This window comes from Uranotaenia lowii, chromosome 3 (assembly GCF_029784155.1).
Source record: "Uranotaenia lowii strain MFRU-FL chromosome 3, ASM2978415v1, whole genome shotgun sequence".
NCBI lineage: Eukaryota > Metazoa > Arthropoda > Insecta > Diptera > Culicidae > Uranotaenia > Uranotaenia lowii.
Genome location: NC_073693.1, coordinates 18,481,815 through 18,770,172, shown reverse-complemented (window position 1 = coordinate 18,770,172; position 288,358 = coordinate 18,481,815). Strand labels below are relative to the sequence as shown.

The 288,358-nt window shown below is 34.4% G+C and overlaps 3 protein-coding genes across 6 annotated transcripts in view; all 3 read right to left on the bottom strand.

Annotated features, from left to right (window-relative positions):
- Positions 1 to 47,101: 47,101 nt before the first annotated feature.
- Positions 47,102 to 213,811, bottom strand: LOC129755877 (uncharacterized). 3 transcript variants are annotated; one of them, XM_055752568.1, is made up of 13 exons: positions 213,751 to 213,811; positions 157,534 to 157,869; positions 120,143 to 120,213; positions 93,492 to 93,586; positions 71,150 to 71,502; positions 70,750 to 71,070; positions 66,237 to 66,596; positions 65,527 to 66,081; positions 56,869 to 57,715; positions 56,625 to 56,812; positions 56,411 to 56,562; positions 56,125 to 56,354; positions 47,102 to 48,775 (listed from the first exon to the last, which is right to left on the bottom strand). In XM_055752568.1, exons 2-13 carry the CDS (start codon positions 157,718 to 157,720, stop codon positions 48,310 to 48,312), a joined length of 3,825 nt encoding a protein of 1,274 aa, XP_055608543.1. In that variant the 5' UTR covers positions 157,721 to 157,869; positions 213,751 to 213,811; the 3' UTR covers positions 47,102 to 48,309. The 3 variants fall into 3 exon arrangements, with proteins under 3 accessions (XP_055608543.1, XP_055608542.1, XP_055608544.1); XM_055752567.1 differs by lacking the exon at positions 213,751 to 213,811 and having other exon boundaries at positions 157,534 to 157,902; XM_055752569.1 differs by lacking the exons at positions 66,237 to 66,596; positions 213,751 to 213,811 and having other exon boundaries at positions 157,534 to 157,904.
- Positions 213,812 to 236,864: 23,053 nt separating this feature from the next.
- Positions 236,865 to 253,625, bottom strand: LOC129756509 (uncharacterized). 2 transcript variants are annotated; one of them, XM_055753415.1, is made up of 4 exons: positions 253,353 to 253,625; positions 252,891 to 253,102; positions 252,693 to 252,827; positions 236,865 to 237,820 (listed from the first exon to the last, which is right to left on the bottom strand). In XM_055753415.1, exons 2-4 carry the CDS (start codon positions 252,994 to 252,996, stop codon positions 237,573 to 237,575), a joined length of 489 nt encoding a protein of 162 aa, XP_055609390.1. In that variant the 5' UTR covers positions 252,997 to 253,102; positions 253,353 to 253,625; the 3' UTR covers positions 236,865 to 237,572. The 2 variants fall into 2 exon arrangements, with proteins under 2 accessions (XP_055609390.1, XP_055609391.1); XM_055753416.1 differs by lacking the exon at positions 253,353 to 253,625 and adding an exon at positions 253,199 to 253,287.
- A 29,435-nt stretch (positions 253,626 to 283,060) lies between these two features.
- Positions 283,061 to 288,358, bottom strand: part of LOC129751307 (myocyte-specific enhancer factor 2) — a 225,004-nt gene continuing 219,706 nt past the window's right edge. The window contains exon 11 of the mRNA XM_055746727.1: positions 283,061 to 285,342. Coding sequence (XP_055602702.1) covers positions 285,167 to 285,342 — 176 coding nt within the window. The 3' untranslated portion in view covers positions 283,061 to 285,166. The remainder of the gene's footprint in view (positions 285,343 to 288,358) is intronic.

The window sequence follows — 288,358 nt, the reverse complement described above, 5'->3', positions numbered from 1 at the left end:
TACATATTTTTTTTTGTTTAAGCCTCCGCCATTCATATGCGGTGGCAAGGTAAGGTAATGTGCATCTCACATGGTCGGCACCAGACAAGGCTTGTTCGAATTTTGCGCTCAATTTTTGCGTTACATAACATCTTGACTCAGGTTTTTTTCCCTAAAAGTAGGTTCGCACGAAAGTCGCACAAGACTCGCAAAGGGAAGAAAAGGCTCTGACTCTGGGGTTTTCTGGTCCGGTCTCTTGATCAGGTTTATCTGCTGCGAACTACCGAAGGAACGAACGAACGAGATCAGATTGGGCACAATCATTGCCTTTTCTGAATATCGAACACATATCGATGGTGACATGCTCGATAATAAATATAATGATAACAATAAAGTGTTGCGGTTTTAAATCAACCGCGTGATCTGGGTTATACTTACTAGTTTTAAGTTGCTCAAACGGCTGCGTAAGCCTCGCGCAAAGAATAAGCTAGGTATTTGGTCAGGCGTTTTTGCGTATACGCGTGGAACCTGTGTGATCAACCCTTAGCTCGGGACGGGGTGAATGATTTTTTTTCTTCTTCTCATCCAACAAAATACACCAGAGCCTGGCCAAACGATACCGAACATTTTGTACCGGCTGGCTCTTTGGAACGATCCGTATGCTGGTCATTTTGTTGTACATGTATTAAGTATCGCGTGCTTTCGGCAAAATAACAGGCTTTCTCAGATGATCGGCCGTTAACGTAGTAGATATAGGCAGGATAATTTGCGTAGATCATTTCACTGGACGAGGATTTCGACACCAATTTAGTCGATGTTGAAAATTATCACATTCGGTGGCGTAAACTCTCATATGCAGTGGAGTAATTTTGTTATTTGCTGTAAGGTGACAGATGTGATAAACATTTAGTTGATAAGCGAATTAATTTTATTTTTTTTTGTTTCCATTAAGAACTAGTTTATTTTATTCAAATGACTTGTTAGATAGATTTTCTTGTTTCAAATGAAAATATATATTTTTTATGATGAGTGAAGCATATGTTTTAATCAATTTTTCTCTGTTGCTCGCTTAAACGCAATCAACTGAATCAAATAAATAAACATATGATTTTATTATTTGATTCAGTTGGCATTTAGGCAAGCAACAGAGAAAAATTGATTAGAATGTGTGCTTCAGCATCTTAAAAAGTATATATTCTCATCCGAACTAAGAAGATTTGTGTCAGTTATTTTTGTGAAAATAGAATAATCTTCATTTTCAGACTGAAAATGAAGATTCCTGAATTATCCCATTTTCACAAGAATATCTGACACAAATTTAGGAAAAATAGCACTTATAAAGCACCAGTCGTACAAATTACAGCTGCAGGTTTTTAACTACATATATAGGTTTCTTAAAGACCGTATGAAGAATTGGGGGGGGGGGAGGGGGGCATTGCCTCGGGCCACCCGGCTCAGGGGGGGGGGGCGAGGACACAAAATTTTATCATTACTTTAATCATACTGCTGCAGGTTCTAGAAATCAAGGAACAGAAATCAAAACTAATGAAAACTTACAATATAAAAGTTATAGAATAGTTTTTCTTTAATATAGCTTAAGATCCCAAGCATTGCAGAAGTTTTCCCGCATTTTGTGGACTGAGCAGATCAATGTCTAAAACCTGTCGAAATCTGATTTATTTTACTTCAAATTCTCCAACACTAAATATGGACAAATCTTATTGGAATTAATCCCCAGAAATGGTTCAAATTTTATTTTAATTTTTTATAGAAACTTGGCTGAAAAGTAAGAAATTGTTTTTCAAACTCTCAAAAACAAAACAAATTTTAATAAAGCTAGCTCAAAAAACCTAGCTTTATTTGAATTTTCTGTTTCTTTTTTAAATAAAGTGGATAAATCCAGACTGTGGTTTGCTTTGCTTATCCACTTTACTTTGAAAGCCCGGACATGTCGTGAAAAATCAGGATTTTATATCCGGATAGTACATCGTTTCTGTTTATTATACAATGAAGAATGTAAATAAAGAGTGTTCAATCAGGGAAGGGCGAATCTAAAATTAGGTTTTTATTTTGGAATATTTTCTCGACATTATAAAAATGTAACGTTAAAATTTGAATAAAATACTTAAAACACATAACTTTGGAAAAAAAAATCAGAACAGAATAGGTAGACTAAAGAAAAACATCTCCCATATTCATATAATACAATTTTCTTGCAGAATTACCAGGTTTATGACTATCACTTAAACTTTTAAAAATTTTGTGAGAAGTTTTATAAATATGAAATTCATATATAGATTCATGATTACGTAATTTAACTTAAAATCATTATTATAAACATTTAAGAATTTTATCCGGACTAATGCCGGGTATATCAATAAGTTTTCACATTTTGAACATCATTATTGAAATTTGAATTAGTTTTTAAATTCTAAACCGCTATCTCTCCTTTAAATAAACCAAATTTAAAAATGCTGTAGTTGTTAAGATTTGTAATTCAAATTGAAATTTTTTCAATTGATTTAACCTAAGCTTCAAGCTATTGAATAAGGTACTCCTGTTTTATAGTTACTCTCTATTAAGTGAATATCCTGAAATCAGCTTATCATTTTTCAACTAATAATAAAGGGTGATGCGGTCAAAATTTGGTCATGGTAAAACGCGTGTAAATCGGTGAAATGGTTTATTTAAAAAATCAAATTAAATTTCTTTTCCAAGTTTAATTAGTATAAAATTCAGGAAAAATATTCAGTTAGGCTTCTGCTTTTCCAAATCCGAATTGCCGGGCCTTACGCTTAACCCCTGCCATCAGATTTTGTACAGCCACCTTGTCCACCTTCTTCGCCGCAGAAAGCCAGTTTGCCTTGAACTGCTACTCGTCCTTGGCAGTTGATTTGGTCTTCTTTAGGTTCCGCTTGACAATAGCCCAGTATTTCTCAATTGGGCGGAGCTCTGGCGTGTTGGGAGGGTTCTTGTCCTTGGGAACCACCTGCACGTTGTTGGCGGCGAACCACTCCATGGCCTTTTTACGTAATGGCAAGATGCCAAATCCGGCCAAAACAGTATGGAACAACCGTGTTTCTTCAGAAAAGGCAGCAGACGTTCATTCAAACACTCTTTCACGTAAATTTCTTGGTTGACAGTCCCGAAACCTATGAAAATGCTACTCTTAAAGCCACAGGTACAGATGGCTTGCCAAACCAGATATTTCTTCGCGAACTTTGAAAGTTTCATTTGCTTGAAAATATCTTCTACCTTTCTCCTTCCTTTTGCCGTATAAAACTCCTGTCCCGGAAGCTGCTTGTAGTCGGCTTTGACGTAGGTTTCGTCGTCCATTACCACGCAGTCAAACTTTCTCAGCATCGTAGTGTACAGCCTCCGGAATCGCGTTTTGGCCGTCGTATTTTGTTTATCATCGCGATTTGGAGTCACTACCTTCTTGTAAGTCGAAAGTACGGCTCGTTTTTTGGCTCGATGCACGGTTCTAGACGATACACCCAGCTTATTTGTGGCATCTCGGAGAGAGAGGTTAGGGTTTCGCTTGAAACTACCGGCAAATCTCTTTGTCGTCTCAGCGGCTTCCGGTTTTCGATTTCCCCCCGATCCAGACTTCTTGGCTGTCGACAAACGTTCCCTAAACACTTTAATTATATTTGTAACGGTTGATTTGGCAACTTTTATCGATTTTGCCAGCTTTGCGTGCGAGTAGCTCGGATTTTTGCGATGCGTGAGCAAAATTTTGATACGCTGCTCTTCTTCCTTGGACGGCATTTTGACAACTGAAGAGTAAATTCCAAAATCAAAATAGGAGCATCATTCTACACACACACACACCTTCAAAATGAGGGGTGTTCAGGTTTTTTAAATGCAAAATTGAAAGAAATACGTCAAGTTGATATTGACCAAATTTTAACCGTGTCACCCTTTGAACTAGGGGCTTTCTTATAATCCAAAGAGCCCTTGGAGAATTTCTACAAGACATCCATCCTTATAAGGCGACCGTCAATTTTGTTATCACTCGTCAATTGTAAAAACGTCTTGAGTTAATAGTATAACTCACCAAAAATCTTTTATGGTTAGACCTTTGATTTAAGATGCCCGAGACAGCTTTAAAATATTCAAATACTTCGTTATATTATTATTATATCATATTTAAGTATTAACTAAGAAGTGCAACCAAAATAAAAATGCATCACTATGTTTTGTGAGTAACTTTCGAATGCATGGATGAAAATTGATAAAAAATTTCAGTGGTGCTACCTATAAATTTAATGTATACTACGTGTATAAAATTTGGTGTCAATAGTTTTTGAGATAGCGTTCAACACAAAAGCTCAATGACAATTTTTTTTGGCAGGATCAAAAAATTCCAGGGAAACCAGCTGGAAATCTATTTTTCGAGCAAAGTTCATTTGGTAAATCGTATAAGGAGTCTTCGAATATTTAACAGTTAGCATAAATTTGAATAAAGTAAAGGGGTTTGATTCAAAAAGTAAAGAAATGTTCAAGGGGCATTCGGAAGTTTCAATAGGGGAAGTTATAAAAACATCAAATTTTTTGCCTGGTTCGCCTAGCTGACTAATAAATAGACCTGACTTAACTTCTACAAGCTATAAAAGCTGGCTTCCGGTAAAATAAGCAAAATACGGTGGTCAAATCATGTGCAAAATATTTGGATCGCTAGCTGGAAGTAATTTTGAAAAATTTTGTAATAGACAGCAAAACGAACTCTGTCAGGTTTCCAGCCAAAAACTTTTCTTTGATAAGTCTCGCCTGGATATTCCGGAAAAAATTGAAAAATTTGATATCTAGTACTTGAGGTGACTGATGATCTGTTGAAACTGCAATTCTGTCAGTGTTTCATAACAATTGACACGATGAATGGCTCAATAGTAAACAAAGGCTGCCTTTATTTAAATGCGACCGTTTTCCTACGTAGCACTTAAATAGGTCCCACATAGATCATACTCAATTTCGGCTGTATCTGGAATCGTGCCATTACGCTAAAACTGTGGTGGAGTGATGAATTTAAAAAATGTTCTGTTTGTGCCGAAAGTGGACAAACGGCTAAATTTGTCCACATTTTTTAGTAATTTTGAAGGTTATGCTTCAGAAAACAGCAAACTTTTTCAAACAAGCCTTCATTTGGAAAACGGGTGGTTCATAGTATACATTATATATGTGGCGCACATGTTTCCAAAAATTTAAGTCGGAATATTTCATCCAGGGATGATAACTGTCCGAATGTCATTCGACATTTTTCTGAAGCCTAGAGCGACATTCATCAGTACGAAAACGACTGTCGCAGTCATGTCCTTTTTGGATTTTGTGAATGTCATCGCTAAGAAATTCCTTCGAAAAAATGTCAAATAACATTTGGGACGAATGTCACAGCTTGCATCGAGACTGTCATAGTCATGGGAAAAAATGTTACGATAAGCTGATGAATGTCGGTCGTTGCTTCCATGACATTCATAATGGCAAATGTTATGGCGACATTTAACATTTTGAATGTCACAAAATGTAATCGTAACATTCATCAGAATCAAAATGACATGTTATTAAAATGACAGTCGCGACAGTCAAAACGGTTCCTTGCTGACTTTGCCGTGTGGACTGGCCAATCTGGCCGGTTCCGGAATCCGAAAAATAAAAATGATCAGATTTTAACTTGCGACACATCATTAGAAAGCTCTTGGCCTGTACATGATGGGAATTGATAGGAAAAGTGGTTCGGGGCCATCTGGTCCTGGCCACGGCCAATCTGGCCGGTTCCGAAATCCGGAAAATCAAAATGATCAGATATTAACTTGCAACACATCATTAGAAAGCTCTTGGCCTGTACATGATGGGAATTGATAGGAAAAGTGGTTCGGGGCCATCTGGTCCTGGCCACGGCCAATCAGGCCGGTTCCGAAATCCGGAAAATCAAAATGATCAGATTTTAACTAGCGACACATCATTAGAAAGTTCTTGGCCTGTACATGATGGGAATTGATAGGAAAAGTGGTTTGGGGCCATCTGGTCCTGGTCACGGCCAATCTGGCCGGTTCCGAAATCCGGAAAATCAAAATGATCAGATTTTAACTTGCGACACATCATTGGAAAGCTCTTGGCCTGCATATGATGAGAATTGATAGGAAAAGTGGTTCGGGGCCATCTGGTCCTGGCCACGGCCAATCAGGCCGGTTCCGAAATCCGGAAAATCAAAATGATCAGATTTTAACTTGCGACACATCATTGGAAAGCTCTTGGCCTGTACATGATGGGAATTGATAGAAAAAGTGGTTCGGGGCCATCTGGTCCTGGCCACGGCCAATCTGGCCGGTTCCGAAACCCGGAAAATCAAAATGATCAGATTTTAACTTGCGACACATCATTAGAAAGCTCTTGGCCTGCATATGATGAGAATTGATAGGAAAAGTGGTTCGGGGCCATCTGGTCCTGGCCACGGCCAATATGGCCGGTTCCGAAATCCGGAAAATCAAAATGATCAGATTTTAACTTGCGACACATCATTGGAAAGCTCTTGGCCTGTACATGATGGGAATTGATAGAAAAAGTGGTTCGGGGCCATCTGGTCCTGGCCACGGCCAATCTGGCCGGTTCCGAAACCCGGAAAATCAAAATGATCAGATTTTAACTTGCGACACATCATTGGAAAGCTCTTGGCCTGCATATGATGGGAATTGATAGGAAAAGTGGTTCGGGACCATCTGGTCCTGGCCACGGCCAATATGGCCGGTTCCGAAATCCGGAAAATCAAAATGATCAGATTTTAACTTGCGACACATCATTGGAAAGCTCTTGGCCTGCATATGATGGGAATTGATAGGAAAAGTGGTTCGGGGCCATCTGGTCCTGGCCACGGCCAATCTGGCCGGTTCCGAAACCCGGAAAATCGAAATGATCAGATTTTAACTTGCGACACATCATTGGAAAGCTCTTGGCCTGCATATGATAAGAAATGATAGGAAAAGTGGTTCGAAGCCATCTGGTCCTGGACACGGCCAATCTGGCCGGTTCCGAAATCCGGAAAATCAAAATGATCAGATTTTAACTAGCGACACATCATTTGAAAGCTCTTGGCCTGCATATGATGAGAATTTATAGGAAAAGTGGTTTGGGGCCATCTGGTCCTGGCCACGGCCAATCTGGCCGGTTCCGAAATCCGGAAAATCAAAATTATCAGATTTTAACTTGCGACACATCATTGGAAAGCTCTTGGCCTGTACATGATGGGAATTGATAGAAAAAGTGGTTCGGGGCCATCTGGTCCTGGCCACGGCCAATCTGGCCGGTTCCGAAATCCGGAAAATCAAAATGATCAGATTTTAACTTGAGACACATCATTAGAAAGCTCTTGGCCTGCATATGATGGGAATTGATAGGAAAAGTGGTTCGGGGCCATCTGATCCTGGCCACGGCCAATCTGGCCGGTTCCGAAATCCGGAAAATCAAAATGATCAGATTTTAACTTGCGACACATCATTGGAAAGCTCTTGGCCTGCATATGATGGGAACTGATAGGAAAAGTGGTTCGGGGCCATCTGGTCCTGGCCACGGCCAATCTGGCCGGTTCCGAAATCCGGAAAATCAAAATGATCAGATTTTAACTTGAGACACATCATTAGAAAGGTCTTGGCCTGTACATGATGGGAATTGATAGGAAAAGTGGTTTGGGGCCATCTGGTCCTGGCCACGGCCAATCTGGCCGGTTCCGAAATCCGGAAAATCAAAATGATCAGATTTTAACTTGCGACACATCATTGGAAAGCTCTTGGCCTGCATTTGATAAGAAATGATAGGAAAAGTGGTTCGAAGCCACCTGGTCCTGGCCACGGCCAATCTGGCCGGTTCCGAAATCCGGAAAATCAAAATGATCAGATTTTAACTTGAGACACATCATTAGAAAGCTCTTGGCCTGCATATGATGGGAATTGATAGGAAAAGTGGTTTTGGCCATCTGGTCCTGGCCACGACCAATCTGGCCGGTTCCGGAATCCTTCAACTAATCATGATGGAAAAGCTTATTTGCTACCGTCAACTGGGGCAACATGCAACAATTTTCAACTTCAATGGCTTCTAAAAAAAACTTATGTTCACGGTTAATCCTACCCCTTATGCATTTAAAACTTTAAGGATGATAGGACATCAAATTGGCGTAGTGAGAAAAATTATTGGTTTCTTTAGTTATATTTAATTTTCTTAAAACATGCGATTTTCACCCTCTTCAGAAAATGGGGAGTAATTTGATCTCTCCGTTCGGCTTCCATGGCGGTTGTTTACAAAATGCTATCGTTTGGTGTTATGACATAAATACATGGTGAAAGGTAATGAATTTCCCGACACGTGGATGAAAAAAGTTTCCAAATCCGTTCACTAGGAGCGCCACAATGAGCAAAAGAATTTGTTCCAATATTAAATGAAGCAGACTTTATGCTACATAAATTTGGGGGTTTAATAATAATACGAAAATTTCTTCAAGCTGAAATCATAAAAGTAAATGTTTGGATGAATGAAATTTCAATGTATTCAAACGCGGGATGCATATTCCAGCACAAGGAAACAAGATTTACAATATGTTTCTTTGATTTGCATTTTGTTGCATATTACCCCAGACTAGATGTCTGAATTATAAAAAAAAATATTTAAAAAAATTGAGTGTTTGTTCGAAAAATATTTTTGCATCAACAGTGTTGGTATAGCATGAGGAAACTAATAAAAAGTTTGTAGGTAATATTATCAAGCCAATCCGTCATACTGGGAAAAGTTTTTTACGGCATAAAAAAATGTTAAAATTTGTACATTCATTGCTGGATTTTTCAAATAAAAAAAAACTTTAAAAAACTTTGAAAAACTAGCTTAAGATGCGAGAAATTACATCATCTTCGTTTTAAAAGATAACTTTATACAATACATCAATTTAGAATTGATTCAGTATGGTGTTATATAAATGTTGCATCTAACCCCGCTGTTGCATGATACTTCATTTGAGGGTACAATAAAATTGAAAAAAAAAACATCATTCGAAGCCATAGGAAAGTATATTTTGAGAAAGAATGGCACAGGCCTACTTACCACGCTGGTGCGTCTTGTACAGTTTTTCCCTACTCATAAAAGAGTAGGTATGGTAACCTATGTTCAGAGCATTGATTTCGACTTAAAATTTAGAGGATAAAATTTATACTTTGAACTGCTTTGAATTTTATAAATTTTCAAAGTATTTTTTTTAAATTCATTTATTTGTTAAAGCGTCAAAGATGGTAAAACGACAAAAATCAGAACAAAAAAAATATATATATTTTTAAATGAATGTAAATTTTATCCTGTTTATTTACCGTACGAGTATTTCGAACCACTTTTCGTATCAAATCCCATCATTTCAAATGATGTGTCGCAAGTTAAAATCTGATCATTTTGATTTTCCGGATTTCGGAACCGGCCAGATTGGCCGTGGCCAGGACCAGATGGCCCCGAACCACTTTTCCTATCAATTCCCACCATGTACAGGCCAAGAGCTTTCCAATGATGTGCCGCAAGTTAAAATCTGATCATTTTGATTTTTCGGATTTCGGAACCGACCAGATTGGCCGTGGCCAGGACCAGGTGGCCCCGAACCACTTTTCCTATCAATTCCCACCATGTACAGGCCAAGAGCTTTCCAATGATGTGTCGCAAGTTAAAATCTGATCATTTTGATTTTCCGGATTTCGGAACCGGCCAGATTGGCCGTGACCAGGACCAGATGGCCTCGAACCACTTTTCGTATCAATTCCCATCATGTACAGGCCAAGAGCTTTCTAATGATGTGTCGCAAGTTAAAATGTGATCATTTTGATTTTCCGGATTTCGGAACCGGCCAGATTGGCCGTGGCCAGGACCAGATGGCCCCGAACCACTTTTCCTATCAATTCCCATCATATACAGGCCAAGAGCTTTCCAATGATGTGTCGCAAGTTAAAATCTGATCCTTTTGATTTTCCGGGTTTCGGAACCGGCCAGATTGGCCGTGGCCAGGACCAGATGGCCCCGAACCACTTTTCCTATCAATTCCCACCATGTACAGGCCAAGAGCTTTCCAATGATGTGTCTCAAGTTAAAATCTGATCATTTTGATTTTCCGGGTTTCGGAACCGGCCAGATTGGCCGTGGCCAGGATCAGATGGCCCCGAACCACTTTTCCTATCAATTCCCACCATGTACAGGCCAAGAGCTTTCCAATGATGTGCCGCAAGTTAAAATCTGATCATTTTGATTTTTCGGATTTCGGAACCGACCAGATTGGCCGTGGCCAGGACCAGATGGCCCCGAACCACTTTTCCTATCAATTCCCATCATATGCAGGCCAAGAGCTTTCCAATGATGTGTCGCAAGTTAAAATCTGATCATTTTGATTTTCCGGATTTCGGAACCGACCAGATTGGCCGTGGCCAGGACCAGATGGCCCCGAACCACTTTTCCTATCAATTCCCATCATATGCAGGCCAAGAGCTTTCCAATGATGTGTCGCAAGTTAAAATCTGATCATTTTGATTTTCCGGATTTCGGAACCGGCCAGATTGGCCGTGGCCAGGACCAGGTGGCCCCGAATCACTTTTCCTATCAATTCCTATCATGTATAGACCAAGAGCTTTCTAATGATGTATCGCAAGTTAAAATGTGATCATTTTGATTTTCCGGATTCCGGAACCGGCCAGATTGGCCGTGGCCAGGACCAGATGGCCCCGAACCACTTTTCCTATCAATTCCCACCATGTACAGGCCAAGAGCTTTCCAATGATGTGCCGCAAGTTAAAATCTGATCATTTTGATTTTTCGGATTTCGGAACCGACCAGATTGGCCGTGGCCAGGACCAGATGGCCCCGAACCACTTTTCCTATCAATTCCCATCATATGCAGGCCAAGAGCTTTCCAATGATGTGTCGCAAGTTAAAATCTGATCATTTTGATTTTCCGGATTTCGGAACCGGCCAGATTGGCCGTGGCCAGGACCAGATGGCCCCGAACCACTTTTCCTATCAATTCCCACCATGTACAGGCCAAGAGCTTTCCAATGATGTGCCGCAAGTTAAAATCTGATCATTTTGATTTTTCGGATTTCGGAACCGACCAGATTGGCCGTGGCCAGGACCAGATGGCCCCGAACCACTTTTCCTATCAATTCCCATCATATGCAGGCCAAGAGCTTTCCAATGATGTGTCGCAAGTTAAAATCTGATCATTTTGATTTTCCGGATTTCGGAACCGGCCAGATTGGCCGTGGCCAGGACCAGATGGCCCCGAATCACTTTTCCTATCAATTCCTATCATGTATAGACCAAGAGCTTTCTAATGATGTGTCGCAAGTTAAAATGTGATCATTTTGATTTTCCGGATTCCGGAACCGGCCAGATTGGCCGTGGCCAGGACCAGATGGCCCCGAACCACTTTTCCTATCAATTCCCACCATGTACAGGCCAAGAGCTTTCCAATGATGTGCCGCAAGTTAAAATCTGATCATTTTGATTTTTCGGATTTCGGAACCGACCAGATTGGCCGTGGCCAGGACCAGATGGCCCCGAACCACTTTTCCTATCAATTCCCATCATATGCAGGCCAAGAGCTTTCCAATGATGTGTCGCAAGTTAAAATCTGATCATTTTGATTTTCCGGATTTCGGAACCGGCCAGATTGGCCGTGGCCAGGACCAGGTGGCCCCGAACCACTTTTCCTATCAATTCCCATCATGTACAGGCCAAGAGCTTTCCAATGATGTGTCGCAAGTTAAAATCTGATCATTTTGATTTTCCGGGTTTCGGAACCGGCCAGATTGGCCGTGGCCAATGAATGTCATGACTGTCAAAACCATGACATTTTTTAAATTTTGCTATGACAGTCACGGAATCGAAAATTCAAAAATGTTATTCCGACAGTCAGAGGACCAACATAATCTTCGACTGTCGCAAGTCAAAAATGTTATCGAGATGAATAACTCGAAGACATTTTTCTGAGCGACTGTCATTGCAAAATCGAATGACATATTTTCCAGCCGTTTAACATTTTTTTGGATGACCGTCAATGTCATTGCGACATTTTCGAATGTCATTGGAAAATGTTATGCGACTGTCACGATCGCGACTGTCTTTTGGATGACATTCTCATCCCTGATTTCATCATTGGACGATATTTCGGAAATCACTTGACAGAACGTCATCAAAATTTTCACATGCAAACATTACATAACTAAGCAGTAGATAGCTTCCAAAAATGACTTTTTGGTTCGTTTTTTCGATGCCTTTTGGGTCACCAAGCTTCAGTGTAAAATTTGAGATGATTTGATTAATTCCTAAGTTAGCGCAACGCGTTTCAATTCTGTAGGAAAATTTTTATAAAAGAAGAAATTGAATCATCCAGAAAATTTAAAATAAGTTTGAAATTAAGTTGGTCTTTGATTTTTGGATTTTACTATTCCTAAGCATCATTTTTTGCTAACATAACAAGTAGCTAAGCATTTCATAAAAAAAGTTACCTTTTTTTAGTAAGAACCAATTGAAAATTAAAAAAAAAATCTTAATCCATTGAACAGAATTTAATAATGGCAAAGGTAATATAAATCAATAAATTCCCTGGCTGTGCAAAGCAGGTTTTTGGAGATGTTTTACGGTTACACAGCTTTTAAATAAGTAGTAAAAAACGATAAAATAAAAAAAAATAATTTTGGAAAAAAAATCATTGAATATTATTTCAGGGGTATAAGTTTGGATTGTGCTTTATTTACAGGATAAGCAAGAATCAAGGAACATTTTTTATTCAAAGTAATATTTTTTGGACCTTTTTATACATCTGTGGCGATTTTTAAATGAATAATTTCGTTTTCCCAAATAAATTCTCATACAAAATTAAAACTAGCTGCGGTTATTCAGGACTGGATGGATCGTTTTCAAAATTATTATTGCTATTTATTACAGGCAGCAAAAACAACCGAAAAAAGTGATGAAAGGTGTGAAAATTTAAAAATTTGAAATTCCATATAAAGCTTTCAGCGGTCTACAAGCTGTTTCGCTTAAAATTTCATCAATCTACATACATCCATGCTTTCAAAAGTTATTATAAAACAAAGTGTTGTATGTTTTTCGAATACAATCTCTATTCAAGAGAATTTTGGCTGTCGGGGTGATAGATACAACGCGTATGTATTTTTTTTAGGTGTATGCTAGACTGCCTCAAATTTGTATGGGAATTTCAAAACCTGTGAAATGTTATGCGCTGCAGGCGTAAATTGATCCCAGGCCTAGTGCAAGATCTCGTGCCAAATTTGGGCCAGATCTGATCACGGGAAGGGGTCGTTCAACGAGTCTTAAATTTGTATAGGATTTTGAGACATTTTGTTGGGGAAAAACATGAAAAACTAGTTTTTCAACAAAAACTTTGGTTTCCTTCGGCCGATATCTTTTAAAAAAGCCCAAATTATGACAAATATTTTATCCGAAGACTGCAAATCGATTTGAGTTAAAATAAAAAAGATATAAGGCTTCAAAAATGGGCTAACATTTTTAAAGGGTGGTATTCATCATTGTTAATGTGTTGGGGCGTTCAAACATTTCGACGCAGTATTAACCGTGATGAATATCACCCTTAAAAAAGTTAGCCCATTTTTGAAGCCTAATAATTTTTTTAAATTAACTCGAATAGATTTGCAGTCTTCGGATGAAATATTTGTCATTAATAAAGCTTTAAGAAAACCCGTTTTCAAAAAAATCGGCCGAAGTAAACCAAAGTTATTGGTGTAAAAATAAATTTTTAATGTTTCTCCCGAAAAAAATGTCCCAAAACCCCATAGAAACTTCAGCCTCGTTGAGCGACCCCTTCCCGTGATCCGATCTGGCCCAAATTTGGTATGAGATCTTGCACTAGGCCTAGGATAAATTTTAGCCTGCAGCACATAACTTTTTTGAAAGTCGGGTCATTTGGGGCACTCTAGTGTACGCGTATGCAGAGCAATACATTTTAAATTGAATATGAAACAGAATATGAAAATTTTGTGCACAGTTCAGGAGGACAAAACTCGAGATGCTCGACCTCCCCAACCAAATTTTGTTTAAGATGTTTTGATAATTGACATCTCGTAGAAATAAGATAAGCAGATAAACTGAAAAATATATTATGTTTTATGTGATTCTGAGTGTACGTACATGTATCGAAGAAATCAATTGAAAAATGGTTCAGTTCTGAAATTTAAACCTTATTGAATGAAAAAACTGAAATTTATCTAAAAACACAGTTTTCCCCCTGAATTTATATTTTAAAATGAGCTATTCAAATTTATCACACCTTTTTTTTCTTACCAGTTGATCGTCGATCATGCAGCGTCAGATCGTTAATACGCACCAAGAGTTAATATAAGTGTGCAGCAAGAACGTCGTCCTCAACATTGCATGTCGACTGTTGGCGGCGGTACCAATAAATGCAACAATTTATCAACCGCAAGCTTAGAAAATCGTCGTCGCCTTATCGTCCATGCGTCTTCGATCCGCATCAGCGCAAAGGTGCCGATTAATAGTAGTAGCTATGGCTTAGAGAGCTTTTGAAATCCCCGTATGGCTTTGGACCGGAGCAAAAGGATCTTTCGAAATACTTCTTGCAGCAGCTCAATCGTTTATTGGTTAGAAGTTTCCAGTTTTGGACTGCCTTCGAAAGTTTCTACGCACCAGAGTTGTTGCTGTTGTTGATGATGATGTTTGATTTTTTTACCTTTCATCTTTCGAATACACACAGGTTCTGACGGTTTAATAGCCCCCAGGGCACCCGGTTATGTCATCGTTTGGCAACCACTTTACTTTATACTCCAATATCACGAGTACCCTTACGAATATATGTAGCAGTTTTTTGGTTTTGGAATACTTGTTTGCTACCTACAAGTCAGTGGTTCAAAATAGGGTCATAATCGAGTTCAATCCGAAACCCTCAGCTTTGCGTCGTCGTTGTCCAAATGTATGAGCACTGGAATTTCATTTCGGATTTAATTAAAATTAATGAGAACAGACTTGTTTGCCACTGCTGAAATTTCTTAGTAAGATTCTGCTGCGATAACCGAAAAAGGATGATCTAGTCCAATCTCACCAATTATGAAATCGGCTTTTAAGGAAGGAATTTCAAACGCAGCTGAGCCGTTGCAATCAAATCAAAACGATTGCAGGTGATAGATCTTCTGAAAAATATTTTCAACCGATTCGGTATAGCCGGGCACTAATCGACACTTAGGAAACATTAAATCCACCGGCACTGAAGAGGCAAGCTCATAATGAGCCCTCGAAATTAGTCTAATCATCATCGAGAGGGAAGCGGATACATTTCGCGCATACAGAGTTGCGCAATGAAGAAATGGCCCATTATTGAGAGGGCCAATGAGTGATGTGTTTATGTGCAGCAGCAGCAATCCAATTTCGTTCGGAGCCCCCGATGATTTAATTTGAGCTCCCTCTTCTGAGCCCCAACTGACGACGGACGGCTCATTGAGCAGTCCAATGCGCAGTGCCAATCAACACCCGCCCTGGTCTCGCATTCGGGTTTGCTGGAAGAAAACAAAACTGATTTTTCTAGGAGGTTAGGTTGGTTCAGCAGAAGCAGATTCCAATTTAGAGATTCTGCTTCAAGACAAGCTTTTCAAGCTTTTTTCATCATTTGATGACAAACACTGTAAGTTTTATCGAAATGCTGTGTTGGAATAAAATATTTGTCACAAAATAGGCTTTAAGAAAAACCATATTCAATAGAAATCGACCGGAGGGAACTAAAGGTATTGATGAAAAATTGGTTTTTCATGTTTCTCCCAAACAAAATGTCCCGAAATCCCATACAAACTTCAGGCTCGTTGAGCAATAGCTTTCCGTGATCAAATCTGGCCCAAATTTGGCATGAGATCTTGTACTAGGCATAGGATTAATTTTGGCCTGAAACGCATAACTTTTTTTTTTAAAGTCGGGTCATTTGGGGCACTCTTTTATGTTAGTATGCACAAATTTTACTTTGAACATTCATACCACCTAAATCATTTAAATTTTATTCATTTTATAAAGAAAGAAACAGATAACGGACCTCAGCTGTATTTGTTTGGCGTGTAAGTACTATCGAAATTGAATAAAAATGAAAGCAAAGCTTTCACAGAGAAAAAAGACGACTGTTGTTACAATCATTTTAGCTAGTTATACCAATCATCAACGTGAAGTTGTTTTTTCACATTAAACTAGATGAAAGTAAATACAATAGATTCAACTACAAACTGATGGTTGACCTTACGCAATCAACTATGAATATGATAGATTGAACTGTAGTGGTATAATTGATTCAACTCTAAATATGATAGATTCAACTACAATTGTATGGTTGATTTTAAACATTCAACTATAAATAAATTTGATTCAACTATACATTTCTGATTTACCTCTTTAATTGAACTATGAATATGATAGATTGAACTATAAATTTATAATTGTTTCAACTAACAATATGATGCATTCAACTTCAATTTTATGATTGATTCTAGGCATTGAACTATAAATATATTTGATTCAACTATTTTTATGATTGATTGTGTGATGCTTGATAAAACATACTAATACTACCTATATGTTCATAAGTGCAGTTATTGTGCCCTCAGCCAAAAAAAAAAACGCGGCAGATTTCCAAAAAAATCAATTCTACTACCATGATCGTAAATCGTGATAGGGTGATTTGCCAATCGTTGTCCCCTAACCCAATGTTGCACAGCATGACTTAAATTGTCAATATTTTAGCTGTTTTTCATCTTTTTCTCAAAAATAATACTGAATCATGTAATTTGGAATGTTTTCTGATGAAATGAGGCTTTTGTGATATTTTCTGCTGGTAAGTGTGCATCTTACGACGGTTTTAATTTTTCTTGTTTTTTTCGCGCGATTTTTGTGCTAATTGTTAACAAAAACCTTAACATTCCTTCTACGGCAAATAAGGTTTTACGTCAGAACAAAACATTTTTCATATCAGTTTTTCATACGAAACGTTTGTTGGACAATTTTAGCACCATGAGTTTGAAAAATAAATATGATCCATACTTAACCAGAAAATATGTTGGATCGTGCAACAATTGGTCCGTTCAATCTCTTCCTGTCCCATTGTTGTACATAATTCCGCTGCAAAATTTGTTTGGAAATTTCAAATTTATAAATTCGTATACCTCTAATAACTTTGTTTGGTTGTTTTTACAACAAAAAATAGCAATAAAAGTTTTGAAAGCGATATATTAAGTCCTGAATTATAACGTGTTTTGAATTAATTTGTATGGAGGTTTGTACGGAAAAATCCAAATTTTCATTCAAAAACCATCAGAGATGTACTGAAAGTTCAAAAACATAATTTCGTATTTTTAAAATACTTCTTGGTTCTTGCAATACATTGCATGTGAACAAAAACTAAACCTAACTTGTACTTCAGAAATGATAGTCGTCATACAAAAAATTCAAAAACGGTAAATATTTTTTTAAATTTTAGTGTATTGACAGCTAATTTGAACGCTAGTTAACCAGATGAAAATAGGAATCGCATTACACTGCTTTGCATAGCCAATAGGTGTGATGATTCAAAACTTTCGCAAAAAATGTCATGAAATTATTGAAAGCTTCAGAAAGCAAAACCTGCAATTTTACTATTCTTTTCAATGGATTACGATTTTTTATTTCGAAATTGTTATAACTTTTTTCATGAAATACTTTGCTTCTTCTCATGCTGTCAAACAATTATTCTTAGGAATGAGCAAAATCAATAATTTAAAACAAAATTCATTGCTTACTTATTTGAATTTCTTGTACAACATGCGAAAAGTTCTTCTTGCAAACAAATTGCCATACAACATTGAACACGTTCATTGACTACATGCAACTAAAACAACTCGAATTGTCTATTGATATGACATGTTTTTTTTTCTGAATAAGTGGATATTTAGTTTTAACTAGTAATTTTAGTAAATTCTGTGCTTTAATTAATTATTTTACACTCAGAATTTTCACATTTTTTGCACTCAATGTTGATTTTAATAATTAATTCAATAATTCAAAGACACTTTATATATCCATAAGTTTATTTTTTCTACCGTCAAATCTTAAAAATGAAGTTTTGAAATGATTAAGCTCGTTGAAAAACTTATGTTTTCAAAATTAAATTTTTTATTTACTTTTATTTTTATAATTAATATTAGTTCTTTATAAGAAAGTCGGGCAATTTGCATTGTCTGAAAAATGTCAAAGTCAACTCAACTGCATTGGCTTTGAGAGACTACTTTTTTATCAGATTTATTTCGAAATCCTTTATCCCGATCATTTATTCAACATTTTATGCCGTCACTGGAGACATCTAAGTGAAGCTTTATTTGGCCCTTATCATCCAGAAAAATAAACAGTCATAGCTTTGTGAAACTTAATTTGATCCAAAACAGTTTTTCAGCCGGAAAACTCTCGGGAAGCATTTCTATGTGATGTGATTGTTTCCTGAAGATTGATGAAATGCTACAGAGGTTACATTAATTACAAATAAACCCACTTATATGAAAAAGATATTTAAATCAATTAACTTTTCGAAAAAAAAAATCTTATACAAAATTGTATAGCATGAGCATAAACCAGTCAAACGATCTGAAACTTTGGGCATGGTTGTGTCCATTTTCAAGTTTTAAATTGAGATTCATTATTTTAAAAATCGATCGACTTCCAAGTGAGTCCTAAAAAATTTGTTTTGTAAAATCGGATCTTCTTCATAGGGGTAAAGGGGGGCAAAACAGATCACGTTCTCTTATTTTTTCACCTGTTAATAGCCACTTAAAAATCAAGCATTAAATACCTTACAGTTCATTCTATGGGATTTCGAAGACATAAAGATTTATGTTGGTAGGACATATAAAGAAAAAGGCTCAACACTGGGAAAATAAGGTTAAATAACACTCCACTCAAATGGCTTCGGGTAATTTAAGAGGTGGATTTGAGTTTCTGAGAAAACTACACGTGATAAATGCTATTCCAGACACTCACGCTTTGTGTTTTTTTTTTTGAGGCCGAATTGGAATTGGAAAGTGCATTGGACGGTTTATATGGAAGACCGCCCCTCCCCCCCCCCCCCCCCCCTTATAAGGGGCCGTCTAAAAATAAGATTGCATTTGAACTAGAAGATCTCATAATAAGCTTCCGTAACAAATATCAGCCTATTCGACCTCATGGTGACTGATTTTTAAAATGTGCAACCATTGGAAAAAATCGGACAACATTATGCACGACACAAAATTTGCCTGTGCAACAATTGGGCACAGACAAGCTGTTTTAAATGATTTTTTAAATTTTTATGTCAATATTTTCAAACACTTGAACTTTTGGGTCTTGTTGACCAATCCTGTATGAGTGCATCGACAAAAAAAAATCGAGTGAATTTGGTTAAAATCACTAAAATACAGCATAAACACCAAAATCAAGTGCTTAGCTGTGCAACGATTGGCAAATCACCCTACCAGCGGGAACAAGTTCTCAGGCCGTGTCCATGACTCAAGTGTGTCCATAAGCGGAACCGACAAGGGAGACGTTATTCCAGTGTATTCTACTCTCCGGCTGTCCACAATACCGTTTCGATAGGCGAAATCGAGATTTTTGAAAAACGAGATAAATCTATTCAAGAAAATGGGCCACAGCAAACGGCCCTTATGGAAAACAAAACGTCGATTCTACTCGGGTAAGACGGCAGAGGCCACCTTCCTTATCATTCCCAGCAAGAAAAGGCCTCATCGAGAAATTTTTCTGTTGCTCGGAGGAATCTAGATGTGCCTCATCGAACATCGAAAAGTGTTCGTTGCCTACTAACCAACAAAAGGGACGGGTAATCTTAGAAAATTTATAATTTTTGGTTTGTTTTCAGCGAATTATAATTTAGTTTCCCCCCTCTAGATTTAGGCCATGTGTGGTAGCATTCTGATCCTGCCGGTGAGCAAGGTTGCCGAAATCACAGAAAAATCTTTATTATAACAGAATTTTGAGCAAAATTTCATCACAGAATCTGTGTCACAGATCAAAGAATTTTTAAAATTTTCACATAATTCACAGATTTTCTAAATTTTGTACGGATTTCCGAAATTATAAATTATCATGTCTTTTTCGACTTTTTATTTCTGACTCTAAATCATGAGAATATGAAAACAAGGTAATGTGAATTGATTTTTTTTCTATTAAAACTGTAAGTTAGTTCCAATATTGTTGATGTTTCACATGATTTCCCTATGAAATTCATAAAAATAGCTTCAAAGAAAACAGTCACAGAATTTTATGTTCAAATCACAGAATTCGAGAATTCTTTTTGTCAAAAACACAGAATTTTTTTCGGCAACCTTGCCGGTGAGATCGGTGGACTTTCTGGTTAGGCAGCTTGCAAGCGGGAAGAACAATTTTCGGATCGAAGCAATTTCTACGTAAATATTAATGCAGTTCTACCGGGAACGTTGCTAGTTAGCGATTAGCGACGACAGGTGAAGAGAAAGTTAAAAAAAACCATCGTATCATTTTTTTTATTTTAATTTCAGCTAATTGGGAGCTACAATAACTCGGGCGGCAAGTACTTCCCTGAAATAAGGAATCACTGCCAACCTACCGGAACACGGGATTTTGGCACTGGGATTGATTGACAGCCGACCACACTGGACGCCCTATAAGGTCCCCTCGCGAAACGAACCGCTGCCCGTAGAACAGCAGGAAATTTTGGATGCCCGATCACCGATTATGGTCAAAAAATGCGCGGGTAGAATTTAAATGTTTTGTTTATTCTAAGTTATTTTCAATCTACTTTTATCCCTGGCAGGCTTCTTTCGTCTTACCTCAACCTGACGCTGAGTTTGGTGGACTTTCCGGCTGGGCAGTGATCAGCAGCAGCAGGATGAGTGGATTGAAGTGTAAATAATGGTACATTTAGCACCACCACCAGTAATGGTTATTTTCAGGCGGAGTCTTGTCCGAACCAATCCCGGTAACTGCTGGAGTGAGACAAGGATGTATCTTATCACCGCTACTTTTCCTCATCGTAATGGATGAGATTCTGACTGGATCGATCGACTGTGCACCGAACCGAGGATTGCCGTGGAATCCTTTAACAATGGAGCAACTGAACGACCTTGACCTGGCTGACGATATTGTTTTGCTCGCCCGAACAAAACCAGATATGCAGAGCAAACTCGACGACCTCACCGAAAGTTCCAAGGCAGCAGGTCTCAAAGTCAAAGTCGGAAAGACCAAGTCGATGGAGATCAACACAGGAAATCTCTCCAGTTTCATGGTAGCTGGGCAACAAGTTGAGAAAGTGGAGTGCTTCCAGTATCTTGGTAGCCAGATTACGCCTGATGGTGGTACCAGGAAAGACATCGAAACCCGGATCAGAAAGGCCCGATTTGCGTTTGCGAGTCTCCGAAACATCTGGCGTTCACGCCAGATCTCTCTACGAACGAAAATCCGAATCTTCAACTCAAACGTCAAATCCGTATTGCTGTACGGGTGCGAAACTTGGTGCACATATGCGGTGACGACGCGAAAACTGCAAGTATTTGTAAACCGCTGCCTGCGGAACATCATCCGCGCTTGGTGGCCTGGCAACTGGATCTCGAATGAGGAACTACATCGCCGGTGTCATCAAAGGGCGCTAGAAATCGAGATTCGGGAACGTAAGTGGAGATGGATTGGGCACACGCTGCGAAAAGATGAAAACGAGATTTGCAGAGAGGCGCTTGACTGGAATCCAGAAGGTCATCGAAGAAGAGGCAGGCCCAGAAACTCGTGGCGGCGAAGCCTAGCCGCTGAAATCCAAACTGTCGACGAGAATCTTGACTGGGACCAAGTGAAGACGCTGGCTCCGGATCGTCAACAGTGGAGGTCTTTTACCACGGCCCTATGCACCGGAGGATCGGCGCGGGATCATTAAGTAAGTAAGTAAGGAGGCTGAACAAGACTGAAATAAAATTAGAATTTTGTGTATTTTGTGTTGTGTATAAGTGTGAAATTCGAATAACATCTAGAACCAACTGGAAAGCAATCAACAATTAATATGATAACTTCTAAAATGAACATTTGTTCAATCTACAATATCTATCTCATAAAATCGATGATAGAAAAATTATTGAATCCATTATATTAACAGTTAAATCAACTATACCAGTATAGTTGAATTAACTATATTTGTGTGTGTGTGTGTGTGTGTGTGTGTGTGTGTGTGTGTGTGTGTGTGTGTGTGTGTGTGTGTGTGTGTGTGTGTGTGTGTGTGTGTGTGTGTGTGTGTGTGTGTGTGTGTGTGTGTGTGTGTGTGTGTGTGTGTGTGTGTGTGTGTGTGTGTGTGTGTGTGTGTGTGTGTGTGTGTGTGTGTGTGTGTGTGTGTGTGTGTGTGTGTGTGTGTGTGTGTGTGTGTGTGTGTGTGTGTGTGTGTGTGTGTGTGTGTGTGTGTCTGTGTGTGTGTGTGTGTGTGTGTGTGTATGTGTGGCAGCCAGTACGGCAGGTCCCGGATGGCTGTTGTCGGACTTTTGACGCCAGTACCATCCATCCGGGCTGCATGATGGATGAGGAACAAGCGCAATACTTGATTCGTTTGAGAGGAGTCAAACAGATCGCCGATCTTCACAACTAGTTAACAGGTACGTTGAACTAGGAACCACCCACCGAAATGATCAGCATACGGCTCACTGACTTCGAAGAAATTTGGAATCCTTGCGAAGCGAGTACTGACCGGACAGTCAGTACGGCAAAAGTCCGGATGGCTGGTGTTCACCCTTGATGGTCTTTTACTCGATAGAATCCTAAAATACTTACGTTACTCAATGCAGTTTTGATTGATTGAAAAGAATCGGATTCTCTAGTACCCCATTCGAATTTAGTACTCTTGACCAAAAGTTTGCGCAACGGTTCATCAATAGTAGCAAGGTGTGGGATAAATCTATTCAAATAATTTGCTAAGCCGAGAAAGCTATGTACCTCTGCTTCATTCTGAGGCTCGCGGAATGACATTAGGGCTGCTACTTTCGCCTCGGAAGGCCTAATTCCTCCCTGTTTGGAGATGTGATACCCCAAGAATTCCAATTCTTCCACGCGCAGCTGACATTTTTCCCATTGGAGCTCAACTTCCCTATCCTTCAATCTAGAAAGAAGCTAGAATCAAAACACTAACTAAGACCCAGTTCTATTTATTTCATGACGATAGGAGTTAAGTTCGAGAAATTTAGTTTATTTTATATAAGAAAATTATAAAAAAAACAAGAAACAAAGCTTTATCAATAATAATCAGCAAATCAATGTACCTTCTCAAGACGATTATCGTGTTCTTAGACGTCCTTTCCCTCGACGATGATGTCATCGAGGTACCAATAGGTGCCGGTATAGTCTGCCAACATCTCGTCCTTCGCTTTTTGGAAAAGCTCTGGTGCCGTTACCAAGCCAAACGGCAATCGCTTCAAGCGGAATAGTCCACGGTTAGTCATAAAAGTTATAACGTCTCGAGAATCTTCTGCTAGTTCGATTTGCAGAAACGCCTCACGAATATCTAGCTTGCTCACTCGCCGAAGATCAACGCACAATCGCGGTTCGCCGTTTGCTTTTCCTACGACAACCAGAGGAGATACCCAGCTGGTGGGACCCTTTTTTACCTCGATGATATCACGCTTCAGTAATTCATCGATTTTCTTGACGACAGCCTCCTCCAACGGCAAAGGAATCCGGCGCATAGATTGAAATACCGGAACAGCTTCGGGGTCCATGTGAATGTAAGCCTTGATTTCCTTAATCTTTCCGAATGGACGCGCAGCAATCTCGACACGATTAACGGGCAGTCCAACATGCAACACTCCAAGTTGCTTTGCCGTCAAGTCCCCGAGCAGGCACCGTTGACCGCCTTTAACGACGAGAAATTAAGCTTGAACGGTCTTAACACCCACTGATATGTCCGCAACGAAGGATCCCAAAATGGTCAAAGGGTTGTTGCTTCCATACGCCGGCAGCACCCGATTGCTTCCTTTCTTTGAAGAATACACCACAACGTTGTCCTTTTTCATTTTCGGCCACGCCACCTCACTAATCAAGTTCGCATCAGCGCCAGAATCAACCAACATCTGCGTTGGGATACCACCGACGACGCAGGTAAGCACATTGGATTCGTTACCTGAGTAAAAGGCGTAGTACACCTTATCCGGCGTAGAGTTTTCTTTGTATTCGTTCTCAAGTGGCTCGACACGTGGAGCGTTGTCCGTGCTGACGGTTTCAATCACCCAAACCTGCTTCTTCTCCGAGGGTCCTGTGCGAAGCGACTTTCGTTTACGACATTGCTTCTCGAAATTGGCCGTATGTTTTACAGTTGCGGCATTCTTTACCCCGTGCTGGGCATTTTGGCAATTGAAACATGTCTTCATCTGCCACGTGTTGTTGGTGTCATTCCTGGGAGCTGTGCGGTGGTCCCGAGACTGTGGGTGGACGCTGAATATTTTCTCCCCTGAGTGAGATGTCGACTGGGTCGAAGTAATCTCAACCATCTGCTGATCCACGCTTTCTTGGGTCATACCAATCGCTTCAATGTCCGCGAAGGGTAAATCCTTTAAGCAAATAAACCTAACCATTAAACCAGTCTGATTCATAAAAAAAACATCAGAAACAAACCTTTAGCAAAATCATCCTGCGTACTTCATTTGAAGAGCATCTTTCGACCACAGCCTCGGTGAGATAAATGTCCTTCAAGACTTCTTCGATCTCGGCTCCGTATTTCTCAAATCCACATTCGGCAGCTTGCTGCTTGAGTCGAATGATATAGTCCGCAAACCTCTCACCAGGGTTCTGCTTCATCAGCCGGAGCTTTCTGCGCTCGGAGGTACTTTGATGCCGTGGCTCGAAAAATTCATCGAGTTTCTCCACCGCCACATCGTACCATCGTGGAACAAGTGCTACCAGTGGGACGTGGTCGTGGTCTTCAAGGTTCTTGAATACCGACTGCAAGGCAGTGCCGCCCAGGTGGAGCCACTTCGCACGCATAACCTTTTGATCGGTTATATCATAGGCAGCAAAGTAACACTCTAGGGATTCCTTCCACGCTTTCCAGTCCCGCGCAAGCTTTCCCGTTTCGATCCTATCGCAACGAAAGGGTGGAACAGCTCGCGATTCCTCTATCTGGAATAACAAAAACAAAACTTTACTCAGCACATTCATTTAAAAGTAAATGTGAATCTAACTCCGATTAATTCCAACGTGAATTAACCCCGAATATGACGCCTGGAGGAAAAGAAAACATACTTGGGACTATCCTGGACAGAGCAAAGTTTTCTTTGACATAACCTCACTCTTGAAAATCAAGCTTTGAGTCCCGTCATTCAATCTGAATCCTTCCGATTCTGAATCGACATCAGGGAAATCCCAAGATTTCCGCTTACTCCTTGAGAATTTCCAAATTCTCTCGAACTTTGCCCCCAGGAGAATTCTAAGAAATTCTCGCTATTCATACAGGGGGAATCCTTATGATTCCCGCCAACGCCATGTGAACCACTTTGGTTCTCGCAAAGTTCGACCCACGGAAAATCCTACTTGATTCTCGCGTTTAAACACACTATTCAAGCCGCCACCAGTCGCTCACTTTTCGAACGATAAAAAAAAACCCTGAACACCAACTTGTTTACGATGGTTATTAAAAATGTCTTAATAATCGATTTGGGTTATCATTTCTATAATGATTTCATGTTAGCTGGGTTAAACCAAAGAAATTCTGTAACAATACTCTTTTCCCAGATAAGTTACAGAACTAGTGTTAAAATAATATTTCATGTCAGGAATCGATTGTTAGTGAAAAATTGTTGAAATCGAAATAATACTGGTTTTAGTAAATATATTAGGAGAGATAAGGGCATAACGAGCACCCAGGGCATAATAAGCACTCCTTTTTTCTACAAAACAACGCATTTTCTTAAACAAATTTTCATGAGGATTTGTTTCCTATTACCTATAGTATTAATTTTTCACCAAAATAAAATATCCTTTTCATCTTTACAGAAATATTAAATAATAACCAGCTAGGTTCTCAAGTGACGAAAATATTATATTTTTTGAGCACCACCAAATAAGCTTTTAAGTCATCTTGATCTGAAATGTACGCACTGCAACATGATTTACACATTGTTTCTCAATTTTCATCATCATACAATTTTTGATTTTTCACTTTAATCAATTTTAAAAGGTGTTATTACTTAAATTTGCTGACCTGGGGCGAACAGAGCACTATCAATCAGGACAAGATGAGCGTTTTCTGCCGCATAATCTATTAGCGAATTCAACTCGATGAAGTCAACTGAATATTAGAGCTACAGCTTGACTTGATTCATCTGTCGATTTGGCCTTTTGGTAAGGTGTCCGAGAGGTAATCAGTAGACTCGAGTTCGATTCCTGTTCGAGGGGATTTTTTGTTCACATACTATTCATTTTTTTTATTGTTACATTATACGGCTAGTAGCATCAACCGTCAAACAAAACACTAGAAACATAATGTATGAGTATGTGTTAATTCTTTGAATTCTACAAACAGACCTAGATTATTTTGTTATTGCTTTGTTTGATGAATCTACGCCTCACCGTTTAGTGCAAAATGCATCGATCATGAATGATAAATGAAAAAAAAAAATCATCTTGACCAGGAATCGAACTCGAGCCTACTAATTACCTCTCGGACACCTTGTACTGTACCTCCCTGTTAGCATAATTAGCCTAATCACCGTAGTATATTACAATAACCAACTAATGAAGCAATCGTCCATAAACTCATAATAATCAAGAAAACCCAAAAGACCAAAATAAACGTTATGTTTTTACACATTCATAAAGCACAAGCACAGCGGGAAAACCTAAAGCAATCTTTTTACTTATTGCAAAAAACCCATAGCCAGCAACCTTTCTTTGCGACCATAATAAAAGAATAAACCCAAACACAACGGCATCCAATGCCAAGACCAAATTTACGTTACCTAAATAAACACGCGCTGACCTTACCTGCCGCGCGTGAAGGCATATAAACAAACATTCTACCTAAGTTAAGAATAACATGTAAACTAGTATATAAGCACAGTATGTTAATAAAACAGATGTTCATTCAAAGCCGAAAAGTAAGAGTGAAAGTATCTTTCTCTTCGAAATCCTAATCGAGAAAACGTTAAACGTGCGAAGTATATTTGAACCTTACCAAGAGGCCAAATCGACAGATGAAACAAGTCAAGCTGTAGCTCTATTATTCAGTTGACTTCATCGAGTCGAATTCGCTGCTAGATTCCCCTGCAGAAAACGCTCATCGTGCCTCGATTAATAGTGCTTATACTGCCCCAGGGGGGTTTTCATTATGCCCCTACAGTGACTAATTTTCAGCTTTCGCAAAATTTTTTAAAATGCATTTTTAACGTTTTTATCTACTTTTTCAAGTTTCATCCAATTAGGCAATAGACTATTTGAGTGTCTGAACACGAAACAATGATTTAATTCACATATGCTAGCTGCTCTACCTGGTTAAATAAGCGTTTTCCTTAAGGTGGCCATTATGCCCTTATCTCCCCTATAGCTTTATAATGAAAAAAACACAATAGTTTAAAAAAGTATTTTATTTCAAGCACATCCAAATTTGTAATGATTGAACTAATTTGTAAAAAAATCTGTTTCTATTCACATTTCCATGGAAAATGAAATTCGTTGCGCTAATTCAGGAATCAACTAAACCATCTCATATTTTACAATTATGCTTGGTGACCCAAATTGTTTTGAAAACACATATCTATGTCAAAATTTGCAGTGGTCTACTCTACAGACCCACCCTAATCGATTTTTTGTTGCGTTGGCCAGCTTAAGCTCTAAATTTTTCTACTCTAAGCGCCCTCTTTCTCGCCTTTTTCTCGCTGCTTCTATGGGGCGTCACGAAAATTCCGAAAATGCATCCATAATTTCTTTCTTCCCGCATCATTTCACTTTCGGTGGAAATGTTTTTTTCGTCTTCTTATTTCCATCTTTCGCGTGCCGATTCACTCAAGTTGCAAATAAATTATCTAAGGTTGTTCGTTTGCTGCTGCCTGTTTCGAAGTCTGTGAGGATCGATGAGGGGGATAAAAATTAGGGAGGCAGGGAGTTGTGAGCATACGTCAAAAAACTCGAGTGCCACAACCAACCGATCGGTTTCATTTTTGTGTAACCAATGAAAAATGGAAGCGAAAAAATAACTGCTCTCCTAACATGCCCAGCGAAAGGGAAATTTCATGCTTAAACAGTATCGGTTGGTACATATTGCATGAGTTGATGAGTACGCCGGCATCACTGACTGCCTGTTTGGCTCTATGATCACAATTGGAAGTATTTGCTTTCGGAAATTCGAAGCATTTCGAATCTAGATATGAATGAATGGTGGCACGCAGCTGTCTAACCTTGGCCGAGCACTCGTAGTTGATCCACGCATGGTTTCATCTCGAGGCAATTCGGAGGCGAAAATAATAGGTATCCATCATTAGTTCTGTTGAACGCCTCTATGTAGATAGCCGGTATGTGACCTTTGAACGGATGAAATGATCTTCCCGTAGGGGATATGCCGTAGATTCCGATTAACACCTAACCCTCAATATCATTGAACGGCTTCCTCCTACCCTCCGGATCGCAACCGGATGCTCCATATTAAATGGATACCATTAACATCGGGTAGCCCGATAGCCGTATATTTCAATGGTGGACTTCGATGCCAATTATCGACATCTGATTGATTATGCTGGATCGATGGATGAATGACCGGCCCGGATTGCGCGAGGGCTCTGTTGCATAATCTCCTGGCAAAACCAGTCGGCCACTACCTGATCAAGGCCGATCGTAGCACTGTAATTTTTTTTATCTCTTCTCCCGTAATAACAGCTGCGGTTAAAAGTGTCTCTTTACAATGTTGAAACAAATTCACAAAAATTATATATTCGAGAGAATTACATGTTCTCTACTTGAAATAGAGAATAAATATATTTCCCTTGGAAGCATTTGGAAAAACAATAACTTTACAAACATCACAACTCAAAATCAAATAGATATTTTATGAAAAATAATAGGAATACGAAAAGAATAGAATAGAATAGAATCGGCCATAGCCGTTGAACCTATAAATTCTTTCTCGCCCCCTTTTTGTAGTACCGTAATCCGGGGTAAGATTGATAACTTTTTTCAATACTTTTCGATTATTTTTTTCTGTTAAGGGGAATGTGGTATGTTTCATATTTTTAAAACTAGTACTGGACTCCTATGAACGTAAAACATGGTTGCAGAAATTTAGAAAACTATTTTACCTTGCTTTTAAACGTTTTCTTTTAAAAACATTTATAATCAAAAAAGAACAATGATGCTGCATACATCTAGGGGCAAACATTATAACAATTGCCAAATAGTCTTAGCTTCCAAAACTTGATATTTTAAAATTTTGAAATTACATTTTTACAAACGAAAATAAAATTTCAAAAACAAACACATTTTGCCTATTTGATACTCAATTATTAGGCTTTCAAACGTAGAAAACAGTTTTCAAAAATTCAAACTATAATCTGAGTTATTGATGATAATGTGGAAAAGATAATTGTTAGTCAAAGTTACCCGGGTGTTCAAAGTTTACCCCGTTTTACGGTACTTATAAAATCCGTTTGACATCATTTTTTCTCGAATATTCTATGCTACTCAGAAAAACTCAAAAAATTGATTTTCAGAAACTCGATAGAAGACATATTAACGAACGAGGATCGTAAAGAAAAATTAATCAACAGCGATTTGAAATATACAAATTTATTCAAGCTTTTCTAAAATATGCTTAAAAATTAATTTTATTATAATTGTTAATTTTTCATATCATTGAAAAAAAAACGCAAAAGACCTCTGGTTAAAGCGACAATAAACTATTTAAAAAAAATTAATCTTTAGAACACAGATCTAGCAGCACGTAGCATAACTGCAATATTTGAATTTTGCAAAAGGGCCAACGCATCAAGTATGAAGAAAATTGAGCTGCTGCGAATGAAGCTCTAAATTTTTACAGACCCCGTTCGTTTTTGGCAAGTTTGTGCCAAATTCGAACGGTTTTTTGAAACATTACCTTGAAATTTTCGTCATAACTGGACCAATATAATGTATACAAACTCCATAAAACGTTTTTACGTTTTTAAAATTATAAAATTTTTTAAAAAATATATAGTATTCAAAAATCACAACAACAATGAAAAAAACCTTTTTATCGTCTTATAAACATGATGGAAATTCAAGAAAAAGTTTTTACGCTTTATTGAGGTCGAAGAAATACTAATTGCCGAACAATCTGGAGTCAGGAAGCAATATTCAACAGAATTTGCAGTGAAATTGGTACTTCGAAAATGGAAGATCAACATCGAAAATGGTAACCCTACAGTTGCTATGTTCCTGGGCTTCAAAAGAGCTTTTGAAACGATTGATCGAGAAATTCTGATTGATGTGTTAACAAGAATTGACATCAGTGGGACATTTTTTAACTGTTTCAAGGACTTTTTGGGCAACAGAATGCAAAGAAACAATTTTGGTTCATCTTACTCGCGACACAGAGAAAATAACTTAGGTGTCCCACAAGGAAGTGTATTATACTTTATATAAATGACATGAAAAAATGTTTACAGTATTATCGTCTGAGGCTATTTGCAGATGAACACGTCATACTCTAATTTTTTAAAACATCGAAAATTGTGTCTGAACCTCAATAAAACCAGCTGGATGGTTATTGGAAATCGCAAAATCGGAGCCTGTTCAAACCTTTCTATTGACGGTTGTGCAATCGAAAGAGTACGCCAAGTCAAATATTTGGGAGTACAAGTCGATAAAAAGCTAAATTTTGTAGCTCACATCGATTATACTATTAAGAAGATTACTATGAAATCCGGAGTACTTTACCGAATAAGCAGATACATATATGACATTCTGGTAAAAAAAATTCTACGTGAAATCAGATATAATGCCACACTTTGACTATTGTGCTACAAAACTGCTAGATGCATCAGATTCGCATTTACAAAGCGGCTACAAAGAATTCAAAACAAGATAATGAGAGTGGTAATACGATGCAACCGATATACTCCTAGTGCTTTAATGCTTGATATGCTGTAATGGTTGGCAGTTAATCAGAGGATCACATACAACAGTTTAATTTTTAAATTCATAATGAAGCAAGGAATGTTACAAACTTATTTACTGGATGGCCTGCAGTACGGAATCGATATCCACAGATACAGTACAAGGAAAGCTCAAGATTCTAGATTGCCAAACACGAAAAAAGAGATAAGCAAATGATCTATTTTCTACAACGGATTGAAGATGTATAATGATCTACCGATGAACATCAAAGACAGTTCAAACTTGCATGATTTTAGGAAACTGACAATACAATATGTCTAACAGACAATTTGATACAAAGACTAATCCTAAAAAGGATCATATCAATGTGATGAAGCTCTGACGAAGTATCAGATAGAAAATTGTACGGTGATGGACTTATGCGGGAGTAAGATAAACAAGTCGTACAGAAATTGAATTATTAATAGTTAACATAATTATCCAGAGAATGAAAAGTCTTTCCCACTCCTAAAGAAGCGTATGGGGTGGAGGTTGGACCCAAATGGTCCAATGGGAGCATCACAAAAAAATACATATAATTGAAAACAAATACAAACAAAAGACGAAAAATAGCATACAATAAATGAAAAGTTATGGAAAGTGACAAAAATAGCAAATATGAAAAATAAACAAACATTATGAAGAAAACAAAAAGGTGCTAAACTCAACAAATCATAATATCAAAAAAATTAAAAATGTCTAAAATTGACCAAAAATAAACTAAAAACTACATTTATGATAACCGGAAAAGTTTTTTTTTATAATTTAGTGAAAAAATAGTTCGATCCGTTCGATTTTGGTAACATACGTTTTTGGCAACATACGACCTTGGCAACACAAAGTATTCAGGCCTATTGCCAAAATCTAACGGGGACTGTATTTGTTTGTTGAAGCTGATTCAACCTATTTTCCTATTTGTACACAAGACCGCTGCGATGAATGACTTTTTGCTCTTATGTGTTTTTTTCCTATGCCTTTTTGGGTCACCAATCATTAGTGTAAAATTTGAGATGATTTGATTGATTCCTGAATTTCAATTTTGTATAGAAATTTGATTGTAAAAAAAACCTGATCCCTTAAAAAAAATTAAAATGGAAAGATATGCTTGCTTGAGCTTTCAATAATTTCATGAAATGTGTTTGCTAAGGTTATGTAATTCATCAAACTCATCGGCTACGCAAAACAGTTCTTGGCATATTTTATTTTCTTCCTACGGTTAAACAGCTTTCAAAATTAGCAGTTAAAGACGTATTAAAGATCCATTTTGAATAAAAAACTTGGAAACATGGAATCTCTTTTCTCGGTTACAAGTTAGGTTTGTGGTTTGTTTACATGAAATGTTCTGCAAAAATAAACACATATTTGAAATCCAAAGTCATTATTTTTATTTGAATTTTCGATACACCTCTGGTGATATTTAACCCTAATCCGCTCTTGAGTGTCAATAGGACACTATTGGAAGTTTGGAGGCTTGTTACTTTATTCGCGTGCATTCAAATGAGAAAAAAAATCCTCTGGGACCCTCAATGAATTCTTGAAATCTTTAATATTGCATTCATCATCATTATTATTTTATGGAAGCATTATGATAACTCAGGAAAAAAACTCCCTGAACAGACATTGATTGCTAATTTGACGTCCGCGTAAATTTGCTTGATGATAGTTTTATATTTAGAATAGTTTTGAAAAGTATCGCTGCGCTTATGTAATCACACCACTAAAAGCGGTGTGAAAATGGCTTTCTTGCGTGAATATACTCAAATTCCAGTGCAAAATTGAATTTATGTCTTAGAAAATCTGAGGAATTGCAAATTGACAAAAAAATTAAAAAAACGGCTATCTTTGAAAATCCGTCAAAAATTCTTTGCTTAAAATTTTGCCAATCGTAAAATGAAAAAAAATGTGCCAAATGACGTCAATTTTTCAATCCTGTTTTCGAAATTTATCTGGTGTGACCTAAACAATTTTGCAGTTTATTGATTGAAATGTACGGTTTTGGCACCACTTTTTGTTCACATTTTTTGTGGCCATGATCTTGAAAAATTTCGAAAAATATATCCTGATGCGCAACGTACAGCTTCTAACTTTAGCAGGTTTTTTGGTTATTTTTATTTTTATTGAAAAATATATTTTAGCTGCGTTACGAGGTTTCCAACACTTTAAGTTTTGTAAAAATCGGTTGGAATACAAGAGACATATATTGTTTATAGTCAGGAGTGTCTAATTGGCACTCCAGGGACTGTAACGGATAAAAATTTCTGGGACGGATGAGGGTAAACAGAAAAACTATGTTTCCCCATACAAATTTCCATACAATATTAAAACTGGTTGCGTGAATTTTATTTGCTTTTTTCGGCAGTAAAAAACACAAAAAAAAAGTTATGGGAGGTGTAAGAATACATAAATTTTAAGTTTTCATACCAGCTTGAAGCGATATATTGTACACACATTGATTACACTAGGGAACAGCATTTTTGGTGCTTATCATTTTCAAAGTCTTTTCGGAGAGTTTTGAGATCCTGAATTTGACTTATTTGTCAAATTTAGTTTATCAGCTCTTGATTTGGTGATATAAAGTGTAAAAATTTTAAGATTGATCGATTTTGAGTAAAATCGATCTTTTATAACTGATGAATCAACGAACCTTTATGAAAAACAAGAACTGGTTTTGCATCTATTTGCATTCTCCATTCAATCAAGAATTGAGATTTTGCTTAGATATTCTAGTTTAAGAGACACACCAATTTGAAAAAAAAAATCATTCTACAATTTTAAGAAATTTGAATATATATAAAGTTACAACTATTTTTCACATCACTGAAGGAAGTCTTTAATGCATTCAAGAACTTTTTAAAAGACTGCAAAACGATTTGATTTATGTTTTAAGAAAAATTTAAGATCTATTTGGTGGCGGTACAAGCTTTTCAAGACTATAAATTTGGTAAAAATCGATTGATCGATTTTGCTCTCAAAGTCTTCAAATCGACAGTATTTTCCAGTCCTCTTATTGGTCAATATTATTCAATTCCAATCTAATTCATAGCGATCTAGTTGCAATGCTGGTCGCAGAGAGAACAAGATGATGATTCTCTCACTTGAAGCCCGTGCAGGAGGCTAAATTAGGGTTACCATATCCTACAACGCCAAAAAGAGTACATTGAAAAATGTTTTCAAAATTGTTAACACAAACGCCATTTATTCAAAACCATAATGTTTTAGGTCATTCAAATAGTGCCAATTTGTTGCAAGATATGTGACTTAATTAACAAATGTTCAGTATCCAAAGTTTTCGATTTTATACTGAGAAAGCACACCAAAGTTAATAAAAAAAACTGCATTTTAAATTTTTTTAAAGGCTTTTTTTCACTCTTGTAAAACATTATTGCTGATTCGTTCGCTTTTGATTTGTGCACTATGCTTTTAAGTAAGTTGTTATGCATATTGCCTAATGTTCTGGAATTCATTGCATACTCAAAGGCGCCAATTTTGAACGAAAAAATCCAGATTGAAATCGTGAATGTACTCGTTATTCCTTCCATAGGAATCCATCCTTTGAAACATTTAAGAAAAAATACAAAACTGAAGTGTTGTGCAACGAATGCATGAAAAGTTGGATTTTTTTTTGTATTTAAAAGAATATAATCTTCATGAATCGGATGAAATAAGTTAATTTATATGAGAAAATTTCATTTTTCCTTTCACCAAAAAGAGGAGTACATTTGGTAAAATTTTACAAGAGTGAGCGTACTCTTAGATTTTTCGATCGAAAAGAGTACATGTACTCTTAAAAGAGTACGTATGGTATCCCCAGGCTAAATGAGCAAAATTATTTCAAAATTTACAAACCGACTTCAGACGACTATTTATACGATCTTTTCACTTTTAAGTTGGAGTTGTGGTGCGGTTGATTGTGTGGTTCATTGTTAACGATTTAAGTTATCATTTCTAATAGGATTTTATGTTTGCTGGGTATGTCATGCAAAGTCTCGCAAATCCTTTTTTATCTTTCTTGACCTATTGTTATCAATTTTTATCACTTCTAGCATGGAAGAGAATCTACATTAAATCAAAATGTATAAAAATGGATAATAACTAGCTCGAGAGCCAACGATGTCTTCGTAATTTGTAATTGTGTAATATTGAAAACTTAAAAGAACCAAAATCCATGGAAGCGTTGTAAATCCTTGTTCAAGGGGGCCTACTAAATTTAGAGGTAGGCCTATGTCTGCAAACATGCATGTCACTGTACTTCCTTCACTCAGCTGATTTTTCAATGCTCCAGCGATTCAAAATAATCACAAGCAGGTACATAGATACGCATCCGTTAGCCCATTTCCGCGCAATTGAATTGATTAGCAGCGCGCAATGATGTAATGGGTATGAGCACTCACTTTTCACGGACCTGCTGATTTGCATTTGAAGGATTCAAAGTTAAACACTTTCGATCGGTCCGAGAGTTGCATGTTGCTGCTGCACTCACTGCACTTGGCTCTGTTCAGTCGAAGGCACAACAAATTGCACCATCATCACTATCATCCGCTCGCTGTTCGAGCCCTTTGCTAGTGCAGGTGAAAGTGAATTTAATAATAAATGCAGTATTCAGTCAGTGGTGGAGTTGTTGCAAAATGTCGATCAAGATGGTTGGCCTTACAAGGAACCGATACACGCCCATCGCGAGGCTTTTGGGGTAATCCCGTTAACCTGTCCAGCTAGCCAAAGCCAGTGAATGGTCAATGGCGACGGAGCGTTCCAAGAAACAACGGCTACAGCAGTACTATAAATTTTCGACTAAATATAGCTTACTCATCGCCCGAGGGAATTCCGAATCGGATTCGATTCCTCCTCCTCAAGGTCGTCGTCAGCTCGTGCAAATGAACTCGAACAAAGAACTAAATACACAAGCGAATCTAGGCCAAAATTGCGAGCACGAAGTTACGCAACATGATAGCTGAGGAGCTGCTGAGCTCGAAATCTCAGCGAACTCACTCCGGGTGGTCTTCGGAATCATCATCGGAAAGAAGAACACCGGTCCAAGTCCAGCCAGATACACGGATCCATTGGAATTTGCCCTTCTTTGCCATTTGTTGCTGCCATCACAGATCATCGATCGTGCGGTGTCCAATTATGGGTGATCAAGTTTCGAGACCGATTGACTCCCCATTAATCACATTGATCAGCGATCCTTTTAGTTTCGGTTCTTAGTCTACGGGGTCTATTAACTGAACCGTTTTTTTTTTGCTCAAGCAAAAGTCTATAGGTTGGTCTGTTTTCACAAATAAAACTAATTAGGCTTAATTTACGATATGTTTATGCTACTCGTTAACACATGTTTGCGATCGGTTCGTTTGGAATCGAAAACAGAATTCAATCGATACATCAAAGGAGTTTGCAAATCGATTGAAGCATTGGCAGTATCATGATTTGTTATTGTTAAGCTTTATAAATCAATGAGATATGAGAGTTATTAACATGAAAAAACGTGGGATTTTCTTTTCGTTTCGCAAATTACCACAATTTCAATACATGGCTGCACAATTTATGTGATTATCTTCTCTCCCGTTTTGAGAGCAAAATCTTGCGCTCTCTTGCATACAAAGAGGGATTTTGAACATCAAATGAAAAAAAAAAGTGTTTGGCATTTTTTTTTCTCCTGAAACTCTTTTGTTTTTCAATCGATTTTTACCAAATTTAGAGTGTTGAAACGATTGTACCGCCTCAAATTAAATCTTAAATATTTCTTAAAACTTGACTCACTTCGTTAGCTGTCTTTTACAAAGTTCATGAATGAATTAAAATCTTCAATTTCAAATACTCAAAGACTTCCTTCAGTGATTTCAGAAATAGTTGTAATGTTAATGTTATATATTGATTTTTTATTTTTTTTATAGTAGAAATAATTTTTTTTTCGAAGCGTTGTTTTTCTCAAACAAGAATATCTAGGCAAAATCTAAATCCTTGAGTGAATGTAGGATAATAAATAGATTCAAAATCAGTTCTTGTTTTTCATGTAAGTTGGTTAAGATGAGGATTTTAGGCATTCTCACAGTCTGTGAGTCACAGATAAAAACAAAATTTCATTCATCATTTTAACTTGATTAAAAGGACCTGTGAAAACCGAATAAGAATTTTAAGAATTTTGGGAAATAACTTGAAAAGAGAGAACCGCGGAACACTTGTTACCACCGGATTTTTTTGATTGTTTCAAAACTGCTGTATGGAGTCGATGATTGATGATTCTTGCTCTTCCTTACAACTCTGTAGTAAGACTTGCATCTGGTGCATTCCGATCAAGTCCAGTAACAACCATTCATTCTAGCTGCCTTCCATTTAAAATACTGTCAACTCGTAATCTGATTAAGCGAAAAATTGAACGCTGTGTTAACGGCTCTTGTCAGAATTTCAACTTTGAACCATGACACAACTGGCTGTACAATATCTACAATATCAAATCTAAGGCGAAGCATAGACCGCGAATGGAATTTTAAAGAACCTTAAATAGATGACATAATCAAACAATGACTGGTGCATGCAGAAACGAAGTTGTTCCGACTTTCAAAGCGTTTGTATATGATAAATACCACGACTATAATATCACTTGTACCGATGGATCTAAAACTAACGATGGAAAAGGAGCAGCTCTGGTTGATGGAGCAAATGTAATGAAATATTCACTTACGGGTAGTTGTAGCATTTGAGCATATTTTCGGCTGAAACATACGCACTTAAAAAGGCTGTAGTAGAAAGTTTACCAGATGGGAAAAATTTAATATTGTGCGACTCAGCAAGTTGCCTTGACGCTTCGAAAAGAGAGTGCTCTAAACACCAATGGATTCAGGGAATCAAAAGTTTAATCCAGAACTGAAATATGGTATCCGCGTGGATACCAGGACACTCAGGAATAGACTTGGGAATGATAAAGCAGACTTCCATGCAGATGAGGCTAGTAAAATTGCTCCTCAAAATATCCGATTACCATCTCAGGGTGCAGTCTTCGAAATAAGACGACAAATTTTGAATAAATGGACAACAACCTGGTGGCAATCGAGATGTTTTCTACGCATCCACAAACCTTATCTGAACAACGTGTTCTAATCAGGTTGCGCATTGGGCATACTAGATTCATACATCCATACCTGTTCGAATGCAACAGCCCTTCAACATGTTCATTTTGCGGCGTGAACACATCCTCATCGACTGTAAAAGCTAAAAAAGCACACCACAACAGGGACGATTTATGAAGTTTTGGTCAATGATGCAGACGCATAGGGCTGAAATATAAGATCTCCACTGCTGGCGATCCTGAACCAGCGTCTTCACTTGCTTCCAGCCAAGGTTCTCGTCAACTGTGCGGATTTCAGCGGCTAGACATCGCCGCCACGAGCTTTTGGGCCTGCCTCTTCTTCGATGCCCATCTGGATTCCAGTCAAGCGTATCTTTGCAAATCTCGTTTTCATCTCTTCGCAGCATGTGCCCAATCCATCTCCACTTACGTTCCCGAATCTCAGTTTCTAGCACTTTGGGTGACACCGGCGATGAAGTTCGCGGTTTGAGATCCAGTTGCCAGGCCACCAAGCGCGGATGATGTTCCGCAGGCAGCGATTCTCAAAAACTTGCAGTTTCGCGTCGTTACCGCATATGTGCACCAAGTTCCACACCCGTACAACAATACGGATTTGACGTTTTAGTTGAAGATTCGGATCTTAGTTCGTAGAGAGATCTGGCGTGAGCGCCAGATGTTTCGGAGACTCGCAAACGCAAATCGGGTGTAATCTGGCTACCAAGATACCGGAAGCACTCCACTGTCTCAACCTGGTGTCCAGCTACCACGAATTTGGAACGATTTTCTGTGTTGATTTCCATCGACTTGGTCTTTCCGACATTGATTTTGAGACCTGCTGCCTTGGAGCTTTCGGTGAGGTCGTCGAGTTTGCTCTGCATGTCTTGTTGTGTTTGGGCGAGCAAAACAATATCGTCTGCCAGGTCAAGGTCGTTCAGTTGCTCCATTGATGGATTCCACGGCAATCCTCGGTTTGGTCTACAGTCGATCGATCCAGTCAAGATCTCATCCATTACGATGAGAAAAAGCAGCGGTGACAGAATACATCCATGTCTCACTCCAGCAGTTACCGGGATTGGTTCGGACAAGACACCGTCGTGCAAGACATTGCACGAAAATGCCTCGTATTGTACTTCGATTAGAAGGACTAGTTTCTCTGGAACTCCTCGTCGTCATAGAACAGCCCAGATGTTTTCATGGTTAAGTCGGTCAAATGCCTCTTTGAAATCAACGAACACCAGCTGAAGAGAATTCGTTGATTTGTTCTAGTATGATTGTTATGTGATGTGGTCCACACATGATCGTCCGGATCGGAATCCAGCTGGTTGCCGTCGGAGTGTATCGTCGAGTTTCTCCTGGATCCTGTTCAGGATCACTTCGCAGAGTACTTTGAGGGTTGTAGAGATCAACGTTATGCCTCGCCAGTTACCGCACTCTGTCAGGTCTCCTTTCTTCGGGACCTTTACGAGGATACCCTGCATCCAGTCGACCGGGAATGCTGCAGTATCCCAGATGTCAGCGAAAAGACGGTGCAACATTTGTGCTGCCAAGGCAGGGTCGGCTTTTAGCATTTCTGCAGGAATGCAATCGATTCCATGTGCTTTGTTGGATTTCATGTCTTTGATGCCTCTTCTATTTCAGCCAGTGAGGGCGCTTCCGAGTTGACGCCATTTATGGACTTACTGTTGACGCTTCGAGCTGCGGGTTTTGTTGGTGAATCATCCAATAGGATGAAAATCCCGAAAAAAAAGGGTTTTGTTGGCCATTTCAGCGGCATTCTTGCATAAGTGCTTACACCACTGAGGCGGCGAGAAATGTCATAAAGTAATCGGATATCTCCATTGGCGGCGGCTCTTTCTCCCTCTTCGGCTAGGGAGTTGGTCCAGGCTCTCTTGTTTCGTCTACAAGCTCGTTTAACTGCCTTTTCCAGCTCCGCATATTGTAAGCGGGCGGCTGCTATGGCTGATCCAGTACATGCCTGCTCAATTCCGACTTTCGCTTTTCTCCGATCATCGACCAACCTTTCAAGTTTCATCCGACATCCATTCACTTCTTCTTCCACAAACTTTACCGAGAGTACCATGGCTCGTCGTGATAAAGGCATTCTTGATTCCACACCACTGTTCTTCGACTTTTCCGTCTGTCGGCAATTCCGAGGCTCGAGATTCTAGCTGTTCAACGTATGCCCTTTTCACCTCTGGATTCTCACACCGGCGGACGTGGTATCGACACCCGACTTTCTCCTCGCGCCGTTGGACACGCGCAACTCTCAGTCGTATCTCGCCAAGGACGAAGTGATGGTCAGATGCAATGTCTGCGCTTCGTTTGTTGCGGACATCAAGAAGGCTCGTTCTCCTTATTCGGCTGATGCAGATGTGGTCAATTTGATTTTCTATTCGGCCATCTCGGGATACCCAAGTGACCTTAGGTGCTGGTCGATGAGGGAAGAGCGAACCAAAAAATTCTACAAACAGCTCTCCGTTTTCGATCATCTGTCCTAGGCCATGGCGCCTCATGATGCGCTCAAGGTCCTGATTGTTGGAGCCAATCTTTGCGTTGAAGTCGCCCAAATGGATTTGAATGTCACCCTTCGGAATTTTCCCTACCACGCTGTTCAGTTGAAAGTAAAACTGCTATTTCTCCTCCAAATCGGCAACGTCAGTTGGCGCATAACACTGGACCATTGTAAGGTTTCAAACCCGTGTTCTGAATCTGGCTACGATTATTCTTTCCTTAATCGGTTCCCATCTAATGAGGGCCGCGTAGGCCTGCGGGCTTAACAGGAAACCAACTCCTCGTTCCCGAGTATCGTGTTCTCCTCGTATGCCAGAGTAAAACAGGACTTGCCTGGACTGTGTCTTGTGTTCTTCAGTGTTAGGCCAACGAATTTCGCTCAGTCCCAGAATTCAAGCCGGGGAGGTTGATAGGAGTTGTGATTGGTGATATGACCACTTTGGAGCATTGAGTTGTACATTATCCACCATTTACCAGCCAAGCTATAGTCATGTGTTAAATCACGCTTTAATTAAAAAAAACACATCTCCAATTTTTTTTATATTGTTTTTATTTCTATAATAGACTGTATAGAGTCATTCGGCTAAGTTTTGCGAATCTCGGATAAAATATTCTTTTTGAGCACACTTGACATGGATTGACCCAATGGGTTCCATATGTATCGAACTTTCTTTACTTTAGTTAAGGTGATTCAATAGTTTTTGAATAGTGTCGTTCGAAAAGGGCGTTCACTTTTTTTTTTAATGAAATGGTTAGTATACACGTGCTAATTTAGAAATTTTCAAGAAATTTTTGTAGCAACTAGACATAAGTAATATCGATTTCCACACTTTGCTTAGCCAAAGATGTTTGACTATAAATGAAAGGAAATGCTTAAAATTTTGAAGATTCCAGTAAGGTCTCAGTTTCGGTACTTGATAGCTTCAGAACCAAGTGACCATCTCCAGTGAGAGCTTATGTTCCATGCACCCCCGAGGATGATTCCAAGGCTCTTCTTAACAAATCAATGATCGATGTAATTGACTTTCGTGGTTGCTGCGATTGTAAATAAGATGTATGCATTCGAAGCAAATAAGATTGTAAATCATCTGGCGCGAGGAATCCCGGCATCATCATTTGACACATCAGAGCGCCCCCCGGGGGATGACCCATTCTAATCTAGCCATTTGTCATTGGGTTCATTCATGCATTGGCACTAATGATCGCGATCTGCTGCGGCGATTCATATTAGTTCGAGCCCGAATGCTATTGGAGGGAATTGATCTTAATCACCTGATTGGTTACGCACGGAGAGCCGGATTTCGTTGATTTGAAGATTTTAGTCGTGTTTTTGGGGTCAAGATTCTGGATTAATACATTTTAATTCAAATGATTTCCGTTGAATAACTTAAGATTCTATATATTGTTTGAAAATTATTTTTCTAAAAATAATAAAATCATGATGATACGTGTGTTTGTTCAAATCACTGTAGGTATCGACAGTTAATTGAGCACTATTGCTTGTGGTTGGAATCCAATATTTCAAACATCTATGGTAGCTCCCAGCAGTGAAAAAACAGACAAAATATGGATGACGGTCACTCACATGATCTTTCAGTCGTCCATCGTCGTCGTCGTTTAGATCAAGAAGCTAACATTTCAACCTGATGGCCAATTCTGCTGGGCAGCCCTGTTAATGAAAGCACCACATGCTGACCGATGATGATGGCTGCAGTTATCGCGAAATTACTTATTGATGAAATTCTGCATCTGATGTGAAAAATGCTGACTTTGAATTTTGTTTTCTGTTGCAAAAACTCTATTTTTAGTATACACTGAACAAAATTTTGCACAATTTTCACATATTTTGGTGAAAAACTAAACAAATTGTTCTAAATCATACAATTTACAACAAATGGTCATGCAATAGAAGTAAATTTTAGGAAAATACCTTAGAAAACATCCTAGGAAAATTACAAATTTCGATTATTAAGAAAAATATTTTCTGTGTACTTTAAGGGCGACTTTGATCTAAAAGTCTTTAGGTAGAAAAAATGTCACGATCTTCAAACCAAAGCCTACTAGCTGATGAATGGACTACATGAATGGATTAATGGAGGGATGGCATTCGCGGTTTACTGGAGCAGTTGGGCCGAGACCAGAGTAGGCCGAGACCGTGATGTTTTTTAAGGTGATTGATCTTTTCATGACAACAACAGCAAGCAACAGTTGGCTGGCGGGCGGGCGAGTTAATCGAATGCAGGCGCGATTTTCAACTGAAAACTCACCAGAACACAGTCATGCTACAGCTAGAGGCATCACCAGCGACTAAATGAGATGTGGTAACGCCTTTGCCGAGTTAAACTTGAATCATAACGACCCAAATGGAGCTGCATATGGACGAATTGCGCATGTCATGTCAAAGTTGTTGACTTTGATAGTTTTATTGTTTGTCTCTGTTTTTTTTCGTTATTCAAATTCTACAACAAAAAGTCGCTGCTGAAACACTAAACGATTTACAAATCGTCGCCAGGAGGGTGAGATTTGTCAATTTAATGACATAGCGATATGATTTCCACTTATTGTTTTAAGGACTATTTGAAAACGACGTTAAGTTGAGAAAATTTGCAAAAACTAGTAAATGCAAAAAATGCAAAATTTTGGCAAAAAAAGAAATTTCTTTATTCCTAACAATTCTGTCAATTTTTGTCAATTATGCCAATTTTGTCAATTTTGTCAATTTTGTCAATTTTGTCAATTTTGTCAATTTTGTCAATTTTGTCAATTTTGTCAATTTTGTCAATTTTGTCAATTTTGTCAATTTTGTCAATTTTGTCAATTTTGTCAATTTTGTCAATTTTGTCAATTTTGACAATTTTGGCAATTTTGTCAATTTTGTCAATTTTGACAATTTTGACAATTTTAACAATTTTGACAATTTTGACAATTTTGATAATTTTGACAATTTTGACAATTTTGACAATTTTGACAATTTTGTCAATTTTGACAATTTTGACAATTTTGTCAATTTTGTCAATTTTGTCAATTTTGACAATTTTGTCAATTTTGTCAATTTTTTCAATTTTGTCAATTTTGTCAATTTTGTCAATTTTGTCAATTTTGTCAATTTTGTCAATTTTGTCAATTTTGTCAATTTTGTCAATTTTGTCAATTTTGTCAATTTTGTCAATTTTGTCAATTTTGTCAATTTTGTCAATTTTGTCAATTTTGTCAATTTTGTCAATTTTGTCAATTTTGTCAATTTTGTCAATTTTGTCAATTTTGTCAATTTTGTCAATTTTGTCAATTTTGTCAATTTTGTCAATTTTGTCAATTTTGTCAATTTTGTCAATTTTGTCAATTTTGTCAATTTTGTCAATTTTGTCAATTTTGTCAATTTTGTCAATTTTGTCAATTTTGTCAATTTTGTCAATTTTGTCAATTTTGTCAATTTTGTCAATTTTGTCAATTTTGTCAATTTTGTCAATTTTGTCAATTTTGTCAATTTTGTCAATTTTGTCAATTTTGTCAATTTTGTCAATTTTGTCAATTTTGTCAATTTTGTCAATTTTGTCAATTTTGTCAATTTTGTCAATTTTGTCAATTTTGTCAATTTTGTCAATTTTGTCAATTTTGTCAATTTTGTCAATTTTGTCAATTTTGTCAATTTTGTCAATTTTGTCAATTTTGTCAATTTTGTCAATTTTGTCAATTTTGTCAATTTTGTCAATTTTGTCAATTTTGTCAATTTTGTCAATTTTGTCAATTTTGTCAATTTTGTCAATTTTGTCAATTTTGTCAATTTTGACAATTTTGTCAATTTTGTCAATTTTGACAATTTTGTCAATTTTGTCAATTTTGTCAATTTTGTCAATTTTGTCAATTTTGTCAATTTTGTCAATTTTGTCAATTTTGTCAATTTTGTCAATTTTGTCAATTTTGTCAATTTTGTCAATTTTGTCAATTTTGTCAATTTTGTCAATTTTGTCAATTTTGTCAATTTTGTCAATTTTGTCAATTTTGTCAATTTTGTCAATTTTGTCAATTTTGTCAATTTTGTCAATTTTGTCAATTTTGTCAATTTTGTCAATTTTGTCAATTTTGTCAATTTTGTCAATTTTGTCAATTTTGTCAATTTTGTCAATTTTGTCAATTTTGTCAATTTTGTCAATTTTGTCAATTTTGTCAATTTTGTCAATTTTGTCAATTTTGTCAATTTTGTCAATTTTGTCAATTTTGTCAATTTTGTCAATTTTGTCAATTTTGTCAATTTTGTCAATTTTGTCAATTTTGTCAATTTTGTCAATTTTGTCAATTTTGTCAATTTTGTCAATTTTGTCAATTTTGTCAATTTTGTCAATTTTGTCAATTTTGTCAATTTTGTCAATTTTGTCAATTTTGTCAATTTTGTCAATTTTGTCAATTTTGTCAATTTTGTCAATTTTGTCAATTTTGTCAATTTTGTCAATTTTGTCAATTTTGTCAATTTTGTCAATTTTGTCAATTTTGTCAATTTTGTCAATTTTGTCAATTTGGTCAATTTTGACAACTTTGACAATTTTGACAATTTTGACAATTTTGTCAATTTTGTCAATTTTGTCAATTTTGTCAATTTTGTCAATTTTGTCAATTTTGTCAATTTTGTCAATTTTGTCAATTTTGTCAATTTTGTCAATTTTGTCAATTTTGTCAATTTGGTCAATTTTGACAATTTTGACAATTTTGACAATTTTGTCAATTTGGTCAATTTTGACAATTTTGACAATTTTGACAATTTTGACAATTTTGACAATTTTGACAATTTTGACAATTTTGACAATTTTGACAATTTTGACAATTTTGACAATTTTGACAATTTTGACAATTTTGACAATTTTGACAATTTTGACAATTTTGACAATTTTGACAATTTTGACAATTTTGACAATTTTGATAATTTTGACAATTTTGACAATTTTGACAATTTTGACAATTTTGACAATTTTGACAATTTTGACAATTTTGACAATTTTGACAATTTTGACAATTTTGACAATTTTGACAATTTTGACAATTTTGACAATTTTGACAATTTTGACAATTTTGAAAATTTTGAAAATTTTGACAATTTTGACAATTTTGACAATTTTGACAATTTTGACAATTTTGACAATTTTGACAATTTTGACAATTTTGACAATTTTGACAATTTTGACAATTTTGACAATTTTGACAATTTTGACAATTTTGACAATTTTGACAATTTTGACAATTTTGACAATTTTGACAATTTTGACAATTTTGACAATTTTGACAATTTTGACAATTTTGACAATTTTGACAATTTTGACAATTTTGACAATTTTGACAATTTTGACAATTTTGACAATTTTGACAATTTTGACAATTTTGACAATTTTGACAATTTTGACAATTTTGACAATTTTGACAATTTTGACAATTTTGACAATTTTGACAATTTTGACAATTTTGACAATTTTGACAATTTTGACAATTTTGACAATTTTGACAATTTTGACAATTTTGACAATTTTGACAATTTTGACAATTTTGACAATTTTGACAATTTTGACAATTTTGACAATTTTGACAATTTTGACAATTTTGACAATTTTGACAAATTTGACAAATTTGACAATTTTGACAATTTTGACAATTTTGACAATTTTGACAATTTTGACAATTTTGACAATTTTGACAATTTTGACAATTTTGACAATTTTGACAATTTTGACAATTTTGACAATTTTGACAATTTTGACAATTTTGACAATTTTGACAATTTTGACAATTTTGACAATTTTGACAATTTTGACAATTTTGACAATTTTGACAATTTTGACAATTTTGACAATTTTGACAATTTTGACAATTTTGACAATTTTGACAATTTTGACAATTTTGACAATTTTGACAATTTTGACAATTTTGACAATTTTGACAATTTTGACAATTTTGACAAATTTGACAAATTTGACAAATTTGACAATTTTGACAATTTTGACAATTTTGACAATTTTGACAATTTTGACAATTTTGACAATTTTGACAATTTTGACAATTTTGACAATTTTGACAATTTTGACAATTTTGACAATTTTGACAATTTTGACAATTTTGACAATTTTGACAATTTTGACAATTTTGACAATTTTGACAATTTTGACAATTTTGACAATTTTGACAATTTTGACAATTTTGACAATTTTGACAATTTTGACAGTTTTGACAAATTTTACAATTTTGACAATTTCGACAATTTTTACATTTCCACAATTTTTTTCATTGCATTCAATTTTGACAACGTTTGGACCTTTTCTTTTATTTTTTCTATTTTGCACCAAATGAAAGTCAGTCTTCTTAAGTTAAAACTAGTATTTATTTACCATATCTAATGGACGGAAGTTTAATGCATTCGCTACGACTTTCGGTCGTTCGATTCGTGATTAACTGTTTCGCTGCCTAGCTTTAGAGATAGTTTGGCTGCATTGTGAATGTTTGATTCGATTTTATCCTTTCATCAGATGATTATTTGGACGATATTTTTAAAATTAAAACGCTTAGTACCACTTGTTTTTTTTAACTGATGTAACTGTACAATTGTAGTTTGAAATTGAAAGGAGTAATTTGTTGAAGTTGAGGAAATAAAACGTGTTCGGCGATAAAATACTTCAATAAAACAACGATAACCTTAACTTATGTACAGATAATATTTGCGTTTCGCTCTATTTACATATCTGCAAAGGACAGAAGTTGGAAATGGAAAAATAAAAATTCCTAACTAAATAAACGATAATCCTTACTACTAGGGAGAGTATTTAAACCAGATTGACTTATTCCGTTCTACGATTTTTGAAGTATAATTAAATATTTAGTTTTAAAAATTTGAAAACTCAAAAAAAATATTACGGTAAAAATGAGGAGAGGTAAGTAAAATCATATTGGTGGGTTAGAAAAAAGTTCTTTGCTTTTGTTCAGGAATTTCGATCGATTTCCCTTATTTTATGTTACGGTAGTTTGATTTTGAATTAGATTTGAGGAAACAATGTTTACGTTTAATTGGTTGATTAACTGACCTTCTCTAATTTAAGCTTCTATTCATTTATTTTTTTCATTACGTTCTTTGATTATAGCAGATCTCTGATTTGCAAATCACGATCGCAAATTTAATCAAAATAAAACAATAAAAGATATAACGATGGGAAATGAAATCACTCAGTTGTTTAGAAAGGGCCGGAGAGCCAAACGAAAAAGGAATTAAAAAAAAGAGACAGTGAATCATAATAAACATAAAAACTAAAGTTGAACATAAGGGCACTAATTATGACGAGATGCTAATCATCTTCAATTTCCCTCTAAAGAAAACACTCGAGAAGACACACTATCTCGGGGAAAATCGTTGAAGAAAGCCATGACTTTCGTTTTTCGTCTTCCTCAAAGTTTTGTTGCATTATTTTATGCTTCGCTCATCAAGCAATCGTTGGACGCTCACTTGGATGACACTCGAAATGACCACTCTTTTAATGACATCTCTCTTTATGACTGTTTGTTTGTTTGTTTTTACTCAACAATTCATCGAACTGTTCCGGGTTAAACCTTGTTGCTCCGCCTTCTTATTTTTTGTCCTTGTTGTAGTCAACAAAAACTCGCACCACTTCTCCGGAGTACTTCCTCTGGGTGGGTGTAAAGTACAGATCCGATGATTCCGGCATATAGTGGTTTCCGCCTCCTCCACCACCTCCAGATGGAGCCTCCCGGTGGCCATTTCCGGCAGCCTGCTGGTAGTGCATTCCGTTTCCGTTTCCGTTGATGGTGCTGGCTGCGTAGTGTGCTCCACCTCCTCCTCCTCCGTTAGAGCTTCCGCCATGGTTGTTGTTGGAGCGTTTGGTTCGACGATCCTGGGTGTAGTACTCGGAACCTACCGGTCGCTGCATCTGGGCTTGCTGATGATGAGAGGGATGCTGCTGTTGCTGTTGATGCATTGGCCTGGGCAGAGAGTAAGCTCGCTCGGCGTAGGACGTTGGACGGTGATCACCGGCACGGGATTCGTGCATTTGCCGTGCGTAGGAGGATCCGTTTCTGAAAAATAGAAAAAAAAAAACGAAAGATAAATGCTAGAATCTGTATAAATAAAAATGGATTTCTGTCTGTTTGTCTGTTCTCTATAGACTCGAAAACTACTGAGCTGATTTGAATAAAACTTGACAGTTTAGGGTATTGGAGACCGGGGAAGGTTTCTATTATGGTTTGAGGCCCCTCCTTCTCAAAGGAAAGGGGAAGGGGGCCTCCCAAACAAAAGACAATTGTTTAAATAACTCAAGAACCGATCAAGCAAATGGAATCAAATTTGGCGTGGGAGGGTATTTGGGTACGAAAAATATTTCTAAGTATATTTGAGATCCAGTAGGAAGATAAGCAAGGGGTAGGGAGCCTTTCTAACAATTTTTCACATAACTCAAAAATTAATCAAGCAAATTGAACCATGTTTGGTATGGAATGGTATTAGGATTCGAAAAAAGGTTAAATGAATAATTGGCACCCATCCCTCCTTCCGATGGGGAGATAGAAAGAGGGTAGGGGGCTCCCTTACAATTTTAGCATAATTAAAGAACTAATCGAGCAAATGGAGTCAGATTTAGCATGGGAGGATATTTGTGAACGATAAATGTTTTTAATGGTTATTTTGAACACCTGCCTCCTTCCAGTGAGGAAATAGGAGAAGGAGAGGAGGGCTTTCATAAAAAATGTGTATAACTGAATAACAAATCGAGCAAAAGGCAACACATTTTGCATGGGACGCTATTTGGGAACGATAAATGTTTGCCTCTTGTATGTATGTATAGATCTGGTATAGAATGGCAGAGAGTTTGATACTCTATATCACCACTACGAAGATTTTTTTGTGTATTCTTACTTCCTGGTATAGGGGTGTTCTTTTTTTTCATCATTAATTCAACTTTGATGTTTTGACTTTTTTAAATTTTCATTCGAGCTTTCTCTAGGAAACTAAGGATTTCTCTTAGTTTATCTTCATCGAAATTTTGAATCATTTCGAGAAGATTGGAATATCGATTCCAATCATAATGATTTCTTATGTGATTAAATTGAATGCAGTTTAGGAGTGCGTGTTCTGTTGTAAAATTCGTGTTACATAATTCACATAGCTTTGTGTCTCGAATCCTCATTAATCCCAAGTAATAAGGAGAGTAGTCGTGTCCGCTGATTAGACGGTGTTTGCCTCTTGATTGAACACAGGCATCGCAAACTAGTGCGACCTGCTTCGATTGATCCGAGATGTAGGTTTGACAGATTTTGCTAGGGATGAAATGAGAGAGTGAGATTGATGGGAAATGATAAAGGAAAGTGAAGATAAGGGCTAGTATGTAAACAAGGTGATTGATTATCGCAGGATAGTAGAAGATAGAAATCATCGATTCGGCTAGACATACTGTACAACGATCAGTTGATCCGTAGTTGAGTTTTGTAGAGAATTTACTACTCAAAAAAACAATTCTTTAGTGAAATCGGTTATGGAACAGTTGGATAAGTTCATTAAAACTGTCCCAACAATAAATGTTTCCTTGAATTTTCGATATCTCTTTACCCTTCCAGTATGGAGAAAGAGAGAAGGAAGGGGACACCTGTATTTTTTTAAATAACTGGAAATCAATTAGAGCAAAAGGAATACAAGGAATACTTGATTGATTATTTGAAATACGTCCCCCTCCCCCACTCTTCCTTAGGAAGATAGGAAGGGAGAATAGAGGCTCCTATAAAAATTTTTGCCCAACTCGAGAACTTATCTAAGAAATGGAGGGTTTTTTGATACGAAAAAATAGTTATGATTGTTTCTGCCTTCCTCTTTCAAGTAGTAAAGGATGGGAAGGAGAAATGAGGGGGGCTCTCATACAGTTATTTGAGCATTGATCGAATTTGGACACTCTCTTTTTTTAGGTTGGAGTAGGAAAGAAGACAATTTTTTTGCATATTTTATTTAACATAACTCGAAAACTTATCAAAAAATGGAGCAAAATATGGCATGTGACGTCATTTATAAAACAACAATATTTCAATTAAAGTTCTTAAACCACCCTAGCCAACAAAAGCCAAATAAAAAATAGTTTGGAAGGACCCACCCATGGGGGGCGGAGGCAAATAAGCAAATTGATTTCTTAAACCGTTTATAAACTCATGCATGACCATCACACATACTCGAAAAAATAAAAGTTTTCCTGATTCGATTCAAAGTCAATCAGAATCAATGTTTCAAAGTATTGCGATATCGGGTAAGTTATTAATAAACTATTCAAAGTGGTCATCCATATTCTGAACTCAAAATTTTCATCAAGTAAATTTTAGGCAGTGTAGTTTCCAATTATGATATTAATATTTCAGAAACAGTAGAAATAGATGCAAATTGAAATTTTGAATAAAACCAAAATTTCAACCTTCGACCATGAGAATTAGAGCATAGAAATAGTCTAAAACTACAAAAGGTTTAAACAGGAATCCAATCCGAAATGTGAAATGAATTTCAGACCAGGTTAGAAATTTACCATGATCTAAAATTGTTGAGCAAAAAAAAGCAATTTTTAATTATTGATCATCTAAATTTAATTTTCTTTTCATATTCAATTGTAGGGTTTATCACACAAAATATTTAGCTTGAAAGCTTCTATTAACAATGTACAGATACAGGTAACTGAAGATTTCTTGAATGATCAATAAGAAACTGATAGAAGAAAAACTACTTCGAATCATTTTTCGAACTTTTAATAGATTGATAAGGCTTCCAGGATGAAATATTTTTTTTACATACCACAAAAATTTAGGATAAAAAAAAACAAAGACAAACTTATTAAAAATATTTCGAAAAAATAAGAAGTTTGACTTCAAATATTCGGTACAACCAAAAAAAAAAGATTCAATAAAATTCGGTTTGTTTAATTCAAAATTAAAACAAAATATAATGATGAAAAAAATTTTTTTTCAATTTAGAAGGATTTTTTTTTCAATACAAACATCTCACCATTTTAAAGCCTTTTTTAAAGAATTTAATTGATTTTTCAAGGAGGCATCATTTTGGAGCCTATGTTTCAAAATGTGGTAGATTTTGGCGTCCTTAACTTTAATTTTTTTTTTTGTAAGATTTTGTCCAGCTGCTCTCCTCGAGTTTGATGATGTGATGTTTAAAAGTTTTAAATTGAAGTTAAATTGAGTTTTGAGCAAAATCAATCATTAATAACTGATGAATTAACAAATATGTTTGTACGTTTGAATGTGTTACCCACCAAATAGGCTGATAGATGAACTAAAATACATGAAATAAAAAACTGATTCTGAACTGAGGGATACTGTTTTGATGAAGATAAGGTTGAATGATCTAAAAAAATTAATTTCTACAGTTTTTTATTTTAAATTTTGAAAACATATCGATACAAGTATTACCGACATGATTGAAGAAAGTTTGAAAAAAAGCTTTAATTTCAATTAATTTTTGTCCAATCATGCAAAACGATTTGATGTTTACTCTAAAAGATATCTAAAATATAATTTGATTGAAAACTTTTTAAAAATTCGTCGAAATTTCCGTTTTTTTACAAAATTAGGTAAAGGAACAAATAGAAATCTTCTTTCACTTATTTCGCAGTAGTTGAAAGGTCCTGCGGTCTTGAGGAAAGTTGATAATAGGTTTAAAATCTTCATCAACCTTATTAAGGTTTTGTAAAAGAATTTTCTTGAATGCGTTCAACCTATTTTCAAAAGATATTTAAAAAAAAAGCTGGTAGAAAAAAAAACTTATTGCGTACATGAATTCAGGACACATAAATTAAATATGATAAGTTCTTAAATTATTGCGCTTTGAAAACAATGTGATTTTTGTGGGCTAGTGTGATTTTTCAAAATCCTTTTGAATAGGGAGTTGAGCATTTGAAAGAACAAGATGTTCGTTATTATAAGAAACTTGATCTATGTCTGATCGTGTAAGTTTTGTTAGTATTTTTAAAGTTTTTATTGAGAGTATTCACTGTGTTTATTGTTTCATATTACAAAAAACTTATAGGTACGAGATTTTAATTAGTAGACATACAAAATAATTTCCCTTAAATGCCTATTCACCTATTTATCACGAAGAGCATCTTTTCACCCATCTATTTTAAGGAAGCTTGAATAGATTTTGCCTTTTATTTTTTATCTTCAAATGATAAAATTGTTTTTTTTTATATTTTTTTATCCCCCATCTAATGAAAATCTCTTTTGAAGATCATCCCACTTTTCAAGATGGATGATCTCCCTTTGCAATGGTATATCCAAGTTTTATTTTCTTCGAAATTTCTAAAAAAAAGTCTTCCAAATCTTGTTGAACTATGTTGAAGACTCACTTTGCATTTTTTCTATTCTATGTGTGCCTTTTTCGATTTTAAATTCCACACTGTTTTATGAGTACTTATTCTTAAATGTTGAAGTTTTCAAAAGCAAATCTTCTCTGTACTCAGGTTACCATTATAATATTATGAAAAAAGTTTTATTTGAGTTACATTTCAATGTTTCTATTCTTGGACACAATCATCCCATTAATTATTGTGAAGAGTGATCTGATCAATATTAAAATTCTCTGATATCATTTGTTTGAATTCGCAGTACTAAAAGGTTCTACAATAAATTTTCTCAAAATTGGATGGTATAAATGAATACATTGATGACCAAAAATGACTCAAAAGTTATAAATTGGCCAACACAGCCACATAAATATACTCAAATTCGCAAACGTACAGACGGTTTCGAAAGTTGGCGATGCTTATTTATCTTTGGTTCTGACAACCTTTTTCAAAATTATTTCTGGAGTATACTGAAGCAAGAGGTTCCTAGTAGAACCTTAATAGTATCATACTAACATACCTTTCACTTTTCCCCATTGACTACTGTAGGAATGTGATGAAGGTTATGCAGAAAATAAATATAATTTAAGTGGAGACCCCGTTCGATTTTTGCAACACGCCCGAACATGTTTTTTAAATCGAATGTTGCCATAATCGAACGATTATTTTCACATTTTCTTCATTTATTACTTAGGTTGCCATAATTTTTCCAGCACGGATCCAAGCCGGACAAATTCGGGCAATTTCATATAAATTTGCATTTGATATAAAAATTGACGACCAAAACTCCAGGCAACATCCGGGCAAATTTGTCAAAAAAAAACCTTGATATTACTCAACATAAATCTAGAAAAAAAAATGAAGAAAAGTTTTCATCAAAACTAATCGACAGATTTTAAATCGTGTTGAAGGCTTTCAAAAATCCTTTCATGCCAAACTTGCTCAAATTATTTTGCTTTGAAAGCATAAATAAAAAAAATTACAGCAAAATTTGTTTTTTATTTTTCTTTTGCCAAAGATTTTCAATAAATCTGGGCTTTTTTCAAAATTACTTCAGACAAAATAAGTTATTGTCATTATCAATGTAATTTTTAGTCAATTTTTGACCATTTTTTGACATTTTGTTATAACATGTTTTTAATGCATTTAGCACTTTACTTGTTTTGTTTATGATATTTACTATTTTTGTCGTTTCTCATCATTTTTTAGTTTTTTGTGTTTAGTTTTTTAGTTTTGTCATTTGGTGTTTTTTTGTATTTGTTTTTTTTTATTCTATGAAATTTTTATCATTTTTGTCATTTTTGAAAACGGCATAGTTTAAAAAATATTTTTGTAGTTGAATTTTATCACCATTCTAGAACGTAAAAACGTTTTGATGATGTTTTTCTAAATTATATTGGTCCTGTTATAACCAAAACTATACGGCTATGTCGTTCCGATTTTGGCACATATCTCGTTTTGGCACATGTGCCAAAATTGGTGTTGCCGAAATCGAATGTTGCGAAAAACGAACGGAGTTTGTTATTTTGGCAACACTGTCTAAACAAACGAAACAAAGTCAGTCATTGATCTATCATTGAGAGAGACAGACGTGTCTGAATGAATCGCTGAACTGAGTTTCATAAGAATCGTAAAATTACGACAATGGCGTAGTTGGTAGAATAAGCACAGAGAGCGCTGCGACGAAAAACAATTGTTGGCTTGAGAAGCGCAGATTTTTAAGGCTGTTGCTGCTGATTGCTTGTTTTGATTTAGTATTCCCGTTGAAAAAAGACGGATTGGCTTAGAAGGCGCAGATTTAAAGCCAGCTTTTACTTATTGTTTGTTTTAATTTAGATTTCCGAGGGAAAAAGATGGATTAGTAGATGGATAAAAAGCGCAGATTTTGCGCCAGCTTCTGCTAACTGCTTGTTTTGATTTGGCGATCCGATAGAAAAAGACGGATTGGCTTAGGAAGCGCAGATTTGTAAGGCTCCTGCAGCTGATTGTTTGTTTTTATCTGGCTTTCCGGTGGAAAAAGACGGATTGGTTTAGGAAGCGTAGATTTATAAGGCTGCTGCTATTGATTGTTTGTTTTGATTTGGCCTTCCGGTAGAAAAAGATGGAATTGACTTAGGAAGCGCAGATTTTTAGACAGTTTATGCTGACTTATGTTTTGATTTGGTCTTCTTTGGATTTTTAAGGCTGCTGCTACTGATTTTTTGTTTTGATTTGGCCTTTTGGTGAAAAAAGTTAGATTGGCTGTGTAGAGATGAGGTGAAGGATATTCATGAAATAAATAAAATTTTAAAGATTCGAAAAACCTGTGCTAAGCATGGAATTAAGAATTGTGATGAGGGATATTTCAAACACAAAAAGAAAATAAACATAATTCAAGTATTCGGCAACACTCAAGATAAACAAAATAATATACATGTATATGGCAACATTTGCTATTTTGTCAACACTGACAAACAAAGTCAGTCGTTGATTTATTCTTGAGAGAGACAAAAGTGTCTGAGTGAATCGCTGAATTGAGATTCGAAGGAATCGTACAATCACGACAACTATGAAGACGTGGCCGGCGCCATTATTAAACATTTAAAAAATTGAGAGCATCAGTTTACTGGTAATCCTAAGTATCATTCTTTTGGACTTTGAGCAAAATTGATGGCCTCGATTAATCACAGAGTAGCAACCATTGCATTGGCTACGTGGAACTTGTTCTACTTAGCCACTCCAGCGATCATGGAATTCGATATGTATATTTAGATTGGAAATAAATGTCAAAGAAAGGAAGTCGCATTAGAATGGATATTATGAATTCAATGATTGGTGGATATAAGTAGTCAATCAAGCCTAGCTAAGCTAAGCTATTCTGATTTTTTTTTTTATGTCTATTTCGCAGTTAAAACTATAACCAACAAGAAGGATTAGGTTTGTGCGTTGCCTTTCGGTTATTGGTTTCTCATTAATAACTGATCGATGGCCTGACCAATTTAGATTCAGAGACAGTAATGCAGCCTTCAATGACTGAAATCATTCGAATTGCAGATTCATATATCGTACCTGTGCTCCCTTGGCATTGGGCCATCCGGCCGATCGATTTCGTAGTACTGAGACTTGTTGGGCGAGTGGGACATCTGCAGCGTCGTCTGCTGACTGTTCCCGTTGCTGTAGCTTCGATCCGACCGGTGCTTCGAGTTGTAGTGATTCTTCATATCGCTATCGTAGTTGTCGAACGCGTAGTTGGTGTTTGAGGAATAATCCTTCCAGGCCGAATTCGGGATCAGTTGATCCTAAAATATTTAAAAAGTTAACTATCTAACCTTTTAAGATTGAAAACAGGCTTTACCTTCAGCCTCTTCGTGGTTCTAGTTTTGTAGATAGTGCAACTAGCCTGAACGATGGCAATGAACACCAGAGCTGCAATACAGCCCAAAATTGTGTACAATCTGGTGCCAGCCGTTTCGAAGAACGAAGGTTCTCCTTGCTCCGGTTGTTTATCTGAAATAAGTAATTTATTTAATATTTCAAACTTTAAAATTTCCTTAAGGTAATCAATTTACATTCCAACGCTTGGAACTCGAAATACTCCGGATCAACGGAAAACGCTCCAACCTTTCCGGAGGAAAGGTTATTCTGAAGCAGATGTTGAATGGTTTGCTCAAGCTTAGCTGGATCATCAGCCAATTTTTGCTCAACATCATCCTTGTTCAACAGGATGTTCATCTTCACCAATACTCCGTTTGGATCCCTAAAATTAAATATTTTTTGTTAGTTCATAACTAAAGAACTGATCCAGCAACTTACTTTTCAAAGTCAACGACATCAGTTTTGTGGAATCCAGATACGCCCTTCAGCATACCGTCGAAGCTCTCAGAAATTGACCTGGACAGATCGCTGTACTCAGGTGATCCCGAATGAGGAACCTCGAAGCCATCTGCCAAGTTGGTCAACCTGATGGAGGCAGCATAGGCCAGCCGATCAGGAGCTGGAGTCGATGCCGCGTTGAATAAATATTCAAACAAATGTGGACACGATTTGATACAAATCTTATTGTCCGTAACGACTGGGACCGATTCATGCTTCTTGATTTTCTTGTTGACTCCGTTGAAAATTCCTCCACCAACCGGGAACATCACATACAGGCACTGGTCCTCAGTGAAAGCCAAATCTCCTTCATCGCCGGTGTCCCGTTTCCGGCTGAAATCCAAATACGTTACGCCATTTTGAATCCGTCCGGATGCGTTGTACAAGTCCTGTCGATCGTCCAACTTCGGTGGTGAATAACCATTGATCCAGGTGTCCATCAGGAAAGGTCTTCCATTCTTATCGACCCACCCGATGACGGCATCCGTCTGAGACATCTTCTGATCCTTGCTGAATCCGATTCCGGTCCACCATTGGGTGTTGTTCGTTTCGATGTGGAAGTGCATGGCGTCGCCCTTGCCGACGACCTGCCAGCTGGCAAAGTATTCGCAGTTGAACTTGGACGGTTCGCAGGTACGAGGGAACTTCCAGAAACCGTGACAGTCGTTGTCCAGCTCGTGACTGATGGGACCCTGTGGTTCCGGTGCTGCGGTAGAATCAGCGGTGCCTTTGGTTGCCGTGGATGTCGGTGCGTTGGCGGCCTTGATCGGTTCTAGCCGTTTTTCCTCTGAAATGGAATAGGAAGAATAATTTAGAATTTAGAACTACGCTCTTTGAAAACAAAAATGCAGGCGTAAACCAATCGCCAAACCTAGCTAGGTGAGGAAAATAGAAATTCGCTGCAGCATTTTTGCAGCATTTTTTTTTTACTTTTCGAACAAAAACTGAGCAGTTTTTGAAAAGATTTGTAATTGTTCAAGATAAAACTCATGCCGGAACTAAAGAAACTATAGTCTCGTTAGCCGGAACCAAACAAAATCTACAAAACTATTGTTTTATGTATATGGCATGCTCAGTTTGATAAAATTCGCAAACCTGTTCAATGAAAAAGATTCTTTCAGACTTAAAAAATGGTTTTATAATGATCATTTTCAAGAAACAAAATTTGTTACCCACTCACTGGTCGATGCACTATGTGGTTTGAGACGGCAAAAAGTCAAAAATTAACTTCATCGTAATGTATTTGTCCTATACCAGTTTGTAGATTTATATTTAATTGAGATATCCTCAATTTTTCAGATCATTTATCATAAGCACTCATCGTTTCCCAGATATCAGATTTAGAAAATTTTGAAACATATACTTCAGATCCAACAATATTCAAGTAAACTTTTCCCCTATGAGAGAAATGCTACAGTAATTTTCAATACATCGTTAGGAAGCCTATTTTCTAAGCTTCTTTTCAAAATATTTTTCATTTTTACACGGATAACAAAAAAGTGTAAAAAAAGTAGTTTTATGATTTACTCAAAGGGTTTAAACATTTTTGTCACTAAGAAAAAAGTCTCGCGTTGCCCGAAACTTGTTTTGTCTTTTAAAATAGCTAAGGGTCTAATAATTCGAAATAATAACAATAAAAACTAAAAATGGGTAATTTTTAACCATTTTGGAAAAATAGTATATTTTGTGTAAAACATCATTAGGCAACATAACGTACATTCATAACGTGCAGGAAGACGATTGTAATTGATTGTGACCAAAACCTACGATAGAATGTCAATAACTTTAGAAATAACTGAGATTTTTAAAACTACATTTTTCCCAAAAATTATTAAATTTGAATGTTGCCTTTTTTTGCTTATACTCTCTGATTTTTCATACAAAACTCTTAAATATTTTTTGTAAACACAGAACTCAAAAATATTCATGCGATTCCGAGATAATTTTATATAAACAAATATTGTTTCAAATCAACACTATGCATTTTAACGAGTTAATGATCCAATTTTATTGACCTTTCTGAGCACACATGAAAATCCAAAGCCAAATTTATATTAGTTGTTGAATGTTTAAAATCAATTTCATCTTCAAAAAAGTTCATAAAAAGCAAAAATATATTTTTTGCTGACTCATTGTATGAGGCTGATGATTTATAAGACCAATGTGACATTTGAGCGATTTAAAATTTCATTTTTTTCTGTTTTTCAACCCTGGGTCGAGTCGAGTTGGAAAACTATTCCTGCTTAACACTCCCAGAATTTTTTCCCGTTACAGTCCCTGGAGTGACAATTTGACATTCCTGACTAAAACCACAATTTTTCAAAATTTATAGTTTCGAAAGCCTAAGAAAAAAAAAATCCGAAAAAAACATGCTTCGGAAAAAAGGCTGTAGAACAGCTACGGAATGCTGGGACAATTTACAAATTAGAAAATTCTTCAAAAATTATGTATTTTGTGTTTTAAAAAATCTAAAAATGCGAAAATGTGTCAAATAACGTCAACTTTTCAATACTGGTTTCAAAATTTATTTGGTGTGGTGTGACTAAAAAAAAATGTACGATTCATTGATAGAAAAATACGGTCTTCACACCACTCTTTTACATTTTTGAGGTAATGATTGTTATTTTTTTTAAAAATATCCTAATAAATATATCACCAAACACCTCGGCAATCGGCAACCTTTTCTTTTGTTTGGTTCCAACACTTGGAAGATGTTTGACAAATGTCTGGTCGATATGAAATGGCTCCAGTGAATGTCGTCGGCGTGGATGTTGACGAAAACTCCGGTTTGGGAATCAGCGACTATATCACAAGCCGTAGTTTTGTCTTATTTCTTTCATTATTTCGTTATATTTTCATCACAATTGTCGTATTTTTTGTACAATATATTTCATTTTTTTCGGATTTTTGTTATATTTTTTTGAATTTTTGTCATTTTACTGTCGTATTTATCAGCATTTTGTCAGTTTTTACATTTTATTGTTGAAATTTTTGTTATATTTTTATCCCGTTCTTCATAATTGTGTCATTACATTTTTCATTATTTTGTCATAACTCTGTCAGAATTTTGTTTATTCTAGCACATTTACCATATTTTTGTCATTTAAATGTCAAATTTTGCCATATTTTTACCACCTTTGATATATTTATTTCATTGTTTTATCACATGCCATCACATTTATCAGGTCTTTGTATTTTTATTGTAATACTTTTATAATTGCAATGTCATAATTTGTAATTTTTTGTGAAATATTTGTTTTAATTTTAGTTCTGTCAGTTTTTTGTCATTTTATTCTCAAATATTGATCATTATTTTTTCGTATTTGTCAGAATTTTGTTATATTTTTTGTCACATTTTTAGTCATTTTTTAGAATTTTTTGTCATTTTTTTTCATATTTTTGTCATAATTATGTAATATTTAGCATGATTTTTTTTACCACATTTGTCGTATTTTATTCAAAGTTCTGTAATTTTTCACTTTTTGGTTTATCATGTTTTCGCCACAGTTTGGATATATTTTTCTCATATTTAGGCTTTTGAATTTTTTCAGTGCTTGTTCAGATTTTTCAAATTTTGGTCATACAGTCATTTTTCATTAACTTTTTGAGCCATGCGTTTTTCAGTTATGAAAACCTTTTTTAAGTAAAGTGGAAGCCGCCATCTTGGGTTTCAAGATGGCGTTGGACAACGAATTGCGATTTCTAACCGTTCACCCAGCTAACATGAAATCGCAATAGAAATGACAACATAAGTCGTTTAAATTGAGATTGCTCGTGGCTATCGTACAAATGTTTGTTCTGAGTAATTTTTCATGATACATTCACGACTCCTTCCAGAAAACATTTTAAATCTACCAAATAATAACTTGGTTCGTAAATATGTAGTCAAAAAGCATCAATTTGTTCAGATTTACGACGAATGGGCGGGACCTGAATTGACACTCAATCGGGTCTCTTCCTCTCTTCTCGATTCGTACAAAATTTGCGTGATGGAACTTCAACATCTCTTATAGAGCTACATACAGCTTGGCTCTCAAACAACTAATGAGTTGGTCTTGTGGTAAGGTGATGGCGAGCTGACTCGGAGGATTGGAGTTTGATTCTCGGTCAGATCCATTTTTTTTCGTTTGCCTCAAATTGTTCATGATTGTATATTTGCTTATTGTAGACGTAATGAAATCGTAAATCCGTTTTGGAATCTAGTCATTATCGCTATATCGATCGCCTCTACTTTTGTAGCTATATGCTTTTTTGGTAAGTTTAATACGATTATTTCTTCTGGTACAAGCGTTTCTTTATTCCTGTTGTTTCTGCGGTATACCTAGTTAAATGTTTGCTGGGCAACCCCTTTACCCTATAGGGAGAAAGTTCATATATAGTTCGTATTAGCCCCATGTGGCTAATACACGCCACTCGCCACATTTCAAGACAGCAGAATGTTACCAATTTGTTTTAAATGCTGTGACAGGCCATGACAAGTATGAATATTTCCTTAAAACCCTCTGCGTCGTGAAAATTTGACAATTAAGTTTTACTTAATTTCAAGTAAATTTTAAAACATTTTCAATAAGGTGTCACCAAGCAGAGAAAAATGAATAAGACAATATTTTCTGACACATCGATAAAGGAGAATCTAAACTATGTTTTTATGCTAAAAAATCATACTGAACTCGTTAAGGTATGCTTTTTATGGGTATGTTTTATCACGGCCCATGCGCTCGTTATAACGCGCCAATTTTAATATGCTGAAAATAGCATTTATTTTTCAAAACAGCCAATTTTCATTGAAAATTAACAAAAAGTCTAAACAAATATTTTGAGCGATAATTTAGCCCAAAAAATCTACTTTTCATTTTTCTTTTATTTTGATTAGCCCATTTTTATTTGCTTTTCAGTCAAAGTGTCTGTAAGTATTGGTGTGTTTTCGGGCTTCGGCTGCTTTCGTGTGTGTTCGGCAGATCCCGGCAACGATTTGTCTATGTATCGTGTGACCAACATCTTTCAAATAAGTGCTGGTGAATCTCGTTTTTAAGCTTTTTTTCTTCAGATTTAAGCTTTTTTTGCCTTGAGCGCATGGGAGATGAACGCTCAAATCTGAAAAAAAGCTGAAATCTGAGGAAAAATGCTTACATCTGAGAGACGTTGCCGCAATTTGAGTAATAAAAAATTCAAGGCATTTGTAGAAAACACTTTTCTTCAACGATTACACCAGTCTTTTACATTTGATGGGAAATGGTTGAAAGATGGAAATCCAAATGGTTTTGTTGTTCAAAACCTTCAAGATCTATTTTATTCCGGTTTTCACCAAAGAATTTTTATCATGGCGGGGGAATCGGAATAAAAATAATTCTAGGAGGTTTTAAACAGCAAGACCAGTTTGAATTTTTCTTTCAACCATTCCCCATCGATTCCACCGTGTAACAAAATCTATTTTCTTCGCGTTGTTTAGTTATTGATGATATAAGGTTTTTCCACTTTCATTCGTACATCGTCCGTGGTGCAAATGTTTCTTTCTGTTCGGCTTAAGTGATTTTATCTTTGGACCAGCGTAGCCAGATCTACGGATTTCTCTGTAGATCTACGGATTTTAAACCCTTCTACGGATCTACGGATCGATGCTTGAAATTACGGATTTTCAGCATTTCCTACAAATTTTCAACGGATTTTCGAAAATTTATAGGGATTCCGCGTCTAAACGAAAATTCTACCTGACGACCAAAATATATAAAAAAAGGTCATCAAGTTTTATTTTCCCAAAATCAGTAAATTTTTCGTTTTTTGTGAAACATACGGATATGAGAGGTTTGCAATATGGCAACGCTGCTTTGGACTTACAAGTGATCCTAAATTCGGAGAATCATTTGAATTTTTCGGAACGTTCAGTCAAAGGATTTCATCGCACGACTGACTTTTACTTGCAGATACGTTCGAGGTTCTGTTCGTAAAGCGGGCCATAAACTACACAAATGGCATGTGCAAATTCGAAGATTCCACGACGATTGTTAGATCTATGCTCGCCCACACTCGATACAAACAAATTTCGCGCGAACACAAACGATCGCTGGCGAAAACAGCAACAAGAACAACAAAAAACCACCCTCCACCCCGGCTGGGGCTGAGTAAATGGCCTGAATTTTGTACAAACAGCACCATACACCATGCCACAAAGGGTGGTTTGTACACAAAATTTCGATCCGGACCGATTTTACTCAAACCGCTTGCGCGATCATTGAAATAGCACAATGCAAATCATTTTCGCAGCGACAAAATTCCATCGAATTTCATCGCATTTGTACAAATGTGGTGTAGTCTATGGCCCGCTTAAGGGAGAAAGAATCATTTTGCGACTTTGCAAGATGTTGACTAGTTGGCGTCGGGCGGCTAGAATCAGCGCTGCATCCCGGTAAATTTGAATCGGCAGAGAGGTAACTCAAATCGCCAGAGGGATCGTAACGATCTCTCTGGCGATTTTGCATCATCACATCGTTAGAGAGGAACACATCATACGCGTGCCTTGGGTGAGTGCCACGAATTAAGCTAAGACACGCCCTCCAGAGAAACACACGAACACAATCCGAATCGTGTTTGTATGTTTCCCTCCGAGACGCGTGTTCGCCTGCCTGAGAAGTCGACAGCTACGATTGAAAGCACACACGGGACACGGGGACAAAATGCGACCACACCGTACGAGTGTATGATTCAAACTGATTTCGCATGTACGTATTCGTATTTGTTGCCTCTAGGTATCTCGGCAGGACAAACCGAATGAAAATATTTGCGTTCTTGGAGTGTCGCCGAAATTAACCGATTTATTCTAAGTTCGGTGACACAACTCTCAATTTTTTGCATGCTCTGTCGATTTTTGAGAGGACGCGCTTACTGGGATGTAGCATGATGGGATCTCTTTCCACCTCGGCTCAAAAACAACCTCGGCAAGTCCAAGTCGATAGAAATCTACACACAAAATACTTTCAGTTTCAAGGTAGCTTGATTCAGTTTGAGAAGATGGGATACTTCCAGTATCTTGGTAGCCAGATATCGGATCAGAAATATATAGCGCGTTTGAGAGTCTCTGAAATATATAACGGTCAGGACAGATCTGTCAATCTTTGAAAGAAATTGACGATGACGATAAGAAATCTGCAATTAACAAATTCGTCGCCATGGGACCCATATTTGGGTGTCGGGTGTATTTCCTGGGAGGCCCCGTCACATCAAAACCGGGTGCCCTCTCTTACACAAGTTAGGCGCTCAGTTTAGCCACACGTTGCATTGCCAGGAGTTCTCCATCTTTACTTTCTCGTCCCGAGAATTTCAAAATGAGCGACGTGACGAACGTGTTAATCCGCAGTTGAGCTTGCCTACAAAACAGATGGGTGGGCATGGTTGGCATTCTCCTCGCGAACCCAGTAGTGAATTGTGCAATTTTATCCGCTTCGTTTCAGAGAGCACTGTTATTTTGCCAAACATCCACCTCACTCGTCATTGTTTACATACAAAGTCGAGAACTGAGCAGAAGGATACCAGCGCTAGAAAAATAACACTGTAGATAAAGAAAGAGCGATACCATAAAAAAATATAGCTGTTGGTTGTCCTCCTCTTTCTATCGTTCTAAGCGATTATACATTAGAGGCAACAAAGCCAACAATAACAATGCCGTCGGAAAGGACCAAAATAAAACAAGTTCCGATTTACTCTAGCAGCTCCCCTTAACTTCTCGGATAATTTGTTCACTCTTGCACTGTTTCTGGTGGTGGCCTTTAAAGTTTTTCACTACATGGTATCGTCGGCGTCTCTACACATCTGGGCTAGAGCTGGAGAAAAAAAATACGGTACTTTTTTCGGCTCCTTCTGAGGAGATATGCCAACCATGAACATCGCAAATCTATGAATGCGATGACTTTTGATGTTAAGTTGGAAGGTATCGGCTGATATCTTAAGTGGAGTCATGGAATGTGGTAAAGATGTGGATTAAAAGGACAAATTTTTTAAAAAAATGTAACGAGACTTAAGAAAATGACAGTAGCTTGGATCATGTTGAAGGCGTTGGTCTCTGACGATTTTGGCCAGGCAGTGTGCCCTACTGCTTTAAGAACTACGCTAACTTTGTAAACTAGAGGAGAAGAACTTTCATAATTGTCAGCTTCAGCTTAGGCAGAGCGAGAGACTTAAGACTTAGGAGGTTCCTAAGGAAACTCTGATATAATCTTTCTTTACTCGGTATTGATAGAAGTACCTGTGGCTGAAAAAAGATCACAACAGAGACTACTCAGTATTCAATGCGAAAAATGGATAGGAGGTAAGTCGAATAGGTTGGTTTGGTGGTAGTTGTGCAGATAGGCTCTACATATTTTCCTTTCTTCAATCCGAGTAAGGAACTTAGCAAATAAGTAGAAGTCCGGAAGGGCTTGGAGTCCGTGAGAGTTCAATCAGTGGTTTAATATTCATATATGTAGGTATTGAATAGTTCGAGAGGGCATATAAGGTGTTCAAAAGCTCAAAAGGCTCATGAGGTATTTGATAACCCGTAAGTGGCATTGGAAAGTCTGAAAGAGCTCGAAAATTATCGCTAACCCAACAAGGCACTGTTGTACTCACCCACAAAGTTGATCTGCGTTACTCCGCGCTGCATCTGATGTCCGTGGTACTTCAGCTCATCGGGCATGTAGAAGTCCTGCACGCTGGCCGTCTCCTTCTCCAGTCCGGACGGAGGCTTGTGGATGTAGGCTTTTGGTTCCTGACCCTTGGCCCAGATGACGTGCATCAGATCGTCCACGATGGCATGATCGGTCGGTTCGTTGGCCTGCAACTTCCGCCGGAACACAATCGTAGTAACGCCATCGATCTCGAATCCGCCGGTAGCCGTGAGATCCGATTTGCCACCCCAGAAGGTGTCCAAACGGGGCGTCGAGCGATCTCGGGTGTAGTAATCCCAGACCCGATGGTTTTCCCCTCGGGCCGTACCGATGACGATATCGGTACAGTCCATGGGGTTGAAATCATGCCGAGGAGTCCATGGGTTGACTTTTTTCTGAGCCGCCGGCTTCGGCTTGGCTGTTGAAGGTTCCGGTTCCGAAGCAGGTTCTGATTTCGGCTCCGGTTCGGCTTTCGGAGAAGATTCCGGTTCCGGCTCACTCGCAGGGCTTTTGGAATCTGAAAATTGTCGTGCGATAAAATGAGCTCATCAATAAAGTTCGAATCGAAAACAACCACTTGAAACAACAATATCATTAAGTAAATAGAATAATAATCGAGATCAAGAAATCAAACAAAACGCTACACGCTGTATGTACACAGGTTGTGCTCACCTGAGGCGGCACGTTTGTTTTTCTTGGCACCGGGTTCGGCTTGCGGTTCCGAAGTGGGTTCGGGTGAAGGTTCAGCCTTGCCCTCAGCTGTTGGCTCAGGTTCGGCAGTGCTTTCTGGTTCCGGCTCAGCCGTCACTTCCGGTTCAGGTTTTGGATGTCCGGGCTCGGGTTCAGGTTCAGCATTGGCTTTTCCAGGTTCCGGTTCCGGCTCGGCCTTAGCCGTTGCTGGTTCCGGTTCCGGTTCAGCCGAAGATTTTGGTTCCGGCTCAGGATGAGCTGGTTCAGAGGTAGGTTCCGACGCTGGTTCCGAGGCTGGCTCTGAAGCAGGTTCCGAAGCGGGCTCCGATGTGCTTTCCGGCTCTGAGGTGAAGGGTTTTGTACATTTCAATTGTGAAGTTAGTTTACATGCTTCAAATTTACATTCTAAAGCGAATCTAGATTAATTGGGGAAGGTGAATGAAAACTTTCGGTGCTTGGGTTGTGATCTTGGAAGGTGATTAAAAATTTATATAGAAATTTAAATAAAAGGAAATATTTACGATATTTTACAATGAAACAAAAATGTCAAAGCAATCACACATTTCTAATGATAAAAAACCCGAAAACACTAGACAGTAAAACAAAAAATATAAAACCTACAAGCAACTCGAATACGACACTGACTAAAAATAGCAAAAATGAAAAAATATAAAAATGACAAAAATGACAAGAATGACAAAAATGACAAAAATGACAAAAATGACAAAAATGACAAAAATGACAAAAATGACAAAAATGACAAAAATGACAAAAATGACAAAAATGACAAAAATGACAAAAATGACAAAAATGACAAAAATGACAAAAATGACAAAAATGACAAAAATGACAAAAATGACAAAAATGACAAAAATGACAAAAATGACAAAAATGACAAAAATGACAAAAATAACAAAAATGACAAAAATGACAAAAATGACAAAAATGACAAAAATGACAAAAATGACAAAAATGACAAAAATGACAAAAATGACAAAAATGACAAAAATGACAAAAATGACAAAAATGACAAAAATGACAAAAATGACAAAAATGACAAAAATGACAAAAATGACAAAAATGACAAAAATGACAAAAATGACAAAAATGACAAAAATGACAAAAATGACAAAAATGACAAAAATGACAAAAATGACAAAAATGACAAAAATGACAAAAATGACAAAAATGACAAAAATGACAAAAATGACAAAAATGACAAAAATGACAAAAATGACAAAAATGACAAAAATGACAAAAATGACAAAAATGACAAAAATGACAAAAATGACAAAAATGACAAAAATGACAAAAATGACAAAAATGACAAAAATGACAAAAATGACAAAAATGACAAAAATGACAAAAATGACAAAAATGACAAAAATGACAAAAATGACAAAAATGACAAAAATGACAAAAATGACAAAAATGACAAAAATGACAAAAATGACAAAAATGACAAAAATGACAAAAATGACAAAAATGACAAAAATGACAAAAATGACAAAAATGACAAAAATGACAAAAATGACAAAAATGACAAAAATGACAAAAATGACAAAAATGACAAAAATGACAAAAATGACAAAAATGACAAAAATGACAAAAATGACAAAAATGACAAAAATGACAAAAATGACAAAAATGACAAAAATGACAAAAATTACAAAAATTACAAAAATTACAAAAATTACAAAAATGACAAAAATGACAAAAATTACAAAAATTACAAAAATGACAAAAATGAAAAAAATGACAATAATGACAAAAATGACAAAAGTTACAAAAATTAAATTTTTTGACAATTTTGACAATTTTGACAATTTTGACAATTTTGACAATTTTGACAATTTTGACAGTTTTGACAATTTTGACAATTTTGTTAATTTTGACAATTTTGACAATTTTGACAATTTTGACAATTTTGACAGTTTTGACAATTTTGACAATTTTGACAATTTTGACAGTTTTGACAATTTTGACAATTTTGACAATTTTGACAATTTTGACAATTTTGACAATTTTGACAATTTTCACAATTTTGACAATTTTGACAATTTTGACAATTTTGACAATTTTGACAATTTTGACAATTTTGACAATTTTGACAATTTTGACAATTTTGACAATTTTGACAATTTTGACAATTTTGACAATTTTGACAATTTTGACAATTTTGACAATTTTGACAATTTTGACAATTTTGACAATTTTGACAATTTTGACAATTTTGACAATTTTGACAATTTTGACAATTTTGACAATTTTGACAATTTTGACAATTTTGACAATTTTGACAATTTTGACAATTTTGACAATTTTGACAATTTTGACAATTTTCACAATTTTGACAATTTTGACAATTTTGACAATTTTGACAATTTTGACAATTTTGACAATTTTGACAATTTTGACAATTTTGACAATTTTGACAATTTTGACAATTTTGACAATTTTGACAATTTTGACAATTTTGACAATTTTGACAATTTTGACAATTTTGACAATTTTGACAATTTTGACAATTTTGACAATTTTGACAATTTTGACAATTTTGACAATTTTGACAATTTTGACAATTTTGACAATTTTGACAATTTTGACAATTTTGACAATTTTGACAATTTTGACAATTTTGACAATTTTGACAATTTTGACAATTTTGACAATTTTGACAATTTTGACAATTTTGACAATTTTGACAATTTTGACAATTTTGACAATTTTGACAATTTTGACAATTTTGACAATTTTGACAATTTTGACAATTTTGACAATTTTGACAATTTTGACAATTTTGACAATTTTGACAATTTTGACAATTTTGACAATTTTGACAATTTTGACAATTTTGACAATTTTGACAATTTTGACAATTTTGACAATTTTGACAATTTTGACAATTTTGACAATTTTGACAATTTTGACAATTTTGACAATTTTGACAATTTTGACAATTTTGACAATTTTGACAATTTTGACAATTTTGACAATTTTGACAATTTTGACAATTTTGACAATTTTGACAATTTTGACAATTTTGACAATTTTGACAATTTTGACAATTTTGACAATTTTGACAATTTTGACAATTTTGACAATTTTGACAATTTTGACAATTTTGACAATTTTGACAATTTTGACAATTTTGACAATTTTGACAATTTTGACAATTTTGACAATTTTGACAATTTTGACAATTTTGACAATTTTGACAATTTTGACAATTTTGACAATTTTGACAATTTTGACAATTTTGACAATTTTGACAATTTTGACAATTTTGACAATTTTGACAATTTTGACAATTTTGACAATTTTGACAATTTTGACAATTTTGACAATTTTGACAATTTTGACAATTTTGACAATTTTGACAATTTTGACAATTTTGACAATTTTGACAATTTTGACAATTTTGACAATTTTGACAATTTTGACAATTTTGACAATTTTGACAATTTTGACAATTTTGACAATTTTGACAATTTTGACAATTTTGTCGATTTTGACAATTTTGACAATTTTGACAATTTTGACAATTTTGACAATTTTGACAATTTTGACAATTTTGACAATTTTGACAATTTTGACAATTTTGACAATTTTGACAATTTAGACAATTTTGACAATTTTGACAATTTTGACAATTTTGACAATTTAGACAATTTTGACAATTTTGACAATTTTGACAATTTTGACAATTTTGACAATTTCGACAATTTTGACAATTTTGACAATTTTGACAATTTTGACAATTTTGACAATTTTGACAATTTTGACAATTTTGACAATTTTGACAATTTTGACAATTTTGACAATTTTGACAATTTTGACAATTTTGACAATTTTGACAATTTTGACAATTTTGACAATTTTGACAATTTTGACAATTTTGACAATTTTGACAATTTTGACAATTTTGACAATTTTGACAATTTTGACAATTTTGACAATTTTGACAATTTTGACAATTTTGACAATTTTGACAATTTTGACAATTTTGACAATTTTGACAATTTTGACAATTTTGACAATTTTGACAATTTTGACAATTTTGACAATTTTGACAATTTTGACAATTTTGACAATTTTGACAATTTTGACAATTTTGACAATTTTGACAATTTTGACAATTTTGACAATTTTGACAATTTTGACAATTTTTTCGATTTTGTCAATTTTGACAATTTTGGCAATTTTGACAATTTTGACAATTTTGACAATTTTGACAGTTTTTGCAATTTTGTTGTTTCAAAACTCGTGGTCTCAAACTAATGGTTTTAAGATAATCATTAGTCACTTATTGTTTTCAAACAAATAATCTAAGGTTTTCGCGAGATAAGATTTTTCTATTTGTGTTTACGAAGGTTGATTGCAACTATCAAGAAAATATCAATCTCAAGTGAGTGCTTTGTGATGGTGAAATGTGCAAAAAATATAGAAATCTGTGGTGTACAAATCCAAACAAATCAATTAAACTTAGACCCACCTGGTTCACTTCCTGGTTCCGGTTCCGCTCCGGGTTCCGGTTCTGCGCCAGGTTCTGGTTCTGGCTCTGCACCCGGCTCCGGTTCTGCGGATCCAGCTTCGCCTCCTGTCGAACCTCCTCCGATCAATGGGAAGTTTTTACATTCGGCCGTCATTCGTCGAGGCCTCCAACCCAGTCCAACCCAGGACGTTCCGTTTGCCCGCAGAACCATTTCGATTTCGGCCTGCTCCTTGAGCACTCTCCAGTACACGTTCAAATCAGGCGATAGGTTCTTCGTTTTGTACAGCGAGTAGTCGATATCAGTTGATTTGATCGGTGATTCTACGGGAGTTAAACAAAAATAAGTCAATTACAGAGCACTCTACTGATAAGAAGCGGGTGTTTAAACGAGGATAAGTACTTTTATTGCAACCGGGTCCGAACCATCCGAGGCGGCAGTAACATTGCTTCCTGGGTAGTGAAGTGCCTCCCACATCGACGCAGGTGCCCTGAATGCCGCAGTCCTGATTGGTGACGCACTCGTCCCAAAATTCGCACCGATTGCCGTAGTACTTCTTCTCGCACTTGCACCGAGCGATGAATTTCCCATGGCCGGAACACGTTTCCCGGTATTCCTTCCGCTGGACGATGTCCACATCGGCACAGGACCAGAACAGGTAGTTGCTGCCCCATTCGTCAGCCTGCCGCGTTAACCGTATCGTACAGTCTGGACAGGTGAAATCGCGCGGTAACGATACCTGGAACTGTTGGGCCCTGAGGAAGAAACATATTTTTATCAAAAAGAATCCAAAAATTGTATAAATAAAAAAAAAAGATCAAATATCTACACTTGCATGGTCCAAAAATAGTAGTATATTCCTAAATAAAAACGTTGTTAGGGGCTGAAATCGTTTCTCTGCCTACCCCATGCCATATTGCAGTTGGAAACGAACACACACATAAAGGATCTCAGTGAAACTTCATGTTTCTTTGAAGAGATATATCTTTCAAGGATATGATGGCTAGCATCTTACTTATGCTAACACCACCAACCCACAGAAAGAGTAGGGGAGAGTGGGGATACTTGATCCCCTTTTCTTATTTTTACCATATCTTTTTGGAAAAATTTAGCAACTCGCCGTCTTTGACATTTTCTGACAGCTTGTAACTTCAAGTTTCTATGCTCCAAAAATTAGAACGATACTTGAAGCCGTTGATGAACTAGAAGCATTTTTGTGGGAGTAAAAAAATTGCGATTTTTCTGAAGTTAGGGGAGACTTGATCCCCTATTTTAGGAGACTTGATCTTTTATTCAGGAAGCCCTAATCCTTGTATAAAAATCAAACAAAACCCCAAGATAGAATGTTAATTGACTATTTTGGTCATGTTTGTTCTCATTTCACAATTTATAGCAGACATAAGAAGAAAATTCTATAACTTTGTCTCAACGCTAATAACATTGCATACTTAAAGTCGCTTTTTTTATAATTAAGAGAAAATTAATTATTTTTGCTCTTTTCTTCAGACAATTGTTTGATAAATATTAGTTTTTGGATAAATATAAGTTATTTCGTAATCAGCAATCATAACGATCAATTCAGAAGAAGAATAAGCCGTTTGGAAGGGGGGATCAATTGTACCCAACTCTAGGGGATCAATTGTACCCATAATCAACATTTTAGAAAACTTTTTCTGAAAAAAGTTGAGAGTTTTCCATTACTTTGAAAATATGGCATTATGAAGTTCATTTAACGCTCGAACGATTGATACATTGGAACAAATATTTTTTTCATGATTTTCCCATGTAAGGAACATATTAAAGTGATGAAAAAAGATCTTCAAGTTACATTTTGTGAAATTTTTCAAACAAAGTTCAATTACTCAAACAATTATTTTGTTAAAATTTTTTAAACTTCAAGCATTGTTATTTTGCTCATTTTGGCACATTTTTCTAGAACATTTGATCTTTGTAAGACATTCCAGTTTTGAGATATAGCTAAGGAATCAAGTATCCCCAGGGATCAAGTATCCTCATTCTCCCCTACTATGTATGCCGTGACCGAGACTCGATCTCATGACTTCTGGCTAAGAAGACTTAAACGCTATCCTCTAGGTCCAGGTCGAGGGCCATTTATTTGGTTAACTCTAAGGGGTTGTTCAGCAATGCTCAATTCGAAATCTGTAATCTTTTGCTCTCGCCCAAGGATCTGAAACTCGTTCGTTTCCACTCATCGTTCAGTGAGAGATTTCTCCGGCGAAACAAAAGTTTCATTGCTCTTGCCTGCAACATTTCCATGTGACTGTTTTCAGGCTAGAAGGAATCATCTATGGCGAATCCACAGCTTCTTGTATCATTCATGCAGAAGCATGCAACAAATATCCACCGACAAGCGATACATTCACTGGCGAACTGCGACATTCAAAAAACAACTTGTTGCAGTTCGCTGCTGAGCGAATCGGTCGAGAACATGTTCACTTAAGTGCTTCGCGAACCAATAATCTAAATTATGTTTCGTCTTGATGGTCCAACGAATTGCGGTAGTGTTCAGCTGGGGAAGTATAAAATTGTTTTGGCTTATAAATGAGAAACATTAAAAGTAATTTATCATTGCTTACATTTTTTTTTCAAATCGGCTTTTTACAAAAATACAAGTTCTGCAGAAGTTCGAGAAAAAATCAATTAAATATGAACGTAAGTGTTGCCATTGATGAATGAGAACCGGGTCGGATTTAAAAATGCAATCGGAGACATCGATCATATTTAATTGGTGCTTAAATGAGTTAATTATAAAAATAAAAAAAGGTCGAGATCTTATGTTATTTCTAATAGCAATTTTTGAGTAAAGATCGAATTTCTGGGAATATTTTTCGGATATCTGATTTATTTTTATATTGATATGGAGTATTTAAGAGTTGGATGATAAAGTAAATCAAAACTGATTTCAGTTCACATGGTACCTGGCTGTTGAAGCCAAAAAAGGTATTTTTTATTCTTAAATTCTAGTTAGTGTAGGAAAATTGCGACAAACTTTTCAGATTTTTTACCTTTTTAGTATTAAACATGGTGTTGCTTTAACTTTAAATACATGTGTACTGTGATGCACTGGAAAAACATTAAAAAACTATAGATTTTTAATAAATTTATTTTTTGAGGCCTTGAAGATGGTCATAAATAATCTTAAAAGACTACAATATATTTTAAAAATCCCTTATCAAAATTTGCAAAAATTGAAGACTCAGCCTTAACACAAAAATAAATTTTACAAATGTTTACTCAATAAAAACTAAGAATTTGAAATCAAGATAATGACCAAGACAATTTAACAATGTTTTTTTTTATCAAAGTTTTCAAATAAAAGTTTTTGGCAATAATAAATCACTATCAATATCTAGAAACAGCAGCTCATATTAGGCTTCAGAATTAAAAATAGAATTAAAATTTCCAAATTAAAATACTTTCAAACACAAAATTTAAAATCTGAAAATTTTATAAAAATTATCAAATGAACTTCAGTTCCTTTCAATCGATTAATAAATAATTAAATTCAACATATAATAAAATAATAATCAACTCAATTCTGAACTGGTATAATCGTTATAAGATGATACCAAATGTTTAGGTTCTAACATTTGAATTGGCTGTAGAATTTGAGTCTGAAGTTTTTCGTGACATTTTGCCTAACTCTGATCGGTTACACCCACTTTTTTTTGTTTAGAAATCATTCTGTACACTATATTACTTCAACAACATAAAAAAAGAAAATTAAATAAAAACTTTACTTTCAATTTTCAAATGTTCTATTTCTATCCCCTTGTGAATAGAGGCAATTGTCAATCTGGATAAATGATTAATGATGAATGGTTAATGATGAAACGCAAAAAATCTGCTTATCAAAATGTGAAAAAAGCATTTTCAAAATATTGACTGTTTAAAACGTTAAACAGTGCATAAGACTACATTTTATTACGTTATTCCTCGAGCATTTTTTTTTATTTTTACAATCCTCAATTAACACATTTTCCATTACCCACGCTTCAATTTTACATGAAATTTTTCGCTGCCTATTTCCGGTGCAATAGTTACATTATTATCTTGAAGCTTCAAGCAACGCCAGACAAAAGTTGTTGAAAAAACACGCGTTCCCGCAAAAACATGACATACCCGCAAGACTCGACATTTGTGATCTGCATATGAGCGAGTTAAAGAGAGCGTTCGCTCTCGAATGCTTCACTTTCAAATTTGACTTGAAGATATTCGCAAGCGAACGCAACAAGCCAACAATTTCCTCTTTTCAGTTCTTTTAGCAACTGATACATCAAACGGAGATTTGGCCTGTGGGCAAACAATCAATTCGTGTGGATGGGATAGGATTTGTTTCGACTGTGAAACACGCAACGCAACGATTCCCTCTGATGATGCTAACATTAAATGTCGCGCAACATCCTCTCTTTTCACACAGCAAAGGAAGAGAATTGTAATACAATTTGAGGGGGCTTTGGAAGTATCGCCTATATTGGATCAATCATGAACAAGTATCGGAACCTTGCTCTCGCCGAACATTTCTCTAAAAATTTTGTTTTCTCAACTAAGGCGCAAAACCATACATTGCATTCGAAGAGCGTGAAATGACATAAGGACGACCAGTGAGACAAAAATGGCTTACTAACAAATGAACAATTCATGACAAAATTAAATGTAGGTAGGTTTCTTTCTTGTTGCCACACGCTCGAAACGATAATGCTAAATTTTGTTGTTCATGGATCCCGACATTATTTTTTCTTAACATTCGTTTGTTGCTGTTGAAATATAGATATTAGGATAATCAGTTCCGCAAATACCAAATAAAAGTTCTCGAAGCGACACTAGCTGTATATTGCAAATAAGCTTTTGGTCTCCTCATGATGGGAATCCAAAGGAGAAGCATTTCGGGGTTACTGGGTCGTGACCATGGACAATCTAGCCGGTTTTTGAACGAAATATCTCAAATTTTACGGTTTGAGACTTGTGGCTTATGAGAACAATACTCTTGGCCTCAAGATAACCGGATCCGGAACGACAAAAGTCAATGTTATCGAATTGAAATTTGCGGCATACGAAAAGAAAAATTTATGCCCTCAACATGAAGAAAAAATCAATAGGAACAGCATTTTGGGGACACTGGGCCGTGGCCATGGCCAATCTGGCCGGTTCTAGAACGAAATATGTCAAAGTTATCATATCGAGACTTGCGACATATGAAAAATATAATTTGGACCTCAAGATGAAGTGAACTCATACGAGAAGTATAACTTTGACATATTTCGTTCTGGATCCGGTCAGATTGGCCATGGCCACAAAACCAGTGTCCACGAAATGCTTCTCCTTTGGATTCCCTTTATCTTGAGGCCAAGAGCTTTCTTCTCATATACCGCAAGTCTCTATCTATCAGATATTATCAATATTGACATATTTCGTTCAGGAATCGGTCAGATTGGCCATGGCCATGAACCATTGTCCCCGAATTGCTTTTACTATGAATTCCCTTCATTTGGAGGCCGAGAGCTCTCTTCTCATTTGATGCAAGTTCCAATCCTATAACTTTGCCGAATCGATACTCCCATGGATTCCCTTCATGAGAAGGCCAAGAGCTTTCTTCTCATATGCCGCAAATCTCGATCCAATAACTTTGACATATTTCGTTCCGGAACCGGCCAGAATGACCATATCCACGACTCAGTGTCCCTGAATTGTTTACAACACAGGCCCACAGGTTCTCTTATACCGTATTTGTTTTCACCACCCGAAAGTGTTGCACCTTCCAAGCTGAAAACGAGCATGAATCGAGTTTTGCACCCACCTTTGTTGGTGCACGTGAAATCGGCAGTGTCAACAGAAAACATCAAGCTGTCAAAAATCCATTACAGCTGGTATTTGTTTTCGTTTGATTTCGAAAATTGAAACAAATTTACTATAGTTGATCATTGTCTAGTAAATAATATGAAAATTTTAACATGAATTTATGTATTATGTTGAATTGTGAAGATTTCAGATTTATTTTGCTTGGTAGATTCGCCTCTGGCTCTGATGATAACTGAAATACCGGCTGATTCTGGGCGGTCTATGTTTGCTGCTGCTAGACTGCAGTTACCCCAGCTTGAAGGTTCCGGTATTTTGAACGTTTATTCCTCGCAAATCTCATCTTCGTTCGATTACCTATTTCCGTTTCCAGATTACAAAAGAAAATTTTTTTCTCCTTTATTGACAAAATATGTACATACATTAAAGGCTCTTGATTCAGGATCATTTTGAGCCGAAGACTTTTACGAACTTAATATTAGTATTTATAAAAATACTAGCAGACCCGGTAAACTTCGTCTTACCATGTTCAACTTGGCGTCCATTTTCTATTTTTCCTAGTTTTCTTCACATTTCCCTTCTTTCTCTTTACTCAAATCGTCCCACTCAATTCTATCAAAATTAAACCAAAGAATTTAAACTCAACGGGTCTTTTAAAATCCAATTTTTGTAACTTGTTTAATAAATAACTGTATGTTGATAATACGTATGTTTCATTTGCTGTATTCCATTCAGTAGATTTATTCCGTTTTGTTATATTGTTTTTAATATCGGGACAATTTTTGGAGTATCTGCCGAATATTTTGCCTAACGCAGCGTTTTCAGCACCCAATTAGCTTTATATGGTGTATTTTTTTAGAGCTGAAGAATTAAAAAACATAAGAAAAGATTTTTTATTAACCATTTTCAAACAGCTTTTTATTCACCATCCTCATCCTTCGAAGCAGTTTGAATAAAAATCCATATTTTCACTAAAATCATTTCCAAAAAGATTCGCCTGATACTTCAGTTATAGACTTTACACATTTCAATTTAAAGTGTTCCCAAACAGCACTTGTCATGGCATTAAATGGCGATTTTGTGTTTTGCAAATTCCTTTTTTTTATTCAAGCAAAAAGTGTTAATAATTTTTTTTGAACTTTTACCCAATAAATCAAATAAATGATTGGTTTTGAAAAGGGGATAACATATGTTTAGATTTTAATTGAAGCAGTTCTGATTTCAAAATTTCCTGAACATTGTTGGTGGTGACCTGCGATTTCATTAAGGATTAGGTTATATTTTTAAGATTTAATATTATTGATTTGAAAAGCAGATTTTTTTTCAAAATTTAATAGATTGAAAAGAAATAATCTGTTCAGGCTTCGACGGTTTCATGAGTTCATTTTGTTTCCTGGAAATGATCATATAAACAAAACCTAAATAAAAATTATGTGTCTTTTTTACTGTAAATCTTAATTTTCAAAAATGAAACACCGGTCAAATCCTAATCACCACAGTTCAACTTTCTTTCTTTGAAAAAAGTAATATTTTCAGAAAAAATATAAGTTATGTTGACAAAAAGAAATATCGAAGTATAATTATTTATTTACATAGTATTCCGTCTCACGACATAACTTGACGATCGAAGTATAAATTTGTCCCATTTATCGGGGCAAGTGAAAACACATAGGTCTTTTTCAGATGCGTCAGTGAAAAGACTTTAAAATGAATTTAATACTTGTTCTTGTTTGTCTGTTTTATCAACTTTCATTGCTGTATCCTAAGTTTTTCTCCGGAATAAATTAATGCTTGGTACTTCAATTTAACTGAATGCTGTTCAACCAAAAGACCTTGATTTACAAAGACCTTTATAATAATTTTGAATATCCACTTCAGATTCAACACTCGGGATATCCTTTCTGGCCATTTTGGAGATAAAATTCTTTAATTGTAGATGTTTCATAGCTAAATGGCGCGTTTTCACTTACTCCACCTAAGAAATTACAGAAATTAATATTATTTTTAACACTTTCAGGTCATATTAAAAGTTCATCATAAAAATCTGCTGCCCCTGGAATATCAATCACAAAAAAAACTGTTCAACAAAAAAATGAATCAAAAGTCTCTTCTATATAGCCAAAATCTGTGAAAGAAAAACACGCTTTTCATGTTAAGTTTGTACTTGAATTGTGTGTAAACAAACAGTAAACTTGTAAGCAGTTTTTTTGGTGAATGATTTTAAAAAAAGAGTTAAGTTTATTTAATCAAATTTTTTTTTGGGCCCAACAATTTTAGATGAACAAATAATGTATACATTTTTTGTAAAAGTTGATAGTTTGCACTTGCTCTAGTCTACTTTCTTAATTGAAAATTCTTCCAAAAAATGCATATATTCACTTTTTGTTATTAAAAAGTAGATTTTTTTATTGATAACTTCAATTTACGTTTACAAAAAATCAAGTAGTTTATTCGGCCTTTTAAAACTTCAATCCAATCTAACCTATTTCAAAGAACAGACTTTTGTTGAGAGGACGAATGACCAAGTTGGTTAAAATCCTCTATAAATCAACAAAATAGAATATAATAGAATCTTGTTCAGTTAATGTGTCTAGCGTTCTAGGCGTATTGGATTATACGAAATTGATTGTAAAGCTTCCCAATTTCTTATTTTCAAACGTCCGCAAAGTGTCATAACATTATTTCATATTTATCTTTACCAAATTCATATTTTTTGGACAACAATTTACTACTTAAATTAACACGAATTAAAAATGGTTTTAATATTTGAAATCGTTAATATGGTTTTAATTTGATCGATAAAATATCAATCCGTGTCACATTTAGGCGCCATTTATTTCCATGTGCTGTGTACAAATAAGCAAGAAAAAAAACACATCTAGGTTGCATATCGCCCCCACGTGCATAAGGAATTTAAGTACTTGGTTGAGAAATAGGCGCCTATTTTTTAAATTTTTCCAGCTATCAATGAACTTTGGCTACAATTATCTTACAACGACGTTTGCTAGCGACGCTTCGCTCATGGAGACGAAAAACAAACCCCTCGAAGAAAAGAAAATCTATAAAAATGGATGCATGACTTTTCAATTTCAGATTTTGCCAAAACAAATATTATTTGTTTTATTCGATCAGCAAAGTGTCAACCTGAGTCACATCTACATAGGCGTCATTCATAACCATGTGCTGTAGAAATGAGCTAGGAATCAAGAACAAAAAAAAAATCACATCAAGGCTTCATATCGCCACCACTTGCATTGAAAAAATGCTTGGTTGAGAAATACGCGCCAAAATATTCTCACTGATCAGTATGCTATGCCATGGTTACTATCTTCTAACGACGTCTGCTCGCGACGCCTCGACCTTGGAGACGAAAAACAAACCGCCCAAAGGAAAAAAAGTCTCGAAAAAATGGAAGCCATGACTTTTATTTCATTCAAAAAACTACAAATTTAATTATTACGGACAATTGATGCTACTTTGTGTTGTTTTTATTCCATATAAACCGATTCGCATGGCTACAGAATATTCTAAAAATAATTTCATTCGAATCGTTTGGGTCGTTTCGGAGGAGTAGTACTACAAACACCGTTACAAGAGAATTTTATATAATAGATAACTGATTAACTTTGAGTAAAAGAAAAATTCTTGGAAGTCAAATTGGCGAACTCAGATCGCGGAAGTCGGGGGAGAAAATTTTGCTAACAGACCGAAACGAACGAAATTCAAGCTCCCATACGAGTGTAGTCTCGAACTAACGTTTTTGAAGGGCAACGGGTGGGAATCCGGGACTTGGCGCAACCGAGCATCGTCACCCTAAGGCACAGCTCGAAGCAGAGTAGCTTCGATGCAGCTGAACGATTCTTGCTGTGGAGACCAACTTATAGGACCCTCCCGAACAAGAAAACTTTTCGGTTTGGGCGATTCCACCAGATCTTTGGGTTGGCCTTTTTGCACTCGGATTTGCTGCTCTTTTTCGTCATCGCCTGGAACCGATTGCAGCAAGCCTTCTGGGCACATTTCTTCTTGGGAGCGTTGTTTGCTTTGGAACGTGCCATCCAGGTGACATTCTCCGCCTCTGTTGGAAACGGCACTGGTATTGAATCCGGAACAAGTTTCCGTTCTTCGGGATAATAAAGAGAAAAAAAACAGCTCGAACGCAATTTTTGCGGTATAGAAATAAACCAACCAGCTGATATTTGTTTACATCGGGAAGCACGTGCTGTCAAAATTCATGATAGTATTGGTGAGAGCGCAAGCAACACCAAATATTTTCAGAGTGTTCCACCGTCCACTTTATGGTGCACTACCAGTGGACTACTCATCCTGAAAACGAGCATGAAAACAGCAAAAAGTGCACTACCGGTAGTGTCCCGGTGCACCACCACACGAAAACAAATTCTCTATTAAAGTCTGTTTCACATCGAATCTGGTCGCATCTATTCATTTACTGCAGCGCCCCTAGTGGTCACATCGCGAATCTGTTGATAGTGTTTTGATCCGGATGGTTTGTTTACTTAGTGGTGAAAATTTCATCAAGATTGAAGCAGTCAGTCAAAAGTTATCGACGATGGAACGCGAAAGGCGAGAGAAAATTCTGCACACTCACGTAGAGAAACCGACGTGGTCAGGGACAAAGATCGCGAAATTCCTGAAATATCCAAAATCGACTGTAAATTCGGGGCTGCAACGTTACTGGGAGACCCTTACGGTGGATCGAGCAACACAAACCAGGCGTAAAAGAGGAACATATGACCGGAAGCTTCGAGCAAAGGTAATTCGATCAGTTCACAATAATCCTGGAATCTCCTTGCGTGATTTGGCGAAAAAGTTCAAGACGAACCACAGTACAGCTCGACGAATTTGTTTGCGAGAAGGCTTGCGGTCGTATCATGCAAGCAAACACCCCAACAGGACGCTGAAACAAAACCTGGTTGCCAAAACCAGGGCAAGGAAGTTGTACGAGAAAGTGTTGACCAAGTACAACGGATGCATTTTGATGAACGACGAAACTTACGTCAAAATGGATTTTGGACAAATACCCGGTAACAAATTTTACCTTGAGAAGCGTTGCGGGTAGATTCAAGTTTGTTTTCGCAGATAAATTTGCTTGTAAGTTGATCTGGCAAGGGATTTGTAGTTGTGAAAAAAAGACTAAGATTTTCATCACTGGGGACACAATGAATGGAAATGTTTACAAAGAAGAATGTTTCCAGAAAAGGGTTTTGTCATTCATTCGGTCCCACAAAGGTCTGGAGGAGTTCTGGCCGGACCTGGCAAGCTGCCACTAAAGCCGGGATGTCGTTAAGTGGAATAAGGAGAACAAGATCGATTTTGTTGAAAAATGTATCAATCCACTAAACTGTCCGGATTTTAGTCCCATCGATAAATATTGGGCAATAGTTAAGGGCAAACTGAAGAAATGTGGCAGAACCATGAAAAACCCCGCTCAAATGGAGATAAGGTGGAACAAGATGGCGAATGAGGTTACCAGCAGAAAATGATGGGTGGTATCACAAAAAAAGTTCAAAAACTCATCCGAAAAGCTGACGAATGATTCGTATGCAGAGCTGCAAATTATCAGTGTCAGACGGCCATTGTCAGCCGACTTTGATACTGCTTTGCATGTCTATGTCATGTGATACTGTTTTTTGGTCAGCGACATATGATTACGATGTCATGACCAAGTAGAATGAACGACATCATGCTTGGTACGACTTTTTTGCTTCTTTCGGCCAACAGCTACATTTTTTCAACTTTGCGCAACTTATAACGAAAAATCCCTCCCAAAACAGCCTGAAAATGAAATAGAAAGATGATCGTATGTGTGATGCGAGTGGAGTACAAAAATGTCATTCAATATTGACATTGCTGTCTGACCGACATTGTAGCTTGGTCATTCAACTCGTAGATAACTTTGATATTCTTTCGATAACATTGACTACTAGACGTTGGTCGGGTCGAACGAAATTGACTGAAATTTACCAGCCTTGTTCGTATGTATTTTTTTCCTTAGTTAGTTAGTTTTTTGCATAAATCTTAGGAAGCATTTGAAATTTTCGTTTGATTTTGCAAAAGAGGTGGGAAAATCTGGTCTAAATCTGAACAATCTGGTAAACTTAGTTTAATTTTTTTTTTTGGGATTCAATATTTGGGACTCAATTTGGTTTTGGAGTCGAGATTGTTATTCTATTGTTACTCTTTAAACATTTTAGTTGTTCATCAAAATTTTAATAGAAACATCCCAAAACCCATTTCACTTACAATATATAGACCTTCATAGGAAGGGTTTGACACTCAATACCTCGGAATGCAGGTGTTCTACCAACTGAGCTATGCCTCAGTATTCGGTTTATAAAATTTTATATTCATGTTAATGTCCCACTTTTTTATGAAAATCTCTGGCATGCCAATTTTAATGAGCTAAAAAGTTAAAAAATTTCATTAGTTGGATCAAAATCGAAGGTTGCTAGTATGGATTTAGGAAAGAATATGAATAATATGTTACCAGATGGCTAAAATTAGCTTATTTTGTTTTATTCCTCAACCGATCTTGCAAATGGAGTTTATTGTTAGAAAAACCCCCACAACAGCACGAAATCTACTGGAGGTGGTGTTTTGATTGCCATTAAGTCATGCCTATCAGCCGTGCCCATCGATGATGTGGCATGGATTGACTTGGAAATGGTCTGGATTCGTATCGACCTAGGCCAGCGGTCGGCAACCTTTTGAGACAAAAGAGCCAAAAATTGCAAATTAAGGAAATTTCCAAGTTTGAAAGAGCCGCACTTCATTTTATCCTTACTACAAATAATGGTGATCGCTAAGATACATTGCATCCTAATAAGAATTCAGTTTCATTATCCTTTTTACATCGCCACTGATTTTCGTTGTTTTATTGGCAAACGGAAGCGGATTTCTTTCTTCTGAATCAATACATTTTCAAAACAAGTACAAGTTATTAACTTTAAATTATGGAGATTTGCCATTGTAACCTTATAAAATTTATCATTTCAAACTTTGGTGCAATTCTTTCCAAACACATATTCTTATTTAAAAAATATACTTTCGATGTGTTCTATTGAAATATTAAAAAGATGCATTGAAAATTTTCTATCATAAAAGTGCATACTACAAGAGGTAAATTAATTTAAAAAAAATCTAAACAAGGGTTTGTCACTTTAATTTTTTTTCTTCAAATTCTACAAATACGCCTAATTTTTTTATGGTTTGAACATCCGTTAAAAGCCATTGAGCTATTAGTTTGTTATGCGCATAAAACTATCATTTCAAGTAGATAAACATTTCAGGGCCTTAGAATAAATAAACCAACAAAGTTTAATTCATGAATGCTCATTGAACGGATTAAAAAAAAAAAGTTAAATTTTGACAAAATTTAACGATCGATCGCGAGATGTAGTCAGATAATACGGTTATGAAACTATTTTTTTTTATTACAAGCATTCCGATTCAGCTTTCTAGTTCTCATTTTGATTTCTGGTAAAATAAAAAAAAAAAGGTTTAAAAAATTATGCTTTTAGATAACGATAATTAAAGTATAAATTCTCAGTTCTGTTCAAACTCGTAAACCCTTTCAGTTTGTTTCTTCTCCATACTAATGAAATCTTAAAAATAATGTCTAAACCTCTGAGTCTCAAATATATCATGTTCTATGAATACTAATCACAAATTCACATTTTAAATTTATTTATTTTTTTATTTATTTATGATAAATTTATTTAAATATTTAAATATTCCAAACCCAACAATTTCCAATATTTCAAACAGTCAAAAAAAAAATGTTGAACACTTTTAATTCTTGACAGATTTGCTGTTTTCAGTGTATATTGGATTTTTTGAATCATCACGATGATGTAGAAATATGCTGGGGTCCAATGAATGTTTTGATAGCTATCTCGGATCTTCGGGTACAATATTAAATCTCACATAATAAAAGATATCTAAATTTGGCTTTGCTTCGCTGTATTTTATTTTTCGACGAACCGATTTTTTTAACTCAAATTTTAGTTTTTTGAAGATATTTTGATAATCCCTTCATAGAACAAACCAAACCCAAAATTCTCATAAAGACTCAGAAATCAAAATCAACTTTTAAAACAGTCATGACGTTTTAAAAATAATTGCAGAACAATGATAAAGCAATTAAGTTTAAAATCAAAAAAGGATTGAAAAGTTGTAAGAAGATATATTGAAGGTTATGGGAGAAAATGCTTCTTTACCAAATAAAATTGCACCTTCGAATAAATACCTATAAAAATTCATATTATATTTGTTGTTCGTTGTTCGTTGCTTATGTTTTTTGTAGTCACAGGCTCGCAATGCCCGCAGCTAACCCCACTATCTCGCAGGAGGACCGTCGTGATGTTGCTGTTTTGGGTCCCGAACACCACCAGGACGCTGTTGCACTCCGCACGCCGCCCCTGACATGGAGAACAGACGCGTACGAATATTATATATGAAATTCAAAAATAAGATCAAGCACTCAGCTTCCGGTTCTTAAAAATATTTTTTAACAACCTTGAAAATTTGGTCACTTGAACTCATGTTCAAAATTAGAACAAAGAACTTCAATTTTTGAAAATTTGTGAAATGCTTTCATGAATTTGAAAAGGAACATTGAGAGACGGAATTCAATATTTGAAGAATTTAAAAACAAAAAGTTTTAAGAAAAAAATTTTAATGCACATATCAATTATTATCAGTATACAAAGCATTATTGAAATCATCATCTGATGTTCATATTTGATCAGAACGGTGGTAAAGCAAATTTATTTTTAAAATATTTAATTCAAGAAAAACAAACTAAATTTCATAATCTCAACAGTGAGGACGAATTGACAATTTGACGAGGACGAGGAATTTGACGATTAAAAAAGGCTCGGGTTTTATCCGATTAAATCAGAACAACAAAGAAAACAAATTTAACGGAAAACTTCCCATACCACCGAAGAAAAAATTCTCCAGGCTTCCAAAAGCTATATCAGACTTTTAGGAAGAACGTTAACTGATTTCTAAATCTTACCTTGGTTGCAAACTGACAAGATGCTGTTAATTGGTTCTAAAGTTGTTCTTTTGGTTTCTTATTTAATCCTGGAAAATATTGTATAAACTGAAGGGAAACTTATATTGCGTCCGTTTACTCTAGAAAATTTCGAGGATTTTCAAAATTTTTATACATTGAGCTAAAGAGCCGCAGTTATACATCCAAAGAGCCGCATGCGGCTCGCGAGCCGCAGGTTGCCGACCTATGACCTAGGCAAACGAAAGCTTTACATTGGTGCTGTGTACCTCCCCCCGATCGTGCTAAAAATGCGACTTTTGTTGAATCCTTTTCTAGTAGCCTTTCCAAAGTTAGCTCAATCACTTATTCTGAAGACGACATCATTATCATCGGAGATTTCAATCTGCCTGGTTTAAAGTGGTGCTCCTCCCAAAGCAGCTTCTTGTTCACGTTGCCCTCCAACATCATCCTCGACGCTTTAAGTACGGCCACTCTCCGGCAAATCAACAACATCGTTAACGAAAATGGCCGGACGCTCGATCTCTGTTTCGTTAATGACGGGTCTCTTTCACCAACAATCGTAGAAGCTCCTGAGCCTCTGGTCAAGTCCGTCCCTCACCACCCCGCTTTGCTGCTTACGCTCGATGTTTCCGGAATTGTCGCCGTTACCGAAAAACCGGCATCCTTCTTCCACGACTTTAAAAGTGCCGATTTTTCTGCGATTTTTCAAACTCTGGACACCATTAACTGGGAATCTGAACTGGACCCTTCTGATCCAAACGCTGCTGCTGTTAAGTTCACTCACATTGTAAACTACATTATCGATCGCCATGTGCCGAAACGCTCTGCAGTCTCAAATCTACGAGCACTTTGGGTCACGAAAGAGTTGCGGCAAATGAAAACGCTGAAGAATAAAGCCCTCCGTTATTACACCAGGCACAAGACTCTTCAGGTCAAAAATCAGTATCGCAAACTTAACTCAGCCTATAAAATACTAAGCACGCGTTGCTATCAGAGCTACCTAATCCGGATTCAGCGTGGTTTTAAAACAAAACCTAAATCATTCTGGCAGTACATCAAGGATCAACGGAAGGAATCCGGCTTACAATCACACATGTTCCTGGATGATACGTCGGTGACTTCGGACCGTGAAATCTGTAATCTCTTTGCACAGAAATTCCGTAGTATTTTCGACTCTGGCTCAATATCCTCGGAGCAGTTAAATAGTGCAACAAGCAACGTCCCTCATTTGAGCACTTCATTTGATAATTTTACAGTCGACGAAGATACCATCTTGAAGGCTTCCGTGAAGCTGAAACACAGCTATTCTGCAGGACCGGACGGTATACCAGCCACTTTTTTGAAGCGCTGCATATCACATATGCTAACACCTATAAAACGAATGTTCCAAGCTTCGCTCAACACGTCTACGTTCCCCTCTATATGGAAAGAAGCCTACATGTTTCCGGTCTACAAGAAAGGCGGCAGGAGGAATGTCAACAACTATCGCGGTATTTCTGCCTTATGCGCTATTGCCAAGTTTTTTGAGCTGGTTGTTTTAGACCCTATCTTCTCGTACTGCAAACCATATTTTTCTAATGATCAATATGGCTTTATACCAGTGATTGAAATTCTCAACCATTTTCTCATCAGAGGCATTCAAAATACACACTTTGAGGCCTCGTATAGTAATACAGGAGACGATACATATACATTCATTCAAACCTCCCCCCATGAGGAGGATCTGCTCCGAGAGACACTATCCGTTCGCTGCTCAGAACGAACTCTCTCAACGTTCGGTCGCTACATGATGCATGAAATAGACGAGGCACACATACTCATTTACGTTATTGAATTTGATGGATTCAAGCCGATAGCTGTCGTTGAGGAGAACATCTTCAACCTCGCCGCAAAGGTTGAGGCAACAACGACAACAACCGAACTTATTGCATTGCATAGGCCCGCAACGTATGGAGCAAGGAGAGGGGAGGAAAAGAAACGAAAAAACTAGCTGCCTGCGTGCGGTTGCTGTGCAAAAATAGCAATAGCAGAAAAACCTCGGTTATTCGATCCTTACACAAACGAGGAGACTCGGGTTTGCTCTGCCTTTTGAATTCGGTTCCCTCAAGAATGTAACAGGAGATGAGTGAGAGCCATTCGTTTGGTTTTTTGGATTCGCTGCCTCGAATGTATATTGCTTCTTGAAGGCGGGCCATGTGAGAGCGTATGCATCATCGGTTTTGTCGTTTTCGCTACCTCAAAGCAACCTTTGCTTCCGAGTAAAGCGTTGAGCGAGAGATGGTTGATCAATTCATGCTCAGAAAAATTCAATCACTGCTTTATACCTAAGCGCTCTACGACCACAAACCTGCTGGCGTTTACGTCTAAGGTGCAGGACAGTTTTGCTTCAGGATTCCAAACAGACGTCATCTACACCGACCTGTCAGCCGATTTCGACAAAGTGAACCATGAAATTTCTATCGCCAAACTCGATCGCATTGGTTTTTGTGGGTCTCTACTGGAATAGTTTCGCAGCTACCTGGTAGGTCGGAAACTTACTGTCCGAACGGCAGAATCCTTCTCCAACCAGTTTTTCGCCACCTCTGGAGTGCCTCAAGGGAGCCATTTAGGACCAATACTGTTCTCGATTTATTTCAACGACGTGCTGTTGCTCCTCGAAGTTGTTTCATCCCTTCTCCGGCCCTGACGATGCCAAGTTCCTGCAGGACCAGTTCAACCTCTTCGCCTCCTGGTACGATGTCAATTGTCTGCCTTTGAATCGAAGTAAATGCGCAGCAATTTCTTTTTCCCGTAAGCGGCTTCCATCAAATGCAGTGTATTTTCTCGGCGGCGAGGCTATTGCTCGAGTTGAGCACGTGAAAGATCTAGGCTTCTAGAAGCCTAGGTCTATTGTTCCGCATGGCGAAAGACTTCAAAGATATTTACTGTTTGAAGAGTCTTTATTGCAGTTTGGTTCGTTCGATCCTCGAATACGCCTCTGCTATCCGGTGCCCTTATTACCAAAACGGCTCTGAGCGTATTGAGGCTATCCAACGGCGCTTTATGAGATTCGCCTTTCGACACCTGAGCTGGCAAGACCCGTTCCGACTTCCGGCTACGAGAGCCGCTGTCGTTTAATCGACATCGACACGCTGCAAGCCCACAGGACCGCCGCACGAGCATCTGTCGTGGCTGATTTGCTTACATGCAGAACTGATTGTCCCGCACTGTTGGAAGGTCTTCAACTCAACATACGACCACATGGTTTGAGAAATCGCGATTTCCAGCTCTACGTCCCTCTCCGTTTGAATAATTATGGGGCTAACACAGCACTTATTGGTGTAATCAAGACATTCAACCGCTACTCCGAACATTTTGATTTTGACGTTTCGAGGGATGCATTCCGAAGAAAAATCCTTAAAGCTTTAAGTTTTGTGTAGACCATTGTATTTGTAGTGTTTTTAATTTTAATTTTTAATTTTATCATTAGGATCAATATGTGATCTGTTGATGTGCAATAAATAAAAAAAATATTGTTATGTTACTCAAATATGATTCTCAGACAATATTCCACTACAAGCATTCAAATTATACAAAGTTGAAGAAAAAATAACAAAAATAATGCTTCAGAAAAAGGCTGTGGATCAGTTTTTAAATGATCTGCAATAAGCCTACATTTTACTATATTTTAAGCGTAGGGGAGATAACAACATAATGGCCACCTTAAGAAGGACACTTTTAAGGAACATGTAACCACCTGGAATTTTAAACTGAAAATCCAATACCTCTGTTTCGGATACACAAGGGTCCAATTGGCTTTGAATCGATTGCTTCGAAACCAAACACACTTTTCCAAGAAAAAACATTTGTTCTCAAACCGATATGGCGTTTCTCAGCATTTTCAGCTGCCAACAAAAATTTGTCATTGTCGTTTACAGGTAGTGATACCCTAGATAAATCTGAACATAAGTGACTTCATTTGATTTAAATTTTTATTTCATGAAATCCTTAATCACACCTTAATTGAATTCATTGATGTTGAATTTTAAATTTACTCATAAAAATCATTTTTGAGCGAAAACATTCAGAAATATGTCATTGAAGAATGACAAAAATGATAAAAAGATCAAGATTTTTGCAAATGAGACAAAACGACTCAAAGATGGGTCTTGACTCAAACATTCAGTCAGCGATACTTTTTTTGTAGAGAAATGAATCCAACCGTGTTTTCGCATATTTTTCAATATTAATTTTCATCTTGTCTAGTCCCTGAAATTTCAACTAACACAGTTGGATTCATTTTTCTACAAAGAAAAACACATTCAGAAATTTTCAGAGATAAATTTAAATTTGTTACTTGATTAAGTAAATAATCTGAATAAACCTGGGTAAAATCCGGAAAGTTTCAAACAATATCTGGGCATCCCGATCGGATTTGATTTTTCTCTTATTCTTTATTCCATTTATGGGCAAGCCAGGATGTATCGAGAAAAGCTGGAATAAACGATAACCAAAGTACAAAATCTACAGTGAAATATACACGGATACACCCAAGATGTTTGACTGAAACCTCAGTTTTTGATGATTTTGAAGCTTTTTCAAAATTTCTTTTGGATATTTTATAAATTATCCATCATCACTAGAAAAATTTTGCAAGTCTGTTATTGTATAAGCTTTGAAAAATGAATATTCGGCCTATTCGGCCGAATACTTAGCTCAACTATTCGGTGAGCAGAAGAGGGGAACATGCCCTATTATGCACCACCTAAGCGAATCGCTGATTTTCTATGTATTCCACGTACAGAATGTGTTAAAAATGAGTGTAATCGTTGAAGTAAAATGTTTTCTAAAAATGCCTTTGATTTTTTATTACTCAAATTGCTTTAATTGCTTCAAAAACTTGATTTTTAAAAACCATTTTCAAAACCACAGAACAAAACTGTGTTGCAAATACGCGCCGCTGTGTATTCAATACGCGCCTAGCAGCCGAACACACCCGAGAGCAGCCGAAGACCGAAAACACACCAATACTTACAGACACTTTGACTGAAAAGAAACTCAAAATGAATTAATCAAAATTTAAAAAAAAAATGAAAGTAGGTTTTTTTTGGCTGAATTAACGCTCAAAATATGGCTTTAGACTTTTTGTTCATTTTCAATGAAAATTGGCCTTTTTGAAAAATTAATGCTATTTTCAGCATATTACGATTGGCGCGTTATAACGACTCGTGATAAAACATACCCATAAAAAGCATACCTAAGCGAGTTCAGTATGATTTTTTAGCATAAAATCATAGTTTAGATTCTCCTCTATCGATGTGTCAGAAAATATTGTCCTATTCGTTTTTCTCTGCTCGGTGACACCTTATTGAAAGTGTTTTAAAATTTAGATCGAAGTGAAGAAAAACCTAAATTGTGAAACTATCATGACACAGGGGCATTTTTAGGAAAAATTCATACTTGCCATGACCAATCACAGCATTTAAAACAAATCAGTAATATTTCGCAGGCTTAAAATGTTTCAGGTTCTTCAAAACAAGGGTGGCGCGTATTAGCCACATGGGGCGTTATATGAACTTTTCCCCTACTCCCAGTGTATTTGCGGCATCTCGGAGCAGGGGTGCCAGGTGGTTTTGTCAAAAATCAGGACAACGTGAAGCTAAAAATCAGGATTTTTCAGGACACTTCTTGATTCATGAAATAACAAGGATTTCTGCTTAGATTGCATAAATGAAGGCGCAATTCAGGTGCTGTAAACGCCTTGATTTATGCAACAACAGTTTGCAGGCTTGGGTAGTTTATATCGAAAAACACCATTTAAATATCATCTGTACCGAAGATTACCATCTGTTGAATGGGTTAAACTATTTTATTACCTATTTATTCGATTTTCTCATAATTAAACTACTAATTCGATTGTTTTTATGAAAATCAGGACAAATCAGGACATTTTAGGGACCAACTTTCAAAAATCAGGACTACTCAAGAGTTTTTGAAAAATCAGGACGGTCTCTCGAAAATCAGGACAAATCCTGATAAATCAGGACCGGCAACCGGCAACTCGACAAAGAGTCTCAGCAGCTTCCGGTTTTCGATTTCCCCCCGATCCAGACTTCCTGGCTGTCGACAAACGTTCCCCAAACACTTTAATTACATTTGTAACGGTTGATTTGGCAACTTTTAGCGATTTTGCCAGCTTTGCGTGCCCGGATTTTCGCGATGCGAGAGCAAAATTTTGATACGCTGCTCTTCTTCCTTGGACGGCATTTTGACAACTGAAGAGTGAATTCCAAAATCAAAATAGGAGCAACATTCTACACACACACACACACACACACACACACACACACACACACACACACACACACACACACACACACACACACACACACACACACACACACACACACACACACACAAACACACACACACACACACACACACACACACACACACACACACACACACACACACACACACACACACACACACACACACACACACACACACACACACACACACACACACACACACACACACACACACACACACACACACACACACACACACACACACACACACACACACACACACACACACACACACACACACACACACACACACACACACACACACACACACACACACACACACACACACACACACACACACACACACACACACACACACACACACACACACACACACACACACACACACACACACACACACACACACACACACACACACACACACACACACACACACACACACACACACACACACACACACACACACACACACACACACACACACACACACACACACACACACACACACACACACACACACACACACACACACACACACACACACACACACACACACACACACACACACACACACACACACACACACACACACACACACACACACACACACACACACACACACACACACACACACACACACACACACACACACACACACACACACACACACACACACACACACACACACACACACACACACACACACACACACACACACACACACACACACACACACACACACACACACACACACACACACACACACACACACACACACACACACACACACACACACACACACACACACACACACACACACACACACACACACACACACACACACACACACACACACATTGAAAATGAGGGGTGTTCAGGTTTTTTAAATGCAAAATTGAAAGAAATTCGTTTAGTTGATATTGAAAAAATTTTGACCGTATTACCCATTAAATAAATTTTTGGAACAAAGATCTAAATATGACTAGGTAGGGTGCTCTGTCATCTAAAGCTCAGTCTGCCTGAAATATTGTTAGGTATATTTCGATTATTTGATTTGATAGTTCATCGATGTGGTAGGGATTATAGGTAGGGAAAAAAGCCAGCTCATGGAAGGTTGGAAGTACCAAATTATTACTTTCTTCAATTGCCACATAGTATATTATTGGGATTTTCATAAGGAAATATGACGGAGCATAGAGGTGTAGTGAAAAAACAAAGAACGCACCATTTACCTAGATGGATCCTGATCAAAACCTATCTTTTACTAACACACCTTCATATGATACTTGAATGTAGATTCGCAAACGTACAGACGATTTCTGTATTTGGAAAAACTACTCATGTTTCTGAGTCTTTCTAAAAGAAACTTTTGAAATGTTCAGGATAAGAGGCTGCAAGCCAAACCTAAAGATTACCTGACTTATATTGCTTCCCTTAATCCACTGGCGAAAAAGGAAAAATTAAAACTAATAAAAGGAGGCAAAGGATTTAAGAATTTCTCAATAGTACAAATCATTTGTATATGGAAATGTAGAAGCAAGTAAATTTGTGGTGTATGATAAAGATCTCTACTTACGTTACATCATCTCGCACGAATTTCCCTTTCAACGGTTTGGTAAGGTTCAGAATGGGCCGTTCGTTGCGATCCAGAATCTCGAGCCGGAAGCCGCCCTGTGGTGGAAGATAAGAAAGAAAGTTTTATTAGTATCTACCCTTATTTTTCTTCTGTTATTTCAAGTCACGTGTGCCAATGTCAAGTGCCTGTCAAGTATAAACTCGGTTCTGTGTAGATATCGATCACGTTTTATGTCGATTAAGTTCCTGCCGTTATCAGCTGCCTACCAAGTTTTGTAAGATTCGATAACAATCGGTTAAGAAAGCTTTATTGGCTCATCCACTTGACAGTCGAAAACTATAAATTTAATGACTGGAGGCTTCCGAAACTTAGTTTTACGGTGTACTTTTCCATGACAGCAAGTGTGAATGGGAAAAATGGTGGGCACAGGGAGTAGTTTAGTTCCGGTGGGTTTGATCCTGGCCAGTTTTTGGACCGCTGGATTCGCTTTAGATTGTTACAGTTGTACCGGCAATGGTTGTGTAGATCCAAATACTTATCTCAATATCGCAAGTTGTGCTGATGGGGCTACGGGATGTTATGCAAAATTCACAGGGCGTAAGACAATTTGGAACAGTTTTGGATTTCTTCTGAATAAAATTTAAACCAAGTTTAATTTTTCATCGTTAACAGTGTCGGTGACCGAACGCGGGTGTAAGACGGATGCTGTTGATTGCACTGGAACAGATTGTGAGGATTGTCCTTCGGATGAATGTAACGGACTCAGTGTTCCTACTCATACTTGTGTCAGTTGTTCATCGGTGGTTGATGCTAACTGTGTCGGAAGTGTGCAAAGTATCGCCCCATCGCGATGCGATGCAGTCACGATTGATGTTACAGAAAACCAGTGCTACACGCGAGTTGTGAGTAGATTTTGAATATGAAAGTGAGATAAATCCGTCGAATTTCGCAATACACCTTGGACAGTAAAACTGTTCTTAAATAGAGCTGCTAGGAGATCCAATGCAAATTTGAACCTGACCGATTCACCTTAACCTGTAATTTTATGGGATTTTTTTTTCGAAAGAAACAGGAATCAGCTCAGCGATGTTTCAGTTACATGAGTTTTTCTTAAGGCTATGATTATAACAAGATGTGTTTCCGAAAACTGCTCTCAATCTCAATGCTACTAGAGTAAGGTTGCCAGATTGCCTGGTTTTATTCGGGTTTTCCCGGATATTTGATACAAAATTTGGGAACAGTCCGGTTGCCCGGATTTCATTGAAAAAATGGCCGGATTTTGCCCGGATTTGTTCATTTTATTTGGAAAATGAAACAAAAAAAAATTAATTCTGTTGTAATTTTTTTTTTATTCAGCCACAGAAACAAATTTTGTTTAGCAGATTTTGCAAAAACAATCATGAAAAGATTTTTCGAAGCCTAACATAAAATCTGTTTATGAATTTGGTTGAGTAATTTCTGGGTTTTGATAAAATTTGCCTGGATATTGCCCGGATTTTTGATGTTCAACTAAGGAGTGAAATGCTCGGATTTTGCCAGGTTTTTAATGAAATTCGCCCGGATTGTCCAGCCCGGATACGTGTACAAGAGGAGTAATTTCGCACCAAAACTTGCCTTTGTAGAAATGTTTTCGTGTTCTGTAACTTATATAGATTTTTCGAAAGTTCTAGTTTCAGTGTAGTGAAAAATGTTTAAAGAAAAAAATTATTAAGTTCTTCTTGGTGAATTGTCCCAAAATAAAATGCAATCTCATGTTTTATAGAGTGTGTCAAATTTGCAATAATCTGTGAATCTGAAAAAGACAGGCTGTGTATTGAAATTTTTGTTTCATTTTTTCAGTTCTATTTGAAGAACGATTGATTGAGCTGTTTTTGAGATCAAGTTTATAATTCACAAAATTTGCTCGAGAACAAAAATGACAAAAATGACAAAAATGACAAAAATGACAAAAATGACAAAAATGACAAAAAAGACAAAAATGACAAAAATGACAAAAATGACAAAAATGACAAAAATGACAAAAAAGACAAAAATGACAAAAATGACAAAAATGACAAAAATGACAAAAATGACAAAAATGACAAAAATGACAAAAATGACAAAAATGACAAAAATGACAAAAATGACAAAAATGACAAAAATGACAAAAATGACAAAAATGACAAAAATGACAAAAATGACAAAAATGACAAAAATGACAAAAATGACAAAAATGACAAAAATGACAAAAATGTCAAAAATGACAAAAATGACAAAAATGACAAAAATGACAAAAATGACAAAAATGACAAAAATGACAAAAATGACAAAAATGACAAAAATGACAAAAATGACAAAAATGACAAAAATGACAAAAATTACAAAAATGACAAATTAAAAAAAAATGACAAAAATGACAAAAATTACAAAAATGACAAAATAGACAAAAATGACAAAAATGTCAAGAATGACAGCTGAATGAAAAAAATGACAAAAATGATAAAAATGATAAAAATGACAAAAATGACAAAAATGACAAAAATGACAAAAATGACAAAAATGACAAAAATGACAAAAATGACAAGAATGACAAAAATGACAAAAATGACAAAAATGACAAAAATGACAAAAATGACAAAAATGACAAAAATGACAAAAATGACAAAAATGACAAAAATGACAAAAATGACAAAAATGACAAAAAGGACAAAAATGACAAATTAGACAAAAATGACAAAAATGACAAAAATGACAAAAATGACAAAATAGACAAAAATGACAAAAATGTCAAGAATGACAACTGAATGAAAAAAATGACAAAAATGATAAAAATGATAAAAATGACAAAAATGACAAAAATGACAAAAATGACAAAAATGACAAAAATGACAAAAATGACAAAAATGACAAAAATGACAAAAATGACAAAAATGACAAAAATGACAAAAATGACAAAAATGACAAAAATGACAAAAATGACAAAAATGACAAAAATGACATAAATGACAAAAATGACAAAAATGACAAAAATGACAAAAATGACAAAAATGACAAAAATGACAAAAATGACAAAAATGACAAAAATGACAAAAATGACAAAAATGACAAAAATGACAAAAATGACAAAAATGACAAAAATTACAAAAATGACAAATTAAAAAAAAATGACAAAAATGACAAAAATTACAAAAATGACAAAATAGACAAAAATGACAAAAATGTCAAGAATGACAACTGAATGAAAAAAATGACAAAAATGATAAAAATGATAAAAATGACAAAAATGACAAAAATGACAAAAATGACAAAAATGACAAAAATGACAAAAATGACAAGAATGACAAAAATGACAAAAATGACAAAAATGACAAAAATGACAAAAATGACAAAAATGACAAAAATTACAAAAATTACAAAAATGACAAAAATGACAAAAATGACAAAAATGACAAAAATGACAAAAATGACAAAAATGACAAAAATGACAAAAATGACAAAAATGACAAAAATGACAAAAATGACAAAAATGACAAAAATGACAAAAATGACAAAAATGACAAAAATGACAAAAATGACAAAAATGACAAAAATGACAAAAATGACAAAAATGACAAAAATGACAAAAATGACAAAAATGACAAAAATGACAAAAATGACAAAAATGACAAAAATGACAAAAATGACAAAAATGACAAAAATGACAAAAATGACAAAAATGACAAAAATGACAAAAATGACAAAAATGACAAAAATGACAAAAATGACAAAAATGACAAAAATGACAAAAATGACAAAAATGACAAAAATGACAAAAATGACAAAAATGACAAAAATGACAAAAATGACAAAAATGACAAAAATGACAAAAATGACAAAAATGACAAAAATGACAAAAATGACAAAAATGACAAAAATGACAGAAATGACAAAAATGACAAAAATGACAAAAATGACAAAAATGACCAAAATGACAAAAATGACAAAAATGACAAAAATGACAAAAATGACAAAAATGACAAAAATGACAAAAATGACAAAAATGACAAAAATGACAAAAATGACAAAAATGTCAAAAATGACAAAAATGACAAAAATGACAAAAATGACAAAAATGACAAAAATGACAAAAATGACAAAAATGACAAAAATGACAAAAATGACAAAAATGACAAAAATGACAAAAATGACAAAAATGACAAAAATGACAAAAATGACAAAAATGACAAAAATGACAAAAATGACAAAAATGACAAAAATGACAAAAATGACAAAAATGACAAAAATGACAAAAATGACAAAAATGACAAAAATGACAAAAATGACAAAAATGACAAAAATGACAAAAATGACAAAAATGACAAAAATGACAAAAATGACAAAAATGACAAAAATGACAAAAATGACAAAAATGACAAAAATGACAAAAATGACAAAAATGACAAAAATGACAAAAATGACAAAAATGACAAAAATGACAAAAATGACAAAAATGACAAAAATGACAAAAATGACAAAAATGACAAAAATGACAAAAATGACAAAAATGACAAAAATGACAAAAATGACAAAAATGACAAAAATGACAAAAATGACAAAAATGACAAAAATGACAAAAATGACAAAAATGACAAAAATGACAAAAATGACAAAAATGACAAAAATGACAAAAATGACAAAAATGACAAAAATGACAAAAATGACAAAAATGACAAAAATGACAAAAATGACAAAAATGACAAAAATGACAAAAATGACAAAAATGACAAAAATGACAAAAATGACAAAAATGACAAAAATGACAAAAATGACAAAAATGACAAAAATGACAAAAATGACAAAAATGACAAAAATGACAAAAATGACAAAAATGACAAAAATGACAAAAATGACAAAAATGACAAAAATGACAAAAATGACAAAAATGACAAAAATGACAAAAATGACAAAAATGACAAAAATGACAAAAATGACAAAAATGACAAAAATGACAAAAATGACAAAAATGACAAAAATGACAAAAATGACAAAAATGACAAAAATGACAAAAATGACAAAAATGACAAAAATGACAAAAATGACAAAAATGACAAAAATGACAAAAATGACAAAAATGACAAAAATGACAAAAATGACAAAAATGACAAAAATGACAAAAATGACAAAAATGACAAAAATGACAAAAATGACAAAAATGACAAAAATGACAAAAATGACAAAAATGACAAAAATGACAAAAATGACAAAAATGACAAAAATGACAAAAATGACAAAAATGAAAAAAATGACAAAAATGACAAAAATGACAAAAATGACAAAAATGACAAAAATGACAAAAATGACAAAAATGACAAAAATGACAAAAATGACAAAAATGACAAAAATGACAAAAATGACAAAAATGACAAAAATGACAAAAATGACAAAAATGACAAAAATGACAAAAATGACAAAAATGACAAAAATGACAAAAATGACAAAAATGACAAAAATGACAAAAATGACAAAAATGACAAAAATGACAAAAATGACAAAAATGACAAAAATGACAAAAATGACAAAAAAGACAAAAATGACACAAAAATGACACAAAAATGACACAAAAATGACACAAAAATGACACAAAAATGACACAAAAATGACACAAAAATGACACAAAAATGGCACAAAAATGACACAAAAATGACACAAAAATGACACAAAAATGACACAAAAATGACACAAAAATGACACAAAAATGACATAAAAATGACACAAAAATGACACAAAATTGACACAAAAATGACACAAAAATGACAAAAATGTCATTTTTACACAAAAAAGACACAAAAAAGACACAAAAAAGACACAAAAGTGACACAAAAATGACACAAAAATTACAAAAATTACAAAAATTGCAAAAATTACAAAAATGACAAAAATTACAAAAATTACAAAAATTACAAAAATTACAAAAATTACAAAAATTACAAAAATTACAAAAATTACAAAAATTACAAAAATTACAAAAATTACAAAAATTACAAAAATTACAAAAATTACAAAAACTACAAAAATTACAAAAATTACAAAAATTACAGAAATGACCATAGCAAAAAAAAGCCACAAAAATTGCAAAAATGAAAAAAAATAACTTAATTTTCAAAATTAAGAAAAAATGACAAAAATTACAAATAATATAATAAATTTTCTAAAATTTTCAAATATGACCATAATTTAAAAAATATTTACATACAATTAAAAAAACTGAATTAAATGAGTGACCTTTAAAAATTTGGATAATTTGAATAACATTTTTTTAAGGGCTCTATTCTGAAAAGAGAAAATCTTATAATTAATAAATAAACAAAAATCTGAACAAAAATAACGAAACAATAAAATTCTTCATTACAATTCTAGATTTGAAATTTGTTTCTGATTTCAATGTTTTTTCTTGAAGTTTTATTTTATCTCGATTTTTAATTTCTTAATTATGAGATCTAAGATTTCCGTTCGAAATTTAAAGTTTTGAATTCCGAATGAATCACCGATGAATGAACCGAATGTTCTTAAATTCTGAACCGTATGTCTAAAGTTCTAAAGTTTAATTTCTGAATCCCGTGATTTGATTTTTAAGTTCTGTGCTCCGCATTATTAGTTTTAAAAAAATCACTCTGATTCATGAAACATTAGGTTTATATTAACAGTTCTAAATTCCGGGTTCTGGATAATGAATCCTAGCTTTGAATCATAAGTCCTTAATTCTGAATTCAAAATTTTTAGCTCTGAATCCTCTTGTTCTTAATTCTGAGTGCTCGGTTATGATTTTAAAGCTTTTCGTTTTCAGATTTATTTTCTTTGTTCTGAATTCTAAGTTTTGGATTGTGAGTTTTGCATTCGAATTCTGAATTTAAAGCTCTGTATTCTATTCTGAGTTCCAAGTTCTGAATTCTGAATTTTGAGCCCCAAATTCTGTGTTCTGAACATCAAGTTCTGATTTCTCAGTGTAAAACTATATATCAAGTTCTTCTCTGCATAATGTAATTTAGTTCCAAATTATGTGTACTGAATTTTTAACTCTGCATTCTGTATTAATTATTCAGAGTACTTTAATCTGATTTCTCAATTTTGAGTTCCTTATTCTGTGTTCAAAATTCTGAATTTTAATTTCAGGTTTCATTTCTGGTGCCTGAAATTTTGACTCTAACTTTAAAAACTTTGTTCTAAGTTTTATAATAAATGTTTCGAATTGTTGAGCCCTTAAATCTGAGTTATTTATTTTCAATTGTGAGTTCTGAGTTCTGAGTATAAAGTTTTGTATTCTGAGTTTTAAAATTAGTTTGAGTTATTTTTCTGAATCATGAGTACTGAATTCGCAGAACTCAATTCTGCTATGAGAATGCATATTTTTTGTTTTGAACTCTGGGTTTAGAATTCTGCAAATCTGGAAATCTTGTTTCTAGATTCTAAGTTCTGATTCACAAGTTTAGAATTCTGTGTTTAGAAATCTTAGTCTGCATTCTGAGTTCAAGACTCTGAGTTCTGTATTTTTAATTTATGTTTTGAATTCTGAGTCCTGACAATTTTATTCTAATATTTGAACTCTGCGTATTAATTTTTTAATTTAAAGCTTCGAAATTTGGGTTTTGAATTTTGAGTTGAAGTTGAGTTGAGTTTAGTTGAGTTGAGTTGAGTTGAAAAGAGTGAACTCTTTTGAGATCTGAATTTTCAATTTTATCCCAATTTTTCCGTATGTTTGGATAACGTGGCGGTATTAAGCCTACCCCTTTTCGGATTTCTGATAGTTACGAATTTCTGAACTCTGAAAATTGAGACCTGAATTTTCAATTTTTAGTTCCAAATGCTGAGTTTTGAATTCTGGATTTGAGCTTTGAGTTGACTTCTAAAATCTAGATTCTTCATATTAATTTCTGAATTTTGATTTCTTGTTTCTGAATTCCGAATTCAGCATTATGATGTCTGATTTTTGGATTCTAACTTCTGAATCCTGAGTTTTAAGTAATTTGGTTTTAAATGCCTGTATCTGAATATTGAGTTCTGAATTATGAGGTCTTAGTTTTTAATCCTTAGCTCTAGGTTCTAAGCTCTGGCATCTGAACTCTGAATGTTGTACCTTGAATTTTGAATTCTTTGATCTATATTTTTTGTTTTTTTTTAATTTTTATTTATGAATCTGAACCTTAGTTCTGAGTTCTGAAATTATAAGGCTTGGAACTCGTGTTTAGGGCAGTTTATATCGACTATCATGCGTGGTCATTTTTCTAATTAAAAACTTAAACTATGTTTCCATCGTGTTTATTCCTAGAGAGTTTATCTCAATGGCCAAAATCTATTGATTGTTCAATGATACTTCTTCTTTTTCTTCTTTTTATTTACCCAACATATCCAAAACATGTAAGCATCTTGGAAAATTAAAGGACTTGCGTCTTTAAAATTTCTTTCCAACGTAATCTCTGTTGCATAAAACATGCATTGCAAACGCTTCATATGGATTACTAATAAACCTATAACATAATTTGAAAATTGCTACTGTAATCTCATTAGAATTTGTTACATGTGAAATAAGGAAAAAATACAATACAAACGTTTAAATTATTAGAAAAGGTTGGATCTCACCAAACAAATTTTCGTTGTTTTTGACTAGAGACCATTTCCTCTATGTAGTCCGGACTGGTTGTCGTTTAGATTCCTTCTGCACTCCCTCAAACAGCTTTAAGCATTTTCAAACAAAGCACAAACCACTCCCGGAACTTCCGCCGGCCATTCAAACTTATTCCACTACTTAGATACAAAATTTATTGTGTGACTTTAATTTAATTTAAAATTTTGATGAACGAAAACAAAAACGCATGCGTCGCCTAAATGTCATGGTTTACTTCTCCCTATTGATTATTGAGTGATACTTAGTCGAAAAAAAATCCACTGATGAATCCGAAAAGGTGCTTGTTCAAGAAATTTCATCTCAATAGAAAATTCAATAAGGGTCAAAACAAAGTAAATAACAAAGCATTTCAAATAAAAATATGTGTAACTGATAACAGACAACAACAAAAATTGAAAAAAAGATTATTCCACATTTGAATTCTGATTTTTTTAAACTGTGTTTTTGTCATTAAGTGTTGCTTTACCTAATTTCCGTTTGTTTTTAGATAGGCGGCGTAACAGAGCGAGGCTGCGTCGTTTCGAACAGTGAGTTAGATGCCGCCAACTATGCGGATTATTCGGAAACCTGCACAGGCGAAGGATGCAACACCGGAATAGTTCCGATTACCCGGCAAAAGTGCGTCAAATGTGTAGGGTCGAGTTGCGACACCGTTACCACGATCGATTCCAATTCCTATTGCGATTATCCCGACGATGGCTGTGTTGTGCTAAGGAGAACCGATGGTAAGATCTTAACAAACAAGAGCGTTTGTTTATTTCTATTTCTCTACTTTTGCGTTTTCAGGAATCTACTATAAAAATTGTCAGATGGCAATGTCCACTTCCGATCAACAACTGTGTTCATCACAATCCGCTAGCTGTGCATTTTGCATTGGACAAGAGTGTAACACTAAAGACCTGAGTACGCTTAAGGCGGCCGGAGAGCGGATGTGTCATTCCTGCATGGGAACGAACTGTCTGAGAGCATCGGTTACCCTAGAAACATGTGCCAACAGTGACGATGACTGTTACGTTGTTTTCGAGGAATGTCAGTGCATATCTTGGGGATTCTTTTTCTGCGGCCACTGTAAATTTGATTTCATTTACAGACAATGCTGTTCAGCGAGGGTGCGTTTCCTCAATCACCGATGAAGCGATAAAGAATGCCTGCCAGGATGATACCGATGACAGCTGTATCGTATGCTCAACCGATGAATGCAATTTGATCAGCAGCAAGAATCACCAATGCTTCTACTGTTCTTCAGTTTTAAACACCAATTGTATCACCGGTACCGGCATAAGTTCGATAGCATGCCCTGCTCCGACAACGGAAGTGACGGAGGATGCTCAGTGCTACACTAGGGTGGTAAGATATAAAATCGCGAATAAACATTATGAAGAGATATATGCATGCATAACGCCTTAGAAACCATCCGGCGCTATTCCTTAACCAAACGGCAATCGCTAGGATTCTCAAGTAAACTTTTCCAAACGGATTCAAAAACTCTTTTCAGCTTGGCATGGTGACAGAAAGAGGCTGTCTAGGATCACCCACCGATGATTTGCTTTGTAAGCCGGGGGAGAACTGCGAAACCTGTAAAATTACAAACGGTGCCGCATGCAACAGTGGACTGTATCCAGCTGCCAGGATAAAGTGCGTTATTGGTAGCACGGCCAACGCTTACTGCGGAAATCCTACCGATAGCTGTGCACAAATCTCACAAAATTGTAAGCGATTTGCTACAGTAGGTTTTCCAAATTGATCAAGTATCTCAATTGTTTTACAGCTGTCATAACCAAGAAATGCAAAGCCGGTATGACAGCGGATGAAGTATCCTATTGCGCAGCTAATAGCAACAAGTGTTCATTTTGTTCCGGGGACAACTGTAACCAACAGGATATTAACTTCAACTACATCGAATGCTTGTAAGTATGTATGTTTAAGTAAGTTTTCTCATTCATTCAACCTCTCATCCACCCATACAGAACATGCAATTCAGCAGACTCGGCTCAATGTCTAGCTTCTCCGTTGTCAATTGGAACCATCGAAACGTGTACTTCATCCTGTGCCACGGTCATGGGAACGAACGCAGCCGGAGCCCAGTACATTCGTCGAGGATGCCAAAGCTCCTTGTCTGAAGCTGAAAAGCAAATTTGCACCGGCTCCAACAGCAACTGTGTCACCTGTACCGGAAACCGTTGCAACACGGGCATTGTTCCGCAATCGCGTTTGGCCTGCTACACCTGTCTCGGAGGAAACTGTTTCAGCCAGCAGACCATCAGCCTGCAATACTGCCCCAGCTACGTGGAAAACGATAGCTGCGTAGTACTGATGGACAGCCAAGATCTACTCGTAAGCATGGGTTGCAAAAGTTCACTTAGTACCCAACAAGCTGCCGCCTGTAATAATAATCCTGCTAGCTGCAAGACCTGTAGCGAATCGCAGTGCAACGCACCTTCTAAGTATATTCCGCGAGCAGCTTGCGTCCATTGTAGCAGTATTTCTGACCCGGACTGCCAGCATAAAGCTTCCAGCTTCGAGGCTGAGCCGTGTGCAGATCCTCTAAACACAAAATGCTACTCAAGGTTCACATCTAGTGGTGCAATAGAACGTGGTTGCCTCGCCGATCTTGTTTCCAACGATAGGGTACGCTGTCTGTCTGGTGTAGATTGTCTGGTTTGTTCGTCACCGACAGGAACCTGCAACAACGAGGAATATCCAGTCAATCCGGTGCAAAAACTTCAATGCTACCAATGTGTTTCCACCCAAGACCAGACCTGTAAAAATTCTCAGATCGGGAAAACACTCAACGAGTGCACAACGTTTAACACTCAGAACCAGTGCTACACCATTGTTGCGGCCAACGGAGACACGGTGCGTAAGTGTTCGACCCAGTCGCGGGACGTGGAATGTGCCGGATCGCAGCTCTGTGAAGTTTGTACGTTCAATGGTTGCAATAACCGTCCGTCTACGGAGATCACCCCGTACAGTACGACCACCACAACCCCGACACCTACCAAATGTGGGGCTGCTGGACTCCTGGGAGCCGGAAGTAGTAATTTGTTTGCGGTGCTGGCAACAAGTTTGCTGATGGTATTTGCTTCATCGATCTTCAAAGTGTAAAGGATAGAAAAAAGCGGAAAAATTAAGAACGGAAAATACAAGACTTGTACTCAGTTATTCGGTACTTTGGGTCGATAGAACTTAAAAGATGTTATCCCTTAAATTTCGTTCAACAGCTGGGACTTAGGATTTCAGATTTCTTCCGGTCTAATTACCTTACGAGGTTACGATGTCTTCAAATATCAAAAATCTCGAATCCTTCTGAATAATTTCTACACACTATCTATCTCGAGATAGTAATAACCTCAATCACTTAGCTATCTATGTTTGTGTTGAAGCTTGTGTGCAGAGTCGGTACCTGGTTGTACTCGTTATGAAATAGCGTAACCCGATCAGGACAGCATATCAAAATTGTTCCACACTCATCTCAACGAGAAATTTTTATCATATTCAGATAAAGCATGAATATCGAAATATTCGTTTTGGTCGTTTAGTAAAAAATGGTTATATCTTGTTTGATAGAAACAGTTGTTTTTTTCTGTCTCAATTAGCCAGCTTCATGAGCTTTTTTTATAATTTATAGTTCTTATTCCGATGCATCAGGCATGGTTCTATGGTAGCGTGAATGTCTCTCAACCTGAAGGTCGAGATTTGAATCTGCTGGCTGTGCCCCAAACTTTACAAGAATTTTTAAAGTTTGAAACAATTCATGAAAGTTTGAGTACAAGGCAGGAGGCTGTTCAGTATTGTATACTAATACCGTATTTGTTTTCACCACCCGAAAGTGTTGCACCATCCACGCTGAAAACGAGCATGAATCGAGTTTTGCACCCACCTTTGTTGGTGTACGTGAAATCGGCAGTGCCAACAGAAAACATCAAGCTGTCAAAAATCCATTACAGCTGGTATTTGTTTTCGTTTGACTTCGAAAATTGAAATGAAATTAACTTTAGTTGATCATTATCTTTTAAATAATATGAAAATTTTAGCATGAATTTGTATATTATGTAGAATTGTGAAGATTTCAGATTTATTTTGCTTGGTAGATTCGCCTCTGGCTCTGATGATAACTGCAATACCGGCTGATTCTGGGTGGTCTATGTTTGCTGCTGCTAGACTGCAGTTACCCCAGCTTGAAGGTTCCGGTATTTTGAACGTTTATTCCTCGCAAATACCTCGAGTACCTATTTCCGTTTTCAGATGACAAAAGAAAAATCCTTGGAAGTCAAATTGGCGAACTCAGATCGCGGAAGTCGGGGGAGAAAATTTTGCTAACGGACCGAAACGAACGAAATTCGAGCTCCCAATGCGGGTGTAGTCTCGAACTACCGTTTTTGAAGGGCAACGGGTGGGAATCCTAGGCTTGGCGCAACCGAGCATCGTCACCCTAAGGCACAGCTCGATGCAGAGTAGCTTCAGGCGCGGATCTTGAGATTGCTCTTAGGGGGGGTGATTTAGTAAATTAAAAAAAAAAAATGGCCAAAATTTTTCAGTGATTGGGCAAAATAAAAACTGTTACAGGAAAAATGTTGATGATAAAGATGAACAGAATTCAGCAGCATGTAAATAATGTTGAAGACAATTTAAAAAAAAAGTTTGTTCAAAGAATTCTGTACATCTGTTGGTGGCTGGATAAGTCATAGGTAAAACGCAGACAAATGTTTTTTCACTGGTATGAAATTGAATTTACGTTTATTTATCTAGTTGGGGATATGGAATGACCATGGAATGTTTATTTTTATCAGATTAGAAATCCATGAGCAATTTAACTTTGAAAATCGTACTTTATTTATTTTCAGTCAAAAATAAATCTGTTGGTATGATTTCAACTTACTCAAATGAGCATCTCTGGTTTTATGGTTAAAACTACGTCTTATTAATATTGAATCTATTACAATATTCGGGTAAAAAGCCATTTACACAAGTTTCAATTATATTTAATTGAAATATTTTCTCTTTTGAGATCCAATTTTAAACCGTATGCTGCTTCATTACTTTTCGAAACCCGTCAATGTATCTATTCAATGATTTTACATATTTTTCACTTGAAGTTCCATTAAAATATCAATTTAAAGACGTGAATCAAAAAACAATCTACAACAAATAAACATTTAAAACACAAATAAGCACGCATCCAAACATATAAAATATAGATTGCTAATCATTATATTCAATTTTATTAAAGAGGTTCGCTGAATAAATTCGTCTCTTTATATCTTATTGAATACTTACAGCGTTTTTTTTTTGCTGGGAGTTTTGAAAAACAAGTCAATGGCTTAGTAACAAGATTTAACAATTGCACAGTTTTATTCACTCCATCAGTGAGGTTGACTACAAAGAGCGAATAGACTTTACAAAGATAACCTTGCTCAGTTTTGGAAAAAAAAACTGGTCAACTGAATGTTTTCAAATGCTTTGCACTTGCGTATCGTTTTTCTTTTTCAGCACTTCGACTTTTTAAATGCTCGGAGTATGGAAACGAAAATTGTGGTGGAGGTACCCAGTGTCTAGTTAAAATGTTAAGCTTTGTGATATCATCAATAAATGAGTAAGGTTTAGGATGAGCCTTTGGAACAGCACCTTTATCTGTTTCTTAGACTTATGACTATCAAACGACGTTTCTGGTACTGGCGCTTAAAACAACTCTGGATATCGGTTAATTAAAAAAAGCAATCTGCTGTCATGCTAACGGAAATTCTTTAAAGAGTGAGGTGCAAGCTTTATCCTTTTCGCACGCCCGAGGCCAAAACGAAGTTATACACGCGCATACCCTTTATAGGTACTGAATTCAAGAATATTTTTAAGCAGCTATTGAATTCTTACGCACGCCTAAAAATGGTAATGTCAATGTTAAGATATATTGAAACATGGACAAATTATGTTTCATCTAAATTGAGTTAAAAAATTTGTGACCATTTTACAGACGATTTTTTTCCGCCTGGGGGGGGTGATCACCCCCATCACCCCCCCCCCCCCCCCGTAGATCCGCGCATGAGTAGCTTCGATGCAGCTGTACGCTTCTTACTGTGGAGACCAAATTATAGGACCCTCCCGAACAAGAAAACTTTTCGGTTTGGGCGATTCCACCAGATCTTTGGGTTGGCCTTTTTGCACTCGGATTTGCTGCTCTTTTTCGGCATCGCCTGGAACCGATTGCAGCAAACCTTCTGGGCACATTTCTTCTTGGGAGCGTTGTTTGCTTTGGAACGTGCCATCCGGGTGAAATTCTCCGCCTCTGTTGGAAACGGCACTGGTATTGAATCCGGAACAAGTTTCCGTTCTTCGGGATAATAAAGAGAAAAAAACAGTTCGAACGCAATTTTGCGGTATAGAAATAAACCAACCAGCTGATATTTGTTTACATCGGGAAGCACGTGCTGTCAAAATTCATGATAGTATTGGTGAGAGCGCAAGCAACACCGAATATTTTCAGAGTGTTCCACCGTTCACTTTATGGTGCACTACCAGTGGACTACTCATCGTGAAAACGAGCATGAAAACAGCAAAAAGTGCACTACCGGTAGTGCCCCAGTGCACCACCACACGAAAACGAATTCTCTATAAGGAATGATAAAAAAAACATTGCTACTCGTATGCATAACTTATATTTTTGCATTATATTCTAAATCCTATCTGATTGAGTTATTATTTGGATATAAAGGGGGAACACGGAATTATTGTAACACCGAAAATGTCATGTCAATTTTTTTTAAATGTTCAGAATCAAACCAAAGTTTAAAAGAAGTTTTATGCATATATTTACTTCAAAAATCAAAAGAAAAGTTAATCGATGGAACCTTGAGTGTAAATTTAACGCATTTTCGCTTGATGCCCTTCATCAAAGTCTTTACAGTGTCATCCGGTACCAGTTTCTCAGTGTTCCATTTTCCACTTTCTCGACATGTCCTTCTGGTCTTTGACTATCTTCTTGCTCTTCTGAAGTTCCCGCTTCATTATTGCCCAGTACTGCTCCCCCGGGGGCAGCTCCGGACAGTTTGGCGGGTTCATGTCCTTTGGTACAAAATGGAAGGAATGGCCTAGAAAGGTTCATTCCTCAGTCCGCAAAAGTAGATGGCCTGCTAAACGAAATATTGATGAAAAACTCTAACCCCGGAATTTGCTTAAAATCGGCTTTCAAATACACGTTTTTTCGTTCATCACACAGCAGCCAAATTTTGTCACCATCTTCTCGTAGAGCTTCGGTGCCCGAGTTTAAGCCGTCGATTATTGCCACTCATCGTGATTTGGGAAGTTCTGTACCTTGTATGTATGCAGTTCAGCTCTTTTCTTTGCATCCTGGACGTAGCTTTGCGACATGCCGATCTGTTTAGCCAAATCACGGCTTGAGTCGTTGGGTTTTGCTTTAATCATTCGCTTCACCTTTCCCTCCATCTTTTGTTCTCCTGTCCTGGTTCCCGGTAAATGTTAAACATTTTTCCCAACTGCTAGTGCGACAGGTCAAGAAATTCCAGGTGATAGGAAAGAATTTGTTCTCTCGACTCGCGTGGGTTCGCCTCCTTTTTCGTTGAATCGAAAAACAAGACTTCGAACTTGACACATTAACGAGAAAGTGATCAAAATTTGGTTGATTTTTACCCAATGGTAAAAAAGCCCTGTTGAATGTATCGCTATAATTTCGTGTTCGCCCTTTATTCATCGACTACAAAGCCGCATATGGAGAACGTTTGCCATGGACCGAGTGAATTTTAGGAATTTTGTTCATTAAGTTCACGGAGAGAAAAGTCCACAGATGTTCTAATTATTTCAGCTGGTTGTACCAATCATCTAAGCGTAGTTGATTTTTTCGCATTCACCTATAAATATAATAGACTCAACTACAAACTGATGATTGACTTAACGCGATCAACTATGAATATAATAGAATCCATTGTAATGATTCAATCGTTAATATGATAGATTAAGCTTGCCAGATTGCCCGGTTTTATCCGGGTTTGCCCGGATATTAGATGCAAAATTTCGAGAAAGTCCGCTCCGGCCCGGTTGCCCGGATATCGTGAAAAAAGTCCGGATATTGCCCGGATTTTTTCACAATTTTCACAAAAAAAAAACCAAAAACAATCAAAGTTTTTGACTAAGTTTCAGCAAAATCGATTAACGGTATGGAAATTTTCACCGGTTGTTTCAAATAATTCCGCTGATTTACATTTATAAACCTTTAAATATTTAAGTGTTCCAAAAAGTTTTTGGAAGTCTGCAATTACATTAATAAAATATTAATTTCATTTTTTTTTGCAGTTTTTCTTTGCTTTTATATATAATAACACCTGAATTTTGCCCGGTTTTTGCCCGGTTTTTGGATTTGAAAAAATTGAAATCCATGCCCGGATTTTGCCAGGTTTTTTTGAAAAAATGCCCGGAATTGCTAGGCCCGGATGGAAATAGAAAAAAAAAATCTGGCAACCTTATGATAGATTCAACTACATTTGTATGATTGATTTTAGGCGTTCAACTATAAATATAATAGAATCAACTATGCATTCCTGGCTGACGTCTCACATCTATATATATAAAAAGTAATTTCCGTTTGTTCGTTTGTATGTTTGAGTTCAATAGGCTCAGCCGCCTTAAGAGCTAGAGAGCTGAAATTTGGCATGGGTGCTCATTAGGACCAGGAATGATGAAAAATGTTTTTAGATTTTCGGATGACCCCTTTTGAAGGGGGTCGTCCAAACAACAACGGTTTTATTCCCACGAACCAAAAGTCATGGCACCCATTTTGTGAACCAATTTTCGTTTCCGTTCGTTTCGTTGGCGGGATTATTTTCACCATCACCATAGGACGGGTATAAGAAACGACCATCCAGAGCTCACATGTACTGGATAGCAAATCAAAGCTTGCTGAGCATTAAAAATGTGGAAGTGAAAATTTAGGCGGGTGTTTTTGTACCTTCTACTGTTCAAAGTACGTGCTACCGGTACGAGATATTTGGATAAAATTATAAGCCTACATTTTGGTTGAAAAATACAACTAGCCTGTTAGGAATATATTCACAGCAAAAAAAAAAAAATGTAACGCTGGCCGATGTAATTTATGAAGATGTTAGCCAACCGATGTATTTTTTTGGATAATCGTTTCAATATTACATCTTTTCTATGTGCATCATGCAAGTAAGTTCTTTTGTGTAATATCATAACCAGCAGTGTAATATCGCATCGAGTAGTCATTGTTCATCCTTATTGACATTTGATTTGCTATACATATTAAAAAGTTGATGGAGGATTGCGAGGCTCAGGAAGATTTGTTTTTTTGGTGAGTATTATCAATCTTCTCAGAAAAAATAAGCAAAAACATCGAACAAGGTCTCATTTTCTGTTTTAGTTTCTAGAACAATTTCGCTCAAGGACACCGGCGTGAATGAAAATAGAGATAGATTTGAAACCATCCGGGTGAAAGGGTGAGTATTTTTTGCCGACCTGTTTATCCTCAATATGCTCATTTCTATTACATTCTTTCAGGAAGAAACTGTTACGGATGGAAAACACACACTGGCTGTTTCTTCCTAAGGATATGGAACCTCGAACAGGTTCAAATCTAACTGCTACGGTGCCATGTCGATGTTTTTCCGTTTTCGAGGAATGGAAGAAAGTTCATACAACTATCGTTTCATCCTAAATTATGTGGCCGGAAATTCAAGTGCAATATATTGACAGGATTTACAAAGTTACAGCTTAGGGTCTGCTGGATTTGTGTAATACGGGAGCCTTTCTTCTAAAAGGTTAAGTGAACCCGTTCAGGGAGTATCAGGACAACCCAAAAGGGGCAGTTCTCTCTACGGATAACGGTATTCTGCAGCACGATGTTGATATTTTTAAATAAATTACCTGCCTACATTTTAACATAATTGCTCAGTTTTATTTTCATTCAAATTCCTGATCCTCATATTTTTGCAAATCCCCGTCTAAAACCGGAGCCTTGTATTTGACTTCCCAGTAAAAAAAAAACAGAAACAATTACCAAGTTTATATAAAATTTAGTAAATATCAAAACTTTCGAGAACATTAGAAGCTCTAAACTATCATCTTGCTCGAATTTGTCTACTGTCTTTTGATGTAATTTGTTTTACATCGTTTAGATGTAGTTCACAACCTACATCAAAATAATGTAATATTAGAGACCTTTTGCGACTCAAGTTATGTGCACGATTTTGATGTAATATCGCAACACTTTTTTGCTGTGTTGACTAGAGTAGTGGCTTTCAAAGTGCTCTTTACCGCCACTGGGGGGCTTTGAGGGTCAACCATTTTTATATTTTTGGAATTCCTCAAAGTGAAAGAAAAAATTTTTAGATTCAGACTTATAAGCTTAAGGCTGCGATTTTAACGCTTCAATTGGGATTTTGATAGAGGGTTAGAAAACTGATAAGATAATGAAATTTGAGGTTTTGAGTTTTATACAATTTGATTTCACTGACCAATTTCTAACTTTTGAGTTATCATTGATGACCAATGTGGTCGTTTCTACCATCCATTAATAGGATGTTTGTGCCCATGAAAAAAAACAGAACTTAAAAAAACCTTTTCATAATATAAAAATGGTGTTTTCGAGATGATTTGTTTTCGATAATTTTATAAAGCTATTAGTAGAATTTCACCGTTTAAGGTAAACTAATAATAAAACAGTGCGATATTGAAAAGCGAAGAAAATCACACATGCAAAGTGAGTTTTCAACATGCTTCAACAAAGTTCGGATGTTTTTAAAGAAATTTCTAAGTAAATGAAACTCAATATACCATTTTACAGGGAGATAATCCATATTGAAAAGTGGGATAATCTTTAACAGATATTTTTAATAGATAGGGGATGGAAAAGATAAAAAAGCAGTTTAATCTTTTCAAGATAAAACTATTAGGCCAAATCTATTCAAGCTTCCTAAGAAATGATGGTTGTAAAAAATGTTTTTCATGAAAGGATGAATTAGCATACCGAATTTTTTTTTGGAATTTCCATTAATTAAAATCTTATAACTATAAATTTTTCGATAATACGAAAACGATGAACAGTGAATATTCTCAATGAAAAACTTTAAAAAGACTAACACAACTAACATGGCCAAACTTGGGCCAAATTTCTTATAATGATGAATATAAAACTTCCAAAATTTTGAAAAGTCAAACGATTCATTTTGATTTATATTTTATGTGAACCCGAGCAAGGCCGGGTAAAATCAGCTAGTTTAAATATAAATACGATAGATTCAATTATAGTGGTACAATTGATTCAACTGTAAATATGATAAATTCAACAACAATTGTATGATTGATTTTAGTTATTCAACTATAAATATCATAGATTTAACTATACGTTTCTGGTTGACCTCTAACATTTAACTATAAATATGATAGATTCAACTGTAGTGGTATAAGTGATTCAACCGTGAATATGATAGATTCAACTACAAATGTATGATTGATCTAGGTATCGAACTATAAATATAGTAAATTAAACTATATTTTTATGATTGATTGTGTGCTACTTGAATACTATTGTTTTCATCCGTGTTCATCAGAATAAATTAAAAAAAAAATCGTAAGTGGGAGACCAGTACTGGTCTCCCACTTACGATCCACAACAATCGTAGTGCTGTTTTGGGGATCAGCCGGCATTTCCCGACGTTCGGTGGCAAAGCACAAGCGCTCTCCGGCGATTAGGAAACACTTTCCTCTACCAGTTTCTGGCAGCGGTCGTGTAGTAGGCCGACAGTTCCTGGGAAAGGTACACCTACTCTGTTTGCCCGCGAAATCGACTTGGGTCTCGACGTTCCTTTCCGTGATCCTGGCAGGATCCCACAGAAAACTAGCATCGGTAAGTCAGAATATAATAGATTGATGTCATGATATTGAGTGAGTTATAGTTGAATCTATCATATTTAAACTGATATTATTATAGTTGAATTATTATAGTTGAATCGACTATAATTACTGTTGAATGTATGACATCAATCGTACATTGAAGAGTGCATCGAAAATAAGTTATAAAACCATTTTTTTTTTCATAGTATTGATTTGATTGATGATTCAAACAAAGAAACAGTTCGAAAGTGTTTTAAAAGGCTTTATCTATCAGTTTATGAAGAAATACAAGTAAAAAAGTAATTATTGGTAATATTCTAGGACTTTCGACTTGACGCTATTCATTAGGTTTTGTACAGCTGATTGATCACACTTCTTGGCCGCAGCATTCCAATTTTTCTTGAAAACCGCCATGATCCTGTTGGCCTTACCATCCTTCTTGAAAACTCTCTTGACGATAGCCCAATATTGTTCTATGGGGCGAAGCTGGGGGCAGTTTGGTGGGTTAATATCTTTCACAACGAAATCTACAGCCTAATCCTCAAACCATCTAAGAGTGGATTTAGCGTAGTGGGCTGACGCCAAATCCGGCCAGAACAATGGTGGAGTCGTATGTTTCTTATATAGTGGCAGCAACTTTTTCTGCAATCACTCCTCTTGGTAGATATCGGCATTTATTGTTCCTTTTGTAAAGAAACTCACCGGTTTCAATCCACAGGAGCAGATTGCCTGCCACACAAGCACTTTCTGGCCAAATTTTTCCACTTAAATCGACTTCTCGTGGTCACACACATCCTCCCCAATAACTGCAGTGTAGAATTGTGGTCTCGGAAGAAGAGTACTGGAATCCTCTTTTACATAAGTTTTATCGTCCATGAGAATGCACGCATCGGCTTCGGCAAAATCCGATGATACAGCTTCCGGACTCTGGTTTTGGATCGTGATTTTTGTTCAGCCGTTTGTTTGGACACTTTCTGCTTCTTGTATGTCTTCAGGTTGTTCCGCTTCTTGATCCGCTGTACCATTTCGATCGATGTCCCAGCTTTTTTCGCCAAATCCCGTATGGACATCGATCGATTCTGGTTGATGAGGTTTATTACTTTACGGTCCAGATTTGGGTCAGATGGTCCTGGTTTTCTGCCTCTGCCTGACAAATCATCGAAAGTATATTGTTCCCCGAACTTGTGGATGATGGATTTTACGCTCACCGGATGAATGCTGAAACGTTTCACCACTTCATTCATCGAGATGCCCTTCTCTAGCATCCAAGTTTAACTTCTTTATTAATTCGTGACATTTTGGGAGAAACGAATGTTTCAAACGTAAACAAACCGCTGGTTCACTCTAAACAGATCAAGATGCTACATACAGGTGAGCACAGTTGTGCGCGTTAGTATGTAGAAGGCCCAAATATGTTTATAGTTAATTTTCGATACACTGCTTATAGTTGAATCTATTATATTTATAGTTGAATCTATTATATTTATAGTTGAATGTACTATATGTACACTGGATTCTTTTTTAAAACGACCTTATTTTACACGGTTTTATTTTGAACGATTTTTTTAAAACGATTTTCTCGAAATAAGACGATTTCTCAACATGTCGAAAACAAGCTCTATAAATTCCCGCTTTTTTTCCAAACCACTTTTGGGTGATAAATTGATTCGGACGTTGTTTCCCTGCAGAATCATGGGCCGGAGTGGCCACTTAGAGACTCTGCGGAAGTTACGGAACAACAGTGGCTTGAAACCAAAACAAATCAATCCAAAACAAATCTTTGAGCTTCCCAATTTCACTCAAATCATTTCATAATGGTCCACATGGCTGGAAATGATCGATTCATTGTCCAAATTGGCCACTTTAAAGCATGGATCACGATGAATCTGGACGCATTGTTTATTATTGCGCTCCTAGTTGTTGGATCAAGAATGTTTTGACAGTACTTTGTTCAGATAAGTTTCCTCTATCAGTGCTGAATATTTCATTGCGATTCATTTTGTTCCAGAAAAGTTACACGTGATGGAAGCCGCGAGAATAAAATAAATGTTGGACACCCACGTCAAAAACCCGGCGCAAAATCCAAATCCTGGCCTAAAATTTTATAAAGCCACTACAGTGGTGCACTGAACTGGTCGGGGTGATGTCCCCGGCAAGTTCGAATTCGTTTTTGTAAATACGTTCGCAAGAAAGTTTTTTATCTGGCAAAGTATTTCCAGCTGCGGACGAAAAAACCCAGATTTTGTGAAAAACAAGACCATGGACTCCAAAATGTACAAGAAGGAGAGCCTGAAAAACGTTTTTTTCCGTACATTAGATCTCATAAAGGACCAGTAAAGTTTTTGCCAGATTTGTCAAGCTGAAACTACAGCAAAAAAGTACTACAGTGGTATCGGGCCAACGGGTGGATTTAGTCGAAAAGGACCTCAACCCACCAAACTACTCTCAATTTCGCCCTATCGAAAAATTTTGGGCAATTGTCAAGCAGAAGATGAAGAAGAATGGTAGGACGACTCGGGATGCAACAGAGATGAAGAGATTGTGTAACAAAATGACCGCTGAGGTCAGCGAATAGGGTTTCCAAACTATGATGAGTGGTACTCGACGATAAGTTCGAAATTAGCTTAGCTTAGCTTAGCTTAGCTTAGCTTAGTTGACTACTCATATCCACCTTAAATCATTGAACATGAAGTGCTTAGATATGATAGTTCATTTAAAAATTTGGATAACATATTTGATTAGACTTTGTTCTACTTATGCACTTCAAATTCCATGATCGCTGGCGTGGCTAAGCAGAACAAGTTCTACGTCGCCAATGGTTGCTACTCCGTGATTGATCGAGGCCATCGGCTTTATACAAGGGCCAAAAGAATGGTGCTTGATACTAGCAGTTCATTCGCAATGCACAAAACTCTTGCTCTCCCTTTAAAAATGACCAATAACGGCGCCAGCCACGTCCTAGTAGTCAATGAGGAATGAAGGAGGGATTGTTAGTAGGATACCTCATAGGATCAATTAACAACCTTTTGTCCATTTGTATTCCAAAGGTTAGTTTTGAAAAATTCTGAAATAAAGGTAAGTCAATATCACCATCTATAGAAACCGTCTATACGTCTGCGAATATATATTTGAATATCCAAGGAAAGGGTTGTGTTAGTAGGGAAAAGGTTATAGATCAGGACCCATTTTGGTCAATAGTGCGATCGAGTTTTCCTACACCTCCTATGCTCTTAGATTTTTCTTAAGGAAACTCCTATTTCTATCTTTGAGGCAGTTAAAAGAAACTAAGAAAGACATTTACCCAGTAAAGTGAAAAATGTGTTTTATTTTTTATTTAAACTAACTTGTTTTCCTAATTCTTATTCCTGATGATTGACTAATGTTTTTCCAATAACGACCTTTCAGAGTTAAGACTTTTATCAAACTTCGAAGAATATTTATAAGAAGATATAGAAAATACTAGAATTTTGTTGATGGATGAAGTTAATCTCCTTTTTGTTTTATTTAATTTCTATCTTGTTATGTAGGTTGTGACTCGACGAAAAGTTCGAAATTTCATCAAAACAATATCGGAATTATTTTTTATTATTTTTCTTTTAAAGTGCAATAAAAACCCAACATTTTAAGTACAAAACATTTCTATTTCGTTTACTTAGCTCCGAGATAGACCCGTTTTAAGGCGTCCAGATTCATCGTGATCCATGCTTTACTCGAAATGAGCAATGAGTTTTGCCCGGTTGTTTTGAATTTTTTTTACACGATTTCTTTTTTTGCACGTACACAACAATCGTTTAAAATAATTATATCACTTTGCCAGGATGCCTTATTTGGTGACAAATTTAATCTTTGAATTTATAAACTTACGGACGATTGGTTTCATTTTGGCACAACACAGGCGAGAAAATCAGTCTGCATTGAGCCTTGCTATGTCTTCAAAAAATCTATATAAAGTATGATATTTTGATTGGAGTAGGTAGTTTAATCTTTTGGGAGTTTTACAGCCTTATCAGTAAGTTGTAGTGATGTGAACGACTTATTTTTATTATTGTTCAATCGTTTCAACCAATAGGGCCACAATAAATGGTCGAATCGTTTAGTTAATAATAAAATTAGATTATTTTTATTACTAAAAACTGATTGATTATGCCATGAAACTCCCAAATGATTAATCAACAAAGGTTTCGACATTTTTACAGATTGACCTTTCCCTTTTCAAGAGTGTGATTTTTATTATTATTTATTTTTATTTTTATTTACATAGTATTCTGTCTCACGACATAACTTGACGAACATAATTCCTAAAATTCACTCGGTTCATAGCAACCGTTCTCCAATTTCTCGGGCACCCCACGTTCGCCAGATCACGCTCCACTTGGTCTAACCATCTCGCTCGTTGCGCCCCAGCTCGTCTTGTTCCTACCGGATTCGTAGCGAACACCTGTTTTGCAGGACAGTCGTCCGGCATTCTCGCAACATGTCCCGCCCAGCGTATCCGGCCAGCCTTCACCACCTTCTGGATACTGGGTTCGCCGTAGAGGCGCGCGAGCTCGTGGTTCATCCTTCGCCTCCACACTCCGTTCTCCTGTACGCCGCCAAAGATGGTTCTTAACACTCGTCGCTCGAATACTCCGAGTGTACGCAGGTCCTCCTCGAGCAATATCCATGTTTCGTGCCCGTAGAGAACAACCGGTCTAATGAGCGTCGTATACAGGTTACACTTCGTGCGAGGGCTAAGTCTTCTCGACCGCAGTTGCTTGTGGAGTCCATAGTAGGCACGACTTCCGTTGATAATTCGCCTCCGGATCTCACAGCTGGTGTCATTGTCTGCGGTCACCAGTGAGCCGAGATAGACAAAGTCTTCGACTATCTCCAGCTCGTCGCCGTCGATCGTGACCTTGTTATTACTGGACAAGCGGGTTCGGTCGGTCTCGGATCCGCAGGCCAGCATGTACTTCGGCTTGGACGTATTAATCATCAACCCAATCCTTCCTGCTTCGCGTTTCAGTTTGCGGTAGATCTCCTCCACCGCCGCAGATGATCTGCCGACTATATCAATGTCATCGGCAAAGCAGATAAGTTGACTGGATCTGTTGAAAATCGTGCCCCGCATTTCGCCCACCGCTCGTCGAATAACACCTTCTAGCGCCACGTTGAACATCATGCAGGATAGACCATCACCTTGTCGAAGCCCCCTGCGCGATTCGAATGAACTCGACAATTCACCCGAAATCCGCACACAGCACTGCGTTCCATCCATCGTCGCCTTGATCAGTCTGATCAGCTTCCCGGAAAAGCCGTTCTCGTCCATGATTTTCCATAGCTCGTTACGGTCGATCGTGTCGTATGCGGCTTTGAAGTCGATGAATAGATGATGCGTAGGGACTTGGTGTTCACGGCATTTTTGGAGGATTTGCCGCAATGTGAATATCTGGTCCGTCGTAGACCGTCCCTCCATGAAGCCGGCCTGATGACTTCCCACGAATCTGTTTGCTTGTGGCGTTAGGCGACGGAGTAGGATTCGGGACAACACTTTGTAGGCGGCATTGAGGACAGTGATCGCTCGATAGTTCTCACAGTCCAATTTGTCGCCCTTCTTGTAGATGGGGCATATTACCCCCTCCTTCCACTCCTCCGGTAGCTGTTCTATGTCCCAGATCCGGACTATCAACCGGTGTAGGCAATCGGCCAACTTGTCCGGGCCCATTTTGATGAGTTCAGCTGCGATACCATCCTTCCCAGCCGACTTGTTTCTATTCAGCTGGCAAATGGCTTCCTTAACTTCACTCATCGTTGGGATTGGCTCCTCTACGTCGTTGGCTACGCCGGCGATGTACCTTCCCACACCGTCTTGATCTCCTGCATGTGCGCCGTTCAGGTGTTCATCGAAGTGCTGCTTCCACCTTTTGATCACCTCACGATTGTCCGTCAGGATACCCCCGTCCTTATCCCGGCACATTATTATTTATAAGACGAATTCATGAATTGTTGGTTGAAATCTATAAGACTACGATTTTTGTTTTTAAACGATCAACCAATAACTTCAGGAGCTTGATTCAATCAAGAGCGAAACCTCGAAACGCAATCACGGCACGAACACAGACACGACAAGTGAGGGAAAAGCAAACAAAATGCAAAAGGCAAAAATATTCAAACTTACCCGATGCGGATATGCGAGATGCCACGAGACGTTGAAAGTGCTTCCGGCCAGGAATGATGTTTTCAATGAACCTGAAAATGAATGAAAACAATGCTACAGTTTTAGACTGGTACTGACTGGTAGGTAGATGTAAGTAAAATATTTAAATAAAGGGTGGGTGGCATGATGGCTGATAGAAACATTACGAAGCACGAACAACAATGGAGGAAAAAGTACCGGCAACAATCGCCCATCAGCCGGTATAATGGGTCTATGATTGTGTTTAGCTGAAACATGTAAAAGGGAGAGGTGGGTGTTTTGAGCACGTGGAATGACCATCGACTATGTTTCGGAATAAATGAATACAAAACACCAAAAAGCATAAACTCATGCTATTTTTGAGTGTCCATAACGTGAATTGCCCGAAATTGGGGAACCCATCGCTCCCCTAGTGGAAGCAAAAAAAATCACTGCGCATCATAACCGTGTAGGCACTTTTCCTTCTATCAATAAAACACACAAAATTATTATTCATTTTTATTTGTATCTTCTCATAGTCATACTCATAAGTCGGCCCCCTGAGAAGTGGTTCATTTTTGTTTCCAGCTGTTTATTTACTGTTCTGTTGTCTTGTTTTTTCATAATTTGAATAGGTTAAGTAACGATTATATTGTTTAATTGAATTAACAATTAATCCCAAAATGTGTTATGAAAAAAAAAGAACTTCTTATGGCTTAACTTTTTAGGCCATTTAAAAAACCCCTCATACCACCCCCCCCCCCCCCCCCCCAATGAGCATGTAATTCATTCAAAAAAATCCCCACAGTCGAATAAGCATAATGTACATAATTTAACGGCGTTAAAAACCGGAATTGACAGACAAAGCTTCAAACCCTAGGAATGTACGAAAAAATAAGCTTAGGTGTCAATGATTTCATGAGGAGAACTCTTCATGGGATCTTTATCAACCAAAATTGAAGAGAAAAAAAAATCATAAACACACATCATCGTTCCTGACCAAGGTCGTCTTTCCTGGACTGGTCGTAAATGTTTCTCATGGTACGAATTTAGGAAAGGCACATCATTCATTTTCAGCAGTTCTCAAAGGTCTCAAAAATATTTTAGTCAGTATATCTTCAAAAATTCATGAAAGATCCGAAACCAAAATCGAAGAAATCAAAACAAATTAAAGTGAGAATCTCTGATCCAGGTCATCGTCTTCGTTAAACATATTGACACTTGACAGCTTTGTGACGCAGATCGAGAGGACTCTTAATGAACTCTGAACCGCACCAACAATATGGTCCTGATCTTATGAAGACAGGTTGTGTTTGCAAAGTTGTTTTTGGTCGTGTGTAGGGGTTCTTGGGTTTGAATGTAAACTTCCGGTTTAGGACTAGTAGCAGCAGGCAGCCATTCTGAAAAGCACCCAGTCATGGCGAGGTAATTAATGAACGAGTTGAGATCATCGACAGTCTTAAGACCTGAACACGAGCAATTGATGAGAATGATGGCAAAACAGACGCCGAAACTTAAAAACTTAGACATGCCTTAATTGGTTTGATTTGAGGGTTGGAGGATGGTGTCGAACACTTTTAATAATTTTATTGAGTGGTTTGGATCGGAAATTGAAAGTTATAATTCTGAACAGCTGAGCAGATTTTGTTTAGAGTTTCATGAAAATTTGTTTTATTTCAATAATGAAATTGCGATTAATTAATTATAATTTCCTAAAATAGTTTGTTAAAAAATGTATTTGACTAGTTCAAATATGCACTTGCCAGCATTTGTCACATATTCATTCAGATTAATAACTTAATTCTAGCACTTTCTAGCAACATTTCTAAGCATATATTATGTTCTGTTAAAGGAAACAAGTCAATGAATTTCAACAGCGATTCAATGTCCAACGCTAAGAGGACAGAGTACGACTAAAGTGAATCAAAAGAACTAACTCGATTCAGAACTAAGGTCAAAACTTCGAAATCTTATCCGAGGTTCAAAATTCTACTACAGTTTTTCAAAAACTTGCTCACTTGTTGATAGATATTTAAAGACTGTATTCGAAAATCGCTATCAAAAGTTATTTACAAAAGAAGTTGGTAAATTAAACTTGGGTACAGTCCTTAGTCCCGAATATCGAATATCGGATTTTGTCGAATGTTTTCACTTTATTTGAAAACTTTAAAAATAAATAAATTCCATGATCACAATAACATCTTTTTTTAGAAAATTTTTTCCAAACTATCTGGCTGGTGTGTTTCGATGAAAAAAAAACAATTTCAATTCTTCTTGATTTCAAAGAATTCACAAATTTGACTGGGTATTGCCTAGATTTTCTTTCAAATATTAAAATAGCCCAAATTTGCTGAAAAATATCTGGTGAGCTAAGGTTTGAATCATTTCCGATGTTTTTGTTCCAAAAATCTAAATTTATTGCTCGTGATCGGATTGTGGAGTCTGGAAGTTTATTATTCTTGCTTTTCTGTTCGGTTCATCATTGAGTCACAATTCTTAATCAAATCTTGGTTTTGCATTTGAAACTAAAATTAGATTTTTTTTTTCATGTTCGAAACTCATTATTCCGGAGTATCAAAAGAAAACATTTGATATGACAAACCATTTTCAATACTTGGATTTGAAATTCTTACTCTTAATTCTTATGCAGAATTTAAACTTTAAAAAGTTTCATAATAGTGATCCAGAATTGAAATATCAGAGCATCATCATTCGAAATTTTCATTCAGATTTACTAGTTGAAATACGAATAAATAATTGAGTAAGAATTCATATAGATTAAGGTTGCCTGAATTTTTTCAGCACGTATCTGGGTCGGACAAACTGGGAATTTTTTTTATAAAAAACCTGGCAAAGCCAGACACTTGATTTCAAAAGTTACGATCATGAATCCAGGCAACATCCGGGTTAATTTTATCAAAACCAAATTACTCAACAAAAATCAAGAGAAAATTTTTTAAAATAGATTTCATTAAAACTTATCGATGGATTTTGAATCCCATTTTAGGCTTCCAAAAAACCGATCATGATTATTTAAAAAAAAACTTGCTCAAACAAATTCATTTTGGAGGCGTTTGTTGATTTTTTGTATGATTTGCCAAATAAAGTGAATAATTCCGGCCAGAATCCGTGCATTTTTCAAAGAAATTCGGGCAACGGGTCGGACTGTTCCCAAATTTTGTTCAAAATATCTGGGCAAATCCAGATAATATCGGGCAATCTGGCAACCTTGATATAGATCATGAAAGACTCATTATTGAAATAAGAGATTTCTGGTTATGGATTAAGCGACCCTAGCAGCCAAAAGTCACATATTTCCTTTGAAGAAGGCTTGGAGTTCGATTTCCAAACCGGACAAGTTTTTTTTTCAATAAGTAATTTGGTACTTGAGTGACCATTCTGTTGCGATATATGTTGGAAAGAAGCAATTGAGTAATTTGTCGAATTTTGTAAGTGGATGCTTTTAAAGCCGGGAAAGGTCCTATTACAGTATGAGACCCCTCCCTCTTACTGGAAAGGGGAGGGGATCTTCAAATCAAAAACGAGTTGTTTGCATAACTTGACCAACAAACAAATGGTACCAAATTAGGCGTGGGAGGGGATTTGGTTACGAGAAATATTTCTATGATTGTTTAATATCCCTTTTTTCCAGAGGGGAAGCAGAACAATTTTCTACAATTCTTACAATTTTTAACATAACTCGGGGGCTTCCATTCAATTTTTATTGCAAAGTTAGATAACTATTCAAGCAAATAGAACCAAATTGGCTTGGGAGGCTATTTAAATATGTGAAAAGGTTCAATGATTGTTTGAAACTCCTCAAAATTTGCATTGGGAGAATAGTAAAAAGGCTCATACAGATTTCTGCAATACTCGATAACTTATCAAGCGAGGGGAATCAAATTTGGCATGCGAGGGTATTTGGGTAAATGAAATGTTCCCAAGATGGTTTGAAGCTCTTCCCACCTTTTATTAGAGAATCATAAAGAGGAAGAAGGTACGCATAAAATTTTTTTGGATGACTGATGGAATAATCGACCAAACGGATCTAAATTTGGCATGGAAGGATATTTGGATACGGAAAAAGACACTATGGTTGTTTGAGACCCCTCCCTAATCCCAGTATACAAATAGGAAGAGAAGAGGGGCCACCACAGTTTTTTTTAAGATTTCTAGAGTTAAGTCATCAAAGTTAAGTCGAAAAGGCACCGATCTTGATATTGGAATGTATTTATATACGCGTAATGTTTTTATAATTATTTGGGATCCTTCTCTTCTTCTATTGAGTGCGATAGGAAGAGAAGACGGGATCTTCATACATTTTTTACATATCTATCAAATTAGTCATACGAAAGAAATAAACTTTAGAAGGGGAGGGTTTTGGGATCGGAAAAGGTTTCTATTCGGGGACCCTACAGTTGGGGGATGAATAGGAAAGGGGTTGCTAAGGGTCTCTCATACATTTTTTGCCTAACATTTTAAGCAAATGGGGTCAAATTTTTCATAGGAAAGTATATGATAATTAGAATTTAGACTCCTTCTTTCATTTCGGTGGGTAGCTTGTACATCCATTTTTTTAATAAATCGAGAAATGATCGAGCAAATTTTGCCTAGATGGGATGGATGTACGAGAAACGTTTTCTTGATTACTAAACAGGGGGACTCTCAATTTTTTTTTTTTTGAATGACTTGGAAAGTGAGCAAATAGATTCAAATTTGGGTTGGGTGAGGAATTTTATACTAGTAAGACAGTTATTGTGGCAAAATTTAGTAACTTATGGATAAATAAATACGGAGTCTTAATTTTAGAAACAAAATAATGATTGTAAAAAAAAACAAAACAAATTTGAGGACATGATATGAAAATAGAGAAGAATATTTAAGAAAGCAAAAATCAACCTCTTTTGTTAAATTTCCATCAATTTATGTTCGTCTGTATCGCATTAGAAAAGATGGACAAAACATTCTTCATAACTCTTCATCTGGCATAAGAAACCTTTACAGATAGTAATAACGAATTATAAGTTCTGAATATGTAAAAATACACCAAAATATAGGTGGCCAAGATACCCCACAAAATGTGGCCCACGATTCTCCACAAGCAACCCAAGCAACCAAAAGTCACATATTTACTTGAATGAAGGCATTGAAAGTTACATATTGGGTGACAAAGAGAATCAACTGCCCAATTCCCTTTAGTGAACATTATGTACTCATTAATGAATTTGAAAGTTGCAAAAGTGATTAATATGTACGTTGTATGTGACTTGTTTTGCCCAATTCCCATTAGTGAACTATATGTGCTCATTAACGAACTTGAAAGCTGCAAAAGTGATCTATACGTACGTTGTACGTGACTTAAGTCACATAAAGGGCACAAAAGTGCTCAATACGGGATTTGGTAAGTTACATAAAGGGCGCAAAAGTGCTCAAACGGGATTTGATAAGTCACAAAAAGTGCATTGATGTGCTTTCAAAATCAAATCACCTCTTCGAGTTTTAGTTTCAGTTAGAACAACATCTAGGTGTGGTCTCGTGGTAGCGTGTTCGATTCTCACCACGAAAGTCGGGGTTCGATCCCCAAGCCGGGCAAGTTTTTTTCAATAAGTAATTTTGTACTTGAGTGACCATTCTGATGCGATGTATGTAGAAAATGTAGGAAAGAAACAATTGAGCAATTTGTCGAGTTTGAAATCCGGCGCGTGGCATCATGGCGGCACCGGTACAGAACACAGTAAATAATCAAGAGAAGGTGATATGAACCGAAGCCAACGGTTCAGTTGAGATAGAGAGAAATTTTTTTTGCTCATTTTGCGATTTTTTGGAAGCTGAATTAAAAGGCCGTTGGAAGCTGAATAGAAGATTTTCAAGACTTGTTTTGGAACTTGAAAGTATCAATAAGAACTAAAATTGTGAGCTGCATAGAACGTACTTCATATCAATGATGGGGCTGAATAAGCGTTTTTTTACCTGTTTTATGGGACTTTTGGTTGCTTGGGAATGGTTTGCAAATTGGTTGCGTTTTTATGACTTATTGATGTTCCATCAAAAAATCCTTTTCCACGTGAAAGAGCATGACTAAACTAAGAGCATAAGCGTGTGAGCATATTTTTTGTTATGTAATTTAGGTCTCTCATAGATGTAATTTTACAAGTGCTTGTTTTATCATGTAAGTACATTTTTCTAGGCTAGTTGAATAAAAAAAGCATATGATACGTACCTAACCCAAGTAACAATTTTAGTTTTATTCCAACCTTAACAGTTCGATTAAGACCATTTCCTGAAGCTACTTTATAAGCCAAAGCGCATTCTACGCTATTAGCACAACTACTTTAATGCTAACATATGGCCAAAAAAGCCCTGTTTTGTAAACGTTTTCAAAGCTAATTCTATACGCTATAATAAAACATTTAACAGAATAGTTTTATTCGACCTTATAGACATAGCCTTAAGAAACCTTTCAGAGCCCTCTTAAGACTATCCACAGCTCTTTTAAAACTACGTCAAGGAATCTGATAGGCATTTTACTGTGGGAGCTGTGAAATTTGATAGATACTCTACTGTGGAAACTTTCTGTTCCGTTTTTTTCTCGTGTTATCACTTACTCTCCCAAGCATTTGGTGATTGGTGAAGATTGCATTTGAATTATTTTAAAAATATTTTCATTTTCTTTTTTAATATGTCTTAGCATGAAACTACCTGCAACCTCAGATTTATGGTGAAATATATACTAAATAGCATCAAAACATATGCGCGCCTCAAAGCAAATCAAGGTTGACACAATTTTAAGAATTTTCTACCCGCTCATTTTTCTCATCATCGTTCATTTTCATCTAACCTTCTATCCACCTATAAAATTTCATAAGCTTTAGATGTCCCTACTAAAAAGGACATCACTTTTCACCGCTAAGGCCGACAAATTAAAGTAACATTTTACATATTTTTCTAATTTTTGCCTTTGTTTCCCAACTCCGTCTTTAGTTGGGGTTTACTAAAATTGGCATAAAACCATTGTCAATCATAATGTTTAACTACTTTTTGCTAAGAATGTTTTTAAATATTTCTATGTCTATGTCTAAAGGGTTGACATTGTATCAGTGTTCCCAATTTTTGTTTGAGGAACACGCAACCCGCGCACCTTGATACCTTGCAAAATGCTAGAATTTCCTGCCCAAACCTAGTAGTGGTTGGATCTTTGGATGTGATATTCAACCAAAAGGCGTGACCAGGGCCGGATTAAGCCATCGGGGGGCCCGGGGCAAATTTTCTCGGGGGGCCCCTATGATTCGATTTTTTTTTTAAATGCCTAGAGAATAGAAAACATTTCAAACGTGTAAAAGAACTGGAGATGAATTCAGCATACTGTCTTCAAATAGCCATGTTGTCTGCCTAGAAGATAGTTTTTGGTACCTTCAAATAAAAATTGTGAATTAATCACGTGCAAACATCGCGGAAAAGTTTAGAAATTAAAAAAAAATGAATGCTCTGATATGAGCTGAAAACTGCAAAATTTATTTCTCATTTTTGTTTCATCGGGAAATATTTACCTCATGACAATTGGGAAGTATAATGAAGATTTAAAACATAGAAGACAAAATTCGAAAAAATAAACAAAATAATTAAACTCAAATTCCATAGATGTACAGATACAAGAGTTTAAGAATTCAGGAATAAAATCAGGTTATATTCCGAACCAGAATTCAGTGCCTCAAATCTAAATCATAAATTCGAATCAAGTTTTGAGAAAAAAATATAAATTAAATTTGATAAAAAGATTCAAAGTTACAATCAGAGCCAAAGCAGAAATTTCACCACATATGAACTTCAATTTTATATCTTTGAAACACAAAAAAAATGTTATGAATATGATTCTCATCAAATAAAAAAAAGGTTATCAAATTGTTATTCTAAATGTGACAAAAATTTAATTGGATGCCCTCAAAGCTCAAGGGGTGAAAGTGCAAAAATGATCGATTGAAAATAAAATCGGAATAGAGATTAAATATTTAAATCACAGAATCAGTTATCATTGAAAAAAGGAATCTAAATGAGTTTATTACCTTAAACAAAGATCCTAAGTTCTCAAAATTCAGTAAAACCATGAAACTGAACTTCAGTAGCTGAAGAACACCACAAGACCTGAAAATCTCAATGAATTGAATCTGGATAAAGATAAGATTCAATACATAGAAATATTCATTGTAAGAAAATTACTCAATGATATTGGAAACTCAACTTTTTGATCGTTTTTATGATAATTTGAGAATGAACATTTGAAAAATGATATACTGAATTCAGAATATTTACTTCAGTAGTAAAATTTTGGGTTAAATCAGTTGAAAATGTTCCAATACGAATTTAAAGTCGAACGCAGAATTCGGACAGAAAGGGAAACGGTTTAGAATTTATAAACCAACGGAAAGTTCAATAATACCTATTGATTGAAAAGTGAAAATTTATAATAATACCCGGTATAAACCCGGATACTGCCCGAGTAAAATTCTGAAATGTTTATCATAAAGCTTATCTGTTCTCTCTTAGCACTGTGAGCTAACATGTATCGATAAAAAAAAAAGAAAAATTAAGGTGTTTTGCCTCATATTCTTCATTATTTTTTTCGAATTTAGTTTACAATATATTTGTTCAGATTTTGAATTGAAAATTTTGAAATTCAATACCAAAGTTTTGATATTCTCAGACCGCAAAATGCGGGAGAACTTTTTCACTACTTACTCTAGGGGGCCCCTTTAACTTGAAAAACTTTTCTAGATATCATTTCACGGAGGCCCCTTGTTATATTTCAAGTTTTCATTCAGATTTTCTAGTCTTGATTTCTTTCCATAGATTTGTAGAAAGTGAAATAGTATAATTTAAGTAATGTTAATCTTTTTTTTCCCTCGGGGGGCCCCCCTGAGCCGGGGGGCCCGGGGCAATTGCCCCCTTTGCCCCCCCCCTTAATCCGGCCTTGGGCGTGACATTTAATTGCATCACGCTAGACCAAAAATATGAAATACTTTTCGCCGCTGGAAATTTATGAATAATTAAATCGTTTAGTTTGCTTACACCAATTGAAATGAAATGGGCCTATTTTACACTACTTTCTCTGCTGTGTAGTTTTTAGTATTTTTTTTAAATGACTTAAGAGCCTTCAGTATGGATTTGTATAATAATTTTTGTACATTTCTACCTTTTGACTTATTGCAATTCCAATCACAAATCACTATCGCTGTTCAAAGTCTCTCAAATGCAATAAAACTTCTGCACATCAATTAATTACAATGTTGAGTTCTTGAAACAAAATCTAGCATTTAAGTAATTCACGTCAGTAGCAGAAAGGCCTCTAATCAATTAACTCGCTTTGAATCGCCGTCAAAATTGCAACTGGTTCGCAAGTTAAGTGAGGGTGCACAAAAAATTCAAACGTAGCCTTTCAACCAAACCACTTCAACCTCCTCTCGTCAACAAGGATAAGCTAATAAAATGCGCCACTATCACCACTTATGTATATGTTGGCAGTTTTATTTGTTTCTTCCATTATTTCACGATTTGGCAGGCACAGAGCTTCTCAGTTATTCTCGTCCGATCGAAATCGGTTTCGTTGCAAATTTCGCAGAAGCAATCAAACAGGACCGGAACGTGAACGGAATGCAAAATTCATGTTCAGGTTTTTTCGGATGGTAGGCGGATTGGAATGTGTTTGTTTGTGCTGCGGTCAAATCGCCGCGGACCTCAAACTGTTTTACTACCTCAGCCCGGGGCCCTCTGAGAGTGGCTGGTTTTATCGACTTAACCTTCCCATCGCCATTATGATTGTGACGACCAAACCAAACCACTTGTTGTCGGAATGAGTAGTCGCAAATACTGGCACTAAGGGTACGAACACAGTGAGCGCGAAGCGAACTGCGAAGCGAAATATTCATTCACCGGATGAATTTCGCAAGTTCGCTTTTGAAGGCCGGCCACAGTGCACGCGAATTGCGAAGCGGTTCAACACTGAAAAAAACCTTCGGTGTTGCAAAAATTAATCACATGTGAAAAAATCTTTGCAAATTAACAAAACTGTGAGCGAGGGATACGCACCGCGCAAAAAAAAACCAATCCGCGTTAATTCCGAAAAACTCAATCAATTAGTAACAGTCGAATTTTTCTGACGCTATGAAACGCCATCTTAAAATCCAATACGGCGGCTTCCGTTCAACTTTAAAATAATTTTAATGACTGAAAATCGCAAAAAAAATCTTCTAAAACTATGACATAAATATAACAAAATTTTGAAAAAAAATACAATATAATAATAACAAATATTACGAAACGCTGACAAAACTTTAATAAAAATATGGCAATGGTGATAAAAATATTACAAAAATATTAGAAAAATATACCAATTCTATGATAAATTTGACATTGAAATGGCAAAGCCATGACCAAATTTAAAAACAAAACTGACAAAATTAATAAAAGTTGACTGAATAATAACAACAAATTAGTAATAATGCCAAAACTCGAAATTAAAAACTTTGACAAATATTTGACAACATTATGGAAAATATGAAAAATGAAATAAAAATATGACAAATATAATAACTAATCAAAAATTACAAATACAGACCCCGTTCGTTTTTGGCAACACGCCCGAAAATTTTATGTTGCCAAAATCGAACGGTTTTTTTTGTCACTTTTTCATTTTTGATTTTTAATTCAAATTAGTCAAAATTTATGTAAAACCTTATATTAGCATACAATTTTTCAATTTGACTCAATTATATTAGTTATGAGCATTAAACATGGAAAAAATCATGTTTTTACTGTTTAAAACTATCATAATTAAGCCGAATGAAAAAATTTCATGCTAATATTACGTTTTACATTAATTTTTATTTGTTTAAAATGAAAATAAAAAATAAAAAAAAGACAAAAAAAACGTCTTTTTTGGATGTTGCCAAAAACGAACGGGTTTTGCTCGGATGTTGCCAAAATCAAGCGGGGTCTGTATGACAAAATTTTGAAATAAAATAACATAAATCTGGCAATACTATGACCAAAATCTTACAAATGTGATAAAAATATATGCAACAAAAGTATGAAAAAATGTTACAAAACTATGATAAAACAAAACTATGACAATTGACAAAGGTTGTCATAGTACTGTAAGATTTTTGTCATTTTATTTTAATTTTTGTTATAATTTTGTCATGTTTTCGTTTGTCATATTTTTGTCATAGTTCTGTCAGATTTTTTGTTCATTTGATTGTAAGTTTTTTTTTATAGTTTTGTCTTTTTTCGTTCGATTATATTCGTTTTACCACCTTCTCTTCATACTGAAAGTCTTTTCCAGTACAAATGCATTCGATGATTACTCTTGTATTTGAACTCACGGACATTGGCTTAGGAGGGAACTAACATGCCAACTGAGTTACACATATCACAAGCCCATAGATTTTTATAGATTGTGTCATTTTTTCGTCGTATTTGCGATATATTTTTTACATATTCATCATTAATAAATTATTATTATTATTATTATATGTTTGGATTTGTCTTTTTTTTTAATTTTGTGATTTTTATGTCGTATTTGTCATCATTTTGTCATTTTTCTTACATATATTTGAAAGTATTTTGTTATATTTTTATCTCATTTTTCATAATTTTGTTAGATTATTGTCATTATTTTTGACAATTTTTTGTCATATTTTTTTCAAAACTTTATCATATTCTAGCCATTTTGCCTTATTTTTTGTCAGATTTTTGTGATTTTATTGTAAATTTGTTGTTATTATTTTGTCATTTTTGTAAATTTATTGTCAAATATTGGTCCTTATATTAGTTCTGTCAGGTCATTTCTTTATCAAATTTTGATTATAATTTTATCATAAATTTTTTTTTTCTCATTTGTCATAGTTTTGCCATTTCTGTGATTTTTTTCTCATATTTTTGTCTAATTTTGTAATATTTGTCATATTTTTTGGCTTAATTATTTAACCACATTTGGCGTGTTTTATCCAAAGTTTTGTCATTTGTCACTATTTTTTTTGTCATATTTTTTAATTTTAGTAATAGTTATTCATATTTTCCCACAGTTTTGTATTATTTTTGTCAATATTACTTTAGTTTTATAACACTTGTTATATTTTTGTTTATTCTTTTCAGTGTTTTTTTGCAGTTCTCTCAAAATTTTTGTTAAATTTTTGTCAGTAATTTTTCATCTACTTTTTTATCCCTTTTACTGATTTCTTATATTGTGGATGGACCTTACGATTTTCAGTTATTTATTGCATTTTGAATTAAGCGGAAACCGCCATCTTGTATTTCAAAATGGCGTCGGACAGCCAAATTCGACTTCTACTTATTGAGTACTTTCATCCAATACCCATATTGTGGGAGTTTCATGTGCTTTTCAGTCACTTCCAGCATTTTAAAGTTGAGTGAAAGGGGCCATATTGGATTTCAAGATGGCGTCGGATAACAAATTCCAACTTCTATCCGTTCAGCCCCTTCACCCTATACACATATTGTGGGGCTTTCATGCCACCGGTCGTTTATTGCCAGTTATAATTTGTTTCAATAGAAAAAGACTGAAACCGCGTTTGTTTCGAAAATCCGCGCTAAAAAACCGTGCATTTTTCATTACCAAAACAGAAACGACAATGATAATTAAAAAAATAAACTTTTGAAAAATTTTTTTTGATAAATCATTTTACGATAAAAAATATCCGAGAGAATATTTTCAGTGTATGTCCGGATGAACAGGATGAATTCGCGCGATCCAGCCAGGTGTTCGCACGAAAATTCGCTTGCACTGTGGCCGGTCGATGTTTTTTTCAACGTGTTTCAATGAGAAGCGGTTTTTCGCGCGAATTGGAAATTCGCTTCGCACTTCGCACCGCGCTCACTGTGAATTCGACCTAAGTCGAGCCAATTTTAAGCGGTTTGCTTTTTCTTGAGAAGCGCCCCCTGCAATTCGCCAGTTTACTCATACTAAGTCAAATTGCACGCACTCTCAATTAAATACTTGGGCCACAATCTCGATCGGTCGTCGTCGTCTTTTTCGTCGTGTGATTAGGTATTCCGTGCGAGTGCGAATGACTTCCAGAGTTGTTGCCTTTTGCTTTTGGGCAAAGACCCAACCTGGTCGAATACCATGTGGAGGGATCGAGATCTCGTAACAACAGGTGGAAAGCTCGCGATTCGAAATGGCTAACTGACTGGCAAGTGGAGCTGCTCCGTCTTTTTGGAGGAGATATGGAAACCCGATCGGCGTGATGACGGATCCGATTACGCAATTCACTTTGCCCCGGACAAGAAATGCAGAAAATCAGTCGTGTTACGGAATTTGATTATAGTCAGTCGGCCGCGGCAGCGGGTTTGGCCAGAGGGTGGTAGTCGGAATGATTACTGTGCGAGGCCCTGCAGAGTTAACGAACCACAATCAATTTCCACCTGTTTAGCTTATCTGAATCGAAATCAGTGACAGATTTTAACAAAATGAGCGACTGGTTTTTCCATTAGACATTTGGAAAGGAGATAAGATTGTCAAAAACCTTTATTTTAATCGTAGTTTTAACGGTTTGGTAAAATGCTTTACCCCTTCAGTTTTCCGTTATTCAAAGTCTGAGAAAAAAAAACGAAAAAAATATGCTTCGGAAAAAGACTTTAGTTCAGCTACGGAATGCGCAAAAATAATCAAAGAATTTTTTTTGTTTCGATTATAGTCGATATACCATCTTTATGGCATTCGCGACTTTATCAACGTTACAGTTGGCGGATCGTTATTGAAAAACTTATCCGGTACAACTGTGTTCGATGTTTACTCTTGAGCTCGAACTCGCAGACATCGGCTCAGAAGACAACGGACTTGCCAACTGAGCTATATCACAAGCCCAAAATCAAAGAAAGCTGAAGTTAGAGGCTATACGTTGCACATAACGATATATTTTTCAGAATTTTTTTAAGATCATGACTACAAAAAAAGTAATAAAGTGGTTTAAAAACCGTACATCTCAATCAGTTAACCGTCAAAGTTGTTTAAATCACGCCAGGTACATTTTTAAAATAGGATAGAAAAGTTGACGTAATTTAGCACATTTTCGCAATTTTAGATTGTCACAGAGTTTTGGCGAAACTTTTGTAAATTTGCAATTTCTCAGATTCTCTTGGACTTTAAAACTTTGCACTGGATTTTGAGTATATTAACGCAAGATTTTGCAATAAATTTATATTCACCAGAAAGCCAATTTCTTACCGATTCTAGTGGTGTAATTACATATGCACTGCGATCAATATTCGTGTAATATCACGAGATTTCAAAAATTAAAATTTTGTAAACATCGGTTGAGAAACAAAAGCGATATAGCGGTTTGAAGCGAGAAGTGCCAATTAGGCACTCAAGGGAGTTTTTTTTCCTGGGCTTTCAGGGAGCGTTCATAAAAACTTCCAAAAGTGCGATATTGACACTCAATAGTACAGATCAGGGATAGAACGTTTACAAAACTTAAACTAAGATACTGGCCTTCATTAGGATTGGTGGATCTTGGATCGATTTTTGGCACTTAGATTTTCGATTTTGTGGATTAATTCTTTAGCAGTCATGAAATCGCCAGTTTACACACTCGCACTTTGCCCTATATTTGCAGATTGATTCCATTTTGTTAAGCTCAAACTGCAATGATGCTCAGCGTTGCGATTGCAAACCGCTGAGGTCCGAAGATTAGACGCAAATCGCAAAATGTACTAATTTTGGCAATATGAAACTTGATGACATTTTTGATTTTTTATCCTCAGGTAGAATTTTCGTTTATCCGCAGAATCCCTGTATTTTTTTCGATAATCCGTAGAAAATCCGTAGATTTTGAGCATCGATCCGTAGCTCCGTAGAAATGCTCAAAATCCGTAGATCTACAGAGAAATCCGTAGATCTGGCAACGTATTCAATACGATACGAATACGATACGAATACGATACGAATACGATACGAATACGATACGAATACGATACGAATACGATACGAATACGATACGAATACGATACGAATACGATACGAATACGATACGAATACGATACGAATACGATACGAATACGATACGAATACGATACGAATACGATACGAATACGATACGAATACGATACGAATACGATACGAATACGATACGAATACGATACGAATACGATACGAATACGATACGAATACGATACGAATACGATACGAATACGATACGAATACGATACGAATACGATACGAATACGATACGAATACGATACGAATACGATACGAATACGATACGAATACGATACGAATACGATACGAATACGATACGAATACGATACGAATACGATACGAATTTTGTCAATTTTGTCTATTTTGTCAATTTTGTCAATTTTGTCAATTTTGTCAATTTTGTCAATTTTGTCAATTTTGTCAATTTTGTCAATTTTGTCAATTTTGTCAATTTTGTCAATTTTGTCAATTTTGTCAATTTTGTCAATTTTGTCAATTTTGTCAATTTTGTCAATTTTGTCAATTTTGTCAATTTTGTCAATTTTGTCAATTTTGTCAATTTTGTCAATTTTGTCAATTTTGTCAATTTTGTCAATTTTGTCAATTTTGTCAATTTTGTCAATTTTGTCAATTTTGTCAATTTTGTCAATTTTGTCAATTTTGTCAATTTTGTCAATTTTGTCAATTTTGTCAATTTTGTCAATTTTGTCAATTTTGTCAATTTTGTCAATTTTGTCAATTTTGTCAATTTTGTCAATTTTGTCAATTTTGTCAATTTTGTCAATTTTGTCAATTTTGTCAATTTTGTCAATTTTGTCAATTTTGTCAACTTTGTCAATTTTGTCAATTTTGTCAATTTTGTCAATTTTGTCAATTTTGTCAATTTTGTCAATTTTGTCAATTTTGTCAATTTTGTCAATTTTGTCAATTTTGTCAATTTTGTCAATTTTGTCAATTTTGTCAATTTTGTCAATTTTGTCAATTTTGTCAATTTTGTCAATTTTGTCAATTTTGTCAATTTTGTCAATTCTGTCAATTTTGCATGATTCCAGATTCAAGATTCAAGATTCAAGATTCAAGATTCAAGATTCAAGATTCAAGATTCAAGATTCAAGATTCAAGATTCAAGATTCAAGATTCAAGATTCAAGATTCAAGATTCAAGATTCAAGATTCAAGATTCAAGATTCAAGATTCAAGATTCAAGATTCAAGATTCAAGATTCAAGATTCAAGATTCAAGATGCAAGATTCAACAAGATTCAAGATTCAAGATTCAAGATTCAAGATTCAAGATTCAAGATTCAAGATTCAAGATTCAAGATTCAAGATTCAAGATTCAAGATTCAAGATTCAAGATTCAAGATTCAAGATTCAAGATTCAAGATTCAAGATTCAAGATTCAAGATTCAAGATTCAAGATTCAAGATTCAAGATTCAAGATTCAAGATTCAAGATTCAAGATTCAAGATTCAAGATTCAAGATTCAAGATTCAAGATTCAAGATTTAAGATTCAGAATTCAATTCAATTCAATAGATTTTTTTATTTGTCTTACAGCTCATTAAGTTTTTCCACGCAGCCTTGAATTGTCCCTGGGGATCATCTGCGATCAACGAGTTATGAGAAGTTTGATTCGACTATGCATCAACAACGTCATTGACAAAGCTGAGAAACAATGAAATCTCAATCCAATTACGTTTATTTGCTCGCGTTTAAACTTTATCCAATATGGACTGGCACGTTGACCTTGGAATCGGTATTGTATCAATTAATGCCCGGAGTTTTGAGTTTGCTAGGCGGTGCAGCATAATTGCTAATGAATTAAACTCACCCCCGCATCGCGCGCATATTTTCAGCATCGAAATAAGGAACAGTCAAGCGGATTAAGCAGCAGTTTGTTTCTGTCTTCGGACAAAGGTATGCACTCAACCGATCAAAACAACATTCATCGGTCATCGGCAGCAGGGCATGAAAATGAGCTGAATCGACTGAAACTTTCCGGGCTATAAATTCCGATCCTTGTTCGAAAGGTACTAGAACTTGTCAATGATGACGGCTGAAGTTTGTTCTGGTAAGTGGAGTTGGAATATTGTCTAGCCGTTTTGTAACAAATAGATGAAGGGTAAATGAAAATTGAATAATTTTTGCTCTTTTCAGGGTTTTTTGGGGATACACTAAATGATTTTTTACAAAAACATCGATGAATGGATTTTATTTTAATCGACTCAGAATATTCTTAATTCATATTAAAATAGGTTGGAATCCAAAGTAAATTTTGCGCCTAACTTGTTGAAAAAATAAACTTAAAAATCACCCAACCTATCAATGTGGGTGACCGCCAAACTTAATGGAAAACTTTAGAGGCTAAACGGCTGTGACCTAAGCAAACTAATACGTGAGTCAAAAGGCATTAAAATCTCCATAAAAAGAATTGATGATTAACTACTTCAATCGAATGTTGGGTTAGTGAACGTTCTGTAAATTTTTGAGTTGTTTTCAATCTTTTACTCCATTACGTAAAAATTGTTTGGATTGTGTATCTTTTCCGTTGCACAATTTTTTTCAACTGTTTATCAAAATTCAAAATTTAACGACAATATTGACAAAAGGAATTTTGGGAAACGACACGTACAACCGAGTGCCATCAAATTCGCGGGCCCCAGCAATTTAGATGGCATGTCTCGGTACACTTTTAACGGGTACACCGACGACGACGACGACGCCGGCGTCCTCGCCGTCCAATTCGAGTCAGCCGGCGTCGAGTCGGCCATCAAACGAGAACGTGACAGCCATCAATTAGAGCTGTATGCAACTCTCTAAGTCTAGCTCTGATTGAGGGGGCAGCTGGAAGTGTTGAGCTCACGCAGCGCTGCTCGTTTGTTGTGGGGGATGCATTGAACTTGAACCTCGCAATTGACAATTACATTCTCCATTGAGGCGAACCTTGACTCCGACTTGAGAGTTGTCGGCAATGCTCCGGGTTTGGTGATTTACAATTGACTGTGAAGTTGAACTTCGGATTGAATTGAGATTAAGAAAAACTTTGACATTTGACCTTTCGATACGGTAAGGCTGTGAAAATATAAGTTGTTGAGAAAAATAATTGGAAATAACACGAATGTGTGTAGTTGTATGGATTCAGATTCAGAATATTGATTTTGAATTTATCACAGTGGTTTTCAAACTTTTTTTACTCACCGCTCCCGTGTCTCGATATTTTGGAGCTCACCGTCCCCCTAGGAGTATTTTCGAACAAATTTGTATAGAAATACACAAAAATTAGTAGTTCTGAGATCTTTCATACGTATTACGTATTCGTATCGTATTCGTATCGTATTCGTATCGTATTCGTATCGTATTCGTATCGTATTCGTATCGTATTCGTATCGTATTCGTATCGTATTCGTATCGTATTCGTATCGTATTCGTATCGTATTCGTATCGTAATCGTATCGTAATCGTATCGTATTCGTATCGTATTCGTATCGTATTCGTATCGTATTCGTATCGTATTCGTATCGTATTCGTATCGTATTCGTATCGTATTCGTATCGTATTCGTATCGTATTCGTATCGTATTCGTATCGTATTCGTATCGTATTCGTATCGTATTCGTATCGTATTCGTATCGTATTCGTATCGTATTCGTATCGTATTCGTATCGTATTCGTATCGTATTCGTATCGTATTCGTATCGTATTCGTATCGTATTCGTATCGTATTCGTATCGTATTCGTATCGTATTCGTATCGTATTCGTATCGTATTCGTATCGTATTCGTATCGTATTCGTATCGTATTCGTATCGTATTCGTATCGTATTCGTATCGTATTCGTATCGTATTCGTATCGTATTCGTATCGTATTCGTATCGTATTCGTATCGTATTCGTATCGTATTCGTATCGTATTCGTATCGTATTCGTATCGTATTCGTATCGTATTCGTATCGTATTCGTATCGTATTCGTATCGTATTCGTATCGTATTCGTATCGTATTCGTATCGTATTCGTATCGTATTCGTATCGTATTCGTATCGTATTCGTATCGTATTCGTATCGTATTCGTATCGTATTCGTATCGTATTCGTATCGTATTCGTATCGTATTCGTATCGTATTCGTATCGTATTCGTATCGTATTCGTATCGTATTCGTATCGTATTCGTATCGTATTCGTATCGTATTCGTATCGTATTCGTATCGTATTCGTATCGTATTCGTATCGTATTAGTATCGTATTCGTATCGTATTCGTATCGTATTCGTATCGTATTCGTATCGTATTCGTATCGCATTCAGAGAAGCCAACTGTTTTTAATTTGTATTCTAACACATTAAATGTGAGGTATGCCGCGAATAACGTTAAGGTTGCGCTGAAAGACATGAACACACTCAACATGCTCAAGCTTCACGGACCTAGAAAAACTATGTGATGGTCCCACAGGCCCATTTGGGTCCTTCCTCCACCCCATACGCATCTTTTGAAGAAGGAGGGACAGTTTATCCTTAGGATAATATGTATTGTTTACTTATGTTGTCAATTTATGTACGACTTGTTCGTCTTACTCCCGCGTATGTTCATCACCGTACAAATTTCTATCTAATGTTCCGTCAGATCTTCATCACTATTGCATGATCCTTTTTAGGATTAGTCCTTGTTTCATATTGTATGTTTTATGTAAGTTATTGTCAGCTTCTTAAAAATATTCAAGTTTGAACTGTCTTTGATGCTCCGTGGTAGGCTGTTATACAGTTTCAGTCCATTGTAGAACACAGATCGTTTGGTCATCTCTTTTTTTGTATTTGGTAGTCTGAAATCTCGGGCTCTCCTTGTATTGTATCCGTGTATGTCAACTCCGTACTGCAGACCATCCAATAAATAGGATGGTAACATTCCTTTTTTCATTTTGTAGATAAAAATCATACTGTTGTAAGCAATCCTCTGCTTTACTGACATCCATTGCAACATATCAAGCATAAGAACACTAGGAGTATATCGGTTGCATCGTATTACCACTCGCATTATCTTGTTTTGTATTCTTTGCAGCCTCTTTGTCTGCGTGTCTGATGCATGAAGCAAAATTGTAGCGCAATAATCAAAGTGTGGCATAATAACAGATTTCACGTAGATAATTTTTGACCAGAAAGTCATATATCTGCTTATCCGACAAAGTATTCCATATTTCATGGCAATCTTCTTAATAGTGTAGTCAATGTGGGCTATAAAATTTAACTTTTCATCTATCTGTACTCCTAAGTATTTAACTTGATGTACTCTTTCGATTGCACAACCATCAATCAACAAGTTTGAACACTCTCCAATTTTGCGGTTGCCAATGATCATCCAGTTGGTTTTATTGAGATTCAAACACAACTTTCTCTGTTTTAGGAAATCTGCAATATTTTTCAAATCAGCATTTGCGTTTTGAATAACAAGCTCTAAGTCATTTCCACTCCAGTAGGAGACTGAATCATCCGCAAATAGCTTAAGACGACCGTACTGTAGGCATTGTTTCATGTCGTTGATGTACAGTATAAATAACAATGGACCCAAGACACTTCCTTGTGGGACACCTAAGTTATTTTCTCTGTATCGCGAGTAAGATGAACCAAATTTTGTTCTTTGCATTCTGTTATCTAAGTAACCAGTTAAGAACCGTATCATTGATACCAACTCTCACTAGTACATCTATCAGCAATAACCGATCAATCGTTTCAAATGCTCTCTTAAAATCCAAAAACACAGCAATTGTGTAGCTACCATTTTCAATATTGATCTTCCAGTTTCGAAGTATCAAATTCACAGCAGCTTCTGTTGAATGTTGTTTCCTAAATCCAGACTGCTCTGCAATAAGTATTTCTTGGGACTCAATAAAGTTCAAAAACTGTTTTTTACTGCTAATTCTAGCACTTTTTCTTGGATTTCCAACATATTTATAGGACGGAATAACGTTTCCTCTCGTGCATTTTTCTGTTTTTCTATAGGCACTACAGTTGAACACTTCCACGTATCAGGTACTATCCCTGTTTGAAGACTTGTGTTTATAGCATCTCGTAACGGGCTCGCTAGTACAGATAAAGAATCTTTAAAAACTCTTAGAGAAACATTTTCGATACCCGCCGTTGGTTTCATATTGTTCACTATTTCAAAGAGCTCTTGGCTATTTAATGGTTCAAAAGTGCGAAAATCTCCGCCATTGTAGGTTAGCTGATTCAAGCAGCCATTAGAGCTTGCTGGAATACTGTCATGAATTTCCATGACACTATCGATAAAGAAGTCATTAAACTTCTCAGCAATTTCAGATTCATCTGTAATTTCAACACCGCTAAACGAGATCGAGTCAGATTTGGCGCCATTCGGATTCATTAGTCTTTTTATCGACTTCCATAATAACTTTCCATTATTTTTGTTTCTATCTAGCTCTTCTTGAATAGATTGGTTTTTCGCTTCTTTTATTTTACGCGAGTATTCGTTTCTTACAACTTTATAATTACGCCAACTTCTTTCGCATTTAGTTCTTAAAAACTGTTCATAAAGCTTATCTCTTCGTTTTTTTATCTCACTAAGACTACTAGAGTACCAATTAGTACCCGAACCAGTACCATTTAGTACCGATGTTTGGCGAACACTTTTCCGCTTTACTAGTGCATTAAGACTATTTTTTAACAATAAATCGAAACGTCTTACCAGCTCATTAAAGTCTGCGCATCTCAGGGTTGGCAAACCTGCCTCAAGAAGTTGACGTAATTTGTTGCTTTATACTGACTTCAGTCATTAATTATTTGATGTGTTTCGGGTATGGCAGCTTCAGGTCCTAACCCCGCAAATATTTTTATTGACTCATGGTCTGATACGCGATAATCTGGAATGATTGTCGCTTCAGCTCTGTCCACATTTGTGAAAACCAAGTCTATTCTAGTACTGCTGGAAACCGTTATACGGGTGTCTGCAGTGACAATTTGTCGAAAACCATATGCCTCCATAACACGTTTCAAGTCCAGGCACTCTGCTTCTTTATTGAAATTTATATTAAAATCGCCACAAAAAATGTTATCGATTTCTTCTTCAACTGTTTCCTTAAGCCAATGATTCTCAAGAATATCCAGCAAGCGAAGATTACTTGCGCTCGGTGAATGGTAAATTCCTCCAACGACTATTCGTTTCTTTCCATCATTCAGTTTTAGGCAATAGTTTAAGGCGAAAGGACGAAAATTAAACTTTCTGAGCTATGGTCCAATCTTCTTGGTGTCTTCGATAAACTTTAGGTTAGTTTTCATATCTTATGACTGGTAAGTTCTGGAGAATTCTTCAGATGTTTTATATAGGTCCATACTTTGGTTAATCATTATGAACTTTTAAAATGCAAACTCACCATCTTTTATAAATAAAATGCATGATTGCACCAAAAATATCGAACAAGGCCTACAGTTTTCAAGCAACACCTTAATTTCTGTTATGAATATCTCAAACTTTTTCTTCATCAGCACATTTCTCAGCAGCATAATAGTTAGAAGGTTTTTTTGTGTTTACTTTTAGCTTAATTACCTAAAACTGGCAAAAAATGTTGGAAATGTCCAATATCGGTAATTGAGACCTGATTTTTTTACCTAAATTGATTGGTTCGTATTGAAAAAAAATCGATGCCAGGTCTAAAAATGTAACATCATGGTAGAAAGTGTCCTAATTTTTAGACCATTTTCCTATTTTCCAGATTTTTCGATGTTTTTTTTATAATTTTAGGAAAAAAAAATCTTATTCAACTTAGGCTTGGCTTCTTAAATAATGTGATTTATTTTTAAACTCTTTGATTCGACGAAATGCTCCCTCTAATTGAGATGTTGGTTTCACCACTAAGGAGAAAAGACTTTTATAGAAATGTTGAAAATATTATTAGAATAACTTTCTACGGCAAATAGCGGTATGATAAGATGAAAGAAGAATAAGAGTTATTTAAAGAGTGTCTTAAATCAATGCAAACAAAATAATTTATTCCTGATTTTCGGAATTTTAGGAACAAAGAAGGCTCTAGGTCCAAAGTAGAAGCACTCACTCTATATACATAATTGATGAATATACAAAGGATAAGTCTCACCATCTCTTCTTAAAGTAGTTCATCGTTCATCGAGGAATGTCTAATTTCTTCTTTAAACAACTGTATTTTTTTAAATTTTAACAAATAAAAACTCGCACAAACTTTTTTCAAAAAAATTGAAAAATTTAAGGACCCTATGTCAAGAACGTCTTTTCAGTTTCACCGACTACTTAGATCTCAATCCAAAGGCTTGTGAAAAAAGCGAATATTTCGAATTCTTCCAAGCAGAAATTGGTCAAAGATGACTTCAATGCATGATTAGAAACAAGAAAGAGCAAAGCGTAATTTGATAACAGAACGATTTAAAGCACTGTGACTTGATCGCTCGAAGTAATTTTTGTCTGAGCTTAAGAAGAAGCTGCCTAACTTCTCTCTAGAGCGTCAAGATCTATATAAATTGGATGATATTCTTCACTTTATTCGTACATCCTGAAAATAAGCAAGAGAGCGCACGTTTTTCTTTTAATTCATGCACACCGTTGCCAGCGACAATATTCGCTGCTTCTCTCATTGAACAACACAGCAAAAAAAAATGTAACGGTGGACGATGTAATTTCTGGGGATTACAGTTTTCTGTTGCAATAATACATCTAAATGATGTACACAACTCGAATACGTCATGAAGTGTAATATCACAACCTTCTATGTGATATCGCATCAAGTAGTCAATGTTTTCCTTTGTTGACGTTCAAATTTGATTTCATTTAAAAAATTAAGAAACGTATTACGGACCTCAGCTGTATTTGTTTGGCTTGTAAGTACTACCAAAATTAATTTAAAATATAAGCAAACCCACAACTTCAAAAACAAATTTCATTATATTTTATTTTTTAGCAAATTTGGCCCATATGGATCAGCGGTACGAAACATAGTCTTTGACTCCAATCAGCCGGGTACATCAAAACAATGTAAAATTAGGTACCATTTGCGACTCAAGTTATGTGCAGGTATTTGATGTAATATCGCATTACTTTTTTTGCTGTGAATGCTATCAAATGATCCATATGATTTTTAGTAAGCTGGATGCACTGCTACTCGACCGTTTACTTAATTTGTAGGAATTGCGATTCGCATTAACATTATTAACAAGTTAATCTATCGTTTCTAATGCGAATTTATGTTTGCTGGGGTTTTTTTCTCGATCGAACCGGTGTCCAATTCACGTACGGATTGGTATATTTCACTCTTGAAGGCCAAGGATGTTCCCGAGAATGGTATTTTGAGCGGATGCTTCGAATGGGTTAACACGTTCGTCGTCACGCTAATTTCGGTAGTTTTACTACCCGGGCCCAAACAAATTCTCGGAGCGAAAAAGTTAAGAGGGAGAGCTTCAACATTTGCAACGTGTGGCTTAGCTGAGCGTGCTTAAAAGAGTAAGAGAGCGTCACACGTTTTTGAGGTGACGGGGCCTCCCAGGAAATACACCCGTCACCCAGATATGGGTCCCATCCATGGCAATGAACGTGTTAAAGATGTCTCCTGTTTTCATAAAAGCTGGAGTAAAAGATAATACTGAAGGCTACATGAACATTTTTAAAAGTGAGGTGATCCCATGAATTCGGATAAATTTCGGTGAACCCGAGAATGTTGTTTTCCAACAAGATAGAACACAAGTCAAATCTCGAAACGAACCAAAACCTGGCTTGATGAAGATATGAATTTTTGGCCGAAGGATCTTTGGCCTCCAATCAGTCTGGACTTGACCCCCTTCGACTCTTTGATATAAGTGTTTGTTCAAGCAAAAGCCTGTGAATCCTCTCACCAAAGGTTGATTCTTTGAAGGCTCCCATCTCTGAGGAGTGGGCTTCAATATGAGAGGCTTACTTTGCGATGGTATGCTCCCAATTCAGAGCTCACCTAGAGAGAGGAGTTGAGCACGAAATTTGACACATCGATTAATTGTTTTTAATATGTTTTTCTTCATGGCTTAATAAATTAAAAAATAAATCATGTTGGCATCGAAAAAAGTTTTTTTAAAGGGTGATACGGTCAAAATTTGGTCAAGGGAATCGCGTGTAAATCGGTGAAATCGTTTATTTAAAAAATCAAATTAAATTTCTTTTTCAAGTTTAATTAGTATAAAATTCAGGAAAAAAATTCAGTTAGGCCACAGGTACAGATGGCTTGCAAAACCAAATATTTCTTCGCAAACTTTGACAGTTTCATGTGCTTGAAAATATCTGCTACCTTTCCCCTTCCTTTTGCCGTATAAAACTCTTGTCCCGGAAGCTGCTTGTAGACGGCTTTGACGTAGGTTTCGTCGTCCATTATCACGCAGTAAAACTTCGTCAGCATCGTCGTGTACAGCCTCCGGGATCGCGTTTTGGCCGTCGTATTTTGTTTATCATCGCGATTTGGAGTCACTACCTTCTTGTAAGTCGATAGTCCGGCTCGTTTTTTGGCTCGACGCACGGTTGTAGACGATACACCCAGCTTATTTGCGGCATCTCGGAGAGAGAGGTTAGGGTTTCGCTTGAAACTACCGGCAACATTCTTTGTCGTCTCAGCGGCTTCCGGTTTTCCCATTTCCCCCCTTCTTTAGCCAAGTGATTCTGTTATCTTATTTTAATCGCCGCTGGGATATATTCTTATTTAATTTTTGGCATTTCGGCGAGTTGTGAAAATTCAAGGTAGAATATTTAGAAAGAACATGAAAGTATTATAGGTGGAAAGATCAAAGCTAGAGCGCTTTGGGTAGAAGAAATTGAATAGTTGGTGAAAATGTGAGCAGGGCTTTTGTTGTGTGAACAGCTTTTGAACTACTTGCGTGATTCTTTGCCGCGCGGCGATTAAAATAAGATAACAGAATCACTTGGCTAAAGAAGGGGGGAAATGGGATAACAAAAATTACAACACAATTCACCACGATGCATTTGGCAAAAAAGTAAGGCATCGGATGGATAATATGCGAAAACAAAAGTAGCAACCATCCGATGTACCTAAAAAAGTAGCACGCATCGATAGAATTGGCTTAGCAATAGAACAGCACATGTGAGCGCTGCTTGGGTGATTTTTTGCCCGGTCGGACACAATCTCACATGTGTTCGACCCGTCCGTGTTTCAATGTGGGTAGGAATGCGATGGGTTTCTTCATCGCTTCCTATCAACATTGAAACGGCGCGCGGCAAAGAATCACGCAAGTAGTTCAAAAGCTGTTCACACAACAAAAGCCCTGCTCACATTTTCACCAACTATTCAATTTCTTCTACTCAAAGCGCTCTAGCTTTGATCTTTCCACCTATAATACTTTCATGTTCTTTCTAAATATTCTACCTTGAATTTTCACAACTCGCCGAAATGCCAAAAATTAAATAAGAATATATCCCAGCGGCGATTAAAATAAGATAACGAAATTAGCTTTAGCCCACAGGAAATGTCATCGTAGCTGGACAAACGGTCCAGATGACATCAATTAAATAACACATTTCTATCTGCGTCAAGCTTCGGTAGTTTTGGGTGAGCTAAATCCATTATTTTGGTTCTCTTTATAATTTTACTTTTTTTTACCACCTTCTGTATAATCATAAATGTAATGAAAAATCTCGTGGAGCGAATGGTAGGGAACTCAACACTTCGTTTCTCCATTTAAAGTTGTATCTTTGGCGGTTTTCGTCACATGGTTGGCCTGGCCGTAGTTGCATCTGCAATACATTCGATATGTAATAGATTCCACATTGAAAGGAAAAACGATGGACGCAAGTTTTTCAATTTCAAGGATGCTTCAAGTTTTGGCCATGTTGATGTTAGAAAAAAAAAAAAAAAGAATAAAAAAGAAGAAGAAGAAGCAAAAAAAGAAAAAGCAAAAGAAAAAAAACATAAAAAGAAAAAGTTGAAGAAAAAGCCATATGGACTTCCCGTTGGCGAGAAAACTCTGGGCATTCTGGTCAAATGGCAGTCCTAATGAAATTCACAATTTAAGATGATTTTAATCGTCTCAAAAAAAAATTGGGCTCCAGGTTTTTATTTTGTATAAAATAAATCAAGCTAAGTTTTAAAGCAATGGGAGAAATTTTCTTCATTTTCAAATTGGAATTGAAAAAAGGAATTTGAAATTTGTTGCAATCGTACCTCCCATAAATTTTGGAATTCGTCAGGAAGCAAAGTATCATTTCTAAATCGTTGTATAAAATTGACCAAGTATACAGCCCTGAGGGCCACTTGCTATAATAGGTATCATTTAAAAGCATGAATTTTGGAACCTTATATTTCAAAGTTCGGCTAGTCAAGTTATTTTACTAAGATATATATCAAAATAAAATTGAGCAAAATTTGAGAATTTTATTTTTGTGTAATACACTGTCAAGTGATTTTCCATTATCTTGAAGCACAATTATTAAATGTTCATGACTCTAAATGAAGTTCTGATTAGTTTGAATCATCATTCTATTCAAAATAACTCCCTCGAATAGTGTATTCAATGAAGTAAGCAAACTAATTGTTCGTTAACTTGACGGCTCTAGAACTTTTTTTTTCAAGTTCAAAATTTGAGTTCTTTACCGATTTTCCATTTCATTCAACTAGAAAAGTATTGCAAGAAATATGACAAAGTTTTAAAAACTTTATCGAAAATGTCTATTGGGTTCGTTCCAGAAGTTTTACGGAGAGATACCAAAACATCTAAATAGTTAGCTCTGCAAGAACGATTGACAGCGAATTATACTTAAAGTTTTAGAATTGATTGGATTATTCAAAAAACTCATTTGATGACAGCCCAGAGTCCTCGAAAGTGGCCAGATGCCGCTATTTCTGTTCATTTTTCTGTGAGATCTTTTTTCATCTCCATTCCGAGGTCAGCGAGGTCCATGTGTTTGATTAATTTACCTGCCACATCTGCCAAAAGACAAAAGACGAAAAACAGAAAAATTTCCAACCATTCGTTCGTCGTATGACATTCGATGACTTCAGTCTCAGACAGCCTCAACGTTAAGTTTGCTAACGGTTCCGAAGATTAGCGCGCTAGCCATCGTCGTCGTCGTCATTAAACCAGTGACACATTTTTCTTCTCTCGACCAACATTTGCCAGTTACAAAAAAGCGACACAGTTCGGCAGAAATTATTCAACCCGAGTCGAGGGTTCGCGAAATGATTTCACTTTTTTCTGCAATTTTTGCGGAGCTCAAACAATCGGATTTGATCGAAGATTTGCACCCGGTTGCAAATATGGATTTGTAACGAGACCCTCACAGTAGGCAGCGCTTCAATAGTTCGAAATTGCCCCGAAGCCAACATTAGCAAAAGTAGCAGCAACAACCAGCGGTGTCATATATACAGATTTTTCTGTATTATACAGATTTTTCAACGTCAATACAGATAAGATACAGATACAGATTTTTATACAGATTTTTTAACATTAATACAGATTTATACAGATTTTTTAGAAAATCTTAATCAACTGTTGATGAAACGGTTTCCACGGGCTAACTGAGCTAAATATTTTTAAACCTTTATCTTTCGAACTGCAGTATACCGCAAATGCTTGCAACAGCACATATAATTTATCCAGACCATTAACTTCTACAAGTAAGCTTTTGTGAAGACTATAACCATAATTTATTATAGGTAAGTAGGAGCTTTAATAGTCTCTTTTTCTCAACAGCATAACTTTATTGTTTTAACAACGAATGAAAGCCCCCCAAACAGAGTACACAAACTTTGATAATAAAATCAGTACAAAATCTCTTCTCCTTAAGTTTGATATCTAGGGTATATCTAGGGGATCATTTATCTAGGGTGGTATTTAAAATGATCACATAAAAAGAAAAAGATTGAGAATCATATAGAAAATTCTTATTTCAGATTCAATTAGGTTTGCATCGTAATATTTTTAATTCAAAACTCTTTAATTGAATAAAGTAGGAGAACACTTTAGAATTTTAAAACAAATTCATTTCTTATACGATATGCAGTATTTTTTTTAAAGCCAGCCCACTTATTGAAACCAGTTTTAGTTCATAAATACAGAAAAAATCAGGCGTGATGTTTCTTAGACGAAACTTTTCATAGTTAGTCCTAAATGTGCAAAGGATTTAAAAATTAGATTTACAATTTTTATCGATAACACATGGCAGAAAATTTCAAGCAATATAAGAGTTATATAAGCTCTTATTTTAGATATAAATACTAAAAATAGGTTAAAAAATGCCTTCAATAAATTTATGCGCTGGCAAAACTACATGACAAAGATATAAAAAAAAATTGTTCCAAATTAATTATCGACTTTCTCGAGGACCGCGAGTTATTTTGACTTTGGAGGAAAAAGTGATAAAAGTTTCCGTTTTGTCATTTTTGTTCCAATTCAACAAAAAAATGAAAATTTTGAATTAAATTTAATGAACGTTTTGTAGACTTCGGCAAGGTTGGGAAATATGTTAAAATCCTAAATATCAAATTCTCAAAAACTTGTTTGAATGATGCCAGATTTATTATTTAGATATTATCTTATTTTTTAAAGCGTTGTGTTTCTGAAACTAAAATATCTAAGCAAGATTGATTGAATGAAAGACAACAAAAAGGTTTAAAATCTGTTGTACGTATTCATGTAGGTTTATTTATGGGTTTTAAAAGAAAATATTAAAATTTTTTTTGAAATAGATTGATTTGAATTTACGAACTCAAAATCTTCCAAAATTAAAGCATAGGAAACATAAATGACTTTCCCTTGTGTAAATTTCAATCATAAGATGAATTCAATTTTCGTACTTAAATATACATTTTTGAATTTTAAGATTTTAGAAATAAGGTTGGGAAAATTTAGAAAACAGAAATGAGATTCTGAATTCAGAATAACATTCATAATTGTATGGTTAATTATTTAGAATTATAACTCAAAATCATTGAGCTAAATCTTAAGCATTTTGCCTTCCGATTTAGACAATTAAAAACATAGTTTAAAAGTTTTCTGTATTAAAATGAAAAGATGCTCAACAAAATGCTGTTTAAATGTGACAAACTTTTAAAATTTGTCCTAAGGTTGTTAGGTTGCGCCAACAAAATTGCATGTTTTCAACTGGCGTGAGTTAATTAGCCTTTAGTAATAATTTTATATCTAACAAAAACAAACTTAGCAATCTAGATCAGAGATGAGCAATTCGCCGCCCTCAAGACCCCAATGTGCGGCCCGCGAAAATAATTCTTGAATTGAATTATTTTCGCAATATTTGCCTGCGGTAGTTCGTTAGATTTCATAAAATACCAGCCAATAAACCAGAAATAGTTGATACGACGATGACTTGTTTAAATATGTAATTTACGTGTTTCTGTTTGCATTTATCCTTCAGTCATTCATATTGGGCTCTTTTTTTCCATAAATGTAACGTTCAATGTGTTTTTCAAAGGGTCCTAATTTTTCTTGAGCGTTTTTAAATTCAAAATCGATAACTAAATGAAAGTTTGCAAACGCAAATTAAAAAAAAAATCGGAAGAATATTTTTAAGCACAAAATGATGATTTTCATATATTTGTCAAAGATAAATTTGTATAATAAATTAACTTAGCAGAAATTTTTTTTGAAAACATTATTTTTTTTGGTAATTGAATTAAAACTTAGCATGAAAAGTGCCGGAAAAAAATTAACATTCATGATAAAACCCTGTATTGTAATTTTGTATTTGATTCAAAAAATCTGTTGAAATGTTCTCTTATGTTATACCAAACATTGACAAATTCAGTCTTTTCACTTGGTAAATAACAATTCATATTCAAAACATTAAGATATTTTCTTCAACGGGCCTTCGAAATCTTTTTCCAGTAGCACTAAAGTTCAATTAATAATATTTATGAAAAAATGCTAAAAAACAATAAAGAATGTAGACTTTCCTAAAATTTGCTTGGGAATCTGTGAAATATTTGTTATTCCCAGGATTTCAGCAAATTTGGCTGACACGTTATATTAAAAATGTTTTTCGCGAATTGCAGGAAAAAAAATCAGGGCTTCGTAGGGCCAATTTAAACTGTGGATTTTTTTTTGGAATACGTACAGAAAACCGAAATTTAGATCAGTGGGTTTGAACCGCAAAAATAAAAAAATATATCTCTAGTTTTTTAGTTCTTGCTGTGATATAGATACATAGCTCTAGAAGAATTTTAAAGAAAGTAATGAGCAGATACCGCCAGTTAAGATAAAAATGATTATTATACGGAAAGGCGTTAAACGTGTTTGTGCATCGTATACGTTTTTAAGGAAAAATGTGATGCAAATGATGTCTATGTTTGGAAGATCGAATGTTTGCGAAGAAGTTAAAGTTAGTTGAAAAAGTATTTTTTCAAAGATTTAAAATAAATTATTTGAAATAAAAAAATCGCTTAAAATTTGTAATTATTTCGATTTAACTTTTTATTATCTAGCAAATCTTTTTGTTATTATCTATAGAGTTCGATAAATGATTGACGAGTTCTATTTCAAATTAGCGCGGCCCGACGAGAATATTTTGAAATAAAACTGGACCGTTGGTTCAAAAGGTTTCTCGCCCCTGCTCTAGATAAAGTTCAATTAATGAAATAAATTGTCAATTTGTGAATAATGAATACGTTAAAACCATCAAAACTGATTTCCAAATAGCATATTAGGCGATAAGCTTACATAGAAAACAATAATATAAGTTTTTGGTCGTTAAAGTTCAAAAACAGATAAATACAGATTTTTTCATGAGGCCGATACAGATTTTTTAAAAAACCATCTGACAACCCTGGCAACAACAGCTTATAGTAGGCGGCGTCAACCAAATGAAGAAAAATTGGAACGACCTAGACGCGATCTTCATCGTCGTCGTCATCATCGTCGAGTGCCTATTTGGACAGCACGGGAGGCTGCATGGCGACCGTCATAAACAGTCAAGTAGGCAGTAAGTCAAATGATGCATGTGATTCATAAAAGTGTGCTACCTTTTCCTTCCCACTTTCCGGCAGCAAACGCGACCTCTAGCAATTGACGGCAAGTTTCATGTAGGCATTCAAACGTCAAAATATGAACGAAACCGGCAAGCAGCCAGGCAGGCAGGAAGTGGAAAACGGGAACGAACCTTGGCCCGATGAGCTGATTCTCATGGCTCTGCTGGGTAAGGTTTCCGAACTAAATAATGATATCCGTAACTGATTGAGGCTTTGCACGATATAATCGAACTAATCACGCTTAACTTTCGCTCGGAGCCACACATTTGCCTATCCGTATGCGGTTTCACTCATCTGAATGAAGATGTTCGGAGGATGTTCCGAATGACGGTGGTACGCGCATCTCGCGATACCGAAAGTGAGATTCCGGCTGAACTGGACTGGACCGGTTATCCTCGAAAGTCTCCTTCAGCCAGTCAGCCAGTCAGGAGCCTTTAAATATGCAGTTCATGCCAGCGACTCTTGGAAAAAGTAGTTCACTGGAGGAGTATTATAACTGAGTGCGTCAGAAAACAGGTATTCACGAGTGTACTCAAAAGCCTGATGGCAGAGGAAGGACGCGACTGAGATTTTTGCGATCCACGAGCTAGCGTTACGACGATAAGTGGTACAGCAGAGTGTGAATTTTACGACTTAGCCCAGGAAAAAAAAGAAAAAGGCACGTTTATAACTTTTTCTCCAAACGTCTCCCATTAATCAAACAGAAATCGTTCATTTATTGTCTGGATCGTTATTCGACTTTTACGACCTACGATTTGATTTTGTCGTGGCCGACATATGAGTTTGGGTCTTTTTCTTATTGTTTTTCTCCCTAAAATGTCGGTTAAACATTGTGCTAAATTGTTGACGTAACTTGGTAGCTTTGCTAGTTTGTTGGGTTGTAAAATTGATGATTTTAGTGGCAAGATGTCTTGAAAAAACAGGATAGTTGCATAATATTCCCCAAAACCTAGTTGCTTAGCAAATTTTCCATTTTTCAAACGTTAAATAAAATTGAACATATAAAACCAATGTTTCTCGTTGAAGGCAGACCTGAAACAATAATAAAAGCTTTGTAAAAAATGACCGACAAAGTACTGAAAATTTTTCTTGGAAAAAATCTCAAAGGAAGAGACAAAAATGACAAAAATAACTAAAATGACGAAAATGACAAAAATGACAAAAATAACAAAAATGACAAAAATGACAAAAATTTTAAAAAATCTAAAATAACATATATGACAAAAATAATAAAAATTACAAAAATTTCAAAAAATAATAAAAATTACAAAAATGACAAAAATTTTAAAAAAATTACAAAAATTACAAAAATTACAAAAAAATACAAAAACTACAAAAATTACAAAAAAGTACAAAAATTACAAAAATTACAGAAATTACAAAATTTATAATACTTACAAAAATTACAAAAATTACAAAAATTACAAAAATTACAAAAATTACAAAAATTACAAAAATTACAAAAATTACAAAAATTACAAAAATTACAAAAATTACAAAAATTACAAAAATTACAAAAATTACAAAAATTACAAAAATTACAAAAATAACAAAAATTACAAAAATTACAAAAATTACAAAAATTACAAAAATTACAAAAATTACAAAAATTACAAAAATTACAAAAATTACAAAAATTACAAAAATTACAAAAATTACAAAAATTACAAAAATTACAAAAATTACAAAAATTACAAAAATTACAAAAATTACAAAAATTACAAAAATTACAAAAATTACAAAAATTACAAAAATTACAAAAATTACAAAAATGACAAAAATTACAAAAATTACAAAAATTACAAAAATTACAAAAAATTACAAAAATTACAAAAATTACAAAAATTACAAAAATTACAAAAATTACAAAAATTACAAAAATTACAAAAATTACAAAAATTACAAAAATTACAAAAATTACAAAAATTACAAAAATTACAAAAATTACAAAAATTACAAAAATTACAAAAATTACAAAAATTACAAAAATTACAAAAATTACAAAAATTACAAAAATTACAAAAATTACAAAAATTACAAAAATTACAAAAATTACAAAAATTACAAAAATTACAAAAATTACAAAAATTACAAAAATTACAAAAATTACAAAAATTACAAAAATTACAAAAATTACAAAAATTACAAAAATTACAAAAATTACAAAAATTACAAAAATTACAAAAATTACAAAAATTACAAAAATTACAAAAATTACAAAAATTACAAAAATTACAAAAATTACAAAAATTACAAAAATTACAAAAATTACAAAAATTACAAAAATTACAAAAATTACAAAAATTACAAAAATTACAAAAATTACAAAAATTACAAAAATTACAAAAATTACAAAAATTACAAAAATTACAAAAATTACAAAAATTACAAAAATTACAAAAATTACAAAAAATTACAAAAATTACAAAAATTACAAAAATTACAAAAATTACAAAAATTACAAAAAATTACAAAAATTACAAAAATTACAAAAATTACAAAGATGACAAAAATTACAAAAATGACAAAAATGACTAAAATTACAAAAGTAACAAAAATTACAAAAATTACAAAAATGACAAAAATTACAAAAATGACAAAAATTACAAAAATTTAAAAAAATAAAAAAAATACAAAAATTACAAAAATGACAACACAACAAAATTGTAAATCGTAAATCTCTTTCTATCTCAACTGCACCCTTGGCTTCGGTTCATATCACCTTCTCTTGATTATTTCCATTATGCCACGCGCTGGATTTCAAACTCGACAAATTGCTCAATTGCTTCTTTCCCACATTTCCTACATGTATCGCATAAGAATGGTCACTCAATTACCAAATTACTTTTTGAAAAAGAACTTGCCCGGCTTGGGGATCGAACCCTGAACTTCGTGGTGAGAATCGAACACGCTACCACAAGACCACGCCTAGATGTTGTTCTTGCCGAAACTAAAACTCGAAGTGGTGATTTGATTTTGAAAGCACATCAATGCACTTTTTGTGACTTATGAAATCCCGTTTTGAGTGCATTTGTACTCTTTATGTGACTCACCAAATCCCGTTTAGAGCACTTTTGTACCCTTTATGTGACTTAAGTCCCGTATAACATACGTATAAATCACTTTTGCAACTTTCAAGTTTTTTAAAGAGTACATATAGTTCACTCATGGGAATTGAGCAAAATAAGTCACATACAACGTACATATTGATCACTTTTGCAACTATCAAGTTCGTTAATGAGTACATAAAGTTCACTAAAGGGAATTGGACAGTTGATTCTCTTTGTCAGCCAATGTGTAACTTTCAATGCCTTCATTCAATTAAATATGTGACTTTTGGTTGCTTGGGTAGTTTGTGTAAACATATTCGATGAAATATTTGATTAAATCAGTATTCTGTTTAATAGGCGCATATAGCCCGCTTCTCCCCTATAATATCGAAGTGTTTGAAAAGAAAAAGTAATTCTTAGGGAGGTGGGAGAGCGTATCAAGGCATCCTATACTGTCATCACCGACAAACAGAAAGAATACTCCTTTTTCATTCTTCCAACGATCTGGCCCGGTTGGAACAACTGGAGCTGCTGAACCAAAGTATGTAGGGCATTTCTTTAAATCTTTCTGTTATTTCCGGAGAATGTTCTGTATAAGTTCAAAAAGCAAACAAGACCAATATTTTTATTTTCACTACACCATGGATATTTTTTCAGTTAAGATTTGGAAAATACCCTAGCATTTCGATAGCTTAACTGGCTGGAAATTGAAACTATTTGAAGACGGCTGACATGGGAGAAAATTCAGTCCAATAAATTCGTTTGATTTGTTCCGAAAACTACAGTAATTTAATTGCATTGAACTGGATTGATTGTATCCCAAAAGCCCGAAAATATTTACCCAGAATGATTATTCCCCATAATGAAAAACACCCGAAATCAAACCCAAGAATGAACAATTCCCCACATTGTTTTTTTCTACCAGAATGCACCATTTACCAGAGTCATTTTCCCCAGAATGGGCTACTTCTCAGATTTTTTTTTCCCCAGAAAGGAACACCTCAGCCCCTTCATCCTTTGCCGCTTTGCCGCAAGAGAGTATTACTGTAAAAACCCAATTTTTGTGGAAAAAACCTTTTTTTAATTCCAGTTTGGAATACTATATTTAATTTTCTGGGAAAAGGAATTTCAGGCGAAAAAATTTCTGAAAAATAGTTCATTCTGGTGAAAACATTCCTGGAGAGGGGGGGGGGGGGAGCAAGTGTTTTTCTGGTGATTAAAATTCTGGGGATTTTTCGTTCTGAGCAAATGTTTTCTAGGAAATGGAGTACCACCTTGTTGTGGAACTAAATGAGAACTGCGAAATTTAATGTAGCATAAACTTTTTCCAAAAAAAAGCCAACTTTTTTCAATGAGTTTTGTATTTTGTATATGATATTCATTCTCTTTTCTCAATAAAACAGGAACAGTTGCAGTAATGACACTACGAGTCCTGATTCTGGTATGGTAAGTTATCTGATTTCCATTGTTTTGATTGTTGCTGTCACTGATCGGCAATCTGTTTTACTAGAATTCAACTGATTTCAATCAACAACACGTACGTCGTTTTTTCCCCTCTGATTATTCCCACCCGAAAGGATAAGGTCATTTCTGTCACTTTCAGAAACGTAATGCCAACTAACAGTATACAATTTTCCTTTTAAAAAACATCTCAATCGTTTCAAATAAAGATGTTACAAAAAAAAAAACATCTCAACAGCTATATGAGAAAAATTCCCAAATTATTGTTTACGTTCCAGTATTTAATGTCAAAATTTCTTGGCTACCTTCAATGGATTTTTTGATTATGCTAATCAAACCCTTGATGATTGCGATTGTTGATGATAAAATTGGCATTTTGAGGTAGAATTTAGAAGAATCCAAGCAAAAACGGACCAGGAGTACAAATATATCCTTAACACAAATTATGACCTGAACCAAACAGCGTATAAAACAGCAATAATTTTTTGATCTGGATGGTTCAAATTAATCATGTCCATAGCTCCAAAATTAATTCTATTGATAGTTAGTGACGTTTTTGAACAAACAGATGAAGAAACATGAAATTTACAATAAAAATAATAATTATTTTACTGTTGTGGGGTTAGGCTGGATCCCCCGAAATATCTCCGAAACCTTACAAAAAACTTTGCAAATCGTGATCAGTAAATCACCCAGGCGAATTAAGGTCATTTTAACTAATTCAGTATACTGATGGTTGCAGTGTTTAGAAACAGAATTTAAAAAAAATCAATGGTGAAATTACCAGCTTCCTAAAGAAACCATTGAAATTTGAAAAGATAGAAAACTCGGCATGATTAAAACGAGGGGTGGATTTATATTTCTGATATTTATGCCGTTCACTGTATGTATGTTTACAAATAGTGAGACTTACCTTTAGGCATTCCGCAAGGCGCCTTGGTCCGGGAGTTATCCAGAAAGTCCAGATCATACTTGCGCGCCGGTGGAAACGTTAGGGCCACGTGTCCCTGCACCGGCTCCAGATCAAAACTCACGATGGCCACCAGGCAGGCGACCACCACGATCATGTGATGGTGTGAAGCTTTATTCATCTCAATCATTTAGACCTGCTCATTGGAAACGTTAATCTACTGTAAAAAAAAGCGCGAAACAATAACACTGAACTCTATTCTCCACTCGGCAATTCACTTTGCGCATCAGGCGTTAATTGCCCAAACAAACACTTGGAGGTATTGCATCAAATTTCACACTGTGCGAGGGAAGAAAAAAAAAATGTAGGAAAAATAAACTTAGGCTGCCGCAGTCGTGATTTCTATTGTTGCAAAGCACCATCAGCGGGATGACACCTTTCACAATTTCACACCGAAAGAAGCGCTCAAAAACCAAACTGACACTTCGTTTTCTGTTAAAGGCGCCACCCCCTGTTTGTAGAGAGAAGAAGATTGAAGCAACAACGACACGAAGTACAGAAAAAACACAGTTTTGAGTAATGGCTCCGACAAGTGCCTCCCAGTCGTAACTTGATACCCCTCAAATCCCTTTGAAAGAAAAAAAATAGGGAGGCGGGCACTTGACACAGCAGCGCAGCAAGAAATCGAGAGTGTTTGCCACCCCAAAGAGGAATGTGCACTTGCTAGTTTGCTTGCGTATGACGTAAGCCCTTGATCGATCAATGATCGATCGATCATTCACTACCCCGTTCAGAGAGATTTGTTTTAGCAAGCCTGATCACGCAGAAGACCGAAGAAGGGTTCCAAACCAATCCAATTCAAAAGTGTAGGCCAGCAAGACTGCTTCAGGTGCCGCGGTTAGATGCTCCAAATTGATGTTAATTTTTCGCCACGAAACTGAAAGTACAAGTAAATTAGCAAAACAGAGTTCATTAAAATTCAATTTTGTCGGCTTTTGATGGTTGATGAGCGTTTTGTTAGGGAAATATTATTGGACGTAGGTAACAGTGTAGTGCAGTGGCGGCTCCCAAGAAAAAGATCGACCACAGCTGATAATTAAGTTTGGCTAAAACTATGGCATTGAACAGTGGTCAAAATTTGGAGAAAAAAACCATGGCAAATGTAATTGTTTTTTTTTTTAGTTTGGAACTTGAAAACCATTAAAATTAAAAAAGATGAGTGTATTGAGCTGTGAATTACAAACACTGCGGTGTTATGCTAAAATAAAAAAAAAATCTTAGAAACTAAAACAGTTACGTGGCTCAGAGGCAATGATGGTTTTGATCTGAAAATAATCCTACTAAAAGTTACTTTATCAGTTTTTTTTTATAATTTAGAAATTTTTGTAAAGAACAGTTGCATTCAAAAAAGAATGAAATCGCGTGAAGCAGCGCACTTGCTTCCAACTTTGACCAGTTCCCATTTCTGTCTTGGGTTATATATTTTTTCTGAAGTTTTCTCAAAATCTAGATCAACTATCCAACTAACAATTCATCTAACTAACACAAAAATTTTACGACTGTACTATGCCTGGTAAAAAGATATAGCTATTCTCGTGAAAAAGGGAAATTTGAGATTGCTGTACAAAAAAAAAACTGTAGTTTTGGACAATTTTTAATTAAAAATTCTTGACATTTTTCCAAAAGATGTAAAATGTTTGATCTATTACCTGGCGTAATTTCATCAAAATCGATTGACGCGATTAAAAATCGGACCGGTTAGAAAATGGTGTTAATTATCGCCCAACAGGCGATTTCATTCTTTTTTGGAAGGATGTTTGTATGGGAAATATCGTATTAAATGTTTTTTGAGATTTTTACCGGCGAGGTACTAAATCGAACATTTTTACATCTTCTGGACAAACTAAAAAAATTCAATGAAAATTGTAAAAAAAAATGCAGCGAATTTCGTGAAGCAATCTCAAATTTACCTTTTTGACGAAAATAGCTGTATCTTTTTTTCCAATCATAGTACAGTCTTTAAATTTTGTGAAGTGTTAGTTGGATAGTTGATCTAAATTTTGTGAAAATTTCATGGAAACCAGATCAACTCAGACAGAAAGTTGGAAGGGAGTGCGCTGCTTCACGCGATTTCATTCCTTTTTAAGGCACATTAGTGTATCTGCTGCTTTCTATGCGCTTTTTGTAATTATTTATTTTCCTCTTTACACTTCATCAAAATTGTTGTTTTTCATCGTATCAATCCAACCCGCATTCTTAGAATACTATTGTTGTTCTCTAAACTCCCATTCTTGATCCTTTTTTATACGGTCTTCCTTATTCGCTTTCTCAAACTGTTATTGCTTTCCTCCAAACTCGCTTTCTGTTGTTGCGGTCCTGCTTACTCGCATACTAGAACTATAATAGCGGTTCTCCCATTTCGTATTCCCAAATAAATAGTACGGTTTTCCCTACACTCGTATAACATTATTGGGGTTCTCCCAATTCGCATCCTCAACTGTAACTGCGGGCCTCCTAACTCGCGTTCTCAAATGAATATTACGGTCCTCCCAACACGCATATTACAATATTGGGGTCCTCCCAAGTCCAATTCTCAAATGTACATTACGGTCCTCCCAATACGTATATAACATTATCGCAGTCTTCTCAACTCACATTCTCAAATGAATATTAAGGTCCTCCCAATCCTCAAATGTTATTGAGATCCTCCCAACTCGCATTCCCAAATCAATATTACGGTCCTCCCAACACGCATGTTACATTATCGCGGTCCTCCGAACTCGCATTCTATCTTCTCGTTTGTGTCAATATCGAGTGGTCGACACGCAATTCCTTTTTGGCTTTTGAAGTGGTCCTTCCAACACACTCCCTAAAAACAGCAGTCCTCTCGACGCACAAGCGGTCCTCCCAACTCGCATTCTTTGAGCTTTTCCTACGACTCTCAGAACTTGCCAAAATGGCCTTCCTTCAAATTGCACTATTGCTTATTACCCAAATGTTAGTAAATTTGGTAGCACTGTTTTTTGTTTGTTTACGAGCTCGTTTGAAGTGTGCGTAAAAACACTCTCACAAAGTCAAAAATTCAGAAAGATAAAAATCAGAAAATCAGAAAGCCAGAAAGTCAGAAAGTCAGAAAGTCAGAAAGTCAGAAAGTCAGAAAGTCAGAAATTTAGAAAGTCAGAAAGTCTGAAAGTCAGAAAGTCAGAAAGTCAGAAAATCAGAAAGTCAGAAAGTCAGAAAGTCAGAAAGTCAGAAAGAAAGTCAGATAATCAGAAAATCTGAGAGTCAAAAAGTCAGAAAGTCAGATAGTCGCTAATCGCACCAGAAAAGCGTACTTATCCCAAGTGTGGTCAGACATAAGCCCATACAAACTTTCGTTGTTTTTCCCCAGTAACATAAACGAAACATTAATTTGCAACTACGTCAAGAAAAGTCAAGAAACAAACTTATTCACTTGAGACAGAAATATTGCAAACAAATTCTTATTCAATCCTGGTAAAACTCAATTGGTAAATGTGCATTCTTTAGATAGATGTTTTAAAATGGTGAAACTTGTGTTTAACAATTGACAGGTATTATAACTGGCAGTGTTTTAAAAAATTGTGGTAAGTTCAGTATCTTCTGATCTGGAACACTTGTTTTAGTTCATACTTTCATTGTTGAAGAGATTGTTCAAATATTATTCAAAAATTATTATTCCTTTGATGCCTTCGGTGTCGCATTTCTATCCTCGCAAAAGTAGTTTTTCTGCTTGTGACTCTCGGAATAAGAAAACGTCAACATTCAAGGCAGTTATCAGCAGGGGTGCCAGATGGTTTTGACAAAAATCAGGACACCGCGATGAAAAAATCAGGATTTTTCAGGAAACCTCTAAATTGTTGAAAATAACATGCAAATCTGCTTAGATTGCATAACTAATGGCGAAATACAGGTACTGGATATACTTAAAATTATCCAACTAAAGCGAGAAGAATATTGGCTGGCCTGAAGTCAATATAAAAAAAAAACTATCATCGGTAAAACTGGTTAAACTATTTTATTAAAGATTTGATTGATTTTCTCACATTTAAAAATAAATTTAATAATAGTTTCGATTTTTTTTAAATCAGGACATTTAAAAGGTAATTTTCCAAAAATCAGGAAAATTCAAGCGTTTTTGAAAAATCAAGACGGCCTCTCGAAAATCAGGACAAACCCTGAAAAATCAAGACCCCTGACACCCCTGGTTATCAGCCATTTCACAGCTTGTCAAACGAACAGCTGATTTCCCATTATTTACAATTTTTTTGTCAACCTCTGGTCCGCTGAATAACAACAACATTAAGCATGTTCAGTGTCCGCGCAGTATCTAAATGTGTTTCACGCCAAAATCAAATGCAAGTTAAACGATATGTGCCACAATAACGTTTTTTTAGGTACATATGAGTTTTTATAGATTCATCGCATTTGAAACTGATAAAAAATGTGAAATTTCTACGGAAAACGAATATTTAATTTGAACATAAAAAGATTATTATTTCGAAAAATCATTGGACAAATCTAATCTTCAGAGCTAAAAATAAAAATCCACTGTGATGTTTTAATTTTTCAAAACAAAAAACATCAACAACGCGGACCAACGTCTATTTCAGGAAATAACTGCTTTTGATTTTTACGATGAGATTTATTAACATCACATCGAAATTCAAAGAGAGAAAATCTCACTCATAAAAATTTCAATCTCATGAGATTATCAACCTTGGTTTTCGTACGAATAATTTGAGACCCTCCATGTTTTGAGGGTGGAGTTGGGAAAAAGAAGGCCAAACTTATCAAACAAATGGTGCTGAATGTGACATGTTACGTAATATAGATATTAAAAGTATTTCAATGGTAGTTCGTGAGCCATTTCCGCATTGGAACGGGGAGGGTGGTGATTCCATACAAGTTAGCAGAGTTTAAAAGTCGCGAAGATTACAAAAACAAAGATCAAATTCCAGCGGTTGATTCTGAATTGTGTTGAAATTGGACTTATAATCAAATTTTGATTTATTTTTACTGATATCATTTTTTTTTGGAACGTGTAGCAAAGCACCCCGGGTCAGCTAATTACATATAACTTTCGTACGTATATGTTTTTTTAAAGAGTAAGCAATCAGTTAAAATAAAAACTTTAAAACCCTTTAAAATGTCCAACGATTCATCAAAAACAGTATTTACAGTATAAGCATACATAGATGGTTCGAATTAGTTCCGTAAAAAGTCGAAAAGTTTGGTAAAGAGTCATTCCAAATCAAGTCAACCGTCTCCATTTACGCAACTTATCCGATTTCAACAAACAATTTTTATGTTGACTGGAATGTGCTATATGCTCTTGCTCATTTTCAGTTTTGCTTAAATGGTTTATTGTATAACAAATACATTTTTTAGTGCTAATTAAAAGGTATTCAACTCTCCGTTCACATGGTTTTGTCACCGTTTAACTGGTGAATGTTAGCTGAAATATCTCCAAATCTACCGACAGACGACATATTTATCATAAGTGGTTCGCGCTACATAATAATCGGAACGATTTCGCTAGATGTTACACGCTCATTCAATCAATCAACGGATGCTAACAATTTGGGCCTTGCAGCGCAAATTACCCAATCAAATCAGGTAACGCCCAATCGAGTTGACAAAAACCACTTTCGCCACCACATCACATCACATCACATCACATCGAGAGACTACGAGATGAGGCGAGAAGTGGCGTATTTCCAAATATGCGTTAATTTTCCCTACATCATCTACTACTCTGGCGGCCAACTCGCTTAGCGGCAAACGCGCGTCGCGTCGCACAAAACTCGAATCAGCTGCGTTTACAATTGCATCACAAAAACAAACATCAAAGGGGCCTCGCCTAGACAGACTCAGTGAGGCAGTCGCAGCAGTGCTACCGAACCCAATTTCTGGGGTTTGTTGTCTGGTGGGCCGCCGTTCGCCCAAATCACCGCACGAAAGAAAGCAGTTTATCTGCCATCGACATCATTATTGGGAAAATCGGAATGGCGGAACAAGTGGAAAAAAGTATACGCGTGAACACGCGGCGGGACAATTTACATAACCTAGGCCTAGCAGCCACTTGCCGCGAGGGTTTGTTTTTTTTTTTGTTTTTGCGTTAAGTTGAGGAAACCGCGAAATGTGCGACGCGTCGTCTCTCGAAGACTTAACAACACGAAATTCGCCAATCGATTTGCGTGCGAAATGTTTGAGGGCGATGCACGATCGGGAATTTCATGAGTTGCCTGATCGGTGCTGGTGATTTTTCCCTCTGTCTTGACACAATGCACAGGGGTCCAAAAACTAACGAAAACGGCAAAATGATGATTTTACAAGACATCAACATTTAAGGTGGCAAAAGTAAAATGCACCTTCGCAGGCATCATGCAAGTATAGAAATTAACAAACTGACGAAATTAATTTCAAATTAATATGACGATTGATGCACATCCATAAAGCTTTTAAATGCTCAGCCTTTTAAAAAAAGACAATTAAGGAGGTCGCCACTTTTCGACAATATTTTCATAAAAGACAGGGCACCAATACTGAAATTAAATTGTCACACAGAGGTAAACTGTAAATGTTATTTGATTCTATACACTGTATGAGGTGTTAATTTATACAAAAAGGATCGTTTTTAACAAAATAGTCAATATTTTTAGCGATATTGATGCAAAAATGAAGCGACTATATTGGTCGAAATACGTGTCCATATTAAGCCATAAACAGGTTTACTTGAACAATTTATGGAAATACCAAAAAGTATAAAAAAATGAAGTCTACAGAGCGAAAAATTCAGGACGGTCTTCAATTAAAACAGGTTTGAATAGAAAAAAAGGCATTAAAATTAGGAAATCTGTTAATATTCATTCCATAGCCTTTTCATTTTATTTTTCTGACTTCATGATTTCAATTAAATTTTGTCATTTTTGTCATTTTTGTCATTTTTGTCATTTTTGTCATTTTTGTCATTTTTGTCATTTTTGTCATTTTTGTCATTTTTGTCATTTTTGTCATTTTTGTCATTTTTGTCATTTTTGTCATTTTTGTCAGTTTTGTCATTTTTGTCATTTTTGTCAGTTTTGTCATTTTTGTCATTTTTGTCATTTTTGTCATTTTTGTCATTTTTGTCATTTTTGTCATTTTTGTCATTTTTGTCATTTTTGTCATTTTTGTCAATTTTTGTCATTTTTGTCATTTTTGTCATTTTTGTCATTTTTGTCATTTTTGTCATTTTTGTCATTTTTGTCATTTTTGTCATTTTTGTCATTTTTGTCATTTTTGTCATTTTTGTCATTTTTGTCATTTTTGTCATTTTTGTCATTTTTGTCATTTTTGTCATTTTTGTCATTTTTGTCATTTTTGTCATTTTTGTCATTTTTGTCATTTTTATAATTTTTGTCATTTTTGTCATTTTTGTCATTTTTGTCATTTTTGTCATTTTTGTCATTTTTGTCATTTTTGTCATTTTTGTCATTTTTGTCATTTTTGTCATTTTTGTCATTTTTGTCATTTTTGTCATTTTTGTCATTTTTGTCATTTTTGTCATTTTTGTCATTTTTGTCATTTTTGTCATTTTTGTCATTTTTGTCATTTTTATCATTTTTATCATTTTTATCATTTCTGTCATTTTTGTCATTTTTGTCATTTTTGTCATTTTTGTCATTTTTGTCATTTTTGTCATTTTTGTCATTTTTGTCATTTTTGTCATTTTTGTCATTTTTGTCATTTTTGTCATTTTTGTCATTTTTGTCATTTTTGTCATTTTTGTCATTTTTGTCATTTTTGTCATTTTTGTCATTTTTGTCATTTTTGTCATTTTTGTCATTTTTGTCATTTTTGTCATTTTTGTCATTTTTGTCATTTTTGTCATTTTTGTCATTTTTGTCATTTTTGTCATTTTTGTCATTTTTGTCATTTTTGTCATTTTTGTCATTTTTGTCATTTTTGTCATTTTTGTCATTTTTGTCATTTTTGTCATTTTTGTCATTTTTGTCATTTTTGTCATTTTTGTCATTTTTGTCATTTTTGTCATTTTTGTCATTTTTGTCATTTTTGTCATTTTTGTCATTTTTGTCATTTTTGTCATTTTTGTCATTTTTGTCATTTTTGTCATTTTTGTCATTTTTGTCATTTTTGTCATTTTTGTCATTTTTGTCATTTTTGTCATTTTTGTCATTTTTGTCATTTTTGTCATTTTTGTCATTTTTGTCATTTTTGTCATTTTTGTCATTTTTGTCATTTTTGTCATTTTTGTCATTTTTGTCATTTTTGTCATTTTTGTCATTTTTGTCATTTTTGTCATTTTTGTCATTTTTGTCATTTTTGTCATTTTTGTCATTTTTGTCATTTTTGTCATTTTTGTCATTTTTGTCATTTTTGTCATTTTTGTCATTTTTGTCATTTTTGTCATTTTTGTCATTTTTGTCATTTTTGTCATTTTTGTCATTTTTGTCATTTTTGTCATTTTTGTCATTTTTGTCATTTTTGTCATTTTTGTCATTTTTGTCATTTTTGTCATTTTTGTCATTTTTGTCATTTTTGTCATTTTTGTCATTTTTGTCATTTTTGTCATTTTTGTCATTTTTGTCATTTTTGTCATTTTTGTCATTTTTGTCATTTTTGTCATTTTTGTCATTTTTGTCATTTTTGTCATTTTTGTCATTTTTGTCATTTTTGTCATTTTTGTCATTTTTGTCATTTTTGTCATTTTTGTCATTTTTGTCATTTTTGTCATTTTTGTCATTTTTGTCATTTTTGTCATTTTTGTCATTTTTGTCATTTTTGTCATTTTTGTCATTTTTGTCATTTTTGTCATTTTTGTCATTTTTGTCATTTTTGTCATTTTTGTCATTTTTGTCATTTTTGTCATTTTTGTCATTTTTGTCATTTTTGTCATTTTTGTCATTTTTGTCATTTTTGTCATTTTTGTCATTTTTGTCATTTTTGTCATTTTTGTCATTTTTGTCATTTTTGTCATTTTTGTCATTTTTGTCATTTTTGTCATTTTTGTCATTTTTGTCATTTTTGTCATTTTTGTCATTTTTGTCATTTTTGTCATTTTTGTCATTTTTGTCATTTTTGTCATTTTTGTCATTTTTGTCATTTTTGTCATTTTTGTCATTTTTGTCATTTTTGTCATTTTTGTCATTTTTGTCATTTTTGTCATTTTTGTCATTTTTGTCATTTTTGTCATTTTTGTCATTTTTGTCATTTTTGTCATTTTTGTCATTTTTGTCATTTTTGTCATTTTTGTCATTTTTGTCATTTTTGTCATTTTTGTCATTTTTGTCATTTTTGTCATTTTTGTCATTTTTGTCATTTTTGTCATTTTTGTCATTTTTGTCATTTTTGTCATTTTTGTCATTTTTGTCATTTTTGTCATTTTTGTCATTTTTGTCATTTTTGTCATTTTTGTCATTTTTGTCATTTTTGTCATTTTTGTCATTTTTGTCATTTTTGTCATTTTTGTCATTTTTGTCATTTTTGTCATTTTTGTCATTTTTGTCATTTTTGTCATTTTTGTCATTTTTGTCATTTTTGTCATTTTTTAATTTTTTTCCTTTTTCCATTCTTATTAAGTGGATCAGTTGTTTGTTTTTGTGTTGAAATTTAAAAAAAATATTAAGGTGTAGGATTTTTGCTTCAATTACGTGATTATTACAATTAAAAATTCAGCAGTGAGTCAGATAACAATTTTTTTTTTCAAAACTCATTATTGAATTGCTTGGTGATTTTAAAAGGTATTGTTTGATGTTAAAGCTTTTGAATCGGTTTTGGCTAATGTAAAATCTAAAATCGATTTCTTCTGAGAAAAACTTTCGTTTTTATGGGGAAATGCTGTGCAATCTTCATAATCATTTGCATGGTTCATAAAGTTCCAAAAGCTTCTGTGATTATGAAGTTTCATACACGAAACTATACTTTTAAACGCAACTCTTTAATAGTGAATTTTGTAGAAAAATATTGTTTTCATGTTTTCTGCTGATTTTTTAATTGTAAGTTTCAGCAGAAAAAATCCTACAACTTATCATGAAGTTTAAATTTTATCATAAAAAACAATGGATATACTTTTTTTTAACGAACACAAACACATACACTATCTCAATGAAACTTGATGTTTCTTCGAAGAGATTCCTTTTCGTAACTCTAAACGTACATCTTTCGAGGATATGATGGCAAGCATATTACAAATGCTAAAACCACCAACCCTCAGAAAGTGAACTATGTATGCCGTGACCGGGATTCGATCTCATGCCCGCGGCTGGATTTCTCAGATAATCTTAGTTTTGAACACATATTTATCAATCAATTCAAAAGTTTGCATTGTTGACTGTTTCAACGGACCCAAGGCTATAAATTGATAGGATGTGGCATAACACAATAAATACTTTCCAAGAAACTTCACCGGTAAACCGGGGAAATTCTAGGCCATTTTTTATCGACAAATTTCCCGGACATTTCTTTCAAAACGCAAACATTTCCTCCATTTATGTTTATGCAAAAAGAACCCACAAGGCGGAATGAAAAAAAAACCGAATGCTCTACTGTATCATTGAAATTACATTCAAATTATCCATGCCCCCTATTGCTAGTTTCAGAAAGACTTCAACGCATGGCAAAGTGAGAAACCCACAAATGAGTACCTAGTGAGGTACTTTCAACAGAACAGTTCACTTCGCAAGCAGCCAAGCTCAACTGCTTGCCAAGTCCTAACAGCGCCAAGCGGCTTGAATAAGAGCAAAAAATAGGAACGAACTGCATTCCAACAACAAGCCAAACCCTTTCGCCATGTTGAGAATTGAAGAGGAAAAAAAATTGTTTCAGTTACTTAGAATTAATCCAGCCGGATCGACGTCTTTCGTTAGTGTTCTAACTAACGTGTGTGGAGCACTTCTAATATGTGTAGCAAGGCTACTTTCGCAACGGCACAAATTCCTGGGCCCCAACTGGGGTTACTAATTCAAGACCTTAAGCAGTAGCAACCGTACTAGTTATAAGGCATCGAATCTTGACTAGCCCTTTAACTTTCAACCGGTCGCCATTGGTCTACGGTTAGCTGGAAATCCACTCCCTCAACTTGTTTTTCTATTTGTTTATTAGGGGATAACTTGTCTGGAATCCGGCCGAGTTTTTTTTCCTTGTCCCTCGTGAGTGTTTTGAAGGAACGAAGGGGGAACCTTGAACTATAACAATGCAGTCAAACGCCAGACTGTTGACTTGAGTGTGTTATTTTTTCTCCATTTTGTTCTAAAGGTGCCACCAATAATATTTTATGTGGGTATCGATCCCACTAACAACAACCGGATGAAAAAAAAATACACACGGAAGGTGAGTTGCCCTAAGATGTAAAATAAATAGAAGCGGAACATTCAAGTGGCAAATCTGTCTTCATCTCATTCGAATCAGCAAATACCTTCCTTCGTGAAGTCTGAAGTCCTTCAGCATGTCATCAACTGCTGCTGCTGCTTCTAATATCCAATAATGGTAGAGGTATTCTATTGATTGGAATTATGAGAAGCCTCCGCTCACCTACTCACTCAGTCGTTGAGCTCAATAAACTGAATCTGGGTTCACACTTTCAAGGTTGAAATGAGCAGGGAATCTGCACTGTTGAAGCTGTACCTACTTACTTACTTACTTATATGGGAGAGCATAGACCAATCGTAGGCGAAATCAGATTCTGAATCGTTTTGAGCCATCCGTAGGATTTGTTTAAAGAACTTGGAATGGAACAACGGGCTTGTCGTAGATTTTTGCATACATTTGCAATCGATGAATTCTTAAGCAAGGGGCTCGGCCGTAGTCTCCTGGCGTCGATCTTAGGGATAGGTTGAATGATTCATACTTATGTATAAAATATCAAGCCAAAAGTTGGTTCGAAGAATCCATTAAAATATCATCTCAAATCTGAAAGGAAGAAATCCATCTTTTTTTGTTCAATTTATGTCTGTTTATATCCAAATCTTCGCAATAGTAATTTTCATAATTATTTTCAAATAAAAAAAATGGAAATCTAAAATGCAATTGGTTCAACATTTGTTTTTCCTAAATTTATTTTCTTTTTTGTTTGCCTTTATTTTTTCACAGTAATCCCCTACGGTGTCTCTGTAAGATAAATTTCATTTACCGAAAATAATCATTGCTAATTTGTGCACCATTCGCAAGTTAAGACTTTCCTCTTTCATTTGAGCCTAAATTTAAAATGATCCATCGAAAGGTCTAGAACATTTAAGTTTTTTGAAGATTTTTTAACCTTTTTAATAGTTTTTTTTTTTTTGAAGATAAAATCATACTGATAACTGTCAAAACACATGATTTTTATTAAGCGTTATGCTTAAGGAGTGTATTCGAAAAAAATGCAACACATTGTTTCAATAACTTTTGAATGCACGGTTGGAAATTGATGAAATTTTTAGCGAAGCTACCTAGTGATTTAAAATGTACTTGCACAAAATTTGTTGATAATCTGTCTAGTGGTTTTTGAGAAAGCGTCCAAAACTGAAGTTCATTGAAAAAAAAATTTAGCAGGATCAAGAAAAATCCAGAAATGTCCCTGTGGGAGATTCAAAAAGAGTTGAAAATCAACTATTCGACTTAAGTTCACATGGAAAATCGTTTTAGAAGTCCTAGAGGACCTAACTGTGAACTAAAATTTGAATAAAAGTGAAGATTGTAGATTCCATAAAGTGAGAGGAATGTGCGAGGTTTTTTCAAGCTCAATCCGAAAATATGAATGAGAAAGTGATAAAAAAGTCATTTTCTTCTGACTCTAGCTGACTTATAAATAGCCTTGACTTCATTTCTACAAGGTAGAAAAGCTGCCTACCGGTAAAATAAACAAAATGCGGTGGTAAAACCGTGCGCAAAATATTTGGACTGGAAAGATATTTTGAAAAATGTCGTAATGGACAGCAAAATGAACTATTTTGCGGTCACCTGGCAGGTTTACAACCAGAAACTTTTCGTTGACAAGTCTAGTCTGTATTTCACGGAGATCAACAAGGATAAATAATTGAAAAATTAAATGTCTAGTACTTGAGGAGGATAACGATCTGCGGAAACTGCAAATTACTCATTCTTTCGTAACGATTGACACGATGAATGGCTAAAAATACAAAGACTGCCTCCAATTTTAACCCTTTTCTCTACAAAGCTCTTCAATTGGTTCCAGATAGTTAACAATTGGTTTTTAGTAGGATTAGGAATCGTGCCATTACTCAAAAACGGTGGTAGAGTGATAAAAAGTCATGTATGTTGTTTTTGTGCCGAAGGACAATCGGCTTAATTTTTTTAAAACTTCGACCAAAATTCAAATGATTTTTTTGAAAGTCAAGCTTCAGGAAACAGTGAACGTAATCAAAAACTGACTTGATTTAAAAAAAGTAGTTCATAGTATGCATTATACACAGAAATTTTTTTTGCCTTTTACATGTCACTGAAAACCGCAACCATTAAAATAAATCACCTGTATTAACAAAACCTGTAATTTTAAATTGTTTTTCTTGAAAGTTAACTCCTTTTTGTTACAGGACATTTGCGTAATTTTACAGGAAATAATTTTTGCTGTGTAGATGGCACACGTGTTGCCCAAAAATTAAAGTCGAAAGTTTTCTGCATCGGACGCTATCTCAAAAACCACTTAACAAAACTTCACAAATATTTGCACATGTAAACATTACATGACCAGATAACTTCACTGAAAATTTCATAAATTTTCATACATGCATTCAAAGTCTATTCACAAAACAAAGTGTTGCATTTTTTTTCGAATACACTCCTTCTCCATATGTAAATAACTTAATTTAATAGGAAAATTCCCTGGCTACAACTTTGTCGAAGACATCAAGACTAGAAATAGTATCCTGATGACTTTGTTATTTATACACTCTGCCATAAATAATAAAATAAAACTCTATAATAAATGTTCAAGATGGACTATTTACATTAAAAATTAAATACATTTTATCAGAAAAAGTTGAATTAAAAATGCATTCATGAATTTTTATTATGAAAAAATGTCTCCTGCTTTACTTGAAAATTTTGCAATTCATTTAATACTTTAAGTAAAGAAACATCTTGAATATGTGTAAAACCTAGTTAAATGAATGTTGCTCGCTTGAAATTAAGAAAAAAAAAAGCATGCCAAAGATAACCAAAAGTTCAAAAATCCACAGACAAATGTTTACAGCAAAAACAAACATTTTCGTTCATTCGAACAAATGCCAAAATTTTTGAAAACAAAACTAAAAATTCTCCCAGTCAATCAACTGAAAGTGAATTGAAAAAACATTTTCAAAAAAATGTATTAGGTATATCAAATTACCTACTTAACAAATTGTTGAAAACAAAGATGTTGTTAGGATTTTGCTATTTTCTTTTTCATTTTGGTGAAAAAAATGACAGACATTAGCTTCAGTTCGTTTACTTTTGACAAATATGAACAATCTTTAATTTTCGCCTAAAAAGTGTGTGTTAAACCAAATTCGACCAAATTTTTACATACACGAATACCTGAAAAAACGCTAAATTATGCAATCAACCATGAACAACAGGTTATTATTATTATTATTTTTTTTGGTTTTGTATTGCGGAAATTGCACCCATTTAGACTCCTGTGCAAATAATTTCCACGCAGAAATATTTTCACACTGACGCATACATAGACAATCGATGACATTTTTTCAAATCAGCCGTTGCTCGCTTCTGATTTTCGAATCACATTTCCAAACGGCATAATCGTTGTTGTATTGATCGAAAATTGTTATGAAATGCGAACCAAGGAGTTTAATAAAGAAAATTTATCGACCTACATATGAAAAGAAACGCACAGAAAACAGAATCCATTCTGTACAATCCGGTACTAGAATGTTAGTGGAACGAATAAATCATAGATTATTCGGGCGTAATAATAGCTAAAACTAAGAAATCATCGACTTAAATTGAATTAAAAATTAAAATTAAAAACTTTTAATTCAATATCATCTTAAGATGTGAAGCATATCGATATATGTCATTGTCTATGTCAGTGAGCAGACTATACTGCGCTCAAATTATTTGCACGGGAGTCTAAATAGGTGCACTCAGCGCAATTTGTTGAGGGTGACAACGGTCAAGTTTGCCGAAATCACAGAAAAATCTATAATTTTACAGAATTTTGAGCAAATTTTCATCACAGAATCCGTGTCACACAACACAAAATTTTGGAAATATTCACAGATTTCACAGATTTTTCAAATATTGTATGTATTTCCGAAATTATAAATTTAATGTCAAAATAAATTTTGAACTCTTTACTTTGTTTTTGAAAAACATTGTAAGATTGGTAATGTAAATTGATTTTTCAAAGAAATTTATACTGTTTCTATCACAGAAAACCATCACAGAAATTCTGGATAAAATCACAGAAAGTCTGTTTTTTTTTGCAAAAACAAAGATTTGTTTTTGGCAACCTTGGCAACGGTGGGTATGAATGTTGAGTTTTGGTAAGAATAGTTTGGAGCACCTAAACTCTGATGTAGGTACTTTTGTCTTATACCCCCTTTTCAACTTTTGGCACATGATCTTTAACATAAAGAATGTGGTGGTATTACTAAATGCGGAATTTTTATCTGTCAAATCAAATTCTCGCAATAGTCTAAAAATTCATGCAATTGACAATATATGACACTTTACCATCCTTGTGCTACCTTAGACACGAGTTGAACAGTCGATTAACAGTGATAGGCCAAAAATTATCAAAAGGAATGAAAGATTTTCAACAATGATATTCAGAATTTATATCCAGGTGGATTTATTGAAACAGTTTAAAGTATGTATTTGCTGATTATTTTGTATAAAATAAAATGACTTGCTAAGTTTCTGCTCCTATGGATAAAAACAACAATTTTAAAAACGAAAACATGGGTTTTTGCTGTTTTTAAAAGCCTGAATGAGTAATCTTGTAAGTTCTCTTCGCAAACTACGATCTTTGCTAACCAATCATACTTTAATATTAATCTCATGATGAGTTTACTTCGTTATTGTCTTGTTTAACTAGCAGAAATTCCATTAAATGCGCTTTTATTTGGCTCAAAAATAATCAAGCTTTGTTAATTTCGAAACAGCTGTATTTATTCAATTGCTCTCAGTTTCATTTAAAAGAGACAGAAAATTAGCAGAAATTGAAGGAGGAGGATGCTGCCATCTAGCATTAAGATTAGACGAATTAAAAGTGGGAAAAACTGATGACTATCAAAACTGAAAAAAGTGTACGCCGGTCGATGGGAGATATCAAGAATAAAGTAGGATTTTTCTTACAAAAAACGATTAATAATTTTTTTCAAATTTTTTCATGAATTATCATAAGATTACCTTCATTTCCTTCATAGAAAGTATTTCGATCAAACGAATGATTTTTTAGATTCACGCATTCGTAACTGTCCCATTTCTAGAAGAACTAAGCTTTAAAAAGTCTTCACACAAACTTTGCTCAAAATATAAATTACTGCACTTTCAAGAAAAGCGAGAGACATTTTTATTCATAATAAAACCTCATGTATAATGCTCCTCATTTCAGATTTTCCAGATAAAATTTGTGTAAAAGATTGATTTTTCATTAATATAAACCATTCTAAACAATAAAACGCTTTTACTCTACAATCAATAATCAAATCGTTAGGATAGTATGTTTGATCTTGGTACAACCAATGATGAAGAGATACATTAGATTTTTCAAATAAAATAATAAAAACTCTGTTTGCGACATTACAACTCTTTTCTTTAAATTTTTATCACTTAAATGTCTTCGATAAAGATGTAGCCAGAGTATTTTTCTATAAGATCATGTTATTAAAGAATAAATCGAAATAACGCTAAAGGTAAGACAAATGTTTTCACAATGAAAAGTATTATTTTGAATTTGAAAAAAAAATCACATTGAGAAATTTGGGCTCCAATGAGAGAGGATAATACCAGCTTTTGAATGGTGCAAAAATTTTCGAAAAATAAATTTTTCAGACACCGTGAACGAATTTTTCATTGAAAATTTGAAATCAGACAATCTGGATATTGTCAGAAAATTAACTTAACATAAACTTAACAAAAAGAGAACATTTAATTTTTTAAAATTTTGGAACTTGCATATAATCTACATTGAAGGAAGTATAAAAATCTAGTAATTTTTTATCCAAGTTTTAAACATTTTTCGTGGAACAACTCTAATCTTCTAAACTTTGACTTTCACTTTTACAAATTTTTGGATATTTGAAGAGTTAATAAACCTTTTAAATGATATAATCGAGTATAGTCATTTTTGTAATTCTTGTAATTTTTGTCATTTTTGTCATTTTTGTCATTTTTGTCATTTTTGTCATTTTTGCCATTTTTGCCATTTTTGTCATTTTTGCCATTTTTGCCATTTTTGTCATTTTTGTCATTTTTGTCATTTTTGTCATTTTTGTCATTTTTGTCATTTTTGTCATTTTTGTCATTTTTGTCATTTTTGTCATTTTTGTCATTTTTGTCATTTTTGTCATTTTTGTCATTTTTGTCATTTTTGTCATTTTTGTCATTTTTGTCATTTTTGTCATTTTTGTCATTTTTGTCATTTTTGTCATTTTTGTCATTTTTGTCATTTTTGTCATTTTTGTCATTTTTGTCATTTTTGTCATTTTTGTCATTTTTGTCATTTTTGTCATTTTTGTCATTTTTGTCATTTTTGTCATTTTTGTCATTTTTGTCATTTTTGTCATTTTTGTCATTTTTGTCATTTTTGTCATTTTTGTCATTTTTGTCATTTTTGTCATTTTTGTCATTTTTGTCATTTTTGTCATTTTTGTCATTTTTGTCATTTTTGTCATTTTTGTCATTTTTGTCATTTTTGTCATTTTTGTCATTTTTGTCATTTTTGTCATTTTTGTCATTTTTGTCATTTTTGTCATTTTTGTCATTTTTGTCATTTTTGTCATTTTTGTCATTTTTGTCATTTTTGTCATTTTTGTCATTTTTGTCATTTTTGTCATTTTTGTCATTTTTGTCATTTTTGTCATTTTTGTCATTTTTGTCATTTTTGTCATTTTTGTCATTTTTGTCATTTTTGTCATTTTTGTCATTTTTGTCATTTTTGTCATTTTTGTCATTTTTGTCATTTTTGTCATTTTTGTCATTTTTGTCATTTTTGTCATTTTTGTCATTTTTGTCATTTTTGTCATTTTTGTCATTTTTGTCATTTTTGTCATTTTTGTCATTTTTGTCATTTTTGTCATTTTTGTCATTTTTGTCATTTTTGTCATTTTTGTCATTTTTGTCATTTTTGTCTTTTTTGTCATTTTTGTCATTTTTGTCATTTTTGTCATTTTTGTCATTTTTGTTATTTTTGTCATTTTTGTTATTTTTGTCATGTTTGTCATTTTTGTCATTTTTGTCATTTTTGTCATTTTTGTCATTTTTGTCATTTTTGTCATTTTTGTCATTTTTGTCATTTTTGTTATTTTTGTCATTTTTGTCATTTTTGTCATTTTTGTCATTTTTGTCATTTTTGTCATTTTTGTCATTTTTGTCATTTTTGTCATTTTTGTCATTTTTGTCAATTTTGTCATATAAGCCCAAGGTTTTTTCACATAAGCCCATTGAGTTTTTTGAAAATTGTAATAAATAAGCCGAAAAAATGGATGTTCTGACAACTACGAATTACCTGAACGGATCTTATCAAGACTTTTGAAATGACAAAGGTGATAACCACTAAAAATGAATATTTATTACACTTCTGAATGTACCATTTGCGGTTTGATGTCTTCCATTCCAAGATGCGCCTCATAGTGCACCACGGACAAACTAAACATCACAACACATTTTGTTTTGAATAATTTAAGGGAAGCTGTCCGTCCAGTTTTCATTCAACAGCCGTTAGTTAGCTAGCAGAAGAGGCGGGGTCGATCTTTGGTCAAACTTGTGAATGTCATCCAGCGAGATTTCGTCAAGGTGAAAGCTCCATCTTCTCATGTTCCAGCTCCAACTGTGTTGTAATGTCCTCTTCTTTGGGACGACGGTCAACCATGCAGCTTCCGTGGTTTGTCCACGAGTCAGCAGCCCAAAACCTGTTTTTTCATCGATTTTCGTTTAAAGAGAAATTCAGATTTCGTATTTGCTCAAACAAAATAATATGTATCAAGGAAGGAATCAATGATGACGGACAGCAGCAAAATGGTCAGTCGCTGTCATGCATGATGGCAGAAAATGTGGGGATTTTTTTTTTTCTTCTGGTGTTCCGATTCAGAGATCTTGTTTTGCAAGGTGGAATTTCAAGCTTGGAATTGATATTTTTGTTTCCTTGCGTGTACGTTGAGGCGAGTTGACCGAATTTGGGGAAGGGAAGTTTTATTTTTGGCGTTGTTTTGATAGAGCAGCTCATACTGCTGCTGCTCAAATGATTTTCCCTTTCAATTGGCTGACATTGATTTATGGTTTGGTTTCTGGTTTTAAACTATGATACATATGTACAGTGGTGTTCGAAATAATAGCAGCGGCTCGGAAATTGTTTAAATAATTAAGGCATTTTTCTGTATTGCCACTTTTATTTCAATTCTCTCTTGGTTTAGTAAGCATTTTAGTGGTACGTAAGAAATACAAAAGATTTAGGATCTGAATATCAATTGCAGGTTGAGAATAATAAAAAAATGATTTTTGCCCTGTTCGAAATAATAGCAGCAAGAAATTAAATATTTTTTTAAAACAAATTATGAATTCATACCAAGTCTTTCTCTATGTGAAAGTCATTTGTGACATCAATACTTCGTAGTGTACCCGTTATTTCTGATCACTGCAGCGCAACGGCGTGACATAGAGTCCACAAGCTTTTGGCACCGTATGACAGGTATTTCTGACCATGCACGGCGAACTACAACCCATAGTTGCTCTGCATTTGTCGGCTTTGCCTCGAAAACTGCCTTTTTGATGTCTCCCCACAAATTTTCGATAGGATTGAGGTCCGGCGATTGAGCCGGCCAATCCATCACATCAACGTTATTGTCCCGGAACCACGCTTTTGCTCGTCTGCTGGTATGTTTCGGGTCATTGTCCTGTTGGAAGATCCATTTCAAGGGCATTTCCTCTTCTGCGTATGGTAGCATGATATTCTGCAGAATTTCCACGTAACCAACTGCGTCCATGATACCTTCTATACGATGGATGGGCCCAACACCGTGGTACGAAAAACATCCCCACACCATGATTTTGGCATCACCATGTTTAACTGTTTTCACGGTGTACTGGGGTTGGAATTCTGCACCTGGAGGACGTCTGACGAACATTCGCCTACCGCTGGAACCAAACAGCTCTACTTTGCTTTCATCAGTCCACAAAATGTTACGCCATTTTTGGATGGGCCAATTGACGTGAGAGTTGGCGAAGTTCAAGCGGTTATGAATATGTCGGGAAGTTAGTAGGGGCACTTTCCTCGGGCTTCTAGCTTGCAATTCAGCTTCAATCAGACGTTTTCTTACTGTTGAGGTACTGATGGGAAGATCCAACTCTTGTTTCAGTGCTCTTAATGAGATGTGTGGTTGCATTTTCACCAACCGAATCATCTTCCGATCAGTTCGTGAAGCTGTTTCTCGCTTTCTGCCACGAGTTTTACCCTTTTCCTTCCAGTGCAATGCGTTGTATACCTTTTTCGCAGAACAGTTAAGCAGTGCCGGAACTTCACAATATGTTTTTCCGCTTGCAATCAGTCGTTTGATGTGATTTCGTTCTTCGAACGTACAATGCTTCGAGCGACCCATTTTGCTGAAATATTACAGATTTTCGGTAATGTCTAATCAACCAAAACGCATCATGGAACCTTTATGTCTCTTACCACAACAAATTCACATCGAAAACTATGGATTTCTTCAAAACTTCAGCGATTTAGTGCACTTTGTAACCTGTGCTGCTATTTTTTCGAACAGCCCAAGAACGATATGTTTTCAAAATGGCAACCGAATAAAGTAAACAAGTGCGTAGTGCATCGAAATAGTCGAGCGTTGCACTCATCACTCATCAATACACTAACGTGCGTAACATATGTTAGCAGAGGACACAAGTACGCAGTATAATTTGATTCGCTTCACTTGCGCTGCTATTATTTCGAACACCACTGTATATACGACTACATGTTCCTGGATACCGATTCGATAGAACTGATTTCTCAGTAGAAAAATAAGCTTGACTGATTCTGTTTCAATTTTTTTTCTTTTTGATTTAGTGAGCAGCTTTAATTTGATGCTCTTGAACTAGTCTAGGAAAAACAACTGGGTCCATATTTTTAATTCTGACTAAGGCTCCTACAATTTTTACAATTTTTTTATATCTTTTTAACTGACATACATTTTGGGTTTACAAATATGAAAAGGTAAATAAACTTTTTGAAACTAACAAATAAAAGTTAGGAAACTAGGCGAAATCTCTTGCAAAACGTGTTGAAAAGTTCAATTATGACATCTAAGCTAAATGAACATCCATTCAGCGCGTTCACCGAACCAATCCTAATTGCATAATTGATTGACAACACGTTGTGACAATCACTCAACATAATTTATCACTGAATGGGTTGACTCCATCCAGCAGCCAGTGCATAATCAAGTGTTGCCTACCTTCGGAGCACATGGGCACACTTTTATGTATTTAGCTGAACCCATAGAGGGCCATTTTCAAGTGCATAAAACGGTTCAGAAGCCAGTTGCGATCTTCGATGAGAGATATTTATCGACTCAACATTCAACCAAGAGAGGCTGCTACTTCTGCAGCTTCAGCATCGTTCTTCAATCGATCGATCAGCACAGTCAGCTGGTGGATGCGAAATTGCCTCTTCAAAAACTCACCTCGGTCTCTGATGTCTGGTGTGTGTCACACATATTTTTGCCTCTTCCTCGACCTACATTACAGCTTGCTAATATAATAATTGCCACCGGCTGCTGCTGCTGCTGTTTTAACTTGCAGGTTGGACCGGTTCTTCAGCAGTTCTACCTGTTCGTCCAACATCCCAAGCCAAGTGACTGATCATCATCAGGTGGCGCTTTTAAAGTTGATTGGCAACCCTATTACTGGATCTCTGGTGCTATCATAGCTCATAACAGCATGGCTGATACTAGTTGATAGATTTTGCCCGGGGCAGAACAAGCCGTATCGAATCAATAAAGAAACCCAATGAAGAGAGCTTTTTTTAACAATATAGAAATAACCTCCCCTTCTACCTTTGAGAAAAAAGCAGAATATTTTTTATTTATCTTAGTTTTTGATTTTTTACCAGTTAGTTTTTTTCCAACACTGAACAATAAATACAGTAGATTGAACTATAACTGCCTGATTGATTCTAGGCTTCCAACTCAAAATACAATAGACTCAATTACACATGTCTGATATGTATTGACAAAAATAACAAAAATGACAAAAATGACAAAAATGACAAAAATGACAAAAATGACAAAAATGACAAAAATGACAAAAATGACAAAAATGACAAAAATGACAAAAATGACAAAAATGACAAAAATGACAAAAATGACAAAAATGACAAAAATGACAAAAATGACAAAAATGACAAAAATGACAAAAATGACAAAAATGACAAAAATGACAAAAATGACAAAAATGACAAAAATGACAAAAATGACAAAAATGACAAAAATGACAAAAATGACAAAAATGACAAAAATGACAAAAATGACAAAAATGACAAAAATGACAAAAATGACAAAAATGACAAAAATGACAAAAATGACAAAAATGACAAAAATGACAAAAATGACAAAAATGACAAAAATGACAAAAATGACAAAAATGACAAAAATGACAAAAATGACAAAAATGACAAAAATGACAAAAATGACAAAAATGACAAAAATGACAAAAATGACAAAAATGACAAAAATGACAAAAATGACAAAAATGACAAAAATGACAAAAATGACAAAAATGACAAAAATGACAAAAATGACAAAAATGACAAAAATGACAAAAATGCCAAAAATGACAAAAATGACAAAAGTGACAAAAGTGACAAAAATGACAAAAATGACAAAAATGACAAAAATGACAAAAATGACAAAAATGACAAAAATGACAAAAATGACAAAAATGACAAAAATGACAAAAATGACAAAAATGACAAAAATGACAAAAATGACAAAAATGACAAAAATGACAAAAATGACAAAAATGACAAAAATGACAAAAATGACAAAAATGACAAAAATGACAAAAATGACAAAAATGACAAAAATGACAAAAATGACAAAAATGACAAAAATGACAAAAATGACAAAAATGACAAAAATGACAAAAATGACAAAAATGACAAAAATGACAAAAATGACAAAAATGACAAAAATGACAAAAATTACAAAAATTACAAAAATTACAAAAATTACAAAAATTACAAAACTGACATAAATGACAAAATTGTCAAAATTGTCAAAATTGTCAAAATTGTCAAAATTGTCAAAATTGTCAAAATTGTCAAAATTTTCAAAATTGTCAAAATTGTCAAAATTGTCAAAATTGTCAAAATTGTCAAAATTGTCAAAATTGTCAAAATTGTCAAAATTGTCAAAATTGTCAAAATTGTCAAAATTGTCAAAATTGTCAAAATTGTCAAAATTGTCAAAATTGTCAAAATTGTCAAAATTGTCAAAATTGTCAAAATTGTCAAAATTGTCAAAATTGTCAAAATTGTCAAAATTGTCAAAATTGTCAAAATTGTCAAAATTGTCAAAATTGTCAAAATTGTCAAAATTGTCAAAATTGTCAAAATTGTCAAAATTGTCAAAATTGTCAAAATTGTCAAAATTGTCAAAATTGTCAAAATTGTCAAAATTGTCAAAATTGTCAAAATTGTCAAAATTGTCAAAATTGTCAAAATTGTCAAAATTGTCAAAATTGTCAAAATTGTCAAAATTGTCAAAATTGTCAAAATTGTCAAAATTGTCAAAATTGTCAAAATTGTCAAAATTGTCAAAATTGTCAAAATTGTCAAAATTGTCAAAATTGTCAAAATTGTCAAAATTGTCAAAATTGTCAAAATTGTCAAAATTGTGAAAATTGTCAAAATTGTCAAAATTGCCAAAATTGTCAAAATTGTCAAAATTGTCAAAATTGTCAAAATTGTCAAAATTGTCAAAATTGCCAAAATTGTCAAAATTGTCAAAATTGTCAAAATTGTCAAAATTATCAAAATTGTCAAAATTGTCAAAATTGTCAAAATTGTGAAAATTGTCAAAATTGTCAAAATTGTCAAAATTGTCAAAATTGTCAAAATTGTGAAAATTGTCAAAATTGTTAAAATTGTCAAAATTGTCAAAATTGTCAAAATTGCAAAAATTGTCAAAATTATCAAAATTGTCAAAATTGTCAAAATTGTCAAAATTGTCAAAATTGTCAAAATTGTCAAAATTGTCAAAATTGTCAAATTGTCAAAATTGTCAAAATTGTCAAAATTGTCAAAATTGTCAAAATTGTCAAAATTGTCAAAATTGTCAAAATTGTCAAAATTGTCAAAATTGTCAAAATTGTCAAAATTGTCAAAATTGTCAAAATTGTCAAAATTGTCAAAGTTGTCAAAATTGTCAAAATTGTCAAAATTGTCAAAATTGTCAAAATTGTCAAAATTGTCAAAATTGTCAAAATTGTCAAAATTGTCAAAATTGTCAAAATTGTCAAAATTGTCAAAATTGTCAAAATTGTCAAAATTGTCAAAATTGTCAAAATTGTCAAAATTGTCAAAATTGTCAAAATTGTCAAAATTGTCAAAATTGTCAAAATTGTCAAAATTGTCAAAATTGTCAAAACTGTCAAAATTGTCAAAATTGTCAAAATTGTCAAAATTGTCAAAATTGTCAAAATTGTCAAAATTGTCAAAATTGTCAAAATTGTCAAAATTGTCAAAATTGTCAAAATTGTCAAAATTGTCAAAATTGTCAAAATTGTCAAAATTGTGAAAATTGTGAAAATTGTGAAAATTGTGAAAATTGTGAAAATTGTGAAAATTGTGAAAATTGTCAAAATTGTCAAAATTGTCAAAATTGTCAAAATTGTCAAAATTGTGAAAATTGTCAAGATTGTTAAAATTGTCAAAATTGTCAAAATTGTCAAAATTGTCAAAATTGTCAAAATTGTCAAAATTGTCAAAATTGTCAAAATTGTCAAAATTGTCAAAATTGTCAAAATTGTCAAAATTGTGAAAATTGTCAAAATTGTCAAAATTGTCAAAATTGTCAAAATTGTCAAAATTGTCAAAATTGCCAAAATTGTCAAAATTGTCAAAATTGTCAAAATTGTCAAAATTGTCAAAATTGTCAAAATTGTCAAAATTGTCAAAATTGTGAAAATTGTCAAAATTGTCAAAATTGTCAAAATTGTCAAAATTGTCAAAATTGTGAAAATTGTCAAAATTGTTAAAATTGTCAAAATTGTCAAAATTGTCAAAATTGCAAAAATTGTCAAAATTGTCAAAATTGTCAAAATTGTCAAAATTGTCAAAATTGTCAAAATTGTCAAAATTGTCAAAATTGTCAAAATTGTCAAAATTGTCAAAATTGTCAAAATTGTCAAAATTGTCAAAATTGTCAAAATTGTCAAAATTGTCAAAATTGTCAAAATTGTCAAAATTGTCAAAATTGTCAAAATTGTCAAAATTGTCAAAATTGTCAAAATTGTCAAAATTGTCAAAATTGTCAAAGTTGTCAAAATTGTCAAAATTGTCAAAATTGTCAAAATTGTCAAAATTGTCAAAATTGTCAAAATTGTCAAAATTGTCAAAATTGTCAAAATTGTCAAAATTGTCAAAATTGTCAAAATTGTCAAAATTGTCAAAATTGTCAAAATTGTCAAAATTGTCAAAATTGTCAAAATTGTCAAAATTGTGAAAATTGTCAAAATTGTCAAAATTGTCAAAATTGCCAAAATTGTCAAAATTGTCAAAATTGTCAAAATTGTCAAAATTGTCAAAATTGTCAAAATTGCCAAAATTGTCAAAATTGTCAAAATTGTCAAAATTGTCAAAATTATCAAAATTGTCAAAATTGTCAAAATTGTCAAAATTGTGAAAATTGTCAAAATTGTCAAAATTGTCAAAATTGTCAAAATTGTCAAAATTGTGAAAATTGTCAAAATTGTTAAAATTGTCAAAATTGTCAAAATTGTCAAAATTGCAAAAATTGTCAAAATTATCAAAATTGTCAAAATTGTCAAAATTGTCAAAATTGTCAAAATTGTCAAAATTGTCAAAATTGTCAAAATTGTCAAAATTGTCAAATTGTCAAAATTGTCAAAATTGTCAAAATTGTCAAAATTGTCAAAATTGTCAAAATTGTCAAAATTGTCAAAATTGTCAAAATTGTCAAAATTGTCAAAATTGTCAAAATTGTCAAAATTGTCAAAATTGTCAAAATTGTCAAAATTGTCAAAATTGTCAAAGTTGTCAAAATTGTCAAAATTGTCAAAATTGTCAAAATTGTCAAAATTGTCAAAATTGTCAAAATTGTCAAAATTGTCAAAATTGTCAAAATTGTCAAAATTGTCAAAATTGTCAAAATTGTCAAAATTGTCAAAATTGTCAAAATTGTCAAAATTGTCAAAATTGTCAAAATTGTCAAAATTGTCAAAATTGTCAAAATTGTCAAAATTGTCAAAATTGTCAAAATTGTCAAAACTGTCAAAATTGTCAAAATTGTCAAAATTGTCAAAATTGTCAAAATTGTCAAAATTGTCAAAATTGTCAAAATTGTCAAAATTGTCAAAATTGTCAAAATTGTCAAAATTGTCAAAATTGTCAAAATTGTCAAAATTGTCAAAATTGTCAAAATTGTCAAAATTGTCAAAATTGTCAAAATTGTGAAAATTGTGAAAATTGTGAAAATTGTGAAAATTGTCAAAATTGTCAAAATTGTCAAAATTGTCAAAATTGTCAAAATTGTGAAAATTGTCAAGATTGTTAAAATTGTCAAAATTGTCAAAATTGTCAAAATTGTCAAAATTGTCAAAATTGTCAAAATTGTCAAAATTGTCAAAATTGTCAAAATTGTCAAAATTGTCAAAATTGTCAAAATTGTCAAAATTGTCAAAATTGTCAAAATTGTCAAAATTGTCAAAATTGTCAAAATTGTCAAAATTGTCAAAATTGTCAAAATTGTCAAAATTGTCAAAATTGTCAAAATTGTCAAAATTGTCAAAATTGCCAAAATTGTCAAAATTGTCAAAATTGTCAAAATTGTCAAAATTGTCAAAATTGTCAAAATTGTCAAAATTGTCAAAATTGTCAAAATTGTGAAAATTGTCAAAATTGTCAAAATTGTCAAAATTGTCAAAATTGTCAAAATTGTGAAAATTGTCAAAATTGTTAAAATTGTCAAAATTGTCAAAATTGTCAAAATTGCAAAAATTGTCAAAATTGTCAAAATTGTCAAAATTGTCAAAATTGTCAAAATTGTCAAAATTGTCAAAATTGTCAAAATTGTCAAAATTGTCAAAATTGTCAAAATTGTCAAAATTGTCAAAATTGTCAAAATTGTCAAAATTGTCAAAATTGTCAAAATTGTCAAAATTGTCAAAATTGTCAAAATTGTCAAAATTGTCAAAATTGTCAAAATTGTCAAAATTGTCAAAGTTGTCAAAATTGTCAAAATTGTCAAAATTGTCAAAATTGTCAAAATTGTCAAAATTGTCAAAATTGTCAAAATTGTCAAAATTGTCAAAATTGTCAAAATTGTCAAAATTGTCAAAATTGTCAAAATTGTCAAAATTGTCAAAATTGTCAAAATTGTCAAAATTGTCAAAATTGTCAAAATTGTCAAAATTGTCAAAATTGTCAAAATTGTCAAAATTGTCAAAATTGTCAAAATTGTCAAAATTGTCAAAATTGTGAAAATTGTCAAAATTGTCAAAATTGTCAAAATTGTCAAAATTGTCAAAATTGTGAAAATTGTCAAAATTGTTAAAATTGTCAAAATTGTCAAAATTGTCAAAATTGCAAAAATTGTCAAAATTATCAAAATTGTCAAAATTGTCAAAATTGTCAAAATTGTCAAAATTGTCAAAATTGTCAAAATTGTCAAAATTGTCAAATTGTCAAAATTGTCAAATTGTCAAAATTGTCAAAATTGTCAAAATTGTCAAAATTGTCAAAATTGTCAAAATTGTCAAAATTGTCAAAATTGTCAAAATTGTCAAAATTGTCAAAATTGTCAAAGTTGTCAAAATTGTCAAAATTGTCAAAATTGTCAAAATTGTCAAAATTGTCAAAATTGTCAAAATTGTCAAAATTGTCAAAATTGTCAAAATTGTCAAAATTGTCAAAATTGTCAAAATTGTCAAAATTGTCAAAATTGTCAAAATTGTCAAAATTGTCAAAATTGTCAAAATTGTCAAAATTGTCAAAATTGTCAAAATTGTCAAATTGTCAAAATTGTCAAAATTGTCAAAATTGTCAAAATTGTCAAAATTGTCAAAATTGTCAAAATTGTCAAAATTGTCAAAATTGTCAAAATTGTCAAAATTGTCAAAATTGTCAAAATTGTCAAAATTGTCAAAATTGTCAAAATTGTCAAAATTGTCAAAATTGTCAAAATTGTCAAAATTGTCAAAATTGTCAAAATTGTCAAAATTGTCAAAATTGTCAAAATTGTCAAAATTGTCAAAATTGTCAAAATTGTCAAAATTGTCAAAATTGTCAAAATTGTGAAAATTGTCAAATTGTCAAAATTGTCAAAATTGTCAAAATTGTCAAAATTGTCAAAATTGTCAAAATTGTCAAAATTGTCAAAATTGTCAAAATTGTCAAAATTGTCAAAATTGTCAAAATTGTCAAAATTGTCAAAATTGTCAAAATTGTCAAAATTGTCAAAATTGTCAAAATTGTCAAAATTGTCAAAATTGTCAAAATTGTCAAAATTGTCAAAATTGTCAAAATTGTCAAAATTGTCAAAATTGTCAAAATTGTCAAAATTGTCAAAATTGTCAAAATTGTCAAAATTGTCAAAATTGCCAAAATTGTCAAAATTGTCAAAATTGTCAAAATTGTCAAAATTGTCAAAATTGTCAAAATTGTCAAAATTGTCAAAATTGTCAAAATTGTCAAAATTGTCAAAATTGTCAAAATTGTCAAAATTGTGAAAATTGTCAAAATTGTTAAATCACTAATCGTACTTCCACAGCCAGAACTTATGTCTGAGTCCCAAAGAATAATAAGCGTGTATTATTATTCTTCTTGTCTTTCTTCATGTTTTGGATCATTTTAACATCAACACATCAAAATGATCAAAAACATAAAATGGTTGGGCCTACCATGGAGCAGAGAACGCAGAGAAATCTGGAACACAGGAACAGGAAGAAACGTGGACCACCAGTACCATACGTTTCAAAGGGGATCGTAGGAAGCATGCTAAGAAAAATGCTCCGTGATGAAAATACCATGCTAAATGTAATGTTACTTCACCAATCACTAGAGCCATTCTTCATGGGCTGGAAATGATTTATTTGGTACACAGAAATCACAAAACTTGAAACTAAAATTCTTTTTGAAAATTTGATTTATTTGATGAAAGATTATTAAAAATTTACTTGAATTTTTCTGCGTTGAACTGTTTTGAATTTCAGTGTACAATCATTTCTGGTCTTAGACCAAGGATAAAGCGCCTTTACTCGCTCTTGAAAATAAAAAAGAAACGGAAACATTAATACAACATTAAACCTTTCCAGGTCTGTTAAGAGCTCGAAAGGTTCTTCAAATATTTTACCCTTTTAAAAGCACTTGATAGTGAGATTACTTCGAAACCTCTCTGCAAACGATGAACTTTCATTTTTAAAACTAAAAAATATTAAAAATCTTATATGATTAAAAAAAACATGAAAATGCAAACATTCAAAACCGTGAACTAGTACATAAATAAGTGAGAAAAACATAAAGGCGAAAGATTGGAATAAAGCTCCATCCTTTTCTTCTACCTTAAACTAAAGCACAATCAAGAAATAAATCCATTTATTCCTACTGTTTCAATCGACATGAACAGTCGAGACTATTTAGACAATCCCAACGCAGGAGCGTACGCAACGTCAAACGCGCCAGTATACCTTCATTCTGTGTGAATCGAATAAGTTTTCAGAAAAAAACACAACCAAAACTGGTCACATGACTAAGAGCGAAGAAATGATGATAAAATTTAAGCTAAGATTATTCTACCCGAGCAGACTTTTATAGCAAAATTATAGCAAATTTAGCTATCACGCCCTGAGAGCCCAGTTTGCTCTCATTTTGCTTGACATAAGGTGGTACACAGCAAAAATGAGAGCACAAATTTTCATACTTGGTTAGCAAAGTGATACCAAATTTTGCTAAAACTGAGAGCCAAACTACACCTCGTTTTCCGAGAGCTTGGAGAGCACAATGATGCCAATATTAGGCATCGCACATTTTGCAGTAAGAGCAAAATTTGGCATTATTATGCTATCAAAACTTTCATAATGAAAGACAGCATAACGAGGTGTAGTTAAGGTTTCATTACAAGCTAAATATGGCATTATTTTGCTATTCGCGTTTGAAAATTTTGGTTTATTTTTGCGCTTTGCACTACCTTAAATCTATCAAAATAAAAGCAAATTTAACCCTTAAAGCGTGATAGCAAAATTCAGTTAAATTTTTCAATATATCCATAATTTAGTTTGTATAGATGTATAGTTGATAAGAAGAGGAATGAAAAAAAAATCGAATCAAAACGCCGATTCGTCGAAGATTAAACGCCTGGAGTTATACTATAAAACAAAATGATGCAACCCCATAACATAATTTGTTACTGGGAAGCGAAACTGCTAATATAAAGAAGAAGAACAAAACATTGGTTATTTTTAAAGTATGAGTTATACCGTATTTTTTTTCACCTGGAGGCAAACTAGAGGCAACCTAGGTTCGCTCTAACTGCTGTCATCGTGCTCATTTATTGCTCGAGAGGCAACCTAGGTTCGCTCGAAAAAGGGACGGAGTCGCCCTGAGAAAAAAGTCAGTTTTGCGAGAAGTTCACCAATACTCTCAACGTTGTTGTCAAAACATTAAACAGCTGCTTTTGGCTGAAAACAAAACAGTTGAAATAATGAACGGGCAAATGATTATTGCCGCGATTTTGAACCTCTCAGCCAAGCAAAATCGTACTATCTGCAGTCCAGTGCAATCCGGACACGAAAAACGGCAATCCGGATGTGAAGAACCGAATGAAGAAATCCAGAAGGGAGAACAAAATGACAGCTGCATGTAAACATTGCGCTCGTTCTCACGCACACCTACGTATGGAATAACTCGAAATCCGAAACTTGCTTTTTTATTCTGACGGTTCCAGAGCCAAATCCGGAATAAAAAAAAATACGCCATTAGTCCACGTTTAAAACGGCACAATTTAGGTACAATTTTCCCGTATGTTTGGATAACGTGCCGCTATTAAGCCTACCCCCATTCTGAGTCCACGTTTAAAATGGGCATGTGAATTAAAACTGTTATCAGAAGTGCTTATTATGAGAATCGATTGACGTGACGAGATGTGATTTATTAGGCACTCGGATATAAGTTTTAAAAATATTTTTAAGCTGATCTGAAAGGTGAGTGTTGAGTCATGAACTATAATTTCTGAAAACTAACTCTTGATAAAAACTAAAATCCAAAACTGATAATAAAACCAGAATTTTATATGAGTATGTGAAATCAGAATCTCCTTCTCATATTTGAAACTGAAATTTGAATCTAATAGGTGATGTATATGGTAACTTGATCTAAACTCCCAAAAATTGTCGATTAAAAAACATATGTAGAAACATCGAATCAAGAAACGCAGCTTTATGAAGTTACTGTGTGGAAAACTGACGTGAGGGATAAACGTGAGGCGTTCAAACTTCAAAATAACCGAATGTGTCGAGTTTATGCGAATAAACAAAAATAAGCTTCTACCTGATACATTTTCAAAATCAATGCTTAATTCCCAAAACAAATGCTCAACCCGTTGCATAAGGAAAGGTGATTTTTCGAGACATGAACAGTATGAACAATCTAGTTGGGTAACGGACTTATTTTGGACCACTCTGTCTAGCACTCTTATAAAGGATCGTGAAAAAATTCAGTTTAATGAGTTAAGTGCACGAGCTTCAACTAGGTGTATTTGTTGAATTTTTTCATGATTTATAGTTGCTTCATAAGGGAGCTAAATTAGGTGGTCCATAATAAGTCCGTTACCCTATATCTGATTGTTCCTACTGACTTTGTCTCGAAAAATCGCCTTTTCTTATGCAACCAGTCGAGCACTTATTCTGGAAATTTAGCATTGAATTTGATAAATAACTAGGCAGAAGTTTATGTATGTAGCTATAAATTTAAAAATTGATCGTGTGTGAATAAACCCTCAAAGTTAGTTGTTATACGATTAAAAACCAGTTTGGAAAATAGTATAGTTTATTTTCTGGGATTTTCATCCTATCAGATGATTCATCCCTAATAAAAATAGTATTGCTAATTGAATGATTTAATTTATTTATAACACTTTACCAAACGTTAAGACATACGTGTATTATCCACAAATCCATTGATATTTTTTGGTTTAAAACTCAGGACATTGAGGATTTTTTGAAATTGTTCTTAATTTTACGCACAAATTTCAAACGCTTTGAACTTTAAATACAATATCGTTAATTATTCTGTAGAAAAAGAGTTTTACTCCTAGAGATCTTCAAACATATGGTTTTTTTTCTTTTTTTTTAATATAAGGCGCTTGGGATCAGAGGAGTGCAAGTCCTAAATGATAGTTTCGAGGAAACGCGCTTCAAAGTTCAAGGTGCTCGATTTTTCATATATTTTTTGAATTCGAGCAGTTTTAATTTTATCAAAAATTTAAAAAAAAAATTATTTAAAAAACTGAGTTTTGCACCAGATGTACATTCAAACATGAAGATTTGTAAGGTATACTTGACTCGAAATCGATAATTTTGGCGCTTGCACCCCTCTGAACCTGAGGGCCTCATATAAAAAATAGTGATAACCGTCGACAATCAAATCATTTGTTTTCGACTGGTTTTGAACGAAAAACTACATAAAAAATCTCGTACATTGGAAGGCATAATTAAAAATGTCTTAAGACAACTTTGAAGTTTTTTAAAACTCATTTCATAAGATGAATAAGAGAATTTTTTTTTTTAACAATATTCTCTTAAAATTTTTGATGCATTCCTGGATTTTGCCTTGAATTTTGGTTGTACCCCTAGCACACATAATAATAATTAATTTGTTTGATACAGGATGAAGCTTTTGTTACCTGCATCTCCAACTCTGAACCTCCTGAAGACAACGACCGACAAACAAAAGATATCCGGTAAGATCCGGGAGTTGTGTTTTCGGTAACCACCAGTAGCGAGTACTGAACATTTTACCGGAGATTTCAGTCGTCGACAATTCAGAGTCCGACGGTTCGTTCGTAAGCAGCAGCAACCAGAAACTATGAATGAGTTGTAATGTCGCAAACAGAGTTTTTATTATTTTATTTGAAAAATCTAATGTATCTCTTCATCAAATTGTCAAAATTGTCAAAATTGTCAAAATTGTCAAAATTGTCAAAATTGTCAAAATTGTCAAAATTGTCAAAATTGTCAAAATTGTCAAAATTGTCAAAATTGTCAAAATTGTCAAAATTGTCAAAATTGTCAAAATTGTCAAAGTTGTCAAAATTGTCAAAATTGTCAAAATTGTCAAAATTGTCAAAATTGTCAAAATTGTCAAAATTGTCAAAATTGTCAAAATTGTCAAAATTGTCAAAATTGTCAAAATTGTCAAAATTGTCAAAATTGTCAAAATTGTCAAAATTGTCAAAATTGTCAAAATTGTCAAAATTGTCAAAATTGTCAAAATTGTCAAAATTGTCAAAATTGTCAAAATTGTCAAAATTGTCAAAATTGTCAAAATTGTCAAAACTGTCAAAATTGTCAAAATTGTCAAAATTGTCAAAATTGTCAAAATTGTCAAAATTGTCAAAATTGTCAAAATTGTCAAAATTGTCAAAATTGTCAAAATTGTCAAAATTGTCAAAATTGTCAAAATTGTCAAAATTGTCAAAATTGTCAAAATTGTCAAAATTGTCAAAATTGTGAAAATTGTGAAAATTGTGAAAATTGTGAAAATTGTCAAAATTGTCAAAATTGTCAAAATTGTCAAAATTGTCAAAATTGTGAAAATTGTCAAGATTGTTAAAATTGTCAAAATTGTCAAAATTGTCAAAATTGTCAAAATTGTCAAAATTGTCAAAATTGTCAAAATTGTCAAAATTGTCAAAATTGTCAAAATTGTCAAAATTGTCAAAATTGTCAAAATTGTCAAAATTGTCAAAATTGTCAAAATTGTCAAAATTGTCAAAATTGTCAAAATTGTCAAAATTGCCAAAATTGTCAAAATTGTCAAAATTGTCAAAATTGTCAAAATTGTCAAAATTGTCAAAATTGTCAAAATTGTCAAAATTGTCAAAATTGTGAAAATTGTCAAAATTGTCAAAATTGTCAAAATTGTCAAAATTGTCAAAATTGTGAAAATTGTCAAAATTGTTAAAATTGTCAAAATTGTCAAAATTGTCAAAATTGCAAAAATTGTCAAAATTGTCAAAATTGTCAAAATTGTCAAAATTGTCAAAATTGTCAAAATTGTCAAAATTGTCAAAATTGTCAAAATTGTCAAAATTGTCAAAATTGTCAAAATTGTCAAAATTGTCAAAATTGTCAAAATTGTCAAAATTGTCAAAATTGTCAAAATTGTCAAAATTGTCAAAATTGTCAAAATTGTCAAAATTGTCAAAATTGTCAAAATTGTCAAAATTGTCAAAATTGTCAAAATTGTCAAAGTTGTCAAAATTGTCAAAATTGTCAAAATTGTCAAAATTGTCAAAATTGTCAAAATTGTCAAAATTGTCAAAATTGTCAAAATTGTCAAAATTGTCAAAATTGTCAAAATTGTCAAAATTGTCAAAATTGTCAAAATTGTCAAAATTGTCAAAATTGTCAAAATTGTCAAAATTGTCAAAATTGTCAAAATTGTCAAAATTGTCAAAATTGTCAAAATTGTGAAAATTGTCAAAATTGTCAAAATTGTCAAAATTGTCAAAATTGTCAAAATTGTGAAAATTGTCAAAATTGTTAAAATTGTCAAAATTGTCAAAATTGTCAAAATTGCAAAAATTGTCAAAATTATCAAAATTGTCAAAATTGTCAAAATTGTCAAAATTGTCAAAATTGTCAAAATTGTCAAAATTGTCAAATTGTCAAAATTGTCAAATTGTCAAAATTGTCAAAATTGTCAAAATTGTCAAAATTGTCAAAATTGTCAAAATTGTCAAAATTGTCAAAATTGTCAAAATTGTCAAAATTGTCAAAATTGTCAAAATTGTCAAAGTTGTCAAAATTGTCAAAATTGTCAAAATTGTCAAAATTGTCAAAATTGTCAAAATTGTCAAAATTGTCAAAATTGTCAAAATTGTCAAAATTGTCAAAATTGTCAAAATTGTCAAAATTGTCAAAATTGTCAAAATTGTCAAAATTGTCAAAATTGTCAAAATTGTCAAAATTGTCAAAATTGTCAAAATTGTCAAAATTGTCAAAATTGTCAAAATTGTCAAAATTGTCAAAATTGTCAAAATTGTCAAAATTGTCAAAATTGTCAAAATTGTCAAAATTGTCAAAATTGTCAAAATTGTCAAAATTGTCAAAATTGTCAAAATTGTCAAAATTGTCAAAATTGTCAAAATTGTCAAAATTGTCAAAATTGTGAAAATTGTCAAATTGTCAAAATTGTCAAAATTGTCAAAATTGTCAAAATTGTCAAAATTGTCAAAATTGTCAAAATTGTCAAAATTGTCAAAATTGTCAAAATTGTCAAAATTGTCAAAATTGTCAAAATTGTCAAAATTGTCAAAATTGTCAAAATTGTCAAAATTGTCAAAATTGTCAAAATTGTCAAAATTGTCAAAATTGTCAAAATTGTCAAAATTGTCAAAATTGTCAAAATTGTCAAAATTGTCAAAATTGTCAAAATTGTCAAAATTGTCAAAATTGTCAAAATTGTCAAAATTGCCAAAATTGTCAAAATTGTCAAAATTGTCAAAATTGTCAAAATTGTCAAAATTGTCAAAATTGTCAAAATTGTCAAAATTGTCAAAATTGTCAAAATTGTCAAAATTGTCAAAATTGTGAAAATTGTGAAAATTGTCAAAATTGTTAAAATTGTCAAAATTGTCAAAATTGTCAAAATTGCAAAAATTGTCAAAATTGTCAAAATTGTCAAAATTGTCAAAATTGTCAAAATTGTCAAAATTGTCAAAATTGTCAAAATTGTCAAAATTGTCAAAATTGTCAAAATTGTCAAAATTGTCAAAATTGTCAAAATTGTCAAAATTGTCAAAATTGTCAAAATTGTCAAAATTGTCAAAATTGTCAAAATTGTCAAAATTGTCAAAATTGTCAAAATTGTCAAAATTGTCAAAATTGTCAAAATTGTCAAAATTGTCAAAGTTGTCAAAATTGTCAAAATTGTCAAAATTGTCAAAATTGTCAAAATTGTCAAAATTGTCAAAATTGTCAAAATTGTCAAAATTGTCAAAATTGTCAAAATTGTCAAAATTGTCAAAATTGTCAAAATTGTCAAAATTGTCAAAATTGTCAAAATTGTCAAAATTGTCAAAATTGTCAAAATTGTCAAAATTGTCAAAATTGTCAAAATTGTCAAAACTGTCAAAATTGTCAAAATTGTCAAAATTGTCAAAATTGTCAAAATTGTCAAAATTGTCAAAATTGTCAAAATTGTCAAAATTGTCAAATTTGTCAAAATTGTCAAAATTGTCAAAATTGTCAAAATTGTCAAATTGTCAAAATTGTCAAAATTGTCAAAATTGTCAAAATTGTCAAAATAGTCAAAATTGTCAAAATTGTCAAAATTGTCAAAATTGTCAAAATTGTCAATATTGTCAATATTGTCAAAATTGTCAAAATTGTCAAAATTGTCAAAATTGTCAAAATTGTCAAAATTGTCAAAATTGTCAAAATTGTCAAAATTGTCAAAATTGTCAAAATTGTCAAAAATTGTCAAAATTTTCAAAATTGTCAAAATTGTCAAAATTGTCAAAATTGTCAAAATTGTCAAAATTGTCAAAATTGTCAAAATTGTCAAAATTGTCAAAATTGTCAAAATTGTCAAAATTGTCAAAATTGTCAAAATTGTCAAAATTGTCAAAATTGTCAAAATTGTCAAAATTGTCAAAATTGTCAAAATTGTCAAAATTGTCAAAATTGTCAAAATTGTCAAAATTGTCAAAATTGTCAAAATTGTCAAAATTGTCAAAATTGTCAAAATTGTCAAAATTGTCAAAATTGTCAAAATTGTCAAAATTGTCAAAATTGTCAAAATTGTCAAAATTGTCAAAATTGTCAAAATTGTCAAAATTGTCAAAATTGTCAAAATTGTCAAAATTGTCAAAATTGTCAAAATTGTCAAAATTGTCAAAATTGTCAAAATTGTCAAAATTGTCAAAATTGTCAAAAATTGTCAAAATTGTCAAAATTGTCAAAATTGTCAAAATTGTCAAAATTGTCAAAATTGTCAAAATTGTCAAAATTGTCAAAATTGTCAAAATTGTCAAAATTGTCAAAATTGTCAAAATTGTCAAAATTGTCAAAATTGTCAAAATTGTCAAAATTGTCAAAATTGTCAAAATTGTGAAAATTTTCAAAATTTACAAAATTGTCAAAATTGTCAAAATTGTCAAAATTGTCAAAATTGTCAAAATTGTCAAAATTGTCAAAATTGTCAAAATTGTCAAAATTGTCAAAATTGTCAAAATTGTCAAATTGTCAAAATTGTCAAAATTGTCAAAATTGTCAAAATTGTCAAAATTGTCAAAATTGTCAAAATTGTCAAAATTGTCAAAATTGTCAAAATTGTCAAAATTGTCAAAATTGTCAAAATTGTCAAAATTGTCAAAATTGTCAAAATTGTCAAAATTGTCAAAATTGTCAAAATTGTCAAAATTGTCAAAATTGTCAAAATTGTCAAAATTGTCAAAGTTGTCAAAATTGTCAAAATTGTCAAAATTATCAAAATTGTCAAAATTGTCAAAATTGTCAAAATTGTCAAAAACAATTTTTTTTTCACCAAAATTCATCATTCACATTTAAAATTGTATTTAAGGGTTCCAAAAAACCTTTCATGACCACTTTTATTATACTTGCACAAAAAATATTGCTTTGGACGCATATTAAAAACTTTTTACAACATAATTTGTTTTTTTTAGTTTGATTTGGGAATGAAAATGAGAATAAAATGTTTTTAGAAGTCATTGAAGTTGAAAATTGTTGCATGATGTCCCAGTTGGTGATTTTATCAATTTCATTTTAGTTTTGTCGGGACTGAAAATCCTCTACGCCTTCATTAAAGATAACACTTTAGTCTCTTCCAATTGAAATCACCTGAACGTTTGTCCGTGTCGTTTCGAGAGTCGTTCGGACATTTTATTTACTGAAATCACTCGTTTGACGACCTCTAGTTTCAGCCGCCCTCAGCCAGTTGCATCCCGCCGCCAAATTGCCAAAGTGTGAAATCCATCAAACATTACATCATCGATATATTTGCCTTCGGAGTCATCCTCTTTTCATCTAGTCTTTTGTAGGTATCTGAACAGGTATTTGCGCTTAACTTCCTTTGCGCGCGGAGATGATCAATGGATCTTAATTTTGTATTGTTCGAAAGTGTTTTCCTTGCAGCTTTGCTAAGCAAAGCTTAGCTCGAGTAACCATTCCATTCGATCATAAATCATCGAATCTGGAATGTCTTTACTGAAAGCTATTTTTCTGTTCATATTTTTCTAAAAATCCTGTTTCAAATATAAAAAAAATTGAATCTTCAATGGAAATTGGTCAAATTTGCAATACTTTCTTGCCAATTTATGAAAATTTGATGCTGCGACCTTCAACTATTTCACCGACCCAAGCTATTTTGGCCTTAATCATCGCTCGCTAATTGTAGGTACTCATCTACATCGATCCTTTAACCGAGGTCGTGGCACGTCAGGTGAAAGTATGCTCTCGGAAAAGGGTGCAAGAGGTTGCATTTTAGACAGCCGTTAGGCCCTGAGGCGACTGGTTAAAGGGCACACATTCCAAGAGACTCCACACACACAAAGGGCATCAAACGGCACTCAAGCAAGTGCCCCTTTCTAAGATTTGCGGGGGAAGACAAGAGCAAAAAAAAGCATGCCAGCACCCCCAACTATGCGGCAATTAAAACGGCAGCCCACACAGTTTAATTGCAACATTTGCAATATAATTTAATTGACTGCTCAAGACCTTCCCCGGTTCCACTTTAAGCGACCGGAAAGGGCTTTAGGAATCGGATTCATTCAAAGGTCCCTCGATCGACAATAGCGACAGATTCACCATTATGAAGGCTTTCCAGCGATCAAAACCGATCTTTGCTGTTGTTTCGCGTGAATGTGAATTTTTACGTAACTGACTGACTGAGAAAACTTCGAAGCTTGAAATCAAAGACTGCATCTCATTCGAAAACTAGTTAATGACGACAACGACGACGCTGAGCTGAGGCAGCTTTGACAAAAATCTTGAGTCAAACGCCCGTTTTGTTTTTGCAAATTTAATTAGCAATGATTGCATCGGCGTAAGAAGAACTTCTCCCGAGCTGAAGGTGCAAACCTCAAATTCCTCTCAAAGTGATGTGGTTGATGATTGGAGGAATGGTTGGAAATAAATTAAGGGAAAAAAAATTACTCACACTTTGCGCTTTGTGGGACCCCTCGAAGACATCATCAAATGGATTCGTCTTTTCGGTGCCCCATCATCCAATCCAGCAACATCGACCAACAGTGAGGAGGTTATAAAAATTCTTCACCTTTTGCCATTAAGTGGTCTGTGTAGGTCTCTCGGGGTGACTTCCTCGAGCGGCGTTGTAAGCAAGTGACGAACCCACTTTTCGATTTGTATTCGATACAGACTCACTGACTGCTTGAGAGTCTCAATCGACAGACGTTTTTCAGCAGTAGGTATCAGGATGTTTTTAAAAATAAAATCAAATAGATCAAATGTTGTTTTAAGAATAGTGACTTGACTGCCTTGCTCGCAAACCTTCAAGGCTATCGGTCGATGTCAATGACTATTCTGTGTCATAATTTGACAATTTTGACAATTTTTATAATTTTGACAATTTTGACAATTTTGACAATTTTGACAATTTTGACAATTTTGACAATTTTGACAATTTTGACAATTTTGACAATTTTAACAATTTTGACAATTTTGACAATTTTGACAATTTTGACAATTTTGACAATTTTGACAATTTTGACAATTTTGACAATTTTGACAATTTTGACAATTTTGACAATTTTGACAATTTTGACAATTTTGACAATTTTGACAATTTTGACAATTTTGACAATTTTGACAATTTTGACAATTTTGACAATTTTGACAATTTTGACAATTTTGACAATTTTGACAATTTTGACAATTTTGACAATTTTGACAATTTTGACAATTTTGACAATTTTGACAATTTTGACAATTTTGACAATTTTGACAATTTTGACAATTTTGACAATTTTGACAATTTTGACAATTTTGACAATTTTGACAATTTTGACAATTTTGACAATTTTGACAATTTTGACAATTTTGACAATTTTGACAATTTTGACAATTTTGACAATTTTGACAATTTTGACAATTTTGACAATTTTGACAATTTTGACAATTTTGACAATTTTGACAATTTTGACAATTTTGACAATTTTGACAATTTTGACAATTTTGACAATTTTGACAATTTTGACAATTTTGACAATTTTGACAATTTTGACAATTTTGACAATTTTGACAATTTTGACAATTTTGACAATTTTGACAATTTTGACAATTTTGACAATTTTGACAATTTTGACAATTTTGACAATTTTGACAATTTTGACAATTTTGACAATTTTGACAATTTTGACAATTTTGACAATTTTGACAATTTTGACAATTTTGACAATTTTGACAATTTTGACAATTTTGACAATTTTGACAATTTTGACAATTTTGACAATTTTGACAATTTTGACAATTTTGACAATTTTGACAATTTTGACAATTTTGACAATTTTGACAATTTTGACAATTTTGACAATTTTGACAATTTTGACAATTTTGACAATTTTGACAATTTTGACAATTTTGACAATTTTGACAATTTTGACAATTTTGACAATTTTTACAATTTTGACAATTTTGACAATTTTGACAATTTTGACGATTTTGACAATTTTGACAATTTTGACAATTTTGACAATTTTGACAATTTTGATAATTTTGACAATTTTGACAATTTTGACAATTTTGACAATTTCGACAATTTTGACAATTTTGACAATTTCGACAATTTTGACAATTTTGACAATTTTGACAATTTTGACAATTTTGACAATTTTGACAATTTTGACAATTTTGACAATTTTGACAATTTTGACAATTTTGACAATTTTGACAATTTTGACAATTTTGACAATTTTGACAATTTTGACAATTTTGAAAATTCTGACAATTTTGACAATTTTGACAATTTTGACAATTTTGACAATTTTGACAATTTTGACAATTTTGACAATTTTGACAATTTTGACAATTTTGACAATTTTGACAATTTTGACAATTTTGACAATTTTGACAATTTTGACAATTTTGACAATTTTGACAATTTTGACAATTTTGACAATTTTGACAATTTTGACAATTTTGACAATTTTGACAATTTTGACAATTTTGACAATTTTGACAATTTTGACAATTTTGACAATTTTGACAATTTTGACAATTTTGACAATTTTGACAATTTTGACAATTTTGACAATTTTGACAATTTTGACAATTTTGACAATTTTGACAATTTTGACAATTTTGACAATTTTGACAATTTTGACAATTTTGACAATTTTGACAATTTTGACAATTTTGAAAATTCTGACAATTTTGACAATTTTGACAATTTTGACAATTTTGAAAATTCTGACAATTTTGACAATTTTGACAATTTTGACAATTTTGACAATTTTGACAATTTTGACAATTTTGACAATTTTGACAATTTTGACAATTTTGAAAATTCTGACAATTTTGACAATTTTGACAATTTTGACAATTTTGACAATTTTGACAATTTTGACAATTTTGACAATTTTGACAATTTTGACAATTTTGACAATTTTGACAATTTTGACAATTTTGACAATTTTGACAATTTTGACAATTTTGACAATTTTGACAATTTTGACAATTTTGACAATTTTGACAATTTTGACAATTTTGACAATTTTGACAATTTTGACAATTTTGACAATTTTGACAATTTTGACAATTTTGACAATTTTGACAATTTTGACAATTTTGACAATTTTGACAATTTTGACAATTTTGACAATTTTGACAATTTTGACAATTTTGACAATTTTGACAATTTTGACAATTTTGACAATTTTGACAATTTTGACAATTTTGACAATTTTGACAATTTTGACAATTTTGACAATTTTGACAATTTTGACAATTTTGACAATTTTGACAATTTTGACAATTTTGACAATTTTGACAATTTTGACAATTTTGACAATTTTGACAATTTTGACAATTTTGACAATTTTGACAATTTTGACAATTTTGACAATTTTGACAATTTTGACAATTTTGACAATTTTGACAATTTTGACAATTTTGACAATTTTGACAATTTTGACAATTTTGACAATTTTGACAATTTTGACAATTTTGACAATTTTGACAATTTTGACAATTTTGACAATTTTGACAATTTTGACAATTTTGACAATTTTGACAATTTTAACAATTTTAACAATTTTGACAATTTTGACAATTTTGACAATTTTGACAATTTTGACAATTTTGACAATTTTGACAATTTTGACAATTTTGACAATTTTGACAATTTTGACAATTTTGACAATTTTGACAATTTTGACAATTTTGACAATTTTGACAATTTTGACAATTTTGACAATTTTGACAATTTTGACAATTTTGACAATTTTGACAATTTTGACAATTTTGACAATTTTGACAATTTTGACAATTTTGACAATTTTGACAATTTTGACAATTTTGACAATTTTGACAACTTTGACAATTTTGACAATTTTGACAATTTTGACAATTTTGACAATTTTGACAATTTTGACAATTTTGACAATTTTGACAATTTTGACAATTTTGACAATTTTGACAATTTTGACAATTTTGACAATTTTGACAATTTTGACAATTTTGACAATTTTGACAATTTTGACAATTTTGACAATTTTGACAATTTTGAATATAATTTTCAAACTTTGAAAAAGTATGACACCCATGTACCTAAAACCGGATTTGAGAAAATGAATTTATTGCAATATTTTAATTTGCTTGTGTGTTATTTTTTAATTCCGTGAAAAAATATAGAGAATAAATTAGATATTCTCAAAAGTTCATGTTTAATGCTATATCTTACTGATGACGTAGATATTTTGCATAGAATTCGAAGCAGGCATTCCTGCGGTGATGAATGGTCTGTTTTTTCTTAATTATTCAAAAAAAAGACAACAGGACTTGAGTTTAATCAAGAAAATTTGGCAACAATTATCGGAACTTTGGAAAAAATTTCAGAGCTTAAAAAATTAGAAGCTAAGAACTAGTGATTGTTTGGTTGGAAATAATGAACGTCTGATGTAAATCATCAGACATTTGATGAAAGCTATCGATCTTTTCAGTGTTTTTTTTTTGGTAAACTTTACTGGCATTATATTTCTTTCACAGGAATTTTGGTTATGTTATCATTGCCGTTCTACGATAAACTGTCTCATTCGACTTGGTTGATCTGGTGTCATTGTTTAATTTCTCGAACGCTGGGGTCCTCAAAGCTTCGTTTTGGTTCCAACTCATCCATGATTTTTTGCAGAATCTGTAAATTTGAACATTTATGTTTGTATGGAAAAATTTATGCGTACATCCATTATTTCCAATGAAGATTCCTCCAAGATATTTACTGTATTTAAAATAACAGGTTCCTGTTCTTGGACATTCAACTACAAGACTTCTCTCACTTACAACTGCACTACACTGCACTTCACATTTAATTTCACATATCGATTATTAAAATTTAACCAACTTACTATTTTCACATGAGCTGTAAATTTTTTCGCGTCTTCTCAAGTCAACGCTTACTTATATCAGGAATAACTAAAATTTAAATAAAAAGAAAAGTGTAAAAAGCATCCCTTATATATTTTGAAATTTCTTTTAAAGGGGGATATTGAACTTGAAGTTTGTAGCACTGTTTTAAGCTCTAGAATATGGCTTAGACATTGGGATCCAGGCTCAAATTTTAAGCAAGGAATATAGTACCGTCAAACGGGGCAACATGCAAAAGCAGGGTTAGATGCAACATTTGTATACCACAACACTCATTCAATTTTGATTGCAATATACTGTAATAAAGGTATCATTCAACGGTAAGAAATTGATGATGACATAGTTTTTAACATCGTGAAGGAGTTTTTTCAGGTTTTGATTGTCATAAAAAATTTAAAAAATCGAGCAATAAATGTTCAATTTTTACATTTTTCGGTGTCGTTAAAAACTTTGCCTAGTATGACGGATTGGCTTAATGATATCACCTACAAATTTTATATTGCTTTCATTATCCTATACCAACACAGTTGGTGTATAAATATTTTTCGAATAATCACTAAATTTTTTTAAACAAATATTTTTATAATTCAGTTAGCTGTCTGGGGCAAAATGCAACAAAATGCAAATCAGAACTAAATCTCATAAATCGCGTTTCCATATGCTGAGATGTGATTGTTTGCATTATGCATTTGTTAACATTAAAATTTCATCCATCCTAAGAATTATTTTCATGACATAAGCTAAAAAAGGATTTTGTAGATTTTTTTACCCCTAAATGTATGCAGCGGATTGACACTTTTTTCTTTAAAAAAAATTTGACAGAAAAAAATGGAAAATTTAACTTGAACAACACCAAACATTACTGCAAATGGTGCATTATGCGTTATGACATCACAAATGTATCAAAAACTTTAAATTTTTAAACGTTTTCATAAGATTTTTTATTATTTATAGAGTTTGTTGCAACTTACCCCTTTTTCTTAGTAGGGTGAAAATCGCAAATTTTTTTTCAATTTAGAAGAAAATGGTAGAAGCAATAATTTTTCTGACTACGTCAGTTTTGTGTCCCCTCAACCTTAAAACTTTTGATGTACAAGAGGTATGATAATCTGTAAGCATTGAGATTTTAGAAGCCATTGAAGTTGAAAATTGTTGCATGTTGCCCCAGTTGACGGTATTCTAATTCTTAGGATAAAATTTTTCTTTCAAGTATGCGCTGTTCAAGTTCCTGTAGACATTACATTGTCGGGCGTCAGTGGTTTTTATTTGGCAATGCATATTTTTAAAAATTATTCGAAAAAATCATGCCAAACAAAACAACTTCTTAAATTATGAACACTACTTAAATATAATTTTTTATTGATAGGTAACAATACCATAACGATATTTTTTGTTTCTTTTTTTATTTATTTGATTATCCTCGATTCAAGGACGAAAAATTATTTATATGATTTTCATAATATCTTTATTTTTTCAGTTTTTTTAGCGAGAATTTTATGTTTATTTTTCAAATTCTAAATTTGATTATCAATTAGAAAACTACATGTAAGATAACTTCACTTTACTGATTAGCGAACAAAATGGATTGTTAAATATTTTGGTAAAATTTTTCGCATGGTTTCCCAGAGGAAAAGAGTTTAAGAGCTAATTTCGACTAATTTTGGAGTGCTGATTCTAAATACTCAATAGTTTTTATCTATCAGCTCTTTTTTTTAAAATAACTTTTGAAAATAGGAAAAAATTCATAAAACAAATTTTTGCACTTTTTTTAAAAAACTAAAGAAAATTACAAATATTTTGAAAGAAAAGGTTTTAATTCAATAATCGACTTTCTCGAAGACCGTGAGTAATTTTGACTTCTGAGAAAAAAAAGCTATTGAAGTTTTTTTTCTTGATAATTTTATCCAAATTTGTAAAACAAACGGGAATTTCAACGAAATTTTTTAATGCATATTTTCACGAGATTGAATCTAAGATATTTTCAAAACCATAAGTCAAATTGTTTTACAGTTTTCAACCAAATTGTTAAATGAATTAAAATTTTCAATATCAAATACTCAAGGGCTGTGATGTGACTTATATAGAAGTTGTAATCAAATCTATTGAAAATGGGGAATTTCACTTCTTTAAAGCCTTTAATCTTTAAAATTAAAATATGTAGGCAGGATCTGAATCCTTGATTGAATGAAGGATGAAAATGGTTTCATAATCAGCTTTTGATTCTCATGTAGGTTTTTAAGGTTGGGCGCCACTGCAACGGGAGGCAGTTGGGCGTGGGAGTAATCGAGGGTGTTAAGCGGATGATTTAGATGCGCCACTCCGAAGAGACCATCCCCCTGTTTAGTGCTTGCCCGGCCAAGAGACCCATCAATAGGGTGGGTGTATTTTGTATGGCCCTGGATTACCGGTCACCCCACTGTTCCTCAAACCGTCGACTCCAACCAAAGACCTCTGAACAAGCTACTTGGAAAATAATAACAACTTCGAAGATAAGGTCTTTGTTGGTCACAAAAATACCAACGCAAAAAGAAAATCAATTTTCTCAAAAATCCTCATTCGACCCACTTTACCCGAACAAATTCCTTAGGACCGCTTAGGAGGGAGAATTGGGGGCTGAAAAACATCGGAAGTCAACCCAATCTTCCAGTAAAAAAAACGAAACCCGAAAAAAAAACGAAATCTTCAACTCATAAATAAAAGCTACTGCAACAAAGTTTCATTTGACTTGTAGATCTATGTATTATATTAAGCCATCAGAATAGTTTGGTGGTTAGTGGGTGGGTTTACATTTCAATTTTCCTACTACTAGCTGCTACATTTCAGTTTGGGTGTTTCCCCCTAACTCTAAGCGCTCGCAAGCGCTTCCTGGCTTAGTTTATTTCCCTCAGATTTAACGGTGGTAGAGTGCTATTTTTAGAATGGCCAATCTAAGAATTTTTCCTAGGAAATTCTCATAGTGCGATTTTGGGGTTTGGTTTTGGTGGGTTCAATTAATTAACGATCATCATAATTACGTCCTCATCATTTCCGGATCGATCTCAGATCCGCTCAAACGAGTTGGGTGGAGTTGCAAAGCAACACAAAAAAGATTGAAAATTCAACGGGATTCGAACTCGTGATCTCACGATTGCTGGGTTTCAATACTGCAGCGACCCAACCGACTGAGCTATCGCAGTTGGTTGATCACTTGATGACCTAGATAGGTAGAAGAAAATGCTGCGGTTGATTTCGATAATGAGTACTCACTCGTTTGTCAGTTGCTCAAACCTTATTTTTACCCGGAAGAAGCTCGGTTTCCGGGAAAATCCTGATCGTGGGTTCTCCTGGGGATGGATCCACTAAGCTGCTCAGCTGCCGTCTCGCGTATGCCGCTTCGCCGACCTACGGGGTTCTTGTCGGTCGAAACGTACCACGTGTTGTTGGGTGGCTCTCGCAAGTCGGTATCGCTTTCCTGTGGACTTGTCGTTCGGGATTGCAGGGTAATCGGCACCTCCGGTGATCTGTGATGGAAATTAATGAACCACTACGCACTTTGATCGCAATAAAAAAAAAACCAATTACCCTTTCTTCAAATTTTGATCGCACTTAAAAAAACTAGCAATAATATGGGATGCACTCGGAGGGAACTGAGGGAAAAAAGTAACTTTAAAAACTTGTTGAAGACCTGGTTAATTTTTAAATTAGTACCTCTTTGTACTAATGCACGCGCGAAACTTCAAATCATTTCCGATCCTTCCTGCTTCACAGTCCAAAGAAAAGTGGACGAGAAAAGAATCAGCCCTCAGATCAACCTGGTTATTGATCTTCGTGACCGGAACTACGTAATTATTAGCGAACTAATAATTACGAAATTCCCCGAAGAAAATATCTTCTTATTAGAATTGTTTTCCTTTCACCCATCCGAAATCAAACCTCCTATCTCGGGTCTAAGTTCGGGTGGAGCGATATCGACAAGCAGGTTCACCACTACATTCATACTATCCCCGTGCTGGGGTTGTTGACCGGGCGCCTACCAAAACAGTTGGTGATAACAGGCTTCACCTAAACCATACGCTAGCGATCACACCCCAGTTGCTAAAAATATCTCATTCCAAAATTCCTGCATGACGTCATAGAAGGAATTCCCTCGGAAGGAGGGTTGACGCCGTTGAGTGCCTCGGTAGGCAGCACTCTCGTGAGTTCCTGAAGTTGGAAGCCTCTCTCGGAAGCAGAACTCGCAATCTAATTTTAGATTGAGTAAAACGGGGATGCTCAAGTGAAATATGTTCTTTGAAGTCGATATTTATCGAAATGAAATCGGGATGTTCAAGAAGAATATTTTCTGCAAAGTCGATACTGTTACATCATTCCTCACTAAATTTTCGAAAATTTGATTGGAAAATACAGAGTATTTTTCCAATCAAATTTTCGAAGGTCAAATGCAAAATAGTTTCCAATAAAATATTTTAGTTTCCGGGGTCATATAGGTTCATCACCAATAAATTGGCTCCTTCTCAATTTGCAGGAAGTAAAAGAATTATTACTCCTGTCACTGACCGTCAACGTATATTTCAACTCTGGTCTCCAGCGGATCTAAAATATTTAATGAAAACTAATTACTTAACCAAATGAGTATCACTAAAAGATTCAATTAACAAACTACTGCTGGATAATTTCCCATTCGAACAAAATCCGAAAAAGGTGTTATAGAGTACGCAAACGGTTGTCGATGACATTTGGTGACGCGAATTCAACTGATGAACGGAACTACGGTTTCTATAAACAACGAGAGAAAAAAAAAAACTACTTATCACTGACAACCCTAGTTGAAGTAGAAAGTAACTCTAACCTCAAAATAAAAATGTCGAGAAAAACCGAATTGTATCCCTTCAACTAGACACCGATCAGTGACAAAAAATAAAATTAAACGCTGGCGGAGATTTTACCATCAAATATTTATTTGATAAACAAAAAATAAACCTACGTTCATTCAACGAAAAAAAAACCGTTTCTTATTACAATCTCGAATTCTTATTCGAGCAACGCTCATCGAAACTTGGTTTTCCTGCAAAAGAAATATCGATAACATGTACATCCCTAACTTTCTTCTCTCTTTTCCGTTCAACAGTAGATCTCATGCACTCATCTGGCACCAACACCGGAGAGGTGAGAGCGGTTCGTTCAAAAGTAAACAAACCGGCCAGCAAAATCTATCGCGTGTGATTTTCAGTTTGTAAAATATGTTAAAAAGTGACGAAATCGGTGTTAAAGTATCGTGGTGGCATCTGAATTTTAAAAGGATAGTTGTTTTACGTCGTTCCTACCAATCAGTTTAAGTGAAAAGAGCTTTTCTCCCTTTATTTTCAGCGATAAACACTTCAGGTGGGTGGTGACGTCACGTTGGCTGGGAAGAATCGAACCTTTGGAATTTACATAACTGACTGGATCGAAGAAAAAAAAACTATTGCGCTGGATGTTGGACTAAGTGGATGGAAGTGAAACTAGAGGGAATTTATCTATTGGACCTAATCTTGAAGACATAATATGGAAATTCAAGCATGAAAAGGTAATTATAAACTAATTTATCAAAAAAAAAAATTACACTGTGGCTATCAAAAAACTAATCCTAGACTCCAGTCTTTTAGCTCTCCGATGGCCAAGACCAGCAGGACCAAGGAACTAAACTGAAGACGGAAAAAGGAAATGGAAAAAAGGACCCAAAAACCTATTTACAAACGACCATGGAAGTTCATCCCCAAGAATCGTGAGTTTTTTCTTACTCTTATTACTAATCCTAGAGCGTAAAAACAACTAATACTAAGCTTAAGTTTAGGACCGATTGTAGGAATCAAAATATGAAGAAAAACTAACTACTAACTAACGATAAATATTTACAATAGCTATTTACACGCCTGTTGGATAGGCTTAACGATTTGTTTTGAAGTCGAATTCGGGTTTTTCCGAATTTTAAGCTGTTGCTAGTCCGCTTTTTCGAATCATTGACGCGTTTAGTATCTCATCCTCGCTTCAATCATTTACTCATTTTCTCCTGGGATCGACGCTCGCTTTTCACCGTCGTGGGCAGTCCCACTACTTTGTTCAGGTCATAGCTTGATCCCATTCAATTTTGAGAAGCGTTTACTTATTTCGGAATCAACGATATCCAACCGGTCGACTGATTGATTGCGTCCTAACGTGAGCTCCCTAACGTTTTGGTTACCTAAGAAGGATCTAATTTGGTTAACGAGTTCTGGGAAAAAATCGGCCCTTTAATTCAAAAAATCTACTGCAGTTGAAGGTGTTATTTGATTGCCTGCCAGATAGCTTCTCCTCCTTTCTTCTCTTCTCAGTAGAGTCTATCCATGGTTAAGCTCGCTCTTTAGTTTTAGAAGATCACTTTCCAAAACACATCAATTTAGTAGAAGATAACGAAAGTGCTCTAATACTAAATCGACAAATTTTAGAAAGCTCTCCTCAGACTTCGCATATCCCTATTCGTCTAGATTCGTCGGATTTCGCGGCGTGATTTTTCATGCAAGCAGAGGAGCTCTTTCACCCTGAAATCGTCGATCCTAGGGAAGGTAATTCTACGTTCGTCGCTTGATGGGACTTGCCGGATTTTACCAAAGATTTATCCCAAATTATAGTAGGATAACCGCCAACATAACCGACCTTTTGAAAAAAGAGAAGAAGTTTTCCTGGACGCCTGAGGCGGAAAACTCTTTTCAAGAACTGAAAGCAGTTCTCACTTCAGCACCAATACTCGCCAACCCCGATTTTGAAAAGCCTTTTACAATCGAGTCTGATGCTTCGGATAACGCAGTGGGAGCCGCGTTAGTTCAGGTCCAGGATGGTGAGACACGGGTTATCGGGTATTTTAGCAAAAAACTTAGCGCAACTCAGCGGAAATATTCGGCGGTCGAGAAGGAGTGTTTGGGTGTCCTGCTTGCGATCGACAATTTTAAACACTATGTGGAAGGCTCGCGGTTTAGAGTAGTCACCGATGCACGGAGTCTCCTCTGGCTGTTTAAAATTGGCGCGGAATCGGGAAATTCAAAACTTCTTCGATGGGCTCTTCGTCGCTAACTTGGGTTCGTCGCCTGCCATTTCGATGCGTTTCTGGTTCCGAACCAGTGCGTCTACCCCTCCTAACTAAATCGCTGACCCTGCTGTCCGCGTCGCTATCCATCATCGACTGCTCCTCCTCGCTGTCGCCGTCGCCGTCGCTGTCACTATGGTGCGCTCGTCTACGGTTGAATCGATCGTCGTTCCGCTGTCGTTGCTTACGCTTAGTAGGAGTAGATGCACTGTCGGAATTTCCTCCATTTAGGCAACCTTCTTGATCGGCCATTAACGCTAACATCGCCTTCATCATGTCCTCCATCTGTTCCAACCTCTCAGTGACCGCATCGCTTGGTTTGGTTTCTGCTGAAGGCCTGGTTTCCTTCTGGATTGCTCCAAGACTATTGCGTTGATTTCCTGTCTGAATTTGGGTCATGTTAGTATTCCCGGAAGGCCCCCCATTCTGTGTTAACAGATCTCGTATCTGTTCTTTCACCGGTGTTGCTGGAAGTACTACCCTATTGGCACTCATAACGCTTTCAATCCTACGAACCAAGTCCCTTCTCATTTTCTTCTGATCCTCAGATGTTGCCTGAAGTCGCTTTGAGCGATACCAATAATGTAGTAAGCGTGATTCGCTCTTGGCATCCATTTTCTTACGTTGAATCGACCTTTCGATACTTGACAACTGTTCCCCAATATAACAGAAAAAATCCGAAACTGAATCGTTGGATTGATAGTTTCGCCTTTGTGCCAAATCTTCCCGAAAAATTGTCCGTAGAATTCGTTGTTTGCTCGGCAATTCTAGCTTACGAGCAACATCTCCTAAACGATCTCGAATTGCGAGCTCATAATCGACCTCTTCTAGACTCAAATATTCAGCGCATGGAAAACGATCCATTTTAACAATAGTAGTGTTAATTTATCTTAAAATGTAATAATAATGCAACAGATTTAATTGCGAAAATAAAAATAAAATAAATAGATAAATAATAATATGATATGTAAATGAGCAAAAAAAATGTAAAAATATAAAAAATTATAATCTAGCCATGAGTATTGAAAGAGCATAAAAAATGTTTGTAGAAAAAGCGTTCAACGAAGGAAAATGAAATAAAAATATAAAAAATGAGATGCAACTGTTCTTTTTTTTAATAATTTGATGAAGGAAAAAAAATAATGATAAGAAAGTTTTTCGAGCCACTCTAAAAGTTGGGCGCCACTGCAACGGGAGGCAGTTGGGCGTGGGAGTAATCGAGGGTGCTAAGTGGATGATTTAGATGCGCCACTCCGAAGAGACCATCCCCCTGTTTAGTGCTTGCCCGGCCAAGAGACCCATCAATAGGGTGGGTGTATTTTGTATGGCCCTGGATTACCGATCACCCCACTGTTCCTCAAACCGTCGAATCCAACCAAAGACCTCGGAACAAGCTACTTGGAAAATAATAACAACTTCGAAGATAAGGTCTTTGTTGGTCACAAAAATACCAACGCAAAAAGAAAATCAATTTTCTCAAGAATCCTCATTCGACCCACCTTACCCGGACAAATTCCTCAGGACTGCTTAGGAGGGAGAATTGGGGGCTGAAAAACATCGGAAGTCAACCCAACCTTCCAGTAAAAACAACGAAACCCGAAAAAAAAACGAAATCTTCAACTCATAAATAAAAGCTACTGCAACAAAGTTTCATTTGACTTGTAGATCTATTATATTAAGCCATCAGAATAGTTTGGTGGTTAGTGGGTGGATTTACATTTTAGATTTTCGATTTTCCTACTACTAGCTGCTACATTTCAGTTTGGGTGTTTCCCCCTAACTCTAAGCGCTCGCAAGCGCTTCCTGGCTTATTGAATTTCCCTCAGATTTAACGGTGGTAGAGTGCTATTTTCAGAATGGCCAATCTAAGAATTTTTCCTAGGAAATTCTCATAGTGCGATTTTGGGGTTTGGTTTTGGTGGTTCAATTAATAATGGTCATCATATTATGTTGTCATCATTTCCGGATCGATCTCAGATCCGCTCAACAAGTTTGGTGGAGTTGCAAAGCAACACAAAAAAGATTGTAAATTCAACGGGATTCGAATTCGTGATCTCACGATTGCTGGGTTCGAATACAGCAGCGACCCTACCGACTGAGCTATCGCAGTTGGTTGATCACTTGATGACCTAGATAGGTAGAAGAAAATGCTGCGGTTGATTTGGATAATGAGTACTCACTCGTTTGTCAGTTGCTCAAACCTTATTTTTACCCGGAAGAAGCTCGGTTTCCGGGAAAATCCTGATCGTGGGTTCTCCTGGGGATGGATCCACTAAGCTGCTCAGCTGCCGTCTCGCGTATGCCGCTTCGCCGACCTACGGGGTTCTTGTCGGTCGAAACGTACCACGTGTTGTTGGGTGGCTCTCGCAAGTCGGTATCGCTTTCCTGTGGACTTGTCGTTCGGGATTGCAGGGTAATCGGCACCTCCGGTGATCTGTGATGGAAATTAATGAACCACTACGCACTTTGATCGCAATAAAAAAAAAACCAATTACCCTTTCTTCAAACTCTGATCGCACTTTAAAAAACTAGCACTAACATGGGATGCACTCGGAGGGAAAACTGAGGGAAAAAAGTAACTTTAAAAACTTGTTGAAGACCTGGTTAATTTTTAAATTAGTACCTCTTTGTACTAATGCACGCGCGAAACTTCAAATTATTTCCGATCCTTCCTGCTTCACAGTCCAAAGAAAAGTGGACGAGAAAAGAATCAGCCCTCAGATCAACCTGGTTATTGATCTTCGTGACCGGAACTACGTAATTATTAGCGAACTAATAATTACGAAATTCCCCGAAGAAAATATCTTCTTATTAGAATTGTTTTCCTTTCACCCATCCGAAATCAAACCTCCTATCTCGGGTCTAAGTTCGGGTGGAGCGATATCGACAAGCAGGTTCACCACTACATTCATACTATCCCCGTGCTGGGGTTGTTGACCGGGCGCCTACCAAAACAGTTGGTGATAACAGGCTTCACCTAAACCATACGCTAGCGATCACACCCCAGTTGCTAAAAATATCTCATTCCAAAATTCCTGCATGACGTCATAGAAGGAATTCCCTCGGAAGGAGGGTTGACGCCGTTGAGTGCCTCGGTAGGCAGCACTCTCGTGAGTTCCTGAAGTTGGAAGCCTCTCTCGGAAGCAGAACTCGCAATCTAATTTTAGATTGAGTAAAACGGGGATGCTCAAGTGAAATATGTTCTTTGAAGTCGATATTTATCGAAATGAAATCGGGATGTTCAAGAAGAATATTTTCTGCAAAGTCGATACTGTTACATCATTTATCAAAGATCGATTATACCCGAAACCGACCAATTTGGAAATTTACACACGCCAAAATTTTCCAAAACCAGTTATTAAAACTTAGACACCAAAAATGCTGTTCCTCTGTTAATTTGGTATTTTAGTATTATTGGATTCTGTATTTAATATAAAATATAGGTATTAAAATCCATTTTATTCAAACATTTTTATAACCTTTAAAAAAAACGAACACACACATATAGGATCTCAGTGAAACTTCATGTTTCTTTGAAGAGATCTAAATTCTACTTAAGGCTAAGCGTACATCTTTCAAAGATATAATGGCTAGCATTTTACTAATGCTAACACCATCAACCCACAGAAAGAGTACTATGTTTGCCGTGACCAAGACTTGATCTCATGACCTCTGGCTTAGAAGACTTGAACGCTACCCTCTAGGCCAGAGTCGGCGGCTTTATTGAAAAACTGACAGTTGAACATATTTTACTTCGTCGAGCTCGACCCTAGAACCTTATATGCATGGAGAATTGTAACTACGTAGTGTAAACATAATTTTCTGCACCATTGCCTTCAAATTCTATTGAATTGAAGATGTCTGATATTGTGAACCACCGTCAACTGTTCAAGTTACAAACCACTTCAACAAACTCCAGTCCGGGTAACCTTTAGATGCTGGAGCTAAATGATGTTTACTCCAGACAGCGAGCTTAAAATAAAAAAAATGCAGTAATTTTCAACAACCCAAGATTGACTGGCTTAAGCTTGACCGTCTACCCGCCAAGATGGGTGACGCGATTTCGGTCATAATCAGCAGATTTTCCCACATGACAGCCGCCAAAGGTAGATTCGAAAAAAAAATTACGATTTTAACCAGTCGGTTTGGTGTTTCGAATTCCATAGGCTCTGGATATTAAAATTATTTACCAAGCCGAAACATCATCTGACCACTTTTTTTTTGACTGGTGGATGAAGTCCACCAGCAGTTGATGAAGGGAAAAAACAAGATGCATTAAGTTGCACGAGATCACCACAAACATGCACATTATTGTTGTTTTTGTTGTTGTTTCTGATCAGTTTTCCATGTTGTCCAAGATGAGAAAAAATGTCTCGGGGAAAAAAACAACTTTTCTGAAGAGCCACCACACATTTGTATACCATCGTTTAATCAAGCGAACAATACTCACTTTTCTGAGCACATGAGCCCCCCACGAGAACACCAACACAGTCACGTGGTCACCTGAAGCTGAAGCTGAAGGTGCTGAACGACGACGACGACGACGACGACCATCAACAACCTAAACCCCAACAGACCCAAACACCATCGCACTCTGAAAAATCCGCACACGTGTCTCACTGCCTCCCTCAAACACTACGCTAACTTTGGCCAAAGTTATGTGGCCAAGCAACGTCTTCCGCGTGATCGAACCGTGATCAAAACACACCGAACCCACAGAAGGAAAAAAATCCCGCGCCCAAGAACATCCACCAACACTCTCCCTCTCCCTCTCGCTTTCGCTGTGCTTCTCTTTTCTGCTGTCTCTTTCGCCCCAATGGTGGAATGAAAAATTGCAAAAGGTGCAAAGGAAAAATCGCGAAAGCCGCACAAAACCGCGACGGAGAACCAACCGTGACAAGATCTGAACCTCGACTGAACCGAAAGGCTCCCCTCGAGTCGATCGAAACCCACTACCCAACTACTCAATTGAGGGGATCTTCGGTGGAATTTTCTCCGAGGAGTCCCCAATGGAGCGGCAAGAGAGCAACCGATTCAGCTACCAGTTTTTATTTATTCCAATTCGGACCTTTGAGAGACTCTTTGCTTAAAGGTAATCCGCGAAACCAGTTGGATCCACAGAAACACCATCTCCCGAAATGAGAGGCAAGAGAGAAGGGTAGGGACTTGACTTATGGACCCGAGGGAGGGCGCTGAAGTCACGTTGTTGTGCTACACTGCTGCTGCTAAGGCTAGGTCTCAAACAGGTACCACAGTGATCAGGTGGTTCGGGGGAGTTCGTCGTTTGCTTGACTGGAATCTGAAATATCTACTTGCTCACTACTTAGTGGGTAGGTACATACACACATATGCGGACGGAGAGACAGTTTTTCACTCAAACTATACCGCGATCAATGTGGTTCTGTGGAGCTTCTGCGGTGGAGCTTTTCTTTAAGGGTGATATACAACTGATTTTCTAAATTCAAATGTTTAACGATGTTTACAGCATTTTTGAACTTAGTAAACTGAAGTTCACTTTTAATGTGAAATCGAGCGCTGAATCCGAAAATGAAATTTAAAAAAATCTCAGTAGAACAGTTTTTGAGTTATGCTCCAAATATGAAATTTTGGAAGAATAAAAAAAAGTACTTGTACTTAAATTAAAATATCTCTGACTGCAAAACATTAGTATTAGTGACTTTACGGTAGAAAAATAATAAAAACGCTTATAATAAAAGAGAAGGTTTGAAGAACCTCTTAGCTGAATGAAACTATGATTTCAAAGTAGTCGATGATTCCTTTGAATTCAGCCACAGTATTTGAATGACCCAAAGACTAGTATTTCACTAGCTACTTGCTAGCATCTTCAGTGGGTTATCGAAGTCAATAACCCACTGAGGATGCTAGCTAGTAGCTAGTGAAATACTGGTAAATGGGTCTTTCAAATACTGTGGCTGAATTCAAAGGTATCATTGACTACTTTGAAATCAATAAAAACGCATTTTTTTAGAGAAAATTTTTTTTTTAGAGAAAGTTTTAGACTCAAAGGTGACATAAAAAAAATCTGATTTTCTATTGATTTTAAATATCAATTTAGAACGAAGATTTCAAGTGGTTATGTATCAAAATCGGCTGAAAATTTATGGTTACTTTCCCATTATTTACAGTATTTTTTGCATTTTTGAATAATTCAACGAACCGCGGTGTACTTATCATAGTATAGGAAGAATTAATCATCGCAAATCTCACTTGCTACACGTCAAAATTGTTTATTAGCTTACCGGAAGGTCACATGCCAAATTTCATAAAGATTTGACCATGAGGAAGTGTTGCTTGAGTCTCAAACGTGAATAGGATTTTGAGGAATTATGCTCGGAAGGAACAGAAAAACAAGGATTTCATTAACAATTTTCATCTTCACAGGCCGATTGTTTTTTATGATTAACTTTATTTAAGCCTAAGTTGAGGCAAATATTTCACTCGAAAACTGTAATACGATTGACCTTAAAACAAAAAAGTTTTAAAAAAAGTACTCATTGCGTGTTAGACAAAATTTGCGGCCTTTGAACCCAAATAACTTTTTTGCACATCATAAACTTATGGTTTCAGTTGAGCATCTTAGGTGTATCCGTGTATCTTCCACTGTAGACACATTCCACCGTGACGTGAAATCGCTTTTCCGGACTTTTCTGAACTGTTATCATTCTAGAAGTCAACCAATTTATTTGAAAATGAAAAAAATTGTAGCAAACGGTCGCAAATTAAATTTCCTTAAAAATGAATATAATTTGGTCATTAACAAATTTGAATTGTTTTTGTTATGATCCATTACTTTTGTGACGTGATTTCACGCTAGAAATGACCATTTTTGACTTCAGTACATACAACTTTGATTTCCTGTTCTCTCTGTGGAAATAGAATATCGGTGTCTTCAAATGAGTTGTAGAAAAAGCAATAGTCCACAATTTGATGTGCTTAACTTTTCGATTGAACAACAACGAACGAAGTTATGCTTATTTGAAGTTGTGACGTGAATTCACTCGGCTTAAACAGAACAGGATATTTAACCGAATTCACGTAACGAAATATCAAGTTATTCTGAACCATTCTTCAGAGCCTTCAAATTTGTATGTGCTTTTTTAAAAGTGATATTTTTTTGTTCCGACTTTTAAAATCATAAATTTTCAGTATTTTTACCAAACTTTTTCCTTCTTTTGAATGGCACTTGTACAGCTACATATTGAGGGATCATACGTTAAAATTACTACTGTTTGTCACATTCTTCATTTAAAGATTAACCAAAAAAAATTATTTTTATTCAATGTTCTGTATTTTTATTTGGAAATAATAAATCAATTGAAAAATCAACTAAACTATGCTCTATTTGTAAAAATCCGACCATCTGGAAGGTCCAAACAGCTTTTAGAGCATATTCCCCTTATGAAATTTAACAAAAAATTAAATTTTGTGACGTGAATTTACTCATTCGGGCTGTTGTAACTCAGCTAGATTCCAACCGATTCTTATCAAATTTAGTGTTTTAGAATTATCCTATCATTTTAGAAGAAGATCTCATTTTTTATGTCAGAAAATATCAAAATTTTCCCAAAAAATTAAAAAGTTCCTTTTTTGTGTGACGTGAATTCACTCATTTGCGACTGTTTTTGGTAGCTTTTCAAAATAACCACATTGGATATAATCATATAATAATTCTTTTTTCTGCAATATTTTAGCTTCAAAACGTAATAATTTTTTTTTCCAAAACAAATTTATCAATATATTTTGATAAATTATCTTGTAAAAGTTGTCAAAATCATTACTTTTTCAAGAAAAAATTGATTTTCAAACTTATATAAAACATGTAAAAAAATTTTTTTCTTTTTTTTTCGTTGGTTTTATGTGATTTAAATTATCAAAATTATAGACAAGTTTGAAATTTTGTGATACACGAACGAATAAAAATCACTTTTGAGCGATACAAGCGCGTGGAATGTGTCTGTAGATCGTACAGGAGAATGATGACAAATATCGCATTATACTTTGATTATAGTTTATTACAGATTTTCTGGGCTTATCCATAAATCCAATAAAGAATTCAAGATTAGTCAAATCGTAAAATTTTTATCGACTGGTTGGGTAATGAATAAATTGATTTTCGTCACGATTTCAGTCACGAAAAAATCTTAAAACGATTTTTATTTCTTCATCCGACGTTTCGGCATTTATTATGCCTTTTTCAAGGAGTCTATTAACATAACAAAATTAATGATGTGTTTAAAAAGGTGTTACAATAAATGGTGTACTTACTGAAATTTCTCGTTTCCAGTTGTCTGTGGTGTATAACAAAAATATTCAAAGTTGAGCTTTCTAATAAAGAAGAAATAAAAATCGTTTTAAGATTTTTTCGTGACTGAAATCGCCGAAAATCAATTTATTGATTAGTCAAATCTTCAAGTTATTTTGATATTGTATGTTTTTTTATTGATTTTGTACAGATTTGCTTTTTTTTACAAATTTTTCCTAAAATTGTCCTGATTTGCCCACTAGTGTGGTTGATAGTATGGCATGCTTAACCCTTCGTTTCATAAAGTAACAAATTTGCAACAATTAATGTATGAAAAAAGTGAAAAATCGTATTTTATTTTAATTTTTTTTCTTGATGTACACATCATTTGCAACTGTTTGAAATGATTTTTAACGAAAAATAAAAAATCATGAAATGAAGGGTTAAGGTTAAAAATATAAAAATTTAAAAATATAAAAATCATCGTTCTTTTTAACAACTATTTTGAAGATATCTTGATCAAATTCGACTTTCATCTAATTCGATATCAAATAAGCAATTTCAAATCGCTTGGGACTATTTTGACGTATTTTATTCCCAGATTTCAGAGGAACACATCTCGTTGATGATAAACGCCCTTGAAGCGACAAGTCATCTGATGTCCTTTTAAGGCTATGATCATTTAGTATCCGGGCACTTTGTTTTGGTGATAGCTACGTTTATAGAGCTCGGATATGCAAAACTTTAGTACCGTTGTGTTGGTTATGAAAAGGACTATCTTGCCTATTTTTGATTTTTAAGATTTTTAAGTTAACGTGTTTTTGAGATATTTACGATGCAAAAAGACATGGTTAAAATAATTTTGCACAAATTTGCTCCTTTAACGCATTTTCGCTTCGAAAATTCTTCATTGTTGACTTGAAAGCTCATAAACTGTTGATTTTTCTGGATTTTTTTTCGGACCAAATGGTAAAGAAGTATAAGGAGCCATTCTAGGATCCACACGAAGTTCAAACCAACCATCGGAGTGCAACCCTCGATCTTAAATAAGGTAAAAAGTTTATGGTTATTGTGGATAACTGAATGCAGACTCCTTAAATAATGCAAAAAATCCAGTTCTGGCAGGCAAAAACTGTTTCCTGACTAGTAGACACCAATTAAATAACTAATGATGATCAGTTCCAAAGATCGCAATTTGTGCATTCGGTTTTTTACGCAATTTGACAGATGTGTTCTGATGCACAAAAAAATTTAAGTAAAAAACGGATTTAAGAGATCAAATTCTTCGAGATGCCTACTCATGAAAAGGTTCCAACCAGATTCCAATTGCTTTTTCCAGGTGAGTTTGTGTAAAATATCATGATTTTGCAAAGGTTTTGCTTCTGTGGTAAGAAAAATAAATCAATACATGACTGAAAAAAGTGTGCAAAGATAAAAAAGAGATTTTATGAAATATATAGAGTATTTCTTAAAATCATTGATAAATTTATTTTTTTTAATTTTTACATTAAATGTCAAATAGTCGACTCAAAAACATGAGGGGTATTAAGATGGAAGAAATAGAAGGAAATTGAAATCGACCGAATATTCGGCGGAATATTCGTTTGGCCGAATAATTGAAAGGTCAATAATATTCGGTATTCGCCCATTTGCCGAATACCACTATTCGGTACATCTCTAGTTTGTATGACAGTTTCGAGAATCTCTTTTTATGGAAGGGAGGCTCCCATACAAATGGAAGCGTGTTCTTTGTAACCCTTTAACGTATGAACGGACGGACGGTCGGAGTGAAGTGAAATTCGGTATCCGAGGGTTCTTCGGGTCAGAAATGGTTGGCATAATAGCCAAGAGAATATTACTTTTTATAGAAGAGGGGCTCCCATACAAAATCAACTTGAAATGGGACACAACTCGATTTTATGACGTTTTTTATGAAAATTGATTCACGATCACGAAGAAGTTAAAGCCGTGTATATGAAGTTAGGAATTTTCCAACGATTTATCAAGTAAAAGGTAAAACGAAACTTACCGCGTTAGCTAGTTTGAAGATAATTCAAATTCCACTATTCCCTAAAAATTTCTGGTTCGTTGCCCGACCCTTTCTCGCGGTCTGACCTGGCTCAAATTTCGCATGATACCTTGTTTTAGGCCTAGAGTCAAATTTAGACTGCAGTGCGTAAGGATTCTCAAAGTTTATTTTTCCTATAAAAATTTGGGTCAATGCCTAAATGTAAAAAAAAAGATTTTCCGCTTTATCGACGTATCCATTATTAACATTCCCAAGTAACAATTTTAGCATTATTATGATCAGCCAAATTTCGTTAGGACTATAGTATTAATCTTCATAAAAAGCTAAAGCGCATTCTATAACATCACCAGAACTCTAATAAAGCCAAAATCTGGCTATTTGGCCTTATCCTAAGAACGTCATCATAACCAATAATTATGCTTATTATTTTGATCACCAAAGCTTTAAAAAAGCTTTTATTAAACATGTTAGAAATTTTTGGTTTTTTTCGTTTCTGTGAGTTCTCGGAGTTTTTTTTATTTTTTCCAACAAACATGATGATTGATGAATGATAATTGCATTATTGAGATATGATCTGGTAAAATTAATAGCCAAAACACCAATGTTTTATCCATATTTTGAGCATCTTTTCTTCTGCCAGTCAATATTTTAGGCAATGTGTATAAAACAGTATCTTAAAATAAATGCGCCTCGTCAAATCTGATGATCAATCATAATGAAATTAATGAAAAATAGGCCTAAAAAAATATTTTCAAATACTTGCATTGAGAATCCATCAACATGGCGTCATTTTGTGCCCTTCGATTTTGCAACCAACATGGCGTTAGTCAACTCAATGCATAGTAGCTTTTTCATGGTCAGATAAATGGCTTTTCTCTCGGCACATTAAAACTTTATAAGTAAAATGCCTTGATAAAATCTTTTGTACATTAAAAAATTAAAAAATAATTTATAAATGGCTTTTTAAAATGGTTTTATGAGAGCCATAAAAACAGCTAAAATTTGACGTTTCTCTCGCAAGTCAACCAATTACACGCTGAGGATGAGTTCCTCATTTCTGAGTTGTTAATCATTACAGTGAATGAGAATAGACTGTTTGAATGGAAAGGGATTGATTGTGAATGACCCGTGGAATAAATCATGAGTTTAAGTCGAATTTCGTTGTCTGACAGCATCTTAAAATTCAAGCGGCTTCCGCTGAACTTTAAAAAGTTGTATTTGACTTAAAATCGCATGAAACCCCAACAATATTAGTAGTGGGTGAAAGGGCTAAATTTAGAAGAAGTCGAACTTTTTCCTTCCCACGCGGCTTTCGCTGAGCTTTGAAATGCTGTTAATCACTGGAAATCGCATGAAAGCCCCACAATATGGGTATAAGTTGAAAAGGATCAACGAGTAGAAGACAAGTTTTGCTATCTGGCGTCATCTTGAAATTCAACATGGCGGCTTCCACTGAACATTGAAATGATTTTAACCTCTGAAAAATGCTTGAAACTCCCACAATATGGGTATTAGTTGAAAGGGATCAACGAATAGACGACGAATTTCGCTATCAGTCGTCATCTTGAAATCCAAGATGGCGGCTTCCACTGAAAATTAAAATAATTTGAAAATCACTTTAAATTCCCACAATATAGTCATTGAGGAAAAGTCGAATTTCTCTATCAGATGCCACCTTGAAATCCAAGATGGCAACTTTCGTTGAACCTTGAAATGCTGTAAATAACTAAAAATCGCATGAAACCCCCACAATATGACTATGGCTAAAGGGCTAAACTAGAAGAAGTCAAATTTCGTTGTCCGACGCTATCTTGAAAGCCAAGATGGCGGCTGCCGCTCAACTTGAAACACCATAAATGACTGACAATCGCATTAAACCTCAACCCCCCCCCCCCCCCCCCCCCCCCCCCTCAATATGATAAAATTTATTTTAATGTTCAGCAGAAGCCGCCATCTTGGATTTCAAGATGACGTTTGATAGTGACTGTAAACTTTTTGCCTAGATTTTTGTGCACTTCACAGAACTGTACTATGCGCTCCCGAAAAGCTTCTTGTTTCGACGGTTTCGACTTGCCTCGAAAAAATCCAAAATATAAGTTGCCACCCGTTAAGTCAGGATCGTGGTGTGGATTGCGCTATATTTGGCATGAAAAAAACTAAGTAGAATTTTTTCACTAGCAATATTGAGCTCAGGGCGAGTACTAGGAGATTGTTTTTCCTTCCATACAATTACCAAACAAACATCTTTTAATGCAATGTTCGCTGCGACCATATCTATTTGCCATGTTTCAAATTTGACGTGTTTAACAAATCATATGCCTTTAATTGAAATAAGAGTTGAAAACCCAGCCCAATATTCGTGGTACACCCACATCGAGCTTTCTGTTTGGTCGAGAGAAATGAATTGTTTCCAAACTGTAAGAGCAAGTTCACTCGTGTTGGGAACTTGTAGCACATTTTGAAAATTTCACCATGCAAAAATGTTTTCAAGATCTTTGGTTGGGCGTTGTATTTTTTACAGCACTGTTTCTATTCCAGCCGTATGTGGTAGAAATATTGCTATTTTTGCATCACAGCATGCGAAAATACAACACGTGTTGTATAAGAAACTTGAAGGCGACAGATCTTGAAAATGTTTTTGCATGGCAAATTTTCAAAATGTGCTAAAAGTGTCAAAATTTCTACCAACAGTGAACTTGCTCTAAGGTAGATTTTAATGATGGTATTAGCAACATATCATACACCCAAAATAATTTGAAAATTAATTCTACGGTATTTTTCACGAAAACTGAAATTTTAATGCATCCCATCGATTCTAAGTGAATTTGGAGTAACTATTTTTTTTCCTCATGAATTTCACGTAATGTCTAAGGGACTGGCTTTTGAAATCAATTGAGGAATTTTCCCAAACGTTTGGTTGTAAATTCTTATAAGAAAAAGAGCTGGCATCAATCAGCTTGTTGAGCTTTGTTTGAGTTGTAAACATGGGGTTGAACGTTTTTCCGTAATTTCGTAATTTTTCGGTAATTTTGTGGTTTTTCGGAACCTTATCAACAGTACTGATACTAAAATTTTTAAGCCCTTGTAGATCGACAGAAAATGGTAAGTCAAAGCAATAAACATTTGATTCCAACTGAAAGAATATATTCTTCCTCAGGTCGAAAAGTGGTACGATATAAGAAGTTCTGGCACATCGAGAACGAAGAGAGAGTGTGCTGGAACGAATACTAGAGGGTATAGCGCACGCATTGTAAATGGTGAGTTATTCAGAATTTAAAAATGTTTTACTATTATTGAAATAATTTTTTTAAGATAAGTTAACCACCGTTAATTAATTTTGTAAATTTATTTTTCGGCATATCGGTGAAAAGTAGTTTTGAAATTGATCAAGATGGATAGAGAAGTGAGAAGAAAATCTACAGATGTTGAAAAGAGCGAAAGAGCATTTTTGCGAGGAAACTTAAAGTCTGCTTCATTTAATATTGGAACAAATTCTTTTGCTCATTGTGGCGCTCCTAGTGGACGGATTTGGAAACTTTTTTCACCCACGTGTCGGGAAATTCATTACCTTTCACCATGTAATTATGTCATAACACCAAACGATAGCATTTTGTAAACAACCGCCATGGAAGCCGAACGGAGAGATCAAATTGTGCACAGTTTTCTTACGAGTACGAGTACGAGAATTTCTTCGAAACAGCAATGAATAATTTTTTTATTTTTTTTTTATGAAAGAGTAAAGAAAATGCTACATTTGTATGAAAAACAAATTATGAATTCGTTAATAAATGACTGAACTACACGCAATTGTTTGTGTTCCAATATTAAATGAAGCAGACTTTACATCCGTCGAACTTGGTCAGCACTTGGTCGTACAGCTTTCGAGCACGGATTCTGGCCACATTGTTCTGCTTCAGCGTCCGATTTGGCTGTTTGCTGGCTCGGAATGACCTTATTCCTTCCCGGAGACGAATTCGTCGCACCGTACTGTGAGCGGCCTGGAACTTATTGGCCAAATCGCGGTCTGAAAGATTGGGATTCCTCTTGACGGCTTTGATGATTTTCCCACGCAGTTTCCGGTCGACAGTTCCACTCCGACGCTTCGAATGCGGCTTCCGAGCCGTCGTCAATGTTTCCTTGTACTGCTTGATAACACGCCATACGGTATTTCTGGGCATTTTAAGCTGTTTAGCTAGCTTCGATGCCGACAACAATGGATTTTCAAGAAAACTGTGCACAATTTGATCTCTCCGTTCGGCATCCATGGCGGTTGTTTACAAAATGCTATCGTTTGGTGTTATGACATAAATACATGGTGAAAGGTAATGAATTTCCCGACACGTGGGTGAAAAAAGTTTCCAAATCCGTCCACTAGGAGCGCCACAATGAGCAAAAGAATTTGTTCCAATATTAAATGAAGCAGACTTTATTAACGTACACCATACTTTACCCTGCAACATTTCATTATTTAGGAGAAGTAGTACCGGGATAGAGGTGGCACTACCTTAACCTATACAATGAAATCTGGTTGGTCCGAAGTCTACATGTGGTCTACATGTAGACTTCGGACCAGTCTACATGTGGTCTACATGTAGACTCGGACCAACCAGATTTCATTGTATAGGTTAAGGTAGTGCCACCTCTATCCCGGTACTACTTCTCCTAAATAATGAAATGTTGCAGGGTAAAGTATGGTGTACGTTAATAAGTTTCCTCGCAAAAATGCTCTTTCGCTCTTTTCAACATCTGTAGATTTTCTTCTCACTTCTCTATCCATCTTTATCAATTTCAAAACTACTTTTCACCGATATGCCGAAAAATAAATTTACAATATTATTGAAATAATTAAGTCATTTTCTTTTTCAGGATTTTGGAAGCCAAAGTGAGCTGAGCCGCAAGAGCTATAGCGGAAATCGAATATAATTTTATCACCTAATAAGTGCAGTAAAAAAAAGTGCAAAGATAGTGGTTGTGTTTTGTTTGGAAGAAGTGAAAATAAATTAAGTTGAATAAAATTTTTATTTCTTTTATTACAATCAACAGAGAGAAGAAAAAGCCATTAACTAAATCAACAACAATTTCATTTCAAAACTAAAATCATTTTATGCGTTCTTCATCTTTACATCGTATCAAAGCCACTTGAAATTCACGTAAGTTGTAGCTGAATTTCATAAAGCACGAATTCTTATGCGTTCATCTGTTATATTGGTCGAAACTACGTGAAAATCAATTGGATAAAAATTATGTGTGTTTCACGTAGCCACGACGTGCGGATTATTTTGGGTGTATCTTAGGCTAGTGAACGGTAGACAATGTGCAACTCGAGACCCCATACACCCAACTTTCGGGTAGTGGTCATATCACCTCTTGTCTGCAACTCCGATTCTCTACCTCCCCGTGGTGCTAGCTGGGGTGCGAGCAACCTTAGCGGAGATCGGGTACCCAACCCCGGTGGATGCTTTGGTCGCATGCAAACTGAGTCAGGGGGCTTCGTACGTGTCTGTTCTCCATGTCAGGGGCGGCGTGCGGAGTGCAACAACGTCCTAGTGGTGTTCGGGACCCACAACAGCAACATCACGACGGTCCTCATGCGAGATAGTGGGGTTAGCTGCGGGCCTTGCGAGCCTGTGACTACAAAAAACATAAGCAACGAACAACGAACAACAAATTTCGGATGGAAATCGGCAAAGACCCACGCGACAAAAAGGGACTAGCGATTGGAAACTTGGAACATGGAACTGCCGATCTTTAAATTTTGTGGGCAGTACCCACGTGCTCTCCAACGAATTGAAGAGCCGCAAATTCGACATCGTAGCGCTGCAGGAGGTATGCTGGAAGGGCTCCACGGTACGAACGTACCTAGATGGTCGTGCCATCTACCAGAGCTGCGGAAACACACACGAGCTTGGAACAGCTTTTATAGTGATGGGAAAGATGCAAAAGCGCATGTTCGGGTGGTGGCCGATCAACTCACGAATGTGCCGGTTGAGAATCAAGGGCCGGTTCTTCAACATCAGCATCATCAACGTGCACAGCCCTCACCTCGGAAGTACCGGTGACGACAAAGACGAATTCTACGCGCAGCTGGAGCGTGAATACGACCGTTGCCCAAAACATGATATCAAGATCGTCATCGGGGATTTCAATGCTCAGGTCGGCCAGGAGGAGGAATTTAAACCGACAATTGGAAGGTTCAGTGCGCACCAGCTGACCGACGAAAACGGCCTCAGACTTATTGATTTCGCCACTTCCAAACCAATGGCCGTACGTAGTACCTTTTTTCAGCACCGCCTCCCACACAAGTACACCTGGAGATCACCGTACCAAACGGAATCACAGATCGACCACGTTTTGATTGACAGCCGGCACTTCTCGGACATCATCGACGTCAGATCCTGTCGGGGCGCCAACATCGAGTCGGACCATTATCTGGTGATGGTGAAGATGCGCCCAAAACTCTCCGTAGTGAACAACACGCGAAACCGGCGCCCGCCTCGGTTAAATATCGCGCGACTGAAGCAACCTGAGGTCGCGACAGACTACGCGCAATCGGTCGAACCAGCGCTGCCGGCAGAGGGCCAGCTTGACGAAGCCCCTCTCGAGGACTGTTGGGATACCATCAAAATAGCCATCAACAGTGCTGCGGAGAACGTCATCGGTTATGTGGAGCGATCTCGACGGAACGACTGGTTCGACGAGGAGTGTAGGAGGATGATGGACGAAGAAAATGCCGCGCGGGCGGCAGTAGTGCAAAGAGGCACCCGTCGAAATGTGGAAAATCACCGACAGCGGAAGAGGCAGCGAGTCCGACTTTTCCAGGAGAAAAAGCGCCGCCTGGAGGAGGAGGAGCTCGAGGAGCTGGAGCAGCTGCATCGTTCCCAAGAAACACGAAAGTTCTATCAGAAACTCAACGCATCCCGCAAAGGCTTCGGGCCGCAAGCCGAAATGTGCCGGGATAAGGACGGGGGTATCCTGACGGGCAATCGTGAGGTGATCCAAAGGTTGAAGCAGCACTTCGATGAACACCTGAACGGCGCACATGCAGGAGATCAAGACGGTGGGGGAAGGTACATCGCCGGCGTAGCCAACGATGTAGAGGAGCCACTCCCAACGATGAGTGAAGTTAAGGAAGCCATTCGCCAGCTGAATAGAAACAAGTCGGCTGGAAAGGATGGCATCGCAGCTGAACTCATCAAAATGGGCCCGGACAGGTTGGCCGATTGCCTACACCGGTTGATAATACGAATCTGGGACATAGAACAGCTACCGGAGGAGTGGAAGAAGGGAGTAATATGCCCCATCTACAAGAAGGGCGATAAATTGGACTGTGAGAACTACCGAGCGATCACTGTCCTCGATGCCGCATACAAAGTGTTATCTCGAATCCTACTCCGCCGCCTAACGCCACAGGCAAACAGATTTGTGGGAAGTCATCAGGCCGGCTGCATGGAGGGACGATCAACGACGGACCAGATATTCACATTACGGCAAATCCTCCAAAAATGCCGGGAACACCAAGTCCCTACGCACCATCTAGTCATCGACTTCAAAGCCGCATACGACTCGATCGACCGTAACGAGCTATGGAAAATCATGGACGAGAACGGCTTTTCCGGGAAGCTGATCAGACTGATCAAGGCGACGATGGATGGAACGCAGTGCTGTGTGCGGATCTCGGGTGAATTGTCGGGTTCATTCGAATCGCGCAGGGGGCTTCGACAAGGTGATGGTCTATCCTGCATGATGTTCAACGTGGCGCTAGAAGGTGTTATTCGACGAGCGGTGGGCGAAATGCGGGGCACGATTTTCAACAGATCCAGTCAATTTATCTGCTTTGCTGATGACATTGATATAGTCGGCAGATCATCTGCGGCGGTGGAGGAGATCTATCGCAAACTGAAACGCGAAGCAGGAAGGATTGGGTTGATGATTAATACGTCCAAGACAAAGTACGTGCTGGCCTGCGGATCCGAGACCGACCGAACCCGCTTGTCCAGTAATAACAAGGTCACGATCGACGGCGACGAGCCGGAGATAGTCGAAGACTTTGTCTATCTCGGCCCACTGGTGACCGCAGACAATGACACCAGCCGTGAGATCCGGAGACGAATTATCAGCGGAAGTCGTGCCTACTATGGACTCCACAAGCAACTGCGGTCGAGAAGACTTAGCCCTCGCACGAAATGTAACCTGTATATGACGCTCATTAGACCGGTTGTTCTCTACGGGCACGAGACATGGATATTGCTCGAGGAAGACCTGCATACACTCGGAGTATTCGAGCGACGAGTGTTAAGAACCATCTTTTGCGGCGTACAGGAGAACGGAGTGTGGAGGCGAAGGATGAACCACGAGCTCGCGCGACTCTACGGCTAACCCAGTATCCAGAAGGTGGTGAAGGCTGGCCGGATACGCTGGGCGGGACATGTTGCGAGAATGCTGGACGACTGTCCTGCAAAACAGGTGTTCGCTACGAATCCGGTAGGAACAAGACGAGCGGGGGCGCAACGAGCGAGGTAGTTAGACCAAGTGGAGCTTGATCTGGGGAACGTGGGGTGCCCGAGAAATTGGAGAACGGTTGCTATGAACCGAGTGAATTTCAGGAATTATGTTCGTCAAGTTATGTCGTGAGACGGAATACTATGTAAATAAAAAAATAAAAATAAAAATAATCAATGAATTTCGGCGATTTCAGTCACGAAAAAATCATAAAACGATTTTTATTTCTTCATCCGACGTTTCGGCATTTATTATGCCTTTTTCAAGGAGTCTATTAATATAACATGATTAATGATGTGTTTAAAAAGGTGTTACAATAAATGGTGTACTTACTGAAATTTCTCGTTTTAATTGTCCAAAAAGTATTTTGAATCTGCTAAACTGTCTAATTGGGAAATGTAAGTCCAGTTGTCTGTGGTGTATAACAGAAATATTAAAAGTTGAGCTTTCTACTTGCATGCAATCTTCCTTGGAATCTGTTCTACTTACTATTGATCTGGTTGCGATGAATATAACACTTTTGAAAGTTTTGAAAACGAAAACGGATATAAAATAATTTTCACTGTTTTGGATGTTGTTTTTCACCTAGCCACTACTGATGTTTGTTGTATTTTGTGTGTTTGTTGTATTTTGTGTGTTTGATGTATTATTATGTGTATTGGTGTGTTTTGGTTTGTTTTTGATGGAGTTGAAAATGCCAGCATAGATGACACTGAGCCCTTCAGTATCAGTCTTCTTATTTACCGTGTTGCCATTCCTCGCGATGTGACACATTTCTAAAGTTTGTAGACCGGAAGTATAATTGTGACGATCAATTATTCTCGTGCTGTTCAAATCAAAGGAGTGATCGCGTTTGATGCTGTGATGAAGTAATGCAGTTTGTCCATTCAAATTTGCCATTCGCGGGTCGTCTTTATCCACTCCTTCGCTTCGCAGTTTGTCCAATGCCTTTTTGTTCGATTTGTGTCCGCCAATCCTCTCCTTAAGTGTGTTTGTTGTCATTCCAATATATTGAGAATCGCAGTCATTGCAAGGAATCGAGTAAACGACGTTCGAAAAATCGTCCTTGTGTACCGGATCTTTTACTTTCGTAAAAATCTGCTTTATTTTAGAAATCGTTTTCGTAGCTAACTTAATCGATGAATAGTCTGTTTTTAGAAATTTTCCGATTTTGTCGGTTAATCCAGGAATGTACGAGATGGATTTGTATTTGCATTGCTCAGTTTCAATCAAATCCACTGTCTTTTTACATTTTCGACTGTTAATTAACCTATGTCGCAGTGAAACAGGATAATTGTTTAGTTTGAGATGAGAATCCATTACTTCGATTTTGGTTTTCTCATCTACTTTCGGAGATAGTCGATCAACACGACTGATGAAGTTTTTCGCGACGTTAATTTTCTGGTGAAGTGGATGAATTGACAAATAATCCAAAAATTGGATTCTAATTTTTCGATTATTATTGAGACTAAAAAAGATTGTTGAAATTTGGGAAATTCATGTTGGTTTTCCGAGATGTCAGTTTTATAGTTTTTGTTATTTGTGCCCGATGATTTCATAATTTAGTCGTTTGATTAATTAATTGATGTTATAGGAACCACATTGAGGGAAACATGAAAAAAATATGATCATTGGTTTCCTTTTAAAGTCTTTATTTGATAAGGTTATAATTTTCATTAAATTTGATTATTTATAAAACCACAACCCTTCCCGAGATATTCGAAAATGGATTCGCAGCCTTATAGACGGTTTTCATTGTTGGTGATACTAACTTATCCCTACTTCTTTCTTTTTCATAAATATTTTTTGATTTATGCAGGAACGAGAGGATACTAGTTGAACCAGAAAAGTATCTTAATACCATCCCTTCCATTAATCCCCATTGACTACTAGGACGTGGCCGGCCCCGGATATACTACTAGTCCCAAGCACCATTACCAAATTAAAATAATTTTGAAACCAACAAATTGAAATAATTAAAGCATTTCGGTTTTGACGATTTAAAGTGGATATGAATAGTCAATCAAGCTAAGCTAAGGACCCATAAAAGAGATTGCAAAATGGCAATGCCGACTGCAGCTAATTCTATGCCAAAGATGAGATAAAATGTGCGTTGCACCGAAGATGATACGATTGGCTGTGCCACATTGGCAGCTCTCGAGAAAAATGAAGCATCGTTCAATTTAAAATCAAAAACCTAGAAAACTCAAATTTTCAATAAAAAATCTGTTATGTGAGGTTATCGTAATATTTTTTAATTTTCCTAATTGAGAAGGGCTTTTTTCAAGATTGATTTTATATTATTTTTCGAAGGAAAGTCACCCAGAAAAAAATAAAAATAAATCTTTTTTAAATCGTATCTTTTTTTGACGATCGTTAATTTGGTAGAAACTGTTGTCCAATATATTGACATATATGGACTCAGCTCAAAGTTTATTACTATATTTGTTCTAAGACCGGAACCGATCAAAAAAATTATATTGATTGTCAAAACTTCAAAGTCAAGATATTCCGCAACATAGTGTTCCTACAAACAAAACAAAAATCAACCGAATGATTCGCACATTGCAAGGCCTTAATCAAAAGTTCGTTCAGAAGAACATTTCGAATTTTATTTACGCCATAAAAACAACCAACGCCGCCTCTCGGTTGTAAATTATTCAATTATATTCTATTCACTTCATCCCCAGCAGTGGCAGCAGGTTGGTGCATTCATTGCACTAGCTAATGCTATACATGCTGAGGATGGTTGTGATAGGTTTTAAATTGCAAATTGTGTGACGGGATTCTAAATGTGAGACGTCTTCTTCTAAGAAGACAACTGTTAGGTTAGGGAGAATGAACAGAAGAAAAAAAATCTCAACCGGAGGAAAGGTCCCCATCATTGCCGATCGATAGCGTCATCCCATCCCAGCACAAACGACAATCCCCGGAGAAGATTAGCAGAAATTAATTCATTCCGCTAAGCAAGGAATGTTACACAATTACACAATCCATTCAATAACGGAAGGTTAAATCAAGATACAATTTTATGTTGGTCAAGCTTTCTGATACAATCGTAAACAAACATTGAAAACTTGAGATTGAAAAAAAAACTTATGAATTCTATATCCTGAATCGAAGTTTGAATTTAAATTCTGAACTAAAAAAGGATTTTTCTATAACGTTATTTTTATAACGAAAACATAAAAGATTTCAGCAGAGCTTTGAGAAATCAAACTGCAATCTGCAATCGGTCTTTTAATTAAAAACACGCGTAATTTTCGTTCTTCCATGGCGACCGTTATTAATGAGTTGCACATATTTCAAATCATTATACTTTCAAATAAATTTACAGAAATCGTAACAACAATGGGTACCTATATTTTAAAAACGAATTTCTTCGTTTATCCTTTCTTAAATTGATAGCAGAACTCCAGAAAAAAATAAACTCTGAATATTTAAACAGTAACAAGTATACAAAAGGAATAAAAGTTTCGTTTAAAAAATATGCCATCCAACATTTTAACCTGTTTCCATTCGATTTTATTTTCTTGCATGATTTCAGTCAACAAGCTTGCACACAATATTGAAAACAAGTGTCATGCCATTATGAACCGAAAAAATAAAAAACTGGAAATTCAAACAAAAATCACAATAAATACGAAACGGACAAAAATCACCAAAATTAAAAAATTAAAACATGACAAAAATGACAAAAATGACAAAAATGACAAAAATGACAAAAATGACAAAAATGACAAAAATGACAAAAATGACAAAAATGACAAAAATGACAAAAATGACAAAAATGACAAAAATGACAAAAATGACAAAAATGACAAAAATGACAAAAATGACAAAAATGACAAAAATGACAAAAATGACAAAAATGACAAAAATGACAAAAATGACAAAAATTACAAAAATGACAAAAATGACAAAAATGACAAAAATGACAAAAATGACAAAAATTACAAAAATTACAAAAATGACAAAAATGACAAAAATTAAAAAATTAAAAAATTAAAAAAATTAAAAAAATTAAAAAATTAAAAAATTAAAAAATAAAAAATGACAAAAATGACGAAAACGACAAAAATGAAAAAAATGACAAAAATGACAAAAATGACAAAAATGACAAAAATGACAAAAATGACAAAAATGACAAAAATGACAAAAATGACAAAAATGACAAAAATGACAAAAATGACTAAAATGACAAAAATGACAAAAATGACAAAAATGACAAAAATGATAAAAATGACAAAAATGACAAAAATGACAAAAATGACAAAAATGACAAAAATGACAAAAATGACCAAAATGACCAAAATGACCAAAATGACAAAAATGACAAAAATGACAAAAATGACAAAAATGACAAAAATGACAAAAATGACAAAAATGACAAAAATGACAAAAATGACAAAAATGACAAAAATGACAAAAATGACAAAAATGACAAAAATGACAAAAATGACAAAAATGACAAAAATGACAAAAATGACAAAAATGACAAAAATGACAAAAATGACAAAAATGACAAAAATGACAAAAATGACAAAAATGACAAAAATGACAAAAATGACAAAAATGACAAAAATGACAAAAATGACAAAAATGACAAAAATGACAAAAATGACAAAAATGACAAAAATGACAAAAATGACAAAAATGACAAAAATGACAAAAATTACAAAAATGACAAAAATGACAAAAATGACAAAAATGACAAAAATGACAAAAATGACAAAAATGACAAAAATTACAAAAATGACAAAAATGACAAAAATGACAAAAATGACAAAAATGACAAAAATGACAAAAATGACAAAAATGACAAAAATGACAAAAATGACAAAAATGACAAAAATGACAAAAATGACAAAAATGACAAAAATGACAAAAATGACAAAAATGACAAAAATGACAAAAATGACAAAAATGACAAAAATGACAAAAATGACAAAAATGACAAAAATGACAAAAATGACAAAAATGACAAAAATGACAAAAATGACAAAAATGACAAAAATGACAAAAATGACAAAAATGACAAAAATGACAAAAATGACAAAAATGACAAAAATGACAAAAATGACAAAAATGACAAAAATGACAAAAATGACAAAAATTACAAAAATGACAAAAATGACAAAAATGACAAAAATGACAAAAATGACAAAAATGACAAAAATTACAAAAATGACAAAAATGACAAAAATTAAAAAATTAAAAAATTAAAAAAATTAAAAAAATTAAAAAATTAAAAAATTAAAAAATAAAAAATGACAAAAATGACGAAAACGACAAAAATGAAAAAAATGACAAAAATGACAAAAATGACAAAAATGACAAAAATGACAAAAATGACAAAAATGACAAAAATGACAAAAATGACAAAAATGACAAAAATGACAAAAATGACAAAAATGACAAAAATGACAAAAATGACAAAAATGACAAAAATGACAAAAATGACAAAAATGACAAAAATGACAAAAATGACAAAAATGACAAAAATGACAAAAATGACAAAAATGACAAAAATTACAAAAATGACAAAAATGACAAAAATGACAAAAATGACAAAAATGACAAAAATGACAAAAATTACAAAAATGACAAAAATTAAAAAATTAAAAAATTAAAAAAATTAAAAAAATTAAAAAATTAAAAAATTAAAAAATAAAAAATGACAAAAATGACGAAAACGACAAAAATGAAAAAAATGACAAAAATGACAAAAATGACAAAAATGACAAAAATGACAAAAATGACAAAAATGACAAAAATGACAAAAATGACAAAAATGACAAAAATGACAAAAATGACAAAAATGACTAAAATGACAAAAATGACAAAAATGACAAAAATGACAAAAATGACAAAAATGATAAAAATGACAAAAATGACAAAAATGACAAAAATGACAAAAATGACAAAAATGACCAAAATGACCAAAATGACCAAAATGACAAAAATGACAAAAATGACAAAAATGACAAAAATGACAAAAATGACAAAAATGACAAAAATGACAAAAATGACAAAAATGACAAAAATGACAAAAATGACAAAAATGACAAAAATGACAAAAATGACAAAAATGACAAAAATGACAAAAATGACAAAAATGACAAAAATGACAAAAATGACAAAAATGACAAAAATGACAAAAATGACAAAAATGACAAAAATGACAAAAATGACAAAAATGACAAAAATGACAAAAATGACAAAAATGACAAAAATGACAAAAATGACAAAAATGACAAAAATGACAAAAATGACAAAAATGACAAAAATGACAAAAATGACAAAAATGACAAAAATGACAAAAATGACAAAAATGACAAAAATGACAAAAATGACAAAAATGACAAAAATGACAAAAATGACAAAAATGACAAAAATGACAAAAATGACAAAAATGACAAAAATGACAAAAATGACAAAAATGACAAAAATGACAAAAATGACAAAAATGACAAAAATGACAAAAATGACAAAAATGACAAAAATGACAAAAATGACAAAAATGACAAAAATGACAAAAATGACAAAAATGACAAAAATGACAAAAATGACAAAAATGACAAAAATGACAAAAATGACAAAAATGACAAAAATGACAAAAATGACAAAAATGACAAAAATGACAAAAATGACAAAAATGACAAAAATGACAAAAATGACAAAAATGACAAAAATGACTAAAATGACAAAAATGAAAAAAAAGACAAAACTGACAAAACTGACAAAAATAACAAAAATGACAAAAATGACAAAAATGACCAAAATGACCAAAATGACAAAAATGACAAAAATGACAAAAATGACAAAAATGACAAAAATGACAAAAATGACAAAAATGACAAAAATGACAAAAATGACAAAAATGACAAAAATGACAAAAATGACAAAAATGACAAAAATGACAAAAATGACAAAAATGACAAAAATGACAAAAATGACAAAAATGACAAAAATGACAAAAATGACAAAAATGACAAAAATGACAAAAATGACAAAAATGACAAAAATGACAAATATGACAAATATGACAAAAATGACAAAAATGACAAAAATGACAAAAATGACAAAAATGACAAAAATGACAAAAATGACAAAAATGACAAAAATGACAAAAATGACAAAAATGACAAAATTGACAAAAATGACAAAAATGACAAAAATGACAAAAATGACAAAAATGACAAAAATGACAAAAATGACAAAAATGACAAAAATGACAAAAATGACAAAAATGACAAAAATGACAAAAATGACAAAAATGACTAAAATGACAAAAATGAAAAAAAAGACAAAACTGACAAAAATGACAAAAATGACAAAAATGACAAAAATGACCAAAATGACCAAAATGACAAAAATGACAAAAATGACAAAAATTTAAAAAAATTAAAAAAAATTGAAAAAGTCAAAAAAATGACAAAAATGACAAAAATGACAAAAATGACAAAAATGACAAAAATGACAAAAATGACAAAAATGACAAAAATGACAAAAATTGACAAAATGACAAAAATGACAAAAATGACAAAAATTTAAAAAAATTAAAAAAAATTAAAAAAAATTGAAAAAGTCACAAAAATGACAAAAATGACAAAAATGACAAAAATGACAAAAATGACAAAAATGACAAAAATGACAAAAATGACAAAAATGACAAAAATGACAAAAATGACAAAAATGACAAAAATGACAAAAATGACAAAAATGACAAAAATGACAAAAATGACAAAAATGACAAAAATGACAAAAATGACAAAAATGACAAAAATGACAAAAATGACAAAAATGACAAAAATGACAAAAATGACAAAAATGACAAAAATGACAAAAATGACAAAAATGACAAAAATGACAAAAATGACAAAAATGACAAAAATGACAAAAATGACAAAAATGACAAAAATGACAAAAATGACAAAAATGACAAAAATGACAAAAATGACAAAAATGACAAAAATGACAAAAATGACAAAAATGACAAAAATGACAAAAATGACAAAAATGACAAAAATGACAAAAATGACAAAAATGACAAAAATGACAAAAATGACAAAAATGACAAAAATGACAAAAATGACAAAAATGACAAAAATGACAAAAATGACAAAAATGACAAAAATGACAAAAATGACAAAAATGACAAAAATGACAAAAATGACAAAAATGACAAAAATGACAAAAATGACAAAAATGACAAAAATGACAAAAATGACAAAAATGACAAAAATGACAAAAATGACAAAAATGACAAAAATGACAAAAATGACAAAAATGACAAAAATGACAAAAATGACAAAAATGACAAAAATGACAAAAATGACAAAAATGACAAAAATGACAAAAATGACAAAAATGACAAAAATGACAAAAATGACAAAAATGACAAAAATGACAAAAATGACAAAAATGACAAAAATGACAAAAATGACAAAAATGACAAAAATGACAAAAATGACAAAAATGACAAAAATGACAAAAATGACAAAAATGACAAAAATGACAAAAATGACAAAAATGACAAAAATGACAAAAATGACAAAAATGACAAAAATGACAAAAATGGCAAAAATGACAAAAATGACAAAAATGACAAAAATGACAAAAATGACAAAAATGACAAAAATGACAAAAATGACAAAAATGACAAAAATGACAAAAATGACAAAAATGACAAAAATGACAAAAATGACAAAAATGACAAAAATGACAAAAATGACAAAAATGACAAAAATGACAAAAATGACAAAAATGACAAAAATGACAAAAATGACAAAAATGACAAAAATGACAAAAATGACAAAAATGACAAAAATGACAAAAATGACAAAAATGACAAAAATGACAAAAATGCCAAAAATGACAAAAATGACAAAAATGACAAAAATGACAAAAATGACAAAAATGACAAAAATGACAAAAATGACAAAAATGACAAAAATGACAAAAATGACAAAAATGACAAAAATGACAAAAATGACAAAAATGACAAAAATGACAAAAATGACAAAAATGACAAAAATGACAAAAATGACAAAAATGACAAAAATGACAAAAATGACAAAAGGACAACATTACTTTTAAAAAAGCAAAAAAAAATGAAAAATTTGAAACTGGAGAAATTAATCCTTTTTTGTCCAAGATTGATTAAAACATCATTGTTTTTATGTTAGAAAAATGGGTATATTTTTTCTTGACTTACGTTTTAACACTATTAATTTTATGCCGACATTGATTAGCATGCATTTCATACACGACCATAAGTCCACTTTTTTGGTATCAATGCAACGATTCCTTAAAATATGACATGAACATTGAATGAACGTTCTCGAACTGGTTCTGTGTTTATTTAATTTAACTCTCCTCAAAGCCTCACTTCACTCAGCCTGAGCAGCAGTAAAAAAAATTAAAAGCTACAACGTTCAATTATAATAATATTTTTTCCTAGCATCTTCACTTTGCCGTACGGTGTTCGGTATTTGATCTCAATTGATTTACACGTATCACAACAACACTCATTTGCGCGCGCTATTATCAGTACTCTAGCAAATACTTAAGCACTGACCGAGTTTGTCCTATCGATAAGTTAAAAACCTAATAATTACTGTTGCTTCCTCTCACTTTCATTCTGAATTGGAAGAAAAAGACGAAGAACAGTCTTAATCGAACCTATTATAAATATTTCGCGATAACGAACTATGTTAATATGGCGTTTAGAATAATAATTTATAAAATAATAAGCCACAAAACCTAACCAGGAACACGCAATCGACTCATCTCTCCCTTATTTTGCACGACAGTCAAAACCCGGAACCGGAACCGGAAGATTTGGTTTTCCGAAAGTGGTCAGGCATCAGGGTTTCTAGAAACTCGTCCCCATCGACTATCTACAGTTGGGTTTATCTTTATTGGCCACCGGTATAGTGAGGGTTGTAGGCAGCCTGGCGAGGATAGTTTTCCGTAACGACCTGATCGTAGCTCGGGGGATCCATCATGGCCTGGGCGGCTACCGGAGGAGCCATTGGAGCGGAAATGCCACCCGGTTGGGGCATCGGCATCGGCATTGGCATCCCTTGCTGGGCCGGGTACATCTGTTGCTGTTGCATTGGCTGCTGCTGCCGAGGATATTCGGCTCCCGGCATGGAGTTGTACAAAAAAAGAGAATATTTAAAAAAAAAATCCAGAAAAAGTCAGTTATTATGTTAAAAAAAAGTAAGGATTGTAGATTCCTCAAGTTGACAGGCCAAATCGCTCTTTAGGCTGTAGACATTTGAATGCCATTTAAAAAAAAGCATAACATACTTGTGAATTTCGTGTGAAAGAAAAATGAATGGACAAACCGGATGAAGACGAACATGAAGTATTCTGTGGCAAAATCTCTTAAAGCAAGTTTACTGGTGTTGGGAAAAAGTGGTAGAAATTTTGACACTTACGGCACATTTTGAAAGTTTTGTCATGTAAAAACATTTTCAAGATCTGTGGCCTTCTAGTTTTTTTACAACACGTGTTGTATTTTCGCATGCTGTGATGCAAAAATAGCAATATTTCTATCACATACGGCTGAAATAGAAACAGTGTTGTAAAAAAATACAACGCCCCAAGATCTTGAAAACATTTTTGCATGGTAAAATTTTCAAAATGTCAAAATTTCTACCACTTTTTCCCAACACCAGTGAACTTGCTCTAAGATTTTGATTTGGCCACAGAACAAATAGAACATAATATCGTCATCACTCAGGTTCAAAACCTTACCAGATTTGTTTACGAAAATGTTTTAGACATTGGTTCAAATTTTTATTGAAATTTAATTAAAAAAAACAGTCGAATAGGGTATAACGGGTAAAAAAAAACACCATTTTCACGATTTTTTTCTAGAGCTATCTTTCAAACAAATGTATTCAAATTTTATGCATTATACAAAGCATTGTTAAAAGAACATTTAGTAATTTTTTCGTAGAAAAATATTGAAAAATGAGCCGGTGACGAAGCAGTTTCGAGGATGCCTTTTAGAAAACAGTATTTGCGGTGGACACTGTATCTCAGCACAGAATCACCTGAAGTCAAAAAATCAGAGCAAAATATTTTTAATAGAAGTTTTTCTGGACCCCAACGTTTTTATTTAACTTAAAATTTTTTTATGAAATTTTTGTGGCTGTTTGAAGTAAAAACTACGATTTTTCACGAAAAAATTCGCCATTTTTTAATCTGAGAAATCTCCCCAAAGTAAAAAAAAAGAGAAAAACGTTGGGGTCTGGTATTTTATATGTAGAAAATATGTTCCAAATTTGAAAAGAATCGGATAAGTAGTTTTCAAATGACGATGTCCACGGACTTTAAAAACGTGCTTTCGAGAAAAACGCGTTTGAAGTTTCTGCTCTTGCTTTCTTGCAGTATTAGATAGGAGGAGATAAAGGCCTATCATTTCTACAGTTTTGCTTCAATTGACTTGAAAATTTGACACAACATTCTTGAAATGTTTTACAATAAGAAAATAAAAAAATAAAAAAATCGATTTTTTGAAAGTGTTAGACCCTACCCCCCCTTAAGTAAGATTAGTCTCCAAAACTAAAATTTTTGTAAAAATCGGATGGGAAACAAGAGAGATATATTGATTTCAGTTAGGAGTGTCAAATTGACACCCCAGGGACTGTAAAGGGTAAAATTCCTTTTTTTTTCTTTTTTTGAGATAGGGAAAAGCCCGCGGAAGTAGAATTTCCTTCAAATTCTTTCTCCCGTAGGCATAACTACTCATCATTTTTTTTTTCTTTTTTTCAAAAGATTTTTTTACAATTATTGGGTTCACAATAATTTGGGACAGATGAGGGTTAACTATTACATAATTGTGCAAAAAAAACAACTTTCTTATGTCTGAATGTAGGCAGTCTAAATCATCATCAAACCACGCCAGAGTTTTGATTTTTACCGTTCTCAGTTTGTGTTAATCTCAAAACTTGCGAGAATTCAGATAATCATTTGAAATTGATACTCACCGTGATGAGTATCAATTAAGCAGCACAATGAATTTCGTTGTGATGCTCAAAGCTTTCGATGTCAAACGAAATTCACTGAGCATCACATCTAGAAAAAAAATCAGAAATTCAGAATACCATTAGAGAAATCTTCAGCTATATTCCCCACTTTTCCCCTACTATTTTTTGACCACAGTTAAATTTGTAACGAATCTATGGAATATTTGAATGTATCATATAATGTGATTAGCTTTTCACACTAGCGACACGCCAAGTTGATCGACTCCAAACGCTTTGATATAAATAAAATAAGAGCGCTTTAATGATTGGAGTTAATTGAAACTTTTTAATAACGAAAGTGTTAAAGCTCGTGGTATCTATGTTTTAAAAAGTGTCTATGTACACAACACACTACCTTATAAATGTTGAAAGCAACACTTTAATTTAATAATATTATTTGCAAATACGGCGCTTTGGTACAAAACAATTTATAACATAATTTCATAGTCAAGACGACTTAAATAAAAAAATATAAAATTCAGTCGTTGACGTTTTGTTGTTTTTTTTTTTAAATTAAAAGCAACAACATAATACGGGATTAAAAGCAACATTTCTAATCGATTTTCTGGCTATTTGAAATCAGTAAAATATGCTTAGTTAGCTAAACATAGAATACATTAATATAAAAATCGATATTTGTTTTAACTCTCAAGGGCTTAAATTTTTACAAAAAAAGGTCAAAACTCAAAATTTTTAGGTTTTTTTTGTATTTTCTCGGCTGTTGACATACAAAAAAAACATATGTTGAACTGTAATATGATCACAGTCATCAAATTTCATGCGGTCCCTTCTTCAGAGCATGTTGTGTACGAGTGAAGGATATCTAAATTTGGAAATATTAATAAAGATCTTGTATTCTAACAAATATGCATCTATACATTCAGAATTAAAACCTACTTTTTTATATCAACTAAATGAAAAAATAGAAGCCGTGATGTCAGTGATAAGCTGTCCTTTGTTTCAACTTTTATTTAAATCTCTTTTCAAACGATCTTTTTTTAAACGTCCTTGGTCCTTGACATCCCTGCTCTGTTCCAAACTACTCATTGGTAGTGCAATTATCTGCCGAATTTTTGACAGTAATAGTCACTTAGAGACTGTAAAAGATCCGGAACAACCGTTGAGAAAACCAATTTTCGAAACCAATCTTAACATTCCCGATTTCACAAAAACCACTTCAAAATTATGTACTAGGCTGTGAATGATCAATTAACAGTCTAAACTAGCAATTTTAATAAAATTGAACAGTGTTTTTTCCAAGGGTTTCACGAATTTCTTTTAAAGGGCTTTTTTAAACGTACTCAAAAATCGTTAAAAAAAAATCCAGCTATGATAATTAAAGAACAATTCATTTCTGATACATGTGTCTAAAATAAGGTTGCCAGAATTTTTTCCATTCCCATCCGGGCCTAGCAATGCCGGGCATTTTTTCGAAAAAACCTGGCAAAATCCGGGCATAAATTTAAATTTTTCAAATCCAAAAACCGGGCAAAAACCGGGCAAAATTCAGGTGTTATTATATTTAAAAGCAAAGAAAAAATGCAAAAAAATGAAATTAATATTTTATTAATGTAATTGCAGACTTCCAAAAACTTTTTGGAACACTTAAATATTTAAAGGTTGATAAAAGTAAATCAGCGAAATTATTTGAAACAACCGTTAAAAATTTTCATACCGTTAATCGATTTTGCTGAAACTTACTCAAAAACTTTGATTTTTTTTGGTTTCTTTGTGAAAATTGTGAAAAAAATCCGGGCAATATCCGGACTTTTTTCACGTTATCCGGGCAACCGGGCCGGACCGGACTTTCTCGAAATTTTGCATCAAATATCCGGGCAAACCCGGATAAAACCGGGCAATCTGGCAAGCTTAGTCTAAAAGCTCATAAGATAATAATCAAAAAATTAGAAGTAGGGCCGCTTAACAAAAGAAGCGATTTTACAATTACTTCAAATGGTAGTAAAATAATATTTGACCAATCTTAATATTCAATGGCACATTATTATTTCTGTCATATTCTTTTTTCTATTTAGAATTCTATAAATCTTCTGGAAACGCTCTTAATAGAATAAGTGAATTTATCGGACATTAGATAGGCTGGTATGAATCATATCCTACTTTTTGGTGCAACGATCATGTTTTCTACTTCAGAAATTTCCCACAGGGAATTTCAAACATCACGTGAGTCGAGATAATATTTGAAAAAGATCTGTGAGCCGGTGCAAATAAAACTGGCTTTCCTTATCTTGAAAAAGAAAATCGTTAAAATGCATAAAAAATCACTAAAATGCCTTTTTTAAATTGAAATATAAAAGATTAACCGTTGGGATAGAAGCTACAAACCGCCGCACAGTGGGGCAGGCCCTATGAAAGCTTGGCCAAAACCCCCTTTTGTAAATTTTAAAAATTCATCATAAATTTATGCTTTTCAGTAGCTGGACATTACACCGATCACAAATCAGTGAAACAAAACTTAAAATTCGTTGTTTCATACTATTATCTACGTAGATGAAGTTGGGGTTTGGTGCTGTTGCATTTTATCGCAAAAACAAAAAAATATGTTCAATACTCCACTAAAATTTTATTTCTTGAAGAAATAAAAAAAAATTAACATGGATGTGTTCAGAATAATATGAAATTTATTTATTCGAGTTTGAAGAATTGAAAAAAAATCGTAATTTTTTTAACGAGCATAAACGTGTAACGTTGAAAAATTACGAATTTTTATCATATTGGGACATCTGGAAAACATGTTACCCCACGTTACCCCACTCTCATTTCAACTCGAGCATTTAAATGGAAGTCTCAGCTATCCAACAAAACAAAAACTAGTTGCCACTTTTTGCCTATTCAAAAATTATTCACAATTTTCGTACTTGTGGAATTGCTTTTGATAATGGTTTTTGCTATAAAAACTTGAACTGAATCAAATTTGAAAATTTTAAATTTAATTTTTTTTTAATTTATTTTCCTCTTAGTTTGATAATACTATTTTGTTTTTTAAAAGTTATATTTATTTACAGACAAGCAGATAAGATTCTTTGGAATATGAACTTTCTATAACCTTCTCAAATCCTTTTCGGTCAGATTTTGAGTACCTATCTGTTAACTAACTTAATTTTTATTCAACATTTTTTGTAGAGATCTTAAAGTTTTACTCAAAAATAAAATAGAAATTATTTACACACTGAATGTTTGGATATTTAAAAAAAAACAATGCAACCATGTTTATTGCTGTCATATTGAGTAACAGCCTACTTGATCCATTAGCTACTTATATAAGGTACCAATATGAGTTTATGGCTTCATTGTCTGAACTTATTTGTTCTGTTACCACTGATCACACTGATATGACACTTAGAACAAAATTTCATTAATATTGTTCATATTTAATTTGTATGGAAGCATTCGTTTCATAGATGGAATGAGTTTTAGGCCATCATAATAAACGATTTGTCGTACCCTCAGAGGTCAAATTCGGTTCAATTTGGTTCAATTTGCTTGATTTGTTCCTTGTCAGGTTCCTACCAGCTCAAAACATCGATATCAGTAATTTTTTGTTTGGACTCAATTTAATTTTACAACGTTTTCTTTCAAAAACAAATATGCTCGAAAAATAGACAATGTTACTGCATACATTTAGGGGCAGAAATTATAAACATTTCTTAATATTTTTTGGCCCCAAAAACAAATAAAATTCTACCTTCATGCAATTCCCTAAATCCTCGTACTGTTCCCATGTTCTTTTTTTCTTCAAACTTAATCATTTGATAGGGTTTTTAGCCATTTTTTCTATATGGGCTTTTTCACGGAAAATGATTGTTTTTTTTTTTTCAATATCCAAAAATTATCATCAAATGACCATGAAAACAACGCTTAAACTTAACCTAAACCAAGAAAAAAGTTGAATTTTCACATTAAACAACCCATTTGCTCCTAAATGCTTAAATTTGATCAGAAGAGATGTTTGTTTGTGAGCCTTCCAAAAACCAAATATTTTAAGATTTTGAAATTATATTTTAAGTAATATAAAAAATCTTATAATAGAAACCAAATTTAGCTTATTTGTAACTCAATTTACAGGCTTTCAAACGTAGTAAACAATTTTCAGATATTTTAACTTTATACTTAGTTAATGATGATTATCTGCAAAAATTTCATGTTGATCAAAGTTACCCCGCTGATCAAAGTTCCCCCAGTTTACGGTACCATTTTTATGAAATCTCCTTCTTCCAGAGAACAAATTGGTCTCAAATAAGCGCTAAAATAACATGCATTTCTTTCTTGGCAAATTTGGGTCCATTTGCATTATTTATTCAAGAGTTTTGTAGATTTTCTGGTAACATTTGTATGGAGACCCGCCATTCTTGTGATGGGAGGGATCTTAAAGCATCATTTAACTTATTAACGGTCCTAAAAACCCTTACATGATCATTTTCACGCCGATCGACTGAGTAGCCTTCAAGTTGATAAGGAAAATAAGCTAAACAAAGTTATCTAAATCAAATTTCACAACATTTAGATGAAAAAAAATTACATTAACTTAAAGATTTTGATCAGATGAACAACTTTTCAGAAGACTTCAAACCAGTAGGATTTCATTTAAAAAAGATATGAGGTTTTGACCATCGATTGGTCAGGTCTGCCCCACTGTGCGCCGCTTTCATTTGAAAGGGAAAATTTTGATATTTCTTTATTACTTTTTATTTGGTTCATAAATGCTTTTCATATGTGGTCGATTTCAGCCGGTTGCATAAGCTGGGATGCCATGCGTTTTAATTGGAATGGTTTTTCGTTGGTAACAATCTTTTTTTAATTTTTATATTTTAAGATTTAATTTGTTTGGAAGATTGAGAAACTGTTTTCTTCATTTATATTAAAACTCTACATAGCTACCTATAAATTTCAACTTCGTTTTTAAGGTTGCCGCTACAAGTAAAAGCAAAGCATAGCTCGAATGCTATAAATAAAATCATAAAACTTTTTTCTGCAAAATTGACAAAAAATTTTTCGGTAATTCAAAGCTACTAAATTTGTAAAATTAGGCCCAGTGGATCCTTATAATTTTAATTCTGAATTTTAGTGTGTCCCAGCTTAGTTGTCTTTGCGGTACTCTTTGTGTTAATATTTATAATAATCAAATATTTAGCTATTCAGATTTTGCTATATTTTTTATAGCATCTTGTAATGTCCAGAAGATTTGAGATGTTTTTTTTCTGGCAAGCACATGAGGCCATTGGGGGTTTTTTGAAGAATTTTGAGCTTGGGCATTTCAATGTTTGCGGTTCTTTTCCATGATTACAAAACTTTGCATCAACGTTTTTAAGAGATTTAAAAGTACATTACTGTAGGAAATACAATTTCATAACTTGCATGTCTTAAATCCTCTGAATACGAGCGAGACTCATCAACATTTTTGGTCATTAAAACTTTTTGCTCATTCTGTAAAACTTTCATAAAACTAAGACATAAATATTATAATCAGATTCTTACAAGTCATGATAATACATTCTTCAGAAAGATGTTTTAAAATCAAAACTTTCATTCACAATCAACGTTAACGTTTCACACTGAGATTCAAAAAGGAAGAACCTCACTCGATAAAATATTAACTGAACGAGATTTCGCAACTTTGCTTAAGACATACATAAAATAAAAAGAAATTCTTATCATCAACCTGATTGTACTGAGCTTTTAATAGTATGTTCTCTATAAAAATGTTTAAAAAAAAGTATAACTGGCCTTTAACATTCATCAAGTATAACTGACAGTTTTTAAAAAGTCGTAGAAAGTTCAGCTTTTTCTGAACTATAAAACTTGTTTCATTGTTCAAGAGCTTGCACAAATATTATTCCATGGCATCTCTGCCTTCCAAAAAGTAGTTTTTCTGCTCGTGATTCTCAGTCTGAGAAAGCGTTGACATTCAAGACAAGAACCGTTTGTGATACTCACGATGAGATTACCTAGCATCACACTGAGATTCAAAAAGGGAAAATCTCACTCAAAAAAATCTCAATCTCATGAGATTTCGCAACCTTACTCAAAACGTACTTTTACCCCACCTTACTCCATTAGCACAGCTTTAAATAATAAATTTCCCAAATTATGAGTTCGAGTATGATACCTGTTAAAACAAAAATGGATATATTGAAAACATTTAAAAAAAATCGGTTTACCTAATTTGCCTCTAGCAAAAATATTTTTTCCAGAAAAAATATTTTTAAAACTTTCCAAGTAATCGTCCCTAATTTACCCCTATTAGGAAGATATCACGATGTAGTAAATTCTCGAAAAAACGTTAACTGTAAATTTCTGCCCTATATCCGTGCATGAAAAGGAATTGTTTTGATAATTTCCTTCCGTTTGGAAATTATCATTATCTCTGATAGTGATAAAATGTTTTGCCACTTAAAATTACGTAAACTGCTGTTATTTGTTAAAAGAATTAGTGCTGAAGTACCGAATAAGTCCGCAGGCTTCAAACATCGATATACCTTCGTTTTGCCTTTCTTACAGAAAGGTTTGGTTATCGGTCGATTGGGGAGATCATTAATTATGGGTCTTAGGCATACCTTTATAGGTACCTATCGACTCAGCTCGACGAGTTCTGTTGATGTCTGTGGATTTGTATGTGCCATTTTGAAAATGTCAAGAACGTTTTTGCGAAACTGGGCTGCACAATTAAAATGATTTTAGTCTCAAAAGAATGCATTTTTTTTCTACACAACCCTTTCAAAAACGGGAAAAAAACAAAATAGTTGAAACAAGTTTTTTACGAAATGCATATTATACAAATTATGGCATAAAAAAAAGTTGCTAGTGGCGCCTCGAAGCAGCAGCACCAGCAATTATTCGATTATATTGATGATAACAAAAAAAAAAATTCGGTCATGAGAATCGATTCCAAAACCTTCATCTCATAAGTCACCAACGCTATCCAATAGGCTATTGGTACGCTTAAGATTGAGACGCTAAAACTGAAATGGGTTACAGGTATTACTAAGACGCTCCGTTTTCTGGGCAGATTCTCAGTCTGCTGGTGCAAATACGGCAACAGCGGAAAATATAATTAACACGTTTAGCTTTTCAATGCAGCAAATGGCGGCTTACCGTTTCCTTCCCTTCAGAGACCTATGTTCGGGCATTAACAAAAAGCAGAGCCGTACAGAAAACTGCGTTGGGGGGAATTCATTCGAAGATTTTAGACCTTGTTTTTTTTAACCATACTTGATCATTCAGCATACTCATACATAATTGAGATTCAGAATTTAGATTTCAGAATTCTGAATGTAGATGTAAAATTTAGATTCATCAGAACATCTGTAAATTTTCTCCTCACTATCTATTCATCATTATCAAGTTTCAATTCTGACATTTTTTCTCCAAGAACATAAATTTTCACCGGTATGCCGAAACACAAATTTACAAAAATCAATGAACGGCGGTTAACTTTTCTTAAAATATCTTAAGAATTCAGATTAAGAACTCATATCCAAAATTCAGATTCAGATTGAAAATTCAGATTCTGAATAGGGTAGGGGAAGTTTTGTGGGAATATTTTGTATTACGCATGGTTGAGCTCTAAAAAAGGTATCATCCAAGCCACGCGTAACCGCTAGCCATCAACACTGTAGTTGGTTTGATCTATCGAGTTGAAAAAATTTCAAAATAAATCAGCAAGAATCAAACTTGTGACCAGCTGCGCGAGAGTTTGGAACGCTACCACAACTCCACGTCAGCTTACGATTTCAAAGAGAATTAAACATTTTAAATACCAGTCCTTCCTTCTATAAAACAAACTCCTAAAATGCCAGTTCGCTTTCCCTCAAAAAAACTTACTAGACATGGTTTGGTACCTTTTTGCCTTTCTAACAGAAAGGTTTGGTTATCGGTCGATTGGGGAGATCATTAATTATGGGTCTTAGACATACCTTTATAGGTACCTATCGACTCAGCTCGACGAGTTCTGTTGATGTCCGTGGATTTGTATGTGCCATTTTAAAAATGTCAAGAACGTTTTTGCGAAACTGGGCTGCACAATTAAAATGATTTTAGTCTCAAAAGAATGCATTTTTTTTTCTACACAACCCTTTCAAAAACGGGAAAAAAACAAAATAGTTGAAACCGTTTTCTTTACCAAATACATATCATACTTATTATGGCATAAAAAAAAGTTGCTAGTGGCGCCTCGAAGCAGCAGCACCAGCAATCATTTATAAATTAGAGATAATCAAAATAAAAAATTAAAATTTATTTAATCGGGAATAGAACCAAAATTCTTCAGATCCCAAGTCGCAAACGCTATCCAATAAACCATCGGCACGCTTGACTAAGAGTGGCTCAAACTCAAATAGGTAAAAGGCATTACTAAGACGCACCGTGGTCTGGGCAGTTTCTCAGTCTGCTGGGGCGAATACGGCAACAGTGTTTATATCTTACACTTCTTGCTTTTCAATGCAGCAAATAACGGATGGGCGTTTCCTTCAGAGTCCGCCATGCCTATAGACACTATAATTTCATATATGAAATTATAGTGTCTATAGCCATGCCGGGTGTCAACAAAATGCAGAGCCGTACAGAAAACTGCGTTGGGGGGGATTTATATGAAGATTTTATGACCCTCGTTTTTTTACCCGTGTTGAAGAATGAATTTAGGTTTTTTTTTCATTTCTACATACTCATACATAATTTAGATTCAATTTCAGATGCAGAATTCAGATTCAGTTTTCAAAATCGGGATACATGTTTAGGAATTAAAATTCAGGATTCAGAATTCAGAATTCAAAATTCAGATTCAGAACTCATATTCAGATTCAGAACTCATATTCAGATTCAGAATTCAGATTCAGAATTCAGATGCAGAATTCAGATTCAGAATTCAGATTCAGAATTCAGATTCAGAATTCAGATTCAGAATTCAGATTCAGAATTCAGATTCAGAATTCAGATTCAGAATTCAGATTCAGAATTCAGATTCAGAATTCAGATTCAGAATTCAGATTCAGAATTCAGATTCAGAATTCAGATTCAGAATTCAGATTCAGAATTCAGATTCAGAATTCAGATTCAGAATTCAGATTCAGAATTCAGATTCAGAATTCAGATTCAGAATTCAGATTCAGAATTCAGATTCAGAATTCAGATTCAGAATTCAGATTCAGAATTCAGATTCAGAATTCAGATTCAGAATTCAGATTCAGAATTCAGATTCAGAATTCAGATTCAGAATTCAGATTCAGAATTCAGATTCAGAATTCAGATTCAGAATTCAGATTCAGAATTCAGATTCAGAATTCAGATTCAGAATTCAGATTCAGAATTCAGATTCAGAATTCAGATTCAGAATTCAGATTCAGAATTCAGATTCAGAATTCAGATTCAGAATTCAGATTCAGAATTCAGATTCAGAATTCAGATTCAGAATTCAGATTCAGAATTCAGATTCAGAATTCAGATTCAGAATTCAGATTCAGAATTCAGATTCAGAATTCAGATTCAGAATTCAGATTCAGAATTCAGATTCAGAATTCAGATTCAGAATTCAGATTCAGAATTCAGATTCAGAATTCAGATTCAGAATTCAGATTCAGAATTCAGATTCAGAATTCAGATTCAGAATTCAGATTCAGAATTCAGATTCAGAATTCAGATTCAGAATTCAGATTCAGAATTCAGATTCAGAATTCAGATTCAGAATTCAGATTCAGAATTCAGATTCAGAATTCAGATTCAGAATTCAGATTCAGAATTCAGATTCAGAATTCAGATTCAGAATTCAGATTCAGAATTCAGATTCAGAATTCAGATTCAGAATTCAGATTCAGAATTCAGATTCAGAATTCAGATTCAGAATTCAGATTCAGAATTCAGATTCAGAATTCAGATTCAGAATTCAGATTCAGAATTCAGATTCAGAATTCAGATTCAGAATTCAGATTCAGAATTCAGATTCAGAATTCAGATTCAGAATTCAGATTCAGAATTCAGATTCAGAATTCAGATTCAGAATTCAGATTCAGAATTCAGATTCAGAATTCAGATTCAGAATTCAGATTCAGAATTCAGATTCAGAATTCAGATTCAGAATTCAGATTCAGAATTCAGATTCAGAATTCAGATTCAGAATTCAGATTCAGAATTCAGATTCAGAATTCAGATTCAGAATTCAGATTCAGAATTCAGATTCAGAATTCAGATTCAGAATTCAGATTCAGAATTCAGATTCAGAATTCAGATTCAGAATTCAGATTCAGAATTCAGATTCAGAATTCAGATTCAGAATTCAGATTCAGAATTCAGATTCAGAATTCAGATTCAGAATTCAGATTCAGAATTCAGATTCAGAATTCAGATTCAGAATTCAGATTCAGAATTCAGATTCAGAATTCAGATTCAGAATTCAGATTCAGAATTCAGATTCAGAATTCAGATTCAGAATTCAGATTCAGAATTCAGATTCAGAATTCAGATTCAGAATTCAGATTCAGAATTCAGATTCAGAATTCAGATTCAGAATTCAGATTCAGAATTCAGATTCAGAATTCAGATTCAGAATTCAGATTCAGAATTCAGATTCAGAATTCAGATTCAGAATTCAGATTCAGAATTCAGATTCAGAATTCAGATTCAGAATTCAGATTCAGAATTCAGATTCAGAATTCAGATTCAGAATTCAGATTCAGAATTCAGATTCAGAATTCAGATTCAGAATTCAGATTCAGAATTCAGATTCAGAATTCAGATTCAGAATTCAGATTCAGAATTCAGATTCAGAATTCAGATTCAGAATTCAGATTCAGAATTCAGATTCAGAATTCAGATTCAGAATTCAGATTCAGAATTCAGATTCAGAATTCAGATTCAGAATTCAGATTCAGAATTCAGATTCAGAATTCAGATTCAGAATTCAGATTCAGAATTCAGATTCAGAATTCAGATTCAGAATTCAGATTCAGAATTCAGATTCAGAATTCAGATTCAGAATTCAGATTCAGAATTCAGATTCAGAATTCAGATTCAGAATTCAGATTCAGAATTCAGATTCAGAATTCAGATTCAGAATTCAGATTCAGAATTCAGATTCAGAATTCAGATTCAGAATTCAGATTCAGAATTCAGATTCAGAATTCAGATTCAGAATTCAGATTCAGAATTCAGATTCAGAATTCAGATTCAGAATTCAGATTCAGAATTCAGATTCAGAATTCAGATTCAGAATTCAGATTCAGAATTCAGATTCAGAATTCAGATTCAGAATTCAGATTCAGAATTCAGATTCAGAATTCAGATTCAGAATTCAGATTCAGAATTCAGATTCAGAATTCAGATTCAGAATTCAGATTCAGAATTCAGATTCAGAATTCAGATTCAGAATTCAGATTCAGAATTCAGATTCAGAATTCAGATTCAGAATTCAGATTCAGAATTCAGATTCAGAATTCAGATTCAGAATTCAGATTCAGAATTCAGATTCAGAATTCAGATTCAGAATTCAGATTCAGAATTCAGATTCAGAATTCAGATTCAGAATTCAGATTCAGAATTTTAGATTCAGAATTCAGATTCAGAATTCAGATTCAGAATTCAGATTCAGAATTCAGATTCAGAATTCAGATTCAGAATTCAGATTCAGAATTCAGATTCAGAATTCAGATTCAGAATTCAGATTCAGAATTCAGATTCAGAATTCAGATTCAGAATTCAGATTCAGAATTCAGATTCAGAATTCAGATTCAGAATTCAGATTCAGAATTCAGATTGAGAATTCAGATTTAGAATTCTGATTAAGAATTCGGATTAAAGATCAACCTGGAATTTGAAATTGGAAATTATATTCAAATATTAGACTAAGTGTTGTAACTCAAAATTCAAACTTTAGAATCAGAATAAGATTTCAGATTTAGTTTCCAGAATGAGATTAATCATTTAAAAGTCATATTACTTTCCCCTCCTTTTGTGAGAATTTTTTTGTTTTATGCATGGTTGAGCTCTAAAAAAGGTATCATGCTAGGCCACGTGTTACGGCTATCCATCAATATTGTAGTTGGTTTTACATATTCAGTAAAAAAAGCATAAAAAAACAGTAATATTCGAACCGTGACCAGCATCGTGAAAGTTCTGGTTGCTACCACGGCACCATTTCAGCGTGATATAAGTTTCGGAAATTCAACTGTTTAAATACCATTCTTTCCATACATAAAATGAACTCCTTACATACCAGTTCGCTTTTCCCCAAAAAACGTACTATGCATCATTTTTTTATATTGAGATCGGAATTTTTCGTGTTTGAATATCCGAAATCATACTTATATGATGCAGAGGGAAGGAATCTATTATGTGTATTCTATATTATTTTAAATATTTCCAAATATAACTTACACTCTGTTAGAAAGGCTCCAATCCACTGTTAAGTGTATTAAATCGGGTTTTTTTGTTTATCTTTGTGCTTATCCATTCGTTTACTTTTCCAAGGTTTCAGATATTTTCGATCAAATCATTATGGTGTTATCTTCTGATGCAGTGTGTGGAAAAAACGTGATGGTTTGAATGTTTTGATAAAAAAAAAAAATTATCATAACCGGCGATATTTTAAAAATCTGTAACCATCACTAACTAACTATCAGCTGACTCACTCGACGACAGAAGCCAACGGGAGATTCAATCGATCGTTTGCTCTAAGTTAAGTTTAAATCCCTCTCGTTTATAATGGCCTTATCAACAATTCGCTACTACAGTTATTGTTCTTTTTTTTTCTTGTTTAATCAGGGGGCGAATACGATTCAGCTTATCTGTTTCACGTTTCCGATTTGAATTAATCGAGAAATAAACTTGTTCTGAAAACCGAACTCTTAAACTCAATTCACTTTAACTTCCTTAACCATTTCAGGAAAAACAATCACAAAAAATGGGATTCCCCCAAATAAAAGTAAACAGGATCAATGATTCACACATCTTCTTAGCTACTGGTAGAATTTTTCAAAAGGGGTTGTACTCACATTGGCTGCGGCATCGGATAGACTCCGGTTCCGGTGGCATGTTGCTGCATCATCGGTGGTCCGGCCGCTTGGTTCGGAATCTGCGTTACCGGATACGGAGCGACGTGATGCTGCGTCGAGGTGATGACAACCGGTGCTGAAAATGTGACATGATTTTTTTTAAATATCATTTACCGATATTCAGGAAAGGTATACTCACTGGCAATGACGGCACCTGCGTCGCGCCTCCTCTTGCAGCACATGCCGCACAACGAGAAGAACACAAACAGGATGAAGCAAATGGCAATCGGAACGAAGATGTCCATCTTTTCTGGTTTGTTGGTTGGTTGCTGATGGTCTTTTATTAGAACACTGCTGAGTCTACGATCTACGATTTACGCTCTCTCAAACACGAAGAATGGTTGAGGGTGGCTGAAAGATGATATAAAATAACGTTAGCTAGCAAGGTCGTCACGAACCAGTGAACCAAAAAGAACCACAAGAAACGAAAAATGTTGATAATTTTACTCGAAAAACGCATACGCCTGACGACGACGTCACACAACTTTTATCGCTTACTTTTGATAGCGGAAAAAAAAGCTTCAACTCGAACACGAGTGGCGTTAATTCTATAGTGCTATCTACCACTTATCCACCATCAGATAATCAGCGAAATACTCACTTGAGTGCAATCCGAATGGATTGAATGGGGAAGAACTTCGGACTAGCTAGAGCCCAATCAGGAAACCCACTGTCTAACTAAAAGCGCGGCTTGCGGAAAATGCAATCGGATGACTAATCCTAAAGGCTTCGATTGTTCATCATATCAATGATGAAATCGAATCACTGACTGGTCTGGTCAGCCTAAGTGTTTTGTCTATCGATGCTGGACAGCTACTAACTCACACTGAGAAGCACCAAACTCAGAAGAACCGAAGAATGAACCGGAGTATGTTTTGATTAACAAGCTCCGATTTCAGCTGTCGATCCAAGGGAATGCCAGAAAGACCGACTGACTGAACGAACGTGCTACCTATACGCAAAAACGCCTTCGCTAGCAGTTTCTCTTTATGCCTCTACGCGTTGAGGCGTATGGCGAGGTACGGTTAAAGCTTGGCAGTTGGTGTTGGTGCGATGAAACTGACGTCATGCCTATACGCATCAACTGCAGCGATGCCAGGCGTATGGCTGGTGTCACACTGGGAAAAAAAGAATAATACGGTGAAATTTTTACACTAAACTATAATAAAAGAAATTTATAGGAAGATTGAAGATAAATACCCAAACGACTTTTTTTTACTTTTAAGAAGGCCCACGGAACATACTAGAAAACTCTGAAATTAAAAAAAAAACAAATAATATTTGTCAAAATTGTTAAAGTTGTCAAAATTGTCAAAATTGTCAAAACTGACAGAATTGTCAAAATTGTCAAAATTGTCAAAATTGTCAAAATTGTCAAAATTGTCAAAATTGTCAAAATTGTCAAAATTGTCAAAATTGTCAAAATTGTCAAAATTGTCAAAATTGTCAAAATTGTCAAAATTGTCAAAATTGTCAAAATTGTCAAAATTGTCAAAATTGTCAAAATTGTCAAAATTGTCAAAATTGTCAAAATTGTCAAAATTGTCAAAATTGTCAAAATTGTCAAAATTGTCAAAATTGTCAAAATTGTCAAAATTGTCAAAATTGTCAAAATTGTCAAAATTGTCAAAATTGTCAAAATTGTCAAAATTGTCAAAATTGTCAAAATTGTCAAAATTGTCAAAATTGTCAAAATTGTCAAAATTGTCAAAATTGTCAAAATTGTCAAAATTGTCAAAATTGTCAAAATTGTCAAAATTGTCAAAATTGTCAAAATTGTCAAAATTGTCAAAATTGTCAGAATTGTCAAAATTGTCAAAATTGTCAAAATTGTCAAAATTGTCAAAATTGTCAAAATTGTCAAAATTGTCAAAATTGTCAAAATTGTCAAAATTGTCAAAATTGTCAAAATTGTCAAAATTGTCAAAATTGTCAAAATTGTCAAAATTGTCAAAATTGTCAAAATTGTCAAAATTGTCAAAATTGTCAAAATTGTCAAAATTGTCAAAATTGTCAAAATTGTCAAAATTGTCAAAATTGTCAAAATTGTCAAAATTGTCAAAATTGTCAAAATTGTCAAAATTGTCAAAATTGTCAAAATTGTCAAAATTGTCAAAATTGTCAAAATTGTCAAAATTGTCAAAATTGTCAAAATTGTCAAAATTGTCAAAATTGTCAAAATTGTCAAAATTGTCAAAATTGTCAAAATTGTCAAAATTGTCAAAATTGTCAAAATTGTCAAAATTGTCAAAATTGTCAAAATTGTCAAAATTGTCAAAATTGTCAAAATTGTCAAAATTGTCAAAATTGTCAAAATTGTCAAAATTGTCAAAATTGTCAAAATTGTCAAAATTGTCAAAATTGTCAAAATTGTCAAAATTGTCAAAATTGTCAAAATTGTCAAAATTGTCAAAATTGTCAAAATTGTCAAAATTGTCAAAATTGTCAAAATTGTCAAAATTGTCAAAATTGTCAAAATTGTCAAAATTGTCAAAATTGTCAAAATTGTCAAAATTGTCAAAATTGTCAAAATTGTCAAAATTGTCAAAATTGTCAAAATTGTCAAAATTGTCAAAATTGTCAAAATTGTCAAAATTGTCAAAATTGTCAAAATTGTCAAAATTGTCAAAATTGTCAAAATTGTCAAAATTGTCAAAATTGTCAAAATTGTCAAAATTGTCAAAATTGTCAAAATTGTCAAAATTGTCAAAATTGTCAAAATTGTCAAAATTGTCAAAATTGTCAAAATTGTCAAAATTGTCAAAATTGTCAAAATTGTCAAAATTGTCAAAATTGTCAAAATTGTCAAAATTGTCAAAATTGTCAAAATTGTCAAAATTGTCAAAATTGTCAAAATTGTCAAAATTGTCAAAATTGTCAAAATTGTCAAAATTGTCAAAATTGTCAAAATTGTCAAAATTGTCAAAATTGTCAAAATTGTCAAAATTGTCAAAATTGTCAAAATTGTCAAAATTGTCAAAATTGTCAAAATTGTCAAAATTGTCAAAATTGTCAAAATTGTCAAAATTGTCAAAATTGTCAAAATTGTCAAAATTGTCAAAATTGTCAAAATTGTCAAAATTGTCAAAACTGTCAAAATTGTCAAAATTGTCAAAATTGTCAAAATTGTCAAAATTGTCAAAATTGTCAAAATTGTCAAAATTGTCAAAATTGTCAAAATTGTCAAAATTGTCAAAATTGTCAAAATTGTCAAAATTGTCAAAATTGTCAAAATTGTCAAAATTGTCAAAATTGTCAAAATTGTCAAAATTGTCAAAATTGTCAAAATTGTCAAAATTGTCAAAATTGTCAAAATTGTCAAAATTGTCAAAATTGTCAAAATTGTCAAAATTGTCAAAATTGTCAAAATCGTCAAAATTGTCAAAATTGTCAAAATTGTCAAAATTGTCAAAATTGTCAAAATTGTCAAAATTGTCAAAATTGTCAAAATTTTTTAAAATTGTCAAAATTGTCAAAATTGTCAAAATTGTCAAAATTGTCAAAATTGTCAAAATTGTCAAAATTGTCAAAATTTTTTAAAATTGTCAAAATTGTCAAAATTGTCAAAATTGTCAAAATTGTCAAAATTGTCAAAATTGTCAAAATTGTCAAAATTTTTTAAAATTGTCAAAATTGTCAAAATTGTCAAAATTGTCAAAATTGTCAAAATTGTCAAAATTTTCAAAATTGTCAAAATTATCAAAATTGTCAAAATTATCAAAATTGTCAAAATTGTCAAAATTGTCAAAATTGTCAAAATTGTCAAAATTGTCAAAATTGTCAAAATTGTCAAAATTGTCAAAATTGTCAAAATTGTCAAAATTGTCAAAATTGTCAAAATTGTCAAAATTGTCAAAATTGTCAAAATTGTCAAAATTGTCAAAATTGTCAAAATTGTCAAAATTGTCAAAATTGTCAAAATTGTCAAAATTGTCAAAATTGTCAAAATTGTCAAAATTGTCAAAATTGTCAAAATTGTTAAAATTGTTAAAATTGTCAAAATTGTCAAAATTGTCAAAATTGTCAAAATTGTCAAAATTGTCAAAATTGTCAAAATTGTCAAAATTGTCAAAATTGTCAAAATTGTCAAAATTGTCAAAATTGTCAAAATTGTCAAAATTGTCAAAATTGTCAAAATTGTCAAAATTGTCAAAATTGTCAAAATTGTCAAAATTGTCAAAATTGTCAAAATTGTCAAAATTGTCAAAATTGTCAAAATTGTCAAAATTGTCAAAATTGTCAAAATTGTCAAAATTGTCAAAATTGTCAAAATTGTCAAAATTGTCAAAATTGTCAAAATTGTCAAAATTGTCAAAATTGTCAAAATTGTCAAAATTGTCAAAATTGTCAAAATTGTCAAAATTGTCAAAATTGTCAAAATTGTCAAAATTGTCAAAATTGTCAAAATTGTCAAAATTGTCAAAATTGTCAAAATTGTCAAAATTGTCAAAATTGTCAAAATTGTCAAAATTGTCAAAATTGTCAAAATTGTCAAAATTGTCAAAATTGTCAAAATTGTCAAAATTGTCAAAATTGTCAAAATTGTCAAAATTGTCAAAATTGTCAAAATTGTCAAAATTGTCAAAATTGTCAAAATTGTCAAAATTGTCAAAATTGTCAAAATTGTCAAAATTGTCAAAATTGTCAAAATTGTCAAAATTGTCAAAATTGTCAAAATTGTCAAAATTGTCAAAATTGTCAAAATTGTCAAAATTGTCAAAATTGTCAAAATTGTCAAAATTGTCAAAATTGTCAAAATTGTCAAAATTGTCAAAATTGTCAAAATTGTCAAAATTGTCAAAATTGTCAAAATTGTCAAAATTGTCAAAATTGTCAAAATTGTCAAAATTGTCAAAATTGTCAAAATTGTCAAAATTGTCAAAATTGTCAAAATTGTCAAAATTGTCAAAATTGTCAAAATTGTCAAAATTGTCAAAATTGTCAAAATTGTCAAAATTGTCAAAATTGTCAAAATTGTCAAAATTGTCAAAATTGTCAAAATTGTCAAAATTGTCAAAATTGTCAAAATTGTCAAAATTGTCAAAATTGTCAAAATTGTCAAAATTGTCAAAATTGTCAAAATTGTCAAAATTGTCAAAATTGTCAAAATTGTCAAAATTGTCAAAATTGTCAAAATTGTCAAAATTGTCAAAATTGTCAAAATTGTCAAAATTGTCAAAATTGTCAAAATTGTCAAAATTGTCAAAATTGTCAAAATTGTCAAAATTGTCAAAATTGTCAAAATTGTCAAAATTGTCAAAATTGTCAAAATTGTCAAAATTGTCAAAATTGTCAAAATTGTCAAAGTTGTCAAAGTTGTCAAAATTGTCAAAATTGTCAAAATTGTCAAAATTGTCAAAATTGTCAAAATTGTCAAAATTGTCAAAATTGTCAAAATTGTCAAAATTTTTTAAAATTGTCAAAATTGTCAAAATTGTCAAAATTGTCAAAATTGTCAAAATTGTCAAAATTGTCAAAATTGTTAAAATTGTCAAAATTGTCAAAATTGTCAAAATTGTCAAAATTGTCAAAATTGTCAAAATTGTCAAAATTGTCAAAATTTTCAAAATTGTCAAAATTATCAAAATTGTCAAAATTATCAAAATTGTCAAAATTGTCAAAATTGTCAAAATTGTCAAAATTGTCAAAATTGTCAAAATTGTCAAAATTGTCAAAATTGTCAAAATTGTCAAAATTGTCAAAATTGTCAAAATTGTCAAAATTGTCAAAATTGTCAAAATTGTCAAAATTGTCAAAATTGTCAAAATTGTCAAAATTGTCAAAATTGTAAAAATTGTCAAAATTGACAAAATTGTCAAAATTGTCAAAATTGTCAAAATTGTCAAAATTGTCAAAATTGTCAAAATTGTCAAAATTGTCAAAATTGTCAAAATTGTCAAAATTGTCAAAATTGTCAAAATTGTCAAAATTGTCAAAATTGTCAAAATTTTCAAAATTGTCAAAATTGTCAAAATTGTCAAAATTGTCAAAATTGTCAAAATTGTCAAAATTGTCAAAATTGTCAAAATTGTCAAAATTGTCAAAATTGTCAAAATTGTCAAAATTGTCAAAATTGTCAAAATTGTCAAAATTGTCAAAATTGTCAAAATTGTCAAAATTGTCAAAATTGTCAAAATTGTCAAAATTGTCAAAATTGTCAAAATTGTCAAAATTGTCAAAATTATCAAAATTGTCAAAATTATCAAAATTGTCAAAATTGTCAAAATTGTCAAAATTGTCAAAATTGTCAAAATTGTCAAAATTGTCAAAATTGTCAATATTGACAAAATTATCAAAATTGTCAAAATTGTCAAAATTGTCAAAATTGTCAAAATTGTCAAAATTGTCAAAATTGACAAAATTATCAAAATTGTAAAAATTGTCAAAATTGTCAAAATTGTCAAAATTGTCAAAATTGTCAAAATTGTCAAAATTGTCAAAATTGTCAAAATTGTCAAAATTATCAAAATTGTCAAAATTGTCAAAATTGTCAAAATTGTCAAAATTGTCAAAATTGTTAAAATTGTCAAAATTGTCAAAATTGTCAAAATTGTCAAAATTGTCAAAATTGTCAAAATTGTCAAATTTGTCAAAATTGTCAAAATTGTCAAAATTGTCAAAATCGTCAAAATTGTCTTATTGTCAAAATTGTCAAAATTGTCAACAGTGTCAAAATTGTCAAAATTGTCAAAATTCTCAAAATTGTCAAAATTGTCAAAATTGTCAAAATTGTCAAAATTGTCAAAATTGTCAAAATTGTCAAAATTGTCAAAATTGTCAAAATTGTCAAAATTGTCAAAATTGTCAAAATTGTCAAAATTGTCAAAATTGTCAAAATTGTCAAAATTGTCAAAATTGTCAAAATTGTCAAAATTGTCAAAATTGTCAAAATTGTCAAAATTGTCAAAATTGTCAAAATTGTCAAAATTGTCAAAATTGTCAAAATTGTCAAAATTGTCAAAATTGTCAAAATTGTCAAAATTGTCAAAATTGTCAAAATTGTCAAAATTGTCAAAATTGTCAAAATTGTCAAAATTGTCAAAATTGTCAAAATTGTCAAAATTGTCAAAATTGTCAAAATTGTCAAAATTGTCAAAATTGTCAAAATTGTCAAAATTGTCAAAATTGTCAAAATTGTCAAAATTGTCAAAATTGTCAAAATTGTCAAAATTGTCAAAATTGTCAAAATTGTCAAAATTGTCAAAATTGTCAAAATTGTCAAAATTGTCAAAATTGTCAAAATTGTCAAAATTGTCAAAATTGTCAAAATTGTCAAAATTGTCAAAATTGTCAAAATTGTCAAAATTGTCAAAATTGTCAAAATTGTCAAAATTGTCAAAATTGTCAAAATTGTCAAAATTGTCAAAATTGTCAAAATTGTCAAAATTGTCAAAATTGTCAAAATTGTCAAAATTGTCAAAATTGTCAAAATTGTCAAAATTGTCAAAATTGTCAAAATTTTCAAAATTGTCAAAATTGTCAAAATTGTCAAAATTGTCAAAATTGTCAAAATTGTCAAAATTGTCAAAATTGTTAAAATTGTCAAAATTGTCAAAATTGTCAAAATTGTCAAAATTGTCAAAATTGTCAAAATTGTCAAAATTTTCAAAATTGTCAAAATTGTCAAAATTGTCAAAATTGTCAAAATTGTCAAAATTGTCAAAATTGTCAAAATTGTCAAAATTGTCAAAATTGTCAAAATTGTCAAAATTGTCAAAATTGTCAAAATTGTCACAATTGTCAAAATTATCAAAATTGTCAAAATTATCAAAATTGTCAAAATTGTCAAAATTGTCAAAATTGTCAAAATTGTCAAAATTGTCAAAATTGTCAAAATTGTCAATATTGACAAAATTATCAAAATTGTCAAAATTGTCAAAATTGTCAAAATTGTCAAAATTGTCAAAATTGTCAAAATTGACAAAATTATCAAAATTGTAAAAATTGTCAAAATTGTCAAAATTGTCAAAATTGTCAAAATTGTCAAAATTGTCAAAATTGTCAAAATTGTCAAAATTATCAAAATTGTCAAAATTGTCAAAATTGTCAAAATTGTCAAAATTGTCAAAATTGTCAAAATTGTTAAAATTGTCAAAATTGTCAAAATTGTCAAAATTGTCAAAATTGTCAAATTTGTCAAAATTGTCAAAATTGTCAAAATTGTCAAAATCGTCAAAATTGTCTTATTGTCAAAATTGTCAAAATTGTCAACAGTGTCAAAATTGTCAAAATTGTCAAAATTCTCAAAATTGTCAAAATTGTCAAAATTGTCAAAATTGTCAAAATTGTCAAAATTGTCAAAATTGTCAAAATTGTCAAAATTGTCAAAATTGTCAAAATTGTCAAAATTGTCAAAATTGTCAAAATTGTCAAAATTGTCAAAATTGTCAAAATTGTCAAAATTTTCAAAATTGTCAAAATTTTCAAAATTTTCAAAATTGTCAAAATTGTCAAAATTGTCAAAATTGTCAAAATTGTCAAAATTGTCAAAATTGTCAAAATTGTCAAAATTGTCAAAATTGTCAAAATTGTCGAAATTGTCAAAATTGTCAAAATTGTCAAAATTGTCAAAATTGTCAAAATTGGCAAAATTGTCAAAAAATTGTCAAAATTGACAAAATTGTCAAAATTGTCAAAATTGTCAAAATTGTCAAAATTGTCAAAATTGTCAAAATTGTCAAAATTATCAAAATTGTCAAAATTGTCAAAATTGTCAAAATTGTCAAAATTGTCAAAATTGTTAAGATTATCAAAATTGCCAAAATTGTCAGAATTGTCAAAATTTTCAAAATTGTCAAAATTTTCAACACGAAATGTCAAAAAATTCTTAAAATGTTCAATAATTGTTCATTGTCTAAATATTCAAAAAAAAAACACCAAGAAAAAAATGTTCAAAAATTGTTCATTGCTAAAAATTCAAAAAAAAAAAACACCAAGAAAAAAATTGGTAGAAAAATGTTCAAAACGTTGAAAATTTCAATAAATTTGAAATTTTTAAGGCTGCAGATAGAACTGCTCAAAGCTTAAGTTTGTGATATTCACTTTTCCAAATTTAAAATACAGTTTTTAGAATTTTGTGTATATACATCTAGTTTTTTTTGTTTCTTTTATTCCTTACATGGTTTTTCTTCTTCCACTTGTCATCCATCATTTCTTCCATTTGTTTACGTTTAAACATGTATACGTTCAAATATACATGAGGAAATATATGCTTTGAGTTCTGGAAATGGTTTTTTTTTGTTTGTTTTTATTTTCCTCCTATTGGTAGCAAACTTTTTTCGCTAACGTTTTTTTCTTCGTAGTGAGTTTTTCCTTTTTATTCTACACTTGCGGGGACAACTTTTATTTCTTCTTTATGACAATTTTAGACAAATGTTCATCAAACACAAACAGCTTTTTCGAGGTTCGTGACATTCAGTTTGTTTTTGTTTTGGTTTGTACCCCTTAAGGGAATTTTTCTGTGTTCATCATCTTTATGCACTAATAATTTGTCGTTTTTTTTTTCAGCTTGGTAAAATATATCTGCTGGATGTATATATATCGATCATAACAATAGTGGCATTGTTGCTTCTTACATTTTACGAGTGGTTTGTTATTTTTTATTTTTTGTTTCTCTTCATTTTCATATATTCATATCATAAGGATCTCAGCGCGATTTTTTTACAGTAGGAAAACAAAACAGAGAAACATAACGATATTTATAGTTTTTTTTTTTCATATATATTTCTTCTTCTATCTTCATTTTGTCACTACACTTGGCTACCAAAGTCGCATTATTTAGTTTAGTTTTAATGGATTTTTTGTTTGTTTTGTTTTTTTTTATTTAAGGTACAGCATATTTGTTCGTGACAGTTTTGTTTTGCCCTTTTAGATCACTTGTTTTGCAGATTATTTTCACCTTCTATAAATGACTTAAGGATTTTATTCTTGTTTTCCTTTTTAAGGGAAGGTATCGATAGGACTCATCTACATATTTGTCGTTCCATCTTTGCGTAAATATTTTTTCCCTAATTCTCCTTCTACAAAATCGGGCTTTACGATCTTACAGACTAGGTTCTACAAAAATATTGACAAACAAAAACAGTTAGAACAGAGTTTGCATCAATGGGATCACAATTAGTATGGTAGTTTACTTTTAAGTGTAATAATAGTTGACTTTTTTCATTCATTCATTTTCTTTTTCTTTTGTTTTGGTTCACTGATAGGGTCACAATAATTTAACTATGTACTCAACATCTTTTTTCAGCGGGGAGTCTTTACATAATAAGCTCTTGGTTTGTTTTTTTACTCTTTTTTTAATTGGGTCCAACACACTCCTACCTTCTAAGCATGCAATTTCACTAGTTTAAAGAAAAAGGTAACACAAATAAAATTATACCAATATACACCATTCAAGAAAAAAAAAACTCAAATGTAAAAATAAAATATAATATCAAAAAATAAAAATGTTCATACAATTATTTTTTACAGTGCATTGTAAAAACTTTATATTTACGTCAACAAAACAAAGTAAAATTGAAACCTGCGATCCATGGCAACGAAAGCTCCATTTTTTTTTCAATCGCCTACTATGGAACGTAAACTGGTGGGAACTAATTCGTAGTTTTCGGTTTTCAGTTTTGGTTTTGTTCAGGCACGATTTCTGTGTTCTTCTTTTTTTCTCCCCGAAAAAAACCGATTGTAGTTTGTTTATTTATTGAATTTTCGTTTCCGTATTTTTTTCATCGCAAGAGTATGATTTTCTAAACTTCTCTGTGTATTGTTCAATAAATGGCAAGCTAGGCGTCGTGCGGGTGCATTATTTGTTGTCGTTTATGGTTGTTGTAGTGTATTTTCCCTAGTTTTTTGTCTGTGTTGGTAAGTTTATTTTTTGTTGTGTGAGTATTAGGGTGCATTTGCCTAATTGTTTTGTGCCCTATTATATCTGTACTTCGTCAAAGCCTATGCCTACTTTGTAAGATACATTTTGCTGGTAACTTCTCGTTCTAGTTGATGATCGCTCGAATTTGTTTGGTCAAAACTGGGTCTCGACTCTATCTTTTTGTAATGGTCCCTAAGGAATGGGAAAGTGTGTTCCTTACACTGCTACTACCAATTATTTCGGACCATTGGTTATCGTCGCGAGATTTCTCAGTGGGATTTCTTCGCTTATAATTTTTTCCTCAGGTCCTGCGCTCTAACATGGTACAAAACGAAGGTGATTCTCTTCTAACTAATAAGGGCATTTCAGTTGATCTAGGAAGATGGGGAAGAAACAGACTGTCTTAGGAGCATTATTTTGTCTTAATTTGATGTCTATTTTATTTGATTTTTTACGATACCAAAATTTTTGGATGAAAAAGCCAATTTGTAACGCGCTTTGAATCTTGAGTTTGGGTGTTTAGACCACTGCAGGCGGATAAAAAAACACATATGACTTAAAAGAAAATGTTGTTAACATTTCATTCCCAAATCGTAAAAAAAGTGATCTGAGGTGGTGGAGTCGGAATACTGCCGGGGCTTCGACCCGTACCCTAAAGTGATCTGACTCGACGACCTTCGATTGGTGTCCAGGTCTGAAGATTTTCCCGGTTTCTCCGGTTCATCCACCTTGTCTTCTAATGACGACTCCCTTGCTGCGTGTAGACGATCTTCCAGAGGCTTCCGGTATGTCCCAATAGCTCTCGCTACACTATGGTCTCCATTGCTAAAAACTGCGAGAGGAAGTTATCAGTCAGCAAAGTTAAGCGATTCCAGTCTCTCCAACTCAAGATGGCTGAAGCGGCAGAAACTTTCCACTCGATGCTGAGCATAAGGTATTTGAGACGACTGTGATTCAGAGGCGGCTCCAAACCCAAAATTCAGCCTTTACTCCAATCATGAGTTCACTATACTTCAACGCCATTGGCATAAAGTCTGTTTCACATAGAATCTGGTCGCATATTTTCATTTACTGTAGCGCCCCTAGTTGTCACATCGCAAATCTATTGACAGTGTTTTGATCCGGATGGTTTGTTTACTTAGTGGTGAAAATTTCATCAAGATTGAAGCAGTCTGTCAAAAGTTATCGACGATGGAACGCGAAAGGCGAGAGAAAATTCTGCACACTCACGTAGAGAAACCGACGTGGTCAGGGGTAAAGATCGCGAAATTCCTGAAATATCCAAAATCGACTGTAAATTCGGTGCTGCAACGTTACCGGGAGACTCTTACGATGGATCGAGCAAAACAAACCTGGCGTAAAAGTGGAACATATGACCGGAAGGTGCGAGCAAAGGTAATTCGATCAGTTCACAATAATCCTGGAATCTACTTGCGTGATTTGGCGAAAAAGTTCAAGACGAACCACAGTACAGCTCGACGAATTTGTTTGCGAGAAGGCTTGCGGTCGTATCATGCAAGCAAACACCCCAACAGGATGCTGAAACAAAACCTGGTTGCCAAAACCAGGGCAAGGAAGTTGTACGAGAAAGTGTTGAAAAAGTACAACGGATGCATTTTGATGGACGACGAAACTTACGTCAAAATGTATTTTGGACAAATACCCGGTAAATTTATAGATAGACGCGATTTTTTCGGCAAAGAGATCACAGATTCCACGATCAGAGCTCGCCGTAATGTCATCCAGAAACATATGGGTTGGAAGCCAGGTTCATTCAGCTGACTTTTAACATGTTTCCGAAACGATTTTGGTCTGGACTTGAGATCACGCTGAACTCGAGCTAGATAGTTTTGGCGACAACTTTTGCTGACTTTTTTGTGACAGAATTTAGTCTACGATAAATGTCATTAGTGAAGAAGGATCTTGATTTGTTATAATTTCTAAGGTCACATCTCTTTGCCGTCTCTGGAGCAAGTTCACTGGTGTTGGGAAAAAGTGGTAGAAATTTCGACACTTATGGCACATTTTGAAAATTTTGCCATGCAAAAGCATTTTCAAGATGTATGGCCTTCTAGTTTTTCTACAACACGTGTTGTATTTTCGCATGCTGTGATGCAAAAATAGCAATATTTCTATCACATACGGCTGGAATGGAAACAGTGTTGTAAAGAAATACAACGCCCCAAGATCTTGAAAACATTTTTGCATGATAAAATTTTTAAAATGTCAAAATTTCTACCACTTTTTCCCTACACCAGTGAACTTGCTCTTAGTCGTCGTAGTTCATGATCCAAGGAGTCCGTATATTCTCTTCAGTAGTGTGTTTTGGTACGTGGCAATCGATAACGTAATTCAAGATGTGCGAGAAGGTTTCGGCCGCAGGGTCAGGGTACGAGAAATCTCGTCAAAGTCGGCGTTCTTGAAGTCAAGATAGAACGGTGCTAATTTTGGGACAGGAGCAAGTCAAGTGACATCGAGCGAGACCAATAAAGCAGGATGATGCTCCCACTTTAACGTACAGCATGAGCCAAAAACAACGGATGGTACACGAGTCCCATCGCTGGCAAAGCAGAGATCCAACATATGACCGTTTTCGTTTGTCACGCAGTTAATCTGCCGCAAAGTCGCTGTACTCAGGGAGTCTAGTGTGACGTTCGATAGGGTTGATAAAGTTGAGCGTACTGGATCCGGGTAGAGAAAGTTACCACGGTTGGAGCACCACTTCAAACCGGGCAAATTGAAGTCACCTCACGAGAATGTCATCTTCGGCTGCACAGAGCGAGCTAACTTTAGATAAGCAGCACGAAAAAGACTCAGCTAGGAAAACATCTCTCGTGCTGTCAGAAGGCAGATACAGTACGCAGGAATAAAGTTAACAGTCACCAACTCCAAATATCTGGCTCGAAAGAATACGATCGTTCAGCCATGATTCCGTGAAGGCGACAACGTCGTAACAGCAACATGAGCTTGAGTCTGCTAGACACGATTTCATACCTCCGACGTTCTAGTAATACAAGGTTATTGAGTCAAAAGTTTCCGAGGCAGAGCTACTTAGATCCCTGAACACTGGAAAAGAGAGTACCATCAGGAGGAGGAAACCGGACGGGAGGACCATATTTGCCTGAGTCCACAGGTTGGAGAACATACCACATAAAGCAAAAAGTTTTTTTGCCACATAAAGCAAAAAAAAAACAAATTGTGTTGCAATTTTTTTTATTTATGCGTCCAAAACGAAATGTTCCAAGCAATTTTTGAAGAAAAAAAATCATGAAAGCTTCTATGAAAGCTTCAAATACGATTTAAAATCAGCTGATGGGCGATTGGCGCGCTCGCAATCCTGGTATACGATTTCTCGTGTGTTAAACAGAAAAAGCAATAGCCTTCACTGGGCTTGTGATATAGCTCAGTTGGCAAGTCTGTTGTCTCCTGAGCCGATGTCAGCGAGTTCGAGCCCAAGAGCAAACATCGAACACAGTTGTACCGGATAAGTTTTTCAATAACGATCCGCCGACTGCACCGTTGATAAAGTCGCGAATGCCATAAAGTTGAAAAAACGACCATAATCGAAATAAAAAAAAATAGCCTTCACTCCAGTTTCACTTCGATTTGCTGTCATTCTTATCTAAATCTGTATAATTAAAGAGTAAAGAGCAAGCTTTATTCTATTTAGCAGGCCCAAGCCCAATGAGTTTTGAGGAAAAAAAAAATTTTTTTTCTTGATTCTTGTTGAGTAATTCCCTGGTTTCGACTAAATTTGCTCGGATTTTTTTAAGATTTATGGTCAAAAATTATAAAAACCGTTCCCCAGATTTGTTCGGTTCGAATACGTGCTGGAAAAATTCTGACAAACCTTAATCAAGACCGATCAAAACTAGACAACTATGTTTAATGTCGAATTTACCCTTTTTTCTTCGCCCCAGAGAATGTTCTTCGTAAAGATATTGGAAAGGTCCCCAACTCAAAAGAACATGTGTATTTTTTTGAGTTGGGGATTTCACGCTGGGATGATTAGTAGGGGAGAGTGAGGTATCATGGGCCACTTTTTTCTTTGGCCCTTATTCTGCGCCGCGCGTGACGTGATGATTGTCGACTCACCTCGAGTCACCGTGAGCTTTGTCACCTTATTCCCGCAGTCGGTGTGGGTGAAGTGACAAGTGCTCATTTGTGGATGAGTGACCAAATGAACTCATGTGTCTAACCGGCTTGGTTTGTTTTGTTTTGTAAGCGCAAATTTTTAAATCAGTTTTTTAATTTAACTAGTGAAATTTTCGATTCGGAAATGGCTACAGTCAAATTGTACGAATTGAGCAAGGCATTTGAGCTGGACATGAAGTTCAGGAGTGCAGCGGATAGTGTGAAAAAATAACAAAGTTCCTGGCTGATACGATCATATCTGGTCAGAAGAAATAACCCTAAACGAATGCACGAGTCGTCGGCTGCCTTCCCGACCAACCGGTGTTGTATTGTACCAGGAAAAGAAAGGATTTTACAACAAGTAAGTTTAAAAAATAGCAATGATCCAAGCTAATCCAGATTTATTTTTTTGCACTTTTCATTGGGTTGAAACGAAGGTGGCTGATTTTGTTAGCATCATGGAATACCGCCGAAAATTGGAAGCAACCGGACACAAAGTATCGGTCACCATAATTGTTGAGGAAGTTCCCTATCGGCTATCAGATGCTGGTGCGATCCAGGAAACATGTTCGTCGGAAAGCCTCAGTTCCAGGCTTTTATGGATCCAGCAAAACTGGAGATGATCACTCGTTGAAAGGATTATCATCAACACCTTCATATAAAAATTGTGCTACCTATTATTGTAAAATTAAAATTTTGGATTTTGATTTCTAAAATAAATAAGTTTTTACACGCAGAAACAAACTTCAAATTCGGATATGAAAATCAGCTCTTTAAATTGTTTTTCGTTACCAATTTTGATTTCACAGAATGAAAAAATTGTTTTTCTTAAGGGGGGGGTAGGGTCTAACGGGTATAAAAAAAACACCATTTTCACGATTTTTTTCTAGAGCTATCGTTCAAACAAATGTATTCAAATTTTTTGCATTATACACAGCATTGTTAAAAGAACATTTAGTATTTTTTTCATAGAAAAATATTGAAAAATGAGCCGGTGACGGAGCATTTTCGAGGATGCCTTTTAGAAAACAGGATTTGCGGTGGACACTGTATCTCAGCACAGAATCATCCGAAGTCAAAAAATCAGAGCAAAATATTTTTAATAGATGTTTTTCTGGACCCCAACGTTTTTATTTAACTTAAAAAAAATTTTATGAAATTTTTGTGGCTGTTTGAAGTAAAAACTACGATTTTTCACGAAAAAATCCGCCATTTTTCACCTGTAAAATCTCCCCAAAGTAAAAAAATCAAAAAAGAAAAACGTTGGGGTCTGGTATTTTATACAGAGGTGCAAATGAACGTTCAGCGCAAACGTCGTCGAGAAAAAGTCGCAAGCTGATTCTTTCTTGAAAAGGTTAAGATCAGCTACGACGCCTAACTTGTGGTTGGAAAAAATGAACGCATCGCAACGACGCTGTGGCACGATTGGTTCAAATGACTGCATCTCTTAAGTTCATTCCGATGCTTTGCGAACAGTTCGCCTACTGATTTTAAGGCGACGTCAACCGAAGGATCCGTTCGTTTGAATTTATCGGGGATAAGTTCAAACAACCTTATCGAGATAGGGTCGTTTGAACGTTCAATTGAATGTTCACTTTTGATGCGTTCGGCAGCCTAAGGCAAGACGCCGAGCCGTGTTTGGATGGGATGGATTATTGATATGGTGCATTGCTTGCGTGTGATGTTCGGTCGTCGCTCGACGATAGAGGGTGTCGGGTGTCTTGTAGCGCGCGGACGACTTGGTAAAGAGAATGAGGCGCAGTTACAGTTTCATTTAACGGTGCAATTTTACTGAATAAAATGCAAACCGCCCAACTACGGTTGGGCTTGTAAGGCTTGTAAGAGATTGTTTATTCTTTTTCATTCCATGTTAGGTTCAGAACTGAAGCAAACCGTCAAGACCCGCGAAATTTAATTCAAATTTTCAGATATCAGATTCAGATTTCAGATTTTAGATTTAGATTCCAGATTCAGATTTCAGATTCAGATTTCAGATTCAGATTTCAGATTCAGATTTTAGATTCAGATTTCAGATTCAGATTTCAGATTCAGATTTCAGATTCAGATTTCAGATTCAGATTTCAGATTCAGATTTCAGATTCAGATTTCAGATTCAGATTTCAGATTCAGATTTCAGATTCAGATTTCAGATTCAGATTTCAGATTCAGATTTCAGATTCAGATTTCAGATTCAGATTTCAGATTCAGATTTCAGATTCAGATTTCAGATTCAGATTTCAGATTCAGATTTCAGATTCAGATTTCAGATTCAGATTTCAGATTCAGATTTCAGATTCAGATTTCAGATTCAGATTTCAGATTCAGGTTTCAGATTCAGATTTCAGATTCAGATTTCAGATTCAGATTTCAGATTCAGATTTCAGATTCAGATTTCAGATTCAGATTTCAGATTCAGATTTCAGATTCAGATTTCAGATTCAGATTTCAGATTCAGATTTCAGATTTCAGATTCAGAAAGCAGATTTCAGATTCATATTTTGATTCAGATTTCAGATTTCAGATCCTGATTCAGATATCAGATTCAGGTTTCAAATTAAGCATTCAGTTTTAGAATTAAGGTTAAGATTTTGGGTTAAGATTTTAGATTCATATTTGAGGCCCTTGGAGCCAAAAGGGGTATAAGTGCAAAAGGGAAAAAATCGAGTTAACCATCTAGAACAAATCTTCGACTGTCAAACATCATATGCTGTTTTAATCACAATTTTATTTCGCTATTTTCTCATGTTTTGATATTGTTGAAAAAATCCTGCTTACTGAAAATTACTTTTTGTTTGGAGCCAAAGGGGTATAAGTGCAGACCCATTTGCTACCAACCCAAACGTCATTTCCATTTAAAGTGTTCATTCCATCGGGACGAAAAAAATATGGAAATTAATGGGCATTTGAAAAGTAAATCATGTTAGAAAATCTACCACCAACAGTTAATCATTTCATTACATTTAGTGATAGTTCTGGTGAACAAAATATTACCAAATTTTTCATTTTTTCTATTCTAACCCCAATAAATGAATTCCAAATTTCTGATTTCGGGTCTTAATCAAATGGTGTACGCCATGAATTTGGGACTCAATATATTTAATCATCAACTCATTAACTCATATATGTTAAACATCAACTCATATATGTAAAACATCAACTCATAATGAGCGGAAGTCCATTTCCAATCTGAAATCTGAATCTGAATTCTGAATCTGAAATCTGAATCTGAATCTGAATCTGAAATCTGAATCTGAAATCTGAATCTGAAATCTAAATCTGAAATCTGAATCTGAAATCTGAATCTGAAATCTGAATCTGAAATCTGAATCTGAAATCTGAATCTGAAATCTGAATCTGAAATCTGAATCTGAAATCTGAATCTGAAATCTGAATCTGAAATCTGAATCTGAAATCTGATTCTGAAATCTGAATCTGAAATCTGAATCTGAAATCTGAATCTGAAATCTGAATCTGAAATCTGAATCTGAAATCTGAATCTTAAATCTGAATCTGAAATCTGAATCTGAAATCTGAATCTGAAATCTGAATCTGAATTCTGAAATCTGAATCTGAAATCTGAATCTGAATCTGAAATCTGAATCTGAAATCTGAATCTGAAATCTGAATCTGAAATCTGAATCTGAAATCTGAATCTGAAATCTGAATCTAAAACCTGAATCTGAAATCTGAATCTGAAATCTGAATCTGAAATCTGAATCTTAAATCTGAATCTGAATCTGAAATCTGAATCTGAAATCTGAATCTGAAATCTGAATCTGAAATCTGAATCTGAAATCTGAATCTGAAATCTGAATCTGAAATCTGAATCTGAAATCTGAATCTGAAATCTGAATCTGAAATCTGAATCTGAAATCTGAAATCTGAATCTGAAATCTGAATCTGAAATCTGAATCTGAAATCTGAATCTGAAATCTGAATCTGAATCTGAAATCTGAATCTGAAATCTGAATCTGAAATCTGAATCTGAAATCTGAATCTGAAATCTGAATCTGAAATCTGAATCTGAAATCTGAATCTGAAATCTGAATCTGAAATCTGAATCTGAAATCTGAATCTGAAATCTGAATCTGAAATCTGAATCTGAAATCTGAATCTGAAATTTGAATCTGAAATCTGAATCTGAAATCTGAATCTGAAATCTGAATCTGAAATCTGAATCTGAAATCTGAATCTGAAATCTGAATCTGAAATCTGAATCTGAAATCTGAATCTGAAATCTGAATCTGAAATCTGAATCTGAAATCTGAATCTGAAATCTGAATCTAAAATCTGAATCTGAAATCTGAATCTGAAATCTGAATCTGAAATCTGAATCTGGAATCTTAATCTAAAATCTGAAATCTGAATCTGATATCTGAAAATTTGAATTAAATTTCGCGGGTCTTGACGGTTTGCTTCAGTTCTGAACCTAACATGGAATGAAAAAGAATAAACAATCTCTTACAAGCCTTACAAGCCCAACCGTAGTTGGGCGGTTTGCATTTTATTCAGTAAAATTGCACCGTTAAATGAAACTGTAACTGCGCCTCATTCTCTTTACCAAGTCGTCCGCGCGCTACAAGACACCCGACACCCTCTATCGTCGAGCGACGACCGAACATCACACGCAAGCAATGCACCATATCAATAATCCATCCCATCCAAACACGGCTCGGCGTCTTGCCTTAGGCTGCCGAACGCATCAGACGAACATTCAATTGAACGTTCAAAAGTGAACATTCAATTGAACGTTCAAACGACCCTATCTCGATAAGGTTGTTTGAACTTATCCCCGATGAATTCAAACGAACGGATCCTTCGGTTGACGTCGCCTTAAAATCAGTAGGCGAACTGTTCGCAAAGCATCGGAATGAACTTAAGAGATGCAGTCATTTGAACCAATCGTGCCACAGCGTCGTTGCGATGCGTTCATTTGCAATCAAAAGTCGGCGTGCTATGTTCGCAAGCCGACGCTTCCGAAGATAAAGTTAGTTTGATCTGGTCGGGAAAAAGTCGAACGCTGCATGCAAAATGATGCGATGCTTTGCACCTCTGATTTTATATGTAGAAAATATGTTCCAAATTTGAAAAGAATCGGATAAGTAGTTTTCAAATGACGATGTCCACGGACTTTAAAAATGTGCTTTCGAGAAAAACGCGTTTGAAGTTTCTTCTCTTGCTTTCTTGCAGTATAAGATAGGAGGAGATAAAGGCCTATAATTTCTACAGTTTTGTTTCAATTGACTTGAAAATTTGACACAACATTCTTGAAATGTTTTACAATAAGAAAATAAAAAAATAAAAAAATCGATTTTTTGAAAGTGTTAGACCCTACCCCCCCCTTAAAAGGGCAAATAAATTTATTAAGTTGTTCTAAAAATTGTCATACTTGTCTGTGATAAACTGTTTAGAGCCTAACTAAGTTAGCTTTATGAAAATTTTTAATTGAATGTCTACCTCGTCACCACCTGAAAAGGTACCGACAATTGTCACCTAAAATCGTCACCCGAATGCGACGATTCTCACCCACGGTGACTACCCAGTAAACATGAATCGGCAGAGAGGTAACTCAAATCGACAGAAGGATCGTAACGATCTCTCTGGCGATTTTGCATCATCACATCGGCAGAGAGGAACATACCATATGCGTGTCTCGGGTGAGTGCTACGAGATCTGAGTAGAAATGCTTAGACCCGGTAAATTTGAATCGGCAGAGAGGTAACTCAAATCGCCAGAGGGATCGTAACGATCTCTCTGGCGATTTTGCATCATCACATCGTTATAGAGGAACACACCATACGCGTGCCTTGGGTGAGTGCCACGAATTAAGCTAAGACACGGCCTCCAGAGAAACACACGAACACAATCCGAATCGTGTTTGTATGTTTCCCTCCGAGACGCGTGTTCGCCTGCCTGAGAAGTCGACAGCTACGATTGAAAGCACACACGGGACACGGGGACAAAATGGGACCACACCGTGCGAGTGTACGATTCAAACTGATTTCGCATGTACGCATTCGTATTTGTTGCCTCTAGGTATCTCGGCAGGACAAACCGAATGAAAATATTTGCGTTCTTGGAGTGTCGCCGAAGTTAACCGTTTTATTCTAAGTTCGGTGACTCAACTCTCAATTTTTTGCATGCTCTGTCGATTTCTGAGAGGACGCGCTTACTGGGGACCCGCCCTAAGAGAGCACGATCCGAACTGTACTCGTGTGTTCCTATCGTGGTGTGTGTGTTCGGCTAAGATCTGCCGACGCTTGCCGAATGATTTCCGTTACAGTGGTGTTGATTTGATTAAGGGCAGAAAAACACAATTTCCCAAATTAATGCTTTATTGGATTAACCCTTTCAGAAATCGTTACCCGCATTTTGTTCGTTTGTATACTTCATACATTTTTCCCGCAGCGTACAAAAACAGATGCATATGGAAAAACAATTTGATTTGTATTTACTGATCTAATCCGTAATTTTCAGAAAACCACACCGCACCACACGAGGGTACGTCTGGAACTGACAATGCTTTGCTTGCACGCAGTTTATTCAAAACGAGTAACCCGGTGAGGTAATAATATGAATAATTTCAAACGAGCAGCCGTCGGCCCAGTTAAGTTCTTCAGAAAAATGCTCCCAAGTTGAATAAGAAGAAATATCGGCCTCGGCGTACGCGAGTTTCGCCGAAATATAACCGTTTTTTTTCCTAAGTCGGAATACCCAGTACTCAATTTTCTGAATTCTCTGTCGATTTTTGAGAGGACGCGCTTACTGGGTACGAGAATAGGGTAAGAACTCACAAAGTTCATCCGAAGTGACAATCCTCACCTAAACCGACTGCTGGAATAGAGTGACTTGGGTGACTCGACTATCATCACGTCACGCGCGGCGCAGAATAAGGGCCTTTGCTTCATAACTTCTTTATTATAAAATATGAAAAGAAAAAAATAAATCGAAAGGTTTTCTTCATTTTTAAAGTAACACTAGACATTTTTTAATTTTTTAAATACATTAATATCCCGAGTTCTGTCTGGTAAAAAGGTTTTTTTTTATTTTGAAAAACTGTTGGGAAAACGTGGGTCACCAAATCCAAATTGATTTGATAACGTGCAAAAAGTTTATGAGTTGACCCAAAACTGAAATATCATAATTCATTTAAACTATTTTCAAGCGATTTCAGATGAGGAAATAAAAAAAAGAGTTGTGTATGATCGAATAGTTCCTTATTCCTAGCTCGCGAACGTTTTGGCAAAATTCCTTATATAGGATTAATGTTCGTCTCTATCGGATTGGAAAAAAATGGACCAAATATTTTTCACAACTCTTTATTTGGCATAAAAAAAAACTTTGCAGGTAGGAAAAACGGATTTTAAGCTCTGAATGTGTATAAAAACACCAAAATATAGGTGGCCTAGGATACCCCACAAAATATGGCCCACGATTCCCCACAAGCTATGATTTTCAAATTGGTTGCGTTTGTGTGACTTATAGATGGTTCATCAAAAATTCCTTTCCACGTGAAAGAAGCATATTTTTGTTATCTACTTTAGGACTCCCACGGATGCAATTTGCGGGTGCTAGTTTAAATATGAAAGTACATTTTTCTAGGCCAGTTAAATAAAAGAAGCATATGCTACGTACATAAGTCAACAACATATAGAAAAACATGCTTACGCAAAGCGGCGATGATGGCAGTTGGATTGAGATTTTTATCTCAACCCACAGCTGAGATATTTAGAGTGGCCCACGTTTCCCCACGTTATCGCACTCTCTCCTACAAAATTTAAAAGCTTCTTAAAAATTACACAAACCCTACCCTGCAGTGGCCTTTTTATCGGTTTTTAAATAGATTTTGTTGTTTTTCATTTCATATGTGAATTGTAGTGTGTCTCTTTAATCCAAATTTTGTGTTTGAATTTCTTTTTTCCGGTTAGTAATGGTTCCCTTTTCATGAGTGAATTTTATGATTTGTTTTTTTTTGTTCTGTTTTTAATCTTTAATTACATAGGCACTGTGTTTAAGGCATCTACAAAGTGGAGGTAATATAATTAACATTCATCTTCCATTGTTTTTCTTTCTTCTCTTTCTTCGGTAGATTTCGTGTTTTTGTTTTGGGAATGTCTTTAATTTTTTTTCTTTCGTTCTACTTGTCCATGTTTAGGAGGGGGGATTATTTGTATGTTTTTTTTGATAGGCGGCAATCCAAAGGTTTATTCAAAACTTTGAAAGGTAATTTTGTTCAGTTCTTCCAGGTAGGATTAAGCTATAGATATATAAATTCGGAGCTTCTCCTCTTTGTTTTTTCTTGGAATTTTTCTCTTCATCAGCGTTGTTAGGCTCCCTTGTTAGTGTGTGTTTTTCTTCGGTTAGTTTTTGGTATTTGTTAGGATAAAGTTTACTCTCTTATTGTAGGAATCGTTCTCGCATTTTTAAGTATAGGTAAGTAGTGCACGTATGTGTGTTTTTTTGTGTGTGAGTTAAGTGAGTGTTTGTTAGTGTGCTTCCGAGCCTTGCTGCGGAAATTGGCCGTTGTTTTTCTTTTCTGTGAGTATATCGAGATGCAGTTACATTTTTTTGGGAATTACAATATTTCTCTCCACGGGTAAATGCGGTAACAGCTACGTTTACATGCACTCTCTCAATGAGGGACAGAGATTCACTTATCCTTTTTTTTATAAATCTCCCCCGACTTGAACGATTTATATTTTTCGGTTTCGGTGTTGTTCTATGTCTTATTGTTTTATAATATTGGATGGATTACTTCGACTACAGTTAGCATTGTATTAGTTTTTTTCTTTCTTTCTTCGGTTGTTCTCCACAAACCGGTATATTTTTCGGCTATTAATTGGCTACTAACTACTCTCGTTTACTAGGTGAACTCATAAAAGTCGAGGAAACTGAAGAAAAACAAGGAAGTGAAAAAAAATAAAAGAAAGAAAACCAAACATCATTGTAAAAGTCATCTTTTATTCATTTTAAAGTGTAATGTTCGTAAAACTATTGACTGGAAAAGAAGGAAATTTAAACTAAAAGGACAACTAATCGACTAAACAGGAAGTCAGCTTACGTTTGTTTTGTTTGTTTTTTTTCTAATATATTATTGATTCGTTCCAATCAATGATCAAGAATTTTTGTTTTTCAAGTGTCGGAGTTAACTCGTCACTTTGTATGTTTTTGTGTGTTATTATTTCTTCATAATTTCAACATTTGGAATCTGCAGCTCTAAAACTTGCCTGTGTATGGGTGACAGTTTTTTTCTTCAACTTATTACTGTAGTAGCTGTTGTTTTGTCTATCGTTTAAGCTGACCAGTTTATGTAATGTACATTTTTTTAGCTAAATTACTTCACAACTTCTCTCACCTATTAACTTCAAGCACAAAATCCAAAAAACAGAAAAAACCGCAAACAAACATAAGGTTAAGATCTTTGTTCCGTTAAATAAATATCATGATTTTTTTTATACGTCTCATATTGTTTTACAACTATCGTTCTTCCACTACAAGCACTCTCGACGAAGACGGTCCTCTCTATCGGAACGGAAGAAAACCTAAGGACATTCAATCAATTCATTTACTTTAAGCTCCCTCTAACGCTACGCTTCCGGTGTTTTCCGGATTGATGGGATTCTTTGACTTAATGGATTTTTCTAACGTTTTTTTTATACGCTCTATTCAAATTTTACAAAAATAGATAAACGAGGAACAGCGAAAATCAAAAACGAATATGATTATTTTTTCTCTTCCTTCAAATCTGAATAATACATACAGGACTTTTAGATCTTACTTTTTTTTAGCTAAAAAGGAAATAGAAAACAATCTAATTTTTAATAGGGTCGCAGTACTAGAGTAGAATAGAATTTGTCTAATTGATTCCTTCACTTTCTTTTCTCGAAAGGAAATTCGTAGCTTTTTTTCCGAAACATTTCCCTTTTTTGGTTGACAAAATTGAACGGAAAAAATCGTTCAACTCAACAGGGAGAAAAACTAGAATTAGGTCGGTTTGATTTTTTAAGGGTGGAAAAATATACATTTGTTTTTTAAACTCTCTCTCTCTCCAACTCGGTTTTTGTCTCATCGCTAAATATATAGATACGGTTTTTTTTTCTTTCCTCTGTTATATGTATCGTTCTGTAAGTAATCCTATTAATGGCACACAAACTATGTTTCACTTAGTTTTATTTTAGTTTATTTTTCAGTGTTTCATCTTTCGCCATCTTTTTCTTGTTGCTGACAGTTTGCAAGTGTTCTGATTACTGTTTGGGTTAAAGATCTGTTTAAATAGCTATCCGTTTTATCTCCCATTCTGGGACCTCGCAATGGCAACTGATATGTTAGATCGCTCGAGGGAGGGCGACTAAATCCAGGAAATCTCTGAGAGAAACATATCACTGACTGACTGACAATCTTTGTCTAACCATAATAATGAGTATCATTTGCTCAACTTCTTATTTGTGAAAACTATCGGAAATCGTTTTATGCCCTTCAGTAATACTGAAGTTTGTGATTAAAAAATCTGACTGAAATATTGGTAAACCAAAATTTAGATTTTAATTATGATCAACACCCTTTTTTTTAAATAATGAAGACTGAAGAAATGGGAAAACAGGCCATATAGTTGAAATAACTGAACCTCGAAAAAATATTGAAAAATAAAAACCGAAACTTCGTGCCTTTTTTCGGCATTAAGATTAAGACTTCAGAATTCAGAAAAATAAATCATGTTCAGAATTTGGATTCAAAAATTGGAATCAGAAATTAAAACTAAGAACTCTAAATTCAGTCTTAAGAATTCATGTTCCCAAGCTTGTAATCCAGCACTCAGATAAAGAACTCATAAATTCTAAACCAGACATTCTGAATGGAAAACTCATAATCAAAACTTCAAATTAAGAAATTTCAGAACCCGAAAGTCAGAACTCAGAACTAGGTAAGGAAAGTTCATAACTAAAAATCCGATCTTTAATAATCCAGAAAAATTTAAAAATCTGACTGAAGTTTTGCTAAACCAAAATCTAGATTTTGATGACGATCAGCATCCAATTTTTCCCAAATAATTAAGAATGAAGAAACGAGAATACAGGCCATTTAGTTGAAATCACTGAACCTCGGAAAAATACTGAAAAATTAAAATCAAAACATCATGCCTTTTTTCGGCATTAAGATGAGGATTTCAGAATTCAGATAAATTAATCATGTTCAGAATTTGTATTAAAAAATTGGAATCAGGAATTCAGAATCAAAAATTAAAACTAATAACTCAAAATTCAGTCTTGAGAATTCATGTTTCAAAGCTTGTAATCCAGAGCTCAGAGAATGAACTCAGTTAAATAACAAAGAACAAAACATTTTGAATGAAAACAAAACTCATAATTAAAACTTCAAATTCATAAAATTCAGAACCCAAAAGTCAGAACTCAGAACTAGGTAACAAAAGTTCAAAACTCAAAAGTCTGATCATTAAAAACTCAGAATTCCGAACTCATGACGCTCAATTCGGAACTCAGCGCCAAAAACTGTGATTTAGAATCTCAGGATTTAAAAGGACGAATGACCAACTTGGTTAAAATCCTCTATAAATAAAAAATATAGAATAGAATAGAATAGAATCTCATGATTAGAAATTTAAAATTAAAAATATAGGTTTTAAAATCTTTGAATTCAGAACAAAAATCCAGCTTCAAATTTATAATTCATAGTTAAGGAATTCAGAACTAAGAACTCAGAATTCAGAATAGAAAACTCAGAATTTGGAACTCAAAAACACTGAATTCCGAACTCTTGTTTAGAACTCAGAACTTGGATTTTAGAACTCATAATTCAAAACTCGTGATTTGGAACTATTAATGCATGCTCGGAGCTCTTAACTCAAATTAGTACCTCATAAATCAGAATTCAGATATGAAAATTAAGAAATCAGAAATGTCAGACATCCAAATTCGGAAACTCAGAAAACAGTACTCAACATTTAGAATCTAGAACTCATAACTCAGAATTTAGAATAAATAAATAAGAACTCACAACAAAGTGCTCAGTACTCAGAATTTCAAATTCCAAACTCAGGATTTTGAAGCCAAAGAGCTCATTAATCTAAAAATTGGGAATTTAAGTTCGAAACTCGAAATTCATAACACAGAATTCGGAACTCGAAATTTAAAACTCAGAACTTGAATTTACAAATCAAAATTCAAGATCTATCTTTAAAAACTAAAAAAAAAGTAGCTCAGAGCTCAAAAATCTGAATTCAAATATAAGTTTGAACTGAAAATTTAGAAATTTGAATGTAAAATGGATTCAAAATTCAGACTAAAAAAACTCAGAACTCAGAACTAAAATCCATCACTTAGAATTCATAGTTGAAAATAAAGAACTAAGAACTCAGAATAGAAAACTAAGAATTTGGAACTCAAAACACTGAATTCAGAACTCTTATTTAGAACTCAGAACTTGTTTTTTTTTAACTCAGAATTCAAAACTCGTGATTGGGAACTCCTAATGGATGCTCAGAGCTCTGAATTTATATCAATACCTCATAAATCAGAGTTCAGATATCAAAATTAAGAAATCAGAAATGTCAGACATCCAAATTCGGAAACTCAGGAACTCAACATTTAGAACTTAGAACTCATATTTACGATTCAGAATTTAGAATACCGAATAAAGATCTCAGGAACAAATAATTCAGAACTCGGAACAACGAGCTCAGTACTCAGAATTCAAAATTCAGACTCAGAATATTTAAGCCAAAGAGCTCATGAATCTAAAAATTGTTGAATCAAGTTCAAAAGTCAAAATTCATAGCACAAAATTCAGAACTCGAAATTCAAAACTCAGAACTCAATTTTACAAATAAAAATTGTTGAAATGAAGAGTTAATCACCGTAAATTTGTTTTATGGAATTATTTTATCGGCTATATTGTTGAAATTTTATATTCTTTGTGAAAAAATATTTAAGAATTGAATTATAGACGGATAGAAGATTGGAATAAGGTGAAAGATTCTTATTCTAATCTTCTATCCGTCTAAAATCGTTCAATTCTTAAATATTCTTTCTCGAAGAATATAAAAGTTCACTGATATAGCCGATAAAATAATTTCATGAATAAAAATCCAGAATTAATTATCCACAACTCAGAAAATAATAGCTCAGATCTCAAAACTCGAAATTCTAATTTCAAAAGTTTTGAACTGAAAATTTTAAAATTTAGAACTCTTAATGCAAAATTTGCAAAATGCAGATCCCAGAATTTAAAACTCAGAATTCAGAAATAAATAAGAACTCAAAATTTGGAACCCAGAACTAAGATTTCGAATTTTATGATTTCAAACTCAAAATTTCTAACCCTAAATTCAAAGCTTTGAAATAAAAAATGTCCAACTCAGAACTGCTTTCAGAATTTCTAGTTCAGACTATTGTATTCAGAAAAGTTTAGAAATAAGTGTTCAAAATTCAAAATCCAAAACGCTAAATTTAAGCTTGAATTCCAAAATTCAAAACTAAAAATAAGAATCAGAATTCAGAATCCAGCATTCAAAACTCAAAATTCACAACTCAGAATTCAGATCTCAATATTTTGAACTCAAAGTTTAGAATTTCGAAAGCAAATATCAAAATCATGAAAACAGATCCAGAATTTGGAATTCAGAATAAGAATCAGAGTTCATAATATCGAAACCAGAACTGAAGTATTTGAGTTGAAAATTTGGAACTAACAAATTGGAGCTTAAAATTCAAAACTCAGAAATTAGAATATCTAACTCTGAACTTTGAATTCAGAATTCCGAATTTCGAAACCATTAATCTAAAAATTAAGAATTTAAGTTCAGAACTCAAAATTCATAACACAAAATTCTCAACTCGAAATTCAAAACTCAGAACTTTAATTTACGAATCATAATTCAGAATCCGGTATCCAGAACTCAGAAAATAAAAGCTCAAAGCTCGAAACTCTAAATTCAAATTTCGAAGTTTTGAACTAAAAATTCAGAAGTTTAGAACTCTGAATGCGAAATTGTAAATTGAAATCAGATTCATAACTCAGAATGCAGATTCCAGAATAAAAAATCAGAATTCTGAAATACGAACTCAAAATTTGGAACTCAGAACCCAGAACATATTTGAAGATCTCAAACTCAGAATAATGAACTCTGCTAAGATCTCAAATTTGATTCAAACTCAAAATTTAGTACTCTGATTTAAGAATTTTGAAAGCAAATTTCGAAATTAAGAAAAACAGATCCAAAACTTGGAAAAAAGAATAGGAATCAGAACTCAGTATATGGAAACCAGTCTTTGATTTAAAAAATTTAAACTAACAGATTAGAACTTATAATTCCGACCTCAGAAATTAAAATGTCTAGCTATAAACTTAAAATTCAGAGCTGTTATGAATTCTTAGTTTTTCTTCTAAAAGAATGTCAGTAGTCAGAATTCAGGGTTTGGAATTCACTACTCTTGGCTTTGAGCTCAGGATTCAGATTTCAGAACTCTAAATTCAGAACTTGGAGGTCAGATTTTACAATTCTGAACCTAGAACTCAAAACTGAGCTTTAAGATTAAAAATTCAGAATTTCAAATTTAGAGCTTAATACCAACTATTAGTATTCAGAATTCGAAAATTTAAAATTTGGATTCAAAACTCAGATTAGAAATTGAGAATATGGAATTGCCTGTCGATCGAAATTCATCATTATTTTGGCGATTGTGTTCAGAAACCTCTAGAACAAAGAGTACAACGTTCAAAATTCATAACGCTCAATTCAAGCTTGAATTCCAAAATTCAGAACTAAAAATCAGAATCAGAATTCAGAATCCAGTATTCAAAACTTTAAATTCACAAATCAGAATTCAGATGTCAAAATTTTGAACTCAAAACTCTGTACTCCGAGTTTAGCACTTTGAATGAAAATCTCAAAATTATGAAAAGAGATTCAGAATTTGGAACTCAGAATCGGAATAGAATTCAGAATATGGAAACTAGAATTTAAGTCTATGAATTTAAAATTTGAAACTAACAAATCAGAACTCAAAATTTCGAACTCAAAAATGAAAATGTCTAGCCCTGAACTTTAAATTCGGAGCTGTTCTGCGTTCTCAGTTCTAATTTTCTGTTCAAGAATGTCAGAAGATCCGAGTTCTGTACTCTTGGCTTTAAACTCAGATTTCAGATTTCAGAACTCGAAATTTAGGAATCAGAATTTAGAGGTCAGATTTTACAATGCTGAACTTAGAACTCAAAACTGAGCTTTTAGATTAAGAATTCAGAATTTCAAATTAAGAGCTTATTACCAACTATTAGGATTCAGAATTCGAAAATCAAAAATTTGGATTCAAAACTCATATTAGAAATTAAGGATATGGAATTGACTGTCGATCGAAATTCATCATAATTTTGGCAATTTTGTTCAGAAACGTTTAGAACAAAGAGTATAAAATTCAAAATTCATAACGCTAAATTCAAACTTGAATTCCAAAATTCATGACAAAAAATTAGATTCAGAATTCAGAATCCAGTATTCAAAACTCTCAGCTCAGAGCTCACAACTCAGAATTCAGAACTCAAAATTTTGAACAGAAATTCAGAACTTGCGAGGTCTGAAAATTCTGAACTTAGAATTCGAAACTAACCTTTCAGATCAAGAATTCAAAATTTCAAATTTAGAGCTCAACATTAACTATTCATACTCAGAATTTGGACACTAAAAATTTGAAATCCAAACTCAGATTAAAAATTAAGAATATGGAATTGGCTGTTGATCGAAATTCATCATAAATTTGGTGATTGTACCAGCAAATTTTCATCCCCTTCTCAGTTGTCAACGATTGCAGTAAAAATCCGTAACAGATCCGAATTCCACCAAATTTTAAACTTCAACCATACTGGCTTGATTTCTTCGAAATAACATACTTTTGAGACGGCATTCAAACGATCACCATTATTGGGGAAAACAACAACAATCAAACATCAATTCTTGGTTTAGGGATTCAACATCACCATTCTCAACACTGAACATCGTCAACGATTAACGCGGCCTTTTTTCCCGACACAATCAGACAAATTTTCTGGTGCGGAGACACAATTAACATAGATAGCAAAAAGGAGATCCGGAATCCAAAAACATCGATTGGCTTTTAGTTGCTGGTCAATTCACATAAATACAAAAAGATCTATTTTGCGTTTTTTTTGGCGCTCTCTCCTTTTGGACGAGAAACTCAATATTTTTAAGATGACTGCTGACTTGTTTTTTTTTTATTTTTGTTTCCCTAAACGGGAAACACCGAACTCCCACTTTTATATGGCTGTAGTTCGGGTTCTTCCCGAGTTTCTAGCTTTGCATTTGCACTCTTCCGTCTACGCATTTAGTAGCTAATGATACGCACCTTTGTTATTGTTTTTTTTTTCACTTGCACTTTGCTTTGACTACAAGTTTTGGATAATTTCTGTTCTGTAACACAATTTTAAACGATCATTTTTCATCTGTGTCGAAGAATTGACTCTGATTTTGTTTTCTTGTTTGAGTTTGTTGGTTTTTTTCAACCATATCGTTCCGAAAACTAGATATTATTGCACTTATTTAAAGAGAAAACCATATTTCTTTTTTCTTGTTTATATTAATCTTTAGGTCAACTAAATCCTAGTCTATAACTGAAAAGAAACTTTGCTTCCTTACTAAACCTCTTACCGCATACCTCCGAGTTATGTACAAAACGTAAATAATTTAAGTTGATGTCATTGTCACAATCACACGCATCCAGAAAAAAAACTGGCAACTGAAACTAGCAGTTGCTTTTTCTATAACTCTACTTATAGTCATCCTCCGGAGGACCGCAAAGGTCCTCCAATCAATCCACAAACACACGATCGACGAAACATTCAAACCGCTTCCGTTACTGTTTGTTTGTTGGGTTTTGTTGTAAGAAATCTCATCAGATGATTCAGGTGACTGATAAATCACAATTCTGCTCTCCCTTCCTTCTTCAAATTTACTGTATAGCACACTTCCTGTCAAACACATAGTTCTCTTCCGTCTTCTCAGCTTAGTAATGTTGCTGTTGCTGCTGCTGTTGATTCAGCAAATGGCCCCCGCCAATCATTCCGGAGACGGCCACCGGCGACGGCGACTGGTGATGTCCGTTACCATTGTAGGGGGAAGTGCACTGGCTGGGATATCCTCCGATACTGCTGTGATTACTGTTGCTATTACTATTCACACTGGCACTGTGATAGAATGGATGGAGATGTTGTGAGGATGTCCCCCGTTGTTGTTGCTGCTGCTGTTGTTGCAACTTCCGCACGAAATCGTTCTCACCGAAGGCCGCCGCCGCCGACTGTATCTGGTTCGAGTTGTCGTCCAAGCCGAAAGACTGACCATTCACGCTGACGCCCACCATCCCGCCCACGGAAGAGCTGCCCGACCCCTTCGAGGGCTATGTGGCCCATCCCTCGGATATTCGGGGCCGTTTGGGGGCGGTCGAGGCGGATACCGGAGAATCGTAGTCGGGTAGATGGCCACCGCCGCCGCCGCCGCTCACGCTTATGTGCCGGATGTCCACCGGCGAAGGTGCATTGGTGGGTGTGACCGAGCCTAGAAAGAGAGGGGAACCTGCCGGGTTAGTTTAGCTTTGTCTGTCCTGCCGGGGGTTCAGGAATGGAGTACTTAAAATTATTTGTTAGTAGACACGTTTAACGTCATTAAAAACACGGGGAAGAGGATTTCGATATATTCCTTAAACTTCATGAAATATTAGTATCGCTACCGTGGACACTTGGTCACGCCACTCTGCCTGAATTGGGATGACACAAACAAGGCCCTCGAACACATGGTGTTTCACTTTTTAAGGTTCGAAAATGCACGGGCCAACGTAAGTACCGCAGATTGCAAATGGTGTAGGAAGATGTCATTGTGGCAACCAAGTGCGAGAAACAAAAAGGGGACAACTCAAATGTCCCGTGTATATTTTAAGATGGAAGTCTCTCAATCTACAGCCGTCGTGAAAAAACTAAACCACGTGCAGCCAATCTGCACCGAAACCACCGTCATCCAGGCCCTGTCACCACCTGCACCCCACCCGAATTTTTCGCATTCACGTACGGGACCAAAAAACCTACCAGAGCTTCCTGATCGACACCGGCGCCGGCATATCGGTGATTCCACCCTCACCACGTGAGCTTCTGAATCCAATAAAAACGGACCAGTTGTTAGCTTCAAATGGAACAGCAATGAACATCTACGGAACCAAACGCCTCAACATCGACATCGGACAACGTAGGCGCCGACTTTTTGAAACACCACGACCTCCTAGTAGACCTGCGCCGCAGCAAACTAATCGACAACTGGACCAATTTGGAAATCAACAATAATAATGTTGTTTCCGAACCGCTGTACGATGTGAACTCGCCTTTTTCCGATATTCTGCGAGAATTCCGAGGCCAGACGAGGCGCAAACCATCCACCAGATTCTCACTAATGTTCAACTCGTTTTCTGCCACCCTCGTCGTCTCCCAGTGGACAAACCAAACGAGGCCAAAGCTGAGTTCAGGTTTCTAGTGGAGAAGGAAATTTGCCAACCGTCGAAAAGCTGTTGGGCTAGGCCACTGCCCTTGGTTCGAAATGGAAACGGGACCTGGCCTGATGCCCCTGCTTCGACTACAGAGGACTGGACGAGATCACCGTACCCCACCGGTACCCCATGCTACACATCCTGGACTTCTCGAACATCTTTGTTGGTAAATTTTTTTTTCTCTTGTATTGACCTTCAAAAAGCTTACCACCAGATCCCGGTCGCCCGAGAGGACTGTTCGAATTCCGTTTTCATGACGTTCGAACTCCGGAATGCTGATCAAACGCTGCAGCGCCACTTGCACGCCATTTTGGGTGACCAACATTCTGTGTTTCCCTACGTCGACTATCTTTGTGTTGCTTCAGACGACATCGAGCAGCACAAGCAACTTCTGCGATTGGTATTTGGCCGATTATGCTAGAATGGTCTCGCCATCAATGCTGGAAAGTGCCAAATTGGCAAACCCTAGGACGAGTTTTTGGCCACCTCATCACTCATAGTGGCATCAAACCCAAATCAAGCAAGGTCATAGCCATCATCAACTTTCCCCGGCCGGTGGTGGCAAAGCATCTGAAACGGAACGGGAACGGGAACCATCAACTTCCACCATCGTTTCATTCGACGAGTGGCGGAGACCCAGCAAATTCTCCACTCGATGATCCCGAACAATGTCCGAAACGACCCAACAGTTCTCCAGCGGTCGAAAGAGCAAAATGCAGCGTTTGAAAAATGCAAATCGGCAAACCTGGCTAACGTCGCTTTTCTGGCTCATCCCTCCGGCTTTGCGAAGCTGGCCTTGGAAGTCGACGCATCGGGCACCGCGATTGGAGCCGTGCTGCATTAGGTCACCGAACAAGGTCGTCAACCTTTGGACTATTTCTCCTGAAAGCTCAGTTACGCAAAGGAGAAGACCAGTACGTACGATCAAGAGCTGTTTGCCATCTACGAGGTTGTGAAATATTTCAACGATTTTCGCACTGCCCAAGATTTTTGCGTGTACCTCCTTCATAACAGTATTCCTGCAGCGGCCAGAAAGAGCAAACCCGACACAGCAGCCCAGTTTAGAGTCCCCACCATCGTCACCAACGACCTGTTGAGGAGACAATTCGAATTCGAACTTTTCCTAGAGCTGACTCGACTGCTCGGCATCACCCATCTGTGTGCATCACTCCGTACCACCCGCAAGCCAACGGACAGATCGCGCGCACATCGACAACTCAAGTCTGGGATCATGAGCCACAAGAACTCGAGGTGGACAGTATCGTACTGCTCTCTTTGAAGAAAAACATCCAGGCAACTACAGCCGAACTCACCTACTCACCCACTTCTTTGGCGAGACTAGCAGCAGTCCAAATCCATGACCCGAGTTTGTTGTCGATCTGAGAAGAACAATGGCGAACCTCAAATCTGCACCGCTACCAGCATCTATTGCCGAACTACAATCAGCACCTGCTACTGAACTGAAGCCTTCACCCGATCCGGAACCAACACCGTACAAAATTTGCTCCGGACGCCATGTACGAATTCATCGCCGTTATTGGATAAATTAATGGGGAAGTATTGTGGCAGAAATTCTCGAATTGCCCTATCTATCCCCTAATCTATCGGACCAATCATCGTCCGACACATCACACGATCGAACGATCGTTACCACACACATACTACTTACACACGACACTCGATCGTTCTTTTGATCGAACACGCATTGTTCACACTCGATTGCAATCTCTGGCTTTGTACATAGTACAGTAATAAACAGACAACCGTTAAAATCGGTCGACGTGCTAATTTCTACCTCCGAAAGGTCCCCCAAACCATCTTTGGAGCAATATATTCCGCTTAGTAGTTAACGTGGGTAACTAGCGAATGTGGGCCGAATTACTGATAATACCCTTGAGATATGATGACATTCAGAACCAGTCATCTGAGTCGGTTTAGGTGGAATTCTTTGCAGTGATGGAGGTAAACGGATGGTCCTTAGTAGAAAGAACAACGTGAAAAGAAAGCCATGAAACCAGAACAACCCCCAAAACCGAAATCTCAACGTGTGGAAGTGCA

Bases quoted from the DNA above. Each gene is read 5' to 3' on its own strand.
- LOC129755877 (XM_055752568.1), bottom strand. From the start codon at position 157,720: ATGATTGAGATGAATAAAGCTTCACACCATCACATGATCGTGGTGGTC. The intron at 66,597-70,749 runs GTGGGTCTAAGT...CCTTCACCTCAG, and splicing joins GGAACCAGGAAGTGAACCAG to AGCCGGAAAGCACATCGGAG. The intron at 56,355-56,410 runs GTAAAGCCTGTT...TAAATATTTTAG, and splicing joins GAACCACGAAGAGGCTGAAG to GATCAACTGATCCCGAATTC.
- LOC129756509 (XM_055753415.1), bottom strand. From the start codon at position 252,996: ATGGACATCTTCGTTCCGATTGCCATTTGCTTCATCCTGTTTGTGTTC. The intron at 252,828-252,890 runs GTGAGTATACCT...TCACATTTTCAG, and splicing joins CGCAGGTGCCGTCATTGCCA to CACCGGTTGTCATCACCTCG. The intron at 237,821-252,692 runs TGTGAGTACAAC...ATTCTCTTTTTT, and splicing joins CTATCCGATGCCGCAGCCAA to TGTACAACTCCATGCCGGGA.